Below are 258,469 nucleotides of genomic sequence, written 5' to 3' on the forward strand. Positions count from 1 at the left end.
GTTGCTAAACTGCTCCATTATAGCAATGGATGGAGGGGTCCTCATATATCCCTTACCTACCTTAATTCATTAATGTTTGTAAAGTGCTTTGAGGACCTCAGAGGGAAGGAGCTAGAGGAATGCAAAGTATCATTACTGTATGATAAAAGCTAAGTGTGGACCCTTTGCAGTTTGGATGGGTTTGATTTATGCAAACATTCTGCTACTTCAGTAATACAATAATAATATTAAATAATACTTTGCACTTCTGTAGTGCTCATCATCCAAGAATCTCAAAATATTTTACGAGGCACAAGGAAGTTATTATTATTATTTGTATTATCACAGCATGTAGGACCAGGACTCCTTTGTGCTAGGCACTGTACAAACCTTAATTTTAAACCACTTCTCATTCATCTGGCTATAAAACCTTTCTTTACTCAGGTCTCAGAGCAGCAGTCGTGTTAGTCTGTATCCGCAAAAAGAACAGGAGGACTTGTGGCATTTTTCTTTTAGTCTCTAAGGTGCCACGAGTACTCCTTTTCTTTACTCAGTGGCAGATTAGCCACTGGGCCAATGGGGCCCATGCCCAGGGGCCTCGGCCAATTCAGGGGCCCTGGAAAAATGGGCGCTGCCATGCCCCAATTTGCTCCGCCCACCTGGCGTTCCTGCAGGGTTTCTCCCGCTCCCTGGCAGGAGTGCCATGCGGGCGGGGGAAGCCCCCGCACCTTGACCCTGCTCCCCAGCAGGAGCATGGCGGGGGGGGGCAGGACCCCGCGCCCCGACCTCATTTCACCGGCAGGAGCGGATTGCAGGAGGAAGGGGTCGGGAGGGGCCCCCACTTGCTCTGGCCCAGGGCCCCACAAAACCATAATCCGTGTCTGTCATTACTCTTTAGCTTACAATTGGCTTTCCCCATGAAGCATACTGAAATATTGTGCATCAAGGATGCTATATAAAAAGAAAAATGTCCATAGCATTGATTGAATTCTTTTACAAAACACTCTGTATATTTGATAGATGAAATCCCTGGTGTTTCCATGTGATTACTTGGGAAGTAACTTCCCACCATTTAGGAGGTCCCTGGAGAACTGCGTGAAAGCCTCAGGGCAGCACTTCAGGAGGCTATTATGTGTCCAGGAGGCTATTATGTGTCTCAGAACCACTGCACATATTTACATCTGGTAAATATTGTGCTCCGCTCAGGGTTGAGGTTGTTTAAAGACTAAAACTCAGCTCCTCAAAACTTATTTAGGCACCTAACTCTCATTGATTTCCATGGAAGTTAGGAACCTAAACACCTTTAGGGCTCTGGGCCTAAACAGCTACTATCTCTACTCTTACTCTAAAAGAAGGTGGACAGTTCTTAATTGCCACCAGCCTGACATTGTCTTCTTTGCACAGTGCCGGGCACTTTTCCACAGGAAAGGACCTGATCCTACAGATTTTCCCCCTGCAAATTATCCTTGCTTACATGAATAGTCCCATTTCAGACAACAGAACTACATGCCTCAGGAAGGGAAGCAGGACTGAGCCTATAGAGTCTAGCAATATAAGAAAAAGGCCACATGAGAGGGCCACTTTAGCAATTAAAAAAAAACATTACCGGTAAGTGCAATAATAAAATAAAACTTAATTGAATAGAAGGATTTTTAACTCATTTAACTGACCATTGGGGAGGAATAATTCCTTTCACTGACTGAGCACATTACATTTTCCTAATACTGGTTCCTACTAATAACTAAAAGAAAATAAGCTATTCCATCCTTTTTCTTATTTAAGGGAGAGAGCATTCTTCTAAGTTAAGAAATTGATTAAGGCAAAATATGACCTGAACATGTAGAACAGAGGATAGAGTCTATTAAACTGTAGAATAGTACTATCAGAATAAGTGGTAGCAAAGCTCGGGCCTTTCCTGGCACTCCAAAGGCACCGTGGACAGCTAGTCTCTGTTTCCTGCTGATTAATTTTGCTTTCGTAGAAAACCCAACGCTTATTTCATGAGTTTGAATTATGTCATTTTAAAACTTCTAGAGGTCGGGCTAATGTAGAGATTATTTCTCGACGAACAGTTCTGCTAAGCAAGGCTGACACCTGCTGGGGTTTTCTACTTGTTAAAATGATCATTCATTTAATCATATCTAGTTTCTCAGAATCTACACAGTAGGCGTATGTCCCTCCCTCCCCTCTGCATAAAGAGATCTCCTTGCTGCCCAGCCCACACATGCCCAGGGACCCCAACAGTGGGCACAGAAAATTAAACATGAAACAAATCTGGATGATCTGTTAATATTTATGGAAAGGAAGGAATAGCACTCATCACGGCAAGGCGCAGTTCCTGTAGGTAATATGCTAACTATCCTTACACTCTGCTGCCTCTGCAGAGGCACAGAAGTTCTTAGTTACGGCTTCTGCTGTACTAGTCCTTGGCCACTTTTGCCCGTGGTGCTGAAGGGTGGGATGGTTTTGACATGTAAAAAAAAGCCCGAAAGGGACGAAGATGGGACCACGTGATTCATTTTTCGCTTGACACATAATCACTAGTATATGAAAAGCTAGTGGCCTAACTCACCCCCTTCATCCTATAAGTAATTTAATAGCAGCGCGTACACAGCATCTGAGACCATTCTGTAAGATACAATCCTGAGACAGAAGAGGGATGTGGTGAGAGCACAGAGGTGTGGGGAACAGAAACAAGAGGAGTAGGATGATCGATGGAGATGCTAATTACAAACCAAAATCCATGACGCCATAAAGGGCCCAGAAAGAGATGGGGACTCTGCAGTGACAGGCTCTTTCCATCAATAAAATTAACATATTTTAGATGCTTTTAGGGTGAAGAGGCAGGTAGCGGGTCCTCAGCTTCAGAAACATTAAGAAACACTGGAGTAACATAGATAGAAAAAAAAGATCAAACCCTCCAACTCTCTAGTATTTTCGAAACGGTAAAAGAGAAAGAGCTTTATGGGTGTTTCACTCTCCAGCCCTTAGACTTCTGATATCATCTGAGCTGACAGTGCCAGGATAGTCCTGTTTTTGTTGCACTGATCCTACATCCTGGAAATGTCACTTGCAGGATATTAGCAAACCCCAAATAACTTTTGGGAGGGTTGTGAAACATTATTACAATGCAATGTTCTGATGTGATATGGCAACAATATCATGTAACTTCATCGCGTGGCGCTGCCATTTGGACATCATGTAACATTCTCCCATGTGGTTCTCAACCAGCGGTCCACTTGCGGCCCAATCGGCACACAGCTGTGGCCCATGTGACATCCTCAGGGCCATACAGGTAGTATATATATTGTGTGGATGCGGTCCACATAACACATAGAGAGCTGCATATGCGGCCCACAATGGTAAATAGGTTGAGAACCACTGATCTAACCCATGTGATGTTTTCACATGACATGATGTCATTCGGATTCAGTGTCCTCACACTGCATTGTTCCTTGAGAACACTCATGTGACTTCATGATGACCAGACATGGAAGTGATGATGATGCATTGCGACGTGATGGTTTCGTGAACAAAGATGTTCTAACATGATACAGGATTCATTGCCACAGAAAGTAACTGGACCCAAAAACTTAACAAGATTCTAAAAGGGTCTGGACCTTTACATGGCTAAGAAGAATATCCAAAGTTATAGTAGACCCCTTCTTTTACAAACTAATGGAGGATCAAAACGTTAATAAAATTAAACATCTCAAAAGTACAGAAGATACAGTGCATAAGTTGCAAAACGATGCACTGCATTGTTTTTTGTCCTTCAAAACACTGCAACGTGATTTCCAATGCACGGAGGGCATTGGAATGTTAAGGGATATTGACTTGGTCTTCATCAGCATTACTTTCATTATGTGATTACTGTTTTTCTCCCACAGGAAAAAAAATTCATATAACCGGTTACTCATAAAATTGGTGTTCATAAAATCGAGGTTCTACTGCATCATATTTGATAAATTTTGGAAGGGATATTACATCTCGTGTATTAAGCTATTCTCTGTTATGTTCCATGATGATGAGACTTAGGCCTTGTCTACACTACCGGGGAAATTTGATCTAAGCTATCAATTTGAGTTACGTGACTAGCATAACTCAAATCGACATAGCTTAGATCAACTTACCGCCTGCTCCACACTATGCGATGTTGACGTGAGACGCTCTCCCATTGACTCCCCCTACTCTTCTCGATCCGGTGGAGTACAGGGGTAGATGGGAGAGTGATCGGCGGTCGATTTAGCGGGTCTTCACTAGACCCGCTAAATCGACCGCGAAGACCCGCTAAATCGACCCCTGATGCATCGCTCGTCGATCCCCCTGTAAGTGTAGAGAAGCTGTTAATGTGGGGAATAGAGTTTCCCACATCTGCCTAGTGCAAGGCTCTTACATTTTCCACTGAAGCATCTGGTGTTGGCCACTATCAGCAGCAGGACGCTGGACCAGAATGGACCTTGGGTTTGATCCAGCCTGGCAATTCCTACGTTTCTATGTCTTTGCCTTGAGATGGTAGGTGATATTGCATGTAACTTGATCTTATTTGCATACAAAAATCATTGCATTGCATCAAGTTCCGCACGGAAGTCCTCATGCGGCCTCTCTGCAAGACGGCGTAGAGATGCACTGTGCAGACATTTCCGACGCAGGGTGATACCGCTTGGTCACGGGTCAAAGATGTTACCCTATGTCACCACGAGTCACTACGCTTTCACACGACTTCCGCCTCTTGCGTCCCTAGGTCGTGACAGTCTCACGCGAGGTGACGTCAGTTCGATACACGGCACTGAGTCCGGCGAGGGGGAGAATGCGCAAGGGAGCCGTTCTCAGGCAGACACAAGGCCGGGGTAACGTTTGGGGGAAAGTCCAGACGGTGCCCGGGCACAGCTGCTGCTGTGTGTCAGGCACCACACAAAGGTCGCCCCCGAGAGCACAGGGCGGCCACTGGGCGGGGTGCAGGGCCCGGGGAGGTGACCCGCAGGGGTCTGTTCACGGGGGGCGTCGCCTTGCAAGCGACACGTGGGTGGTCTGGTCGCACGGGGGGGGGAAGGGGGGGCGGTGTCTCCTGGCACGTGACACGCGAGGGCGGGCCTGCTCGCCCGTGGCCCGGAGCCAGGCAACCCCGCCCTCCCGATCATGGCGCCCCGCCCACGGCCGGCAGCGGCTGCCTCACTTCCGGCGTCTGAGCCCTTCCTCCCGTGAGTCTCAGCGCCGCGTCCTGCCCGTCTTCCTCTCTTGCGCACCGACACCCTGCGCAGCTGCAAGATGGCGGACCGGCCCGGTGAGTGCGGCCCCGGGGGCTCCAAGGTGACCGGAGGCGGCGGCGGCTGGTTCCCGCCCAGCCCTGGGTCCAGGTCCTGCGGGCTGCCTCTGGCCCCAGCCCGGCCTCCGCAGCGTGACCCCTTCCCCCACAAAGGGACCCCCCCATGCCCCCAGGATTTCCTCCCTCCAGTGCCTGGCCCTCCCCTGCCCCCCGTGCCCATCCCCACACCCCCAGGATCCCTGCCCCGTGCCCATCCCCTGGACGGGGATCCCTGCCCCCCTTGCCCATCCCCTGGACAGGGGTCCTTGCTCACCCCGCACCCCCAGGATCCCTGCCCCCCTTGCCCATCCCCTGGACGGGGATCCCTGCCCCCCTTGCCCATCCCCTGGACGGGGGTCCTTGCTCACCCCGCACCCCCAGGATCCCTGCCCCCCTTGCCCATCCCCTGGACGGGGGTCCTTGCTCACCCCGCACCCCCAGGATCCCTGCCCCCCTTGCCCATCCCCTGGACGGGGATCCCTGCCCCCCTTGCCCATCCCCTGGACGGGGGTCCTTGCTCACCCCACAGCCCCAGGATCCCTGCCCCGTGCCCATCCCCTGGACGGGGATCCCTGCCCCCCTTGCCCATCCCCTGGACAGGGGTCCTTGCTCACCCCGCACCCCCAGGATCCCTGCCCCGTGCCCATCCCCTGGACGGGGATCCCTGCCCCCCTTGTCCATCCCCTGGACGGGGGTCCTTGCTCACCCCACAGCCCCAGGAGCCCTGCCCCCCTTGCCCATCCCCTGGACGGGGGTCCTTGCTCACCCCACAGCCCCAGGAGCCCTGCCCCCGTTGCTCACCTCTCGGATCCCCTCCCCTCCAATGTGATTCTCTCTGTCCCTGTCCCGGTGCTGCAGCTACTCCCAGACAAATGGGCACTGACTGGGCTTTCTCTATGTCTCAGTTCCCCTCAAAGATACCAGGCTGCTGGACGTGAAGCTGGGCCAGCTGCCCAGCTGGTTTGCAATGCGGGATTTCACCCCCTCCGGGCTGACTGGGGCTGTGCGAAGAGGTGAGTCTGCCCCATGAGCCAGCAGCGGTAGCCTTGGTAAAGGGCAATGCCAAGAGCTAGTGACGGCAAGGACAGATGTGGAGCTGCCCTGCCCTCTAGATCCCTTCCACATAGCCTAACCTTGCACACATTATCAGATCCTGCTCAGAGCCAACTGCAGGATCTGGGCCTAAATGTCCATACCTGGCTTTGCTGGGGAGCACGAGGTGGTAGTATATGCCCCACCCATCCCCCACTCCTCTCAGACTTAGAGCTTGTCTACCCATCACAGTGAAAAACAGCCTGCATCCACACTCGCTGCCGTGTGTAGATACACATGGCAATGAAAAGTTCTGGCAAGGGGGAGGCAGTGAGGAAGGGCTCTGACAGCTCTGCCTTTCCCAGCTGCTGGAGTTTCACTGTGGCAGCGGCATGCTAGACTTGTAGAGAGCCACATAGGGCATATACCCTAGAGTTCAGGCATGTTGGGTACTTAACCCTACTTGCCAGAGCTGTGCCTCATCATCTGTGGTGGTGTTTATACCTGTGGTAGCTGGGTGTGCAGCTTCTGTATCCTGCACATCATCACAAGCGTAGACCTACCCTCAGTGGGGAATGCTGCCCCTCGTTAAGGAAGTGGGAGTATCTCCTCTACTGAGGCTGACCAGCACCATGCACATATTTAAAAATACTGTCACCATCCTTCCCGTGAGGAAGAAACTTTGGCGCATAAGACAACCTCTAACTATTGTAGAGGTTAAGCAAAAATTTTCCCTGGAGACAGGTTATCCCACAATTGCCTGGTGCTGCTTCTGAAGCAGCTGGTACTGGCCACTGATACAGACAGAATACCAAACTAGATGGCCCACTGATTGATTCAATATGTCAATTCTTATGTTCCTAAAACAGGCACAGAAATGTTGCCTTTTATAGTATATTGTTCTGTTCTTTTGAATGTGTGTGAATTCATTAAGGTTGCTTTGTCAGCCTGTTCAGAGGTTTAATACGCTTTCAGTTTACATATCAATTAATAGATCTTTTAGAAGTTTTAAGTCAGTAAAATGGCCTGCTTATTCCTTAAAATTAGTGTGTGGGACCTGAATTTTATCACAAGAGGCAAATAAAATGTGTAATTTTAGGTGATGGTGGCTTGGTAAGAAACAAGCTTTTGGTAGAGATTAACATAATACAAAGACTAATGAAATTCAGTAACAATTTTGCAAAAACCCTAAGGACTAAGCAATTTCTAAATACTGTACTTCTGTGTAACTTCACGGTTTATGTAGGTGCCATATGCATCTTCAGATATCTTTAAACACATGTAGCTTCCAATGAGCTAAAGTATTCTTGACTAATCATAGTTGGGTAGACAGAGCATATAGTTCTTTAAAAAACTGGATAACTGGAGAAACAACTTTGATCTCATGAAAGTCACAGTAGTGTCTGGCTTGAAACAAGATACTGAGTCACTCTTACTCCTTTCCATACATGAGTCTAAAGCTAATACTGATCCTATTTTTCTTAACGTGAGAGTTGTCTTCTGGTAGACTTGTTTCTTTAGTACAGTGGTTCTCAACCTGTGGCCCAGTCAGCACACAGCTGTGGCCCATGTGACATCCCCAGGGCCATACAGATAATATTGGATGCGGCCCACAATGATAAATAGGTTGAGAACCACTGCATTAGTATGTTTAGAAAAGAGCATCTATCATCTCCAGTGATTTTTTGTTGCATTTTTTCTCATCTGAATTTCTGTTGAAAGGGGTGCAGTAAGTAACTGTACAAAATGACTTTTGAGTCGTAAGTATAATTGTATACAGGGTCTAATTGACACTGAACCTAAGAAAATAACTCTCTCCCCTATTTAGGTTATGACAGCTACTTAAATAAGTACATCAATGTGAAGAAAGGGGGCATCGGTGGTATTGCTATGGTGCTTTTTGGTTATGTTGTTGTCAGCTACGTTTGGAACTATGAGCATTTGAGTAAGTAAAACCTTATTTTGTATGGTTGGGCACACTAGAATAGTCTGTAGAACTATTTGGGGAAAAACATTTTATTTAAAAAACTGTTCCTGGAAGAGGAAGCAAAGAGAGAGAGAGTGCTTAACTTTCTTATTTATATATCTGAGAAACACTGACAAGACACATACTAACAGATTGAGCATGGGACTAAGAATCGGGGGGCTAAATTCTAACCCGATTCTGCTGTTTTGCAACTTTCACTTAATTTTAACCAATGTAGAAAATGGGTCTAATACTTGCCTGTCAGAAGTTGTGAAGATGAATTAGCGGTTTGGTAATATTTAGGAATTAAATAATTTACAAAATAGTACTTGTGCTAATGGCGAACAAAGATGATCTCACTGCTTTTACTGTCCAGCAGTAGTCAACTGCCTGCTGTGTAGTGCAATCTTAGACTGTACTTTAAATACGTAAGTACTAAAAACGGTCTTTATGACTTCAGCATACTGACTTGTTTTAATTTAAATAATGCAGAGCATGATCGTTGGAGGAAGTATCATTGAAACATTAACTTACTGCAGCAATGCAAGTTACAGCCCTGGACCTGGACTCAGCTGCTGGAACAACTTTCCCTGATGAAGGCATATAAGCCATTTTCACCGAATTCTGTACTGTTATAATTCCAGGCAGATTCTATGACCAATAAAATATGTACATTTAAGGTTGGTTGGTTTATGTAGCTAATATTCTTAATATGGTGAGACTTTCACTTTCTGGTGCTGAAAAGTGAGTGTGTGTTGTCGTCCCCCCGCCCCCATGGTAGGTATAATGAAGATGGTTAGAAAGCCTTTTGCCATTTAATAATAAATAGGTCTAATGTGCAGAGCAAATGACTAAGGATAAGACTGATTAATCTTTAACTATTTTACTGAGCAGTATTACCACTGTATAGGGTACCTTCTACTTTAATGATCCCTTCACTTCAACCAAATTGGTGCAAATGTTACTGGTCAGAACTTGTTTTAACAGGATTCTTACTGTTGTGAGTGGAGCAAAGGAGAATTCAATTGTTTAAGATGCCAACAGACACTTTATTGTAGCCACAGATGCCTAAAACTCATAATCATGGTTGCCTCATACAAAACAAAATTTATCTGCTGGAGGAACCCTTTCATCCTTTTTATTCTGTACTGTTCTTCTAAGTAAGATCTCTGATCGTGGTTGTCTTCAATAGTATGTTGCCAAGCAGCTCCTGCCACTGGTCCTAAAAGGCTTCCATAGATGTGTGTAGAACTACCCTTGCCCAAGTGATGGTAAAGGCAAAATGAAAGCAAAAGAGTAGCCTGAATTTGAAATGGAATGTGACAGATTATTCTAAATCCCAGGGAAAAGCAACTATGCTAAAGCTATTGTGTTTTTTTTTTTTAAATAAAGGGGCGGGGTGGGGGGGTGGAGATTAAATGAAACTTCTACAGCAGCAAAGTCATGTTTGCCAGCTGATACTTCCAACCGTGATGGCGAAAGTCTAAATAAGCAATGGAGAGTACATGGTTGTCACTTAAAGCAGCACAGCTTTGATATACTCAGGACCATGTACACTAACAAAACACATCAGTAAGTAATGATGCCACTGTGTTCAGAAGGATGCAGGGGCCAGTGCTTTATGGATGAATTACAAGAGGTTGTTTATATAAAGCTAACAGTGATAAGTGATAACACTGTTAGCTGTTAATGGGGTACAGAGGCTTACCTGTTAAGAACATGGTTAGAATAAAGGTCTTCCTAGAGGATAGCAGGGGGCACTTCTCTGTTCAGCCGTATTATAAAAAAAATTACTAACACAAGCTGACTATAGTGAACTAAAGCATATCTGCATAAGAGTAAGTGTAGACTGGGTACTTGCTTAGAGATGTAAAGTCTCTCACAGCCCTGTGCTGGAAGTATAAACACAAGTTTGGTACCTGTTTATACACTTCAGGAACAGAAGTCTTGACGTGTGTGTTCTGAAAAATGCAGAATGAGTAGTACAGTCAGCCAATTTACACTTGTGGATTTAATTTTAACTTTTAAGTCTGAATGTCCCACTGTGTACTAGAGGGAGTATCAGTAAGTACAGCTTCTACAAACTGACATGTTTTTTAAATTAATCAGTTTAAATCAACACAGGGCCTTCTCTTCCCAGCCATACATTACCCTTTTCCTGAGAAATCACAATCTAATTTTCACAGCCAACTTTAAAACAGGAAGGAAAAAACAAAGGCAGATAGGCAAATGTAGACAGATGCTCGAGAACAGAAAAGGCTCACATATTCCAGATGCAACAGTGGGGCTTTTTTTTTTAATTCTCTTTGTCATTGGCCCTTTGAAATAAAGTCTTACAAAATTAAGGTGTTTTGGCTTGGAAAAACATGCTCCTAAGAGGATACTCTCACACTCAGAGTCCAATTTAAAAGCAATCTCAAGAAAATATAGTTCCATTTATGTTTCGAGAGCCTGTGAAGATAGTTGTGCAATTTGACTGCTTGTAGGAATGCCCACTAACTTCATCTGTTGGTATCCATACACTGTTACACCATCAAAGCTACTTCAGCTCTGAGTTCAGGGTTGCTGTGGTGAGAACAGACCTGCTCCTCTTCTACAGCCGACGCTTTCGTGATTTCAGCTAAAACCATAAATGTAAGTTCATTCCACTAGAAGTGGTTTTCACATACAAGGACCAACTTCTCACCCTGCAGAACAGCGAGGGGGAAATGCTTCCAGCCAAAGCATAAAAATTTTTATTGCAGTTGGACAAATACTTTACATCTTGGTACACAACATGTTATGTGAGCCATCAGAGCAGGTTAAGAAATCTCAGATTGAATAAGGGAACATGGGGCCTCCTTTCAAGGGCTGCATGAAAAGCTCCCTCACTGAAGTGGGAGGCATTTCAAGTACTAGTTCTTCCAGTTTGTCTTCCTCCTTGCACAAGGATTAACAAAAGGTTGGAGGTTCCCAAAGGCTATCCTTTACAGAAACACACTGGTGCAAGATGTGTATTATGCTGAATGTTGTATTGGTGAGGGCTTGCACGTCTATTTGCCTTTAGATCTACCTCCCAGCTAGGCTCAGTGAAAGAAGGCAGAGGCCAAGATCTATTTTAAAAGGTTAAAACATAAAAAATTGGACAGTTACAAAAATGTTTATCAGCAGCCAGCCTCTGGCCACAGTTCTTTCACTAATGGCGTTTAAAAAAAAAACCACCTGATCAATAGTTCAAGGAATAGTGCTAGGCGGAAACCTTTCCCCAGTGTAAAGATCCTCCTTGCACTCTCTTCCCTCTGTGCTGTCTCACTGTCCGCTAAGAAAGGCCAGATGTCCTTTGGTGCATCTGTTGGCGTAATGTCCTTTTTCACCACACTAGGAAGGAAAAAAGTGAGACATTATTGTGGCTTTTCCCAAAAGTGGCTTTAACAAATCAACTGGCAAATAGTTCTAGTTTGGAAATGATACCATTTGTACACAAGAGACAATATTCAGCAAGTTAATGCATTCTGTACTATACCATGAATGAGATTCTTGCCACAGACCCTTTTGGGGCCACTTGACTGTTAGTGGCAGGTAAGTTCTGGTCCTATAACCTGAACACCCAGGTTTCATCTGAACATTGGGGTTCTTGGCACTACCAGTGGGAAAGGGCTGCAATAGAGACACACAAAGCCCTGAGGAGATTTAACTGCATTACTCTGCTGTAGAGGAGGCTTTTTACCTGCTGTATTTCAGCACCTGAAACCTCAAGGACTCTGATCAATGTGTATGATGAACATGGAAGTTAAGATATGAGAGTCTTCTTGTCAGCCACTCTGGACTACAAGGATAAAACTCAATCTGAACAAAAGATGCTTTCTATGCTCTCAAATAGCCTTCTAAACTATGAAGCCATGACATATCGTAATCCGACCCTCCTACTTTCTCCAGATGTACAATTTATTTGAATTACTTCTTTAAATCCCAGCCTGACAGCACTCTTTTATTGATGACTATGCAGAGAAACTGCTTAGCCTTGGGTAGAGTAGTGACTTCAATGCTCCAGCTGCAGAAAAATGGAAAGTCATGCATTGATAATCAAACCAAACAAATGCATGACAAGAGTCATGGTAACTAATTTAAATCAGAATATCCTTTATTTTCCAATAAACATCTGACTTGAAAGTTAGAAACCATTAAACATACAATCTCAGTGCCTGGTGGGGAAGCCCTGTGGTAAGAGAGAGAACAGGGCAGGAGGGAGGGAGAAGAGAACTGCTGCTGCCCCCATGTCCTCTTTTGTGCTGCTTTCCTGCTTTACCTTTGACAAAGGCAACAGCATTGCATAGATTAGTTGTAAAAGAGCACTGGAAGCCTATGACTTCTCCCCTGCTGCCCTGCCGAACTATGACATACAACTAGCCCCAATTAGAGTTTCTGCTACAAAGGAAGTTAATGGCAAAACTCACAAGGATAACTTTAGTGGGTAGGTTTAGGCCCTTTGCCTCCACTGAAACCCAAGTCTTGTATTAAATTGGAGCCTTAGAGGTTGTCAGTGAAACTGATTTGGATGTTTGCTGTTATAATCATGTAGCCAGAAGAAATGTCAAGTTATAGAAGATAATGATGGAATCTGAGTCCAAAAAACAAACAGTCTTAGTTGTATGTTTGGATTATTAAGTGACTTAGTTTTGAATAAAAAAATGTTTAGGTTCAGTATTAATGCTAATGCTCATCTTGGCCCGACTCACTGAAAAGAGTGGCTAAGAAGATCCTTGCTACCTACAGTAGCATTTGGGGATGTTTCTACAAAATGTTAACGGAAATTGAGGTTTCAATTTAATTGAGGAGCTGCCTGCAGCACTAACTGAGAAATTTGGGTTTGATGTCTTGTTCCTCAGTTTGGCAGGAACTAAGTGTGCTGTGACAGAACCATCTTCAGCCTTTCTTGATTTGACTGCATTGTGTATAGTCACTTTCCCCTGTTGTTTGGGTGATTTTTTCCACACAGCAACAGGGTAGAAGCCTTTTTAAAAATGGGAAAATGCAAGGAAGAACATTCAGGGGCAGGGGTAGCATCTGAAACAACTTTTGACAAGGTTTTTGAAACTGGCTCAATTTCAGGTTGATAATGTCCTTTTAACTGCCACCAGTGGGGTTTTCTGTGATTAACAAGTGGATCAAGTGCATTGAATCACTTCATACAGGCCACTGAGGAGCCACCTGACCATCATTACCAACCCACAGACTCCATAGCTCAATACTAACTCCCTGATCCCAAGCTGCACCCCCTATCCAAAATACATGTTGAATAACCAGTGCATACATTTCAATACTTTTCTTCATGTCAATGCTTCTTCACAGGCCCTGGTGCCCCAGCAACTCAGCCACCTGTTCCCTTTACTGCACTCTGCACCAAGGTGAAAAGTGATGTGACAGGTGACTAGCAGCACAAAGGATGCACTAGTCAGTTTAGGTGACTTTTACCTTGCATTTTTCAAATGCAAACACCCTCTGAGAGTTACCTTGTAACACGTGACCTGCTCCAGCGGCCGGGGACCTCTGTTCCCCACGTTGTTGTTTTGAGACTGCATAACTCCGATGACTTGTGGGGTCCTCTGCTGGTTGGGAGAAGAGTTCTGACTTGTTAACTGGATCAAGGATGATGACCTTTGTAATGGCGGATTGTTATTTTGCTGGGAGGGAAGAGAACATCCCATACATTGAATGATAAATTTTCCTCTGAATTTATTTAGAAGGTTATCTGCCAGCCCAAGCTCCAGAGATGAAAGTTCAGAAACAGTAGGGCATACAGGGCTTGACCTAGCAACCAAGACTTCCCTCACAAAACAGATCTACAGAGCTGGGCTAGGCTGCTGGATATGTCCATTATAGCTCTGTGACAGGTGTCAAGCAGATTTTTTTTTTTAATCTGGCAGATGGTTCTTGGAATAAAGAAAACACAGATGTAGATGATATACTATGTAACATGGTAGTACTCTGTGACCAAGGGCTTACACTGCAATATACAGTGATCTTAGGACTTGTGCTTGTCAGTGTAGCAGAGCTCAGGTGCACTGCTTAATGCTTACACAGTGCCCACCTTCCAGACAGTCCACGGAAAGGAACTGTCACTACTGGCCATGCATTTGCCCTCTCAGCTGAAGGAAGGTGGCAGCAGCAGAATGATGACTGTGGAAGAGGGAAATCAGGGGTTCAGTTAGGAGGAAAAAAAAACAACCCCAGAATGAAGAAGGCAGCAACTGTGATCAATGCCAGAAGTAAGAGGAGAGAGGAAAAGGATAATACGTTGCATTTTTATGGTGGATTTCCTCCAATGATCTCAAAGTTCTTTAAAAAACTTTTGGTCAAGTTTCAATATGCCTGTGAAATAGGAAAGGATTATACCCATTTTACAGATGTTTTCCAAGACACAATGAGTGGGATAAGAGTCCTGATGGCTTGTTCCTGTTCTAACCACTATACCACATGCCCTCTTAAAAAACAAAGTCAAATTTGTTTGTTATCTAATTGAGCTATGCTTCAAATGTGTTGTCTCTGAGAGAGGCAGGGAAGTCGTGTACCTTTTGCTGGGGTTGTGTCGGCTGAGGCAGTGGTGGTTGCTCTGTGGTTCCCATAGGCAGTTCAAATCGAGGACTGGTTTATAAACACACAAAGAGAAAAGACACACAGAGAATTGATACTAAAACCAGAAATTGGCATATACCACCAGCACAGCACTGAACCAGTTCCTTAAGAGACCAATAACTGTCCAGAGAGCAAAGCAAATGTTTAGTTATTTAAACTGTGCTTCACAACAGGTGGACCTTCTCTCCTGTGTTCTGCTGCTTAGCCTTTATAAACTAAAGTGGTAGGGGAGGTACTGAGACAGTAAAGAGTATTTCTGTATGCAGCTGTGAAGCATTCTGGATATATACTCATGGAATCTGCAGTTGTCCTCACAACCTTTGTTTGATGTCCCAGAGTTGTGTGTGTAAATAGCCACTTGCCTCCTTAATCTGATATTTGGAAAATGCAATGCAATATAGTAAATGCCCATACCAATTTTGGCCATTGAATGAACTGATTCATATGCAAGGATTAAAAAAATATATACTACAAAATAAAACAGATGTGCAGCTGAAATCATAACAGTTGGAATAACGTGTCTAGAGTTAAGAGGACCAGATCAACTGTCATTAATTAAACTGCTTTGTACAAGTTGTATTGACCATGTAAGCACTGACTGACATTTTCAATGTCTTCTTGGGGAACACTGGTGTGATTTGCCCAATCCCTTTCGGTCATCCTGACTACAGATTCTTTTCACTTTTAAGAGGTAAACTCAAATATGAACAAAACTTCAGCTGTGTGGTACAGTACAGTTATTGCATCAGTGCTGCAAATGTTCTACACTGATGGGTGCAATATAGGTAAAACAGACCTGATGGGTAACTGATCAGAGAGGAAACTACAGATGACAGAAAAGGCCCTAGAACATACTCACTGCATGAATTTACAAGCAGGCCCCTCTGGACAGAATCCCACCAGGTAATTCACACAAATGACTCTTCGAGTGTGTCTGTGTCTGCAGAGGGGACCTATAACATAAAACTTCATAGATCACATATATTACACACATACCCCAGCACCTACCAGTAGCACATATGGGAGGTGGATTACATTAGCCTAATTTTTATAGCCACAAAAGCAACACCTATGAACCATACATACCGTGTTTACAGAAGCCTCTGTCATACCAGGGGCAGTCTTTGATCTTAGACTCCGGGTCAATGTGCAAGAACGGACACTCTTTGTTACTGCACTCTCCTGTACAAAAGTCAAACACACGCCTTAGGTATTGTTTTGGGAGGGGATTCAACCTCATTCATGCTCTGTTTCCTAAGTCATCTAGTCCCAGCAAAACTGTCATGAATATTTCTAAATCCAGGCACAAAATCTATTTGCCTGCCCTTTACCAACAACAACAAATACTCCCTGCAGGTGAGAAAGATTTTGCTCAATTGGGTTATTTAGATGCGCATTTAAAAATAAAGTACACTGGAAAGGCAAGCCATTACAGCCTAATTAAACATTTAATGCAGCAAAAGTGTGGCGAAATTACAAATTACATGCTAACCTCGATCCAAGGAAACCTACAGGACTATAATTTTCTAACAAGTTGCCTCAATATGTTAATTTAGCCCAGGTCTCCAGAGCTGAAAGGCTGATGCATTAAATTTCTGGACCCTTGAGCCTCCTGTCACTCATCATCTGCTGAAAAATTAATTCATGTAGAGACCATCTATTCATCCAAATCAACTCTGATCCAAATCAGCATAACAGGTACAAAACCCCTTAAAGTCATGGGGCAGAGAGTTCAAGTTAGGGACAAGCTATGAAAGACAAAACATTTTAAATGTGTGAAGCGTTAAGGTGGTAAAATACAATGTGGGACTAAACTGATCTGATCAGAGCTCGTAAATTACAATCTAACAAGCATCAGTAGCAGACATAGAAGGGTAGAGAGGGCAGATGAAGCAGAGATGACAGGTATATACCAGGGTCCTCTTTGCCTATTCCCATACTAGCAAGTGAAGTCAATGAGGAGCCACAACACCCCTTACCAAATTTGGAGTAGAAATAACACTCAGGCATCTTGGTCATGTCATACTCATGCAGGAATTCGCACTGGTCTCCTTTCTTGCACAGCCCTCGGAGCCAGTGTTTGCAAACAACTGTCTTTTCTCCACTGATGTGTCGGAAAGGACACATGCCTCCTGTGGATGGAGAGGGCAGAAGCAAGAATGAAAAGTTGGAACTTTTAGTGCAAGAAGTTTCATGCAGGCCTACAGGGCAGTGATGGTCCTTTGTTTGAATCCTGGAAGAGGAGGAATTTCAGAAGTCTTTACATTTGCATATGAATTTACCATTTAGTGCTGGTGACATGTCGTGAACTGACAGCCCTAGAAAGCGAGGTCTTCTGCTTATCCACGTAGATGGCTAGGAGTTCAACAGCCAGATCCTCTGCATGGCAGTCTAGTACCCAGTGCCCAAACACCTCAAAGGGGTTTGCATGTAATCAATTCAAGCCTCACCCTCCTGAACATCTCAGTTCACGCATCATCCACCTTACAGGGATCCCACCATTGCATCTTCGCTTTGGAGAGCTCCAGTGCGTGAAATATGGTCCCTCTTGATCTCCATCTCTACTGTCTCTCTCTCTCTCTCCCCAACCCCTGCAATATAACTAGGGTATTATAAATTAAGATAATATAATTAATGAACTGCCAACCCCCCTATTTATCCTATTTTTGTTTCTGTCAGAATACAGTATTAGGGATGTCACTTGCCTTTTCCACAAGCAGCTCTTAAAAAAAATTCACAGACAGCAGCACCTGATTCTGTGGAGAAAAAAATTCACAATTAAGGTTTCTGAAACTCAGCAGCCATGTTAAAAGTGTTTCCTTCCATCTGGAGATGCGCTAGTTCTGGGCATCAAAAGCAGGAGAGCAGTATTAAAAATTCCCCTGGGAAACTGCATGTTAATGGAATATATGAACTTTCTTGTGCTGGTCTCAGCCATTTGGCTCTTCAGAGTATTTGTTGTTTCTTTTATGTCAGTTTCACATTTGTGAAAGAAATTGACAGTCCTGGAGTCTGAAATCTCATACAGTATTTATCCACTGAACAAGTACAGCATGGTCAACAGCACACTGCCCCTTGTGATGCACGATGACCCTGACTTAGAGCATCTGAAGAGTGCAAGCAGAGTCAAACACAGGGACACTAGGCTCGCCAGCACATATTGTTAAACTGTGACTCTCCTCCCACTCCTGGTGTCCTACCATCAGGACACAAGGTTTTGTGGCTCAGCCACAGACCTGCTGTGACCAGGGACAAGTCACTTCACCCCTCTGTCCAACCGTTTTCCCCATCAATAAGGTGGGGATTCTGATGCTGACCTTCCTCACAGTACCTAGTGTCCCTCATCCAGCATTAATGAGATAACGTCTGTTTTCAAGCAATAAGCATGCAGATCAGACACCAAAATACAAAACACATTCCATTAGGCCATGAACGAGAACCTGTGGGGCCATCTGCTCAGTGCTGGGGTGGGGGTGTGGGGTTAAAGGGATGAAGGAAGGGTCTCCTCAAGGCCTTGAGGGGAACGTTCCCTTAGGAAGAAAGATCTGGAGAAGTCTCCCCAAGGGAGCGGGGCAGGGGTGTCCCCCCCCCCAGGTCTGTGGGGGGGTCTCCCCAGGAGAGAGGGGGTGTTCCCACCCCCGGGCCCGAGGGGGTTTTTCCCTCTGGGGGGCCGTGAGCAGGAAGGTCTCCCCAGGATGGGGGGGTGTCCCACCCCCGGGGGCCGGCGGGGTTGTTCCCTCTGGGGGGCCGTGAAGGGGGAGGTCTCCCCAGGAGGGGGGTGTGTCCCACCCCCGGGGGCCGGCGGGGTTGTTCCCTCTGGGGGGCCGTGAGGGGGGAGGTCTCCCCAGGAGAAGGCGGGTGTTCCCCCCCCGGGGGCCGTGAGGCGGGGTCTCCCCAGGAGAAGGGGGGGGGTCTCCCGGGGGTGGCGATGCGGAGCGGACTTCCCGGCCCCTCACGCACTGTCCATGCCGGGGAAGGGCAGCGGCTGCGCCCCCAGCTGCTGCTCCACCGCGATCTCCAGGTCGAACTTGATGTGGTCCACGCTGGCGATGAGCTCCTGCATGGTGGCGGCGGGGCGGGGGCCTGGGCCGGGGACGCGCGGGGCCGAGGGGGGAAGAAGGGGCGGGGGCGGGGGGCACCGGCTCAGCCGCTCCGGACCGCCCGCCCGCGGGATGCTGGGATCTCAACTCTCACCCGCCGCCACCTCTGACCCTCTCCCCCTCCCAGCATGCACCGCGCGGGGCCGCCTCCGCCAATGGGAAGGGGAGCCTGCCGTGACGCCGCCCCCCAGCGCGAGCTGAGGCCAGGGCTGCGGGTGAGTGGAAGGGGGCTGTGCCGCGCGCTCTGGGCTGAGGGGCGGGAGGGGTCTCCCCCCCCCCGGTTACCCGCCCTACGAGTAGTACCCGGTAGAGCCCCCCCCTTCCCTCCAGGGGGCAGCGGCACCTCGTGGGGCCTGGCCCCAGCAGGCCGGGGCTGGGGGGCGGGAGGGAGCAGATCATAAGGCGCATGGACCCCCCCCCCCCACCCCCGTCTCTGTGCTCGGGGAGGAGCCAGGTGCCGTGGCTGGGACTAGCCCTGACAGCCTGTGCAGGATCCTGGACTCTCTCCACCTTCAGCCCGGGCCTCTCGCTGGCCCCATTCAGGCTCCTCTCATCGGATCTCTTTTCTTGTTGCCTTTAGGAGATGGACGTTTAACCTCGTAATGAAGGGGAGCGACCCAAGAGGTGTATCATGAGGTTCACGCAGTTGGTGCCCCGCCAGCTCCCTGTGGGATTGTTCTCCCTGAAATGCTACTATCCCTTGGTGTGTCACATTCGAATGTTGTGGGCAACTCCAAAGAGCTTTTCAGGGTGTCCCAAAAACATACCGAGTCTGCTCGGATTCCTGGGCCAGAGACTGCAGTGCACGAGGCTGAGGCCTTTCAGCTCATCACAGGGTCTCTATAAGTTACACAACAGAGACTTGAAACAGATTGACCCTGCCAGCTCTCCTGAAGCCATCAGGAAACATGAAGAAGAATCGGAAGATGGTGATGCAGATGAAGGCTTTGGAACACTATCTAATAAATTTTCTTCTAGAAAATATTTTCACAAAACAACATCAGAGTTGCAGAACTTAAGGTTTCAAGCAGAGGAGGGAGAGGAGGAAAAAGAGCCAGAGTGGAAACCTAGACGTGGTCGTAAGAACACACCATACTGGTACTTCCTGCAATGCAAGGCACTGATAAAGAAAGACAAGGTTGGTTTCTCAGGTCTTGTAATCACTAGAGTAGTTAACGGCATTTGATGATTATGGGGCAGTATGATCTATTAGATAGGTTGTGAGACTGGGAGACAAAAATTCTGAAGTAGCATTAAAGCCCAAGACACTTTGCCTACTTCCTTATATACCTCAGTTTCTTCAGGATTAATATCTATCTACCTAATTCACAGGGGTGTTGAAAGGATTAATTCATCAAAGAGTGCAGTGCTATATGAATGCTAAATGGTGTTTAGTGGCTGGTGAAACCCTAATAAAAGTGCTGAGCAATGAACACTAGTCTATATTAGCAAAAAGAAAAGGAGTTCTTGTGGCACCTTGGAGACTAACCAATTTATTTGAGCATAAGCTTTCATGAGCTACAGCTCACTTCATCGGATGTAGCTCACGAAAGCTTATGCTCAGATAAATGTGTTAGTCTCTAAGGTGCCACAAGTACTCCTTTTCTTTTTGCGAATACAGACTAACATGACTGCTACTCTGAAACTAGTCTATATTAGAATATCTTAATAAACAGCACAAAAATAACTACTAGTGACTGATCAGTCTTGTGGCCTCTGAAGAGCACAGGAAATACAGCATTTTCATACTTCTTGAACCAAGTCATCAGTAAAGGTCAAAAGCACAGTCCAGCTATATTATTTTTTGTCCAGATGCCATGTTTAAAAGTTCTTCTTTTGTTGGACTGTTGCCCCAGTGACTTTGACATCTGGGTCAAGGAAACATGGTAGTTCTTTCTGGATAGTGAGTAGGGAGAGGAAGAAGTTCATGCAGGGACCACCACAAACATACACAGATGCTGTAATGGAGACATTAAAAGACCTGAAGAAGAGCTTTGTATAAGCGTGAAAGCTTGTCTCTTTCACCAGCATAAGTTGGTCCAATGAAAGATATTACCTCACCTACCTTCTCGCTGTAAAAAGCATCAGTCCATCTTGATACCATCTGGAGAAATACACTACTAATAAGATGCAAAGTATACTAATACAAAAAGTGCAACAGTACAGTCCTGATGAATGCCCTTTCTGTGTGCTTGTTGCTTCCATCAGCTCTGGTGCAGGAAAACACCCTGAGCTCAGGTACTAATTCCCTGTTCAGTGGCTCTCTACCTCACCTTTTGCAGTTCTTCATCCCAAGCCCTGCAGCTCTCTGTCCCATCTCTACTGTGCAAAAAAAGTCAATTTGCTCACCTGGCATCAAGTCCTTTCTTGTAGGTGAGAAATGAGGCAAACAAATGCTAATTCATGTCATGTGAATGTTCATTCACTTCCTGGTCTTTCTCCAGGCTAGCATGGACTGTGAGTATTGCATAACCATACTTGGATTGTATGCTTTTCGAGGGCAGAGAACTGTCTCTTTGTTCCGTGTTTGTACAGCACCTAGTACAAGGAAGTCCTGGTCCACGACTGGGGCTCCTAGGTGCTATGGTAATATGAATAATAAATTCATGTTTTATTAAATGTTAGTTAAGGAACTGCTTCTCTTACCTTCTCATCTTTGTCTCTCCTGTCTGTAGCTGGCAGAGGCTCTGGAGCTATTTGAGGTGCAGATGCTGAAGGAAGAGCGTCTGCAGCCAGAGGAGAGCAACTACACTGTTCTGATTGGTGGCTGTGGCAGGGTCGGCTATGTGAAGAAGGCATTCAGACTTTACAACGATGTAAATATTATAGCTGTTTCCCTAAGAAAGGGGCCAAGGTCACTGGCAGGTAGTACAGTGCGGGATCGTTCATGAATTAAAGTATGCCCATTCACGTTCTGTCCCATAGAAAGATGTCATTCTGGAGATGCTTCCTCCAAAATGCCTTTCCATGGATGTTTCCACTTTGCTTGGGGACTCAGAAGACTGGAGCTCAAGAATTTACTGTAGCCTTGAATCGTACATGTTGTATCTAATCTATTTTAGGTTTTCCTAATGTGCCTATCTCCATGGTATCTGTACAAGGTGGAACTATTTTTTAACTTAATTCTGGGCTCTTTATTTAATATTATTTCCTTAACTTTTTTTTCCCCTGAGAATAGATGAAAAAGCGGGGTTTAGTCCCCACAGACGCTACATACACAGCCCTCTTCAATGCCTGTGCTGAGTCGCCATGGAAAGATTCGGGCCTGCAGAGTGCGTTCAAACTACGGCAGGAACTAAAGAGCAAAAATCTGGAGCTGAATCTGATAACATATCATGCTCTGCTGAAAGTATGTGCCATCTGTTCAGATCTCAGGACATGCTTTGACGTACTGAAGGTAAAGAGGAGTCTCTTCTTGTACTATACATATCTCCATCTCTAATCAAAGCACTTTAGGGAAGCATGTGGCTTTCCTTGCAGACAGATTGTAATTATGCATTGTTATATTAGCCTTTAAGCTTGGAAGAATAGATTGGTCCTTTAAAAAAAAAAAATCACTCTTTTTGCTTGCGTTGAGTTGTGCAGTCAAACTGGGTAGGTAGTTCGATATCTTAAGTATTCAGTTTAAACAGACAAAAACAGGATTTTGCAGACTCGGACTTCAAGGTTTTGAAATTCTGCTCTTAAGTATTAAGTGTTGTGTAAAGGTCAGGTTTACAGTCCCCTTTTTTACAAATGTGTATTAATCTAAAGCGATTGCTTTTGCCCCTATTGCAGCTCCCCCTTGAAAGGCTGACAGTGGAGCAGCTGAGTGGTTCCTTCCCATATCCCACCCAAATTTCCTACACTATTCCTTACAGTATCTTCAGCTGGGACAGGCTGAGATTGGAGTAGCTGTCAGATGTTTTTCTCTTTTCTACAGCCATCATTCTGCTTAAAATACTTGGAGTCCTTAGACCTCCCATTCAGTTTGCTGCAGATGTGTCTCCAAAAAGTGATTCCATTGAGTAGCAAGAGAGGCAGTACTTTCAATTAAGGAATCAGCTGCTGAATAAGCTGCCTTGGTAACTGTAAGCTTCCTTTTCCTTCTCTAGGAAATTGTGAATAAAGGCCATGCTGTCACCACAGAGACCTTCAGCTTCCTTCTCATGGGCTGTATAAAGGACAAGGAGAGTGGCCTCAGATATGCCTTGCAGGTCTAGCTCTATGCTGTGTTTTGCCATTAAAGTGTTCCTTCATGTAACTCTTGTATCTGTAACTTGGGATTGGAACCTGTGGGGGGGACGCCTTTGGAGCTGATGGAGGTGGAAGGTGCTTAAACTGTAAGCTCCTCAGTCAGGCTCCTTATTTGATGCCCATAAAGTGCCATGTGCACTACAGGATTGTACTAATCATAGTTTGGATGGGTGTCCAGTCTCTGGTGTGGAGGTCTTTTCTGTTGAGGAAGTGTATTCATTCCCATTTGTGCAGCTAGAAACCCTGATGGTGAGCACCTAAAATGTTACAATAATTGGGTCTAAATATGACAGATTACTTCTGGCTAAAAATACCTCACTTCTTTAATGCTGTACACATTTCACATACATTAACTCTATCTAAGCTTCTCTACCTTTTTCCCTTTCAAAACAGGTTTGGCGACAAATGACTAAATTGGGAATTAAACCTCATGGTTACAATTACAATTTGATGCTCCATGCTGCAAGGGATTGTGGAATAGGTGACCCAGTTGTGGCTTCTGACTTGTTGCTAACAAGCACAGATGAAAACCCTACTCAAGTAAAGCTCATATCGGGTAGGCGGGGTCAAAAGGTGAAAGGTCAGAAAAGGAAGGGAGCAGACAGTGGAATTTCTACCCAGTTGGATGTGGAAACCATGGAAAAACAAATATTTCAAGAAAATTCCAGGAAAGCTGAGAAACATTTAATCAACCATGAAGACAAAGTGAGTGAGGTTCAGGCTGAGCCAGGAACTGGATTGGCTGGAATCACCAATAAGACAGTAGAATGCAGTAGGACTGGAGACTTCAGTAGAAACCAGGCTATTTCAGATCCACCTCAAGCAAACCAAGGTCAATTTGTTGAGCCTGCTTGCAACCTGCCCAATTTGTTGGACTTGAAAATCCCCAGTAAGAACTTGGTTTCCTTAGGGACGATAGCAACGCCGTCCGATAGGCTGGCTTTGATGGGGAACATGGAAGGGTTTTTGAATAAAATGAAAGAGGACAATGTGGCACCCAACATTAAGACTTTCACACTGTTGGCTGAGCTGGTTGAACCTTTGAGCCAGTCAGAATCCTCTTTATTGACAGTCCTGGATGAACATAAAGTGAAAGTAGATGTGACCTTTTTTAATACTTTGTTGAGAAAGAAGAGTAAACTGGGAGACCTAGAAGGTGCAAAGGTGAGAATAAGAGCCCCTAAATGATGACTATACTGCAAACTTATCTTCCTACTGGAGTTGTGTTAGCTGCCTTTTAACCTATGAGGAGATCAACTCTCCACTCACAGCAGAAGGCAGAGAATCCTATATCCTCTCTCCTACCCCATAAGTGACCCTTAAAGTACTTATTGGAGCCCTGAGGATTATGTTGCATTGTCAGATAGGAGCCTTCTGTCTAAAGGTGGAACTTCTCTTGCAGCACTGATGGCTTCCACCGTAAATCATCTAGAACGGTCTATGAGTACTCAAGTATTTGTTTTGCAGGGCATGCTGACGGCTCTAGTGCAGAGGGGAATATCACCCAACATACAGACGTTTTGTAACTTGGCAATAGCCTGCCGCAGAGAGAAAGATGGACTGCAGTTACTTTTGGACATGAAGGTACAAAAACTACAGCTCTGGCTACTGGAAAGTGTTATTACTTTTGTTATTGGGACAGGAGTAATTGTGGGGTTCCTTCAGTCAGTGATTCTATACCTTTCTCTATATGAGCTTTCACTGAGGCTAAAGTAGCTGAACTCCCTCTAGTCAGATCTTCTGCAACTCCTCCTTTGTGGTACAGTATCCTAGCTTAATGCATGGGAAGGAGGACTGGATTGTAAGCTTACTTAATACTGTACAGGTAACCAAAAACAATAGGAAATGCAGCTGCACTCCCTAGGCAATGGGCCCTTCCCTCTTATCTGTAGTGGAGTTGTGACACGTGTTTCCCAAAGTGCATGTTGGCAGGCAAAAGTATTTATGCTTCAGCTGTTGCACTCTTAGCCTAAGTGGTGGTGTGACTTGCCAGCACTGAGGTCAAATAATAACACTGGTCAAAGATCCTCCATTAGGATGTGCTCATATCTCTCAAGCAGAAAGGTCTGCAGAGATCAGCTCTGTAGTAAATAGCAGGCACTAGCAATTCTGCCACTGTGTTTTCAGAAGTCTGGGATAACTCCTAACACCCACATATACAGCACCCTTATCAATGCAGCGGTGAAGCAGTTGGACTATACTTACCTCACAGAAATCCTACGAGACATGAGAAAGAACCAGGTCCCCCCAAACGAAGTTGTCATACGCCAGCTGGAGTTTGCAGCTCAGTATCCACCTCAGTTTGACAGGGTAAGTACCACAGTCATTTATTAACTGATTAAGGCTGAAGTGAACATTGTAATGTGGAAAAGCACAGATGAGACTAAGCTCTTTTGGATAAGGACTGTCTGTGTTTATAATGCCTAGCAGGCGAGTGAGTAATTTTTAAGATCTCTGCCTTTCCTCCCTGCCTGAATAAATTTATATCTTCCTCATTTACCACCTGTTTTAGCATCAGCTGAAATAGTGACAGTTAAGAGTCAAGTGCACCTGCCAAATATTTTCTATATTGGCTTAGTAGTGGAATATTGTGTCTTCCAATTTGCAAAATCAGAGCAGCCTAGTTACTCTTCCAAAGTATAACACATACTATTGGGTTTTTACTTGCAGTATAAGTCAAAGAACACATACCTGGAGAAGATTGATGGGTTCCGAGGCTACTATTTCCGCTGGCTGAAAGCAATGGTAGCAGAGGAGACTCCACACCCGTGGGCAAAATACAGAACTTCAGCAGCCAAGGGCAGTGCAGAGGACATGCAGCCCCAGGGCACCATGGAACAGTAACTATTGAGAGCAAGTCAGTATTTTCCATGTGTGGAATGTGCACTATTTCAGATGCTGGAACTACCTAGACAGAGGAATTTGGAGGGCTGTTTCCTTCAGGTGCCTTATAGTAGGCAACACTCTACTTGTATGTTGACTATTTTAATAAAGTGCCATCTCAACAGAAGAAATAAGTGGGTGGTCATAGTGTAGCTTCCCACTACTGTTAAACAGATGCTTTGTTAGTAGTGGCACACTTGTGTTAGAGGTTTGAATTGCTAGAGTTGTTCGAAACAACTTAGTGGTTCTCTAATTCATCTGCAGAGGTAGATCATAAGGCAGGTTTTGATTCCATCTGCCTCTGTGTCCAGGCATTACTGAAGAAGAGGACCTTTAGACCTGAACAGCAACCACTGTCTGCTGCTCCCTGGGAGAAGAAATTATCACCCCTAAAACAAAAGCAACAAAGGAAATGAAGTAAAAAGTAAGAGGATTCTCTTTTTCAAAGGCCAAAACACTTATTAGATGCAAATGCTTTCCTATTACTTTTCCACAGAAGCATTTCCTGCTGTTTTTAGGAGGGATACAATGTGATCACATGTGGCAGAGGAGATGGAGAACTTAAAATGCTTAACACTAACAGCTGCTTGTGGAATACAGCTGCTAAGCATCTGTAACGCGAATGACAAACCTAAGGCCAGTTCTTGGCTCAAATAGGAGACGACAATACAGCTTTGACCCTGTGTTACTTTCCTTACTGTTTGCCAAGGGTATGATTATCCATGAAATTAAGTACTCAGTTTGTACCTCCATGCTATCCCACTAACTTACAATGCAATTCTCGTTAAGCAATTTATTGAAAGCTGCCTTCCCTTCCACCTAGAGAAGCTTTCAGGGCTTGAAAGTTGGCAGTCTGGGACTTGCTAAATTTAGTAACAGACCAGAATTCCAAACCCCAGGAACTCATTCCTACCAAAGCTGTAACCCAGGGAGAAAGAGGAAGATTGACTTTCCAATGGTACAACACACAGCCAGGCCAGCTAGCCTCACTAGTACTGAAATTTGAAGTAACAGAAAACCTGTATTGAAGTTTGTACTAGTTTCTGTATACCTGCCTCCCTATCTTGCTTTAGTGAGTCACTTTGTAATTAAGGACACTACTATTAGAGACAAAAGGATAGTTGTACAAAGTCAGCTTTCTGGGTATGGCATAGAGTTGTCACTTGTTAAGGAGTACACCCTATTCACAGGTGCCTCTACTACTGACAGTAAAGCTCTGCTGCTAAGAGCCATTTGCCATTGTGTGTGTGTGAGAGAGAGAGAGAGAATGTAATTAATCTTTGAACCTTGTCACAGGACTGTGCCACTCCACTGTGGGGGAGGTAACATTTTATTTTAAAATAAAATGGATATACAAAACTAATCAAAATCACTCACTACTGCATTTTATGATCCAGGTGGGCATATTGCTGTTCAGACTGTTAAAGGAAGCTTGACTCACTGCAGGGTTTATACAAGACAATTATAGCAGTAAAAGTCCATGATGTGGAATCAGCACTTTTCAGAACCTCAAAAGAAGTGTCCAGTTTTTAAAGATTTCACCCTGAGCAGCCTCTGCATCCACAGTGAGTGCACTCAATGATTCTCCCCTATAAAGCAAAAACAAGCATTAGTCACCACATTCTAGATAAGTTACTTTATATAGAGAACGAGTATTCTTAATAAGCTAGTGCAGTATGCTATGTCTCAAACAGGGGAAGTCCTCTGAAGCGTCCATAGCTCTAAATTTCCTGCTACTCTACATACAGTCTCCACCACCGCTTTACACAACTTTATGCGGAGGAATCAGGCATTACTATAAAAACAAATGGAAGTGAATATTCCATCAGGAAAGATTATGGAATCCTACAGAACTAGGTTTGGCCAAGAAGTGGATCACTGGGCCTCTGCTGTCTGGAACTATGAATAGAAAATTGAAGGGATAGTTCCAGATTTTAACTGGTCCAGTGACTATCAGTTTTCCTTTCTACTATACAAATTTTCATCTAAAGCAGTGGGAGCTTCTGCACTATAGCTATGTTCCAAGCTCAAATTATCATCAAGAAGAAAGGGAACACATCCGAAACTAAACAGTTGTATTTCCTTTTGGGTATTTTAAGATTCACTGCACTTTGCCACAGTCAAATCCCTCTCAAAAATAGCTCAGTCTGACTTGAAGGGGACAAGGACCATTCTTTGTTCTGTATTTATGCAGCGCCTAGCACAATCAGGTCCTGGCCTAGGACTAGGGCTCCTAGATGCCACAGCAATACACATAATTAGGCTCAAGACACTATGTATAGGAAGTCAGGGCTCTGGTCTCAAGTGTTATTCTAGCACCCTAAACACTGCACCAGAATTTTAGTTGGTTAAGTGTGACGGTAACTGGGGCAAGTCTATATTACCCCCTTAATGTCATTTTCATGGGCAAATGCTTCAGGAAACAAAGGAAAAACAGAGGATAGTCACTTAACAGCAGAATCCAGGGGTAAGGAAACTAGAAACTGATACTATTATCAAAGGTAGTAGAGGAGATATAATTCCGGTAAGTCATAACTGCTGGCTCAAAATCCAAGCAAGGAAAATAGCATTAGAGCAAATAAAAAATTCATACCACTTCCAGCTTGCTTTTTGGGACCCTGCAAATGCAGTTAGTTCCAAAGTTGGTATCCCGAGTCTGGATACAGCGCAGGCAGCAAAGGTTCTCATAACCCTGTTTCTTCCACTTTGCAATCAGGTTTTTGTCAGCATATCCTTCTCTGATACAGTATTCATACAGTTCTGCACGAGAGAGGTGACTGGTCAGCACCACAGAATTCTCAATGGGGGAAGATAAATGAATAGTTTATTTAAAAAGTTTTAGTCTTTACACTGAATCTAGTTCTCAGTGTCTGTATTTGCTAGCAAGTCGAACTAGCAGAGGGAAAAGTCACTTTTTTTTTTTAAAGAACAATTATTTAATCCTTTCCCATCAATAATCTAATTCTGGTTTACATGCACTGGCTAATGACTCAGACAGTCCATCTGGAAGCTGTGATCTCTTCACCTCAAGAGCAAATATTTAAGCTTTTTACCTCTGCTAATAGCTTTTCTCTTATAGAAGAGATCAAAGATGTAGCGTGTTTTCTGGTGATGAATTCTGAAGATGGGCCAGAGGGATTCTACCTTCCTCTTCCCTTCATGAGGCTCAGTCTCCGCTGAGGAAAGAGGGCACAGAAGTCAGATTTTGCTGTCAGTGACCTGCAAGTTATTACAGCAGTATATATCCTAAAAAAAGCACCATTATTCTGAGAAAAAAAAATGTAATTTTAAAGGGGCCTGGGGAGATTGTAAAAAACAAAATTCAATGGAGAAAAAACACACAGGAGGTATTTAACTCTCAAGCACTCCCGTTGGAAAGAGAGTCAGAGAGCTAAAGGGATGATGGTAAGGAAAATGCAGGTATAGTGATTGGATAGGACAGGCACATCTGAATACCCATGAAACCAAGAGTGACAGCACAGACTGGAATCAAACACTGCTGGCCTTTGCAATGCAAGCTTCCCCCTGCACATAGTTATACCAGTGTGCTTTAATTCTGGCCTATAGTAGTCCTTAGAGGTTGGGTGGAGTACTATTGACTCAGAACAACATTCATTTCATTTGCAAATCAAGCCATAGATCCAGAGATGATCCACATAACTCATTCAGCTATGTCCGAACCCCACGTGTCTTAAATTAGAATTAGGAATTTGTCTTCTAGGGGTAACTTTCAATGCAGGAAATTAACACACTAAGTTACCACCACCAAAGTGTTTCATCATTATTAGCCCCTACTGAAAACAGATTTAAAAAAAAAAAAAACACACTTGCTGTCTTTTTATAAAACATGTGTATCCTGAAGCTCCTAAGGTTTGTACAATCACAGGGTCACATGCTAACCAGCATCTGGCTTCATAACTTACCTTCTCTCATTTTTTGATCCAGCTCATCCAATGTTGGTTCAATCAGTTCCCAGCCATCCGGAGGAGCTTTCCTGCTTCTCTTTACTTTGGGCATCTTCTCAAAAAAGCCTGTTCAGGAGAAAAATGCAGGTCAGGTTTTAATAGCACTTGTTTCCAGATATCATAAAATCATCGTGCCCCCCGCCGCAGGGAAAGAAAAGAAAAAAAAAAAAGCATAAGGAAGCCTGTGAGACTTTTCAGGATTATTTTGACTCCCTTGCTGTCATTACTCCTTTTTCAATGATAAAGATAAAGATTTTTTTTTAAATTTAGAGATAAATGAAACAAAGGAACAAAACCAACACTTTTTTTTTATACAATGAATAAGTGTTTAACGTGTTACCAGTGTATAGGAGGGAGTGAGCCTTTCCTAACTGCCCTTATAATTCATAACATATTTCTTCACTTTTAAGGGCCAGCTGGGAAGGTTTCCCAGTTAATAGTACTTTGGACTGAAGGCATTAGAGAAAATCAAAGACCTATTTATTATGCTTCACAAACTACTATGAGATACATATGCATCATAACTGCCATTGTAATGACAGGGAAGCCAGATAGCACCCAGCAAGTCAGTGACAAAGCTGGGATGGAAATCCCAGAGTTTTAGCTCCCGTCACATTTGCTTTTAACCACAGACTGTGGCCATAACCATTATACACAAATATTGTGAAACCACCTAGCCAAATCAAAGAAAACCCGAGTTTAAACATCCAGGGCTGGGCTGAAAGCTAGTCATATCGACCAGTGGTTGCTGCGTGTACCTAGGGGACTATCTCTGTACGAGACCCAGCCCAGACGCCCCAAGGGATGGTCGAAGCGGGCTGGCTGGAATAAGGAGCAGGCCCGAATAAGGAGCAGGCGCGAGTCTCTTGTTGCTAGGCTCGAAGGGAGAACGTGCCACCCCTTACATTGGCCTGGTACCCCCGACCTACTCTCATCCCGCCCAGCAGCGCGTCGGGCAGCGCAACGCGACCCACAGCCGCCCCAGGGGATATCGCCCTCCCTGAAAGAAGGGAGCTCACCTGCCAAGTGGGGAGAGAAAGACGATCGCTATTTACTGCTTCCGCCTTTTCAAATCCGTCGCTCCCCTATAACGTCACAAGCAGCTAGGGGTCCTTCCGTTGCCTAGTCGCTTTAATGACCTAAACCCATTCGCTATTTTCTAGGCGGGGAGCGCGGGTTTTTCGCGTTCCAGGCTCGTCACGGCAATCCGCGTGTGCATTTGGTGTCCATCGCAACGCCTGTAAGGAATCTCCCTCTCCTCCCCCTCCCCAGGCGGTGGGTGCGGAAGGAAGGAGCAAGGACAGGCCTCCCCACTGGTGCCGTGAGTGAGGTGCCATGGGAAGCTAGCGGCTCGGTTTGTACTCAGGCAGTGCCGCAGGTAGCCCTGGTGCCGGGGGCCTCGTGCTCCAGGGCCAGGCTTGGTGACTGGGCTGAGGAGGGAGCCGCGCGCTGGGGCTGCGGTTTGCGGCTTCCGCTTCCGGGTCGAGGACTGGAGGCTGGGGGGGACTCGCTGGAGCTGCTGCCGGAGCCGCCATCGCCGCCGCTATGCCTAAAGGAGGTGAGGGAGGGGCGGATGAGAGGAAACAGGCCCCGGAACGGGGGGGCCAAAGGGGGGCCAAGCCCTAAATCCCTGAGGGAGGGCTATAAGCCCCCCAGGAGCGAGGGGGCTACGGGGGGCAATCCCTAGGTTCCTGGGGGAGGGATATAAGCCCCCCACGAGAGGTGGGATAAGGGCGGGCCCACGCTCTAGGTCCCTGGGGGAGGGGTATAAGCCCCCCCAGGAGCAGCGGGGTTAGTGGAGGTAACATTTAGGGCTCTGGGGAAGGGGTGTAAGCCCCCCCCAGGAGTGATGGGATCAAGGGAGGGCCCAAGCCCTGGGAAAGGGGGATAATCCCCCAGGAACGATTGGGTTAAGAGGGAGAGGCAAGCCTCAGGTCCCTAGGGGAATGGAGCGGTGGGTTTTGGGGTGCAAGTCCCCATGGACTGATGGACGGTTCAGGGGAGTACAAGCTGGAAGCCCATGTGGCTGATGGGAGAAGCATGAGGGGGCAATAAGCCCCTGGGAACCTAGGGGTGTGTGCAAGCTGTTGGGGTACTGTGCACAGGGAAAAAGTAGCGGGACTGGTGGCCCATAGCAGATCTAGTGCAGAGTGATGGGTTTTGTTCTGCACGGGGGAGGAGGTTGGCATTTGTTGAGCATGGAGAGTATGATGGGTGCTGTACTGAATGCATGAGGCACTGAGCTCACAAGCTAAATCGGGCACAGAATGCAGTTCCTATGTACCCAGTGTACTGGCTGATGGGGCCTGTTTCAAAGGGATGCTGATAGCATGTTGTTCTTTAAGATTCTTCTTTCAGTGGATTAATATTTGAGAGGCCTCTGGGGATATGCAGAAAGGATCTAAAGGAAGAGAAGGTGGTTACTTGCTGTGTAAGAGACAGTACAGAAGAAGACACACAGATGACTTTTAGTGTATCATTTTAGAGTTTTTAGTGGCTCCAAACCCACCACCATAATAGCTTCACTCACAGCATCTTGCTGTTATGCAGCAGGTACCAACCTGCCTGCGTGTGATACAGGAGAGCTAATGAGGGAATGAGAGGCCATCAAGTCTGAGCTGGCCACCCAGATCATTCTCTAGATGTACTAAATCTGTCCACATAATTGGCTCTGGTGTACTTTCTATGGAATCAAATCTTACTGTGTTAATGTCAATTATTATTCCCCATTCTGCCCTTCCTTTAGTCTCTGCCAATTTACTTTATTAGTGTCCATTAAGTGAGTTTGTGAATTGTTGCCAGACTGTGAGAGAATTCTTTAGGCATCAGATACAGTATTTCTCCCTCTCTCCCCCCACCCCTCCGCCCGTCTTTAATATCATGAGATTTGTTTCCCAGTTTTTTTTATACAGTTTCTTTGATGTCTTGATCTAGGCCAGCCATCCTTCATACCAGTTTGTACTATATAAAACTGTTGCTAGATAAAGAAAAGGATCCAGACTTATTTGTATTGATGCTCATAATTATTTTTGTAATGAAAACTCAATCAATTCAATTTTTCCAATTCCAAATTCATCACACAATTCTAAATATGCCCCTCAAGTTTGTCTGTGGCTTTGCAGGGTGAAACCCTGACCCCATTGAAATCAGTGGGTGTTTTGTCATATACTTCAGGGGGGTCAGGGTTTTGCCTACAGTGTTTGGTAGCAGACTTGGATTTAATCCTGTCAGAAATAATTAACAAAAACCCCAGCTGCATATGTTACAAATACATCCTGCTCCAAAAGGATCCACTCAGTGAATGCTCTTCTCTTTTCTGTAATGTGTGTGTGTGTAATTTTTTATCCTCTATATTCTGTAAAGAAATAACGCTATTGAAGAAGTAGTTCCTAATGTGTTGGGGGGAGAGACCCTTTCTGCTGCACAAATATGAGCTTGTCTGCTAATACAGAACAAGTAGTTTCTGAGGTACTTCTCAATCTCTGTTTAAAGGCTTGTAGAAACCAGGAGTTTTCCCACGGTTTTTTGTTGTTGTTTTTTTTAACTCATAGCTCCATAAAATTCTGCTAAGCTTAAATTCACATTAATAGTGATACATATTTATTTCAGTTTATAAGAGCATCTAAAACCATGCATAGTTTAGGCTCTGTGTGCCTTTACCATAATTTAAAAATACAATCATCTGTGGGTTTCAAAGTGCTTTGCAAAGGAGGATAAGAATCATTATCCGTATTTTACAGATGGGGAAACTGAGGCACAGAGGTGAAGTGACTTGCCCAACGTAATGCAGCAGGTCAGTGGCAGAGCTAGGAATAGAACCCAGGTTGCATGACTCACAGTCCAAAGCCCCTTACAGTCCTGCCTCCTTTACCATGAGCAAAGGCCTTCCCTACGCCCTCCTTGATGAAATATCTGCATACTAATGTGGCTCAAGTCTCATCTCATTCTAGTTGATGAGATGATAGTAAAAGTATTGAGCGGTACAATACTTAATTCTTTGGTACAGGCTTGAATATAGAATGAGTAAAGCTTAGAACTAATAAGCTTTGCTCTTAATATCTATTGCTTTTGACAGCACCTAATGTGAAGACCAAAGGGTTACAGGCTAGTTTTATGTTTTGAAAAAGTACATTGAAATCTGCTGTTATAAGCTGACCTTACACATAAAGAAAACAAATGTCTGAAAATGAATCTGCCAGACAACAATAAGCCTAGTTACCCTGGTAGTATTGTAGCAGATCATTGTTTTAGATCATGTAGCCATTCATGGTGTAGAATAACGCATAAAGTTTACATCATAGTAGTTACTTTGTACCTGTATCAGTCATGCCACACTTTTTTTTAAATAAGTAACCAATTTTGAATTGTAACTCTACTCTGGCAGCTCTAGTAAGCTGTGAGAAGAAAGGGTGGTTTAAAGGGGTAGATAAAAGTCCTTTCATGTACAGCACCATCTATCAGTGGCAGCAGACGCTCTAGTTGAAATCACAACTGAAAATCCATCACCTGCTTTTTTAAGGTGAAGTGAAGGCGGCAGGCACATATAAGTTCCTTGAGTGAATATCACCTTTCAAGGCCACTAGTGTGCAGAACCTCACCTCTCATGTTAGAAAACTTAGAAATGCAGAGGTGAAGGTGGCCATCAGGCTTCCTAAGATTTATGGGGAGGTGGCTCATTGAGCTCCCTAAGATTGGCTGGGAATTCTCCCTTCAAGCCTCCTACTTTTCTCATTTCCCCCCTTCGGATCTTCTAAGAGCTGCAGGTTCAAGGCTCCCTTCCTAGAGACATATGAAAATCTGCAGTGATAAACAGGGTGAGGAAAGGGGATGGGGGGAGGAGGTATGTTGGAGCTACTGAGTTATTGAGAGCCCTCCTCATGAACAGTTGTGCCCCCCCAAGCCTTGATAGGCTCCTCAAGACGACTCCTCCCACAGTCACAGTAAGTGGCTCAGCTCTGATCAAGAAAGCAGGGGTTGCCTGCCTCTGCTGAACCAACGTACTAATGCTGGTTGCCAAACTTACAGCCAAAAAAGGGACAGTTTTTTTCATGAATGTTTTCCAATTATTCAACCAGCTCAACAAATTAGGTTAGTTAGGTACTAATGAACCTCTGCAGGGGAGCGGGGGCTCTCCCCTCATACAGATCTCAAGAAGTGTTCCCTTGATTTCTCGCCCCCGACCCCTTCCCCCCAAGGCTACCTACTGACCTCAGGGAATAAACAGGGAGGGATAAAGAGGTCAGAGGGATGTCCCATAGCTCCTGCCAGTGGCCCTCCTGAGATCTGCAGGAGAAGAGAACGCCCCCATGAACTGTTTGGCAAAAAAATAATTGCAAAGTACTTTTAATGGTCAGATTGTACTCTGAGCTCTGTGTCTGCAGGCAGAAAGGTAGAGACTGTTTTAAAAAAGAAAGCGCAGGTCTCCAGCAGTCCTTGGATGTCTTGTGCCAAGACCACGGGAGCTGCCATTCTTCAGGAAACATTAATAGTTTCAGTGATTTCACATCAATCGATTAACGTTTGGTGGTAGGTACCGGATCTCAGCCAGGGCAATCCATCCAGGGAAGCTGATTTCATCTCTCATTTGTGTGTGTGTGTAGGGGCAGCAGGCAGCCAGGGAAAATCAGGGTTCTCGTAGAAACTCACTTACAATTGCTGTCACTCTCTAGTGTTTCTCTGGCAGCATAGTTAGAGTGCAGCGCCTTGCTGTGCAGGAAATGCAGAGTAAGGAGCAGTTGTGGGATTTATATTTGGTTGCCAACGCAGGAAGTGAATCAGAGGCAACTGTGGATGTGGATGGAAGGGGAAGGATGGTGTTATTACTCACTGTCTGAGTCCTTGGAAGCATAATTCTCCTCATCCTTCTATAGCCTGACAGAACTGGGCTGCAGTGCCTGGTGTCTGTAGTAGCTGAGGGATGAGAACAGTAGTACCTACCTTGATGAGTGGTGAGAACATACCTAGTGAACTACAGGCAAAGTTGAAATTGATCATAGCTTTTATTTGCTAACATGATGTAGATATACTTATGGAGATGATGGGCTGTGTTCTTTTCTAGTGATGCCAGGTATAAACTGGGCCCTCTCAAATACAGACCATTGGCTTAGATGGTCCAAGTGGGGCAGGCTTCCCTTGAATCTGGAGGGGGGTAAGTTAACTGCTGGGTGGTCTGAAAGTTTTTCTCTGAACACTTTTGTGGTTCAAGAACAGTTCTCTGTGTATTTATCCAAGGGCTCGAAGTGCTTGACTAAGGTCGGTGAATTATTGGGCTCCTTCTGTGTTCTTTGAGCTTTTACTGGAAGAAGAACTAGTCTGTACCTTGCACAACCACAATCAAGAGAAAATGGGGGACAGGCTTTTGAGTTTGTGGAAACGTCTCACTAAATCAGCTACTGACTTAATTTCTCATGCAGGTAGAAAAGGAGGCCACAAAGGCCGAGCAAGACAGTACACAAGCCCTGAAGAGATAGATGCACAGCTCCAAGCAGAAAAACAAAAGGCCAGGGTATGTGTTCTCTCTGGTCACATGCTTAGCGAGATAAACTGCTACTCTTATAGTTCAGTTATTTTGCAGTTCATGAGCAAAGGCTGCTTAGAGTCAAGTATTGTAAATCATTCTGTCACCTGAATTACAATATGTGGAAAAGCTTTTATGTTGGGTTTGACAATCTGCTATTCTCCAGATTTTCTATTGATGACCTAGAGTTTTAGAGCTGGATCTAGTTTGTAGTAATGTTTGGGCAGTTTCTATCAAAATCAATGGGGTATCGAGCACTTGAAACCAAAGTCTGAATGTATCCTTTATTCTCTGCCTCTGTGGGAAGTAAAATTTGAAACATAGAATATGGTGATCAAGTTACCTAGCCATGGATATCATATTGTATATAGAAAGCAGTGGAGTCTCTTATTGAAGACCCTGTTAATGCAGGTGATGTGAATAATGGGACACGTTTTGTGCCCTAAACGTATCTTGCTCTTGGATGCAATAAAAATAAAATTGATTATAGGAGACATGCCAATAATACTGACATTCTCGGCTATGTAGTTGTATCCCTTACCTGCTAATGTTTTCACTTCTTTTAAAGAGTCATTGCTAGAGGTTACAATTTCATCAGTTTACATTTTTTCTTAATCTCCTGTAAACTCACAGGAAGAGGAGGAGCAAGAAGAAGGGGGAGAAGGGGCAATAGGAGACCCCAAAAAAGAGAAGAAATCCTTAGATTCAGACGAGAGTGATGAGGATGACGAGGACTATCAGGTACCGTAACTCCCAATGCATTTAATGTAGATGAACACCCCATAGTCTCAATGTACAACCAATCTGCTAATCATTGATTTTTATTTTCCCCATGAATCTTCTGGCTCCTGAGCCCAGATTTATAAAGATGGTGGGATTTTTTAAAGTTAAACTTTGTGTGTTTCTCCTCCCAGTTAATCTTCACTCTGTTAATAATTTGTTCGTTGCCGTACACTGCAGTGGAAGAAACAGAGGTGGTAACTTTCATGATTAACAGTGGGGTTGAAAACATATGGTAAAGTAAAATATGATGTGGCAGCAGGTATATTCCCTGGTAATAAGAATTTTTTTAGTATCTGTCTAGGTTTGGTTTCAGAGGCAATGACCACATGAGCAAACTTTCTCCACCAGGACGCACATGACGAAGTCTCATTGAGCCTTGACAGCTACAGAACTCATTGATAACACGCATGTCCTTTGTTTCTAAACTCCAGCAAAAGCGCAAAGGCGTGGAAGGGTTGATAGACATAGAGAATCCCAATCGAGTTGTTCAGACAGCCAAAAAAGTAACTCAGCTGGATCTGGATGGACCCAAGGAGCTGTCGCGGAGAGAGCGGTAACAATCCTCCTCCTCTCTTATAGCTTGGAGATGTGTGTGTGCTGTTTGTTCCTAGAATAACGCTCTTCCCCCTGCAATGGCCAAGTCATGTAGTGCCAGTAAATCTGACCCTTTGGGAGGGAAGCTGATGTCTCAGTGAGGTCCTTTATTTATTTGAGCCCACCATCACAGTAGGGGTGAAGATAATTATCAGGATTCACTTTGGATCCCAATTTCATTGGGTAGGAACTTACATGGTTAAGTAGAGCCAGCCTATGTTGGTGGCTGCCATCCTTCGTGTGTTAACTACTTATGCTAAACAATCTGTAGTTAGCTCTGACACTCTGAGCACCTTTCCCAGACCTGAAGAAAAGCTCTGTGTAAGCTTGAAAGCTCGTCTCTTTCACCAGCAGAAGTAGGTCCAATAAAAGATATTACCTGGCCCACCTTGTCATCCTAAAATCAGGCAGCTTTGCGAAATGCATTTAGATGGTCATAAATGTTTGTTCCTCTGATAATTATTAGAATGATTATTAATTATTTGTGTTAAGCACCTAGGAGCCCTAGTCATGGACCATGGTTATCTAGTTTTCCTTTCTAAAAGCCTGATGTCAATAATCAGAAATAACTGCCCCTGTGCATTAGCGCGTAGTGCCAGAAAAATACCATACTAAGGGTCACCCTGTTAATTCCTGGTATGGCGGGAGCCCTGGTATTGATGGGAGTGTGTTTTCCAGATTCCTGGGGTCAGAGTGAAGTTACTTGCCCCAGTGGACACTTAAATTTTGTTTTCAATCTTGAACTCAGTTGCCATTTCACACGTGAGTTTTTAGAGAGAAAAGTGCAAGTTTGATTCAATTCCTTCAGCTGGAGGACGGCTTGTGGGTAGGGCACTAGACTGGGAAACAGGAGGACTGTGCTCTGTTTTGACATTGTCCTGCTGTGGGATATTAGGCTAAGTCACAACTCTTTGTGCCAGAGTTTTCCCTGGCACAGTGGGAACAGAAACAATCCCTAATTCACTGGACTACTGTGAGGTACTCGGGTGTGGTGATAATGAATGTTAGAAAGAAGCCTTTATTTAGGTATTCATTATATTGAATAGCTTTTCAAGCCAGAAACCATCTTCAGCATGGTTCTTCCCAAGCCCCAGGACTACTTTGAAAAGGTTTTAAACATTATTTTGATCTTCAGCCTCCTTGAATTGCTAGATCACTAACATGATAATTGGAGATTGAAATGGCTGTATGCATTTGTGCTCCAAGATCAGAGGTCGATGCTGCTCGAGATCATGCCTTCTCTTAATCCCCTTTCTAACTCTAACGATACCTGTGTGTTAATTTGGATACCATGATGACTAGTGTATTTCATTCAAACAGAGAAGAAATAGAGAAGCAGAAAGCAAAAGAAAGATACATGAAAATGCACCTAGCTGGTAAAACAGAACAGGCAAAGGCAGATCTCGCTCGACTAGCCATCATCCGGAAACAGAGGGAAGAAGCTGCCAAAAAGAAAGAGGAGGAAAGAAAAGGTAAGGCTGTTACAATTATATTAATGATTTCTCATTCGGTCCACCTGTAACTGCCCTCACCGACAGCCATACCACCAGGACCTGTGATCTCAGTATCACAAGCGAAGTAGGTATAGTATTCACTTCCTAACAGTGCTGTTACTGTGTGCTGTTAAACAGCTATTCTGTTCAACCCTAAAGCCAGCTGTGTTTCGTCCTCTGCTTTATGCTGATTCATAAAGTGGTAGATTAGGTAGGCAGTGAGCAGGAAAAGTAAGGAGGGAATTGCTCTCTACACCTACAACGCTTCAGCTGAACAGCGAAAGGGACTTTTGTACACGTTCACACCAGCAGTTCAGTGAATTCCTTGCAAACAGCGTGGATATTGTTTATCAGAATTACATATGACATTACCTAAATGGCTCAGGGAATTGGTAATGGGATATAGAGCTTTGCACCTCCAGCTTACAGGCTGACTCTTAATTCAGCTGAAGTCTCTAATGAACCAAAGTGGTGATGGGGGTTTGGTCTCAGTCCATTTCGCACTGCACAGATCTCTCCACAGCTGGCATGAATGACTGAGACCAGGGTCAGAATGGACCGGAGAGATGGAATTCTCCTTTCACTCTGGATGTGGGCCCACCAGGAATTTTAGCATCTAAGGAGGGGGGTGACAGAGGGACACTTGCTAAGCTGCTATGTGTGTGGTGTGGCTAAATGGAGCTCCGTCTCCCTAGGGCCACTGAGACAGCACCAGTTCCCCACATGCATCTGGAAACGTTGACAAGTCTCTCTCTCTCTCTCTCTCTTTTTTTTTTTTCCCCCCCCTCCCCCACCCCCCCATTCCCACAGCAAAAGATGACGCGTCTGTGGCAGGCAAAAGACTGCAATCACTATCCCTTAACAAATAAGCACAGGACATGCAGGAGGAAGAATTCCAGGGAACTGTGCCTGGTGCCTGCCAGGAACTCTGCCATGTTGCATACCATATAGGGTGTACTGCAACATCGAAGTCAAATTCACCTCCAAGAGACACTGATCGTGTGTTTGTCTTCATCTTGGCACAGAATTCCATTTTGGGTTGGGGGGGCAGCTGCTATCTTCGGGGCAGAACCGTGCTGAACAGCAGTTCTCTGTGTAACAGTTTGGAAACCTGAATGTTTTTGCTGTTTTTAGGACTAAGAACACATTAGGGGCAGGGTGGGGGAGCAAGGTGGGAGGGGAAATGCTTCATATGTTAGATTGCAAAACCTAGATTTTCTGTCAGCTTGGGGGTGGGGCATGGGGTCGGCAATCTTGATGAAAACCCAAAGGTCGGGGGGGGTGTATCATAAGGACCCTCTTCTGCAAACAAACAGCTGCAGAATGTTGTAAGAATAGTCTGGAAGCCTAACTTCATGGCTGTTTTTCTGCAGTGCTGTTCATTCCCATTTTCACCCTCCACCCCCACCCTTTTCCCTCCTTTTTTCTCTCCTCTGACTAGGGATAGTGTCAGTTTTTAACCACATCATCCTTTGTTTAAAGCAAAGCCTTCATTGATTGTACCAACATCCAGATAAAAAGAAAAACTCAATAAATTTAAAAAAAAAAAAAACAACCCAAACGTGTATATTTGGCTGATTAAAATTTAAATTATCGTAAACGCTTTGCTCTTGTCTTTTGTGCATGTCAGCATGAAACTTCATGGGCACCGGGTGTGCTTCTGCGGGGTTTCCAGTTACAACAACTTGTGGGAGATGCCCAGTGCCTGTGAGCTATGATGGTGACTTGCTATTTCATGTCTCAGTTTTGCTGTGCTTTCCTGGCATTTTGTGCCGCTTGCACTGTCAAAATGGAGCCAATAGGACAAGTCTGACAGGAGTGTCTGGACTGTACCGACAGCTGCAGCCTGAATGTAACGTGCTTTCCCTGCTTGGCTCTGGTGGACATCTGATTCGATCTGCTCTACACACAGATTTGGCTAGTCTAGTGGAAGGGGATAATTGTCCTCTAGCTTCTTTCAATCCATGTCCTCTTCAGTGTGGATAGAGCTAACCCTGGACTGTTACACCATTCAGAATTGGGTGGCATCAGAGTGGGGGTTAGTGTGGGGTTTCTGGAGGGAAGAAAAAGAGGATGTATTTAGAATGGAAAGCCCTGACTTGAATGTTTGTAGGGGGAGTGTGATGTATCCGTGAAGGTTTGATCAGTGTCTGATAATCTGTCCTGCATGGAGTCTCCCATGTTAAACACCTGTCTCAAAAGTGTCTCTCAGAACCACCTGTGATCAGACACAGTGGGGATGTAAACTCCAACAATCAAAAATGCCACTCAGCTACTGGGAGAGAGTTGTCCTCTAGCTGAGCGCCAGAACATGATCCTTGGAAGTCTGTATAAATGAGCAGGAAGCAATGCAGTGACCTGGCATTGCCTGGAGAAGGAGACGTTTAGAAGTGGACATGACTGGTTAAAATCCAATGGGAACGATCTTTTTTTTTTTTTTCCCCCTTCCATCTTTATCCCCTTGTATCTTTAAGTGCTTTGGAAAGATAACGTGCCACACACCACACAGCTTGTTATTCGCGTCTTTGAAAAGCCCCAACCTGTCTGGAAGCTGTGCTGAACTCAACCGTGAGGATAGCCTGCTGGAGGTGCAAGCTTTGGGTCATGTGTTTGCAGGTAGAGTTATGAAACCAGCGCAGCAGCATTGCAGGTTGGGAAACCTGCTTGTCTTCAAGCAGACTGGGTGGGGCTGTTCATGGCTGAGGCAGGCATGAGCAGAACCCCTCCCAGCCTTTCCCAGGCAGAAGCTGCTGCTGTTCTGGCAATGAAGGGTGCCAGGCGGCAGTGCAGCAATTGTTTGACACAGGAAGTGGTTATGAGGTGTGAAACAGACGCGGAGACAGCACTAGGAGACTCCCCCATGATATCTGCTACCTCGGGGAGAACTTAAGTGACACTGACATCAATATATAGGAGAAAGAAAGCAGCCGCTTGATTTACATGAAAAAGACACTTTATTTTCTGTTTCTTTTAAGCAATTTATGACCAGCATAGGTGCACTGTTTTAAAATTTAAAAAAAGTCTTTAAAAAAAAAACGCTTTAATTTCTTTGTACTTAATTTACCTCAGCTGACAAGTCTCCCAAGTGCCTTTGAGCCCAGGCAGTTGTACCGTTGCCAGGGGAGATGTGTCTCTGCAAATATCAGTCGTCTTGATCTAAACTCAACATCTTACAGAAAAAGAAGCAAGCAGAACTGGAATAAGAGAGTGAGGCTGGCGGTGCTGCAACTGGCCTTTCCCCACAGGCTCTGTCACTTGATCTTGAGATCCTTCAGTGCGGACTCCAGGCTCTACAAGGAAAACAGCACAGATTTCTAACAAACACTTTTCTCCGAGTGTGTGAGAGCACAGTGAATGAATAAACACGTCTGGGCAGCCTGGCCATTGCAAATTCGGGGACTGGCTCACTCGGCCAGAGTGCCAGCACAAGCCATGGAAATATGCCTGCTTCCTGCAGCAGACTCCTTGCCTCTCAACCAGCACCTCTCTAATGCAGGGCCCGCTGTACCCTCATCTCGTAAGCCTTGTCTACACATGCAAGATGCACTCCTTTAGCTGTATGGCTAGAGTTAGTGTTGCAACACCACCCGCTACTGTGGACTCAGTCATAGCGGTATAACGGATTCCATATGGGAAGTGGACTAAGCCACATTTCTGTAGAACATCTTCCTACCACTAAGGGTGTGATTTAGTGTGGACACACCGAAACTGCAAAAACTGGATGTAGACCAGGGATTTCAAACTCGAGTCACCACCAGGGCCACATGAGGACTAGAATGTTGGCCCAAGGGCCGCATTACTGACATCTTTTCATACATAGGTACAAAAGCCCCACCCCACCCCTTCCATGAGGCCCTGCCCCTGCCCCACCTCTTCCCAGCCCCCATTCCAACCCCTTCCCAAAATACCTGCCCCGCCTCCTCCCCTGTGCGTGCGGCTCTCCGCTCCTCCCCTCTGCCTCCTGGAAAGCGCTAAGTGCTGCCAAACAGCTGTTTGATGGCAGGAAGCACCTGGAGGTAGGCAGAGGAGCGGGGATGTGGCATGCTGGGGGGAGGGGAGCTTGGTGGCCTGCAGGAAATAACTCTTGGAGGGGGCATGGGGAGTTTGGTGGGCCGCAGGAAATAACCCCGCATGCCACGTGTTTGAGACCTCTGATGTAGACCATGGCCTGTATTTGTTTTATGCTGCGGGGGGCATAGCTAGACATTGTGTCCATCTATGTAAAAATAGAGGCTAGCATGCATTTAGCATTCCCCAACCACCCCATCCCCCCCACCCCCCCTCACACCAAGAGGAGAAATCATGGCATGCTCTTCTGTGGTGCTTTGCATTTACAGCTCTCCATTGCTCCAAAGGGCTGTTCAAGTCACCTGTCTGTCAGAGCCAGTTGGGTGTGTTCATTTCTTTTGCAGGATCCTCTAATCAGCAGGGCTAGTGTCATGTTCTAAATTTCCCTTTGATCAGGCTGAATTTTAAAAATACCATCCCAGGAATATTCCTCACTAGCCTGGAGAACTATCTGGGTAGGTCAAATCATGGACAGAGTGTCCCCGCAGAATGTTACTAGCTGTGCTGGAATGGGTGGAGTCGCACCAGATGAGAGCCAGAGGCGAGGTGGCATTCATTCTGATGCATGTCTGATCCCATTCCAAGCAGCGTTTATTACACAATGACTCAATCGTTCGTGCTCATGTGAGAATGGCTGTGATGGGCACAGCGCCGGCGTGGAACACTCCCTCTGGCCTGTTGAATAGCTTTCAACAGAAGAAAAGGTTGAAAAGCTGATCCATGTTGTGGGGTATGAAGGCGAGGAAATAGCCTCCTGTGACCATAGATCCTCCTGGAGCTAGCCAATGGCAGCAGAGAATGGCACATTGGCAGGGGCAATAACAATTAGTAGCTATATGCCTGCACCAGCAAACAGCTAGCGTTCAGTGCCATCAGCTCCTAGCACTGCTTTGGGGAACCACGCGGTGGCTTTGTGAGTCTGGGTAGTGCAGTGTTAGGTAAAGGGTATGTGCTCTCAGTACCAGGACTGGCCTGCAAGCAGCGTTCCGTGCTGAGCCGTAGTTCCCAGGCATTTGGGTGTCACAGAACTGCAAATCAGTGGGATGCTGACATGAAATGGAACCTTTTGTTACAATATAACGTCTCCCGAGCACCTTCAAACAGAGAGAACCCAGCTTCCTTCTTGCTGTCTAGCCTTGTAATCAGGCAAAAGGCTGCTGAGCTAAGTCCTTCTGGGTAGTGTGAATTTTGTTACCTGCTGCTAATCAGCAGCCAAATGCTGCCAACAGGTGTAATAAAAGCAACGAGAAAGCGCAATCAGGGCAGAGATTAGCTTTACAAACAGCCTAATAATTGTGGTTAAACAACACGCGGCTCCCAAAGAAGTAATCTGAAATGTCTGTGGAGGTTTCCCCTGCTCTTTGGGTCTTTCATGCCAACAGTTTGAAAATAATCCCGCTAAATAAAAACGCTGCTTGTTTAAGGGCTCAGAGTTGGCCTGGGAGAGGGAGAGTTAGGCCAACGCCAGGTGCGCCTGAGAATCCCACCCACGGTGATTGCAGAAATGCCACTATCCGGAGCCAGCAATATGCTCGTGTAGAAGGGCTGCGGGGCCGCGTGCCGTTTTCTTTTGCAGCTGGCCGCAGTGCAGGCACTGATGCTACTAGTTCTGCGAGCAGGGCCTGGCCCTCAGGCTGTGATCTGAGGTGACCCAAGGAAGCCCCAAAACTTGCAAACACCTCTCCGGTCCCTGCTGGGATTGTGTACCTTGATATCCCAGATGCTCAGCCCCCCGTCCATTCCTGTGGTGCAGAACTGGGAGCACTTGGCTTTGCCACCGGCAATCACGGAAATCTGGCTGGAGAGCAGAGACAGACACTGGAAAGTCAGCTGGCATTTGGCTTCTCTGGCCTCGACATTTGATAGTCTTTCGAAGCTGGCGTGTTCGACTCAGGAATTTATTAAGCTCTGGCGTTATTTTAACACCTACCACCTTTCCATGCCTGCCACATGGGAAGGTTGGCTCCAACAGGAGAGCTTTGCCCAAATTTCTGTATCGTGCAACCCAACTCACCACCTTCAGTTGTGAAGGCCACCAGCAGGGGCTCTCCCAGCTAACAAGGCAAGTGGGCTCCAGCAAGGGGAGGCAGGTTGTCTTGGCAGAATGGCCAGGGAGATGCTCCTGCAGAGCAAGCCTCCGCTTTTGGCCTCCTACAGTACAAGCCTCCACTTTAGCCACTCCCATGCTATCGTGGTCAGAACTGAAGTGAGGAGGCAGCTCTGGAGTTTGGGTTTGGCAGGACTTAGCTCCATCCCTGACCCTGTCTCCAGGACTAACGTGCAGCAGGGTCTTCTGGTGCCCCACCCGCCACTTACCTGATGCTGTTCTTGTGCAGTGTTTCCAGGATGACGTTGTTGGTCTCAGTGCTGGCTTTCTTATCCAGGTTCTGGAAGCGCTCGCGAGCGGTCAGGCCACGCTGGGAGCTCTGCTTGGGGACGTCCAGCTTCCCACCAAAGGTCAGCGAGCCCTGGCTCTCATCGTAGGTGAAGAGCATCGGGTAGCAGTCGTGGCCCTGGGGAAAGACCAACAGTGTGTTCTGCTCAATGCTGCCAGACACCAGAGCAGCCACTCAGCTTCCCAGCGCGAGCCACAGACTTACCGCGGCCACCAGGCTGTTCTCGGTAATGAAGGTGACAGCTAGGAGTGGCAGAGTTTCTACAGACAACGAGGCGACGCTAGGTGGGGAGAGGAAGCCAAGAGCGGTTAGCACCTCTGAGCAGCCTTCTGGCTTCACATCATATCCTCCTTGGAACCACTAGGGAACGTAACAGGCACCCCAGATTTCCTGAGCGCGAGCAGTGAGCCAGACTGCATCCAGGTTTAGCCGGCCCTTCCTCGGGCGGAGCCCATCCTGGTCTCCAGCACCACAGGGTGAGCAATGGAAAGGGGCCAATTTAGCGGGGAGATAGAAGCGTGGTCCCCTCCTTGCCCTGGCAGCCTGGCAGGGCAGGATCTGGCTGGGTTGGTACGTGGCTGGGAGAGGGGCAGGAGATGGCGTTGGATGCAGTGTGTTGGATTCAGGCTTCGCATGCTGCCCTAGGCTATTTGCGAGTGTCCAGCTGCTGCCACTTTTTGCCCCCAGAGGTGGCTGCAGCACCAGCAGAGAAGCAAGAGAGGCTAGAACTGCAGATGGCTCAGCAATCAGCCCCGGTGCTAGCAACCCACCCTGCTCATTCCCAGACCTCTGCTACAGAGCCCCATGCCCCCTGACAGTTGATCAGCGCATGGGGCAGAGCCAGGCTTTCAGCCTTGGGTCTGAAATACCCAATCCCCGGCCGCTTCAGCTTCCAGACTACCTGCAGCCAGCTCAGCCCTTCACCCGGCCTTAAATTGCAGTCCCACGCTCGTAAACAGTGAGGTTCTCCCTGCTCTGTGCAGACAAGGGCTTCTCCCACGAGCTGGGGTTTGCCCCGCTGTGCGTCCAGCCAGCCGCACTGGAGATGCAGGTGTCCTGGCTGCAGCTGGCACATCCTGCTCAGTTAAAGAAACCAGTCCCACTTACGCCGTTTTCTTGTTGGCGTCCCAGAGGCATACGGTGCTGTCGTGGCCGACCCACGCCACGCGGTTGCCGCTCTCAGCGAAGCAGATGCTGTGGACCCAGCCACAGCTGCTGCTCGACTCAAACATCAGCTCCCCAAAGGGCATCTTGGAGCCCCACGGTGTGGGGGACGGCCTCTCCTCCACTTCCTTAATGTAGGCCGAGAAAATCCTATGGGGAGCCGAAGCACAGATCTGGGCTGCTGGATGAATGGTGCTGGTAGCCCGAGAAGCAGCAGCGTCCAGCAGCCTGGGCCCTGGCTGAGGAGTTGGGCGCCCAGGTTTGTAATCCTGGCTGGTGTGACCTTGAGCAAGTCCCTTGGCCCTCTCTGTGCCCCTGGGACGAACGGTGAGCTCCAGAGAAGAGCTGAGCATTGTTAGAACCCAGAAGGGGGAGTTTTCTCTCCCCCCCCCGCCCCCCCGACAGGCCTCACTCATTCCTGATCCGGGCCCAGCTGTGTTAAGAAGGGCCACAGGTGACGGAGCTTTTGCCAGGGAGCTGAGCCACATCACTAATGAGACACCCCCAGGGTGGGGAACAACAAAGGGGAAGGTCCCTAATGGATGCTTAAGGCAAGCACTGATACCAAGATCCCACCTGCTTTATCATCAGCCAGGGAGGCAATGCTGCCACGTGGAGACTCCCCTCACGCATCCCGGGTCCTGAATGACACTCCCAGCCCTGGAGGGCCCAGTCCTGCCTAGATCTGGCAAACCCAACCTCTCGGCTGCTGCCTGGATCTTTATTTTAGTCCCATGATCGTCCCTTGTTACTCTCACGCGAGAGGCTTTGCTGTTTGCCCAGTGGACGTTTCTGGTTCTGAAGAGCCAGCGATGGCCCTGAGCTGCACAGCTAGGATCCAATCCAGGGTCAGGGCTTCCCCAAAGCTTGGGGCTCTCTGATCTAGGGCCCACTTCTAGTCAGAAATAAACAGGGGAGGAGGGTGACATCCGCTTTCCCTGAGGAAAGTGACGGGTCACAGCAAAGGGAGAGGCAGTTCTGTGCAAGCCCTAACCCCAGCGGGGTCATCATCCAAACCCCAACACGGCCCCATTTCTAACCTTGGAGGGCCAAAGAGCACATCAGTCCAGACAGGGTGAGGGTGCCCCACTAGAAAGCAGGCTTCCTGTTCCTTTCCAGAACCCCCTGTTCCTTACCATCCCCGGGGCTCAGTGTTTCCTCAAGGACTCTTAATTCACCTGCATTTGAAGTCACAGGCGCCGGCAGCCAGCAGAACATTATTGGGGTGCCAGTCCAGGCTGAGGACAGTCGAGCGAATGGGCTTCTTGATGTGCTTGCAAACCCACCTAGGGCACAAGACAAGCAGGTAGCACGGTGCCTGACTCAGCGGCAGGGCAGAGGCGCCCTACCCCCTTGGAGCACGGTCCTCCAGGGCTCCAAAGGGCCAGGACTCACCAGTCGTTCTCCTGCTCGAAATAGCAGATGGAGATGACCCTGGAGCCGCTGCCCACAGCAAACTTGTTCTCCTTGGGGGACCACTTCACGCAGCGGGCGGCGCGGTTGATCCTCAGGATAACCAGGGTGGGTTTCCAGACGTTGCCCTTCAGGGTCCACACGTAGGCGTTCCGGTCCGTCCCACAGGTCACGATGCGATTGCTATCGGGGGCCCAGTCGATGCCTGAAACGCAGAGAGCCGTGTGGGTAGGGCAGGGGCGGGGACGGGGAATGCTGAGGGAGGGCAGCCTTTGCCGGAGGGCAGCCTAGATGATGTAATGGTTCCTTCTGGCCTGAAGATCTATGACTGTGCTCCCAAACTCCTTTCTCCCCAGCTCTTCGAGCCCCTCCCCAGTCACCACATTCACAGCTGGGCTTAAGGGGCCTCAGGGGTACGGGTGTTTAGGCCTGACCCAAAGCCCTGGCTCCATTACCGGCATCAGTTTACTGCCCCCTGGAAAGCTGGCTAGACAAAACCAACAAAATGGCCAGCAGGGGGCACCCTTGCCCTTTCCTTCCCCCTCTGCTGCCAGCCTCCACTTCCAAAATTCCCCCCTCCCCCGCCCTGCCCCTTTCACTCGTGCCATTTCATGTTCAGTGCTCCAGGCTGCCAAGCTGGATGTGGGGTTCCTGCTACAGAGCCACGACCTCCTAGAACGACTCAGCTAGGCAGCCTGTCAAACGACAGATCTTTGGGGGCGGGAAGCTGCAAGCGTATTCATTTTGAGGAAGTAGGATCAATCCCCTCCCGAGAAGGCCTACCAGGGGGAGGACAGGGCTGGATGCTGTTCCAGTTGGAGAGTGTTGATGCCACTCCAAGCCTCTGTCTCTCCCCGTCCTTGCAGTGACAGCGTGTTGAGGTCCTGAACTCCAAGGTGCTGCCACCTGACAGTCCCTGCCCCAGATCAGCTTTAATGATGGCTTAAAGCCATCTCTCCTGTTAGCTGCAACTCCCCTCTCAATTTAAACCTTGGGGAGGTCCTTTCAGCTGCTTCTGCCCTCAGCTGGCTAACAGCAAAAGCTTAGATTTCCACTGTTCCTTTCACAAGATCCCGCACTGCTTAACAATTTATATAAATTCCTTCACTCACCCCTGAAATGCGGCCACCTCTGGGTGGAACATAGCAGCTGTTTGACAGCATACAGCAACACAACCGTTCAGTACAGGGAGTGAAGAATGAGACCAATGGGGAATTCAGCCAGTACATGAACTGTTGTGGAAAGTGCCCCGGGATCTTAATGACCCCGGGTCAGGATCTCCTCTGAAAGACAGCGCAGCGCCCCCCACCCCACCACCACGCTGGGACTCTGGGCTCAGTACTGACGAGGGGAAGCACACCACCTGCTGAGGCATACGCCACAATCTCCGGCAGCACGGCTGTGTTCCATGGATGGCTCCCGTCCAAGGGCTGATCCAGCCCAACCCTGCTTAGTTAGCAAGATGACCAAGTGCAACCTGAGGGGTTCTGGCTGCAGGTGGGACAAGCTTCCAAGGCCACCCGTCCCCCCCCCACTGCAGATACACGCGCGTCCTTCTGAGCACATTGCCGAGCAGGGAGCCCTCCCAGTCGCCGGGGATCTGTCTCCTCCAGCCCCGTCGCTCGCATGCGGCTGTGTCTAGGGGCAGTGTTGCCTGGCTGCTCTCAGAGAAGGGGGACCCTTGGCCCAATGAGGCGTTGTCTCACCTGTCACCTGCCCGTTGTGCTCCTTCAGCTCATGGACCTTGTTCCACTTTTCCCCAGCTTTCTTGTAGATGTGGACCTCGTGGTTGTTGGGGCAGATGGCAAGCTCTGTGGAACAGTAACGGCGGTTACGTGACCAGCCGCCGGGGGGGGGCGCGGCAGGGGGCGCGAGGGGTTAAGTACTGCAGCTGGGTTCCAATGAAAAGCCGGATGCGCATGACTACGGCAAGTGGCTATTCAGGCCAAGCTCATGGTGAGAAAGGCCAGTCTCAAGCTTCAGGGTGTTCACTTGTGGCCCACAAGGGTCAGGCAGGAAAGCCTCTACCCTGACTAGTGCCAGGGGCTGGGAGGTTGGCTAGGCAACAGCTGCCAGCTGCAGCCGGAGGCCGAAAACCAGAGCCAATGGAACAGTTGTACACTTCAAAGGGGCTCGCTCTGAGCAACCCCAGTCCCCAGCCGTTCCTCGTTCAACCTTCCACTGCTGGTACCTTCCCCGGGGCTGCCTGCTCTGTGACCCTGAGTCTGGAGCCGGAGCCCAGCTTGTAGCGGATACTGAGTTCGCTGTTGTGAGAAAGCTCCTGAAAGCCACATCCCCCTTGCCTTGTGATGAGGGGCTGGGGTGGGGGTCGCTGTGTACAGTGACAAAGAGAGGTGCTAGGAGAGAATTGATGCCGACTCCGGGGGTGCTCCAGCCCTGGCACACCCACAGGGAAAAATGATGGGTGCTCAGCACCCACTGGCAGCCCCTCTAGCAGCTCCTCCCTCACCCCTCAGCGCCTCCCACCCGCGGGCAGGCCCCACCAATCAGGGCCTCCCCTTCCCTCCCAGTGCCTCCTGCCCGCCGCGGATCAGCTGTTTCGTGGGGTGCAGGAAGCGAAGGGGAGGAGCGAGGACAGGGCACGCTAGGGTTGGGGGGGGGAACAGGGGCAGGAAGAGGTGGGGGGGGCGGGGGCTTGGAGGAAGGAGCAGATTGGGGGTGGAGCCTGGGGCGGAGCGGGAAAGTCGGCGCCTGCGTGCTGTTGAACCTGGCACTAGCATGTGGTGGGCAGGGGCCTCTACACAGGAAGGTGGAGGTTTTAAAAGGGACACGAAGGGGAGCCTGAGGCCTTGTTCAAGCATAGCTTAGATCTTTCCCGTTGCTAAGGCCCCAAGTATCTGAGGGCAGTAGCACAAGGGGAAGAGGCAGCTGGGTGAAGCTAGGTGAGACCTAGTGCTGGAGGGGAGCAGCTGAATGTGGATTGTCCTAGCTGAGCGCCTCTGACCCAGCCCATCTATGCCCCAGTCTGCTACCACTGTGCAGCCCCCAGCGTTGATTTTCAGCTCCGAGTTAAACTGGCAAGTGGGAAGAAGGTTCCACCCACCACCAGAAGAGGCCCCGCCCACCACCAGAAGAGGCTCCGCCCACATCGGGCGAGCCGTTCTGCTGGGAGGTTCCCTTTGGAATGCCAGCTGTCTAGGGGTGGCCCCCTGTGCCCACCCCATCCTGCCTACAGCCAGCCGCATGGCCTATTTCCCCCTGCCCCCTACAGAAAGTGCTTTTTGTTCTGGTGAGCCACTCCGTGCTCACTGCAGCCCTTTTATGCCCTCCACCCCGGGGCGCCACGGCTGGGGAGACAGTGTCACTCACCATGAATCGCCCTGGGACTCTGCCAACAGGCCACAAAGGCAGCTCAGATTGTCTTGAAATGTATTTATCTGTGTTACTAACAGTAACAGTCTGTTCCCTCCAACCTCAATTCTGCCCACGGCTGCACCATGGGGGCTGGGCCCCTTGGAACGCAGCACATATGGCGCGCCTGGCTCCAAGTAAACGGGGCTGCACAATCCTCTCTCTAAGCTGGCTGCACCAGGCTGAGCCTCCTCCTACATGACCCCAATCTCCTGCTAGGGAGACATGGAGTGGGAGCCTGCTGGAACATCTCCCAGATGTGTTCCCCACTTGCTTCTGGGCATTATCTCTCTGTACGAACTGCTTCAGAGACAGGACAAAAGCAAACTCTGGGATCTGCCCCCCCCCCCCCTCCACCAGACTTGCTGGGTGTTTGGAACTGGGACTTGGACTTTGCAAATGGCCCCCTCTCTCTGTTAGGGTCCCGGATTTGAAAACCCCTCTGCCGAGTTTAAGGCGCTCAGAACCTGGATGAACATTGTATCTCTTCTTTCTGACAAACAGCACGACTAGGTCATAGGCCCAGCCCAGTGTGTCCTTGCACTTGGCAAAGTCATATGCGAGGGGTCTCCACAGACTGCACATCTGGGGGGAGCTGGTGGCTGGGGAGAACACGGGAAGCAGTCTTGTGAGCCAGCCCTGAAGGGACGCCAGCGTGGCCAGCTCTGCACTCTGCGCTCTGGGGCTGGGTCCTGGGAAAAGGGACCTTTACCAGTGCAGCATGTTCCATCCATACCAGGGGCCAGTTCTGCTAACTCAGTTATATCAGCGTAACCTGTTTTCACCCCCTGGTGCTAGGGCACATGGAGGAGAGGGGATCTGTATGCTTACGGGTTCTGTCCTTATTCCAGGAGTGGCAGCTGATTGGTTCAAGCACGAAGCTGTGGTAGGCCATGGCTTTTCAGCTGGAATGAAAGTGAAAAAGCACAGATGTAATAGCCAGGTTACAAGACGGCCCTTGTCAGCCACATCTAAAGGAAATAGCCACCAAAGGATCAAGCCACTGCAAGGGCAGTAAACTGGAATCTGCTCACTGGTCACCCAATCATTGCCTGACTCGGCAGATTCATGGTGATTCTCACATTGGTGTTCAATGACAACTGAAACCAAAGGCCAGTTCCTCAGTTGGTGTAAATCTGCATAGCTCCATTGTCTTCAATTGGCTTTCATAGAACCACAGAAATGTAATGCTGGAAGGGACCGTGAGAGGTCATCTAGTCCGGCCCACTCCAGTGAGGTAGGCCAAGTACACCTAGACCAATGTTGGCCAACCTGTTCTTAAAATCTCCAAGGACAGAGATCCCACAGTCCCCCTTGGAACTCTATTCCAGAGCGTAATTATCCTAACAGACACGTTTCCCTAATAGCTCATCTACATCTCCCTGGCTGCAGATTAAGATGATGACTTCTTGTCCTGCTTTCAGTGGAGATGAAGAACAATCGATGACAGTCCTCGTTACAACAGCCCTTCACATATTGGAAGCCTGTTACTAGGTTGCCTTTTAGTCTTCTTTTCTCAAGACTAAACGAACCAAATTTTTAAAATCTTTCTTGATAGGGCAGGTTGCCTAAACCTTTTGTCATTTGTGTTGCTCTTGTGAAAGTAGAATGAATTATATTGAAATTATCGGTTTCAGAGTAACAGCCGTGTTAGTCTGTATTCGCAAAAAGAAAAGGAGGACTTGTGGCACCTTAGAGACTAACCAATTTATTTGAGCATGAGCTTTCGTGAGCTACAGCTCACTTCATCGGATGCATACCGTGGAAACTGCAGTAGACTTTATATACACACAGAGATCATGAAACAATACCTCCTCCCACCCCACTGTCCTGCTGGTAATAGCTTATCTAAAGTGATCATCAAGTTGGGCCATTTCCAGCACAAATCCAGGTTTTCTCACCCTCCACCCCCCACACACAAACTCACTATCCTGCTGGTAATAGCTCATCCAAAGTGACCACTCTCCCTACAATGTGCATGATAATCAAGGTGGGCCAATTCCAGCACAAATCCAGGTTTTCTCACCCCCCCACCCCCATACACACACAAATTCACTCTCCTGCTGGTAATAGCTCATCCAAAGTGACCACTCTCCCTACAATGTGCATGGTAATCAAGGTGGGCCATGTCCAGCACAAATCCAGGCTTTCCCCCCTCCCTTTTTTTTATTTTTTCCCGGGGACACACACACACACACACAAACTCACTCTCCTGCTGGTAATAGCTCATCCAAACTGACCACTCTCCAAGTTTAAATCCAAGTTTAACCAGAACATCTGGGGGGGGGGGGGGGGGTTGGAAAAAACAAGTGGAAATAGGCTACCTTGCATAATGACTTAGCCAGTCCCAGTCTCTATTTAAGCCTAAATTAATAGTATCCAATTTGCAAATGAATTCCAATTCAGCAGTTTCTCGCTGGAGTCTGTTGTTGATTTGTGCTCTGCTTTCTTTTCAGTCCCGGTTCACCCTGACTCCCAGTTCCTGTTTGCCTTTTCTTACAAGGGGCAACAGTACACATGGACCACACTGCCCCAGGGGTATACTGAAAGCCCATCATATTTTTCCCAAGCATTAGCCCGAGACCTTGCTGACCTTGTTTTCCCGTCCAGGTCCACACTAGTCCAATATGTAGATGATCTACTCCTCTGTTCCCCTTCAATGTCTGCCTCTGAAACTGACTCTTTAGTGCTCCTTACTGCCCTAGCAAATAAGGGTCACAAAGCTTCTCGCTCTAAACTACAACTCTGTCACGCTTCTGTCACATACCTTGGCTTTCTCCTCTCCCAGGATTCCCGTGCACTTTCTCCCACCCGCGTCCAAGCTATCCTTAGCTTTCCCCGACCCCGCTCCCCACGCCAGGTCCGGAAGTTTTTCGGCATGGCTGGATTTTGCAGACAATGGATTCCCCAATATGCCTCCCTTGCAAAACCTCTCCAGGAACTCACTCAATTCTCTGTGCCTGATCCCGTGCCGTGGCCCCCTGAGCCCAATTCTGCCTTTGTTTCCCTCAAACAGGGTTTGGCTTCTGCCCCTGCCTTAGGGCTGCCTGACCATTCTAAGCCTTTTACCCTTTTCTGCCACGAACAATCTGGGTGTGCACTTGGAGTTCTCACTCAGATGCACAGAGAAAAGAACCGCCCAGTGGCTTATTTCTCTGCCACTTTAGACCCTGTTGCCCAAGGCTTACCCCCCTGCCTGCATGCTGTGGCTTCTGCAGCACTCCTGGTCGAAATGTCTGATTCCCTTGTTCTCTGCTCGCCTCTTACCCTCCTGGTCCCTCGCTGACCTTACCCTGCTCCAAGACTGCCCCAGAAACCGAGAGAGAATCCTGGGTTGCCCAAGGCTGCTCTCTACATCCCGATTCCTTTTGGCGCTCGCCTACTGGCACCTTTGTAGCCCCCTTTTCACTCTACCCATCTCTGGCCGCCCTGCTACACGTGTTTCGCATGTCGGAAAGGAGGGGATGGTCTCTGCTGTAACAAAGACAGGATGGGCCCCCCCCCCCCCCCCATTTTAGCTCTTTTGCAGCCCGCCACTGTGCAGCCTGTACCATTTGCCAAAGCCATAATATTTACAGGTAAACCTGTAAAAGCGGCCCAGGGGTTCTGGGGCCTGCCTCAAGCACCGTTCTTGCACAAATGCCTAAGTGTCAACAATATGAATTGATATTGGTTACGGTATGTTTATTCTCCGGTTGGATTGAAGCCGTTCCTTGTCGCAAGGCTGACTCACAGTCTGTTGCCAAATGTTTGTTAAATCATATTATGCCTGCCAAGGGAATTCCTGCTACTCTGTCCAGTGATCGGGGTACACATTTTACTGGACAACTTGTTCAACACCTGGACCGTATATTGCACATCAAACACCTGCTGCACCGTCCCTACCACCCACAGCATGCAGGTGCAGTTGAAAGACGAAATGGTGTACTTAAGAATAAGCGTGCTAAGATTTGTGACTCTCCAGGATTAAGCTGGCCAGTAGCCTTACCATTAGCCCTTATGGACATGAGATCCACTCCATCCCAAAGGCATAAATTAAGTCCCTTTGAAATTGTTATGGGACGCCCTATGCGAGCTATGATGACCATTACTCCCGTTCCAGATTTGAACTTGACTCACAGTGCGCTCCTTCAGTATTGCAAGGGACTAATGCAAGCTGTAAGTCACTTCCATTCACAGGTTCGAGCTGCCTGGCCCACGGAGCCCACCTCCGACGCTTGCCACAACCTCGAGCCAGGTGATTGGGTCTACGTACGGCGCCATCATCGAAGGCACGCCTTGGAGCCCCGGTGGAAGGGTTCTCATCAGGTACTGCTTACCACACAGACGGCTGTTAAACTATCTGGCATCGCAGCATGGATACATGCTTCACAGTGTAAGAAGGCACCATCCCCAGAGAACCAATCATCACCTCAGGACAACGCAGAGTCAATTTTGACTCCAGAAGAAGACACAGAGGAACAGTCTGCAATATCTTACCATCTACGCTCTCGTAAGGGTTGCCAGAAGCAGACGACGAACAAAAAAAAGCAGTAGCGAGCCTAGCGCCTACTGCCTGGTGGGCGTAAAACCGTGACTGCGGTTCCCTCCGTTGAGGTTGTCAGAACCAGAAGAGTCTTGCCTCCAACACGCGCCTCGGCCTGTTCCTCGGCTGCTGGTATCTTACGGTCTGGGGAGACCACGATGACAATTCTTTTATCCAGCAGCAGGTGTGGATAGCTCAGACCCTTCATATTTCTAATTGCTGGGTCTGCAGCCACATCCCAGCCCACTCTCAAACTGGTGTTCCTGTCCTGGCTATCCCACTCAAGTCCCCAGACCTCACTGGAGGGCCTCGTCCGTTTAACAAAATATGGAACAGCAGTGATACTTGGGAAGCGGTGGGAATAAATGCATCTAAATGGATAAATGTGGTGGAGGGAAAAGGTCATTGGTGTTGGGTGTGTAATGGGACAGGGCTGGATCTGGGGAAAAGCCGTTGCCTTCAGCATATTGTGGCCAATGGTGTATGGGATTATTCAAACAAAACTAAAAAGTGGCAGGCCGGGTATGGAGATATGAATTTTTTTCTCAACCTGGGATCAAACAGAGAAATCACTCATGTTCCCCCTACAGTAACCTTAGTGAAAACAATACAATCTTTCAATGTCATGCAAATAACACCACTCCTCGTAAGGAGAATTACCCTGTACCCTTTGGGGGATACTACTCCTCCTTTGCAAACACCTATATGACAAATGGGTGCAACCAACCCTTCCTGGCCTTAATAGGCCATCACTGGGTGTGTGGGACCAGAGCTTATACCGCACTACCAGCTAATTGGTCAGGAATCTGTTATCCTGCCCGACTCTTCCCACAATTCCGAGTGCTAGGAACCTTCCCTCGAGAACGCCTCCGCAATTTCAGGCGAAAAAGAAGGGACTTAACAGATGCTCAATGGTATGTAAATAACGTAAGCCCCTTAACCTGGGAAGAGGCCATTGGCGGTTCCTTAATACCATTAGGGGGCGTAATACACCATGCAAAAAGGCTCCTAAGGTTACAAGCAGTAGTTGAAATAATGACAAATGAAACCGGAGAAAGTTTAAGAGCCCTGGCCAAAGAAACAGGGGCAATCCGACAGATGGCCCTCCAAAACCGTCAGGCATTGGACATAGTGCTGGTGGCAAAAGGAGGGACTTGTGCTCTCACTGGAAAAGACTGCTGTATGTATATACCAGACAACACCAATGAGGTAACAGATCGTGCTAGCCACTTAAAACAAATCGCATATCTTCCCCACGAAGAGCCAAGTTCTTTATGGAAGTGGCTAAGTAACCTTTTCAATTTCTCTGGCATAGGAAACTGGTTGTTTCAGGGAGCCCTAACTCTCCTGTTTGGAATCCTAATAATTTTTGTATGTTTTCAGTTACTTTCCTGTTGTATCCAAAATTGTGTCAGGCATGCTACACAGATAGCTGCCCCAAACCAGAGTGCTAATTTGATGATTTTAAATATCACTGATGAACAAAGAGATAAAGAATGATTGATATGTGGAACCCAGTCATTGTTGGTCATCGTGTAGCTTGACCAAAAGGAGGGATTGTGAAAGTAGAATGAATTATATTGAAATTATAATTCATTAAAGAAATGGTACTTGAAGGGTTTGTTGAAATATAGTTGTCAGGAAGAGAAACATTAAGGAGTGTGAGACAATGGGTCCTCAAACTAATTAACTTAGAGCTCCTACTGAGCTAGGAGGTTGGTAAACGTTAGTATGCAAATAAGATATGTATGTATATTTGTCAGTTTCTGCTTTCTTTTGTCTCTTATGTTAAATTGGCTTTAGCTTAGCTGTATAAATAAGTTATCTTGAGCCTCAGAGAGGGGCTCACATCTGGGTGCATTAGGAAAGCGCTTTGCTAATAAACAGCGTGGTCTGACAAATTATGTGAGTCCTGAATCTGACTTTGACACTCTCCTCTGGACTCTCTCCAGTTTCTTCACATCTTTCTGAAAGCATGATGCCCACAATTGGACACAGTATGACAGCTCCTGTTCGGGAGCACTCCTGCCTTGCCAGTCATTCCCCATTTTATATTTGTGCGTTTTATTTTTACTTTTGAACTGTAGTACTTTGCACTTTTCTCTGTTGAATTTCAGATTTGATTTTGGACCAGTTCCACTAATCATGACCTGTGTAGTTGTTTGGGCCACTAGGAACTAAGATGAGGACCCACCAATTCATTGTTAACCTAAGGCTGGATTTGAACCCAGATTTCCAACCGATGAAAAGCCAGTAAGTCACACACTCCTCTCTCTTTGGCCAGCCCTTTCTGGTCAGTAGCCCCAAGCATTTCTTAAGACGGTCTGATTCTCACAAGTCAGCGCTGGAATGCATTACTAATTTAGTCTGGTAAATTACTCCCCTTATGCCTTTGGCTTATGCCTTGGTGGAGGGAGATTCGTGGTGCAAAATGAGAAGAGACTAGGCTAGGGCCTCATGGTCCATCCCACAGGGTGGACGCGGCGCTCTTGCAATGATATTACCATTCAGTCGAGCCTTATTGCTGGAAGCACACAGTGAGGCCCTCCCAGTTCCCTTTGCAAGTCTCCCTGGAATGGCCCTTTGGCAGCAACCTGTCACAGTCAGGGCCTTTAAAGGAAGCAAAAAGGTCCTGATAACCTTAAAAAACAGGAAGCTGGCTCAGAATGTTAAGGGACTTTCTAATCACTCATGAACCTTCTTGGCGCTGGTTCCTGCTCCAGAAGCAAACAGACTCAGCACATAAGCACATGCTGGGGTTTTACAGGAGGGGATTGGAGCAGGCTCAACACAAAGTCACTTGTGATCTCAATCCGGTTTTGTGGCTAGTCTGATGCTCTCATAGAAATCAGCTGTATTGTATAGGGGCCGCAATCAGGGCAGTGCATTGCTCCTTGCTGTGCAGACACATACCTAGGACAGTCCCTGACTGTCCACCCAAAGCTCGCAGTGTAGGGTGGATAAAGTCAAGATGCAACAAGTGGAAGGAGATAAAAAGGGGGAGGATGCGGTGACAGTCAAATGGACGCATTAGGCAGGATTTCTGGTTTCTGTAATGTCTATAAACATCAGGGAAGCTCTCAGCATTTGGGGCAGAGGAGATAAGAATTGGGCAGAAAAGCCAGGATCAAAAACACTTGGAACAGCTCCATCCAAATGGACACATTTGTTCTTGGTTTATAGCTACACCCGGTTTATGGGAAAGTCTGCTGTACTGATGCAGAGGTGCAGGAAATCATTCTGTTCCATGGCCTCTTAATCCAGGTGACTGGCACATAACTATCTGTCAGCAGATCATATCAGTAGTGCCATTCAGTCCACTTCACATGGACGGTCCTGACTGGCCCCTTAATGAAGGGGAGGTGACCTATCTGGTGCTGATTCACATGCACCAAGCCCAGAATTGGGGTTCCTTGCAGATGAATGAAGTGCAAAATTCTTCAAGTTCGTAGTGTCAGAGAGGAACTGCTGCTTGCCTTGCCAGCCTCCCTTCTTCCTGGCCAGGACCTTCAGTGTGATCTCAGAGAGCCACTAACCTCCATCAGCTGGAGCACAGAGCAACTGGCTGTGCTAACCCCTCCCCATCCTTGTGCCTTAGACCCCTCCTTCACATGCCTGTCACATTCCTCAGATGCCCCAGCTGCAAGCAGCAGAACGTAGCAGCAGCAGGCCTGGGAATTAAGTGCACTGGGAACAGCCTGCCCCATCTGGGAGTCCTCATGGACGCCTCCGTGCTGAGGAGACTATCTGTGGCTGGGAATCTTCTCTTTCCCATGGCTCAGGTTTCTTCCTGACTTTCGCCCTCAAAGCCACAAGCAGTTGGACACGGTCACCTACTGGGGGCCGTGTCCCCACTAAGTCTCCATGGGGGCAGGGGGTGAATTCAGTGCTGGGTTGACTGCCCTAGAGAGGCCAGTCCTCCATTTATTTATAGAAGGGGGACAGCCGGGCAGCTTCAGACTTCGTGCAAATCTCCCCTAACGTTGCCCCAGCCCAGCCCAGCCCAGACGAGATCAGACACCTGGAGGGAATGGTACCAAGACAGGGAGCATCAAGCCGCTCACAGCCAAGGAACAAATAGGAGCGGAGAAGAGTTTTCTGTCACTACCAACCGTGATTAGATTCAAGCTGGCGCCCGAGTGGTGAAATGCTCCGTGTCCCCATCCCCTGAGCCAGGCAGTCCCCCATAGATCACCTTCCAGTTCACTATTCCCAATCACTGGTGCTAGAATCATGTGATCCATTCCCACCAACACCGCCCTGAACGGAGCAGCGGGCTGTACCAGTTACCCCCGGCTGCCCTATAAGGATGCATTTTATGGCTAGATTGGAGGCATTCCAGTATTAAAGAGGCTGACCTCAGATCAAATGTTTGTCATGCTGAATCAGACCAGTGGCCCATCTAGCCTGGCTTCCTGCCTCCAGCTGGGTCCACTGCAGGATGTTGCAAAAGAACGAACCATTGTCTGGCTGCTGGGAGGTGCCTCTCTGAGATGCAGTCAGCCAAGTCTCAGACCTGGTAGCTCTTGTAGATGTGCTTGTTCGAGCTTTGTCTAATGGTTGGCATTGCCCATGCAACACACGGCGTCATTCTGTCTGCAGTCACTATGCTGCGTGCTTTAGTCCAGCTTCCGATTTAGTCAATACAAATGCCACCGGTTTTACTCTGGCTCATGCTCAGCTGTTGCGCTGAACATCCCAAAACACAGCAGAGGCTGTGGCTAAAAGGCTCAGGGGCTGGCACGCATGTGCCTCAAGATGCTTCCATTCCAAAATCAACCAAGATCAAAATTCTCTTAGCAAAATCAACCATGATCGTCTTAACAAGTTGCTCCCAAGTCAGAGAACCTTTTAAATGAGAAGTCATCCTCTTCTTCTGGAAACTATCTTGCCGACACTGTATAACAGTGTGCAATCTCTCAGCCTACTTGGTTGCTTCATCTTAGTTGCCTCACTTTGGTTCCTCTGTGAGTTCCTTCCTCTTTAGAAACATCTCAACTCTTATGGTTAAAACGTTCCTTTCTCTTCGCCTCTCCTCAGCAATCAATCTACATTTTTATTAAGAGCAAGCTGGCTGTTCAACCCCAGTGTAGATCATGAGTAATATCTTCCACTAGCTTAGCTCACCGCTGGCTTTTGCCAGTGTACAGAATTCATAATGAAAGAACCACTGTTCTGCTTCTTGAAATACTCAGTGTTGGAGTGGGAGGGGTTATTTTTACAGTTGTTGTTTTTTTTTAATTAACCTACCCTTGACTTTAAACAGGCCTCGGCCAACTCTATGGAAGGAACCGGAACCATCGGATAAGCAACAGACTCCTGTTTGCTGAGCTGGGCTGCACTCAGAGGTAATTTGAACCCAGAAGTCAATTTCATGAGGAGTCCTCAGAAATTGCCACGGTTCTCTGCGCCAGCCTTGGACAGGACAGACAGGATGTTAATTGCAGCGTTTGCTGCTTGTTATTATTGGAGGCAAAAAAGCATTGCCCACTTTTTGGCAGCTGTGAATGCTAAGGAGGGCGGAACGTCTCTAATAACAGATTCCAGCCTCCCTGTGAAGAGCAAGAGAAACAGGGCCCCACTCACAGGAATTAGCAAAACCCAATGCCTAATTGTTTGAGTCCCAGCAAAGCTCAGATCCACAGCACATAATGTGCCATCTACCCATGCTTCAAACAGCTGTGACATCCAGCCACACCCTCCAAGGAATTGCTCATGAGAATATCTGGAGATGGTGGAGGACATAGGACTTACTACAGCGGATCAAACCAATGATCCTACTAACCCTGTTGCAAGCAGTGCTGCAGGCTGGATGATTTGCACACAGCTGTAAAACCCGTAATAAATCTAAGTGCACAATGCCAGCTGTGACCGATCTGGCAGTTTCCTGCACTGTCCTTCACAAACCTTATTGAATTAAGCTTAAGTAGCTTTGGAGGCCGTTGTATTAAAAATGCAAAGGTTCTGCCTTATTGCGAGATTGTACGTATCATCTGCAAGGGGGAAACGTGACCAGTGTCAACCCTGGGTAGTGTTATGAGCATCAAAGGACGATGCTATAATCCCATCAAAGTGTCAATGAGGTTACACTGGGGATTCGTTTGACCCAATGAGAACCAGACAGACCCTAGATTTCAGTGATCACCACTCAGTGCTGCTGCTGTCCTGAAACCTGCCACAGCTCATCCCATTTGCACTGCTGCCGTGAGATGCACAGGAAGCAAGCAGGCTTCTGCGCTGGGTGCTTAAGGAGGCCGGTCTGAATAAAACTGGCTGCAAATAGGGGCCTGGGCCCAGCTCCTCAAAGCTATTTAGGTGCTTAACTCCCATTGCAAGCAGGGCAATTTTTGAGGAGCTGGTCCTGGCTGCTAATGTTAGGGAAAGCTTGGAGCAGAAAACATGAAGTTGCTAACCAGAAGTAAGCAGCTGACCTTGCTTCAGGAGAGATGGGTTTGGGGGAAGGGTGCATTTACTGCGTCTCTGTCATTTTTAACAGTGAGCTGCAAAGGAGAAAAGGGGAGCTGTGTCCCCGTTCCCTTCTTTTTGATGCATCAAGACAGCCTGAAAGGTTTAAAATAATATCAGGAGGGGGGAAGTTTTGTTTAATTTTGCCTTGGGAATATCCAGTTCTGCCTTCCCTCTTTTGCAGGAGGACTCGTTGGCTGCCTTCCTCACCCTCCCTCGAAGGCGCTGGAGGCTGCATGGTTAAAAATGGAGACGCTTTGCTGCCAGCTGCCTGCACCCAAGCGTTTTAAGCAATCTGAATAATAATCACTTCCCCTCCAAGGTTAGGTTTCACTTGCCTGGCATCTGATTTCACAGCCCCACTATTTGTTTTCCGGGCAGACTATACAAGAGCTGAAGTTGTAATGCAAGGACAAAGCGGGACAGAGGTTAATAAAACAAGCTTTCTGGTCTCCTTTATGCACAATAAAGAACCAAAAAAGGGTCCGGAAAAATTCCACTCCCCTTTGCTCGTCACCTTTCATTCTATACTAACATTCACTCCAACAGCCGGTCCCATTCACCTCCTGAATCTGCTGGCTGCACATCGCCGCCCTGGAACGATCAGACACCTGCTCTCTCAAGTAAAACAAAGGCAAGTTTGAGGATCTTTGTCTGCCTGAGACAGATGAGTTGATCCCCAGCGCTGATATGGCTTAGAATAAGATAACTTCCTCTCGTTTCACTCCTTTTCTGCCCAGGCTCAAGGCCTCACCAATGAAGACAAAGGCTGGGGGAAGTAACTGAATGTTTGATCCAGAGCTGGGCAATTTCTCTTCCCCCGCCCCAAGCTAAGGAAGTTGCCCAAAAGGAAAGGCCTTGATAGCAAATGTTGTGGCGAGTGCTGAATTAGGTCAGAAAGGGGCAAAATGCTGGATCAGCCTCTCTGCTATAACTGCCTCCCCTAGTGAAAACGCTCAGCAGGAAATTGTATTTAGCACATGCAGCTTAATATAGTCGTCCTCCCCGCCCCCGCCCTGAGCCAGGCAGGGCATCCGTGTTAACCCCTGCCCCGCTGGACGGTCAATCAGGGGGGCTCTATTGCTAGACTAGGCAGAATCAGTGTTCCCTTGGGAGTCCAGCAATGCTCCTCTGACCCTTTCCAGTGGGAGGTGGGGCGAGGCAAGCTAACATGCTCTGCACTAAGGTGACCAGCCAGCAAGTGTGAAAGATCAGGACAGGAGGTGGGGAGTAACAGACACCTACATCAGACAAAGCCCCAAATATCGGGACTGTCCCTATACAGTCGGGACGTCTGATCACCCTGCTCTGCACAGGGGTTAAGATTGCATCTCCACTGTCCTGCTTCAGCCTGGGGAGAGAGAGACCCAGAGCAGGGACGGGAGCAAGTCAGGCCACTGTCCCAGCCCCCTATTACTGACCGTGCCCTCGGGCCTCAACGGTCAATCCCATCAACTCCAGCAACAGCTGCAGGGAGGGGGAGGATCCGCTCCCTAAATTGTGGGGGTGGGCGCCCTGCTCTCTCCTTTCCTCCTCTCCAGCCAACTCGGCGGGGTGCCACTGTGTGACTCAGGGGCCTGCGACCCATCGATTTCCCCTGGGATTCAGGCTTGGCCTTGTCATTGTGGCGAAGTGCCCGTCACCCCCCCCTCCCTCCCAGGAGAGGGAGCCAGCGGCAGCCCATTGCTGAGGGTGACAACGGCTGCTCGCCAGGGTTTTCTCTTCCTTCTTCCAAATGCACCGATTTCACTGACAGCGCCTTCCCCCCGCCCCGGGCGGCCGGAGATCACCAGAGCCGAGGCAGTTCCTCTCCGCTAGACTGGGAGGAGCTCTCTGTCTGCCTGCTGCTGCGAGGTCTCTGCCCCGCGAGCAAATCCTGATGGTTTCGGCGATAAGCCCCGAATCCAAGAGCGGAGCATCCAGCAGATCAGCGCCCCGTTCGGAGCTCCCAGGAGGGCACTTCCCTCTTCGCTTGCCCGCGCGGTGACGCAGGAATCTGCGCAGGATCTGTCCCTTTGGCTGGGAAGAGAGCACCCCTAGGTGGTTCGAGGCATATGTGCCAAGAGCCACCTTCGCCTCGAGTGTCAATGTCAGGGCTAGAGGGGGAAAATCAAGGAGGGGAAGGCGCAGAGGCCCTGACTCTCCTCTCACTCCCACCGGTGTAACGCAGAAGTAACTCTCCTGAAGGGAGCCGTGTAAGCGAGGGGAGAGTCAGACCCAGCGGGCACACAGAGGGGATCTCTGGGGAGGGATCTGGGAACAGCAGCAGGGCTAACGGGGCTGTGGTCCAGCACACCGTTTCCACTAATTTCTGCAGTCTCCCCGCTCAGGGATCTGTTCCAAATCCCTGGAGCTGTCAGGCCTCCTAGGGGGGGGAAAAATGCTACAATGGAAAAGAAACATTTAAGAAAGAGAAAAAAAAAAAAAAAAAAAAGCCAACAGCTCTTTGGCCCTATTGATTCAAAGGGGAAGGGGACGTTCATTCCAGTCCCAGCGCCGTTTCGTAGCTCTGGATCTGTTCTGCTCAAGTAAAAGGAACAAAGATTTTTCTTTTGGTGGCACACTCCGGGGTTAAACACACAGCCAGTAACTCCGCTAGGAGAAGAGGTTCCTCCCGTTCCCGTGGTAAAAGAGAAGACACTCCGGCCAACTTACCGAGAAGAGAAGCTGAGGAAAGCAGGGTGAAAATCTCTCTCTCCAAAGCGGGTTAGCTAGTTCATGGACTCTGGGCAGTCGACACGAACTGCTGCTGAGCCAGCCCCGAATGAAAGGCAGGAGTTGAGTTCTCGCTCTGAAGTAGCCTGACTTCCCTTTTCCTCTCTGAGAAATGTAACCACTTCCTTGCGTGGGCGGGTGGGGACTGCAGAAAGCTGCACAGGCTGCCTCCAGCTGAAGCAGCCGCTGCAGCAGGCTTGGGTTGTCTGCCCGAGCCCTGGCTCAGGGCTCCAGGCCTGGGTGCAAGGCTCCGGAGCCAACAGCTGGAAGTGCCAGGGCCTGGAAAGAGCTTCCCTCGCTTCAGCTCGGCAGATGCCCTTGGGGCTCAGGGGAGCGCGGCTGTGTTCAGCGATCCACGTTCGCATCTGGCCCAGAAACCTGGCAGATTCGAGGTGTCTGGGCTCGAGAGGAGCCTTGGCTGTGAAAGGCCAAAGGGAAGGGGCAGAGACAGGTGACTGCAACAGAGAAAGTTCCTGCTCTGCTCCCCAGTTTGACAGTTTCATAGCTGGAAGGGACAGGCTGGTGGCCCAATCCTGGACTTCCTGATGCCCGGGAGTAACAGCATTTACACCTTTCAGAGTAGCAGCCATGTTAGTCTGTATTCGCAAAAAGAAAAGGAGGGCTTGTGGCACCTTAGAGACTAACCAATTTATTTGAGCATAAGCATTTACACCTGAGATCAGCAGGGCAGTTACTCGCAGAAGCACGTGCAGGATCAGACCCAAAGCATCCTCATTAATGACAGAGAATAGCCACCCTCTTTTTCTTCTGAGCAAAATATTTACTGCTTTCCCTGTTCTGGCAAGCCAGCTTCCCGGCATGGCACGGTGACACGGGTTTCATGGTGGGCTCAGTCAGGCTAGCAGAGCCCAACTCCCCCACGCTCCCAGGAGTAACCGCAGGGAGATCAATGGGGCGACGCCACAGAACAGCTGGTGCATGAGATCGGAATCCAGCCCTTGGAGGGCAATGCTGCACCAGCTCATCGCAGCGTTAAAGGGGAGCTGCAACGTCTGCTAACCCAAGCCGATGTTATGATTCAGGATCCTGAGCAGATTGTGGGGCAGATTGATCCCTGGGCCAGTTCAGAGCCTGGCACGGGGACAGAGAGGAGACGGCTTGCACCTCGGCAAGCCCCGCAGTGCTGGGGCCCAGTTCAGCCCTGCAGAGCTAGTTAGGGCAGCACGGAGCATCCCTGACTTCCAGTCCAGCTGCCACAACCCTACAGACCTGGTGGCCCCTTGGGGAAGGAGCAGGCCCTTGGCCTGCTCTGGAACAGCCCCATGCTGGGGGGTGAGGTGTTCTCTAGCAGTTCCTTGTGCTCTCTTGATGGCTCCTGTGGGCCAGTGTCGCTGGTTGAACGCGGCCACAGTGCAGGAGGGAATCCCCCCTCCCTCTATATAAATAACATCTTAAAAGCAAAGTAATTGAGAACTATGTCCTCTGGCTCCCACTTGCCAAGACCTCCACCCCCTGAGTGTGCCAGGAACACAGCCCTCACACAGCTTTAGACAGTGACAGCACCAACCCAGGGATGCCTGGGCTCAGCTTTTCAGTTCTCCTCTAGATTTGGAGCATGGGATTATTTGACGTTATTTCTGCCTCCTTCAAGGGACGTTATCAACGGTCTTGCAACTGGCCAGGCTGTCCCTTTAAAGATACTTGTGGCCTGGGCTCAGCTAGCCCTGTTCCCAGCCCCCTTTAGAGAGTATGTCCGGAAGGTGTTTGAAAATTCCATTAACAACGGGGGTGGGGGAGGGTCTGTAATCGTTCCCCCCCCTCCCCGTGTCACTTTAGCAAGGAAGAAACCGTGACTGTGACTATACACAACTGTGGTCAAATGCCCACAGTAAACAAGCTGACTAATAGAGAGATTTTTGCTACTACATCCATGCAGCTGCAGTAACCTTAGGTGTCACTTGAAGGTAGAGACAGTTTAAGGCTTCTAGATAAAAACTCACCACCAGAAGTCGGTCCAGTAAAAGATATTACCTGACCCACCTTGTCCCGCTATATCCTGGGACCAATAAGGCTACATTACACTGCCTAAACCCAGGATTGTCATATTGATGGGATCCTTTTAATCCCAGATACCCAGGAGCCTACTTAATCTGGTTTCCTCACACAATGAATTGGCTATTTACTAATTTAATATGTATTTCTAAGACAACCAGCACTGTAGCAGCCAGGACCAACCTTTGTAAATCTCTGGAGAAGTGCTAAGTATAAATATTCATGGGCATTGCTAGGGGGAAGATAAGTAGCTGAAATGCCTGCACAAATGCCCGACCCAAAAAGGCTTTGACAGCTTTACATTTCACATATTCCTGGCCCGCTCTGCAGATTTCCAGCTTAACTGGAGAGTCCAGATTTCTGCAGCATGCAAGGAGGGTTGTTCTCAGAGCATCCCTAGAAGCCTGCACGAGTCTAAGCAGGAGTCTTTAGATGGTGGGAGGGCTAGGGTAACCAGATAGAAACTGTGAAAAATCAGGAGCGGGGGTGGGAAGGTAATACGTGCTTATATAAGAGAAAGCCCCAAATATCGGGACTGTCCCTATAAAATTGGGACATCTGGTCACCCTAGGGAGGGCTGAAGGTCACAGAGGATGATCCAGCAGGAAAATATGTCTCTTAAAATCAGGCAAGAGGCCTAACTCTAAGCTTTGAGAGGGAAGATGCAAAGCTCTCCAAGGCAAGTTGGCAGGCGTAACCGCTCCTTCTTGTCCCTCAGTGGGTGACTTGGCTAACAATGCACCTGCTATAGGCTTCTCAGAGCTGAAAGCTGTAGCTTAGCAGAGGTTTGATTTCCCACCTTACGCACCTCCTGTCCTTAGACCAAGCAAACCCATCCTCCCTTCAGGCTACGGGTGGCTAGAAGCTGTGGTCTCAGCAATGCCAAGCTAAGCTGCTCTTGCAGGGATCCTTTCCCGTACATCAGTGTATTGACTCTTTCATTGTAAGCAGTAGGCCTGATGGCACAAGAACACTGCCACTGATCTCTGGCCATAGAGAGACCTAACAGAGTGAAGACAGACTTACTTCACTGCAGTACCAGAGATTCTCCCCTCCAGGCCACGTTAAGACATTCAGCTGCCTGGAGCACTCCACTCACATTCACTGGTACCGCATGTTAAGACTGAATTAATTATAGGGCAGCTTCATTGCTGTGGGGAGGAACACTTTCCTTACTAAACAGAGAGAGCTTGGAATGAAAACCCAGCAGCATCCTCTGCAAGCAGTTCCCTATCAGCTACTGCATTTCCTCTTTGCTTCGGGCTGAGGTGTGGCTGCCGCTGCATGTTCTCCTGTTCAGATGTGTTGTCATTAACAAAGACAGAAAGCAGCTGCTAGCGAACAAGGGCAGCGCTTGCAGCCAGCCGGCTTGTGTGCCTCTCTAGTCTACAGTGTGATGCAATGTATCCCCTGCAAGGGAAAGTAATCCCTGCCTAGGACTGGTCTCAGGACTCCTGGGTTCTATTCCCAGCTCTGCCAGAGTGCTGGCTACCTGTTCACCTCCAGAGGCAGGTAAGGCATTGGTTACACTCCATCCTCATCCTGAAAGCTTTAGGCACTGGTTCTTCTCTCCTTACGCCAGCTAGTTAGCCAGTCCCATTTGCTGTTGCTGGGCTCAAACTCTCTCGGCTAGCTCAGGGTTTCACAGTGCTTCTCACAAATGTACCGAAGGGTCCAAGACCCCATTGTGCTACGCGCTGTACAAACAGAACGCCAATCCCTGCCCGAAGAGCTTACAATCGAAGATACTTACACGATGAGCACTAGTGTAGCTCTTTCAAAATTAGGGTTTTAAGTTGGCCTGGTCCAATAAATACGTATTTTTAAACATTTCTGCTCAAACCACATCGTCGGATATATTGAGTGCAGCAGGCCTGGACAACCCTATAGCGCCTTCAGAGCCCATGAGCTTCCTCACATAGTTATCCTGCTGGCAAAAATTAAAATGAAGCCACAACAAAAGGTTCCTTGCTTCAAACAAATGAGTTCCCTGGGGGAAAGACATTTGTTAAAAGCAACTCTACAGTTTTGCTTCCCCCACTTTAGCCTCTCTCATGCCTCTTCACATAAAGCAGACAGCAGGAGAGGATCAACTTACAAGAGGGAGAATCAGTGAGCACAGGAAGATAGCGGGATTTTAAAATTCATTAGGACCATAAGATCAGGCTGCCCATCTTGCTGATGACAGGTTTCAGAGTAACAGCCGTGTTAGTCTGTATTCGCAAAAAGAAAAGGAGGACTTGTGGCACCTTAGAGACTAACCAATTTATTTGTGCTGATGTGACAAGAGAATGGAAGCTGCTGCTTATCCTCGGGCTAGTGTATGCCATACTAGCATCCGATGAAGTGGGCTGTAGCTCACGAAAGCTTATGCTCAAATAAATTGGTTAGTCTCTAAGGTGCCAAAAGTCCTCCTGTTCTTTTTGCAAATACAGACTAACACGGCTGCTACTCTGAATACTAGCTTGTGGAACTGAAAGTGAATTGAAAACAGAATTATTTGACAATGGTGCTAATTCTTCCCTGTAAGGAACCTCAAGACCAGCTGAAAAGAGGACAAGACTACAGTCGTATGCATCACTTGACTTATGATTTACCCGACATTCAATGGACAGCTTGCACAGATTTCCATTGCCAAGTCTCAGGAAGGCATACGCACAGTAATGATGTGAAATATTACACACACAGAATCTGTATGCTCATGACACCCGAGAAACCCCTCAATGACCTAAACCCAGCTCAGCATAAGTGCAGACAACTAAGCAGGATGTAGACCTGACTGTACTGCTATTGTCCAATTGTCTTAAGCAGGATTGGAGTGAACACTGCTAGAAAACACAGTAAGATTGCTCGTTCCCATAGAATTAAGATGGCAGCTATGAGTTTCATTTTTTAGGACTATAGCTGTCTAAGCCCTTGTCTACACTACAAACTTATGTTGGTATAACTACATCGCTTCATCACTTGACCAAACCCCCGGTGTAGACAGCGCTGTGTCTCCCATCAACATAGCCACCGCCGCTTGGGGAGCTTTCCTGTCGGCTGCCACAAAGGGCTACAGCTGCGCCATAAGTGTAGACAAGCCCTAAGATGCCACTGACCAAACTGGGTGCGTAGTCTGGTACTGAAGCTGGCCAGCACCTGCTAGCTGATTCTTACCAAAGCAAGATACAAAGAACTCCCCTTGGCCTCCTTAAAAGGTGGGAAACCAGGGCAAGGAGGCTGCTTGACTCAGCCAGGCACTGTACAGACCTTCAGTTTGGTTTAAGGGAGAGGAAAGATGGTCATGTGGTAAACGCAAAGGGTACAGGAAGCGCTATTCTGGATGAGACCAAGGGTCCCCATCTCTGAGAGTTGCCTCAATGGGATGCTGCAGAGCAAGGAGCAAGAAATCCTGCACTGGACCAGCATATAACAACTTGCCTATAGGAGAAGTTTATTCTTCATCCCAAGCAGCTGTCAGTTGAATTATGTCTTAAAGAATGTTGTTTTATATCCCTTAACTTCATAATTTTATCCTTTCTTAATCTAACTGTGAATGTTTTCATTGCCCATAAGCGTTTAATCCATTTTGAATCCCACTAAGCTTCTGGCATACACATTTTTGTGGCGATAAGTCACACAGCTTGTGTTATGTCAAGGAGTTTGGAAATTGCTGATTTTTGCAGTTTTGTTTTATGCCTTCTCCATTTGGAATTTGCTGGTTTTGCCTTTTTTGTACTATGGACAACAGAGTTCAGTTTCCCTTCTGTAGACCCCTTTATTTCTCATGCCTCCATTCTACCCTCCTCTGCATTAAACACGCCCACTTTTCACTCTTCCGTCAGATGTCTCTCTCTTTCTGCCTCGACTCATTCTTGCCACCTATTTCTGAATCCATTTCTGTTAGTCTTTTTGAGACGGGAATAAAAAATTTCAAAAGCACCCACAAAACTTGGGTGGGGAACTAACTACCATTGACTTCAAATGAGACTTAGACATTTCTGAAAAGTTTACCCTGGGTGACCAGAATTCAGCAGTATCTGAGACATTCCATTATGGTGTGTAATAGTTCTAATATTTTCTATCCTATTCCTACCTGATTATTTATTATTTTTGACTGCCACTAGTCTACCCCTGAGCAGGGCTCTCCTTACAGTGATGCTTAGTTCTTTTTTCTGAGTTGTTTCAATTAACTTAGGTCCCCGCAATATGTAGTAGTGGTTCCAATATTCCTCTGCAGGGCATATAGCAATAACAAATTTTAACTGTCAGAGTGCTCCCCCATGCTCCCAGCTGAGAAAGGTTCCTCCGGAGTTTCTCAGTCTTCTCTAGCCTTGAGGAGCCAAAATAACTGTCATCTGACTGCTCCCCCCCTTTTCCAGATGATGAACATATGCACCACTGGTCCAAATATAGAACCTTGGGGCATTCCAGTGTTACATTTTTGCCATGTTTGGAATGGACCATGTGTTATCCTAAGCTGTTTCAAAAACAGTTTCTTATTCATGACAGTACATTCCCTGATTCCATCACGATCTTAATGTCTCTAATAGCTTCTTGTGACAGGTTGTAGCCAGGGGGATATTTTCCTACCTCTGAAACAGACTTGTATACAAGAGGGAGATACTACCTATGCAATAGCAGCATAAGAGGGTTAATTCACTACTGTTTCAGGTACACACAGCCTCACATGGAACATACAAGGAAATGCCGTGTATTATTACGGATGAAATCAGTCCGCTACTTTGCAGATCATGGCACTAGATGGTGAATGAGAGGTCTGTTTCAGCCCCATTGATTCTATGCTCTTCAGATGAAGAAAAAACTGCAAAATGGTGACTTCCCTCCCCCCACTCCTGGAAACCAGAAACAGATGGGGAATCGGAAAATAATCATTTTTCTGTGTTTCACATACACCTTACCTGAAAAAAAAGATGGGTCTTGGAGTTGCGGGTAGCTTGTTTTTTAGACATGCAAGAGAGACCCAATGCCTTTTGGGCTCCCTCTCACCCTCCTTTTCAAACCATTCAAAGGGGAGCAATAAGTAGTGTATCAAGTTACATGCTGGTTTCAGAGGAAGTGGTAAATATAGCCAGTGGTTTTTTTCCCTCTTTCATTTCTTGTGTTTAAAATGCAACACTCAAACATGAGCGGCAATGCAAACTGCCCATAGCCAGATAATCCCCTCTAATGCACTGTCAACCTCAATGCATAAAGTAAGATTTGACAGTCACCTTACATGGCCATATGGACAGAGTTATTCATAACTGTGTCTATGAGTTATCAGGGGGTCAGAAATGAACTCCAGCAAGTATGACTGGTCCAACATTACTTTTTAAGTCTCTGGAGAAACTGGTCTATGCTCTCTGTGCTGCTAAACAAGCTGCACTCCTCCAGCGATCATGGTAAAATAGAATTTTATACACCATGCCTAGAAGGTCATTGTCTCACTTGTCCTACTAGACTCTAGCTCAGTATTAATTATGCTTCATTTCCAGTATGTAGTCTCCATCCCATATCATAGATACTTTGAGCTAATGCTATTTGAGGAGGTGCTCGGTGCAAGCCTCAAAGCATTACAGATAATCCTGGTCATTTAATTTGCCTTTAGCGAACCAAGTCTGAGCTGATGAGAGGACTTTCAGTTTTAATTTGTTACTAGCAGTTAACAAAGACTAATAAAGCAGACAGGACTAATCACTCTGGAAATAATCATTGAGACAAGTCTCCCTCATCATTCCAGCTTTCCATGACCAGGCTCTTCCTTCAGAAGAAGTCTGGTTGGATTTATCCTCACTCTTGAGCTTGTGAAGAGCTTTTAGCTGAGAAGACGAACTTCCTCCCCTTGATACAGGAGGGCACATTAAAGGTTTTTTCCTTTCCCATGCACTCACTACTGATTAGATCATCATTAACAAGGAAAAAACTACAAACACATTCTGTATCTTTTATTTCTAGCAGACAATTTACATAAAATTCCCCTTTTAAGTTAGTGATCCATAACTTCCTGCAATATACTACTAACGGAGCAGCTTTGGTAACGAATTGAATGAAACAACCAATCAAAACGAAAGACACACAATCACAGCTGATTTTGAAACCAACACATTTCACCAAGTATGTATTTAAAAGAAAATCTGCCAAGCCATATCTTCTCAGTGCTTCCAAATGATCCAGCTTACTCATCCCTTTTCAGGTCTGTGTGGATGCTGGAGATGCATGCTGTCAAGCAGTCTGTCATGCTAGATAATGGAGATCCATCTTTACATGATTCGTAGACCTTGGATAGAGGACTCTAAGGTCTTGAGAGAGAAAACATTTATTAGTAAGTACTACAGTATCTTGTGTCAAACACAGTCAACCCCTACCTCAAAACTAAGTGATAGAACAAAACAGATGAAACATGAGACAGGTCCAGCTCCCTAACTTGGCCCAAACACTGGCTGGGGCTGGTACGTGCTACCAGATTATAAAGCAACCAACTGTTCTCTTACAAAAACTGTGTACAGTATACCACCAGAGTTACAAACTGACTGGTCAACCACGCACCTCATTTGGAAACAGAAGTATGCAATCAGGCAGCAGCAGAGATGGGAAAAAATAAATAAAAAAAGCAAATAAAGTGCAGTACAGTGTTAAACATAAACTACTAAAAAATAAAGGGAACACTTCTGCATCGTAAAGTTTAAAGCTGTATTAAGTCAATGTTCAGTTGTAAACGTTTGAAAGAACAACCATAACGTTTTCTTAGAGTTACGACCAACCTCCATTCCTGAGGTTCTACTGTATTCCGGAGCTCAACAGAAGAGTCGGGGGGTCTACAGAGACACCTGCTGGCCAATCTGCACCAACACATGCAATCTGGTCTGGAGGAAATTCTGAGACTTTGCGTCGAGAATAGGGCATGCATAGGTGTACATATGGAAAAATAGCTTTCACAAAGTTGGATCCTTAGATCCTAATTATATCCCAATTATGGTTGGGGTTTTTAAAGCACCAAGTAGGGCACCCTGCCATAGGAGTGTCAAGCGGTACTCTGTGAGGTCTTGTGCTGGAATTTTGAACTATAAATCCTAGTTTCCAGGATGAATGACCTAGTCTGTTTTGACATCAAGATGAACCTAGTAAAAAGTCAGCCTAGAATCATTTGCACATTTAAATCCATTTAGGCTTTTGGTTTGAACTTCCATGTATTTTGGACCTCATGTTAGATGCTTTTTTGCTACATTTAAAAAAATATAGTCAGGAAAGTCTCTGAAGAGCCTGGGTGCTGCCAAGCTCAGTCCCTAAAAGATGGAGAAAAGGCAACAGTGGCCCAGGTGCACAAAGGTATTTAGGTTCCTAACTTCCATTGATTTCAATTGAAGTTATAAGCCTAAACACCTTTGTAGACCTGGGCCAGAGTCCCTTTCATTGATGCAGTGATGATTCTGGTCTCCTGAGCCAGCATGGTTGTGACTCAAAAAAAAAAAAAAAAAAAAAAGAGAAGAAGGGGATTGGAGGAGGAAGAAGAGGATTAACAGGATTCCTATACAGACCTAAATGATCCCATTAAAAAATTAGTCTGGATTAGTACCATCTGCTGAGCAAATACATCTGTGATTATGTTGAGTCTTGGATCTGTCCTCTCTAAAGAGTTCACTAACAGTCCTAAATATCCAGTCTAGATTCCCTAATGCGAATACAATTTACATTAGGGCTGAATCCCAGGTCCTGATGTCCAGAGATTAACAAGTCACAGACAGTTCACACATAAGGCTAAGATTTTGTCATGGTTATTTTCAGAAAAAAAAATCACAGACAGGTCACGGGCAATAAACAAAAATTCACAGAAGCCTGTGACCTGTCCCTGACTTTTACTAAAATGAGCTGTGACAAAATGGGGAATGGGGGAGCCAGCACCCACTGCTGCTGCTCAGAGCAGCTGGGAGCTGCAGCGGCCCTGCTGCCTGCGGAGGCCGGAGCTCCAGGACTCACGGGGCCCCCAGCTGCCGCTCAGAACTCCAGCTCCCCCGCTGCCTGCGGTGGCTGGGAGCTCCGGGGGCCGCCCTTCACGGATGGGAGCTCCCCGTGCCGGCTGAGAGGGCCCCGCCGCAGCTCAGAGCTCCAGGGCGGGGAGACGCCTGCAGGGGCCCCCCACAGCGGCTTGGCGCTCCGGACCAGCAGCTGGGAGCTGTGGGGCCTAAGCTCCCTGTAAGCAGCGCGGCCGCACGACAGCCTATTTAGCGCGGCACAGGCGCTCAGGGAACCCGCCCAGGGACCTGCCGGGGCGCCCCTCCCCCGGCCCCAACTCAGCCTGCGGCCCGGACCTGCTGGGGCCGGGGCAACGTGGCCCGGACTGGCCTGACCCATCCCAGAGCAGCCCAGCCCCAGCCTGGACCTGCTGGGGCTGGGGTAGAGACGCCTATCCTGCAGCCCCAGCCCCAGAGCTCCCGTGGGGGGGAGAGGCGCCTCTCCCCCCCAAGCCCCGTTGCTTCTCTCCCCGCCGCACCCTTGTGCGCCCAACCCTCTGCCCCAGCCCTGAGCCCCTCATCCCTGGCCCACACCCCCTCATCCCCGGCCCCACCTCAGAGCCCACACCCCCATCCGGAGCCCTCACACCCCTGCACCTCAACCCTCTGCTCCAGCCCTGAGCCCCCTCCCACACTCAAAACCCCTTGGCCCCACCCCCACCACACGAATTTTCTTATGTGCACCAATATGGAGGTGATGTGTCACACATCACCTCCATGTTGGTGCACATAAGAAAATTCTCTGCACACGGGTGGGAAAAATTAGAGGGAACATGGGGGGGTGAGGGAGGGGGACTGCCCTGCACAGTGGCTGGGAGCTGCGGGGGCCCCACAGCTGAGATCTCTAGGGCCCCCTGGCTGACAGCTCCAGCCCTGCAGCCCAGGGGCTGAAGCAGAAAATGTCACGGAGGTCTTTGGAAGTCACAGACTCCGTGACTTCCGTGACATAATTGTAGCCTTACTCATAAGCAAAGTAGTAAATACATACCTTGAAATCCCAGATGGTCATTGCTCCATCAATACCAGTGGTGCAGAACTTACGACAATCTCGCTTGTCTACCTCATAAATAGACACTTGGCTGAAAACAGAGAGTGACAGCTGTAAGCGAGCTCAGAATACCAGCGGGCCACAAACAGTGGAGACATGGTTAAGTAGACTTTAAAGCACTGGATATTACTGGCTTTGTAAGAACTGCAGAAGGTTCAATCCCTATTCTCCCATTGGAAGAGTGACGTGATTGTAATGTGTACTTTCCGCACGATTTTCAGTATGCCACTTGAGAAAGAATAAAGCAAGCATCATATTTGGAGGATGCCGGAGAGTCTGCTTGAAACCCCTCCATCTTTCATTGGTTGTGCTATCAAGTGAAGATTTCAAAACACAACCCCACCTCATGCATCTTCAAGGAGTAAGAATGGTGAAGTCTTTCTGCCAGTGTAAGAACTTGGTAAGCAGCCTCCAAGGCAGACCGGGAAGGTCATCCAGCACTATTATAAAAAGCTTATCATTTAAAGAGACCCCAACTTTACTTTAGAAGTGTTAGTGTATTTTGTGCACATGGAGTACTGGGGCAAACACAGAGGAACATCTCACATGATTAACTTGTATTCGCTCATTCCAGAAGAGTAATAAATACTGAAATAAATTTTTGAACATGAGGGTGCAAGGAGAATTAGTTTTTCAGGTGAATTCTGCTCACTGGATTTAGTGGCTTTGGTAAGTGTCAAGTCCTGGTTATACAGTGTCTGTTCAGGTCTGAATTATGAAACACATTAAACACAACTTTACCCAGAAGCAAAGGGAGATAACATGTGTAACTATCAATGTTAATGATTATCTTTTATCAGGTTCCAGACAAAACTGGAGCAATTAAATCTCCTTATTCAGGGCATCAGACAACAGCCGAAGGGGTCAGGAAGGAATTCCATATCTCCCTTTCCAACAGCTAACATCTATGCACAAAATTGCTAAATTGGCCAGGTCCCTGGGGCAAAGCATTCTTGCCTTTCTATGAAACACCAGGAATAAGCAACTGTCAGTGAAAGGGTAAGTTTTCTGATAAGGGGAATCCAAGGTTGAAGGGTCTCAGGTATGTCCTGGAATATATAAGGTGCAAGGGAGCTCTCCTTGTCACATGTCCTGAGCGCTGTGGCACTCACGTGATGCTGTTTTGATGCAGCGTCTCCAATGCAGTGTTACGATCCTCTGTAGTGGCTCTCTTGTCCATGTTGCGGAAGCGTTCCATGGCAGAAATATTGCGCTGAATGCTCTGCTTTGGAATGTCTAGTTTTGAAACGAAGGTCAGCGAGCCACGATCATCACAGTTAAAGAGCATTGGGCAGCAATCATGGCCCTGCAACAAGACATCATTAAGGCAAAAAAAATCTAGCTAATTAAGAGCAGCACCTTTGCTTTTTATACCGCACTCTGCTGCAGAACAGCTCATGCTGGTGCTTCTGAAGAGGTATTTTATTATTGACTAACTTCACAATGTAGTGCTTCAATGAGAGGATAACACATACAACATTCTACAAGGGGAAAGAAGAGACACTTACAGCTGCCACAACGCTGTTCTCAGAGACAAATGACACACTCAGGAATGGGAGGTACTCTGTTTTCAGCTGTGAAACCCTAGACACAAGAACAATTGTTAAAGAAGGGACTCACTGAAACCTCTTATCTTTTGTTTCAAGAGAATACGACAAAAGGGCCCATTCTCAGACAGTGCTACTAGTACACAAGCTAGTATAGCCCAATTACTGTAATATGCTGCCTTCAAGTGATCCAAGTAGATTGTGACTTACATGAAAGTAATTATAGCTTAGAGCAAATGCCCTGTGAAATCTATTTTTATTTTAAATCCTGTGCCATGTCCCCAAGAAATTAAAGAAGAGACAATAGTCAATGTTTATAAAAATTCTACAGTAATTTATACTGTGCTGCTGAGCAGGCAGCAGAGGGAGCCATTAACCAGAAAAAAGAACAGGAGTACTCGTGGCACCTACAGAGAAGGTGGAAGTTGCCATACAAAGTGTAAGAGGCAAATTAGTTAAGATGCGCATCAGCAGGAGAAAAAAAAACTTTTCTAGTGATAATCAAGATGGCCCATTTAGACAGTTGACAAGAAGGTGTGAGGATACTTAACATGGGGAAATAGATTCAATGTGTGTAATGACCCAGCCACTCCCAGTCTCTATTCAAACCCAAGTTAATGGTATCTAGTTTGCATATTAATTCAAGCTCAGCAGTTTGAGTCTGTTTTTGAAGCTTTTCTGTTGCAGAATTGCCACCCTTAAGCCTTTTACTGAGTGGCCAGAGAGGCTGAAGTGTTCTCCTACCGGTTTTTGAATGTTATGATTCCTGATATCAGATTTGTGTCCATTTATTCTTTTGCGTGGAGACTGTCAGATTTGGCCAATGTACATGGCAGAGGGGCATTGCTGGCACATGACGGCATATATCACATTGGTAGATGTGCAGGTGAACGAGCCCCTGATGGCGTGGCTAATGTGATTAGGTCCTATTATGGTGTCACTTGAATAAATATGTGGACAGAATTGGCATTGGGCTTTGTTGCAAGGATAAGTTCCTGGGTTAGTGTTTTTGTTGTGTGGTTGCTGGAGAGTATTTGCTTCAGGTTGAGGGGCTGTCTGTAAGCGAGGACTGGTCTGTCTCCCACGATCTGTGAGAGTGAGGGATCATTTCTCAGGACAGGTTGTAAATCTTTGATGATGTGTTGGAGAGGTTTTAGTTGGGGGCTGAAGGTGACAGCTAGTGGCGTTCTGTTATTTTCTTTGTTGGGCCTGTCCTGTAGTAAGTGACTTCTGGGTACTCTTCTGGCTCTGTCAATCTGTTTTTTCACTTCAGCAGGTGGGTATTGTAGTCTCTAAGGTTCCACAAGTACTCCTGTTCTTTTTACAGATACAGACTAACACGGCTGCTACTCCTAAACCAGTCATTAACCAGAAAACTATTCCTGGCTATATGCTGACCTTGTAGAGCATTCTGTACACAAGTGATGACACACATTTAAAAAGATTACACATTCCAGCAATACTGATAGTTACCAATTTGGGCCTTTTCTGCTTGATAAGACAAAAAGTGAGGTCTCTATAAGGTTACAAAAATAACGTAAAACACTCCAGTACTTAAAGTACTTGGCTGCATCCTTTTAAGATACAATAGCTGGGCATTTATATCAATACTAAATGATCTCATCATTCTAGTTATTACAACAATACTAAGGGAACTAACGAACAGGCCAGGATTTCAAAGATGGCCCTAGATCATCTGTATTATTTAATGATCTCTCTCTAGCTAAGTATACATTCTGCATTTCTCACCAGATCTGTGTGTGTCACAATTAAACACAGCTGTGCTCAGATGGCCCTCTCCTCTCCCTACATCCCTGGAACAATGTCACCTCTCCCCATTCCCAAGAGAAGAGAGGTTGTACTTGTATACTGTGTTTAAATCAGGAGAAGGGGGGAGGGCGGGGGAGTACAGGAGGGTAGTAAAATATTTCTACCATGGTTGGAGGATATAATTTAAAACCTTGCAACAAGTAAGACGGTAAAGAGGACGGGTGTGGAATTGAGATTTCATGGAATAAACAGTTTATTCTCCAGTCCCTAGTTAACACTATCAAATCAGGTACTAGAGATGTAGAAGAACTGGACATGCTCTCACAGAAGTCTCCTGTAGCTATTCTACAGGAGAATGTAGTTTCCTAATAGCAGAACAAAACACAGTTTCAAAAACAAAACTGTTCTTTCAAAAACCATTAATTTACTCCAGATTGGTCTTATTTATCCAAAATTTCCAAGAGCCAACTTGAACAGGCCTCAGAGACACAAGTCTTCTAAACTTTAAATGGACTGCTTGTACGAGCCGGACACAACACTTCTGGAAATACCAGCTTTGTTCTTCCTTTTTGCCAACACAACATTCCACATGCCATGCTTGCCCTTCCCTCCTAGTATCACAGGGCTAATAAATCACAAACAAAAAGAAAATACTTACATCATATTTTTTGAGGCATCAGCAACTGACACAGTACTATCATGGCTGACCCAGGCTAGGCGGTTACCACTGGCAGAAAAACTGACGCTGTGCACCCATCCTCCACTTCCAGCACCACCAAACTCTGACATCAGCTGCCCAAAGGGCATCTTTGAGCCCCATGGTGTGCTGGCTGGCTTTTCATCCACTTCCTTAATGTAAGCAGAAAACACTCTGCAAATAAAAAACATCAAAATGATAATGGAAAGAAAACCAGACACTTTAACTGCATAAAAATCTCACATTAGAGTCATCAGGACAGACGCTCCATTAATTATGCCATGCTAAAGCGCCATTTTTTGAGCTTCCTTTGACAGCAGACTTCTGTGTGCTGTGGGAAAACATCAGCACTCAGCAGCATTATGCATAAAACGTACACAGCCTTCTTCTCGCAAATGCAACCTCTGTCTCTTTCCTTTTTGCCAGAGGCTGGCCATGGAAATGTATACTGCACTTACAAAAATCCTCTATTGCATTAAGATTTTTGTTTCTTCCTTTCACAGCACTAACAACCCTGACAATCAAAGCTAGAAGAGAATCTGAGAAGTGCAATATGTAATAGCCAGCTAACACAAATCCTTACAAATCCTTCCATTCTCTAGATTGAGCTTTGGAAAGAGAGACTGTCACATTCAGACTAACTGCTGGAAGAGTGCATCAAAACATATTAAACGGTCACTATTTTTCTGCATCTCTTTTCCCAGCACAGCTATTTATCAAAATGTGTTAAATAAAAAGTCTCTCCATATAATCAGATTCCTTTTGCGAGATTCAGGAGTGGCACAATATGGCAACCATAACTGCTACCCTGGAAGTTATTATGATGTCACAGGCATAGGATTAACAGCAGCAGTTAATCCAGTGAGCAAGAATGTTCTTCCATTTGAACCACACCATAGTACAAATACTTAAACATTTCAGTAGAACAGCAGCAGTGATCAACTGATCATGCTCAAGATCAAAAATGCAGAGGAATTTTTTTTTTTTTAAAGTGAGCTTATGGGAATATTTTTTAAACTCTGCATGTGTGGGGCACATTGTTCCACATACGCTTTGAAGAACACACACGTCTTCAGTAAAGCCGACAAATATAGAACAGAAAAAAGGCCTTAACTGCAGCTATGTTAATATGGCTACCAGAGAATTCTAAATTGTAAACATGAGTTCAACCAGCCTGGTCAGTTTAAAACAGAAGTTGGCAGAAGGACTGTGTGGTGTTGGTAGGCTTAAATTTAAGAGCCCTTTATAAGAATCCAGAAGGACATCTCAGTTAATATATGGAAATAGGACAAATGTTAAAAGCAGCAGAGTCTTTGATACAAGGCAAGAATAAATCAGTCCCACGTAGCAAGACGACTGGGAGATGACTGGTGATTGAAGAAAGCTTTTCATTTGCTGAGATTTCTTTCTGAACCATTCAATTTTTAGAACTAAAGCCATCTCTCTGCTTGAAAGTCTCCACATTCAAAGAGCACTAGAATATGGCCTTTATTTCCAGTGACGTTCCAGCTACAGTATAAAAAACTCCCCTACATAGTGCTTGTAGCTATACTCTAAGAGAGAGATAAAGTTAAAGGAAGAGGCCCTATGGATTATCAAAGCCAGCCATCTTAAATCCAATTAAATAACTATCAACCAGCAGCACCTCTTGCCCTGGATTTTTATCAGCACATCTCCTGCTTGTTGAAGTGATGTACACTGCTAGCTACTACTGATTTTGGCCATTTAATAACTTTTCAGAACCAGCTATCGGTACAGATGTGCTAAAAGCCCAGTTGTCTTTATAACCTCTAGTATATAACTGAACATTCGCCTGGAAAAAGAATTCCAGAGATCTGTATTCACCCTTCAGCAGAGAAAGACATTTCTCCTAACATTCAGAAATAGGTTATTCGCAGGCAATAAAAGTAAGATTTGGAAATGTGAACTGAGATGGACATTTCTTCCTCTGACACATCTTCATAAAGAACCGTTCCTCTCTCTGATGAGAGTTGTAATTGGTATTAAATGGTCCATCCTGCAATGCAAACTTTAAATAATAAATGCCTCCTAAATATTGTAATAGAAAGATTCACATTTCAGAATGGACCATTTCCAGTGGAATGAAATGCAGGGCAGAACAAGTTTTCCAGTAGGAAGTACATGAAACGAGAATATTAATCTTCCATGAATCATTGTTCTGTTCTAAGGAAATCCTGGGAACTTGATTCAACCTATGTTTGGGAATTTCTTGCATATCCATATCTTCAATAAGATTCTTCAATAAGGGATGATTAGACACAATAAGGCATTATAAGGTAATCAATTCCAGCTTCTCAGCAGCAGTCAAAAGAAAAACCTTGCATGAGATTCTCTCCACATAAGAGGTGTTAGAGAAAAATACCAGGACAAAAAAAAATTACAAGTCCAAAGAAACTGACATTAATATAAAAAAACCTCACATTTAAACAGCACCTTTCATCTCACAGGGTTGCAAAATGCTTTAAAAACCATATACAGAAGGAACCTTTCACACAACTCAAATGCAGTCTCTTCTGGAGGGGTGAAAGAACAGTTCACAAAAGTCAACTGTTTAGGGCATGAAGTGAAGATATGTACCCTATCCAATTTAAATAAAGTGGGCTTTGGTCAGAACCCCTCTCCTCATGTGAAAAGTGCCATGAGATATCAAATGACCAAGTGCTCCAGACTTCAGATTTACATCTTATTTTAGATGAGGAAATGTAATGTTTGAGCCTAGCATTTATACTAGTAGACATTTTGAGTACACAGACCTTATTTTTAAGCCTAAATACTTCCCCTGTAGCATAAAGCAAAATCCTACATTTATTTTAAGCAGAAGGAAGGGAAATTCTCGCTATTGTGCAAAGCAAAAGTGTTTAAAATAAAAAAAAGAATATAGTGAAACCACCATGTAGAAAATTACCTATCTGGGCCCAGATCCTGCAAGCTGAGCCACATGGATGGACCAGTGCACTGCACCCCATGACTTTAATGGGATGCTGTGCAGGTAGCAGGAATCTATCTGCACTGAGCAGCTGCCAAGTCTTCCAACCTCATGCTAACAATGGCCAAAGGTCTGTTTCATATAAAATATGGTACTTGACAGGCTTTGATTTCATATTAGGAGCAGCATGGAACTGACCATTAGGTACCTGCACAGCTGAAGCAGTATTAATAAGTAAACACTGCTTTATGAAAGTAACACTGACTTTTTAGTGGATACATGCTAAAAATCCAAAGCCCTGTGTACATGTGTAGTGGCACAGATTCAGTAGTCTTTCAAGGCTTTATTTTATTTTTCTAAATAAATACATTAGTACGTGATGGGTTGCTACTTTGACAATGTACACAGGATTAGCACATTCTTACTGCTGACTGATTTAAATCAGTAACCCAAATCAACTTGCAAATGCTTTATTTACTCTCACCTGCATTTGAAGTCACAGGATCCTGCAGCCAGCAAGACATTATTGGGGTGCCAGTCCAGACTTAGGACAGTGGAGCGAATAGGCTTTTTAATGTGTTTGCTCACCCACCTAAAATACCAGGAAATAAAACGCATTTACTGAGAACCATTTGCTTACCATTAAAGCGCCAAATATCCCGCAGTATATGACTCCAACACATCAAATCTCAGTGCAAGTGACTGGAAACATTCCAACTTGACATGTAAAGGAAGAGAAGACTGAAGTACAGATGGCCCATTCAATCATCATTACTGTTAAATCTGCCCCTATCATGGAATCATAGAATATCAGGGTTGGAAGGGACCTCAGGAGGTCATCTAGTCCAACCCTTTGCTCAAAGCAGAACCAATCCCCAATTTTTGCCCTAGATCCCTAAATGGTCCCCTCAAGGATTGAACTCACAACCCTGGGTTTAGTAGGCCAATGCTCAAATCACTGAGCTATCTCTTTCCCCCGACTCCCACTGTCCCAATTCTCACCAGAAAATAAATGGTTCTAGACATCATGGATGGAACTCCAGCCCTCTTATTACCCCACAGTGACAGTACATTAAAATGCAACACTTGTAATATACACCTCTATTCTATCAGATATATGCATTCTCTTTACTTTTCAGCTAGCGCTATGTAGGTTTTTGAGACATTGAACAGCTGAACTTTTTAGAGAAGAATTCAACTAGTTATTCTCTTTTTGCTCCTTTCTTCTACCTTACTCCATCTAGTCGAGATTTTGTAAATTCATTTCAGAAAGTACTGATGATTGCAAAACCTCCAATACAATTCATGAATCTCAAGGGGCTGTGAGCTCTGTCAGCCAGGCATCAACAATTAAAACAAAGAAACTACTATTCTGATCAGATAAGCATTTGGGTCCTATGCCCTTTTGAAATCAATTTTTGGAAACACTTTAATATACCAGATTGACTACTCTGACCTTGAGCTCATTAACTTGATTTTGATGCTGTCATTTTCCTCTTTTATATGCCCCAAGAACAAGAAAACATTGCGGAATCATAATACTAAGTTGAGCAGTATTATTTTCTTTGTACAACATTCTGAATGCATGTTTTTTTGCAGCGAGCTTTAAAGTGTTTTCTGCAGCTTATCAACTTTTCTGTTCTTTATATTTTATGGTAAAATTTATGAAAGTTTTATAAACTCATATTGCATGGAAATTTTCACAGGTTATTCAGAAGATTACAAAATACAGATCAATTAAATGCCGCATTTAAGCCACAAATAACAGCAATAGCAAAACAAAGCTTTTTCCATCTAAATATTGTGACTTGGGAGCAAGTTCTTAGCCTGTAACTGAATAAAAAGGACTCTCTAAAGATGGAGGATTATGCAAATAAGGACGAGGTACCATTCAGTCCATGTTTGTAAATCTATCTTAAAATGCAATGTTTTCTAGCCCACCCAAATGCTGTGGCTTTGGCCTAGTGTAAATGCTAATGAAAAGTCGCATGTGTCTCACTAATCTTGTAAGAGACATGGAAGTGCTAATGGTTATACATTGTTTGATGCTGTCAGGTTCAAGTATGGTCATCCACTCCATTTCTGAGTGTCTGGTAGACCACTTGTTACTTTTAATAAATCTCTTCTGTTTGGTGTGTAAAGAAAGTTCTTCGCTTATGCAATACATTTGTTTTGAATGGTTATGTTTCAGATGGTATATGACTAAAAAATAAAAACTACAGAAACCTGTGAAATTCTCTCCTTTCGGGGAATTTCAGGGTATTTTGTTTTATCCATACCAGGCAGTTGGACCCTGCCATGTGTGCGTGTGCGCATAGAGAGCCTGCCCCGCAATCACCCTACAATGGTCCCTCATCAAATGGGTCTGGTTCCCCTCTCTGGGCCAGGCCACAGTGCCACTTGCTCAAATTTAGCCAAAATGCCTTCCCTACGCCCCATGATGATGGAGTAACTGGGCCAAACCTGAGCCGTGCCATGACCATTTGATTTCATATTTGGGAAAGATATGGGGCTCCATTTCTGAAGCCCTATACAACATTTACCCAAACCACTTCAGAATCTTGGTGAATTAGTATTGAGATGGTTTGTGTGTCAACCACAAAGACTATTATACCAAAAAACCTATTCGGTAAATGAGCCAAGTCCCAGGCGATAGTTATAAAAGAAATTCAGGCACTTTTGAAAGAGGTAGGAGAAGAAAGAACACCAAATATTTGAGAAAATCCATTAAACCTGTCAGAAATCAGGTAGTGGAGTATGAAAATAAAGGTTTAACTAGACGTACAGTAAAACCTCAGAGTTATGAGCACCAGAGTTGAAAACCACGAGTCAAACACACATCTCATTTGGAACCGGACGTATGCAGTCAGCAGCAGAAAAATAAAAAAAGCAACCAGTACAAGACTGTGTTCAACGTAAACTATTTAAAAAAAAGGGAAAGTTTAAAAAAAGATTTGAGAAGGTAAGGAAACTGTTTCTGTGCTTGTTTCATTTAAATTAAGATGGTTAAAAGCAGCATTTTTCTTCTACATAATAAAGTTTCAAAGCTGTATTAAATCAATGTTCAGTTGTAAGCTTTTGAAAGAATAAACCATAACGTTTTGTTCAGAGTTACAAACATTTTGGAGTTACGAACAACCTCCATTACTGCAGTGTTCATAGCTCTGAGGTTCTACTGTAAGTGTTAGAAATACATTTTCAGGGCACTGTCCAAGGATTTAGCTACATATTAATATTAATGAGAACTGCATGATTAAATCACATGAACAACATGTACCCTTTACAGCTTTGAAACTCTAAGAAAACCTCAGTAAAAAAGATAAAAACTCAGCAATTAAAGCACATCTATGGTCCATTAGCTGCATTTTAAAATACACTATGGAGTACAGAACCAAGACAATGTATTGCCTCATGGATTTGCCTTAATGGAAATCATCAAGTTTAAACTGCTCACCAGTCATTTTCAGACTCAAAGTAGCACACAGATATGAGTCGAGCTCCACTTCCTACAGCAAATTTATTCTCCAAAGGAGACCACTTCACAAAGGTGGCTGCACGATTAATTCTCAGAATCACTAGAGTTGGCTTCCACACGCCGTCTTTCTGACTCCAGACGTAGGCATTGCGGTCTGCACCACAAGTTACAATGCGGTCGCTCTTGGGAGCCCAATCAATACCTGCAATTTAGACCTTCTATTAATATCACATTTTCTTTCTTGTGAATCCCTGTTTACTGTATAGCAACCCAGAATGGAGACATCAGCTATTGCCCTTTGCCATGAAGACAGATACCAATGATGTCTTCAGCCACCACTCATTCCGTGACTATTGTAAAGCTTTACTGCTCCTGACTTCCCTCTCCAAATCCTTCTTACTGATAGATTTTATTGGAATATAGACTGTGTGATAAGGAAGACTGCTTTGAAAGCTCGCCCATTTGTAGCAGAATGGCTACCGCCCTCTTCCTCCACCCCCTCTTCTGGATCCCAATTCTGATTTCTGCAAGAAGCTTATTACTTCAATAGCTAAAGACGCAGTACTTCTAAAACTTCGCCTAAACTCCTAGCATAGTTGTTTACTTTGCTGCGCCAAACTACACAGTCATGGTCTAAAACTTTAGACAGTAGTAGTTTTTAGCTTTGTTCTTTCTAACATTTCTATCAGTTTTTATGTAGGAATACAATATTTATGTCTGTGTCATGCAGACTTACGCTGTGCCATCAGCCAAAAATACATCAATGTCAATGCAAAGCAGCAAATAAATGTCAGAAAAAAATAATATAAAACATCCCTTTGACAAGCTTGCCGCAGCTTTCTGTCTTTCCTATGCAATGATGGATGTTCTCAACTGGAAATATTCAGAACAGAGTTATTTCCTATTTCTTTCCTCAGCAGCTTTCTTTTTGAGTCAGTCTGCTATCATTAGTCTCCCCCTGCCCCAAAAATATATGTAGACCTTCCATAACATCACTACTCTAGTACTGAAAAAAAAATTCCTTGAGCATGCCAATTAAAAAAACAACATGAAAGATTCAAAAATAGAATTACAGTGGAAAAATATGGCAGAATCTGATACCTAATATTTTTAGATGCAACGTTTATTCTACAATTCCTTTCTGGCCTATTATAAAAATAGGTTTCTTAATGTTAAAATACCGCAAGTGTCAAGACTTGGTAAGCTTTAAACACCGCATGGCACCTGGCATTTTCAAGTGGTATGCAACAATGTGGCAGTGGTATGCAACATTGACTTCTGTAATGAACACCAAAATGTTGCCCAATTAGGTGATGTATGTCTTCTTGCTAGTGGCAACAGGTGCAACTAAAATGCTGAGGAACACCTTTGGGGATGACAAGTCTTTTGTACATTCAACCAGGCTAAGCGGTTAGGTCAGCATGCAAGAGTGTAAACTGCTGTGCTTGCCAACGAGGAGCAGGTAAGTTTGGCAAAGTTCCCAGAAAACCTTGTAGTACAAGCAGAGGCTTCTGTCCATTTAGTGGACTGATATCAGCCCACAATACTGGTGGACAGGGCAAATGTTGATTTTAACTAGTTTCCTTTGTTAGAGAATAGAAACCTTTTCAAAAAAGCACCAAGTAATTTTGTTTAAAAGGCTAATGCAGGACACTCCCATTTTATACACACTACCGGGGTGACTCATGTTTTGGTAATCTTACCATTCCTACATTTTAATTTTGGATCCTGAAAATTATATTAACTAAGCTTCTGTGTTAAAGCCAGGGACCCGTGAATTCCAAGAATTCACACAAGTGGAATTTACCCCAGAATTGTGCATCAGTATCTAAGCTTTAGTTAACAAAGATTTCTAGCCATTATGGTTGCAAAAAAGTGTTAAAATATAAAATGATTAAAACCCATGCAGTGGTATGTCTTCCTGAATCTGTAGACAGCCTGAAACAATAACTCACAGATGTGAACAGTACCATTTATCTCCAGTGAGTGTTCACTCTGAAACCAAAACATGGTAACTTAAAAGTGAGCACTGTAAATCTCTACCACATCTCCCTGGATGCCAAAATCCTCAACGTCCTGCTACCCAGCCACCAAAACCCACGTCTAGTTTTCCCTCACTAATACAAATACAATACTGAATTCTCAAACAGACATATGAGAGACAGTACAAACTGTAAATGCAAAAACAGATTAAAATAAACTGGATTTTATCATTAAAGAATACTGTATTGTTATATTAATTAACTCCCCCCCCCCAACTTTTAAAATTAAACTCAGCTGCTGCAGAATTTCTATTCTGGCACGAAAACCAAGACCTTGCTGTAGAAATGAGCACTAGATTTTCCCAGAATACAAAGGACTTTTGATAAAACTGTTTTGCATTATCTTCCTTTTCACGTTTTATCTTGTAAAACGGAGGCCTGAAGACCCTGTCCCATCACCGGGGTTTATAATGGCAACCCTCTGCTCTTTACACAAAGACACACTGTATTACAAGCATATCAAAGAGGAGAAAGGAAGAGATTAACTGATGCCAACCTGCTTAAACACAAACTGCTTGTTTAATCCCCAGCAAATATATCTGTAGATATCAAAAGCCACATACCAGTATAGCAGAGTCATATATACTTGCTGAAGTTTGCTTACTAAAACTAGCAATAAAGATGGAACGCAAAGTATGACCAGAGAAAAATCATGACAAAATTGGCTTATTTGAAAAGTTGAAAAAATTATTCCTGCTCTCTCAGTAAAGATTGTTTTTAAAGTCACAGGAACAGGACACTACTACTTTTTACAGCCTTGAACTTAATATGGTAGCTACTCAATGGAAGTGTTTGGAAATCAATGCTTTGCTTCCCCGCATTTGCTTTATGTGGTCCAGGAAAATACTGCAAAGCTCAACATAAAGTGAGAGTGCCAACCTATACAAAGGTTGGATCATCTATTCATCACTTACAGATTTCTTACTCTGTTTGTCAGACTGCTTCTTAAAAGCATATTGAATCACTTTCTATAACTATGTTGTCAAACTCTGCACATTCACTTACCTGTAATGTGTCCATTGTGTTCCTTCAGCTCATGAGCTTTTACCCACTGGTTCCCACTCTTCTTATAGATGTGAACTTCATGGTTATTAGGGCTAATGGCAATCTCTGGCAAAGGGAATGAATCCATTAGTAAGTGAGATTATTTTTTATGACAAAAGCTTTAGAACAGCATATCTTTCCGAATCAAGTCTGTATTTTTCAGTTTCAAAATGCGTACACAGGTGGATACAATCTCATTGGGAATGCAGAGTCTGGACTAAAGAGACTTAATCCCAAAGTCCAGAACACATTGTAGGGCATTTCTTATCTGGAGAAGCTGTGAAGAACTTTAGAGCTGTATGATGTTCAGTATTCAACAGTCTCCAAAGAAGAAAAGAGATTCTGAAGGTTATAATCCAAAATGGGTGGGGAGAAACTAGGGTACAAAAAAGGCTGGATTTGGGGCATGGAAAAGAGGGTTAAGAGCGAGGGTAACGGGAAGTCATGTTGCAAGTGATGATGCCCACTTCAATCAAGTTTTTTTGCTTTTGGGCACTGCAGCTAAACACTTCTAAGACTCTAGTTTCCCGTATACCCAATGTCCTAGTACGGAATTTCGAAGACTATCACTATTGCAGCACATTTTGCCGTTTTTAGGGGAGCGCTCAGTGAGGAGCACTAGGTATTTGATATGGTCTTGTAATTGTTGCTGTACTGGATTGTTTTCTTCTTTTCAAAGTTCTGGGTCACCTTTCTGTAAGTATATGGTTCTGTAGCATGTACAAAATACCAGTCAAAGGGGAAAAAGATAATTAATTTGGTACTTACGAGTACGATCTCTGTTCCAGGCATGGCAGGTGATTGGTTCTAATAAAAACTGATGTAGAGACATTCTGAATAAAGGATATTCTTAGTGTTTTAACCAGTGAAAAAACTGAAAGGAATAAGAGTTGAAAAATCAATGCTTTAAATTTGATAATTACACAAAGCTATAGTCTTAGGCATTACTTACTAGGGTTGTTTCAGTCAAATACTATAGCATATTTACACAACATCATAACTAGTTCAACAACAGTATAGATGCCTACAAAGGTCACCTTTGCTATCTCATGATTTTATAAAGCACCCATTCACTATGGTATGCAGACTTATTTTGTCTTCTCATTCTTAATACAGCTAATTGCAAATTATCGCTTCTTAGTGTTTCTTCACACATACGAGTGAGACAGGCTTTCCCTGACTTATGAAAAGTCTTCTAACAAAGCTAAATAATTCTACATAGATATAGAATGTTGCTTTTTAAAAAGCTCTCTATTTAGAGGGATATTTCAATAAACTGATCAAAGTCCCCTGCAATATCAAGGCTCAATGGCAGCATTAAGATGATTCCAGGAATATTTTTTTTTTAAATGTTGAAAGTGTCATTTTAATATTAAACACACACATTCCACTGAAACTTAATTACAGTCTACTGACACATTTGTTATGTGATAAATTATTCACTTGATTAATCCCAAAAAGAAATTACTTCTAATTAGCTATACATTTTTGGATTACAGAATTTTTTCATGAAAACTGAACACTAATCTGTAAATATACTATTTTTAAAAAGTTTAGTATTCCATAATTTGTATCTGCATTAAAACAGATGCCGCCGGGTTCTGCAACCAAAGTTGTGTTAGTGAGTAACCACACAACTGTATAATATAGTACAATCTGAGACTCTATACGTTCCGCCCGCACAGCTGTCAAAAGTATAAAGACGCTGCAGCATAAATGGGTGGAAGATAACACTGCAGCAGTTTAAAAACACCTGTAGTCATCAAACTATATACAGCTCAGTACATATAATTTGTATTTGCCAATCCCCACACATATGCCTACTAAATTTCATATCCAAGGATCAATTTATAATAGTCCAGGAAAAAGCTTTTTTCCTACATGCATCTAAAAGAAAAAAACAAACACAGTGATGTCATTCTAAAACACACACACCCATTATAATCTGAAATTACAACATACCCAAGTATGGCCATGTTAGCCGAGGGTGGAGATTGCAAGGCAAGGTAGGAATTCAGATGCAAACAGGAAATGAACAGAACCCAACAGAAACTCAGGAGCGAATGGAAGATGAGCAACTCCTTACTGAATTTAGCAAATGGAATCACAGTAGTTTAACAAATGATACAGCATTCCAACACCACCAATATTTTTGGAGACTTTTTTTTTTAAAACTTAAGTACTGTCCCCACGTCGTTACCTTACACTTAAGGAAACAAATACAATTATATATCAGTGTACTTCTTCTTAAAGTGCATTTTGAGAAAAACAGTATTTAAACTTTTAACTAAGGTCAAGGTGATATAATTTTAAACTGACACCTGATTGCTTGTTCTTCTAACACCCATATTTGGGTAAATCAAATAAATCTCCTATTATTGGAGAGGTTTTATCCGGTCCTACCAAAGTGTTATGTCATCGTTTCCTTAATTAAAAGGGATTTGAGTTACCTCAAACAGCCATGATTTGAGATTCCATTTGTTAATCTAAGCAAAATGCCTGTAACTTCTTTTTATCATCTTCTTGTTTTAGTGCACGCCAACACTCAGTGGCAGTAAATTTCCATATACAGGAAAAATTGAAGAGATGTTCCACCAACAAGGATGGCTCAGCCCTTTCTACTCTTTCAGAAATAAAATGTAGAAAATTTTCCAAAATCCAAAGAGTATAGTTATTTCAAAACACGGTTTCTAACACAATCCTGCTACTTTCCCACACAAGCGCTACATGTTGGGGACACACTCCAGTCTTTATAACATCTAGTCCACAGATTTTACTTCTAAGCTTCACACTAAACAGCAAATTGGTATCAAAAATAGATGCTCATACATGAAAACAGCTCTAGTTCACCTTAGAAAGATTCCCCCATATCCAGTATTAACCTAAAATGCCCATTCCGTGAATCTAGATAAAAGGTATCATCCATTCTTTCCAAATGACTGGGTTTCTCTAGTGCAATAATGGTATTAATAAAACAGACATTAGATCTCCCTTCAGCTTTATAAAGCGACAGTATTCTGTTTTGGAGGACCAACTAATCACTACAGAGCAATGCTGGGGACAGATGTTCTCAAAAATGAATACCTCTCAGCCACACATTTGATAACTGCACTATCCTTTTCCTAACCTTCATTTTTAAGAGAGTCAAAAAAAATCAGTACAATTTTCAGTCAAACCCTTCCTAATCACCAAACAGCTCATTGCAGGACAAAGACTCTAATCCATACTTTAGTGAAGTCGGCCCTTTGATATTACTGATAGGTATTCAGTGCAGTTCTCAATCATCAATATCTTCAACTCTCCCTGCCAGACCAACCTGAGAATCCCCCACAGGAAATAGATAGCCCCAGTTAACCTTGTTATCTAGGTACTTGGCCTAATATATCTAATTAATTTACAGCTGCAGAGTAATAATCCTTGCTTTGCAGTATCAAGACGGGAATTTTATCTTTCTGTACAGTACCAGCTTCCTTTTTCATGGGTGGCAGGGAGGGGAGCGAGATAATGGGGTGAAGAAGGGGTGTTAGGCTGCTCTCATTCCCTAACCAAGACAGGATGAACATGTTATGGGGCTATCCCCAACACACACACAGCAGGAATACTGCCCCAGAATCCCGATACAGTGCTAAAAAGGCAGAGATTTTTTTAACCCCCATCCATCTCCTTTCAGATCACAATAAGTCATCTGCAACATCTGGAAGGGAAGCTAAGTGTCTGCAGTTCACCGCCCCCTGCTACTGTCATCCCCTCCGAATCGGTCTGGGTTGCTCCGGCGCGGGGCTAGCTCCTTTCAGCCGGGGCGACCGGCCCAGGCTGCCGCCCGCCTTCTAAACAGAGACGCCGTTTCCGACCCCGGCCCAGGCTGTCACGACTGGGGCGCGGGGCTCGCCCTAGACCTTGGAGGGCCGGCAGGAGGGGCTCTGGCGGGCCCCTGCCCCCGCCCGGCCGCTCTCAGATGTGTGGGGAGCCCCGCACGTCGCTGGGTAGGAGGGATCAGCCCCAGGCGGGGACACGGCGGTGGCGCGGGGACAGGACAGGACAGGTCCGTGCCGTGCCGTGCCGTGCCCCCCGCCCCGCGAGGGGTGAGCGGCTGCTCTCGCCGCCGGCCCCCCCCGGTTCTAGGAACAGCCGGACACCCCCCTTCACCCCGCCCCCCGGTGCGGAGAATGGGTGGGGAGGGGTTCCCGCCCCCGGCGTGAGGGAAGGGGGCGGGGCCCAGGTACCCCCCACCCGCTGAGGGGAGGGGCCCAGGAAGGGCCGAGCCCCCCTGGGGGGGGAGATGAAGGGCCCGGGGTCCCCAGGCGGGCCCGGCACTTACCTGGGGGGAGGGGAGGAGGCAGCGGAGCGGGACTCGCGGACTCTGGTCAGTCAACGCGACTCCGCTCCGGGCGGCGAGAGAGGGAGCGGCCGGCGGGGCCCGGCACTGACAAGCGATCCAGGAAACAGCCTCCGAGTCTGCGCCCGGGCCGGGAGCCGCTCCTCTCACTGCGCCTGCGCACACAATCGGGGCGGGGTGAGTTCCTGCCCCTACGCTTGCCTGCGCACGGGCCGGGAGCGGCTCCTCACTCTGCGCCTGCGCGTAGAACCGAAGTGTGTTCAGGCGAGAGCTGTTCTACACAATGGCGGGGGTCGGGGGGGGGGCAGGAGGAGGAGGAGGAGATAGGATGGAGCATGCGCAGTGTCGCCAGCTTGAAGGGGAGAGCTGTACATGCGCAGTGATCAGTCCTGAAGGGGAAAGTTACACATGCGTACTGCTGTTGGTTAGTGGTTCTGTGCAGAGCTAGTCCCTGAGGTGTCTCCCGAGGGTGGGGCTCAGCTGCGCGCTGTGGTTTGTGGCAGCACCTGTCAGTTAAGCAGGATCTGGCTGATCCAGCAGCTGGGTGGGAATTCTGACCTCCTTTGTCAAGTGCTTTGAGATCTACTGATGAAAAGAGCTGTGTAAAAGCTAGGGAGTAATGTTATAAATCAAATCGGGCTGTCATAGTTACCCCTATTCTACAGATGGGAAAACTGAGGCACAAAGGGGTTAAGTGACTTGCCCAAGTTCATCTAGTGGGCCAGTGGCGGAGCAAGAGTAGAACTCAGCTCTCCAGAGTCCCGGTCTCGTGTTCTATCCTCTAGGTAACACCATCGTATTTATAAAAGGCAGCACTTGTAAAACTGGCAACGTAGTACAGAAAGGACAAGTCTGAGTGGAGCGATGGGAAGATTAGAGCGATTCTTTGCAATATGCAATCACTGGAGTTCTTATTGGTCTGCTTATAAAACTAGTTGAGTTGTACAGATTAAAGATATGTAACTAGGTCAACTAAATATTACATAACGGGATTGAAATTGCATTTAAATACAGTATTACATTTACAAAATGATTTTCACTGGCAGATGGGTGAAAGCAGCTGAGCCAGATAAGTTACAGAGCAGCCGTGTTCTGCAGGAGCTCGGAGATTTTAAATGCAAAAATACGAAGGCCTTGTCTACAATAAAGGTTTCCAGGAATCTCCCACTTCGGCTCCAGCTGTATCACTGGTATAGCTGTGCAAGTTCCAGGGCAGACAGGCTGCCAGCAGTTTCACCATCACACAGAACCATAGAATCATAGAATCTCAGGGTTGGACGGGACCTCAGGAGGTCATCTAGTCCCACCCCCTGCTCAAAGCAGGACCAATCCCCAATTTTTGCCCCAGATCCCTAAATGGCCCCCTCAAGGATTGAACTCACAACCCTGGGCTGGAGTAGAAGACTTAGTAGTGAAAAGGTCAGTGACCAATCTACACTAACACTTCGCTAACAGTGGTGGAACTCCACTAATATGACAGCAACAGTGGGAGATTTTCAGAAGAACCTAACTATGGATGAAGTTTGCCTTAAGGTATTAAGAAAAAAATGACGGGACATGGTTTCAGAATGCAGACAACTGCAAAATATGTGCAGGCATGTGCAAAGAGATAACTGCGAGTGCACAACATGAATTTGGGATTCAAAATGGGTAATTAAACACAAATGCATTTGTGGGTGAAAGTATCTATTTTCGAAGTGCAAGGTAGGCTCCGACATTTGAAAATTTGTCACTTTCAGGCACAGGGATTTTTTCCAAGATGCACTTGCTTAAGACTTCAGTACAGCATCCACCTAAGTTATAATAATTTTTCAAAATCAGTTTTCATAACCAATATTAGAGCTGTCTGACTTAGCAAAGGCATTATAATGATCTCAAATAGCTACACTGGATGTATTGAAGTTGCAAAATTTGTGATTCTTAACAAAGGAAGGTAAATTTATGCCATCATCTTGGACAGCTTCCATAGCTGGTTCAGACAGGCCAGTTTAACAGCTGCTATGCTGTATTTTAATCTTCTGTGTTTAAGTGGATTGTGTGTGAAATGGTTGTGACATACAGTGGGGAACGAGGGGGCATGATTCAGTTGTTTTTAACCTGATCAAAACCTTAAGTAAATGCCATCTTTCAGCTGTGGTCTTTGGTTCATGTTTTTCCTTGGTAGTTCCCGCAAGATGAGGTCTTCCCTGAAATCAATGGAAGTTGGGAAGCTCAGCTCCAAGGGTCAGGCCTGAAATGAGCACATTTGGAAACAGATTTAGGGCCTCAGCCATTTGGTAAAGTGTCAGATATCTGCCATGACAGCCCCGCTTCCTAGGGTTGCCAATTTTGGTTGGATGTATTCCTGGAGATTTCATCACATGACATAATCTTTAATTAATTAAATAGATTAAATTTAATTAATTCCTGGAGACTCCAGGCCAATCCTGGAGGGTTGGCAACCCTCCTGCTACCTCCTGCATACGGGAGAGTTGTAGGCACAGCTACATTTGCTTCTCCCAACCTCCAAGGGCAATGGCTAAAGGCAGCTGGATGGACTGTCTTCCCTCTTGGCTCCTGCCTGTGCCTGCTAACACCTGGCCCTCATGGAGCTCCTGGGTGAAGATGGATGTGGCTGCTAGTGAGGTGGACGGAACAGGTGATCGCTGTGGGAGGGAGGGGGAAGAATTGGGGAGGATAACACGGAGAGGGGGCTGAATGAGGGTGAGGGCTCAAGGTTCCCCTCCCGATCACCTCACATACATCAGGGCTCCCACTGCCCTCCCCCCCCCCCCCACACGTTGGAGGGGCTTGACTGGTTTGATTTTTGAAGGAGGGAGGAAGGCAGATTGGGGCAGTGAGGATGGGGAACGAAGGAGCCAGCAGGTGGCAGTGTTTATCCCAGGCTCTGCTGAGGGACATCAGTCGATTTGGTGCAGCCGGACACTAGTCACCATCACCATTTCCCCTTGGGACAACACAGCTGCTGCTTGGTGTTTCTGGCACTGGCTTCTTCAGGGGCTGCAGCATTATTCTCCCTGGCATAGAATCATAGAATCAAAGAATATCAGGGTTGGAAGGGACCCCAGAAGGTCATCTAGTCCAACCCCCTGCTCGAAGCAGGACCAATTCCCAGGTAAATCATCCCAGCCAGGGCTTTGTCAAGCCTGACCTTAAAAACCTCTAAGGAAGGAGATTCTACCACCTCCCTAGGTAACGCATTCCAGTGTTTCACCACCCTCTTAGTGAAAAAGTTTTTCCTAATATCCAATCTAAACCTCCCCCACTGCAACTTGAGACCATTACTCCTCGTTCTGTCATCTGCTACCATTGAGAACAGTCTAGAGCCATCCTCTTTGGAACCCCCTTTCAGGTAGTTGAAAGCAGCTATCAAATCCCCCCTCATTCTTCTCTTCTGCAGGCTAAACAATCCCAGCTCCCTCAGCCTCTCCTCATAAGTCATGTGTTCCAGACCCCTAATCATTTTTGTTGCCCTTCGCTGGACTCTCTCCAATTTATCCACATCCTTCTTGAAGTGTGGGGCCCAAAACTGGACACAGTACTCCAGATGAGGCCTCACCAATGTCGAATAGAGGGGAACGATCACGTCCCTCGATCTGCTCGCTATGCCCCTACTTATACATCCCAAAATGCCATTGGCCTTCTTGGCAACAAGGGCACACTGCTGACTCATATCCAGCTTCTCGTCCACTGTCACCCCTAGGTCCTTTTCCGCAGAACTGCTGCCTAGCCATTCGGTCCCTAGTCTGTAGCTGTGCATTGGGTACTTCCGTCCTAAGTGCAGGACCCTGCACTTATCCTTATTGAACCTCATCAGATTTCTTTTGGCCCAATCCTCCAATTTGTCTAGGTCCTTCTGTATCCTATCCCTCCCCTCCAGCGTATCTACCACTCCTCCCAGTTTAGTATCATCCGCAAATTTGCTGAGAGTGCAATCCACACCATCCTCCAGATCATTTATGAAGATATTGAACAAAACCGGCCCCAGGACCGACCCTTGGGGCACTCCACTTGATACCGGCTGCCAACTAGACATGGAGCCATTGATCACTACCCGTTGAGCCCGACAATCTAGCCAGCTTTCTACCCACCTTATAGTGCATTCATCCAGCCCATACTTCCTTAACTTGACTTGCTGACAAGAATACTGTGGGAGACCGTGTCAAAAGCTTTGCTAAAGTCAAGAAACAATACATCCACTGCTTTCCCTTCATCCACAGAACCAGTAATCTCATCATAAAAGGCGATTAGATTAGTCAGGCATGACCTTCCCTTGGTGAATCCATGCTGGCTGTTCCTGATCACTTTCCTCTCATGCAAGTGCTTCAGGATCACGCTCCCTAGTTTCAACTGATTTCTCCTACAGCTTAAGGGCATGGCTGACAAGCCCAGAGTTGGGGATTCGTAGAAATGTAGGACTGGAAAGGATCTGAAGAGGGCATCTAGTTCATCCCTCTACCTGAGACAGGATTAAGAATACGCTGACAGGTGTTTGTCTAACCCATTCGTAAAAAGCACCAATGACGAGGATTCCAAGGGACTCTCCCTTGGAAGCTTGTTCCAGTGCTTAACTATCCTTCTAGATAGGAGGTTTTCCTCATACCTAATTTAAATCTCCCTTCCTGCAGATTAAGCCGATTACTTCTTGTCCTACCATCAGTGGACACGGAGAACAATCAGTCATTGTCCTCTTTACAACAAGCCTTAGCATATTTGAAGACTGTTATGAGGCCCCCCTGTAGATTAAATATGCTCACTTTTTTAATGTTTCCTCATAGGTCAGGTTTTCTAAACCTTCTATCAGTTTTTGTTGCTCTCCTCTGGGCTCTCTCCAATTTGTTCACAGCTTTCTTGAAGTGTGGTGCCCAGAACTGGACACTATACTCCACATGAGACCGTATAATATTCCAGTGCAAAGTAGAGTGGCGCTATTACTTCCCGTGTCTTACATACAACGCTCCTGTTACTAAACCCAAGAATATTATTTTCCCTTTTTGCAAGAGCATCACACTGATGACTCAAATTCAATTTGTGATCCCCTATAACTCCCAGATCCTTTCTACCGCCAAGTCAGTAATTCCCCATTTTGTAGCTGTGATTTGATTTGTCCTTCCTAAGTGAAGAACTTTGCGTTTGTCTTTAGTGAATTTGATCTTGTTGATTTCAGACCAATTCTCCATTTGTCAAGCTTGTTTTGAATTGTAATCCTGTCCTCCAAAGTGTTTGCAACCCCTCCCAGTTTGACGTCATCTGCAAATTTTAAAAGCATTATCCAAGTCATTAATGAAAATATTGACTTGTACCATACCCAGGACCTGTGGGACCCCACTAAATACACCCTCCCTGTTTAATAGCAACACATTGATAACTACTCTTTGAATGGTTTCAGAGTAACAGCCGTGTTAGTCTGTCTTTGCAAAAAGAAAAGGAGTATTTGTGGCACCTTAGAGACTAACCAATTTATTTGAGCATGAGCTTTCGTGAGCTACAGCTGTGAGACTAACCAATAACTAACTACACCTTAGAGACTAACCAATTTATTTGAGCATGAGCTCACGAAAGCTCATGCTCAAATAAATTGGTTAGTCTCTAAGGTGCCACAAGTCCTCCTTTTCTTTTTACTCTTTGAATAGGGTTTTTTAAATCAGTTGTGCACCTACCTTATAGTAATTTAATCTAGAGCAGAGTTTCCTAGTTTTCTTATGAGAATGTCCTATGGGATTGTGTCAAAAGCCTCACTAAAGTCCAGATATATCATGCCTACAGCTTCTCCCTTGTCCCCTAAACCAGTAACCCTGTCAAAGAAGGAAATCCGGTTCGTTTGGCATTGATTTGTTCTTGACAAATCCTCCAGCTGTTTCTTGGAACGGCCACTGTCCCCTGCCACACTGCTGCTGGAGCTGGGTCTGAATGTGTTCAGCCACCTTTGCTTCTGCCTCCCTTAGCTGCACAAATCTCTGATCCCAGGCATCACAAATTTTAACCCGTTGTCATAAGGGCCTGTATCACACAGACACACCACGCTGTATTTGTTCACCCCAAGGGAGCGTGTGCCAGTACACAATAGTGTCTGGGTTGGAGACACGGATTGTCCAAAGCCATGTTCTGATTGGCTGGGCCTTTTTTGTTGATGTCACAAAACTGCCCCCAACAGTGCATGGCTGGGACCTCATCACCAAAAGGATCTGGAAAAATCTCTACAGCCCTTATGTTAAATGAGCAAAGGAAATGCTGTGTGAGTCCTCGTACATTGGGATTTTAAAGAAGCCATGGCCTAGGACTTCATAGGTGTCAGTGTGATGTGTACCATAGCAACTTAGAGCAATAGTAGGGATAGAACTTAAATCCTGGCTCTCCAAAACCACGGGTGAAAGGAGAACCTGCTTTGAACTGTTAAACGCATTAGAGGACCCGTGACACACAGCTGAGAAATTCTGATCCAGTAAAGGGAACTGGTACACATGCATACTAGCCAACATGGTTCAGTGCTGCTGAATTTAGTTTAAAAATGTTTTTTTGGACAGGAGGTCTCAGTGACTCAAATTGTCATCCTACAAACATAGACAATCCAGCAGCATCTCCAAGTTTATTTCCCATACAGTAAGCTTTATTAAGACTATGCATTAAGACTATTAGTGTGAGGAATTATTTACGAGACAGCCCACAGAGGCTTTACACCTTCCGTCCTTGACATGAAAATGTAAAATCCACATTAAAACAGACTCATTTCAACTGATAACAGCCAGACCTATATGATTTTGTGGTTTAATCCAGTCGGGGGAAGTACTGGTTTCAAGCTCTCCAGTGATGAGAACACACAGATCATTCTTTTCCCCTCAGAGATACACGTACGTTCTTTGTTTCCATCTCTCTCTCCCTATGTAGGCGTCTTCTTGATGGCTCTAGACTGCTATTTTCAATTCATCGCTAGGGTAGCAATCTTGCAGTGGGCAGCTATTGGGAAGATGTGTGTCACCCTGGAAGGAAAGAGACATTGAAGTTGGATTGCAATAGCAACTTCTTTATCTTTTAAAGCCTCCCTAGGGAGGAGAGGAAGAGGTGAGAAATGCTACAGTATCCATGTACACATCCACTGGAACCTACTGATGCTCAGACTGGGCCAATATTTCTTTTAATAGGGCCAAATCCTGACCTCTCCGGGCCAAGTATATGGGTTTTGAGCATAGGTTCTACTTGAGGGCTGTGAAAGGGACAGAAACCCCACTGTCTCTGAGCTAAAAAACTACAATGGAGCCTTTGCATGATTCTAAGGCTGTAACAGCATCTACAACCATCACAGTCCTCTTCAACTTCAAAATTCCTCTTCCCGCATAAGCAGAGCCGTGCAGAATGGCCCCATCACCATTCACAGCAAATTCAGTGAGTCACCCAGGATCAGTACTGCATGGGTGTTTCCGAATCCACCCCAGTACCCTGTCTGAAAAAGGCAAGGCATGCAGCCCTACCAGCTGCAGGTTCCGAGCATAGGTGTCTATTCCCCGGATGCGGACTTGGAAGCAGAAGACTTCGACACTTGGATGATCTCCACAGAGGTGAATCCTTTGCTTGCTGAGACACGGTGCCTGGTGCGCAATTTGTTTAGAGCCGATTCAGCCATTCCAGCCCTTTCCTCTGCATCATCCAGCTCGTGCACTGTCTTTCTGTACTTTGCAATGCTCTGGTTAGCCTGCTCCTCCTGGGGACATGAGAAGATTTGGCTTATTTTTTTTAAGTCTTTATATTAGACCACACCAGCACAAAATGGCTCTGACCTGTATTCCTTCAATACAACCAACCAGGCAAAGTGTACAGTAAACTGTTGGACCAGGAATAAATACATTTTACACACACATCCCCCCAGATATTGGAGGCAACTTGTGAGGGCAGCCAAAGGACTGCAAGAGGTTGAGATGACAACATGCATTAATCTGATTTTTTGCAAAGGATAAGGCGGGTGGGTGTTTAGGTGGCTTTCTTTTTATAGATACATTGGGGCCTGTATTATCAATGATGGCAGGAAAAGGGAGCATAAAACAGGAGCCTGATGACTGGAGGTGCTAATGCTACTGATGAACACGTATTTCAGGTTATCTTTCTTTTGAAGATGCAACATATGTGGTAGATATTATTGTGTGTGTGCGCAAGACAGGAGGGTTACAGTCTGGGGTACATACGGCCTCCTCAATTTGTCTCTTGTAAATCTTCAGCTTGTTCTGCAGCTTCTCCACAAGCTCCTGCATGCGCTGGTTGGTTTTGTGGTCCTCTTCTGTTTGGAAGATCAGCTCTTTCAGGCGGCGTTCATTCTTGTGCAGACTTTTCACCGTCTCCACATGATGCTTCTGTTCGGAATCTAGCTCCGTTTCCAGTTCCTTAATCTGAAAAGGGGGTAAAAACCCAGCAGGGTACGTTAGTACTGATTGTGTTTAGCATGATGGACGTGGAGACCTGGAGTCACGCTAAGAATCTGGAAAGTGGTTTTGTGGCTTTTATTTACTGACTATGGGGTATTCCAGTTGCAATAGATATGAAAAGAATCCCAATGAGATATATCACTGGCTCCAATAGGACCTTGTGTGAACTGGGGCCAGGAGGACCCAGGTGGGATCTACGACAGAGAGATGGCTTGCTAATGATAATATGCCCTAGTGTTATAGCCAAGGACATGTAGGATCCAACCAGACATGGCATATGACACAGAGGAGCAGCAGTGACCTTTCTTTGCATTGCAGTCGGCTGAGTATGGCCTGGGTGGATTTTAATGTATCTAGAATATATTTTGCTATTATTTTCTCTTTAGTTTAGTTTAATCTATCTGGGATACATTGGCCCTTTAATAAAAACATTCCTTTTCTTTTCAAATATTTCTCCTGAATACTAAAGCTCTGGTCAGGGAAGTGTTGGACAGATGTGTTGGAAGAATGTTTTTTGAGTAGACCTATCCAGTTTTTCTTACCCGGGTCTCAAGTTTCATGATCATACGTTTTCCTCCTTTCAGGGCCAACTGCTCAGCCTCTTCCATCTTGACTTGCAGGTCTTTTATTGTGATTTCATAGTTCTTTTTGATCTTTTCCAGGTGCATGCAGTGATCCTGCTCCTGATGCAGCTCTTCTGCCATGCGAGAAGCCTAAGAGGAGGGTAAGAAACAGCTTGTCAGCACAGACTATTTATACTGAGCATTGGAAGCAGTGATATTTAGACCTGATGTCCATATGCTGCCATATGGGGAATTTTGCAGGATCTAGAAGTCTGTTCTATGTATCACAGTTTGCCTCTCTAATGGAAAGGCTCCCGTTGACTTCAATGGGCTTTGGATCAGGCCTCAAGCTAGGAGATTTGCACTTGCTTACTATCACAGGGGTATAGTATAAGATATTACCCATCCCTCTTATTCAGTCAGCAATTTCTGCCTATAGACAATCCAGTGCTTATGCTTTCTTTTCTCCCCTAGGAAGAAGAGATTAGAACATACCGTAGGGTATGTCTACACTAAAAACATAAGTCAACCTATATTAGATCGACTTAAAGCCCCCGCAATAATTACTGCGGTGGTGCATATCCAGACTACCCTCCTTGGATTGGTGGTGCACATCCTCACTAGGAGCGTCTCCACCAACCTAAGAGGGGCAGTGTGGGGAGCTGAGAGCTTCTCCCCCCCATGTCCACTCCCCTCCAGAAGCCAGACAGCCTTGTCAATTTCACAGCACAGAGCCATGAAATTGACTAATAGCCAAGGTTCAGAGCTGGGAGCAGGAGGCAGCCCCTGGGAGCAGGGTCCAGCCTGGGCTTCTTGCCCTGGATTCTGGATGAGGGTGCTGTATGAACAAGCAGTAGCTGAGAGCATAAAGAAGGCAGAATGTTCAGCCTCTTTTCAGGAGGAAATACCGAGCATTAACTCTACAGCTATCTATGGAATTTCTAAGGTGTCAATTTTTAAGTGCCAACTGAGAAATTTACTCAACAGTGGCCACTCTTCTGCTCTCCATGAAAATTATGAATAGCATTGACTGGCTACGGAAGGAAGGTGTCCAGTCTTTGGTTGGAAGCATGATAGTTTCAATGTTAAGTCTTGAGGAAAGCGGGGACAAAACAGAAGGGGAAATGGAGGAGCTTCCCAGGGCACCATTAGTAATGCTGAAGATCCCTTCCCTAGCAAGGGGACAGAACAGAAGTAGATTTCTCCAGATCTTTTTTTTCCCCATATTGGTGGACAGATGAGCTGATGTATGTGCAGCCCTTTGGGAATGGGAAATGTTAGATAAGTGCAAAGATTCATCAATAACAATGCACTTCAAAATTGAGCAGTGTAGGAAAGAGCAGAATATACAACCCCCAGGTTTCTAGGGACCATCACTGAGGGCCGGGTGCAACTTACATCAGCCATGGCTTTCTTGGCTCGCTCATCAGCCGCTCGGAACTCGCTGATCATCTCCTCGTGTTCGCTTGTAATGCGCATAAGGTCAGACTCCAGTTTGCGCTTTATCACCAGCAGGCTTTGGTTCTGGAGAGAGGAGGGAAGACTCAGTGACCCAGCGTAGCTTTGCGGGCTCTAAATAGATCTTTGAGCAGATGACTTGGCACTTTTGCTGGCTTGAAACTAGGGATGCATTTGACCCTGTATGTTTATTTTACTTTTATATCACAAAGATTTTCCTTGGAAACCAAAATCTTGTATCATGCGTTCTATCCCTTTGTCTACCAAAGTCTTTCATTTTAATCCTGCTTCACTGTATTTGTGTGCATGCGTGTGTATTATTTTTTCAAACTTACATTGCAGTAGCATCCAGACGTTTTCGTCTATAGTTACTCTACACAGAGAGAATTGCTGTGCAAAGAACTTACAGCTGATAAGTATCTTTTGCCTCATGGGAAATCTGAAAATCCTACATCTAATCACAATGTTTGCCAATGGGTATAGCTTTAGATTTTTTGTAAGGAGCCCAAATGCTAAGACAATTATACCTAGAAACATTACTAAATAACCAAACAAATGCATTGTATAGACTTCCAAGATCTTCAGTACTACAGCATCAAGTCTATGTACCACAATACTGTAGAGCAGGAGTAGTCAATAGGCAGACCCCGGGCCAAATCTGGACCACCCAGACACTTCTGAATAGTCCCTGAAATCTTTTTATTTATTATTACTATTTTATTGTTATTTTTTATTATTTTCTCTGGAGTCTAAACCTTGATTATACCTTGACCAAAAAATTTGGACCTTGACAAAAAATAATCGACTATCCCTGCTGTAAAGTACAATGCAAGCACTGTGCAATATTAGTTCTGTATAACAAGCAAGCATCAGGAAGACTATGGGACATAAATACAGCACTTTAGCTGCCGAAAATTTAGCCTATGAGCATCAGTTACAAGTAAATGTATTAGTTATATTTTTTATGTCTCTGATAAAAAGTGGTATTTACATCTCAGATTAGATGAACAAAGTCCCCTCATCATCTCAGTATGCAAATGCTTCTCTCTATTATTAGTCCTTTCCAACAGTTTATCTTGTAGATCTTCCCCCTCTTTGGAAATCCTTACCACATTTAGTCCATGCTTTATGGAAAAAGGCCTAGAGCATGTAATAAATAATGATAAACCATCTCTAGAATTTTGAAACCAGCTCACAGAATCCTATAGCAGGATATCATTTTCTTTGCATTCTGTAGGATGGTTTAAAATTTCAATCAAATGGATCTCACTCTTCATTAAATTCTAGGGGTAAAATCCTGACACCAGTGAAGCCGATGGCAAAATTCACATTGACTTCAGTGGAGCCAGCATTTCACCCTATAGATTTTTACAGTGGCATTTTCAAAAGCACTCAGCATTGTCCTAATTCTGCTCCCACTGGCGACAATGGATCATAGACTTGGGCCAACGCTGAGCATTCCTGAATATCCCATCCTTAGTGTAATATCCATAGAACCTTCTTGGTATTGTTCATCGTAAATTCTATAGGACTTTCCCCATAAGGAATAATATCATATTTAATCCTTTATGGGTTGAATCCTGCAATCCTTACTCAGGCTGCCACTGAAGTCGCTGAGAGTTTTGCGGCTAGATTTGGCTCTAATAAAATCAATCAGATTTTTATTTATTCTTTCATAACATTTTCTTTACAGCACAGTACATTCTCATCAAGCACAACAGACTTTTAATGCCAGCAGCAGAGCAAACAGTATAATGACCCAGTAGCAACAGCGTGGAATTTGTTTTTACCTGGACATTGATTTCGTTGTGCCTCTCAGTGATCTCTATCAGCTCCTGCTCCAGGAGTTTGCGAGAGCGCTCGCTGCCCTCCAGGCCAGTGCGCATTTCTTCCAGCTCTGTCTGTGTCAGGCTGAGGCGGCGTTCCTGGAGGTTGTATTGTTCCCGGAGCTCCTCGTGCTGGCGAGCATCTTCATCCATCTGAATCTGAAGATCCTGAAGGCAAAAGAGGCATCAGTATGATTAAGAAGCATGCAGAGGAAGCTGTAAGGTACAAGAAGTACAAGGTACAAGAAGGCCCACCCAGTAGCTCTGTGTTTTCTCCTTTTTTTTAAAAAGGGACATTGTCCAGTTAAAAATCCTGATGTCTGATTCTGAGGTCACTTATGCCTGCTTTATACCAGTGCAACTTCTTTGACCTCAGTGGAGTTACTCCTGGTTTGCACCAGTGTCAAAAACCAAAATAAGGCCCACGTATTTAAAAATGAAAACAAATGTACCTTTCAATGCTGTTACAACATCTTAGGTCAGCGGTTCTCAAACTGTGGGTCGGGACCCCATTTTAATGGGGTCTCCAGGGCTGACTTAGACTTGCTGGGGCCTGGGGCCAAAGCCGAAGCCCGAGCCACACTGCCTGGGGCCGAGGCTGAAACCCAAGGGCATTGGGGCTCAGATAACAGGCCCCTTACCTGGGACTGAAGCCCTTGGGCTTCAACTTTGGGCCCCCCACCCACCCAGGGGGCAGGGCTCGGATGGGCTCAGGCTTCTGGCCCCCCTCCTGGGGTCGTGTAGTAATTTTTGTTATCAGAAGGGGGTCGCGGTGCAATGAAGTTTGAGAACCCATATCTTAAGTTATTAGAGTCAGATCCTCAGCTGTGGTGACACCAGTTTACACCAGCTGAGGATCTGGCCTTTAAAATTATTTTATTTTATTTTTTAATCTAAATTTGGTTTGTCCTTTTTATGCTGTTTGTATCCTTTTTGCAGTTCTCTGAGCTTGGACAAAGAAAACAGACTGGTAAGTGTCACTTTTCATTTCAGTTGATTTCTCATCAATTTCACTTTCAGGCTCTCCCTGGAGTGATGAAGCACTGTTTGGTTTGCAAACACTGCAGGCAATGTCTGTTAAAAACAAAACTGTTTTCATTGCAGTTTTTTGGTCTGAGGTTTTGTAAAAGCCTGTGCGCCTGGTTCTTCTCTCACAATAATTGTACCCCATTGATTTGGATGAAGTTATTCCTGATTTACATCCGATTTAGATCCTTCGCTTACAAAACCTGAATTTGGGGGCAAGTGTGACCTGACAGAGTCTCTCTAAACAAGGTTGTATATTCCACTTCCTAGAGTTATTATATGTAAAAAGATGTAACTGGATGGAATTTTCCTTTCAGGGTCCTACTTCCTCCTCTCCAGTTTACCTTGATCTGCTGCTGCAGTTTTTTCAGTGTCTTGACAAGCTCGCTGTTGTTCCTGTTGGCATGATCCAGCTGGATTTCCATTTCATTCAGATCCGTCTCCATCTTCTTCTTGAGCCTGAGTGCTTCAGCACGCCCCTTAGCCTCCATCTCCAGACTTGACTGCAGAGACTCAATTGCACGCTGATGATTTTTCCTGCGGATGCAAATGAAGCACAAGTTGTATCATTCTGTTACACTTGAGTCCAGTCCAGCCTTTGGCGTTAGATGGGTAAAACCAAGGGATTGTTCATGAAATAATAAAAAGGGATCATTGCAGAAACTGTCTGAAAATGGGATTCTAAACCCTGGCAGCCACATTGATCCCACTCACTTTGCTTCTTAGAGTACGTCATGCTAATAAGTATAGATTTGAAATGGACCAAAACTTCTCCCATGAGGTAGCTAAGCACTGGAAATAATCCCAAGTGTTTAATGGGATAATTGTGGTTTATCATTTTTCCCTGAGATACAATATTTTTTATCTTTTGTGAACATTAGAAGTCTAAGGATTGCTAGGCTGGCTCAGAGCCAAGGTCCATCTAGTCCAATATTCTGTCTCCAACACTAGCCAGCAGCATAAGCCTCAGAGGAAGGTGTAGGAACCCTGGTTGTGGGATAATCTGCCTCCCATATGAGGTCTCATCGTACTCTCTAATAGAGACTGGCGTAAGTTCTGAAGCAGAATCTGTTCTGATAGTAACTAAGACGTGTATTATGAGCCAGATTTTGTTCTTAGTTATGCAGTGCAACACCTTGGACTTCAGTGACACCATGCAGCTGTAACGGACAGCTGGATTTGACCCAGAACCTCCTACAATCACCTGCTTCTTAATGTTAAGACAAGATCCCCTGGTAATACAGCCACTATATCAGGTCAAATTCAACAGATCACCCAAGCAAATGTGGGCTTCTTTCATGGAATGAAAGAATATTCATACTGGGAACCTTACACCTCCTCAGTGCATATTGAGTCAAAAAGCTCTGAGTGTCTGTATCTTTGAGCACTTAGATATTCCATACCTTGTAGCTTCAAATTCCTCTTCCTTCTCATGGATTCTTCTGTCAATGTCAGCTTTCACCTGAGCTAGTTCAAGTTGAATACGGATCAGTTTGCTTTCTTCAACCTGCCAGCAAACATACAAGAGTGGTGTGACTGAATGGGTTTTAAGAGGTAAAATCTATATAATTTATCTGCTGGAAATATGACCAGCATGTTATGTACTAGTCTGATGTGTCCCCCTCATGTGTAGTTGCCAGAATTGGATACAGTTATTACCTCCAGGGAAGACTCTGCTTCCTCTAGGGCCATCTGCAGTTCATCCTTCTCAACCTCCAGCTTCTTCTTTATCTTCTGTAGCTCATGTACACTTCTCCCTCCCTCACCCAACTGGTCAACCAGATCCTTAATCTCCTCTGAGGAAGAAAAATGGAGATTTCATGTGGTGGGTGTGTTCCAGGACTGGGAACTTTTAACAAGTGCCACCCGTACTGATCCTTTGAAAGAAAATGGCTTGAGATAGTTCCAGTCAAGTGATCAACAATTTGCAGCAAGAGAGATTTCAATTAGATAGTAGGAAAAACTTTCTCACTATAAGGATAGTTAAGCAGTGGAATAGGTTACCAAAGGAGGTTGTGGAATCTCCATCATTGGAGATTTTTAAGAACAGGCTAGACAAATATCTGTCAGGGATGGTCTAGGTGTACTTTGTCCTGTCTCAGCACCCGGGACTGGACTAGATGACCTCTCAAGGTTCCTTCCAGCCCTACATTTCTATGACTCTCCTTCCAATCAGTTGGGCTTTGCTTTCATTTCTAAATGTTACTCTGGGTTTCTGAATGAGCCCTGCTGGCAGCCTGTGGTCAGGGAGATGGAAAAGAGAAACCCATTAAGCCATGAGAAATACTCCACAATCTTTCTCCACTTCTTCCTCCCATCTCTCAAATGGCTGCTCTTCCTAAGTGAAAACAAGACTCCACGCTGTCTGGGCTCTGTGCCAGCCACTGTAGGCTGAAGCAAAGGATGGAGGGGGCGGGGAGCATCAGGACTATGCTACTGAGTCCATCATTATATATTTTCTGTGGGCCACACTGCCAGAGGGTCGTAGCTCCTCCCAAATATTCATGGAGTTATCCTCATAATACCCCTGTCAGGAAGGTCAGTGTCATTTGCCCCATTTTACAGACGGGGAATACTGAAGCAAAGAGAGCTTAAGTGACTGGGTCAAGATCACAGAAAACTCTGAGGTAGAGCTGGGAATGGAATCCAAGTCTCATGTATCCTAGTTGATTGTTTTAACCACTAGTTCATCATTCCCTGTTATCTTGTTCTCGTGATGATAATCCCCCCCCAAGGGATGCAGAGGGGTCATGGCCCCTACTTTAGACCAGTGGCCACCAAGAGGCAACTGACCTGCAGCACAATCTTCCTGTCTCCTGAGCCCCTCTTGTCCCCCCCCTCCACACTATACATTTACCTACGTTACTTTCACAATTTACTTTGTGTTTGTGCGTGGGGAGGTGTCAGTGGGTTGGTGAATTGCACCCCAAGAGCAGAATTTGGCCCATCATTTGGAATGTCATCAGAAATACATTCACAAAGAGAATGTATCAGCTGGGAGAAGCTACAGTCCATCATTCGGTGTAAATTGGGGGCTTTGGGAATGTGTGGGGGTTGTTTTTACATGGAAGCAGTGCTTACCCTGGAGGGTCTTGTTTTCCTTCTTAACAGATTCCAGATGCTCTAGGGCTTCCTCATAGACAGTCTTGAGCTTGAAGTTTTCAGTCATGTACATGCGGCAATCCTTTTGGGAATTGTCCAGCTCCACCTGCAGCTCTTCGCATTTCTGCTGCCACTCCGCCAGCATCTTATCAAAGGCCCTTTGCTTCTTGTCCAGGGCAGCACAAGCAGCATTGGCCTGGAAGCAGAAAGCCAAGCATTCACTGCCGACAAGTTTTTCTTTACACATCGCTTCTGTGTGTGTCCTGCCAGCTAGTCACGGTTAAATTGGCGGCAGCTCTGGTGACTGGCAGAGTTCCTCTTAGTCATTCTGAATGGATGGTTAAAATATTTGCTTGGCTTTCTTTCCCTGCTGTTAGGAATTTGGCAAGACCACCAAGTTGCTTTCAGCGTGATGGCCTCCCTCAATTCTGTGGTTATAGGGGAGCAAATGTTTCCCATTTCAGATATATCGCGTACAGATGTGCTGTTAAGAATTCGTGTGGTCGACTACTGTGGCTCTTTCGAAAGCATTTTGGCTTCAGTTGCAAACAAGATGCTATCCAAGGTAATTTTAGATTTTGTTAAACTGAATCACCATAAAAGGGAAAGGATAACAGTGTATTTTTCTTTCCTGGAGCTTTATGGCTTTTAATCATGAATACGCTTTGCATTCTTACTATCCAAAGATGAGCTTCATTAGAGGGAAATTATAGCAAAACACCCATTTGCCCCAGTGATGTAACCATGGGCAGCGCATATCGTAGGCTGTGCCTCCCCAAACAGCCCAGAGTGGCCCCGCCCAGAAGGCCCCCTCCTGCTTGGCCTTCCCTCTTGGCCCCAGCCCAGGCAGGCTGGCTGCTCCTCTTCAGGGAATAGGGTTGCCAATTTTGGTTAGATGTATTCTTGGAGATTTAATCACATGACATAATCTTTAATTAAAGATTAATCTTTAATTCCTGGAGACTCCAGGCCAATCCTGAAGGGTTGGCAAGTCTATGGGAAGTGGGCTGGGGCAAGGGTGGCCATGGCTGGGACTTGGGGTGGCTGGGGTCACCCAGCATTAGGGGGCCCCCAGGTGTTGGGGCTGCACCACCCAGTGCTGGTGGGGGGGAACTCCTGGGGCTAGGACTGCCCACCCTGTGCTGAGGGGGCAGGCTGGGGGGGCTGCGCACCACCCACCCAGCATGCTGGGGTGGAGGGGGGGCTTGGCGGCTGTGGAGGTGGCTCTGGGCTCCGTCAGGGGAAGGAGGGTGGGAGGAGGCTAGCCTTCCCGAACTGGCGAGTCACCCACCGTTCATGGATGTAACACAGTGAGGTAGGTTGTCTGCTCCTATGGCCTGATCCAAAGCCCATTGCAGTCATTGGATAAACTCCCTTTTAGTTTATTGGGCTTTGGAGCACCCCATAGTCCTGATTTAACTCGCATTTTTATTCCCATTTCCCACCATTGCACTATCATTGGTGCATCTAGACCAGCGGTAGCAAAGGTGGAGATGCTAGCGTAGACCGGCAGCACCGATCACTAGTGTTTCCACTGCCAGGTTGTCTAGACTGCAGGGCTAGATGACATGATGATTAAAACACCCGTGGCCAGTCCACACTAGCATTCCCACCGTTGCTGCAAACGGTGGTGGTGCAACGCTGGAAAAGGCGAAGGAAAATGGCATTGTCGAAAACCTGCTTCGGAGAGGGTTCCCAGCTAGGACGGGCTGTCTGGCCAGATGGACTCTTGCTTTTGCTGCTACTGGAAGCTGGTTAATTAGCCTGACTAAAAGGAACCTGCTGTATGCCTATATGGAATGTCTGTGACTATCCTCTGGGCCTTCACACAGTGGGATCCGTCTAGTGCCTTGCTACTGCTGGTAATGCAAGACGTTGTCTTTACTTTGGTAACCTTAGTAGAGACCATGGAAGTCCATGGAAATCGACAGAGGGACTTCAGTGGGCTTTAAATCAGGTCCTTGGGCTTCCTGGGATGTTTTGTTCAGGCATATGTTGGCAGGAATCCATCTTTGCCACATGTCCCTTACCTTTTCCAGGTCAAGAGTGAGGTCCTCCACTTCTATCTGAAGCCTCTGCTTGGTTTTCTCCATGCTGGCGGCCCGGGCTTGGGCAGCTTCCGCTGTCTCCTCTGCCACCTGGAGCCTAGCAGCCAGCTTTCTCCTGAGGGTGGAAGGTTTTAAAGCGTAAGCTAAAGAAAGAGGAGGGAGAGAGGCTTGCCCATCTGTCCCCTCCTCAGACACGTTCACTGTTTTCGCCTTCAGAGGGACCTACCAAGGTCAGGAGGCCTGCAGAAGCCTGACTGAGAATGGTGCGGTCTTAGCTCATGAATGGCATGCGCACTGCTTAGTTTAATGGTTTAGCAGCGTTAAATTTCAGTCCGGCGCATTTCACGGCACCTGCCCTTTGGCTGTGCAAATAAACGTTGGGCTGAGTCTGCGCAGAAGGGCTCTGCAAGAGCACGACTCTTCCGAGATGTTGCTGCTGACACAGCGAGAACACATCCAGAGTTGCTGGGGGGTCTATGCCAGAGAAGGGACCCAGCAGCATCCCTTAACCATGTGCAGCATGCTCATCTCTTCAGCTGCCGGGTCTGGAAGGAGTGGTCAGGGCCAAGTTCAGCCCTCTGCTCTCGGGTGGCTTGCTGGCACTGAGCTCTCCTCGGCCTGGCACTTAGGGATCTCCAGGAGTAGGACTGTAATTGTGCCCTCTCCCCCCTCGGCCAATGCCTGGTCCATCAAATCTAAAGTAAACCAGACCTATTCCATCTGAGTCAAGAGATGTAAAATAGGGCTTTCAGGCTAAGAGCTCTACTCACGGTGGCGTGGATCCTCACGGTGCTCTTTTCAGACAGACCACAGGCAAGGGGGCTCCGCTTTTAGCCTTTGCAGCTTCGGTAATCTCTTATCAGTTACCCGGGGCAGAGTGCCTTACTCCAGTTTGGTAGCCCCTTCCCCCGTGCATAGTGCTATTGACTCCAGTAGAACTGACTGAGGAGTAAAGTAGGTGCGAGTGGGGATATCTGAACCTGGCCCTTTCTTAAGACTGTGTCGTCTGTGTTTGATACCAGGCAGCAATGGGGATTTAGCTCTTAGCATCCCTTATTTATTATTACAGGCAACATTCCCTCTTTCTCCTCCTGACCGGGATGCTCTCGCTTCTTCTTTAGCTTTTTCAAGTTGAGCCCCACAAGCTCACAGCCCTAAACTCTGACTCTCCCCACAGCCAACCTGAATCCTGGCCCTGACTACCCCCATCCCAACTCCAGCCTCTTGAAAGCCAAATGCTCACTTGGTCTCTTCCAGCTCTTCAGTTCTTTGAATGGCATCTGTCTCGTATTTGGTCCTCCACGTCGTGACTTCGGTGTTGAGTTTGGAGACCAGGCGTTGCAGCTCAGCTTTGCCCTCTTGCTCTTCTTCCAGCTGCTCTTTCATCAGGTCCAGGTCATGTTTTGTGTTGGCCAGGCTCACGACAGCAGTGCTACGGGACTGGAGATACCAAAACCACCATGAGTTACTTGTCCTTTGGGAGCATAAAGTAAGGCCAAGACTATAACAGGGTTCAAAAAAGAACTAGATAAATTCCTGGAGCATAGGTCCATCAATGGCTATTAGCCAGGATGGACAGGGAGGCAACCCCATGCTCTGAGTGTCCCTAGCCTCTGTTTGCCTGAAGCTGGCAGTGGACAACAGGGGATGGATCATTTAATGATTGGTTTCAGAGTAACAGCCGTGTTAGTCTGTATTCGCAAAAAGAAAAGGAGGACTTGTGGCACCTTAGAGACTAACCAATTTATTTGAGCATGAGCTTTCGTGAGCTACAGCTCACTTCATCGGATGCATACCGTTTCCACTTTTCACTTTTCTTTTCACTTAATGATTGCCTCTGTTCATTCCCTCTGGGGCATCGGGCATTGGCGACTGTCAGCAGACAGGATACTGGGCTTGATGGACCATTGGTCTGACACACTATGGCTTTCTTATGTTAATGAAGGCACTGGAGTAACCTCCTGGCCTTTCGGTGCTCAGACAGAACAACTCAGTTCTGAGCCTGTTAGAAACATTTCAGGCCAGAAATACAAATACATGCATGGTCACGGGGCCAGTTTCTGCTCTCCGTACAGAGGTGTTTCTGCTTTGCCGTGAATGAGTTGCACACGCACTCACATAACTGAGAGCAGAATTTGGCCTTTCACCGTTCTCAATACTTTGGTGTGGTGTTTCACTTGATTTACCATGGAAAGCCCATTCTGTGCTCACTCCAAGCAGAGAGACAGTTTCTGCCGTGACCGAGGTGTACTGATACACCAATAGAACGATGCACCAAGTAAACGGATCCTGCCTGCGGAATACGCAGAGGGCCTCCAGGGCAGAGGCAAATATTGCCATAGTTTGCAGTCTTATTTGTTCCAACTGTAACTCAACTGGACTCAGCTGCAGTGAGGCCCAGTGGTTGGGGCATAGGACAGGGAGTCATGAGAACCATGTTCTATTCTCAGTTCTTCCACTGACTCAAGTAAGACCTCCGAGGGTTTGTCTACACTGTGATAAAACACCCACGGCATGGCTGGCCCAGATCAGCTGGCTCAAGCTGACGGGGCTTGGACTGCAGGGCTATAAGATTTCAGTACAGACGTTTGGGCATGGGCTGAAAGCCCAGGCTCTGAGACCCTCCCCCCTCGCAGGGACTCAGAGCCCAGCCTCCAGCCTGAGCCTGAATGTCTACGCTGTGATTTTAGAGCCCTGCAGCATGAGCCCTGTGACCCTGAGCCAGCTGACCCAGGTCCTGAGACTCAGTGTTGTTGGTTTTTTATCCCAGTTTAGATGTACCCTCGGTCTCATTTCCTTATCTGTAAAATGGTACCTACAACCGAGATCCACGGATAAAAAGTGCTGTTAATTGGTATTATTTGTTACCCCAGGGATGAATTGGACCAGGTTGATTTTCCATGGCTAGAGGTGAGTCATTAACACAATAAAAGGTTTGTTTCTCTGAAGAGAGCAGTGTATGGGATGGCAATTAGTGCAACTGTCCAGCCAGCAGCCCCCTCTTGGGCTATTATCCATACCTTCGACTCTTCATCCAGCTGCCTCTTCAAGTCATCCACCTGAGAGGTGAGGGTAGACTTTATGCGGGCAATCTGGGTAAGCCTGCTCTGAGATTCCTCATGCTCCCGGCTCAGCTCACTGTTTTCAGCTACAAATAAAGTGCAAAACAAGTGTGAGATGAAATAATTCTGCCCTGATGTATTGAAAGAGATGATGAGGCTGGACTGTCACGGCCTTGCCAGAAAGACTTGGCAGCGCGAGAGATGGCTAGAGGAGATTGGGACAGGGCTGCCAGAGCTGGATGGGAGGAAGGGGAAGAGGAGGTGCAGTGGGGCACAGTATGGCACAGACATGTCAAAGGAGAGCAGGGAGTTTACCTTGGAGTCTTGTCCTGATGGCGTTAATTTCAGCCTGGTTCTTCTCCATCTCAGCCAGCCTGGAATTGGCCTCAGCCAAGTTGTCTTCCAGCTTGCGGACATGGGCGTCAGCATTCAGCTGCAAATGAACGGTGAGGTCAGTCAGACAAAAGCAAAGTCTGACTTGAAGGGCCAAGTCCTGCTCCCCGGCACACCCAGTTTGTCCCATTAGTTATCATTATAATGGAATGACTAGCGTGGACCAGGCAAGTGGGATGTGGGCCTGGCGCTCCAAGGTGCTGAATGGCCTCTACTTCAGCTGACGTTGAAGGTGTTCAGCACATGTGCAGCCCCCCTGGCTTTCCTGCTGGATTTCAGAGACTCTGGCCATTTGCGCCTTACCTTGGATTTCTGGATGGTCTCTATGGTGGCGCTGAGGTCCTCGATCTCAGCCTTCATAACCTGCTTGTCTTTCTCCAGCTTGGACTTCACCCTCTGGAGGTTCTCTGCGTGCTCCGCCATCTCCGCCATGGAGTCTGCGTGTTTCTTGCGCAGAGTCGAGCCTGTGGCTTCGCTCTGCAAGGCCGCCTCCTCCAGCTCACGCCGCAGCTTCAGCAGCTCGGCCTCACGCTTGCGATTCTGATCAATCTGCAGAGGGACAGAGCACAAACCATCCACCAGGATCGGGAGAGCCACTGATTCTCAGCACGTTCCTCAGGGGGATGTTTTGTTTGAAAGGCTTTTTGATGCCTTTTGTCTTGCTTTAATTGTTTCACCAGCTCCATCCTGGTGTAACTTCATGAATGAGTTTACCGCTGGCTACCAGGACAGATCCCCCTGAAGGCAAAGCATCCAGGCTGAAGTTCAAACAGAAACGTGCTTTGGACTTCAGTCCAAATGTTTTCATTGTGGAATCAATGGAAACTCTGCCCAAGTCACCTGCCACCCTCTTCTCCATGCTAGTAAATGAGTTCCTCATCAGAGAATCTAAGGGTTTTCTACTGCTATGTATCACCATAGTTTCTGAATGGTGTCCATGTAAAGTCAATAGCAATAGCGAAGTTCAAGGCAGACTTCCTTGAGTTTCTGACGTGTGTCTCTGTTGGGGGTCAAACACTGCTTGGGGAAGGTTTTGGGGGAGTTGGGGGTTGGTAAAGGTTTGGTGATACAAGGGGGTGTAGAATCTGGCCTGCTCACTAGCTCAGTGCAGGTTCTGAAAATGCTCCTGGAGATATTCCCAACTCACTAATGTTTTGCTTTCTTCAAGAAAGGGGACCAAAGGGTCAGATGCCCTTCTCTGGTCAGTTCCTAACCTGAGCAGTTGTGGCACCTCCGGCCTCTTCCAATCTGTCGCTGAGATCCTCAAGATCACGGGAGAGGTCGCTGCGCTGCTTCTCCACCTGGTAGGAGGGAAGGAAAAAAATTCTTACTCGCTGACTAACCTCAATTCTCCCATGGCCTTTTTTCTGACTATTTCAGAAACCACGGTGAGAGTAAGGCACGGTTTGAGCTCAGGAGTGGGACCCAGGAATTCCTGAACTCTAATCATTGGTGCCTGCTGTGTCCCTGGGCAAGTCCCTCCATGCCTCAGTTTCCCCATCTGTGCAATGGGACTAATAATACTTCTCTGCCTCAGAGCTTGTTGGCGAACTAATAAGTTATCATTTGTAAAGTTCACGGAAATGGGAAAGTTACGTATTCGTGCTGTCTGTTCATATTAGCCTCAGATTGTATGTCGGGCACGCTTTTACAGAGTGAATTATCTACAGCCTTTCCTGCTATCACTAGATCTGATAAAATAGTTATTAGTCAACTCCCTACAATTTGCTTAGGGAATTGCACATATCGGGTTTGTTATACGAGATACATACGTAGTTACATATCTGTAAAGAGCAAGAGGGAAGATTTTGTTATTAAAGCCAGGATGGGATCCACCCTGTTCTGCCACAAACTGGTCAGCCCCTGAACTGCAAGGCTCCTGTTTGCAGTGAGTAGGTAGTTCACTCTTCATGGCCCATTCAGTCTACACAGATTTCAGACCAGAGGGCTGCTACATACAGGTAGGTCCTTGTGGTGTGAGCACCTGCCCACTGATAGCTGACAGAAAGCAAAGCAGAGTTCAAGACTGGTCTTCGCACTATTGCTAATTTTATCAGGGACTTGCAACCTAGTCTTTTATTAGCTCCCTTTTAGAGGCATTAGCCGTTTTCTGAGTTCTCTCTTTGGGTGGATATTTTTACCTTAGCTCTCATAGCCCGTTCAGCTTCCAGTTCCTCCTCCAGCTCCTCAATACGGGCCTGCAAGACACACACAAGCATATCAAGTGATTGGACAAGCAACGGTAAACTGTCCAGTGTTCCTATCTGAGTGGCTGAGGGAATAAGAAAGAACCTGCAGGAACACATCTGTAAATTCTAACTTCTGTATTCTCTACTCAGAACACCTGTCAACTTCTGTGGGAGTTTTCCCTCGGAAGGACCTGTGGAATTTGGCCCTAGCTAAACTGTAAAAGACCAGCATTCAAGACCTGTTGTCATCAGGCCTTTCTTCTCGTTCCTGAGGTGTGTGGATAGTGGGTCCTTGGAAAGATGACCAGTTTACGTGGGGAAACTTGTTAGTAGAGTTGGGCAGAAAATAGGCATTTTTTTCATGACAAATTTTGACTTTTCAGTGAAATATTGAAAACTGAACTATTCCAGCCAAAACCAGAAATAGTGCAAGGCATCGCAGTGCCTTGTGGGAATTGTAGTTTGGGTGCCTTATGGACTGGGGTCTCTGGCTGGGCTACATCTCCCATGATTCACAACTTTATCCCCTCTTGGTTAGGGGAAGGGAAACTTCACAGAAGTCCCTGTGCTTAGTTTCGATGCCAAATTTGTGACAAGCCATACTTGTGCAGAAGATACAAATAGACCAAGAGGTGCCTGCAGTAGATCACCTCCCTTCTTGCCATATCATTGTGACAGGACAGCTGTGATGAATTTTACGTTCAAAGTAGAGGCTGCAGTTTTCCAGCCATAAAAGGAAATAGGGTCTAGTGTAAGTAGCTGGAACAAAAGACGGGGTGGAGCTCAGAGCTGATTGAGCCGCTGACTCATTGTGAGGAGTAGGGCAAGGGAATCCACATCCTGGGGCTTCAGACAGGGCAGCTGGTGTGGGGGGGGGGAATCAAAATTTCCCTGAAAAAGAACACAAAGCTGCTGCCTCTGAGCTGCGCTTTGTATAATGTATTTACCTGGAAAAGGAAGAGGCTACCTGACTATTGTATGACTTACTGGAGGAGAAGAGTATTGAGGTCTTAAAGAACAATAGGGCCTTGTCTCCATTTTAACAGGATAGGTTTAAAAGAGCTGGATTGCTGTTTTGCACTGGATTTCTTAGAATAATTTATGTAGAAGAAAAGGAAGTTGACATTTGTACTTGTCATGTAAAGAATGGGGAATAGATCCCACCCCACCAGGGGATAGACGGTGATCTCATTTAAACTGGTTTGAACCTGGAGTAGCTTCACTGACTTCTGTGAAGTTACACCAGTTTACACTAAAGGGCCAGAGTGGAGAATCTGGCCCTAGCCACAAAGGTTTGGTGTTATTGGAGCTTTGGTTTGAGGAGTTTTTCAGTGGTGTCCTTGTCCTTTGTCATGAATGATATGGGTCCCTAATGGCCCATCCAGCTCCCTAGCATGCCAGTGGATTGACTTCTCATGTGAGTTTGGACAGTCCCTTTGATACTAGGAAAGGAAAACCAGAGAGTCTTGAAATAGGATGTAAAGGGCAAGAGAATAGTCAGAGCATTCCTCACCTGGTGTTCTTTCAGTTTCCTCTGCAGCGTGGAATTCAGAGACTGTTCATCTTCCACCTTGGAATTGACTGAATTGATTTCCATGTCTCGCCTGCAAGAAAAGGCACAAGAGACCCGTTCAGGTGGGAGGAGGTGTCACAGGGTGGATGGTCCTTTTTACAAGAGGACTGGGAAAGAACTCCACCAGGAACCCTTGACTCTAGGCTATGCAAAAGTGATTAGCTCTTTAGCATGATGAGCCTTAGTGCTTAAGCTCATTTCTCCTCAGTCATGTCCATTCCCTGCCCCCTTTTTACAATGTACTCTTGAGAGTAAAGGCATGGCCACCCAAGGGAGCGGATACATTCACTCAGTCTGGAGGAGCGATTTTATTGCTTAACCTCACTTGTGTCTGCACTTAGCTTCCCTTGAATGGGAACACGACAGCCTTGCACTTCCTGCTGAGCTCTCTGCTAGGACTGGCATTATCAAGCTTTGCACCTACTAATTAATGGCTGTATTCATTTGCTTAGCTACTTAGCTATTTAACTAACAATAGTGGTTTCGATAATATGTAATTGTGAATTTACATCCTTAAAGTTAATTTTGAAGGGGAGGAGTGCCAGAGAAATGCTGGCAGACCCATCACTACAGTAGTCAGTGGTGACACTATAATAATGATCTAATTAGCGATAATACTTTGCATTTCTAGAACAGCTGTTATCTAAGGATCACAGAGCCTTGTAGAAATAATGATCAGTTAAGACTCACAACACCCATCGAGGTAGGTATGGTTATACTCCATGTATAAGAGGGAAAACAGAGAGATTGACTTACCAAAGATCAGACAGTGAGTTGAAGAAAGATTCAAGAATAAGATCCAGGAGTCCTGACTCCTAGTCTTCTGCTCTAACCATTAGACAGCACTTTCTCTTTGCATTAGGTTAGTAATGGATTTCTAGGATCCCAAGAGGAACTCTGACTCGTGATTTTTCTAATGAAGTGGCTGTCAGGTATAATTAACGCCATCAGATCCATGGTGCTGCCCTGTTTTGACTCCGGAGTACCCGCCACACAATGCGATTCTGTATGGACTGACACTTACTTCTTAACCACCTCCTCCAAGTCCAGTTTGGCTCGTTCCATCTCATTGAGGTTTTCAATGGTCATTTTCAGGTCGCCCTCAGCCTTCCGTCGGGCCTTCTCCACCTCGGCACGGATCTTCTTTTCCTGTTCCCAGTTGTCCTCCAGCTAACCAGAGATAAAAGGGGAGAGGAGAATCAATGGCCACAAGAATTTGAAAAAGCTGGCGGGGTAGAGACAAGCACTCTGCAATGATAACACCCGGGCAGTAGATGTTCATCAGAGATGCCCAACATGTCGATCTTTAAAAACAAGCCCCCTCCACAGTGATGAATGAAATGACAATCTCAGACCAACTAGTCCTCACCTCGTGTAGCTGAGTGGTAAGTTTGCTGTTGTTCTTGGTCAGATGGTTCACTTTGTCCTCCTCAGCTTGCAGGTCATCTAGAGTTTTCTAGAAAGGGAGAGACAGAGAAAAGGGCCATCACTGGTGCGCTGTGTTGGCTGGAAGACTAGCTACCCCCTGTCCTGACAATAAGAAAAACCCCATCTCTTGGCTTCAGAGAAGCAGCTGTGTTAGTTTGTATCCGCAAAAAGAAAAGAAGGACTTGTGGCACCTTAGAGACAAACAAATTTATTTATTTATCTCTTGGCCCATCCAAAACCCCAGTTACTCTCATGGAAGTCTCCTCAGGATAACAGGTTTATTAATGATTCATATAATTCCCTAGTGTCTTACTAAAGGTAGTAGATGGTACTAATAATCCTGGGATACAGCGGCAGTCCTCCTTATTCAGGCCAAACACCCACTGACATTGATGGGAGCTTTGCGTAAGTTGTCAGCAAGTCCTGCAGGATCTGGTCCAATGACAACATGTATCGTTACAAAAGAACTGCCCTCGGTTGCTCTTGGCTAATCCACACACCATCTTTTGCACCCAGGAAAAGGCAGTCTCTTCCTCACTCAGCAAAGATGTGAGAATAGACAAGGGTAAGTGAGCTCATTACGTGTGGAAAAGAGCCTGCAGAACATTTCCTAATTCAGTACTATTACTAGCATGCTAGCCTATTATCGTGGCTTCTTGTATGCTACGCTGTGGTAATGGGAGTGCCTGGACCACGTCAGTCTGCGGAGCTGAATGCAGCTGGGGACGGGTTTTGACTGACTGCAGGCTTGGCACTCTGTGTAAGAAAGAACCCGGTCCCTGGTCGGGGGAGCTAACAAACGACGTGTTCAAACAGCAGGAGGTGTATTTTGTATTTGTTCATACAAAATCCAGCAGTTCACAATAGATCTCTCAGCCAAATAGTGCAAAGGAGCATGATTTTACTCTTCTGCAATGTATAATGCATAGGAGACACACAAATCCCCAGCATGACTGAGACCTGGGATCCTTTCCCACTTGTGCAGCAATTTAGTTTCTCGATAGCCTGAGTAGGACACCATTTCTCCTTTCCCAGAGCGCAGCCCTAAGGACGCGATTGGGGTGCAATAAAGAAAATGGAGCAGATTTTTCTACCTGGTGCAGCTCCTCCAACGCCCTCTTCTCCTTCTGGAGTTTAGCGATTGTGTCATCCCGGATAGAGAGATCCGAAGTCAGGGTTCGCACTCGGTGATCTAGCGCCTAGAGATAGGGAAGATAACATAGTCAAGATCACGACCAGCCATGTCAACTTTTAGTGCCCCCCAAATCAACTAATTTGTAGTTCTTTAGCTCCGGGAAGACCAGAACCTGGACCTCTGTTGTTGATCTCTCACACATGGTAGGTTTATGAGAGTTGAAGATAAAGGACTCTGTCCTGCTTTCTATCTAGCTAACACTGATTTCAGGGGAAGCAGCAGGATGCCACAAGCATTTGCTGACTGTGACCCAGGGACCATATCACACTGACACAAAAAGGCTATAGCATCATGGATTTAAACCTTCTGTGACAGTTCCAAATAAGAAACAGTTGATGGGGAACAGAGGGAGTATCCCCCAAACTTAGACAAAAGGGCAAAGGCAACTGGGAGGGATTCATGGGGGCATATTTTATAAGCAAAGACCCAGTAACTTTGCAGTGAGAGGAAGGTGGTGATTAACACAGGATGTGGAAGGGCTCTGAAGGCCTCTGTAGAGAGAGATTTGTGGGAGTTACAGGGAAATTACTCCTCCTAATACAGGACAATAAGGAGAGTTGTAGATTCAGGTTCATCCCAGCTCAAGATAGAAGGAATAGCAGATTTTTAGAGACTATGGAAGAGGGAATGTTGAATACTGGAGAGGGAACAGCTGACAGGTTACGAGCTAGCTTCTCAAAGGGCATTCAGATGGCATGAGCTTTGCTGGTTGGTGCCCTGCTCTTGACAGTGGTTATTTCCCTAAAGGGCAAGGAAGAGAGAGCTTAAAACAACGATGATGCTTCATACCTGCTTCTCTTTCTCAGTCTTGGCCAACGTGGTTTCCAACCCCTCTAGGTCGCGCTTCAGGTCATTGAGCTCTCCTTCCAGCTTGCGCTTGTGGGCACTCAGGGAAGAGGCTGTGCCCTCCTCTTCTTCCAGACGCTCCTTCATCTCTGAGATCTGGCTCTCCATGTCAATTTTAGATTTCATCAGCTGGGTCAGCCGCTCTTCAGCATCTATCAAGTTCTCTTGTTCCTAATGGCGGGAGGGAAACACAACCTTTATCATTTTAGAGGCTACTGTATCTCTGGTCTCTTGTGGCACTAAACATCCATATACAGTGGGTCAGGGCTGCTCCACTTAAGCACCAGTGACTATGCCAGGATGTTAAAGGTGTATTGACTCTAGCTGGAGTTGTGGTTGCACAGCATCTCTGAAAATCAGGCCTTCGGTGTTTCAAGTTACGTAAGAACGGCCATACTAGGTCAGACCAAAGGTCCATCTAGCCCAGTATCCTGTCTTCCGACAGTGGCCGATGCCAGGTGCTTCAGAGGGAATGAACAGAACAGCGAATCATCAAGTGATCCATCCCCTGTCACTCATTCCCAGCTTCTGGCAAACAGCGGCTAGGGACACCATCCCTGCCCATCCTGGCTAATAGCTATTGATGGACCTATCCTTCATGAATTTATCTAGTTCTTTTTTGAACTCTGTTATAGTCTTGGCCTCCACAACATCCTCTGGCAAGGAGTTCCACAGGCTGACTGTGCAACACCCAGAAATGGAAAAACCCAAATTAGAGGGTGCTTTTGAAAATTTTTCCACAAGCTATTTGATTAAGGTCACACAGAATCAATCAGTGGCTGAGGCAGGAAGAGAACCCAGGATTCCTGACTCCCATTGCCTTGCTCTAACCACTAGGCCATTCTGCCTCCTGCTGATTTTTGGAAGAGTTGGTTTTTTCTTTGACCTGCTGTGGTTCTCTAGGACTCTCACTTTCCATCTCCCACAGCTCTCTACTTGTTCCAGATTCTTAAAAACAAGCCCTTTTATGAATCATTTGGAGAAGCTATAGCCAGTGCCCTCTTACAGGCCCAAGGAAGAGACATAACCGGTAACCATCCTTTTTCTGATAACTCACAGCCTGCAGCTGGATGGTAAGATCGTTCTTCTCTTGGCTGAGGGTGGCCATCTTTTCCTCCAGCTGTTTGACACGATCAATTAGCTCCTGAGTCTTTGACATGGCATTCCTCAGCTCCTCTTCCTTCACCTTCATCTCCTCCTCCTGTCGGGCCACATTCAGCAGAGGCTTCACCTGTAAGCATGCAGTTCAGCCAGTGAGGTTCACAAATGGGTCTTCTCTGTAGCAACTTCCCCCAGAATGCTCCTGAGCCAATCTCTTTATTGCCATATTGAAGTATTGCCTGGGCCTGGTGTCTTCTAAAATGACTGATTTGGTGCGGAGTGCTTCATCACTACAGTATGTGTTAGATGACTTCCAGGAAAGGCATCATCATAAACTACTTACCCGAACAATTCTGGGCCCCAGCAGAGAAATCAGGACAGTTTGCCAGATTCTGAGCTCCACTGAAATCACTAGAGCTACTGCAAAAAGAACAGGAGTACTTGTGGCACCTTAGAGACTAACAAATTTATTAGAGCATAAGCTTTCGTGAGCTCTAATAAATTTGTTAGTCTCTAAGGTGCCACAAGTCCTCCTTTTCTTTTTACGGTTACAGACTAACACAGCTGCTACTCTGAAACCTGTCATTATGCAAGAGCTACTGCAGGTTCACACCAGTGTAACTGAGATCAAAATCTGACAATGTCTTTTGGAGGCTTTTTGGCCCAGGTCCTCAGAGATATTTATTTAAATGGGAGAGTAAGATGCCTAAGTACCTTTGAGGCTCTGGGTCTTTGCTCCTGAGGTGCTGAACTTCCGGTAAATTGAGGACATTGGGCCCATATTTTTAACGTTTTGGCCTGCACACATGCAAAAGCCCCATATTTACATTTGCGCACACACAAAATGGGGGTTGAATAATGAATATTTAAGGTGTGCAACATCAATTTTGCACGTGCGGATGTGGGAGGCTGTGCTCCCAAAGGGTACACAGGTAAATTGATCAGATGCTGTTTAGGTTCCCCGGTGTTAAATTTGGCCTTAAATTGGTGTATGGGTCCTTCAGCATCTATTAAGCAAGAATATCTTGGCCAATGCTCCTTTCCATCCCCTGCCACCAAAAAAAATTTAATCTTAATGGGCCTATGAGATGAGAGAAGAAGCCACTGCTGTGGAAACGGGCTCATCCGCCCTATTTAGGCCACGCCTTTCTGAGCTGGGGGGCAAATAGACCAAGAAACTTTGTTCTAGGTTTTAGGATTTAATTAATAGCCTGAGTCCATCTCCAGGGTTCAGAACTACAACACCTAGCTGCTTAAGGCAGAGTTGAACTTCATTTGTTGGAGGAGGGAGATCCAGGGCTTGAATTTCCTAAAGAACGTAATTCCCATTTCATGGAGGTGGCAAATTCAGATTTCAAAGTGTCCTCCATTTCCAGACTGCTCTGACATTGACTTGGAGGGAAATCATTCATGCCCCTTGCCCTGTTAATAATTAGCAAGAAAGTGACTGGCACCCAAAGTGTATTTACTTGTTGCTGAATAACTGGGCAAGGCAATTCTTTTTTTTCTACCCCTTATCTTCAAAATCCAAGCGCCCCACCCATTGCCAGTGCTTGCAGCTGCTTTTATTTCCTTCTGTGTAATCTGGGTACAGTTTGGGGGGGGGGGGTTGTTTGTGGGAAGCACGGGTCTCACCTTGTTATACAATTTCCACCAGCCCCAGAAGCGCAGCTGCAGGAATTTGCGAACATTCCTCTGAATCGCCATCAGGCCTAGCCTGTAATGAAACCCAACAGCGTTGTGTGGCTTATAAACAGTCACCAGTTTCCTGGCAATGTGACTAGGTAGTTGAGACATCAAGACATTGTCCTGGCATGCAGCAAGTTTCTTTATCAGCTCATTTGAGAGATGTCGTTTTCAGTTCATTCTTAAATGCTGAACTCACTTTTCTCCATTGGCTAGGGGGGATTTCTCTTAATTTAATACTGTTGTTTCCTAAAGCAGATATTATTTTCAAAGGTTCGTTGTGCAGCGTGTGTATTGTTCTGGGTGGGTATCCCTGTGGCAGTGTGATAGAACCCCGCCAGAAGGCTGGAGCCATTATGCAGAGGCTATGTAATGCTGGGGCATTCGCTGAGTGGGATAGGAATGGATGGAGCAGTGTTCTCCCAGTCCCAGATGCAAGAAAGGTCAGTGGCAGTGTGCTGAGGTAGGAAAAGGGTGGCAGGGTTGTACTGGGATAGAAGGAATGCTGCCACTGAAGTAGAACATGGGTGTTTCATGCAGGGGAAGACACGAATATGGTGCATCGGCTGGAAACGATTCTAACTGGCAATATCTTCCTCCCTTCCACCCGCTCCATCTTGCAGCCATAAACACCTCCTAGCGGCAGCAGAAACAATACAGTTCTACTGCCCAGAGTGGGACCAATATGTTAAGGCCCCACCCTGATCTACCTCAACTGGGTACCATGAAGCTGTGTTCCAAAGGGTTCACTGCTCCACAGTCAGGTTCCTGAACAGAGGCAGGGCTTGTGGATCCATCACTACATAGATCCATCAACTAGTAGAATAGATGCACAGGAGGTAGTGGAACTATTGTAGCCCTGTGGCCTGAAGGGGAGGATTTTTTAGCCCCTTGATTCCCATATAGATCCACAGTGCACAACCCCGTTACTTTGGTTGTGTGCCAGGACCAAGGGTTGACATCCAAGATTCATCTCATGGTGCCTAGTAGAGAATGAAGTATGTTAGCAATTGGTTTCTAGCGCTCTCTCGGATGCATGAAGTGGTGTCTCATATTTCAAAGGGATACCTTCTTTCCAGCATCTTTTTGAACTCAATCCTCATCAGGAAGCCACGAACACGGCTCTGCAGCATGGACATGATCTTTGCCAGACGGTCATCGCGCAAGTCTTCCAGTTTGGCCAGGACTCCGGCACGGAAGAACACCTTGAAGAGCAAGAGAAGACTGTTAGAACTTGGCTTCCAGGTCATGCACCAGAACTTTGAACCTGTGAACTTCTTCCCCCATCAATAGGCTTATTCATGTGTCTGGGCTTAGTCAGGGCTGTTAGTCCCCTTTTAGTTTCCGTCGTGGGTTTCTGCCTTTGTTGACCTGTCTGACTTTCCACCTACATTTACTATCACTGTAGGTCACTGGTCCCCAAACTGTGGGACACGCCCGACTGCGGCCCTTCTCCCAGCTGAGGCCCCAGCTGCAGCATTGGCCCCATTCCTGACCGCGGCCCCACTCACGGCCCTGGCTCCCAACCATGGCTCCTGGGGGGCCGGGCCAGGAAGGTGCGGACCATAAAGTTTGGGGACCAGTGCTGTAAGTCTACAGAATTATATATGAATAGAATATTGAGACTGGGATATTTATAAGCAAGGGCCTGAGAGTCAAGACTCCTGGGTTCTATTTCTGGCTCTAGCACTGACTTGCTGTTCGTCTTCAGTGAGGTCACTTACCCTCTCTCTGCCTGTCTTCCTTTAGCAGTAAAATGGGGATAACGACGACACTGGACGATTTAATTAACGGACATATAATAAAGCACTTGGAAATCGAAGGATGAAATATGCTAGAGGAGTGGTGTGGGAGTATTATACAAGTTAGAAAATTCCATTGTAAGTTCCTGGAAAAAGCTGAACTTTTTCCGCCTCTGCATGTGTATCACAATAGTCTATTTCATTACGTGATCACACAAAACATACATGCAGAAATATTAATTTCTGAAATGCTCCACTAAGATTATAGGGGCAAAAAACAAGGTCTTGACTCTTTTTTTTTTTTAATTCCGTCTGAAGTTAGGCAAAATTCTTCGTGGAATTTTTACTTGGCTAAGGCCTGGTCTACATTACAGAGTTAGGTTACGCCCTGCATGGTGTAATTAAGACAACAGAAACCCTGGTGTAGACACTTCTAGGTCAGCAAAAGAATTCTAGCTACCGCCTCTCGGGGAGGTGGATTTACTACAGTGACGGAAGAACCCCTTCTGGCAGGGTCTGTAGCAGTGCCCCTGTAGTGTTTCTAGTGTAGACATACACTAAGGAGTGAGTAAAAAGTGAAGGGACCTGAGAGTTTAGCCCATCTTTAAAAGCGTGCCTCCTTTGCATTATCTTGCTCTGTATTTGAGAACGAGCATGTCACATTGCTCTGGGCCGTGAGTTCACATACTGGAAGGCAATGGAGGGCAGAGCGAAGATTGCAGTAGGAACTTTTAACTCCGAGGCCTGGTCGACACACACAAGTCCCAGTGCTTGAATTAAAATTTGTTTTGAAATCAGCATAAACTGGTGCCATTCCCTGTGTGGACACACTTCAATTGAATTAATTTAGCTTAATAAGATAGGAAAAAACAGTACCTTGGTGTGCCCAATTTTGAACTCATTTTCCCCCAACTCAGTAGAGGCAAGCAGCAATTCTGATGCTTTCTTGTTGTCCACAAATCCCTGAGGGATTGCATTGGGGTTCAAGACTTGATATCTGAAATGAGAAAGACATGTAGTGACGTAAGGGCCACTGTTAGGAGAAGAGCTAGGCAGGGCTGTCCTTAGGATTTATGGGGCCCTACGCAGCATCATTAAACTGGTGCCCCTATGGCCGACCTGCTCTTAGCAACGCAAACATAAGCGGACAGTATTGGAAAACTTGCCCCATGCACTTTATTAAAACCAGTTTAAACAAATGAAGCACACTATAATGCTGATGGACTAGACTTGCACTAAAGAAGTAACGCTATGGAAAAAATTCTGATTTATTGACAGAATGATGCGGAGAGTCACAGGTCCCCGCAGAGACCTGCCCCCCGTACCCTTTCCCTCATGCAGAATGTGCCACGCCAGTGCATTAGGCTCTGTGAATACGGCCCCTGCCTAGTAAGGAGCCTGCAGCACGCCCTGGGTGTGCAGGGGCCGACCTGCTCTTGCCTGCTGTCCTGGACATAGGCACGGACTCCGTGGGTGGGTGCTCTGGAGCTGGAACATGGGGAAAATTTAGTGGGTGCAGAGCACCCACCAGCATCAAGCTCCCCCCCTCTGTCCCCCTCCCCCCTCGCCTCTCGCGCTGGTGGCCCTGCGCTTACCAACTCCTCCCCCTCTCTCCCAGTGCTTCTGGAGCACCGCAAACAGCTGATTCGCAGTGTTCAAGCTCTGGGAGGGAGGGGGAGGAGCGGGGACGAGGCGCGCTCAGGGGAGGAGGCAGGGAAGAGGTGAGGCGGGGTGGGAGAGGTGGGGCAGGGGCTTGGGGGAAGGGGTGGAGTGGGGGCAGGGTCTGGAGTGGGGGAGGGGGTTGAGCGCCCCCCAGCAAGATGAGAAGTTAGCGCCTATGGTCCCGGTGGTGCCCCAAATTTTTGGGTGCCCTACGCAGCCGTGTATGCTGCATACGCCTAAGGATGGCCTTGGAGCTAGGCAAGGGTTAATGTCTACTTCATCACAGTCTCTTCTAGCAAAGGTCTCAAAAGGGCTGGGGTGCCAGCTGTGAGGTGTTTATAACCATCTCTGTTTCTCTTCTTTACTTAATAAGAGTTCCTGAAGGAGAGGATGTAGGAGGGTTAGCAGTGGAGTTACTCCATCTCTCGATTGTCCAAGGAGGATCCCATATTGGGTGTTGTTTGTGTCCATCCTCCCAAATGGGCCGAAAAATATAAACATTCACCTCTGCTTGAATTCAGGGTACTGCAGTCTGTTAGGAAAGCCCTTCCTGCAAATACGGATGCCTTCCAGCACTCCATTACAGGCCAACTGGTGCAAGATCAAGTGGGCATCAGCCACCCCTACGAAAACCAGAGAACAGGTCAGCACTTCACTTGACTGAGCCAGAGCCAGGGGAACAAAACGACTGGAGTTTCTCACGCCGTTCGCCCTCGGTGACACAAAGATGTAAAAGGAGAGGTTAGTAATGGACAGAATTCACATACTGTGGGTAGAACTGAAATGGAGGAGAAAGGACTGTATTAAGGGCGCCCTTCACTTTGCTGTGTTGGGTACAAGAGAAGCTGAAATGTTCTACACCAGAGGGCCTGTTTGTGTATGTTTTCACTTCAGCCCTGCTCCATCAGTCTTCTTGCAATTACTGTGTGGCTGAGATTCCACTGACCCCTGGAAATCCAGGAGGTGAAGTATCTGGTACATTTATCAGCCCAACAGTGTATTCAGGAGTAGACAAGGAGTTAAAGGGAGATATCAGGGATAACCACCTTTAACAGAAGTCCATGTGCTACCCTGTGCTTTCTGTTACTGTCCTTGCCAGTTTACTGCATGTCAAGGCAGTTTGGTATTTCCCTGTTCATTGGACAGCCACAGAGGAATGAACTGTTCAATAGCTAACTGCTCATTAGCCATCTTGTCTTTAAACCTCTCTATTGGAGTCTTGTCCCACACTAACATTGCCTTTAAGGGACACAGAGGTGTTCTATGAAGCGATACCCCATGTTCTTCCAGGACTGGATTAAGATCTGCTGTTCAGCCAGCCAAAGCTAGGGCAGAAGGCATTGTGTTTCTTTGCCCGAGTGTGGTTCAAAGGCTCTGCAGATGCTTACCAGACTGCTTGAACTCATTTGGAATGATGCAGCGTACAAAATGGGGCGATGTGCTATGCAGAGTGGTCATCAGCTTATTCAGCTGCTCCTGAAGCCGGAGGAAGAGAAATAAAGTGAGCGAGGCAAGCAGAAGAGAGAGAACCTCATGCTCAGTAAATTAATTCACACTCCTTAGTTGTGAAGATAACACTAGGGTGCAGGTGCAGGCTGGATGCTGCACACCAGGTGAAGAGCGTTGCATGGATGAACGTTTGAGGACACCATGGGTGATCAAGAGGGTCTGAATCCTGGATTTTCAGTTCTAAAAGGCAGCTGATGTGATCTTAATGTTCTTCTTATTCCACTATTCATAAACGATCTCATTGTTTTCTTGCACTCCCAACCTCTCTTTGCCATGTCTACCTGTTGAATCTTTTCTAAAACTTAGATTCATAGATTAGACGAATGGATTCCCAGGCCAGAAGAAACTATTGTGATCAACTAGTCTGACCTCCTGTATAACACAGGCCAGAGAACTTCCCCAAAATAATTCCTAGAGCATAGCTATAATTCCTAGATCATATCCTCGATTGTATGCTCCTTTGGGCAGGGCCGCTCTCTGTTATATGTGTGTATAGTGTCTGGCCCAATGGGGGCCTGGGTCACTACCAAAATACAAATAATAAAGTACCCTATATTGCAATTGATGGGTGGCGAATGCCCACTTACCCTATAGAAGTTGGAGACAGTCATGAAAGAAGAGCCTCTCTTCTGCTTCTTGGCACCACCAGCTGAACAATATTAAAATGCATAACATATAAGTGATATACTATAGCACACAAAACACATATATCTCCTCAGGAGCCTGTAGTTCACAGTACAGATCTCGCTGGAGAAGACACCCCTTAAATAAAAAACAAGCATCCATCAAACCTGCCCGCTATTCTGGTTTAGGGATTTTGTATTCATTTACTATTGTAAGGGAATCCTGGAATCTGAAGTGGGCTCAGTGCTTGGAAAAGAAGGGAACGAAAAACTGAGTTTACAATATTTTGTTTGAAAGTACATGTATTGGTAAATCATGGGGCCAAATTCTCCCTCGGTTACAGGGGTGCATATGCATTGCTTTGCACTGTAACTGGATGGAGCGGGACCAGTGTAACTGAGAGGAGAATTTGACCCAATCTGTTAATAATTTGAGATCTTAAAAGCCTTTTCATAGTTCTCCCATTCATCTTTTGAACTGGGGCGCCCCAGGCCGGACTGGCAACAATCCGATGAGGCAGCAAGTTTTCTGGTTGATAGAAACCTGACAGCTGTCTGGTCAACAGAAGGCCATTTACTGCCTGGAGGGAATTCCATAGTTTGTCATTAACTCCGCACTGCATCCTCCCTTCATTCAGACACAAGTGTGTGCCAGTAGCACTGTTCTAGAGAGGCTTCATTCCAACAAGGTGAGCTATCTCGGCCAACGCTAAGGGGGCGTTGTTTTCAAGGACTGAGCTAGCCCATCTGTCAGCATGGAAGAGGTTGTATCGCAGAGGAAGTCGGTGACCTGGCTGCAGAGGGTGCTATAACCAGTGGCCTAATCCTTGCCACAGAGAATTGCAGGGAAAACATTAAAGGGCTAGACATGGTCCCATTTGCGCCCAACCACATTGCTGTGCTGTGTGATGTTTACCGTACCTGCAGCCTCCTCCTCTTTAAAGAGATTACCCAGCATTACCATGCTGGATTTCTGGAACAAGCCCACCACTGTTTCATTCAGGGGGTCCTTGTTTTTCTCCAGCCACCCAGTAATATTGTACGCCACCTGGAGAAGGCCGAGAAAAGTGAACACTCCAGATTCTGAAAGAGAACGTTGCTGCAACACAGTACAAATAAGAAGATGCTTCTTCTCCATTGACCACTAGCCCTGAAGACCCCTGAAGAGGGAGGGGGAGAAATCCACTGCATGAAGCGGGAAAGTGACTGAGTTATTGCTCAAAAAGAAAAGGAGTACTTGTGGCACCTTAGAGACTAAGCCACAAGTACTCCTTTTCTTTTTGCGCATACAGACTAACACGGCTGTTACTCTGAAATGAGTTATTGCTGACTCACGATCAGCCTTAACTTACTCACTGAAGTCTTGTGGGTTTAGCAGGGATTCTTGCCATGGAAAGCAGATGTTCCCCTGACGGAGGAGCTTTGGCAGGCTTTGAGGAGGGGGGCCTGTTGCAGGCAGAGGTTAGACATTTCCCTAATATACATTCACCTGGAGCCACTGACAGAGGGGACAATATGGCCCATCCACTGGTGTCATCTGAACTTAGCGTGGCGTAGTCTAACACAAATGTCAATGGCAAATGCCCATGTGTGACCCGGGAATGGCAATAGCTGCTAAATGTAAATAAGATACAGAAAGCTCTTGTGATTCATGCTGTGATCATGTTTTGTCAGAATGTCTGTGCGGTCGCGTGCATGAATAACGGGCAGAGTTTGGTTAGATGCATAAAGACTGTTCCTGCAGCTAGGCGTTGGCACAGTCTCCATGAAAGACTAGACAAGCGGCAGCGAACCTCAGGACTCCGGCTCTTCTGGCAGCATTTGAGAAACAAGCAAAAATTAATTTAACCCCTTGGCTGATTTGCGATCCTAGTAACTGTCCTGTGAGCCTTTGTGCTCCCGGAAACAAAGTCCTGGTACTGAGGGGAGGAGATGGTTTGCAGAATTTTTTTAAGGATTTAATTTTTGATCAGAGCTGAGCCTTGTGTGTTGAAGTGTCATAGAAATCATATCACCTGAGATGAAGTGGGTATTCACCCACTAAAGCTTATGCTCCAATATGTCTGTTAGTCTGTAAGGTGCCAGAGGACTCTTTGCCGCTTTTACAGATCCAGACTAACACGGCTACCCCTCTGATAATAAAAATCATAAAAATGCGGGGCTGGAAGGGATGGAGAGCTCACCTACTCAATCCCACCCACGCTGAAGTAGGACCAAGTATACATAGACCATGCCTGACAGATGCAATTGACTTGCTACTCATAATCCACTAAAGTGAGCTACTGTCGAGTCATTGATCATACATTTGCCCAGCTGAAGTTTTAGATTGTGATTTATCTGTTGTTGTTGTTATAAAGCATTTTGAGATGCATTTCAATGAGACACTGTAGGACTAAATTCCCTGCTGGGGTAAGTTGGTGCTGCTTTATTGAAGTCAGCAGAGCTCCACCAGTTTATCCCAGCAGGGAATTTGGCCCATAAAGGCACATTGTGCTGTGATATGTCAAATGCCTTGAAAGCATGACATGATTGGTGCCTTACCCAGTGCTATGTGGATGCTGAAACATGGGCTTGGAAACACCGAGCACTCAGGCATGGGTCTAACAGGCCTGAGTTTGCAGTGCAGTCCTGGTTCCATTTCCACTGAAAGTCAGTGGGAGTTTCATCGTTAACTTCAGTGAGTGCAGGGTCAGGCCCATGCAGGTAGCCGGATCTACATGGATGATTTGCCAACAAAAATAACATTGTTCGGGACGTACCGTGCCAGCATAGTGCACAAGCTCAAAGTGGGCTTCAGGCCCTTTGCCCCTGCCTCCCTTGGGTTTCAGGAAGTTGGATGATTTGCCTAGGTGGTTGTCATAGAGGGCAGCCTTGAAAGTAGCATCCGTGGCCTTCGGGAACACACACTGCTCTTCCAGGATAGAGAAGATGCCCATGGGCTGGGGGAAGAAAGAGGATCACAAGGTAGAAGCAGATGAGAGAAGCCCATTACTGCCATCTCAGTGATGAGCAGGGGCAGCTTCACCTCTGATTTGAGTTTGCCACTTACAGCTAGATTATTATCTAGTCATGTAATTATGTGCAGCTGAGTAGACTCGTGATCATCTAGTCTGACTTCCTGCACATCGCAGGCCACAAAACCTCACCCACTCCTGAAATAGACCCCTAACCTCTGGCGGAGTTACTAAAGTCCTCAAATCATGAAGAGGTAGTCAGTAAGCAGACCGCGGCCCAAATCCAGACTGCCAGACACTTTTGAACGGACCCCAAAATCTTTTTTTTTATGTACTTATTATTATCATGATTGTTATTTTATTTATTATTATTATTTTCTCCGGTGTCTGGATCTTGACTATACCTTGACCAAGAAATTTGGACCTTGACAAAAAGTAATTGACTACCCCTGATTTAAAGACTTCAAGTTACTGAGAGTCCACCATTTACTCTAGTCAAACCACCAAGAGACCCATGCCCCACGTTGCAGAGGAAGGCGAAAAAAGCCCAGAGTCTCTGCCAATCTGACCGTGGGGAAAATTCCTTCCTTACCCCAAGTATCGTGATCAGTTAGACCCTGAGCATGTTGGTGAAACCCACCAGCCAGACCCCTGGAAAGAATTCACTGTAGTAGCTCAGATCCCTCCCCATCGAGTGTCCCATCTCTGGCCATTGGCGATATTTGCCGCTAGCAGTCACTGACGGGCCACATGCCACTGTGGGCAGTCTCATCATACCGTCCCCTGCATAAACTTAGCAAGCTCAGTCGTGGAAGGCAGCTCCCCTGGGGAGGCTGTTTCAGAACTTCACTCTTCCTATGGTTAGAAACCTTTATTTACTTTCAAGCCTAAACTTGTTGATGGCCAGTTTATATCCATTTGTTCTTTTGCCAACATTGGCTCTTAACTGAAATAACTCTTCTCCCTCCCTGGTGCTTATCCCTCTGGTGTATTTATAGAGACCAGCCATAGCTCCCCTCAGCCTTTGTTTGGTTAGGCTAAACAAGCCGAGCTCTGTATGTCTCCTCTTGGAGGTAAGTTCTCCATTCCTCTAACCATCCTAGTAGCCCTTCTCTGCATCTGTTCTAGCTCATTCTCTCCACGCGCCTCTCCTTCAGGGCAGGGACAGTTACCTTTTCCAGGAGATCAATGCAAGCCTGTAGATCCATGCCAAAGTCAATGAACTCCCACACAATGCCCTCTCTCTTGTACTCCTCCTGCTCCAGCACAAACATGTGGTGGTTGAAGAACTGCTGCAGCTTCTCGTTGGTGAAGTTGATGCACAGCTGCTCAAAGCTGTTGAACTGCAGAGAGATGGGGGGAAGCAATGCATGAACTAATCAGCCTTTGAAATGTAGCCCCAGAGGCTGCAAATACAACACAGCTGCTGGGCAAGAAGCAATGTATCCACTCCCGGGGACACGTTCTGATCTCCGTTATTCCAGAGCAAGTCTAGAGCAAACCTACTGACTTCAGAGATATTTCAGATTCCCTCAGTGGTGGAAATGAGATCAGAATTCGGCCTTAGGTAACCGAAAGGGGAACAACATGCACCTTTCTTTCCCTGATGCAAAGCCGCCTGATTGCTGGGTTCCTGCAACTGAGGGATCCACTGTGGTCATTTGCTCATTTTTTAACCCCCACATGCTCTCTGATTGTTTTCTGCCAAGATATGGACCTCGGTTTGGTGTCCTTGATTTAGTGACCCATCCCACTGGATGATGACTGACTATGCCGGCATGTGCATGGATACTGAAGTTAACATTTCGGAGGGGGGCAAGATGATAAGGGAATATTTTCACAGAGGGGTCCCACTTCAGAGAGAGGGTCTCTTGCTTTGTGTACCTCAAAGATCTCAAAGCCTGCGATGTCCAGCACCCCGATGAAGAATTGTCTCTGCATCTTGGTGTCTAAGGTCTTGTTGATTCTGACCACCATCCACTTGAACATCTTGTCATAGGTAGCCTTGCCCAGGGCGCCGACGGAGTTATAGCACTGTTCCATGTTCTGCCCCTTCTGCACAAACTCATTGCCCACTTTCACCCGGGGCCTGGTGATGCCCTTCTGGAGCTCTCCGGAGTTGAGACCCATGAGGTGGGCAACTTTGTCAGCCACTGTTGAAGGACAGGAGGAACCTAGTTAATCTTAAAGGGAGGAATAATGTTGCTTGATCTCCTGTTTGTGTCTTTTAGCATATTCCGGAAAGGGGTTATGTGTTCTGCACTCTGGGGAGACAGAGACTGCTTCACCGCTACAGCACAGCACTCCCCAAGGGGTGCGGAGGGGCCATAGTTCTGTCCCCTCACACACAGTGGCCAGCGGAGCTGGCCAGCCATATTGGAGTTGAGGGAGTAGAGCACAGTCAAGAAAGAGATGCAGCAGAGGGTGCTCTGCCTTTGTCCTCCAGGAGACATTCTGTCTGCCCACTCCCCCAGGACTCCATACTAGCTGCAATGCAGGGTGATGTCTATGAGGAACAATCAAGCCTTTTGCTGAATGCTCAATCACCTGTCTAGGCCTGACACCCCTTTGGAGTGGTGAAGGGCAGCTCCCGGTAGCACACCTGCTCCCTTTAAAAATTCAGATGCAGTTGGTTGTTTAAGGTCATTTTTATCCTTTGGAAACATGCTTGGGTTTGGGTAGCTTTTCTGGGACGTCAATGAACTGGCAGAGTAAAACAATCCATTCTCAGGTTGGGTGTAGATTTCCTGGGCGTACTTTGACCCAATGCAGTGACCCCAGCCTACCCTCGGTGGTGTCTACGTCCGCCTGCTCCTCTCTTGCCTTCTGCCTGAACTTCATGTTGCCAAAGTGCATGATGCCTCCGGTCAGCTTGTAAATTCCAAGCTTCTCTTCTGGCAAGAAGCCTAGAACATCAAAGGCCACCTGGCCGAAGGGAAAGAGACCCACAGAAGGGAAATATAAACCTGCACCTTAAGCAGGAGGACTTCTCCTTACTATAAAAACCTAAAGTCATTTCACAGCCCATCAAGATCAGCCTAGTGAGGTCCCTTCAAACTAGCTCTAGATAACATTTTGGGGAAGTCATTTGGGACAGATCCTCAGCCAATGGACATCAGTGTAACCTGATTGTCTTTAATCCACCACTTAATGCCAGTTGAGGATCTGCCCCTTCGGCATAATCATTTGAACAATCTCATGAAATAAGGAGTTAAATCCAACGCATTTGCTGAGATTTTCAAAGCCCCCTGTTTAAAATTCAGGGGAGTAGGGCATTGCAATCCCCTCAGAGGGCTCTGAGAATCTCAGCTGTTTCATTTAAATCCATTCATTTTCAAGGAGTGAAGCCTGTAAAACACCAAGCGCCACTAAAAAAAAAAAAAAGATCATTTTTCAAATTCAGACCACGATTTCATCATTCTGTACCAAATAAATAAAGGGGTGGTTGAACTTCCACACTGGGTGGACACCTGAATCTCATGCAAACAATGAGCCTGATGGAAGACAGAAGGAGCTGCTTCCATCTCTCGTGTAACTCCACTGGCTCTGGTAGAGTCACACCAAAGAGGAATGTGGCTGAGTAACACCTGACCTTTTGGAACCCTTATCAATATTTCCTGAAATCCAGGTCACCAGCCAGTCTTCCAAGGGCAGTGGTGGAATCCTATCACCCGAAACTAGCCTGGCCAAAACACTGGTGAATTAACTGTAGGAAACAGCCCTATAATAACAGCAAGGCGAGGGACTAGATGACCTAATTGGCCTTTTCCCATCTCCGTCTTGTGAGTCTATAGCAGAACTGAACTTAAACCAGCCTGTACAAAGATGTGGGAAAATTCAGTGTTGCTGAGGACTATTCTACACCTAAAGCTATTGCTCTAGCTAGCAGCTCATTTACAGTGAGGTAAGCCTAGCTCGTCTAGAGGGTCGTGTGGTACTATAACAGCAGCAGCTGAAGACAGTTTGGACTCTGTGTAGCTGAAGCAATGCTTGTAATACCCCCATCAGGAGCACGGTTCCTAATAAGCTCTTTCCAAAGCCAGATTGCCCTTTGAGAAAACTGTATGAAACCAGTCATCAAAGAAGGCTCAGAATGTGCTAGGCTTCCACATGCAAGAAGTCCAATGAAACTGTGCATGTGAGTGAGGTAAGCAGGCTTTACCCCATGATGTGCACCAAAGTTTACAGATTCATAGGTGTTATGGCTATAAAAGACCATTATAATTAATCTAGTTTGATGTCTGGACTGACACAGGTCATAGAATTTCACCCAGGATCTCCTGAATCCAGCCCAGAACTTCTGGTTGAGCTAGAGGATATCCTGTAGAGAAGCCCAATCTCTGAGTGATGAGGAATCTAAAAGATCCCTAGGTAAGTTGCTGCAATAGTTAATTACTCTCACTAATAAGAAGTTGCCTCCTTATTTCTAGAGAGAACTGAGATCATGGAGGAGCAACCTGTTGAGCCAGACCTTTTTCCCCCATTTCATTTTTCCAGACTTACATCTGTGACAAGCAGCTCTTCCCCATCATCCATGTTGTCTACTGTAGTTACACCCTGACATATCCAGTGGTAATGCTTGGGATCAGGCACCAGAAGCAAAGATTCTGCAGAAGGCAAACCAAGAGGTGATTACATATTCTGATAGCAATGCAGTTACACAGCAGTACCTGCAGTGGACCTATGGGTGTAGAAGGAAAACTCTTCAGATGGGAAGGGGAATTAGGAGTTTCATTTCCCTGGGATCCACTTCTAATGGAGCACTTTGTAAGAGCCTTCCTTTAGGGCTGAGATTTTCAGACCTCCTATGGGATGTGGACACCCCATTCCCATTAAAATTAGTGAGAACTGGACACCCAAATCTCTTATGCAACATTGAAAACCTCGGCCTCAATGTGTTTCCCATGTCTAGGGAAATAAGCAATTTCCGTGCTCTAGCAATCCATTGCTTCAGTTTGCACCTGATGTTCATTACCTTAGCACCAAACCTGACCAGACTGGCTGAGACCTTACGTGGCACGCCTTAGACCAGTCAGTTACAGGGGTTAAAGAAAGGGAAATACAACTTCCCCTTCACTCACTGGCCTGGTCTCCCCACAGTTCCTCCTCCTCCTTAGCTGCTTCAGTAAGAGGTCACCTTCTTGAGTCAACCTACTTTAACGACTGCTAAACAAAGCTTTGGCAAATAGATTTCTCATCCTGGAAACAGAGGACATATCAGGGAAGCCTGAGTTAAGAAGAGTGAATATACACAGAAGTGCCATACCAATCAGGTCAGGCTTCTTCTTAGAGAGGATCTGGTAGAAGATGTGATAGCTTCTCTCAGCTGCCTGCTGGGAAATGACACGAGACTTCTCTAGGAGATCTGAAATATAAAGGGGATCATTGGTAAACCCAGGCCTGTGTTAAGATTGCAGACATGGGTAAAAGGTGTAGGGTGAAATCCTGGCTCTGTTGATGTCAATGGAGCCAGAATTTCATGTACAGTAAGTATCCTTTGGAAGCAAATTTCTTCTCCATTCATTATATCCATCATTACTATAACAATAAGTATAATACTTTGCACTCCTAAAGCATCCTTCAGCTGAGGATCTTGAAGAACTTTATGAGTTTCACAACATTCCCAGTTAGATCAGCTTTATTATAATTATTTTCCAAATGGGTGAAATGGAAGCAAGAGATGAAGTCACTTATCCAGGGTCATAAGTCAGTGGTGGGTCCAAGGAAGCCAGGATTTCTGGTTCTCAGAGCCCTGCTCTAATCTCCAGATACACAACTGCCCCAAAGCTCTTTCCATTTCAAAGGATATTATGAAAAGTCAATTTATAATTGACAATTTACAATTTACAATTTGCACTATAAGGTGGGTAGAAAGCTGGCTAGATTGTCGGGCTCAACGGGTAGTGATCAATGGCTCCATGTCTAGTTGGCAGCCGGTATCAAGTGGAATGCCCCAAGGGTCGGTCCTGGGGCCGGTTTTGTTCAATATCTTCATAAATGATCTGGAGGATGGTGTGGATTGCACTCTCAGCAAATTTGCGGATGATACTAAACTGGGAGGAGTGGTAGATACGCTGGAGGGGAGGGATAGGATACAGAAGGACCTAGACAAATTGGAGGATTGGGCCAAAAGAAATCTGATGAGGTTCAATAAGGATAAGTGCAGGGTCCTGCACTTAGGATGGAAGAATCCAATGCACAGCTACAGACTAGGGACCGAATGGCTAGACAGCAGTTCTGCGGAAAAGGACCTAGGGGTGACAGTGGACGAGAAGCTGGATATGAGTCAGCAGTGTGCCCTTGTTGCCAAGAAGGCCAATGGCATTTTGGGATGTATAAGTAGGGGCATAGCGAGCAGATCGAGGGACGTGATCGTTCCCCTCTATTCGACATTGGTGAGGCCTCATCTGGAGTACTGTGTCCAGTTTTGGGCCTCACACTACAAGAAGGATGTGGATAAATTGGAGAGAGTCCAGTGAAGGGCAACAAAAATGATTAGGGGTCTAGAACACATGACTTATGAGGAGAGGCTGAGGGAGCTGGGATTGTTTAGCCTGCAGAAGAGAAGAATGAGGGGGGATTTGATAGCTGCTTTCAACTACCTGAAAGGGGGTTCCAAAGAGGATGGCTCTAGACTGTTCTCAATGGTAGCAGATGACAGAACGAGGAGTAATGGTCTCAAGTTGCAGTGGGGGAGGTTTAGATTGGATATTAGGAAAAACTTTTTCACTAAGAGGGTGGTGAAACACTGGAATGCGTTACCTAGGGAGGTGGTAGAATCTCCTTCCTTAGAGGTTTTTAAGGTCAGGCTTGACAAAGCCCTGGCTGGGATGATTTAACTGGGAATTGGTCCTGCTTCGAGCAGGGGGTTGGACTAGATGACCTTCAGGAGTCCCTTCCAACCCTGATATTCTATGATTCTATGATTCTATTGCATATATGATTAAACGACTAATCATCTCTGAGATGCTCTTCCTCTCTAAAAAGGGCCATAGAAAAGACTCCCTGTGCCCTGTAGTCATGTTCTGTGCCCATGTGCATTGGTCCAATGGTGCTGTTTCTCATTGACATGAAGGAGACTTACGTTTGATTCCTGGTCTCTTACTCTCTTGGTCACACCAGCTGAGGCTGCAACATGCAAATGATGCCGAAGCAGGAAATTCAGCCATTTGCAAAGAAGAAGTGGGGGGAAGAAGCCCCTTCCATTGCTCAACAGCCAGTTAGGCTGCAGTTCTGATTGACTGGGAGGAAATCTACACCTCCTTGTTCAAAAAAAAAAGAGGTGAATGCAACCTATGACCTCCAGAGAGAACTGCAAGGCAGGGACCAGTTGAAAGTAGCAGATATAGAGAATCCCCCAGGGAAAAAAAACCTAACCGTCCATATGTTTCCTCTCTCTCTTTCTTCTGCCCTCTCCAAGTCCCTAGCCAGGAAACACACCAGGGTCTTTATGCATTAAGAGCTGGGATATGTGGGTCTAAGTTTGGTTTTAAATGCATGTGTGCAAACAAAGAACAATGCACATTCCTAGACAGCTATTTTTAGAATCCTAAGTATACCACAGTCATGCCATTGTCCTGATGATGATGAATACAAGTAACCGTAGCAGTTACTGGTACAGGTCTTTTCACCAGAGACCAGATTCTGGTTTCATTTACACCAGAGCGAATCAATCAAGTTAATAGAATTAACTCCAGCTTTGCCCTGGTGCAGAAAACGGCCATACAATATAGACCCTGACCCATAGACCACTGATGTCAATGCGAGTTTTGCCATTCATTCCCATGGCCTTTGGATGAGACCCAGGTGGAAGTAAATGACAAAATTAATGTGGCTACTTACAGCTCTCAATGTCAGCCCCAGCCAGTTTGCCCGTGGTACCGAAGTGAATTCGGATAAATTTGCCCTGGATAAGAAAATGAAAGAGGAGGCCGTTTATTGCGATATCTGTCTAACAACAGGGAGTAGCTGAGAGATTCTGAGGGATCATAGGGGCCGTGCAGCAGGAGCAAATCTGCAAGTCAGCGAGAAGCAATTAGTCTTTTCACAGATCAAATCTATAAAAATGCCTTTGTTCCTGGATATTTCAATATAGCTTAAAGAAACTTTTCTATTACAGCATGAGGCAAAGCTGTATAGTGCACACAACAGAAGAATGGGAGCCAGGAACACTCTCACGCACCTGCTATGAGACTTTGACAAAGCTCTTTGGCCCTGATTCAGGAAAGTATTTTAGCATATACCCAATTGACTTCCAGGGGAACGTAAGCACGTGCTTCAGAGATTTCCTGAATTAAAAAAATCTCCATGCCTCGAATTCCCAGTCAGAAGGAATTAATGATGCTCACTTATTTCACAGGAATGTTCTGTGGGTTCATTTGCTAACATTTGCAAAGCATTTTGAATTGGATCTATAAGCACTAAGGGTCACTAATACAGTGGATCATTAATATGAATGTGTATTTCTTACTGTACATAAGAACATAAGAAGGGCCATACTGGGTCAATCGAAAGGTCCATCTAGCCCAGCATCCTGTCTTCTGACAGTGGCCAATGCCAGTTGCCCCAGAGGGAATGAACAGAGCAGGTAATCTTCAAGTGATCCATCCCCTGTCGCCCATTCCCAGCTTCTGGCAATGTTTGATTTTCTATTTTTGTGCCTGTTTTAGTGAACCTGGATGCAATGAAGCTTGATTTGGAATGTTAGCAAATGCAGGGTAATTAATGCGTGCGTGGTCATTTGGAAATGCAAAGTGCTAAATACATCCTTCTTATTTTTATCGTCATTACTCCTAGAGAGGCTTCTTCCTCTGTGAACACTTTTGGGTTGCATCATTGCAGTATCTCCCCTCCCCCAAAGAAACTGGAGTCAGGAGAGAGGCTGGTACTTACAAAACGCGAGGAATTGTTGTTCCTGGTAGTTTTGGCATTTCCAAATGCCTCCAGAACAGGATTAGCCTGGATGATTTGATCTTCCAGGGATCCCTGCACAAGGAAAAGCAGATTATTTTGGGGAAATTCTGTGACCTGTGTTGTACAGGATATCACACTAGATGGTCACAGTTGTCCCTTCTGGCCTCGGAATCTAAACACAAAAGACTTTGGGGTTTGGTTGCAAACATTTCCTGCAGCTCTTTAAAGAACAGTTTCAGGGAACTCCCAAGGGTAGCTGAATGACTGTTGTGACGGTACGCCCACGTTCCTGCGTCTTACCTTCCTGTCAAGAGCCTGCTTGCCCGTGCTGCCGATGTTGGCAAAGTACTGAATGACCTTTTTCGTGTTCTCAGTCTTGCCGGCACCGGATTCTCCGCTAAATAAAACAAACAGGAGAAACAAGGTGTTGGTAAAAAGAAACAAGCGACAGGTAAGAAATGATCTCTCTGTGTTAGGAGAGAAATAACAACCCATTGTTTCATGTTCTCTGTGTATATAAATCTCCCCACTGTATTTTCCACTGAATGCATCCGATGAAGTGAGCTGTAACTCACGAAAGCTTATGCTCAAATAAATTGGTTAGTCTCTAAGGTGCCACAAGTCATAGAATCATAGAACCATAGAATATCAGGGTTGGAAGGGACCTCAGGAGGTCATCTAGTCCAACCCCCTGCTCAAAGCAGGACCAGTCCCCAACTAAATCATCCCAGCCAGGGCTTTGTCAAGCCTGACCTTAAAAACTTCTAAGGAAGGAGATTCTACCACCTCCCTCGGTAATGCATTCCAGTGTTTCACCACCCTCCTAGTGAAGAAGTTTTTCCTAATATCCAACCTAAACCTCCCCCACTGCAACTTGAGACCATTACTCCTTGTCCTGTCCTCTTCTACCACTGAGAATAGTCTAGAACCATCCTCTCTGGAACCACCTCTCAGGTAGTTGAAAGCAGCTATCAAATCCCCTCTCATTCTTCTCTTCTGCAGACTAAACAATCCCAGTTCCCTCAGCCTCTCCTCATAAGTCATGTGTTCCAGACCCCTAATCATTTTTGACAGGTTTCAGAGGAACAGCCGTGTTAGTCTGTATTCGCAAAAAGAAAAGGAGTACTTGTGGCACCTTAGAGACTAACCAATTTATTTGAGCATGAGCTTTCGTGAGCCACAGCTCACTTCATCAGATGTGTACCGTGGAAACTGCAGCAGACTTTATATACACACAGAGAATTGTTTCATATTCTCTGTGTGTATATAAAGTCTGCTGCAGTTTCCACGGTACACATCTGATGAAGTGAGCTGTGGCTCACGAAAGCTCATGCTCAAATAAATTGGTTAGTCTCTAAGGTGCCACAAGTACTCCTTTTCTTTTTGCTAATCATTTTTGTTTCCCTTCGCTGAACTCTCTCCAATTTATCCACATTCTTCTTGTAGTGCGGGGCCCAAAACTGGACACAGTACTCCAGATGAGGCCTCACCAATGTCGAATAGAGGGGAACGATCACGTCCCTCGATCTGCTCGCTATGCCCCTACTTATACATCCCAAAATGCCATTGGCCTTCTTGGCAACAAGGGCACACTGCTGACTCATATCCAGCTTCTCGTCCACTGTCACCCCTAGGTCCTTTTCTGCAGAACTGCTGCCTAGCCATTCGGTCCCTAGTCTGTAGCTGTGCATTGGGTTCTTCCATCCTAAGTGCAAGACCCTGCACTTATCCTTATTGAACCTCATCAGATTTCTTTTGGCCCAATCCTCCAATTTGTCTAGGTCCCTCTGTATCCTATCCCTGCCCTCCAGCATATCAACCACTCCTCCCAGTTTAGTATCATCCGCAAATTTGCTGAGAGTGCAATCCACACCATCCTCCAGATCATTTATGAAGATATTGAACAAAACCGGCCCCAGGACCAACCCCTGGGGCACTCCACGTGACACCGGCTGCCAACTAGACATGGAGCCATTGATAACTACCCGTTGAGCCCGACAATCTAGCCAGCTTTCTACCCACCTTATAGTGCATTCTTCCAGCCCATACTTCCTTAACTTGTTGACAAGAATACTGTGGGAGACCGTGTCAAAAGCTTTGCTAAAGTCAAGAAACAATACATCCACTGCTTTCCCTTCATCCACAGAACCAGTAATCTCATCATAGAAGGCGATTAGATTAGTCAGGCATGACCTTCCCTTGATGAATCCATGCTGACTGTTCCTGATCACTTTCCTCTCATGTAAGTGCTTCAGGATTGATTCCTTGAGGACCTGCTCCATGATTTTTCCGGGGACTGAGGTGAGGCTGACTGGCCTGTAGTTCCCAGGATCCTCCTTCTTCCCTTTTTTAAAGATTGGCACTACATTAGCCTTTTTCCAGTCATCTGGGACTTCCCCCATTCGCCATGAGTTTTCAAAGATAATGGCCAATGGCTCTGCAATCACAGCCACCAATTCCTTTAGCACTCTCAGATGCAACTCGTCTGGCCCCATGGACTTATGCATGTCCAGCTTTTCTAAATAGTCCCTAACCACCTCTTTCTCCACAGAGGGCTGACCATCTACTCCCCATGTTGTGATGCCCAGCGCAGCAGTCTGGGAGCTGACCTTGTTTGTGAAGACAGAGGCAAAAAAAGCATTGAGCACATTAGCTTTTTCCACATCCTCTGTCGCTAGGTTGCCTCCCTCATTCAGTAAGGGGCCCACACTTTCCTTGGCTTTCTTCTTGTTGCCAACATACCTGAAGAAATCCTTCTTGTTACTCTTGACATCTCTTGCTAGCTGCAGCTCCAGGTGTGATTTGGCCCTCCTGATTTCATTCCTACATGCCCGAGCAATATTTTTATACTCTTCCCTGGTCATATGTCCAACCTTCCACTTCTTGTGAGCTTCTTTTTTATGTTTAAGATCCGCTAGGATTTCACTGTTAAGCCAAGCTGGTCGCCTGCCATATTTACTATTCTTTCGACTCATCGGGGTGGTTTGTCCCTGTAACCTCAACAGGGATTCCTTGAAATACAGCCAGCTCTCCTGGACTTCTTTCCCCTTCATGTTAGTCCCCCAGGGGATCCTACCCATCCATTCCCTGAGGGAGTCAAAGTCTGCTTTCCTGAAGTCCAGGGTCCGTATCCTGCTGCTTACCTTTCTTTCCTGTGTCAGGATCCTGAACTCAACCAACTCATGGTCACTGCCTCCCAGATTCCCATCCACTTTTGCTTCCCCCACTAATTCTTCCCTGTTTGTGAGCAGCAGGTCAAGAAAAGCTCCCCCCAGTTGGCTCCTCTAGCACTTGCACCAGGAAATTGACCCCTACGCTTTCCAAAAACTTCCTGGATTGTCTGTGCACCGCTGTATTGCTCTCCCAGCAGATATCAGGAAGATTAAAGTCACCCATGAGAACCAGGGCGTGCGATCTAGTAGCTTCTGCGAGTTGCTGGAAGAAAGCCTCATCCACCTCATCCCCCTGGTCCGGTGGTCCATAGCAGACTCCCACCACTCCATCACTCTTGTTGCTCACACTTCTAAACTTAATCCAGAGACACTCAGGTTTTTCTGCAGTTTCGTACCGGAGCTCTGAGCAGTCATACTGCTCCCTTACATACAGTGCTACTCCCCCACCTTTTCTGCCCTGCCTGTCCTTCCTGAACAGTTTATAACCATCCATGACAGTACTCCAGTCATGTGAGTTATCCCACCAAGTCTCTGTCTTTGGTGGGATAACTCACATGTCCTCCTTTTCTTTTTGCGGATACAGACTAACACGGCTGCTACTTTGAAACCTGTCATTGCTTCTATTGCGTGTGTTTGCAGGCATGAGCCCGTTCTTGGGACTGACCCTCCCAAGAATGAGCCGGGAAAGATTGAAGGCAGTTGCCCTGGGGAAAGACATCTGTGACGTGAATGGTCACTTAGAAAGCTCACTGGGGCTGATTCTGCTTTCCCTCGCACCAGGGCAAAATCGGAGTAACTTAATTAAAGTCAAGAACAGGGGAGGGGTGTAAGGCCAATGTAAGCGAGATGAGAATCAGGCCTACAGTTGATATTTCCAGAAGAGTCATTAGGAGGAGTTTTACATTTATGCAAAATCTGCATCATTGCCCTAGTTTTACAACACATGGCCCATACTGTGTGCTGGTGGCACCTGGGTCTCTAATAGGTTTCCGGCCTTTACAGCCCGGGGAAGTAGCTTGAGGAGGCAGAGGAAAGATATAGGGCCATCCAAGACCACTGTTCCTTTAAGGGTCTGAGACCTGGAGCCTGGTAGAGTGGGGGGGAAAGGAGCAAAGCTCCCCTCTCTCGCAGACAGCGGCTTGGGGTTATTAGACTCACCTGGGAAGGATCAAGAGACTGATTATTTGACTGGGTGGGTGCTCAAAAGAAGGCTGAAAGCTCAGTCAAGGAGGAGCTGCTGAGCCTGAAAGGACGAACTCAGAAGCATAGATCCCCAAGAAGGAGGGCTGTGAAACCCTGAATCTAAAGGGGGAGCTGGTTAATCTGATAAATTAGCCCAAGGTTGTGTGTGTGTGTGTGTGTGTGTGTGTTGTAAGTAATATTGTTCTTGAAGATTCTGGGTAGAAGTGTATTATTCTCAGAACTCAGAGGGAAACTGAGCAAGGGTGCCTGCAGGGCCATTCCAGGCCATGAGGGGGCAATCTGGGGTATTACATATCTACAGTGTCCATGCTGGGATGGCGGGGATCATCTCAGTTTGCTGAATTATATCCTGGACACTGCAGAGAGACTCTGAGCTCACCGATCTGTGCATGGCAAGGGGGCAGACTGTGGCGGAGCTGGGGATTGTGCATCTTGCCTCTACTAAACCTGCAGAGAATCAGCAGAAAAATTAAGAGCCCCCAGGGATGCATCGAGGGAACAGTCCCTACATTACCCCCCCCCCACACACCCCTTCCAAGCCCAGGGATGGCATTTGCACCTGGTCCTTGCGCAGGGCACACAAGTGTGGGGAAAGGCTCCTGTCCCCCTTGCTACCCACACACCCAAGGACAATCGGGACCTTAGTCCATGACCATCAAGAACAGAACCGGGGTATCCTGACTGCCAGCCCTTGCTCTAACCACCGGACAACTTTCCCTCCCAGACCTAATACAACCTCCTCTCCCTGAGCCCTGTTCCCCTCTCGCTCAGCGGAGATGACCAGCTGAAGACTGCCAAGGAATACTTACGTAATCAGCATAGACTGGTTTTCACGGTCTGTGGGGGAACAACAAACAGGACAAGGCCAGGGTTAACGAGGCTCTCCAGAAACCCCTAGGAACAAAGCACCAGTCCTCCAGGGTGTGCATAGTCTGGGCTTGGGGATAACGCCCTTGGTCCCTGCCCCTCTGCTCCCAGATGTGCCCTTCCTCTTCCATCCACACAGGGAAGCCTAACCCATGGGTGTTGGCAAGGAAGGGGCAAGTGCCATCTTCAGAACATGCTCTGCAGGAGCCCTTCCATGGTGGGTGCTCTGTGGCATCAGAGCCCTGGATTCAGCAGGGGGGACCTGGCTAGTCTCTCCCTCCCCAAAAGCTCAGGTGATGCCCAACTTTGCAGCAACTTTCACTGCTGGGGGAACCTCACCCCGCCCCAGAGGGATCTCCAGGGGCAGCCGTGGTTGGGATGAACAAGGATGGAGGCTCCAGGGGAGTAGGGAAGCCGGTTTGCCCTTTGCACTCACCCTGGAGCATGTCATGATAGGCATTGTCAGAGATGGAGAAGAGGTGAGGGGGCATCTCAGTACGCTTCTTGCCCTTGTACATCTGGACCACCCGGGCTCCGTAGATTGGCAGCCACTTGTAGGGGTTGATGGTCACGCAGAACAAACCAGAGTACGTCTGGAGGGTGAGAAGGAGAAGACAAACCAGCCAGCATGAGGAAAACCAGTTTGCAATGGGAAACACGGAGCTGGTTTATTGTGCCACCTCAGGTGATACTTCAGGTCTCTCTAATGCCTGACACTCATCTAGCACCTTGCACTCAGGGATCCTAAAGGGCTTTACAAGCACGAACGAGTGCTTCCAACACCTGTCATTCATTGTCCCGGTTTTACAGATGGGGAAACTGAGGCACAGAGCGGTGACTTGACTTGGCTGATTGCGTACAGAGGCAGAGCGAGCGTGAGAATCCAGGCTGCCTGACATGCATCTGCTTTAACCAGGTGAGAGCCAAGCAGGCCTGGAGGAGGGTTTGAATGGAGTGGAACTCAGAAAGAAGAAAGTGCCTCCAGATTTACACTGAAGTAACTCAGGTCTGGATCTGGGCCTCTGAATTGGCGTCAGCAACTATTTCTGACCCACTAATGCCTGGCATGTTCATTGCCACACGCTACTCGGCTGTCCCCTGCGAGCCTTCCACTTACATAGATCCTCATGTGGCTGTAACGCTGCCGTAGGTTGTCCAAGACGCTGGCCTCGTTCAGGAAGGTCATGTTGGCCATGTCGCTGACCTGGTAGAACTTCGGTGGGTTCATCTGCTGGATATCATCCTTCTTCATGGTGAGGGTCTGGGGAGTTAGGGAAGCACTACGTAAGTGGGGTCAGTCTGCATTCTGTCTCCATCAGAATATTTGACCCAGCGTTAGAGGTAACTGGCAGATGGGATATAGAGCCTTATGCCCTATGGTCCCTGGGTTCAATCCAGCCTCTTTCAATAGCCACTGAAAGGTGTTAGGCCAGTGAGCACCCATCAGATGCTATGTGAGATTGGTCTGATGGTCTCCATGGACACCCAGCCATATCTCAACCCCTCCTGCACTCATTGTCAACGGCACCTTTTTGACTGGCTCTGCAGAGAGGGCCAAGGCCTACATGGCCCATGGACACTGAACTTCCGGCCCATGGACACTGAACTTCCAGCCCTAGCACGGCTCAGGCCAGGTCATGGCCGAAGGCACGTCAGCAGGGCAGGGCGGGGGGCACGTGGGTTGGTGCTCGCCATGCCGGGCCTGCCCTGGGGAGAGCAGGCTTCACTCGCCCGGGCTGCCAATCCAGCACGGGGACATTCTAATCACACCAAACCTCAGAGGCTTTGTGTGAAAGATGCTCAGACTGTTAACGAGCATCCTTCCCACAAAACTATGGGCAGAAAGAGAGAGCTGCAAAGCAAACGGCAAAGCTCTCCTTCAAGCCCGGCCAGGCAGCCACTGCCACTTTCAGCCTGCCGGAGGCTACAGGCTTCAGACTAACAATGTATTGATCCGGCAAAGCTTTACTCACAGGAGTAATCCTTACTCGCACCACTTGGCTTCAGGGCTAATCTTATTTGGTCAGTTAACTCCTGGGCCTGGTTCCTTCCCCCTCTCACCAGATAATACCCTGGATTTCCATTGATTTTAAGCCTCTGCCCCATAGAGGGAGGAGGGAGAAACCAGGCCCTGAAATCTAGAGGCTTACACTGGTGATGCAGCTGCAGTGTTAGGACAGTGACCCCATGGGATCTGCTGTCATTCTCACATCCAACTCACAGAGCCGACTGTACCTGGTTGGTCACAGTCTTCACAACGACTTGGTCACCCTTGTCAGACTGGATCTCCCCGGCAACGAAACCCTCCTTGTCATCCTTGACCCAGCACGACTTCTTGATGTCATAGGGCTTGTTCATGGCCTCCAGCTTCTCTTTCTCGGGGGGATTCAGGAACGGCATGGGGTCAACATCGTCCCCGCACTCGCCTTTGTACCCACCAGGCATCTTGGCTTCGGGTTAGGCAGAGGGTGAAACCGGAAGGAAAAGAGATGGGGAGCAGTGCTTCCTGCAAGGCTGTGAAAAGGAGGAGAGCAGAGAATCTGGCAAGGAGCACAGTGGGGAATCCTGGGGCCCTATTCTGTCCCCTGCAGGCTACAGTTACCCCCTGTGAATTCAATAGGGCCCCATCACAGCACATAGTGAGAGACTGGGTTGCCCCCAAACTGGAGGATTGTTACCAAGAGGGAGGCTAGAAAGGGAGAGATGAATTCTCCCATCTACCCTAAACCCTGTAAGCCCCAACGGTGTGTCTACCCTGCAATTAAAAATCTGCAGCTAGCCTGTTCCAGCTGACTCAGGCTTGCGGGGCTCAGGGGCTAAGGAAGGGGTTGTTTAATTGTGGTGTAGACATTCCAGCTCGGTCTGGAGCCCAGGCTCTAGGACCCTGTGAGGTGGGAGGGTCCCAGAGCTCGAGTTGTAGCCCGAGCCCAAACGTCTGCACTGCAATTAAACAGCCTCTTTGCCCGAGCCACGTGAGTAGAGTCAGCTGGCATGGGCCCACCGTGGGTGTTTAACTGCAGTGCAGACGTCCTCCAAGAGCCCCTGGCCTGTGGCAAGGGGAGAATTCCCCAGTGCAGGCAGTGCATAGGGCAACCAAGAGTGCTTGCAAGCCCTAAATCTGGTGGCAAGTTGGGGCACATCTGGGGGCAGGCAGTCCGTGTCAGTGGCATCTCCATAATGCTGAGCACGACGGAGATTCTGCGTGGGCTCTGGGCTGCGGAACCGCCCATCGGCAGCCAGAAATCAGACCCCAGAGCTTCCCTCCCTTAGCCCAGGGAATGCATTCGCCCTAGCAGCGCAGTCCAGGAGGCGAGCCGCTTAAAGGCTGGTCTGTGCCTTTTGAGCTGTTCCTCCAGGAGACATCACAGACCTGACCCCTGATGCTCTTGTCATTAAAGACTAAGCGCCAAGCACTACCCTCTGTTCCACCACTGCAGCTCCCTTGACTCTGTGGGACGGTGGGTGCGTAACCCAGAGCAGTGTTTCACTGCAATACTGAGCCGTGGTGTGGCAGCAGACGTAGCCGCATGGTTAGACAAGCCAGTCTTGGCTGACGGGGAGGAATCCCAAGGGGAAGGGCAGCTGACTCTGTTTGCCAGCTGTTGCTCCATTTAGAAGATGCTGCTTGGGCCACAGCCTGTTGCTCTCTCAGAATAGATTGGCACTACGCGGAGAGAGATCTTGGTTGGGGTCCCTCTGGGGATCTCAATTTCCCTGATGCCCACTCAAGATCTTGAGGGTCTAAAAAAAACCACAAGATGCAGTACCACTCCTCCAGGCACTGGAAGCGATAAGGGAAGCTATGGGGGCCAAATGAATTCCTGGCGTAACGCCACTGATTTCAGTGGATGAATTTCACCCACAGAGCATGAAGGAAGAATTTTCCTCTGTATACTTCACCTGCTGGTCAAGCAGGCAGAGATAAAGGAGGTTCAGCGAGGGAGTATCAGCAAACGTTTTCCTTTGTGCTCTGTGTAGCTAAATCTGTGGACCTTGCTGCGTTTTGACTATTATTATTCCCAAATTTGCAATAGTTATTTACAGCCGGATTCTGCTCCCCTTTGTTCACAAAGAGCCACACCCTCACACCACCAGCAATCCCACTGAAATCAACGGACTCACGAGTGAACTGAGGTAACTTTAGACATGAATAAAGGCAGGGGAGCAGAACTGGACCCTGGATCTTTAAAGCATGTTAGTAAATGATTAGATCAAAAGGTTTATTACACTAGACCCCCACTAAACATACGTGCATGTAAATACACTTCGGTCCTACAGTGCCCCTTATCTGAGGCTCTCAAAGCCCTTTCCAGATTTCAATTCAGTAAGCTTCACTATCCCTGGGAGATACTATTTTATAGATGGGGAAACTGAGGAATGGCCTGGTTACAGCCTAAATCTTCAAAAGTGTCCATCAGTTTGGGGTTGCCTTGGTTTCTGAGAGGCCAACATGAGGCATCTAAAATCTGATATTTCTGGTCACCTGCCTTTCTCCTCTGAAATCAGCCCCTGGGTGTCTTATTTTTGGACCCCAAAAGGGAGGCATCCAGAAGCCGGGGACATTTTTGAAAAAGGGTACAAAGGTCTTGACAAAGGTCACCCGATAAGTGGCACTGCCGGCCCAGAAGCCCTGATACACCCCTCTCCGGTCTAGCCACTGAATAACACGCCCCACTGATGTCTTAAATTAAGTCAATTATTAAAAACAAGTACAGTATCAGGAGGTTACTTTAACTGTTCTAATGTATTTGATCAAATTGCCTCTCTACAGGCCTGCTCCAAAGGAATCTCCTCATTATCATCAATGGGTTTTCAGAGCAGGCTCTTGCTTGTTAAAATTCTGAGGTTTAGTTTTCCAAGGCTTCCGCTGACGTAACAAATATAATATAAAACTATCTGTGAGTTCAAAGTCTCTCTGGCATAAAACACAATGAAAACAAATCCATGCTGGCTAAGTTAGAGGGGTAGCTATTGCTTCTTAGAGCCTGACATAGAATCATAGAATCATAGAATATCAGGGTTGGAAGGGACCCCAGAAGGTCATCTAGTCCAACCCCCTGCTCAAAGCAGGACCAATTCCCAGTTAAATCATCCCAGCCAGGGCTTTGTCAAGCCTGACCTTAAAAACCTCTAAGGAAGGAGATTCTACCACCTCCCTAGGTAACGCATTCCAGTGTTTCACCACCCTCTTAGTGAAAAAGTTTTTCCTAATATCCAATCTAAACCTCCCCCACTGCAACTTGAGACCATTACTCCTCGTTCTGTCATCTGCTACCATTGAGAACAGTCTAGAGCCATCCTCTTTGGAACCCCCTTTCAGGTAGTTGAAAGCAGCTATCAAATCCCCCCTCATTCTTCTCTTCTGCAGGCTAAACAATCCCAGTTCCCTCAGCCTCTCCTCATAACTCATGTGTTCCAGACCCCTAATCATTTTTGTTGCCCTAAACATTATTCCCCGCCCCACACCTCCACCTTCAATTCCTGCCCAGTACGGCTGTATGAATCACAGCAGATCTCCCCAATACACCTCTTCCCGACAGTCACACATAGTACGTACCTACCACCGAGAGTGCTGGAAGACGTTGCGTGTTTACAAGGGGCTGGCCAGCTTCTCTTATACCCATCCAAAGGGCCTGAGCCAGCATTTCCTTTAAAAAAAATAACAGCGTATTAATGAGACACAAGCTCAGCTGGCCACACCATTGCAAACCTGATTGGCCAACGCTTATGTCCCTCAGGAGAGATCAATTAATGCCCAGTTTCTTGGGGAATTCTCCTTCCCTGTCTTCTCCTTATAGGGCATCTTACCAACTCAACTGCATGAGTCCAGGGACCAGGGGCTGAAATAGAACAGCTGCCTAATGAATTTTTCCTTCAAAGGCACAACTTCATCCATCTCTTTCCTGCCAGGTGACGGGTAAGAATTTCACCAGTGAGGGTAGCTGAGCAGTGAAAAGCAGGAGTCCGGCTTTGGTACTTGGGGTATATTCTCAAGTGGAGCTATCAGTTTTGACTGAGTTAAGCTTCCACTTGAAAATAGTTTTTAGTCCTTACACGTGTGATGAAAAACTTGTGAATCTGAGCTGTCTGCCTGAGTCTGCAGGCAGACAAACAATGGCATCAGTTGTGGAGTTGCAACTGCTTATGCCAGGACTGAATTTCACCCAACTGCTCTAGGTGGTGGCAAGTTTGGCAACTGCCCCCAGTCATATTGCAGTGGCATGTTGACTCTGAAGTCTAAAGATGGCCACTTAAATGTCAACTTTGCTACCTCCTGCACTGCTGCATGTTTCAGTAGAAGCATCTGACGATGCTTGTGTGTGGAGCATGAGTAGTATACCCCATCAAGGGCTTTTGTATTTACTTAGGGTGAATATGCTAAAGAGTGAGTTTGCTGGCAGAAATGTTTGCAGAAACAGCAGATTTGAAGCAAATATTGGGGAACTGGAGAAAGAAAATTTTGAATTTGCAATGGTGAGTATTCACACTGAAAATCTGATTCATCCAAGTCAGGGAACAGAACTGGTACCACATGATCTGTATGTCCAATCAGAATTAACTAATCCATCTTGAATTTTGAATATCAAGCGGTTGCGATGAACTGCTCCTGAACGAACTACAGAGTGTGACTTATTTGCTGAGCATATTCGGTGAGTAATTTCAAACGATGAATCGATGAGTGGAAGTTATAAGTGACTCCTGAACAATTTGCCTAGAGAGAGAGAGGTGAAATTCATTAGATAAATTACTGATGGTGAATTATTCATCCTGATCCATTAGACATACAGGTCTGTATTATCCATGTGTGGGAGCTAGGTTGCAAAAAAATAGTCATACCTCCCCATGAGGTTATAGGCCAAGCTGGTTAATCATAAACAGGCACAAGCTCATCCAACCAAGAGGCCAGAATCAGCAAACATTTAGGGCCAAATCCAACTCCAATGAAAATTGGTGGAATGTTTCCCTCTGACTTCAGGGGGAGTTGGCTCAGCTGATTAGGGAGGCTCACATGCAGAATGGTGTTTTAGTAATACAGGCCCAGCCTTGGAAGAGGCTGACTGCCTTCGTTGACGTTTGTGGGAGCTGAGGGGCTCAAGACCCAGGCCCTTAGAAAGCAGCACGTCCTTCACACTCCAAGATCTTTACCATGTGCACTGTTGGAATTCAAAGGGAGACAAGGGATTTTCCTGATGTTGGAGGTTTGCTCCACTCTCTGAATGCTTCCAAAGCACCCCAGACAGAGGTGACTTTTATCCTTATTATACAAGTACCTGAGAAGAGCAGTTTGAAATGCCCCAGGTAGCACCATGGCCTTGGGCATGGGGCCGGGAGGGGTGGTGGCAGGGATGGGAGATGACATCTACAGACCTTCATACAAGTCCTTATTCCCTTGCTTTTCCCAGCAAATTGAAAACTCCTCCATGGCCTGGAGGAGATCAACTAGCAATAACCAAGTGGTTCAGTCAACGGGCCAAATGCAGCTGGAGAGACAGGCTCAGGACGGGTCTGTGTGGGTGGAGTTTGTGACTCTGCAGGCACGTGATAATGTTACCAATGATCCGAAATGCTGACTTAGGGCTGCAGTCCCCACTCAGACAAAACTTCTTTGAAGACAGTGGGAATTTTGGTTCTCTAACAGCTGCAGGATCAGGTCCTGAAATATGACCAGGGAACTCTGGGCACTAGTGAAATATGAGTACAAATAATAATAGTAATTAATAATAAATACCACTTGAGCTAAAGGAGAATGGCCATTGCTTCTTAGCAGTATAGGGCCTATGTCACAGAGTTGAGCCATTCAGATTTTACCCAGCAGAGGGCACACACACACACACACACACACACTCTCTCTGTCTCCCATTACATTTTATAAACTCCATTATAATGAACCTGGCTGTAGTGGACCAACTTCTCTACTCACTTATTGTTGTTATTTATATATTCTAGAAAAATTATTTGTTTTAATGGCGCTTTACCGAAAATAAAAGACATGGGCCCTGCCCTGACCACTCTAAATAATACCACCCGACACCACTCTAAATGAGCGACTTTGGAGGCTGGGGGTGTTAGGTAGCCCCTTCTGAAAGGTACTGTTGTCAAATGTGAGAGAGGACGGATGTCCAATGGTTACCTGGGACATGGGCTCAAGTGTCTGTTCTCTCACAGACTTTCCCATCTGCACAATGGGGATAATAGTATGGCCCTACCTCCCCAGGGTGTTGTGAGGCTAAATCCATTGCAGCTGGTGTGGTGCCCAGCTGTTATAGTGATGGGCAAAAAATCCTTGTGGCAGCGAGCCACCCAGCTTGGGTCAGCTTGCGCTAAGGGGCTAAAAACAGCAGTGCAGACATTCCACTCCTAGCCCAGACACCCACCCCTCGCTGGGTTTCAGAGCCTGGGCTCCAGCCTGAGCGGGAATGTCTGTGTTACTGTTTTGAGCCCTGTAGCATGAGACCAAGTCAGTTGCCCCGGGCTCCGAAACTTGCTGATGCGGCAGGTTTTTTGCAATGTAGACATATCCCTAGGGTACAAAGCCGTAGAAGATAGAGTACTTCTTTCTGCAGACTCCAGCCCGTAAAGCGTAAGGTAAAGGAGAAGATAGAAGAACGGCAAGTCTGAGTGGGCCAAAAGGACGTTTGATTGATTTACGGTCTCAGCCTGCGTACAGCAGGGCTTTGCTGTTCAAGTCAGCCTGTCCCGGCAAGCCCGGGGCTAACCAGGAGCTGCCTTTCCAATGCTGCCTGTTACATTCACAGGGGTGCAGCAAACTGACATATGGTGGATGCTGCTTTGGGGGGTTGTTCGCATCGGGAAAGGCAAACCCTGCACATGGTTATATTAAGATCTGACCCGAGAGACTCTAAGATGTTTTTTGCATTTATTAATCATGAAAAAAAATAATAATGCTGATCTTCCAGCTAAATGTGTTAGCCTCATTCTCAGCTGTTGTCTGCTGGCCGCCTTGGGGAGGATCGTTGTCCTCCCATGAGGACGGCAGGGTAACGCCTGTGCTGAAGAGGCAAACATCCCTGACTCTAACCAAACAAGGACAAAGAGCTCTTTGCCCGGCACTCTGGGGCTGATCCTGTGAGGTGCTGAGCACTTTCAAACCCCACTAGGGGTGCAATTAGGGGTCTAACCTTTACCCTGGGTTGGACCTTCTGCAGGCCCCAATCCTAACTTGAGCCCAGGACCCCAGCCAACTCTAGCCCTAACCTTAGCCTGGGGCCCCCAGCCAGCTGCAATCCTAACCTTAGCCCGGGGCCCAAAGCTGGCCCCAATCCTAACCCTAGCTTGGCACCCCCTGCAGTCCCCAAACTGAACCGTAGCCCAGTGCTTAATTTGTAATGAAAGAGGTGCTGGGGCTCAAGCAATATTTTTACTTGCATAACTGACGTGGCAAGCCCAGAGGTGCCAGGGCTATGAACTGCCAAGCCCAGAGGTGCCAGGGCTATGAACTGCCAAGCCTACAGGTGCCAGGGTTATGAATTCAGGCACAAATTAAGGACTGCCCCAGCCCAAGACCCTCTACTGGCCCCAACCTTAACTAGGCCCGCTGACAGAAATTCTGGGCCCCGAGCAGGGGTGGGGCCTGGGGCGGAAGTGATGAATCTGTCACTTCCACGACTGCCTGTCACTCCTAGGCACACGCAACCACTCCGGGCCCCACGCTTTGGGGGGCCCTGCGGGCCGGTGCGATTGGCCAGAGCAGTCACGCGTGCCTAGGAGCCCTGCAGCCCTCCTGGGCAATTGCCCCCTTTGCCCCACCCCTGTCGGCAGGCCTAATCTTAACCCATTCACCAGGGTCACCTACTGCCTTCAATCCTTACCCTGATCCAGGGCCACCACCCAGCCTCGTAGTGAAGTTTGTGGCTCCTATGTCCTGTTTTTTCTTACCATGCTTTGCTTAGGAGTATGTCATAGACAGTGGAGGTGTTTTTCTCAGGCAATGAATGGGATCATCCATTAGGATTATATGGGCCTCTCTCACATTTGTTTGTAAGATCAGCCTTTGGTGTATCTCCTGTCCTTACTGTGTTTTCCTGTACTCTCTTGGTTAGTTCTTCCAGGTGCAATTATGAAAACAGGAAAGAAAAGGAGCATGTGGGGGGGAGGGGAACCTTTAGCATTCCCACTCTGATGGTCTAACTGTTCCCTTAGTCGTTTCTCAGGGAGGTGTGGACCTCAGCCTCAGGACATGTCTTAGGCTATGTCTACACGACCACCCCCCTGAGCGACATAAGTTACACCGACCTAAGCGCCGGTGTGGACAGCGCTATGTTGGCAGGAGCACTTCTCCAGCTGACGTAGCTACCGGCCGCTGCTCATTGGGGGTGGATTCATTCAATCAACGGGAGAGCGCTCTCCCATTGGCTGAGAGTGGCAGAGCCTCACTTGGGGCTGATGGGGTGAAGGAGGGAGAACCCACACTCGGATCCCTTGGTTCACTCCATGCTACAAGCAAATCAGAGAACTGTCAAACAAATAAACACACAAGCCCCATTTCATATAAATCAGATGTGAATCAAAGTGTTCCAGAGGGGGTGGGTCTGGCTGGATTCTCAGCTGAGCTGCTCTTCCAGCAATCGGCAAGGTGGGGGTGCCCAAGGGCTATGCTGGTGCGAAGAAGAGCTATTCAATTAGCTCATCCGAAGTGGCTCAGCACCCCATGCACATCAGAGGTCCTACCCAAATGTGAAGCGACATCAGAGCAGCAAAGTGGCAGCGTGGATACAGCACAAGGAATGTAATTACCGCTGCCCCGAAACCTCATTACTAAATCAGTGTGTGTGAGATAGGAAATGCTGAAACAGACATTGGTATTATCCTCATGCTTAGCACAGAATTAGCTTTAACCAACAGCTGCTAGGAAGGAACAGGTAGAGGAGACATGTCCAGCCTTCTGCTTGTGCCTTTTTAGAAGGCCTTGGAGAGTTTTCAGCATCTCTTGAATATTAATGTTAACCACAAGAAAGCCCCTTCCACCCATCTCCATTAACTTCCTAGTCTTGGCTGCAATTTTCAAAAACTCCTAAGGGAGTTAGGTGCCCAATTCCCATTGACTTTCAGGCCCCTTTGAAAATCCTCATCCTTATTTATTTAACAGTTAGGTTATGGCAGCATCCACAGGTCTTGATCAGAATCAGCGCCCTGCTGTGTTAGACTCTGCACACACAGTCCCTGCCCCACAGACATGACTATTTAAGGGTACATTGACACTGCAGATGGAGGTGTAATTTCTAAATTGAGTAGACATACCCATGCTAGCTCTGACTGAGCGAGCATGCTAAAAATATTGTGTAGCTGCAGGGGTGTGAGCACCGAGAGAGCTAGCCGCCCCGAGTATGGTCCCATCCAAGACACTAGCTATGTGCCATTGCTCATGCCATCATGGCTACATTTTGAGCATGAAGAAAAGGAGTACTTGTGGCACCTTAGAGACTAACCAATTTATTTGAGCATAAGCTTTCGTGAGCTACAGCTCACTTCATCGGATGCATACTGTCATACTATGCATCCGATGAAGTGAGCTGTAGCTCACGAAAGCTTATGCTCAAATAAATTGGTTAGTCTCTAAGGTGCCACAAGTACTCCTTTTCTTTTTGCGAATACAGACTAACACGGCTGTTATCTGAAACCTGTCATTTTGAGCATGCTTGCTTGATCAGATTTATCACAGGAATTTCCACTCAAGCTGGAAATTACACCTCCAGCTCCAGTGAAGACATTTTCTAAGAGCTACGTATTGCACGTGAAATGCCGACAGACCAGGGGTGTTGGCGGGCAGGATCGAACCAGGGACCTCTGGAGCTTAGTGCATGAGCCTCTACCGCATGAGCTAAAAGCCAACTGGTTATTAGCTAAGGCTGTAGAGCAGACTCATTTTCTCTCTCTCTAAGTGGTCTCGGTGCCACTATATGGGACAGAACACCACACCCAGAAGGTGTGTGGGTTACACACAGCCTTACGCTCTGTCCACCCTCCCTGAAGGAAATGGGTTTGCACAGGGTGTTGCATACAATTTAGACCTTGATCACTCACATCTGCCCCATCAAACCAGTGGCAAGCAACAGCTTCAGCTCACTGGAAGTACGGCACAGCTCCGCCCGGCTTCTGCTCCCTGTGAAAGTCATGTCAAAACTCCCATTGACTTCAGTGTTCAAGATTAGGCCCTACACACAGCATTGTGTTCCTAGCACAGGACAAATCTTTGTGAAAGGCTTCAACCTGCCACCCACTACTCCAAAGAGAAAGATTCTTCATGGCCTCAAATATAACACTATCATATTTAGGGAGTGGAAAGGGACCAGGCATTCATGTGCAGCTAATGAAATTGTGTATTGAATCCCTGACAGTAAAGTGGCATCTTCAGGGATTTTGTTAGGTTGCCAGAGTTCTGAAATCCATGATTTTGGATGTTTTCTGATATTTTCATGGGTTTTTCCCTCCCATGTGAATTAAAATATTTTCCTTTATTTTAATGAGTGATTTAGTCCCTCGGAATTTTAATATTTGGGGGGAGGAAAGTTGTGGGGGATGGTCACAAATGTTTAAATCGTTTCTCTGTTCCTCCCCCCAGCCCATTTATGGGATTCCCCCTGTAAATCTGAGACGGCCCATCGCTGGGTTGTGTTTTTCCCTCAGTTGCACGTAGTTCTTCCTGTTTCAACACATCCAAATATTCATGGCATAGAAAAGATCCCGAGACTAAACGAGAGCTGAATGTTACTGGATCCTGCTATTTTATTCCTTTAGAAAACAAACTCTGTTAAAATTCAAGGAGTTCAGTGATTACACTTCGGCAGTTCAATAAACCAGTGTCCTATAATAACTCTAATACTTAGCTGTGTCTGATGTTATCTTTAAATAATATACCAAACTGTTACTCTGATCCCCTCTGAGATGGCAGAAAGGATGAAGCTTAAGAGGATAAAATTAGTTCCTTAATGTTCAGTCTAGTGTGGAGTTACAGTTCTTTCAGGAATGAGCTGGCTTTCTAAGATGTACACTTATATATCCTGGCTAACGGACATTAGCAGCTGCATTTGGCAAGCGCTAAAGGACTCCTACCACTTCCATTCAAGCAGTGCTGGCATTAGAATTTCTGGGGCTCAATTAGCCTGTCAGTTGCATGCATGCAGCTCCCATTGGCTTTGGCCTCCGCAACTGATGAGATAATCAGGCCCCTGTCCTATCTTTCTGAGTGAATACTCCCATTCTTGGCAGAAAAGAGACTGTTAAAGACACTTGGCCTAAAGCCTCATGCCTGGAAAAACACACACAAAGGGACAGATTCTCCTCTTCATATATTCTTGTGTAAGTTATTATTATTATTATGTGCATTATTGTTATATTTTGTCAGCTGCATTGAGTGTCCTGAGCCAGCTTTAGCTAGGATTTGCTGGGACGAAGAATAAAAATGGTATCACAGAAAGCAATAGCTGATCATGTAAAGTTGTTGGTATTCACTAAATGTAACATAACCAGTCAAATACCACCAGAGATTTTTCATTCAGCTTCAGTTTCACCTGCTCTTCTCCTTTGTGGTCAGGGCTTTCAGGTTGGAGCATTTATTCTCCAAATTGTTTGGGGAGAGGGTTTAAGTCCATAGCCATGCAGATGAAAAGTTTTAAACAATTCTGGTGGTGATTTTGATTCCCTCCTGCTGTGCACGCCCCCATGGCCATGAGCCCAGGCCCCCCACCCCAAAGATTGCTCAGTGGGGGGAAAAGACAGTCTTTTCTGGCACTGGACTCAAGAAATCAGGGTTCAATGCTCAGTTCTGCCATAGACTGCCTGAGTGACCTTGGGCAAGTCTCTTAATCTTCCTGGTGCCTCAATCCCCCATCAGTAAAATGGAGATAACAGTACTTCCTTTCTCCTGGCTTTCCTCAGTCATGTTTACACAGATGGTAAGCTATTTGGAGCCAGGACTGTCTCTTCCTAGGTGTTCGTATGGGGCCTAGCACAATGGGGTGCCAGGTGTCAGAAATCAGGGCCTGAAACAGAGCCAGTCTCCAGGCAATCCATGGCTTGCAGCAGGCTGTCTGATCAGCTGGAGGGGCCAGCAAAGCAGCTCATGCCAGCAGCAGCTTGCTATCTGTTCAGTGCTCATGCACATTATCGTCACTACTCTTGTCCCTGCCAGAGACCCCACCTGGCCTGTTATCCTGCCTGCTCTAGGGGACTCCAGCTTGACTGTTGGCTGTGGTACCCAGTGCCTGACCTCAGTCTCCAGCTCTGACCCTAGCCCCTGGTTTCTATGCTCAGTTCCTGATGCCTTCTCTAACCCTTAGACCTGATGCTCGCACTGCCCACTAGGCTAGACTGCCCACGTCCCAGTCGCCTGACACTAGGTGCTACAGGAATAATAACAGTAGGTGAAATGAAGTAGAAGGCTGGGGGTGTGAAGGCCACCATTTGTGTGACTCTTAGGCTGACTGGGGAATTAGTAGGGACTAGGAAATTAGCCTTGTTAACCAGAACATCTTTAAGGATAAACCCACATACGATATGCTCAATTGACAGGCCTGATCCTGCCACCCTGACTCTCATTCACAGCCCAGCTGGGGCCAAGGGGGCTACTCCCTGGGCATAAGGGTGATGGATAGGGCTCATAGTTTCCCCTGCCCTCCCTAGCAACAGAACTGAAATGCAGCTGCAGCTGTCCCACCAGCAAAGCACTCTTCTTGGCATCGGATTCATCACTTGGTGACTGGCGCGTCTCTTGGCTTGGGTCCCTGAGTGCGTCACCCGTACCAAGGGGACCCCTGGCACCCAATGGCTTCCTCTGCATTTGCCCGTTTTATCACGAGCTGAACGCTTCCCCCCTCCACACACACAGTGTCATGCTGCATGGCAAATTGTGGGGACTTTTTAGAAGTCTGCTTCCTAAGCATATGTACAACAGGGCCCGCTCCAATCTTGGGTGGGGACTCTAGGTGCTACGGTAATTAATAATAATAATGAGGCTGCTGATGTTCACTTAATGGGGTAGATTGGAATCTCATACAAGATACCCAATTTGAATGCAGTTGGATTTGTAGATTTGTAGGATTCCCTCTCTTTGTCCCTCTCTTCATCCGGTGAGGTTTCATTTTGCAGAAGGATTGCTCTGAATACCTGCTCCAGAGAACAACCTCACACGAGGATGCCAGGCAGCAATTGCATGACTTGTCCCATCCCACCGCAGGAATCCTGCACGTTCATGTCTTTCACCCGTAGCATCTTTCATTGCATGCAGCAACGTCAGGAAGCCTATTAAAAAGACATGAAAAGATGGAGGGGGCGGGGAATCAGCCTTTTATCTTCAGGCTTAAAAACGATGTTTTCAAAGCTGTCAGTGGTGATCTAACCCATCTTCAGTACTGGTATAGGAATGCCTGACAGAAAGCTGGCAGGGAAAAAAACCTACTGTACAATTGATCTATTTCCTCTGAGATGCAGGAAATGAACAAAATTACATATATTTTCTCTTCCATCTGATCAGATCCACCTGCTTGGGATACAGAAACCCCGGCACCAGGGCAGAGTTCTCGTGTTTGTGTAGCTGTCAGGATGTGGGTTTTCAGCCTGAGCACACATGACTGAGCTCGAGGGTCACTGTCTTGTCGATTTAGGGTTTTATCTTTCTTACTCTCCATTAGTTGTGATACCCTCTGATTAAGTTTGAAAATAAAACATCTCTATCGATCTTGCCCTTCCCCATTTGGCAAATATTGATCTTCCCCCTGTTCTCCGCAGAGGCCGAAATTAACACGGCTCTTTTTGTGCCTGCTTCTGGGCTTGGCATTCAACACTATTGGCAATGATGTGGTCTGGGAATTAAGCAAAGCTCTGGGGTGCTTTATTTAGTGAACTTGGGCGTGCTGTCTCGCTCGCTCACGTTTTCTGTGCTGGCAGTCACGGAGCACTACATAGGATGGGTCTGATTGTGCCAGGCAGGTGTGCAGGAAAAGGAAAGGCACCAGGAGAAAGAGGAGAACAGCATAACAATTAACTTCCTCACAGTCTCTTCACTTAGTCACATTCTAAAGCATCATATCCTGCCAAGAGAAAGTCAAAGTCTTCAAGGGTAAAGGAGCTATTTCCCAGTGCCCACCTCTGTTACTTGTAATGAGAAAGTCACATCAGTGTAACTTAAGGTATGAGTTTAAACCCGTTTAGTTAAACTAGTGGGAAAGGTTGTGTATACCCTCCAAAGTGAGCTGTAGCTCACGAAAGCTTATGCTCAAATAGATTTGTTAGTCTCTAAGGTGCCAAAAGTCCTCCTTTTCTTTTTGCAAATACAGACTAACACGGGTGTTACTCTGAAACCTCCTATTTCACTGTAAACCAGACATATTTAGGGTTAGCTTGCACCAATTAGGAATTGACTGAAGCTAAACCAGGACAAGCCACTCTGAAACCAAAATAAAAGGGCCCGCATTGTCTTTTGCACTAGTTTGATTGAATCAGATTAAAAACTAAGTTAAGTTACATTGGTGCTATTTTCTCATGGAGCCAAGGCGAAAGGAAGGACAGAGTGCAACCACTTGACACCTAACACTGATGTTATGGAAAGTGCCGGGGGATCTTTAATATCGACAAAGAGCAGGCTTCCATTTTGAAGGGCTCCTCTGAAAGACCCCCAATGCAGTAACCTGCTTAGATCTTGTTTCATCTGCCTGGGGAGGAATGGCTAAAATAACCCTTCCTGGGATTTGAACCTGTGAGTCCAGGCAGTCTTAATATGCTGTACATGAGCACATACATAGGTATTCCCTGTAGTTTACAGAGGTTTCCTTTAAAAGGGTCTCAGTATATGTAATTAACTGGACACGTGGGGCCAAATTCTGCTCCTGATTACACCCGTGCAAACCCCAGGAGGGTTGCCCACTGACTCCAGTGTTGCTACCTCATCCCTAAAACTCATTGGGTCTAGTCTGCTGACTGGAAGCAAGGCCCAGGCATCGTATCCAACTGACTGAGAAGAGCTCTGTAGCTCCAAAGCTCGTCTCTTTCCTCAACACCTCACCCACCTCATCTCTCGTACCCTGGGACCAACATGACTCAGTGAACTCCTCTCTCCCAGGAAAAGATATTATGCAATTTAAAAGTAGATTTTAATTAAACATTTTAAACTCCGAGCTGAGTCCCATACCCATTTAGCAAACACTGGTCTTTTTGTCCCCTGTGTGTTTCTTGATTCAGCTGAAGCTAACATGAATGTTTTGGCTGTAACAACCCCCTGCATCGTGGATGGCTGTCACCTCTGTCCAGTGCTGGGGATCAGCTTGCTGCTCCTGTACACCAAGCAGAGGGAACACAAAGCAGGCTTTCTGGGGCCCGTAACAAAGGGCTGTTGGTAGCTGGCTCTTGAAAAGGATGCCTACCCTGACTGACCAGATCATTGTACCGAACCCCGCTGCAAGTCAGAGCTTTGAGGGCTGTGGTACTTCAGTCCCCTCTGATGTCCACTATTGGGCAGGGAGGCAAGCATGATTGATAGGCACTACAAGCACCAGGTCCTTGCTTTTGGAGGGTGGAGATCAACATCCATTTTGAGTAACAGCAGATCACTTTTCTAGGGCTACTGGAAACTGAAAGGGACAATAAAAGAGCAACCTAATGGTTCCTCACCTACCTCTTGCGGCACCCTACTAACAGAGTATAAAGGTAATGGGGTCTCATTGGGGTTCCCTCCACGCCATCCACCTGCTGCATATAGGCAGTCATGCCTAGGCCACCTGCATGCAGGCCACTGCTGGCAACAGGCAGCTTCCCTACCTGGCTCTCAATTTTTCAGGCTTTCCTCCCGGGCTCCTTGCCACCCGGCCTTCCCTGCACAGCCAGCTCCCAGGCTGCTGCCTGCCCATTTCTCCCGCTCACATGCAGCCCCTCTCTCTGTACTGAACATGGTCCCCTCTAGCCTCAGATGGCCACTTCCTTTCCTTAAGGGGATTGTGGAGCAGATGGAGAGCCTGCCCCAAGTTTGATCCTTTCCACCCTTGCTCACCCAGGGTGAGAAACTGTGAGAGCAGTTTCATCTCAGGTTCATTTAGGGAAAAGACCATTTCCCAAATTTTCCCGGCTGGTTTTTTGTCTGAACTTTAAGCACGCCGCTTGCCCCTGCTAGCCAAGCAAATCCCAGCACCCTAGCAGAACAGTTAACGCACAACGTAGCCAGTCTGCATGGACTGGAAAATACCCGCTTCTGGCACCCTCCTAGTGCCGCAGCCCTGTTAGTCCTGGCCTGGCTGGGCCCTAACTTTGATGCAACAGGGTGCATGGCAAAGGGTGGGGAGAGACACTGATGGGTTGGGGATGAAAAGCCCAAAGAGCCAAGCCAAGTCCCTGGCGCGAGAAGGGCTGGAGCAGAGCCCGTGGCTGGGGCCCCTTCTCAATCCCCAGCTGGCAGGGTGATTCCGACCCCCCCCCACCCCAGCCTGGCGAAGGTGGAGCCCGGCGTTGCTATGGCAAAAGAATTTTAAGCAATTACGGGGGCGGGGCGGCTCCAGGAAAGAGCCAATCAGGGAGGAGACACGGGTCCGCGGGAGATTAAAGTGCCATCTTCAGGCTGCTGCTGAAGTCTTTGCACAGCGCCGAGGGCTGAGCAGGTACCGGGGGGGGGGAGCAGCCCCCATTCCCCTGCCCTTTACCGCCGCCGGGGGTGGGGGGCTTTGTTGAACAGCTGGTGCCGCAGACGCGGCTGTAGCGGGGGTCCCTGCGCCGGCTGGAGGGGTCGCTCGCCGCTTCCACTGGCGCTTGTTTGTCAGCCTGCTGGGGGGAGAGGGGTGCCGTGGGGTAGCCTCCTTCAGTCTGTAGGAGGCCAGGCTCTGCAGAGCTGCTCTCTGGGGGTGCAGCTTGCGGGCGGCTCGCCTGATGTGAATGCTTGCTTGAGGCTGTAGCTACTCCCTCCTCTCCCAGCCGCTGGGGACAGGTCACTTTCCCCTCCTGCTGGGAGGGCAGAAGTCCTATGCAGGTTACCGACCTGTTAGGCGGCTCGGGCAGTAGTGGACTAGTTAGTACTAGAAGAGGCTCCCCCTGAGGGAGGCTTTCACAAGTTTTTCATTGGACGTTTAAAATCTTCCTCTGGGAAGAAGCAGGAGCATTTAGTCTCCCCTCCTCATCTCAAAGCTTGTTAGACTGAGCTCTCCCCCCCACTATGCAGAAATCAGATAAATGACTTGATGGGTGAAAGGTCTATTCTGCTAGTGGTACAGCCAGAAACAAAAGGTTTGATCAGTAAACTGTCCTCCCCTATGTGCATGCAAGTTACAGCTTAAATCCAGCCCTAGGGGTGAAGCCTGTGGAGTTGACTGGCCTCTTCCTCTCCCTGCTGCATGCTGGTAGAATGACTAGCCAAGAGTGTTTCCTCTTAGTGGGTAGCTGGCTAGTATGTACCTGTGGATTTGGCTACTAGTAGCAGTATCTGAGCCTCTGGCTTCTCATACACCTGTTGAGGCTAAATGGCTTTAAATGGTGCCTAAGTGGGAAGCACCTCAAAGGGCCAGCATTTTCAGGCTAGCCTCTCCAAAAGGCTTGGGCAATATATCCCAGGCCTGGTGGTGAATGCAAAAAGATAAAACTGGAACACGTGTGCAAAACTGCTACACTAGCATGTTTAGAAAGACCTTACTTCTAACATCTCAGCTGCATCCATGATTTCAATGCCGGTAATCCCCTAGGACTGCTGTTGAAGTGTAAACTTGCCTTGCTTCTCCTTTACCAAACTGCTCAGGCTGTTTGGTCACCTGCATCATCTGCCACTGTGAAATAAACCAGCTGGTGGTGTGCACCATGTGCTTTCCCCAGCATCTGAGTTTGTCTGTAGTTGTGGCTAACATTGACCGTTGTGTGGTCATTTTTTTTTTAAACTAAACACTTGTAAGCAGAGCTTTGTGATGGGCAAGGCTGCTTAGTGCAAATTGTAACCTTAGTGCAAATTATGACCTGGAAAAATACTTAAATCTGAGCCACTTACTGGCTGATAGTGGTGTAATAAGAATCAACAAATGTATCTGGGAAAATAGGAAAAGCTGGAACACCTCTATTACCTTAACGGTGCAGGCTACCTGGTGGTGTAAGGAAATAGGCTTGCACATATTCAGTCTCTTTATAGTCAGCCCTTTCAACATCATGGATTCTCTTGCATCTGTCTCAAGCTTTGAATGTGTCTAAACTAAAGATGGCATGAGGTAGAATCTACAGTAACAAGTAATGGCTACAAAAACCTCTTTGGACATGTCTGGGTTCTTTTCCTAGATCTGCTCTGTGCTTAGTGACAAATGTAACGTCAATGGTCTAGTGTTAGTTACTGGGTTTTTGTCAGCGTTCTAAGTGACCCATGTTTGGTTAACTGCCAGGATAGCTCATGCTCTGGAGCATGAGCATTAAATGGTCTTTCCTGTCCCTGTCCAGAAAACAAACTTGTACCTAAACACTGATGCAGTAGAGCGCTTTGTCCCCAGCACATGCAGTTTGGAGTACTAGACTTTGGACACTAGAACATGTTCACAGCCCATACCTGTGCCCGGTGCAGCCTCTCCCTTTAGACCAAGTTAAACCATGTCAGTGTAGCTTGTTGGCTAGTTGCAGTGAAACTACCTAAGCACTGAAACTAAATCTGTTCTGTCTCCAATCCTATCTGCAGGTGAAGCTTTGAACTTGCTCAACAGACAGCTGAAAAGATGCCTACCACAAACGAGCAAGATGAGAGGATGAAAAAGTTTAAAAATAAAGGCAAAGATACAGCTGTAAGTATGAAGGTCTCCATCCAATCAGTGTCCTGACAAATTAATGTGTATGCATGATTCCTCACTAGCTCTCTTCCCTTATGGCACAGAACTTGAAAATGTTGACCGTAAGTGGTCTAAACAATATCTTTCAGAATATGATAAAGCATATAACATGAGATTTAGGCTTGGTCTACACCAGAGGTTCTCAACCTGTGGGCTGCTTGTGGCCCACTAAGCATGCAGCTGTGATCCATGTGATATCCTCAGGGTCATACAGGGAGTATATATATTGTGTGAATGTGGCCCACATAAACCAGAGAGCTGCATATATGGCCCACAATGGTAAATAGGCTGAGAACTATTGATCCATACTGTGAACTTATGTCAATAGAACTACATCGCTTCATGCCCCTGAGTGATGTAGTTACACTAAACAAATCTGTGGTGTAGACCGTTTCTTGGGAAGACTAATTCCTTACGCAGAGAGGAGAAACCTGTCTCCTGTCAGTACAGGTAGCATCTTCACTAAGCACTACAGTGGTACAACTGCACCACTACAGCTGTATGTGTAGACAAGCCTTAATACAGCAGGAAGAAAACATGCCTTGGGCTTGAAGGAACAAGATCTAGCTTTAAACCACAAGAGAAACAAACTTGGTAAGAAATCATTGGGGCAGAAAGCTGGCTCTTGAAGCTTGTCAAAGGCAGAGATTCAGCTTTTCAGGTCTGTCAGACTGGAGCTTAAACTGCACTGGGCACAATTTTGTGCAGCTTGAAGCTAGCACTAAAACGGTCTTACTTGGTTTGGGGTTTCTTGTTTGAGTTTTACACTGCCCTTGAAACAGTTATCTGCTTGGGGGTCAAGGCTTTGAAAAGATTGCATAGAATATAGAATTTGAGAGATGGATCTGGGTTTTATTCAGTTGGAACAGTGTTCTCTAGCACTTCCTCTATGGTCCTCTTGTAGAGAAACTGAGAAACTCATTTAAATAGTAGGAAAAAAATGCAAACTGACAAGATTTGGGGGCAGGTTTCATAACTGAAGCAACTTTCTCCAGCTGGTGATATCTCAAGATGACAAACCTTTAAAAGTCCTGCCGAGTTTTAAAATAAAAACATCCTGGGGTAAGGAAAATATTTGTAGGGGCTTGTGTAAACTTGAAAGCATCTTAGATTAACCTGAATTGCTTTAGGATAAACTGCCTTGCATCCACATGTTTAATTACATCATCTCATTCTGCTTTAATTAATCCATTTTGAATGCAGATACACTCTAATTTGGAAGGAGTTGCCCTGGAATAAGGTTGGTCCGAGTGCATCCCCATTCTGAATGAGCTATTCTGAGTCTGGCAGTCCTCCCACTGCTATTGCACCCTGCATTAGTGCCCACCTGGGTGGGCCCGTCTTACCTGTGTGTGCACTACTGTTCCTGGGTCATCTTGACCAGATGTCATCGCCCTGATTAAATGTTGGTGTGCAGCCAGGTGTGCCCTCTTCTGGAAAGCACGCGTGCTCTCCCAGTCACATACAAATTATAGCAGCCATGCTCCCATGTGGGATAACAGGAGAGGCGTCATGGGCATTGGTTTGACCAAGTCCTCAAATTCCAGTGGCTTCCAATAGGTGTTCCCCCATACAGTGAGAAAAATCCCAGAACTCCTAAGACTGGTGGTGGATCACTGTACCATGGGATGTCTGCCCAGAATGCTCTGCACTTGCTTTGAAAAAGCACAGTGATGCACGGCCTCTGATTCTGTTACAGCACCATAACACAGCATTCTGGACCCACAGCTTTGGGAATAGTTATACCTGATTGTGTTTGTCTCAATCAATCTGAAATAACACTCAAGTGGAGCCAAGTCCTTGTACGTGGCTGCAGTGAAGCTCTCTGAGAGGATAACTGTATTGTGATCAGTGTCGGATTTGCATGTGCACCAGAGAACAGTCTGACTATACTGGCATCAGGAATGCCCTAAATGGGGGACTGACGGAGGATGGCTTTATCAAAACTTCCTGATAGGAGGTGCCAGTGTAGACAGAGTTGTGACAGCCTTGAGAGAGGGGAAATGTCAGAACAAGTCCTCCTAAATCTTGGTCTGGAGTTTCCTAGTGAAATGAAACCATCTATGCCAATATATTAGCTGTTTCTAACATGTCTAAATGAGGCTGCCGTTCCCCTTTAGCACATGTAAGGATGCAAGACAAAAGCTGTCCTTCATAAATAATGATGAGGGCAGATTTCTGATGCAGAGTGATCTGAATTGCTTGGTAAATTGGGCACAAGCAAACAATGTCTTTAATACAGCTAAATATATCCATCTAGGAGCAAAGAATGTAGGCTGTGTTTACAGGATGTGGGAGTTGATCCTGGGAAGCAGTGACTCTGAAAAAGATTTGAGGGTTGTGGTGGATAATCAGCTGATCATAAGCTCCCAGGGCAATGCTGTCACCAAACTGGCTAATATGATTCTTGGGTACATAAAGAGCAGAATTGCATGTAGGAAGAAGATTATTTTACCTCTGTATTTGGCACTGGTGCAACCACTGGAACAGTAGCTCCAGTTCTGGTGCTCACAATTCAAGAAGGATGTTGATAAATTGGAGAGGGCTCAGAGAAGAGCCATGAGAACAATTAAATGATTAGGAAACCTGCCTTATAATTGACTCAAGGAGCTCAGTCTCTTTAGCTTAACCAAGAGAAAGTTATGGGGTGATGAGTACCTACATGGGGAACCAATATTTAATAATGGGCTCTTCAGCCTAACAGAGAAAGGTGTAACTTGATCCAATGGCTGGAAGTTAGACAAATTCAGACTGGAAATAGTATTAAATTTACACTGAGGGTAATTAACACTAGAACAAATTACCATGGATATTGATGTATTCCCCATCGTTGGCGATTGGATGCTTTTTTCTAAAAGGTATGTGCTCCAGGAAGCATCTTGAAGTTCTGTGTCCTGGCTTATACATAAGCCTTGCAGAATTCAATTTCCATGTCTTTTATGATTTTGACAGAATATTGCTGTTTGGTTTTAAGCATTTTTAACTTTAAACATTCAGTTTCAGGAAATCATCTGGGGGGTGTCAGACAATTACTTAACAACAAGTGTTGAGATTCAGAAAAAGCTTTAAGCACAAATTGTCTGCATCACATGTCAAAATATACAAAGTAAATATTCTTAATCAAACTAGAATTTCTCAAATAGCACTTTTCTTTCTTTGCCTGTTGAATTTTCAATTGATATTTTTTTTCACTGGTTTGTGTGTGGATGGTGAAATTGACACTTACAGACAAAAATGCAATCTTTCCAAACTTAATTATACAGGAGGTCAGACGAGATGAACACAGTGGTCTCTTCTGGCCTCGTAATCTGTGAATCCGATTTACCTTAATTTTTTCCAGGATAGCACTAAAGCATCTCCCACAGGAATATCCTCTGCTCTCCTAGTCACCAGAGCAGTTGCAAAGGTAGCTTCATGGCCGATGGCAGATCATCACAAGATTCCCATTTTTTGGTCTTGCAGCGTAACTCAAAACTTGCTATGATCCCCCTACCCCAATAACTATTGTAGTTGCCGATCTGTCGTGTGTAAGACTTGTCACCATATTTGTGAAGCTACAAAGCTTAAATAAGTCAAACAGGAAATCTGAGCCGTGCACTTGAAGACTAAACTTGGGATAGAAGTCAGATCACTTCCTAGAGAAATAATGTGTGCACTGCTATGAAACATCGATTTTTCAGAGCTCACACTCACAAAACAGCTTGTAACATATGGCACTCTTCCTTCATAGGCAATGAGACGCCAGAGGATGGAGGTTAATGTAGAACTTCGGAAGGCCAAGAAAGATGAACAGATCCTAAAACGAAGGAATATTTCTTTCTCTTCCATGGGGGAGAGTCTTTCTCCAGAACAAGAGAAAAAGAATGCAGTGAGTACAGTGCACTACTGTGCAAAAACCATTCTAGCTGCTAGACTCAATGGCCAACCTAACTTGCATAGTGACTTAGTTGCTAGCCACTCTGTAGTGTTCACTGCAACATCTGAGCAGCTCACAAAGTCCTAGTTTAAGTAACTCAGTTCTACAGGAAGAATATTAAAAAAAAAAAACCAAGAAAGGGGATGTCTGAAAACGTCTAACAGAAAGTCTAACATACACCATTGGAAGATAGAACTGGCAAGAACCCAAGCTGGCTACTTGAGCAGTGAATGAAATGTGATAGCTGATAGTCTGGCTACACTGGAACCTTCTCAACAAACTTTCAGAACTTACGACCTTAATCCTGCCTGGCACAAGGGATCAGTTACATCTGAGGTTTTCATGGACTGACTTCTTCTCTCATCCTGAAACTGCACTGCATAAAGGATGGCTATTTAGACATGCACTAGTGACCGATTGGGCCTAGGCTTCTATTTGACTACACAGCTTAAGTCTGAGTCTTGGCTTACCTTGTCTGACTCTGAATCTCATTTCTCCATGACAGACTGCTCAGCTCTCCTTGGAGGAAATAGTTCAAGCTGTGAATGGGAACAATCCTGAGCTTCATCTGAAGGCTACTCAGACAGCCAGGTATGTTGTAACAGTTTTCTGTGGAATAGAACACACACATTGATGTAGTGTCCATTTGTGCTAGAGACCTGTTCCCTGCTCAAGAGTTTTACTGCAGACCTCATTGAAGGACTAGAGAGGATGGATTGTCCAGTGGTTAGGGTATTGGCATAGGACTTGACATCTGTGAAGTCCCTACTTCACCAGACTTCCTGTGTGACCTTGGGCAAGTTGCTTAGTGTGTCTGCCTCAGTTTTCAATCTGTAAAATGGGGATAATAGTACTTCACAACACAATTGTGAGGAAGGGAAGAAATCAGATTGAGGCATTCAAATACTGCAGTAATGGGGGGCAGGAGGGCAAGGATACAAAAGCAAGAATCCAAAACATGAGGCAACTCAAACATTAGCCTGTGTAGAGGTAGGGTTGCTTCCTTGCTAATTCATGGGTGGGGAAAGGGATGATTCTTTGCTTTCCATAAGCAAGTGAGAGTGATGGGGGGCCAAGTGGAGGGAGAGGGGGTGGAAGAAACCAATCAATGTCTGAAGCTCAGGTTAGAACAGTTTAAAAACTGACTTTAATGTCTGAGGGGACAAGCACTGTGAAGGAACACAGAGGGTTAAGTGTCTCCTCTCCTCAAAGGGTTAGGCCTGTTTTGAGGTGCTACTCTTCCTTCAGGCCACATAGCAGCCTCCCACCTTGGCCTTCAAAAGGCAGAGGGGTTGCTGTGGCTGCCTCCACTCACTGAAGGCTCCTCCTGGCTTCTTCTGCTGACTCTACTCCCTCGACAAGGGTATGATATGTCTGCCAGAATGACTAGGGCACGTCTATACTGCAGTTAAACCTGTGGCTGGCCTGGACTTGCAGGGCTCAGGCTAAGGGGCTGTTCATTGTAGTGTAGATGTTCACAGAAGCTTGAGCCTGAGGTGGGAGGGTCCCAAAGGTCAGGCTGCAGTCCAAGTCTAAACGTCTGCACTGCAGTTAAACAGCCCCTTAGCCCAAGCCCCTGGCATGAGCCAGCTGTGGGTGTTTTTCAATTGCAGTGTAGATGTACCCCAAGAGCCTTCCTAAAGGACCCATGGTGGTTGATAGGCAGTGCAGTAACTTTGCTCCTCTGGGGACTGGTTCAAATGCATTTGCTTCACAAGTGACCAACTTGACCTCTACTAGTCCCAACTTGTGCACATAATTAAAACCACTTGAAAACTAGATGTGACTGACCCCTTCAAGGAAGAGGAAGGCAGCCAGTCTTCCAGGTGCATGGCAGAGCTGACCTGCAATTAGCTCTTGAATGCAGGCAAAATCTCAACAAGCTGTCGGTAGTCAAACTGGGAGACTGTATCAGAAAACAAGTCTTCTAAAGGATGCCCCACAAAAAGCAGTAAGCTTTAAACAGGAAAGAGGGAGCATTACTGCTCTTGTTAACATGTTCTCTGGTTGCCACTGCTCTGAGCCATAAACAAATCATGATATTGCTACCACCATGACCTCTTGAAGACCTGTTCTACAGTGCTTTTGTAGAAGACTAACTCTTGGATACACAAACAAAACTACTGTAGGATTTGCCTAAACTAGATGCTGAATTCAGTTTTCCTGTAGTGAGAGCTACAGAGCTTGTCTACTCACTGTGTAAAACACTCCCAGGGTCTATCTCACTATCTGATCTATAGGATTGTGGTTCATCAAGATTTCCCACTGATGGAGAGAACTTACCCTAAGATGCCATTTCCTGTCTCCTGTCCCCCCACAGGAGGATGCTGTCCCGGCAGAGGAACCCACCTCTCAATCAGATTATTGAAGCAGGGATTATTCCCAAACTGGTGGAATTCTTGAGCCGTAACGATAACGTTACCTTGCAGTTCGAAGCCGCATGGGCACTGACTAACATTGCTTCTGGAACATCTGACCAGACAAGAGCTGTTGTGGAGGCAGGTGCTGTCCCAGCCTTCGTAGCCCTCTTGTCTTCTCCACACATGCATATCAGTGAACAGTCTGTGTGGGCACTAGGTAACATAGCAGGTAAGAGGTGCTCTCTAGCTTTCACAAAATGGTGACCTGTGCAAGGGCTCTCCTTTGGAATGCCTCCAGATTTTGCCTTGTGATCAGTGTTGCCTTGGCAATAACCTCATGCCCTCTAGCCTTAATGGAACTAGATATCTAGGCTTCTCAAGATAAAGCCTAAGGTCGAATAAAGACTAGGGTAGAACCAATAAATCCATCTATCCAACCTTGTGGTATAGGCAAACCCCTTCGGCACACAGATGTTGGCTAACAACCCTTATTGAGACCTTAAATTCCTCTTGTAATGAAGGCAAGTACTCAGTTTTTATTTTTTCCCCCATATCTGCCTCTTCTACCACTCCTTCCTTGCCCAAGAGAGCATGGTTTTGATTTTCTTAAAATTCAGTTGGTGTAAGGGGGGAAAAACTGTCTGGCCACTGAATCCTCACCAACTGAAAACAAACAATACTTATAGCTCTAACAGGAAGTCCTTGTGGCATCTTAGACTAACAAATTTGTTAGCCTCTAAGGTGCCACAAGGACTCCTCGTTGTTTTTGCTGATGCAGGCTAACACGGCTACCACTCTGAAACCTGTCTCCATTTATTGCTCTAGTTTGCCTACCAAAAATAGACCACCTCATCACCTACTGTTGGTGGCAGGTGTAGATAGGACTTGTAGTAATGTTCTTTAACACAACAGGAAGATGTCTGGCTGCTAGATAAGACAACTGTCAAACCATTCTGCTCTTCTCCACACAGGTGATGGCCCCATGTACAGAGACTCCCTTATCCACAACAATGTGATTCCTCCTCTGTTGGCTCTGGTGTCACCTTCTACTCCTGTAAATATTCTAACTCCTTGAATTAGTAGCTGTTAATCACTTGACTAATTGCTGAACTGTGACTACTAATCACTTGTAACACAGCCAAATGTTAACCCATTTGTGTAAAGGTGGAATGGGCTCTGCTCTTGAGATAAAACTGTTGGAGGAGGGGCTGGAAGAAAAGGATTAATTAGTGGCTTGTGATTGGCTAACTGAAGACTTCCACTGGATACAAACTAACAAAGATCTGACTGCTTTCACCTGTCAGATGTTGATTTGGCTGTCTAATGGTGGCAAATGTGTAGAGGTACCAAGTTGGACCCCCTGCACCTAGATCTAAGGAACTTTTTCCACTCTAGGTCTCATCCTCTTTTAAACCTTTCCACTGGTCCAGTGCTCAGTAGCAAACAACTGTCAGAATTAGATAGAAAGTGGTGAGATGCTGAATTGTCACTCTCCCCCCAAAGGATGTGAAGGGGGCAGGAGGAAATGGCTAGTATTTGAGCCGGTGTTAAATGCTTCAAAACCAGTTACTATACATGAAGACAGTTAGTCCCTACCCCAAAGAATTTAAAACCTTGGCTCAAAAACCAAAAAAAACCCCAAAATAATAAAGGGGGGTTGGAGGTTGGCAATGCAGGTGTATTATAAATCACTTTATCTGCAAACCCATGTGAGGGATCCACTAGACAGTTGCTTACCACATAACTGTCAAATACACACTTCCCTGGACCAACTGCTTAGTCTGACCCTGCTGAGGGTTTCTGAGCTGATAACTGTGTCTCCAAGGCTCCCCTCCTCCCAGGAAGGGCTGAGGCTTTATATAAGATGCTGCCTGGGAAATGGCAGGGTTAGGGCAGGGCCTAGTGACCTGCATGGATGCCTAGGGCAGGGTGTCTGTAGGGCACTGATGCCCTATATTGCCCTGTCCTATGGGTAGAATACAGGCAGGAGAGCCTGCTGTACACCTCCTCAAGGTAGAGGAGGGGCAATTTAGGGCAGTGTTAAGCAAACTCCTTCCCTTAGATCAATGGTTCTCCAATTTTTGTATTGGTGACCCCTTTCACATAGCAAGCCTCTGTGTGCAACCCCCCCTTATAAATCAAACACTTCTTAAAATTTAACACTACTATAAATGCTGGCGATGAAATGGGGTTTGAGGTGGAGGCTGACAGCTCATGACTCCCCACATAATAACCTTGTGACCTCCCAGTTTGAGAAGCCCTGCCTTAGATACTCCTAGATCTTGCAGTATTTCTCTTGCTGCTGCATTCCTGGATGTTCTCGCACTCTCTTGCCTCCTCCCAGGGAACAGCATGGATAGATTGTGCATAGAAAACATAATATGGTAAATGCAACTTTGTGAACCCAGATGTTGCTGTCTTTCAGAAAGTCATTGCTTTCCTCCTGCTGTGATGAATATGGTCTGCACAGCACTAGCTATTCATAGCCTCTGTGCACAGTACATTAGATCAGCCAGTCTTGCCCATGCTGAAAAACCAACCACTCCAGTTCTGATCTGGATAGGGGATTACTTCATAATCTTGGTCCCAAAGTCAGGCAAATGCTTGCCTTGGAAATTGGCATGTTACAAGTTAAATGCCAAACAGCTCTAGTTAAAAATCTCATACTGTTTTTGTATCTGTTTGAGACTTCTCACCAGGTGGCAATTTAACATGGTGGAAGGAGGCTGCTTTCTTACTCTTACCTCATCTCAGATGGGAGGCACCCTATTAACTAATCTCCCATCTTATCCTTTCTCCCCCACTCCCTGCCTCAAACGTCACAGAAACCTGCCACTGGCTTTGCAGGATTCCCCTACACTGACTATCTTTGCTGTTCCCCTCTAACTCATGAGGAAATGCTATTAAATGGGGCAAATGCACCATTTCTAGAGTGCTTCCTTTCCCTGGCCTTAGCTTTGCAGACTCAGTCTTTGTATGAGAACATCCTCCCTTGTTTTTCAGGTTGGGTTCCTGCGAAATATAACGTGGACACTGTCAAACCTCTGCAGGAACAAGAACCCCTACCCTCCCCTTGAGGCAGTGAGGCAGATCCTGCCAGTGCTCATTCGCCTACTGAAACATGAAGATAAGGACATTCTCTCTGACACGTGCTGGGCTGTTTCCTACCTGACTGATGGATCCAATGATCGCATCCATGCGGTGGTGGAGACGGGGATTCTCCCGAGGCTGGTGGAACTCATGGGCAGTCCAGAATTAAGTGTTGTGGTATGTAGAGCACATGGCCTATGGCAAGGAATGCTCATTCTTTCATGAACCTCACTCCTCCACAAAGGCACAATTCAGTGCTACAAAGGGAAACCTAAAAAGCAAGGCTCTTCCCTTCTAGGACTGGAATCGGAAGCATGCTAAAGGCGGGAGGGAAACAAATGTATCCTTGTCCACCATAACGGGATTGTCCTGCTCCCTAGATTGCAGAAGTAGCTCTGCTGCTGATCCAACACCCTGGTCTTGCTTGTTTATGGTTGCATGACATAAAGGTTTAACAAGCCAACTTCCTCTGAAAGTGGAACTTGTCTTGAAGGTAGGACACCAGAGTTGTGCACTAGTTTATGGCTGCATGGGCCAGCAGCATGAATGACCTTTTTCTACTGGTCAGTAAGGGAAAGACCAACATTGAGGGGAAACGCTTGTTAGTCTTTGGCAGGTACCCCAGACTTAAACTAGTTCTGCCTCTTGGGTGACAATCTCCTCCTCTAGTTCATTCAGGGAGTGAATCATTTCTCTCTATCTAGACCCCTGCTCTACGTGCTATTGGAAATGTAGTCACTGGGACGGATGAGCAGACCCAGATGGCCATTGATGCAGGTGTGTTGGCCGTCCTGCCACAGCTCTTGCAACACCCAAAGCCAACTATACAGAAGGAAGCAGCATGGACTCTCAGTAACATTGCAGCAGGACCTTGCCATCAGATCCAGCAACTCATTACCTGCGGACTGCTACCTCCCTTGGTGGAGCTGCTAGATAAGGTACAGGAGAAAGAAAAGGAGGACTTGTGGCACCTTAGACTAACCAATTTATTTGAGCATAAGCTTTCGTGAGCTACAGCTCACTTCATCGGATGCATACTGTGGAAAGTATAGATCTGTCCACAGTATGCATCCGATGAAGTGAGCTGTAGCTCACAAAAGCTTATGCTCAAATAAATTGGTTAGTCTCTAAGGTGCCACAAATAGTCTGTATTTGCAAAAAGAAGAGTAACATGGCCGTTACTCTGAAAGGTATGGGAGAAGCAGTGTGGGTGACGTGTGGTGCTGGGATGACCACTACCACAAAAGCAGTGCTGAGTTAATAAAAGCACCATGCTTCCCACTTCTAGTCAGACTTTGTTTGGACTAAGAGGAACAGCACACGCTGCTCATCCTCTTGAGGTACTCTGGCCTGTTTCATGTGCCTTAAAACTGCAAGGGAGCTGCACGCTTTTCTCACATGCCCCTCATAGAAGCATGCAGGTACTCTTCCCCTATGACTAACCTCTTTCATACATCTCAAGTGTCAATGACTTGTGCCTGCTGACAGTTGTGGAGTGGGGAGGCAGAGTGAGGGCATCTGGCTTCAGCAGTGTTACTGAGCATGCTCAGTCCATATGAGCATGCTCCGTACAAAGCCAAGCAGCAAATCGGGGGGGTGGGGGGAGATTTGACCCTGCATGCCCCCCATATGTCACCTCTACAAAGCTTAACTTAATTCAAGAACTAAGCAGACTCCTGAGACTACAGAGTGCTTAAGCAAACTGCATATCAAGGAAACTGTCTAGTTACATTTTATAGGTCCAGGTGGCTGGATCTCCAAGTTCCAACACGCATCTCTCTTGCAGGGGGAATTTAAAGCTCAGAAAGAGGCCGTGTGGGCAGTAGCCAACTTCACAACAGGAGGCACTGTACAGCAAGTGGTGGAACTAGTCCAGTGTGGGGTCCTTAACCCTCTGCTCAATCTGCTCTCTGCCAGAGATGGCAAAACCATCCTGGTCATCCTTGACACAATTTCAAATCTCTTCTTGGTAAGATCTTCTTTTCCAGGGGTGGCCTTGCTTTTTTTTTTTTTTTTTTTGTAAGTGGCGGCTTTTCCCTTGTGCGGGGCCCTCAAACTTTTATGCACTAGGGTCACACCTTGCTTGTGCACATGGATCACCAGTATTGGCCCTACCCTTGGAATAGGCTGTAAGCAGTACAAGAATGCAAGTGTTGCCCCCAAATGACAACTAAATACCAAAAACTTGAGCTGACTTAGATAAAGTTAAAAGTAGTGCTAAGAGGAACAGAGCTGTAAGCAGGAATCTGTGCTTTTCTTCCTTCATAAAAGGATGAAACAAGCTAGTATGGCACTAAGTATCCTGTGTCCATATTGGCCCACCTCTAGAAATAAAATCCATTCCTATTGACCTGCTGTGTAACAGCACAGAAGTAAAGGGTTCTTGAAAACTAAATCTTAATATGTAAATAAAAGCACTGAGGTTAACAACTAAAGATCAACTGATCCTAGAGGATTAGAACTAAATCCCATGGAGCCAAGTACTTATTGTGTGGTTTAATTTTTGTAAATACCTGAGTTTGAGGCCTCATTCTTATAGCACTGCAGGATCCAAATGGAGAGCTTGTAGCTCACAAATGAGAGTTGACGGTCTTCAATACTTTGGTATATAGGAGTGGGTACTCAATGGATAGTCCCAGAACAAGGTGCCATCTGATGGAGTTAAATTATATTGTCACCAGATTACTTTTTTCAGCATGTCAAGAAGGCACCTCATGGCAGCTGATACCTAATCTCCTTGCTCCTTCTCCCAACATCCACAGGCAGCTGAGAAGCTGGAAGAGACAGAAAAGCTGTGCTTTCTAGTGGAGGAACTTGGTGGCCTGGAGAAAATTGAAGCACTGCAAACCCATGATAATACCATGGTTTATCGAGCTGCTTTAGGTCTCATAGAGAAATATTTTGCTAGTGAGGTATGTGGACTGTCTCAACTGTTCTCCCCATTCTACCACTTGAAAGTAGTAATCACATGTGATCTCTGAATAGTATCTTGTGCCAGGTCTCTCCATCCAGGCTTTCAGGACCCTGAAACAATCTTGAGCTTCTGCAGTTTGTTAGCCTCAGACTGTGCCATTATTCAGTTCACCAGGATCCGTTACTGATCTGGACTCCAGAAGCTCATGCCCAACAAAGTCAACCAGATCCTGTCTTGCTTCTGGAGTTCCTTTTGGCTATCTCCAAATGACATCTGTTGGAATGATTCAAGATTTATATGAACTGCAAATGTACATAGGCTTTACTTATTTAAAGCTTAGCTAACTTATTGTCATGAATGGAAGACCAGACTAAACATCCTACTTCTAATTGAGAACTCTTGTCAAGCTGCTATTCCTATAGGTAGAGGGTCAAATCATGTTAGTTCACAACAAATCTCCCTCTAGCAAAGGTTAAGCTTAGAACACTGGCCTTATGCAGGAACTCTAAAGTTACGGTTACTGTTGCATGTGGGGAGGGGAAAATGATACAGGGTACTTAGCCCTGTCTAGCAGCTCATGTGCCACTATGTGACTTAACTGCAGTTACAGCATTTGTGCATGCACAAACACAGAGCATAGCTGTGCTGCTAAAGTATCTGAAATGTATTTATAACATTAGGCTTAAGAGTGAACACTCATCAAGATGAATTGGGGCACCTTTAAATGACAAGCTTTTTGAGCAGGGCTTCTCATACCAGTCTGTACAGTGCCCAAGCACTGTGGGGCCCAGATTCTGACTAAAATCTCTAGGTGCGATATCGGCATAATGTTCATATCCCAAACCCTAAGGTCTAGAAACTATTGTTAAAAGGAACACTCTGCAGGATTTTAGTCATGATGTTTATAGGGTAGCTGTTCTGGGTAGCTGACCCGAATCTTGAAGGATTAGGGGCACAGGAAGAAGTCTGTTTTTGCCATCTTCCTTTTGAAGACACTGTCAGGCTGTAACAGCAGTGATCAGAACTTGAGTGAACCCTGATTCTACTGTTATGCTTCTGTGAGACACTTGACCTGTAGCCATGACAGTCAGCCCATCTACACAATCAATACAGGAGGCCTAGAATATCACTGCTTTGTGCAGTACTAGATGGCTTGGAACAGCACCTGAACTAGTCCCTAGTCTTCATGGCACTGGCAGGGAGATGACTGATCTGAGCATTCCACTGCTATAAGAAACGAGTCATTTAGTCAAGTCAAATGGCCAGTCTCCATTGCATGAAATACTCTTAGCTAACTGCCCCCGATATGTTCACACTACAGCTGGAAGCAAGCTCAGGCAGCAGCTTGACCTCACAAGCCCATCCAACTTCTTGGATCGGAGCAAGGATGGCAAGCTGCAGTCTCTCTTCCGCTATTTCTAGTGTACTAGATTGAGTGAAGCCAGTCAGTGTCTGCCTACTTGGGCTGGGAGGCTTGCTCCCAGCTGCAGCTTAGACCTACCCTGAGTACTTTCTAGATTTTAGAAGAGCAACAAGAGGGCATAAACTTGGGCCTCGGCAATCCCAACAAGCTGCTACTGCCACTATCATTCAGCTGAGGAGTATTTGTCTTTCTCTAGGAGAATCCAAACCTGCAGCCAGAATCTGACCAAGAAAGACCAACCTTCAACTTCTCAGCAGAGAAACCGGATTTCTACACCTTCTAAAGACAAAGCACCACAAAACACTGAGATGGTGGGTGGAGGTGTCCTCCTGTCTGGCAGCCAAGCCCTTAAAGAGGAACAAAGATGTTTAGTCTTTTTTTGTATTTCTGAAATCTGACAATAAATCACACTTTCTGGATTTGTACTACATGCTTCTGAAGCCTCTTTCCAAATCACTGCTGTGAATGTCTTCAACAGGGTCTGTCCCAATCTCTCTCTCTCACTACTGGAGTCTAACAGACTGGTTTTCAGGCAAGGGGCATGGATGGAAAATTCAGTCCACCTCGTTCACAAAGCAAAATAAAAGCATTCTTAAGTTATACTCAGACTTCGTAAGAGAACACCCTGATGCTTAGAGCATTAGAATAAAGCAAACTTTTATCTAGCCACATGGGATAAAATTTTCAAGTAAGCTTGGATGTGACTGAAACCTCCTTAGCTCTAAAATAAGCGATTTAAAGTTTCCATCTCATAGGTGCAAAAAAAAAACCTGACCAACAGAAGGAAACTAAGGGCACTCTTTCGTGGTTGACCTAAGCATCTGCTAAAGAAGATTTGTACTTTCTAAAACTGGCCTCAGTTGCTGATGGCCTAAAATGAGGCCTGAACAAGTAGAAGCTGCTGACTTAATCTCATATCTCATACTAGTGGCAAAACTAGCTGTTGCAGGCAAGCCACAGCTTGCCTCAATGGCCAAAAAAACAAGTTTGAGCCCATGTTTACTGTTGGAGTTTCCTGCTAATTTGCCAATGGCAGCTGCGTTTTGAGCCATGTTAATGGAAGTTACATTTCCCTGGGGGGATCAGGAGGAACTAGCTCTTCCATGTTCTCATTGCAGGCTGAGCATGGGGTGTACAGGCTAGGGTGAGAAGAGAGAATACTCCACTGTACAGCTTTTAAAACTGGTTCCATGAGTCAGTCTAATGTGTACCTGTACTATAAAGATAATTAGCTTGATTAAAGCACAAGCATGTACTGAGGCTGCTTTTCACCAGGCTCTTTGCATAGCAATTATGCATTTCATTATATGTAGCCTGAAGGCATTACCTATTTCACTGAGACTATCTTTTTAGATAACCATGAATTTAGCAATTTCTGTTTTGCTAGTCCAAGGAACAGCTGTCTGCAAGAATGGGCCCCTTGACTGTATAGTGACACTGGCTTTGGAGGAAGCCTTATTGTCTAGTTCTCAAACTAATACTCTGTTCAGAGCAGGAGCTGCATGACCAGGACTCCCAGCTCTGATGGGGACTAGAACAGTTAAGATCTCTGCCCTAATTATTGCCTTGATTTAAACATAGCTTGTTATAGCATCCAACTTCTGAAGCCCTTGTTCTCATAGTAATGTCACACTGCAGAGGTCTGATCAATCTCTATACCAGTGGTACCCAAAGATTGGCCTATGAGTCTCCTGCTGACTAGTAACAGGATAGCTTTTAATGCTGAGGGGAATAAAACTACATTAAATGCTCTCAAATACTAATCTAGGCAGTGAGTGTAGCTGCTGCAACATTGTGTAGACTACTTCCTGCTGGCAAATAGATGGATAAAGCAGTCCATAAGACTATCTAAGATCTGGCCTACCTCTCTGAAGTCTATTTCAAACAGGTCCTCATGTTCAAGGATGAACTTCAGAATTCCCAACCCCTCAATGCTTTCACACAGCACCAGGAGCTGCAGTTAGTAGTACAGAAGATGCCCTCAACTGTTTGAGGGTGAATGATCTCTCAGTGCTTCATAGAAGGTAAACCAGGGAAGGAATGAGTCTCCTAGAAGACTGCACTGTTCATAGCACTCTAATGAACTTTATCCTTCAAACCTCTTCATAAGAACTGCTCCCAACACCCCAATTCAGGAGTTAATAGCAGAAACCATAAAGTGTCCTAGCTATGGACTTGGTCTTCAATTAATAGATGCCTGATGCTCTGACACTTCAGCTCCCTGATATTTATCTTCTATAAAGCAGATTCTGCTGCAGGCCATGAGGAGGTGGTGGTGATAGAAAAGGGAGGGGCTGGGCAGAGGGCATCTGAACCTTGCTGTTTGTAGACACTTCCTGTGCCTATAATTACTTGACTCTACGAAAGGTGTCCAAATGAAAAATGGTGTCCAAATGAAACATGTGGTGTCCAAATGAAAAATACATCACAGCTTCTTCCTCCTATGCTTTTTCTCCTAATTAACAACTCTTGCCTAAAGACCCTCTCACAGAGCAGATCAAGAACCTGCCTATTCATTCCCACATGCAGTATCCAGTCTTCTGTAGAAAGCAATCTTGGTTTGGGTGGCACAGCAACTAGGCTTGAGCAATGCTAACCTCTAGCTAACTCATTTGACTATAGCCCCAGGCAGTTATAAATGAAATCCTTGCTAGTTGAAAGCCATTTAGCCCATGTGCAATATGAGGCTGCCTCAGTCCTGGTGCAGAGGGTTTGCCCCAGCCTTATCCAGCTACTACAACAATGAGGGCAAGGGTGATGTGGCAGTTGGACATGATGCAATCTCAGTTGGAGCTATTGCTTCCATCATAGAACTGTGACCAGTTGCCAGGGGAGCTTGCATGGCCCCTATCTAACTCAAGGGACATTTAAGTATTGCAGAAAACCCCAAAACCAGAAACTTCCCTAGAGGACTGGAATATGCTGGAAGGCAGATGAACATCAGTGATGAATTTGCTTGAGGTAGATCTACACATGCAAGTGAGACTGCAAAACAGATGAGCATGTGTGATATGTCTAGTTACCTTTTGACACCCTACGAAAAAAAGAAATTAGGCCTTGGATTATTCGCTCTGGGCTGGCCAATCACAAGCCGCAGTGACAAACACTTGAATGGCATGTGGGACAGTTCAGATGGCTGTGATGATCTTGAGATGGGAAACAGGTATAGCCATAACTACAGAATAAAAGCTACCGCATAAAGGGTAGGTATTATCTTGATCTTCTAATGTCTGTAGGAGTAATGGCTACCCTATTGGTGATTGGTGTAGAGTGGCTATATAAGGAGAAATACATAACGTCTTCATGGAATGTCAATTCCGCATGATCTCTTCTCCTCTCCCGAAAATTTACCACAATTTAAGATTTCATGCCCCATTCAGGTTTCCTTTTGACCAAAAAAAAAAAAAAGCCCTAGACTTGTTTAGGGGTTTGCACCCAGTGTTGCAGTGTATTAGGAAAATCTGGTACTGGAGAATAGAGAACCTCCTTCCATTAAAGTTAATTCAGCCTGGAAGCAGAACTGAACCTATTTCCTCCTCTTATTTACCCAGTTGTAACTGAAGTGTTAATATGGCCAAGAGTCGCACACACGATCCATCTGCCCTGGTGAGATGCATGCAGTTTTAATCATGTGGGAGACGTGGGTATTCTTCTCTGTTTAACTTTAAAATACCAGAGCTGCTGAATTACAAAGTGATCCTTTATTGTTTTTTTATTTCTTGGACATGATACTGTATATTCAAAACTGGGACAAAAGGTTGCCTGAACATGTAATTTAAACTATTAAATCTTTTGTCTGGGCCAATGGGTTAACATCAAAAGGGCTCCTCAGCTCAGCTGCCTGCTCCTTCTGGCATAGCATTGCTGCTGAGACTGGTATTGTAGCTGGAAAGTATTGTATTTCACCAGGTAAAAAGAATCTGAGGCAGATGTCTCTTTGGTGTAAATTGATACATAGCATAGAGGTGTCTCAGAGTAACAGCCGTGTTAGTCTGTATTCGCAAAAAGAAAAGGAGTACTTGTGGCACCTTAGAGACTAACCAATTTATTTGAGCATGAGCTTTCGTGAGCTACAGCTCACTTCATCGGATGCTGTCAAGGTTCCTCCCCCACTCTGAACTCTAGGGTACAGATGTGGGGACCTGCATGAAAAACCTCCTAAGCTTATCTTTACCAGCTTAGGTCAAAACTTCCCCAAGGTACAAAATATTACACCCGTTATCCTTGGAATGGCCGCTACCACCACCAAACTAATACTGGTTACTGGGGAAGAGCTGTTTGGACGCGTCCTTCCCCCCAAAATACTTCCCAAAACCTTGCACCCCACTTCCTGGACAAGGTTTGGTAAAAAGCCTCACCAATTTGCCTAGGTGACTACAGACCCAGACCCTTGGATCTTAAGGGCAATGAACAATCCTCCCAACACTTGCACCCCCCCTTTCCTGGGAAATGTTGGATAAAAAGCCTCACCAATTTGCATAGGTGACCACAGACCCAAACCCTTGGATCTGAGAACAATGAAAAAGCATTCAGTTTTTTACAAGAAGACTTTTAATAAAAAATAGAAGTAAATAGAAATAAAGAAATCCCCCCTGTAAAATCAGGATGGTAGATATCTTACAGGGTAATTAGATTCCAAAACATAGAGAACCCCTCTAGGCAAAACCTTAAGTTACAAAAAAGATACACAGACAGAAATAGTTATTCTATTCAGCACAATGCTTTTCTCAGCCATTTAAAGAAATCATAATCTAACACATACCTAGCTAGATTACTTACTAAAAGTTCTAAGACTCCATTCCTGTTCTGTCCCTGGCAAGAAGCAGCATACAGACAGACACAGACCCTTTGTTTCTCTCCCTCCTCCCAGCTTTTGAAAGTATCTTGTCTCCTCATTGGTCATTTTGGTCAGGTGCCAGCGAGGTTACCTTTAGCTTCTTAACCCTTTACAGGTGAGAGGAGCTTTCCCATGGCCAGGAGGGATTTCAAAGGGGTTTACCCTTCCCTTTATATTTATGACAGATGCATACTGTGGAAACTATAGAGGTGGGCCTTCCTCGGCCACCCTGTGACTGTCGCCTTGAGATTGGATTACTTTAAAGCACTGTACCTGGTTGTGTCTGTGCTGAGCTTTTTCATAATCTCTTACCAATAGTCTAGCAGTGGTGAGTACACCAGTGGAAACTGTCCTCTAGCATTTGAACCACCGAATTGTTTAACTTGGCAGCACTGCTAGATGACGTGGGACTGATCTAAGCTAGCTCTACCGTCAATAGAGCTCCAACGATGGGCGATCTTTGAAAGATGCTCAGAATAGGCCAGGTCCATAAGACTCTTAGTACTCAGAATCTCAGCTGCCCAGTAACCAAGCAGCGTCTTTCTCAGACAGTATATTTCACTGATGCTCTGTAGTCTGCACTGGCTTCCTTCAGTTTCAGGGAGCAGTTGGAGGAGCTGTAAATGCTTGGGATCTGGCTAGGCGAGAGACGGCCTCTTTCCCCAAAGGATGCTACAGTGGAGAAGCTTGAGCCACTGCACACTGGTTTAAAGGGGCAGGGACTGGTGCTAGGGTGTTGTCAGGGAGAGGTCTTTTCCTCTGCAGCCCATTCCCCTTGGGCTGATAGAGCCCTGCCTTTGTTGCTGCTTAACATTTCTATTGCAGCAGCATTCACCCTGCACCATTCAAGTGCATATGGCAGAAGTCAAATGGCACAATCATCCTTATCCTGGGCTTGTTTTTCCAGCTCTTTTATATCCAGATGTAATAATGCTGCTTCAGCCATTACTGTGCAACAGAGCGTGCCTCTAGGTCAGCGGCTCAGTCTCTTGGCTTGGGGTCATCAAAGAAATGCTTGTTTAGGTAGCTTACTCTCAGACATTCTCATGAGGTGTCCCAGGTATATTCCATCTCTTCGTTTGTACTCCTTATACTGTTGTGGTAGCTGTACCCACTCTAGGATCTCTTATTATTGCAGTAACACCTAAGTACCACCAAAGGGATCAGGGGGCTGAACACTGTGCAAATGCAAAGCCAGGATCCCTGTCACAAAGAGCGCACATGAATGCACGCTGCAATGCTCCTTTAGTTTCCTTGGCTTTTGTTGTGGGGCTGTTGGATGAGCAGGGGTGAGATGCTATCCTTTGGCAGTTGACTTTACTGTGACTGGCTGAGCTAGCATATTCTTGTACAAGTGGCTAGAGTATTGGGATAGATGCCTGAATAAATATGCACATACCAGTGTTCTTTCAGTTGTCTCCTAGTGAGTGACTTTGCTACCCACAGGAATCTGCTTGCCTGCTTCACGGATGCTGCTAATCATCAACCTGAGAGGCCCCCTGCCTCAGGCACTGACTGAGTGTGAGGTGGCAATTTTCACTTTTGTTTTTACTGGGGCAGGGGTGGGGGAGTGGGGGGGACGGGACAGGAGGGTGTTTGAACTGCCTGACTTCTCTCATCATTGAAGGAAGCATCAGTCTGGCTCCAGAGTGTAACCCTACCCCGCCCAATCTATGCAATAAGAGTAACTGTTAGGATCATTGCTAGGGCTAAATAATTCAACCAAAAGAGAGTTGTAGGGCAAAGGATTAATTATCAGGGATTAGTTGCCTGACTACCTAGGTCTCAACCTTGTATGAATCTGATCTCTCCTCTGAGAAGTTTGCATCCAATATAAGCACAGAGTGGAGATCAGATCCACAAAGCTTAGGGTGAAGGTCCAGGCTTCAAGCACTGCTGTTTAATTCAAATACACAATGTATGTGATTGTCCATGTCGAAAGGCTTGGAATAAGTGTTTTAAAGGAAGGATTTGAATGTAGGAAATCATCTGATGGTCTCCATTTCACCCATCAAACCCGAACATCTTATCCAACGGTACTATCCAAGAAGACGAAAAATTCATGGAGTTTTCCTCTCTTTGCAGTCTACTTCCTGGAATTTATAAGAGAGGTGGCTGAGGTAGTATATTTTATTGGCCCAACTTCTGTTGGTGAAAGAGACAAGCTTTTGAACTCCACCAAGCTCTTCTTCTGTAGAGCTGAAAAGCTTGTCTCTTTCACCAACAGAAGCTGGTCCAGTAAAAGATATCTCACCCACCTTGTCTCTCTCATATCCAGGGATACCCACAAACTACAACAGGTTTCAGAGGAGCAGCCGTGTTAGTCTGTATTCGCAAAAAGAAAAGGAGTTCTTGTGGCACCTTAGAGACTAACCAATTTATTTGAGCATGAGCTTTCGTGAGCTACAAGTGAGCTGTAGCTCACGAAAGCTCATGCTCAAATAAATTGGTTAGTCTCTAAGGTGCCACAAGAACTCCTTTTCTTTTTACAAACTACAATGACACTGCAGACGACAATGGAATTTATAAAGCAGTTTCCCCCTTTACCGCAACATAATTCCATGTATAGAGAAGATTCACTGCTGAACTGATGCTATGCTTAGTTAAGCCATCACAGACCTGTCTCAGCAAACAGATTGCAACGTCTACAACCGTTGTTCCTAAAAACGACAATCTGGAGACCTAAATAAACAGCAAGGAAAGTCTGCTGCTGGGAGACAAGGCATTTAGCCATCAGCATCCTGAAAATCAAACAGCAGGGATGCAGGGGTTAGTCTTAATATCCTTGCCTTCTTTCTCAGTCCTAATTTCTGAAAATATTTAAAGGAGTGGGACTTCTGGACTGAAAATATATTTCAGGCTGTCCAGTCCCTAGCTGAGCTAGGAGTTAACAAACACCTATACAACACCTGGAAAACCTTAAGAGCCAGATTTTCAGCTGAGGATCTGGCCCTACCTGCTATATACTTCAAAATCCTGAATTATTATTTTTTTAACGGGAAGGGGCTTGAAATAACTGCATTTAGCCACTACCCCCCATCCCCTTCATGCTCCAGGAATCTTCATCTCATTCATCTGTCCAGGCTTCAATTTTTTCACCCCAAAGAAGGGAAGATTAGAAACTGCTATCTTAGCCTGTGGAAGGAGCCAGCCATGTCACTTTCATCCAGCAGTAGCAGATGATGATTTCAACCTAAATACACTCAGAAGCAAAGCAAAACCCAAGTGCATATTGTCCTGATTCCAGCTTCCAGTTCAATAAATCAGCAGGAGTGGGGAACTAGGTCATCTCCTTGCCAGCAGAAAAAAGAAAAGCTAACATTTGCCACACACTAGTGTTTACTCCTTCTGTCTGGCTATGCATAGCCTCATCTAACCTCCTCCAGTAACATGTTCTATGTTCAACCTAGCATGTGCTTGCCTGAGACACAAAGCACCACATGCAAATAAATAATCAAGGCATGCCAGTCTTAGCCCTACCAAAGGGTATAATCTATAGATTTATTAATGGATTGAATACAAGAGACACAAGCAGAGTTTGGAGGAGACTAAATCCACCTCTTTTGGGGGAGGGATTATGTTGTATTTATTATTCAAATGTTCATCATTGTTTGTTTTATTTTGCTGATAGCATTGTGTAGCTCCCTGAGCTAGGACGGTTTTGCTGTTTATAAAGACAATTATGTTATCCTAGCTTTGTAAATCAAAGTTTTATGATATCTATGCAATTTTTATTCTAGTTGATATTCTGTATCAGCGTACATAGGCTATTTCAAAGTTTGGGTTGGATGGGAGAGTAATGGTGGTAGTTATAGCAGGAGACAGGGTATCAGGACTCCTAGGTTCTGTTCCTTGCTCTAATTTGCTATGTAATCCTGAATAAATCATTATACCCCTCTGTGTTCCAATCTCTTTGTAGCACAGAATAGTTGAGAGGGTTAATTAATGTTTGGAAAGCACTTTGAGATCCTTAAATAGAATGCTGTAAAAGAATAAAGAAAAGATGGGAATTGCCACAACCTGGCGTGAGAGTACCTTGTGATTTAGCATAACACAGAGACCTGGAAACATGAGCCTTCAACCTGGCCATGTGGCAGAGGAATGTAAGCATGATGCACCGAGACATCATGGTGTGGAAAGTTCAGCAGATTCTGTGATATTGTGGCATGGAAATGTGCCAAAATGCTTGTTGTCTTGATATTTCCATGCCATACAATATCAATCTTGTTATATATGTATATACTCTCATCACTGTAATATCTGAATACCTCTGAAATATTACACATAGAAATATCAATAACCATCTCTCTCTCCTTTCCTAGCCAGTAGGAGAAGTAGCTTGATTCGTTTTGCTTTATAATTTTGTGTGTGTTTGTTTACATGTATGTGAGTCACAAAATTATTGAGGGAGTGAGCTTTGCCTTTAGTTCTGAGGGTCATTCTTAGCTCTCATGGCTATGAGTTCCAAGTTCTTCCTGTCCTGTAACGCACGTACAAGAATGCATTTATTGACATTGAAAGGCAGTAAATTCATAACTGAGAAAAGGAAATACTTTAATTCAACTGTGGAACTCATTGCCACAGGATGATGTTGAGGCCAAGGATTTCGCAAGGTTCAGAGAGAGACTGAACATTGATATGGATCACAAGAATATCCAAAGTTAGAATAGTTAATGCTAAAAAAGGTATTTTCAGGATTTAAACCACTCTCTAACGATTAAGGGATTAGGATTAAACTTTCTTCAAAGGCAGATTATCCCACATCTGTTTACTAAGGGGTTTCTTGCATCTTCCTCTAAATAATCTGGTGCTGGCCTTGATTGGAGACAGACTACTGCACTAGATGGGTTAGGGGTCTGATCCAGTACGTAGGAGAATTCCTATATTGTTCCTGAGAAATGTAACTGCTATGGGCGGTCACGGTTGCAAAGGAAGCGGGTATCTTCCAGGTACCTTGAACCAACCCCAAAGAGGGCTTTGAGCATCATGATGGAGACTTTTCCCTGTATCCTGTATTCAATGGGGAGCCAATGCCTTGGAGAGCACTAGCATGAAGAGTCCACAGCAACTAGTGATATTGAACAAGACAGGCTGCTGCGTTTGGTACCAGCTGGAGCTTTTTCAGGGTGTCCAGCTTCATTCCTACATATGACAAATTGCAGTAATTGTGATCAGGAGTGCATGGAGCTGGGGCTGAGCCCCATAGGAGGGGAGTCCAGCATGGCTCAGTCCCAGAGGGCCCTGGAGGGGCAATGGGGGTGACCCATGACCCTTCGGGGGGAGGGGGCACATGGTGTGCAGCATGGCTCAGCCCCAGAGAACGGAGCGCAACACAGGCCTCAGTTTCCCCGTGGCCACCCTGAAATCCTGCACAGAGTCGGTCTCCTCCCTGGTAAGAACCAACCTGCTCCCCTGTGGCTGCACTATTCATGCCCTCCGCTGGGGGCGCTGCCCGTTCCGCCCAGAGCGTGACACCGGCCAGGCTCAGCCGGCGACCTCCCCGAGATGGCGGCAGCCGCTGGCCGCCGCGCTTGCGTCACGCCGTCTTCTCGCGCAGGAGCGAAGGCGGCGCGAGCGCGCAGTCCTCGTCCGGGTCGGGCTGGGCGTCGAGCTGCGAGCGGCGGCTTGCTGAGGCGCTGTGGCGGGGCCGCTGTGTGGGGCGGCGGCGGCGGCCGGACAGGGGCAGCCCAGGCCGGGGGCCGGGAGAGGCAGGGCCCGGATGGGGGTGACTGTGGCCGGCGGCTGATTCCTACCCCCCCTCCCTCCACCCCTCTCCGCGGGGAGCGATGTCGAATCCAGGGACCCGGAGAAACGGCTCCAGCATCAAAATCCGGCTCACAGGTAGCGGAGCGGCGAGGGGCGGGGCGGCCGGGGCGGGGGTTTTACACCCCGTGGGGCCTTGCACGGTAGAGAGGGGTCGGGGGAGGGGGCCGGAAAGGGATGGGGATCAGAGCCCGTCTGTGATTAATCCGGTGTTGCTCCTCTGGCTTGGGGTGTAGTCCTGGCCAGTCGGGGCCCCGGGGGGGGGGCTGGGTTTCCTTTTCCCTTCCCTGGGAAGGAAGCCGGGGTGAGGAGGGTGGGGGTGCTCGGTTGGGTTTCCTTAACCCCGGCGGTCATGGGAGGGCCCGCCAGGGATTCTTTCCTCGAGTTGCAATTGGGGCCGAGTTCCAGAGCGCTCAGGGCTGGGGGTGTGTGGGGGGACGCTTTTCTCTCGTGTGGTGTGGTTTCTGAGGAGGCTGTAGCTTGCTGAAATCCAGAATAATTCTGGGGACTGAGTTAGAGAGTGCTGGGTAAAGTTGAGAATTTTTCTTTCCTGTTTCTCTTCCTCTTTATTTCTAGCCAGACTCTGTTTCCTAGCAATGGTTTTTCCATTCTCACCGCTTCCTCCTGCAAATCTCCTTACCTCACAGTCTACCATTTGTATTTCTCAAGCTTCTTTCTTCTGTTCCTGTTCCTTTCCCAGTTGGCGTTGTCAAGTGGGAGGTGTATGAAATCTGAAGTCCAGACACCACTGAACTGCCTCTTTGGCTTTTTTTCTTCAATCAACTTTACATGTCTCCCCTCCCATTGTGTTTTGCATTTGCTCATTAGAGATCCCTTAACTGATGAATGTGTGAGTCCTGGTGTATGCATGCCTTATGGGGATGGACAGTTCCTGCTGGGAAATATCCCTCTTTGGCAGTCTCCAGATGTCCTGTCCATTCCTGGCATCTTTCCTTTCCCCACAAAAAAGTCTGGTTTTGCTAGATGTGTTTAAAGAGTCATATTTTTCTGCTTGTCAATTTTGCTAGTGGAAAATCAGTTCCCCCCACCCCCCTTAATAGTTTATATTTTGTTAGCCCTAATTAATAATGAATTTGCTTTTTTCTGCAGTGGAGAGGTTCACTTGCTGGAAAACATATATTGGAAAATGAATCAAACATTTGTTTAATCTCTTTCAGACATTTTCACCTAATTCGCTTTCCTTCAGTAAATCACATACTACACTTTGAAGTTCATGTTTGGTCATGAGGTTGTAGTGGGTACATCAGTTTGTTATACCCTTACAGAGCTGAATTACCTATAATTTTATAAAAGGTGCAGCCTGCACTGGCATTTCTTGTTTAAGGGAAAGACATGTGATTTCTGTTTCTAAAGATGACAGCATCATGAATTACTGATGAATAAAATCCAGTACAGGTTTTGAAAGGCAACAGGTACATCCATGATAGGATCTCTTTGATTGAAAGAACCATAATGCTATGCTACTGCGTGAACTTAAGATATATAGTTTTTGTTGGTACATAAAATATCATGGATTAATGAGAATATGGCATCAGTTAAGCTTTAATGATAAGCCTAATTTAGTTCCTAGTTACAGTGCAGTCAGTTATAAACACCTGCGTTAAAACCCATTTCCTTTTATAAAGTGCAAAGCTAGCTGATTTCAAATAGTATTTCTAGGAAACAGGGTGATTAAATATATGTTTCGGGGGGGGGAAGTAACTGGTTGGAAGATATCAGCTCATTATTCTTTTTGGATCTAAACTACTACTGGTTTAGAATTTAGGCTTTGTGAGAAAAGGGTTTTAAAGATAGAATGAGTGTTTTATGAAACTGTACTTTAAACATTTTTAAACGTTTTATAGATATTTGATAGTTTTATACTGGTGTATGTTAAATACATGCTCACAGATTCCTATAATTGTTTCTAAAACAGAAGTGCAGAACATTTTTTTGCTGATTTCAGAAGGAGTGGAGTAATTATTGTATAAGGGACACTGGCAGTCCCCTTCAGAACTCTGTACACAGCCCAAGTAAAAATTATTCTGAACAGAAGTTACTGGTTTTGCATTTTTTAAACTAATACTGCATCAGGTAGCTTGTATCTTCATTTTCACTTCTGGTTTGCATGAATCGACCTTCATAATTCAAAGCATTTCAGGAGATGCTGCATTTTTTGTTAATGGAGTAACTTTGGTGTCTTGTTTGAGCATAAGGTTTTTTAAACTATATTGAGGGAATCTCCCACTTGGTCAATCTTACTTTCAGTTTTATTAATAAATAACCCCGACAGTGAATTAAAATCGGCAAGATTTACTCTAAAAATAAATAATTACTTTTGGAGATTTGTCCCTTCAGAAGTATTAAACACATTTTACGTCTTGCTTCATTTGAAATGTGCTTGTTGACTGATCAACTTTGAGTAACTATAGCTAATATGCCTTTTGTTACTACATTCTGTTTTGTTGTTGAGAGATATATGCTGAATTGAAACAAAACAGGACATCTTCTGTTTGATATACTACCTACATCATGTTGCCTTGTGACTTGCAATTTCTTTTCCTGTGATTATGAACCAGCTCTGTTGTTTTACATCAGCTGAAAATTACTATGTAAATACCACTTACATAGAAGATGCCTTCAAGGACCACTTCATAAATGAGATGTGAATATTGGTAGAATCTTTCCTGTGTTTAAAGAAATGAACTTCATTCTTGTACATACACAAACATTTGCATTAACAGAAATGTTTTATTTATTTTTACTTATCCCAAGTTCTCGACACTTTGACAATGATTAAAAACACAGCTACTTGTGGACAGGATCAGACACTGTGGGCACTGCCACAATGCTATCCATAAAAAAAAAAAGAGAGAGAATTGCAAATCCCACCCCCCGGTTTAAAACAAAACAACAAAAAGCCAGTCCATGGAATAGAATGATCCCACCTTTCACAGACCCATGCTCTCTGATGTCCCCCCTATACTCCAGACTTCCTCAAAGCCTGAGCAAATAAGGTCCTGGTGGAGGTAAGGCGTGCACAGGTTTTTACCATCATGTTGTCTGTTGCTTTTCAAAGCAACTCTGGACAACACAGTGTAAAAACATGTGTATATTAGTGCTGTTATCAGTGGTAGTGTAAGAATGAGAGCGTGCGCTCTTTTTAAAAAAAATAAATAAAAAAGCTAGGTGCTTTGGTGGCAGTGTTGGGAAGCAATTTCAAGGAAGAAAGGATAGTATAGCCCTATGGATCAGTTCTGGGGAAAGGGGTTCATGCATAAGAATCTGAGTGAAAGAAAATGCAAAGATCTTTATGGGCTGAATGGACAAGTTGGTAGTAGAGGCAATTCTAATTGACAGAAAAGAAAGGGAGCTGGGGCGGAGAGGAGCAGTGTGATAAAACATGAGCTGATAAGTTGGGAGGGACAGAATTGTGAAGGGCCTTGAAAAGTAAGACAGCCATTTTTAACTTGATATCATGGAGGTGGGGAGCCACTGGAGAGATTAAAGAGAAGGATGATATGGTCAGAGTGATAGGCAAGGAAGACTATTTTAACTGCATTTTGTACAGATTGGAGGGTGCAGTAAAGGTGTCAGTGAGAGTATAGATGGGAGTCCTAGCTGTCTTGACAGGAAAAAACGGTTGGATTTAGAAATGTTACGTAGGAACAGGCAACAAGATTTGGAGGCCGCCTGGATGTCTGAGGCAAGTGGAAGCACTAAAAGGTGACTCCTGGGTTACAGATCTGATTTTTACAGGAGAGATGGTTGTGTTAATAGTAGCGGAGAAAGGAGGAGAAGGGAGAATGGTGATACATACACCAATACCTTACAGTAAACCTTGGATGAAATTTGGAGTAGTTCAGGTGCATTTAGTGTATAAAATGAAATGATCAGTATATTTCAAAAGCATGGCTTCCAAACGTTTTGTAAGTAAACTCACCTGTAACTTAAACCTTTGGGGAATAAATTGACTTCAAGTTCAAAGTAAAATATTAAATTATATTTTAGATAGAATGCACTTACATTAGTGAAAAGGCAAATTTGAAAAGCACTTGTCACAAATGTATTAGCTTGTCTTGCTTTGGCTTCATTATTAATGTAATATTGCTTGCAGCAAAGTTAACTGATTGATCAATAGCAACATTGAGACCGGTGATCCAGACAGTTTTATGTCTCATTTTCAGAAATGTGGAATAGCACTGCACATCTGTCTTTGTCTTGTCAGAAGCCGCTATGTACAACATATTAGGTACTCTGTATTTTTCATACAGAATGTAGTATACTGGTTGTAGAAAAGGATTGTCCTGGTACTGGTCTGACTATTATTATCCAGGGGTGAAAATTGACATGGCTGGTTAATAAGCTCAGTATGTTACACCAGTTGGACAGGGAAATGATTTTGTTGTAAACAGTAGGGTGGTGGGGAGGGGCAGGGAATAACAGTTGAGTCACTACAAACTCTGGATAATAGCATGGGATTTCATCAAAATCTGTGACCAAAACTTTCTTACTTTTTTACCTCAATTTCTCTCCTGTGATGATTCTCAACCCCTTTACTGCAGACACTCTTCTGGGAGTCAGGTGGCTTTGTGGTTGGACCCCTGGACGGAGTTCAGTCCTGGCTTTGTCACAAACTTCCTCTGTGACCTTGAACAAGTCACTTAATCTCAGTGCCTCGGTTCCCCATTTGTGCAGTGGGGATAATACTACTGCTTTTCCACACAAAGGGGCTGTGAGAGTAGTCATAAGATGTAAGAACGGCAATACTGGGTCAGACCAAAAGTCCATGTAGCCCAGTATCCTGTCTTCCGACAGTGGGACACCTTGTACTGGCCAGAGGGAATGAACAGAACAGGTTATAAATCAAGTGATCCATTCCCTGTCGCTCATTCGCAGCTTCTGGCAAACGGAGGCTAGGGACACCATCCCTGCCCATCCTGGCTAATAGCCATTGATGGACCTATCCTCCATGAATTTATCTAGTTCTTTTTTGAACCCTGTTATAGCCTTGGCCTTCACAACATCCTCTGGCAAGGAGTTCCACAGGTTGACTGCGTTGTGTAAAGAAATACTTCCTTTTGTTTGTTTTAAACCTGCTGCCTATTAATTTTGTGTGTGTTATGAGAAGGAGTAAATAACACTTATTTACTTTCTCCACACCAGTCATGATTTTATAGACCTCTATCATATTCCCCTTTGTCTCTTTTCCAAGCTGAAAAGTCCCAGTCTTATTAATCTCTCCTCATATGGCACCTGTTCCATAACTCTGATAATTTTTGTTGCCCTTTTCTGAACCTTTTCCAATGCCAATATATCTTTTTTGAGATGGGCGACCACATCTGCCCACAGTATTCAAGATGGGGGCGGTACCATGGATTTATATAGCGGCAATATGATATTTTCTGTTTTATTATCTGTCCCTTTCTTAATGATGCCCAACATTCTGTTTGCTTTTTTGACTGCTGCTGCACATTGAGTGGATGTTTTCAGAGAACTATCCACAATGACTCCAAGATGTCTTTCTTGAATGGCAACAGCTAATTTAGACCCCATGGTTTTATATGTATAGTTAGGATTATGTTTTCCAATGAGCATTATTTTCCACTTATCAACACTGAATTTCATCTGCCATTTTGTTGCCCAGTCATCTAGTTTTGAGATCCTTTTGTATCTCTTAGTTAAGTCCCAGGGAGACAGCAATCTTGTGTAGTTTTGTATCATCTGCACATTTTGCCACCTCACTGTTTACCCCTTTTTCCAGATCATTTGTGAATATGTTTAATAGGACTGGTCCCAGTACAGACCCCTGGGGGACACCACTGTTTACCTTTTTCCATTCTGAAAACTGACCATTTATTCCTAGCCTTTGTTTCCTATTTTTTAACCAATTACCAATCTAAGAGGGAAGGTCCTCTCATATCCCATGATAGCTTACTTTGCTTAGGAACCTTTGGTGAGGGACCTTGTCAAAGGCTTTATGAAAACCTAAATACACTATATCCACTGTATTCCCCTTGTCCACATGCTTGTTGACGCCCTCAAAGCATTCTAGTATATTGGTGAGGCATGATTTCCCTTTATAAAAACCATGTTGACTCTTCCCCAACCAATTATGTTCATCTATGTGTTTGCCAATTTTGTTCTTTATTATAGTTTCAACCAGTTTGCTTGGTACTGAAGTCGGGCTTACCGGCCTGTAATTGCTGGGATCACCTCTAGAGCCCTTTTAAAAAATTGGTGTAACATTAGCTATCCTCCAGTCATTTGGTACAGAAGCTGATTTAAACGGTAGGTTACAGACTACAGTTAGTAGTTTTGCAGTTTCACATTTGAGTTCCTTCAGAACTCTTGGGTGAATACCATCCGGTCCTGGTGGCTTATTACTGTTTAGTTGATCAATTTGTTCCAAACCCTCCTCTAATGACACTTCAATCTGGGACAGTTCCTCAGATTTGTCATCTAAAAAGAATGGCTCGGGTTTGGGCATCTCCCTCTCATTCTCAGCCATGAAGATCGAGGCAAAGAATTCATTTAGTTTCTCCGCAATGGCCTTATCGTCCTTGAGTGCTCCTTTAGCATCTCGATCATCCAGTGGCCCCACTAGTTCCTGCTTCTGATGTACTGAATTTTTTTTTTTTGCTATTACTTTTTGAGTCTTTGGCTAGCTGTTCTTCAAATTCTTTTTTTGGCCTTCCTAATTATATTTTTACACTTCATTTGCCAGAGTTTGTGCTCCTTTCTATTTTCCTCACTAGGATTTAACTTCCACTTTTTAAAGGATGCCTTTTTGCCTCTTACTGCATCTTTTACTTTCTTCAGACACAGTGGCAGTTTTTTGGTTCTCTTACTGTGTTTTTTAATTTGGGGTATACATTTAAGTTGAGCCATTATTATGGTGTGAAACTCTCATAGTATGGTGAGATGGAAGGGGAGGCATATAACTAGAGAAAAAAAACGTAATTTTTTTTTTCTTTGTATTTGATGGGTAAGAATCCAGAGTGCAGCTTTTGTAATAGGCCTGCTGATATCTTCATTGAGCTACCAGAGTGGGAATCCAGAGAACAGCCTTTTCTTATGGGCAGGCTCGTGGGTAACAAGTCTTTTTTTTTCCTTCATGTAAGTCAAGACCATCTCAAAACCTTTGTCCTAGTAGAAGAAAATTAAATTTTCAAAAAGAGTTTGCTTCAACATCCCCCTCGGGTGGGGGAAGTAGGAATAAAGTTGCCATTGTTCCTAACTCAGCTGTCTTTTCTCAAACTCAGAATCTTCATATAAAGAATATAATTTGGAATACTGTTGAACAATTTAATTACTGCTTTTTCTTCTTTTTATTATCTACCAGGCTAAGAACTATTCTTTTCTCACCCGTTCCTTTTAACGCTCTTTCATCTTGTATTTGTGTTTCTAAAACTGTTCTGAATGTCTTCTTTCTGTGTCTGCGAAGAAGTTAAACTTTTACTGAAAATTGGTTTCAATAGTGAACCACTGAACCAATATTGAAATGGCAGAAGTGGAGCAGATAAAACATCTTCATTATCATTTCAGATACAGAAAGTGTGAGATTTGCTAATTTTTAGTCATGTTTTCTGAAACAGCATTGAAGATGATGTATTCGTACATACACCACTTTTATTACTGATTTAGGGATGGAGTGGGACATGCTTCTGAAAATTATTTAGTAATTTCAATTTTGTAGTGTAGAGGTGATTAAGTTTTACCTTGTGTTCCCATTTATACAAGGAAATTGACCTATTGCTGACAGGAGCTGGCAAACACTTTACCTGCTGCTGGTGAAACAAAAGTTTTCAGCATGGAGTGGTATCAGTTATATATAGCATGCTGAAGTTGGAACTCTGTGCTTCACAGAATACAAAAACATGCTCTCTGCCCCAGAGAGCTTACAATATAAATTTTAAACTGGACTTAGGCCTTGATTCAGTACAGCACTTAAGCATGTACTTAACCTTAAGAACATAAGTAATCCCTTTGTCTTCAGTGGGAACACTCATGGGCCTAAAGTTAAGCACATAAATCCTTTGGTGAAATGGGGCCACAGTTATTGGGAATGATTAACAAAGGTGGGAATAAGTCAAAGAAGGATGAAGGCTATGCCAGTTCAATACTGTGATTACTTAATTTAGTCATGTGCACATCATGTGGTTCATTTAATGTTCTTTAGTATAAAAATAAGTAAGATGAAGATATAAAGTAGTGAGTTCTCTTCTCTATCTTTGCTGAATATGGTTCTCTACACTGGTTCCATTGGAACCAATACTTGAAAATATTTCAAGTCCTCCTGTGGACAGAATAAAATTCTGGAATGCTGCTGAAAAATTTTGTCTGTACTAGCACTTTAACCATATGCAATTTTGGTTCAGAGGGAACTGAGAACTATTCTCAGCAACCATTCAGCTTCCCAGTATGGACAAGGCATCTGCTATTTTGTTGCTGAAGATGGTTTGTCTCTTTCTACGCTGGTAGTTAAACTTTATAGAACATTGGTCCAGGATACCTCTTACTGACAATCATTGTAAAGTGCATATGTTTCCTGTTGTAGACAGGGTTTTGAGTTTGGTGTGAGTGCCTGTGGTCTGCACTGAAGTCTTTCTGAAAATCTGCCATATTTGCTTGACGCCTCCCGCTGTGCTAGAAATGATGAGTGCTAGTGTTGACTGACCACCAGCTTTTTTGCTGCCATATTATCTAACCCTATTTAGAGCAGATTGTTAAAGAGACAGTCAGTCCACATTAGAATTCCCACTGTTGCTAGTATTGATAGAGTTGGTGGAAGATTTTCACCAGTACCTCAGTGTAGATGAGGTCTGTGTACATGGTAGGAGAAGAAACTTGAATCTAAAACCTTGTTTAGCTTTCCTTTTGAAAAAGGAAAATCTGCAATTCCATACTCCAGTTAAATAGACTGTCTGCTTGTAAATTGTGATTCAAGACAATTTGATAAGAGAATTGCAGTGGCATTTTAGTAATTTCTGAATGGGAAATCAGAGAATATGTTCTGCCTCTTCTCACATCCCAGTAACTGCCTTGTGTAGACCTGAAAAGGCAACATTTTGAGCCTCCCCCACCCTTCTGTGGTGTGTGTGTTTGTATGGATTAAATTATTCTGTTTTTAAAGAGAGAGACACATCCTGGAAATATTTTTGGGGTGTCTAAATTGGAAGATATGTTCGTGACACTAACTTGGCTTAGATAGCAAAGTAGGGTTGTATTCTGGGAAGAAAACTGTTTTAAAAAAAAAATCTCACAAAGGGGTATAAATAGCTTGATACCTTCCTCTTCAGCAAATTATTTTTTTCAAGTTAAAGGCCAAAATTCATACTGGCTTGTTGTCAAGGTCACTGTAAGCACAGTAGTCAGAAATCCCTAAGGCCACCAAACTCAGAGCATAGATGGGTAGAGTAGGCAGAGCAAAATTTTTTTAACCTCTTTTTTTGTTTTAAAGATATCGAAATTACTGTGTGTAGTAAGGCAGTTTAATAAACGTAAGTATTTAATTGGAATGTTTGTCCATCTATTTGTGGGTAAAACAGTCCACGGTTGTTTCAGAATAATGTTAAAATAATGCCTAATTAAAATGAGTATGTGGTGATGCATGCTACTCCATCAATTCCAGCTGTGTTCTCCTCCATTGCAGCTGAAAGGAATTCTAATTGGCTGAGGAATGTCTGTAGCATCATGTATCAGTGAACCCAAAGGTTTAGGCTGGCTGTGGCATGATGAAGCAATTTAAATGTTTTAAGATCCATGAGTCTGACTCTTGCTCTTACGGTTTCTTGAAATTGTGACAAATACTCTGCAGCTAGGCACTTATATTATAGTAACTTTCTATTTTATTCTTTAATTTCTAATACTCAATTAGAGTGTGATGTAAACAATGTAAGTTTGAAGGAACACTGTCAATTCAAAATTATCAATTTAAAAAATGATTTCAGATATACTGTGTGTCATTAAGTTTCCTTGCCAGTGTTTATGATCTTAGTTATATTTACCAAATACTTAGATTTTTTTCTCTCCCCAATGACTAAAAGATCTACACAAACAGGGGAGACTGACTATGCAGGAGAATTAAATATACAAAAAATAAGCTGAAAAGTAAAAGATAGTGTTCTCTAACCTTTTAGTTAGAGTATCTTAGCTCTTATCGGTAATATAGGTTTTAAAAAAAATCAGATGAGTGATTTTTTTTTAACTTGATAGTCTCTCCTTGTAAATTTTGCAATTTAGCATCTTTCAATAAAGGGGGGTTTATTATTGTACTTTTGGGGAAAAGTATAGAATGCTCATTATGCTTTTTGTATCTTTGTACTTCAGTCTTCTGATTATACTTTCACTCAAATGATTAGATTAAAATAAAATGCAGCACTCTTCTGAAGCCTCTGTAGTTCAGCATATTACTATCTGAAGATTTGCATCTCTTGTTTCCTTTACAAAATGGCAAGATAAATCTGATTATGTTGATAAAGGAGGTAATATATTTTGTTTGAATAGTAAACTTTTTGGTCTCCGGAGTGTGGAGTATATTACAATAAATCTTTACATTATATCATTCTCTTTAAGTTCTAGATAAAAGAAAGTTGTGGAAATGTATTTTAGACAGCTGGCATTTGATTCACTTTGTACTCAAGATGACTATTAATGTAAAGCTGAAATGTTTTTTCAGATGCTGAGTGGTGCCTGGCTTGCATCCAGTGTATGTACCATGCTTTTGAAAACTCTGGGTTGAAAACTCTGCCCCTTTGATCGATACTATTATATTTACTATAAATCCCATGGCAAATACTACCCAAAAAGCTTTTTGAAAAGAGAGAGCATTTTGTGAAACTAACACTCCTAATTGTTATACTGAAAGTGCAAAGGCTAAAAAGTCCAGATTTTTAAATGCATGTGAAGAGCTAAATGTACTGTACCTGGCTTGTGCTACATTTACTTAAGTCAATAGCGGTTTTGTATGCATAATCACAAATGCTTAGTAGTACTTAATCCAGCTATGTAATTTATATGCTTTACAGTGATCGGTATATTTTGGGTTAAAATCTCCTGTGCTTGCTTTTCAGCCCAAAGATAATCATAATGAGAAAGTTTGGTAAATTTATATTTGTGTGTTTTTGATTAATCAGTGTATATAACAGTTTTTTTTAAATGGACCTGATGCTGCACTCTAACTGAAAATTATGTAACTTCATTCTTCAACAATGACTAGTGTTAATAGCTTTTTTGAATACATCTTAGACAGATATTCTTTAGAAGTCTTTGGAAACATCAGTATATGGTTTTACACTCAAGCTTACAATGCAGAACTCCAGTTTTACACATGCAGTTCAAATGTGTGTCAGATTCAGGGATAATTAATATTTGATTGTTAAAAGAAATTATTTTAAGAATAATGGAGAAACCCTGTTTAACAAGAATCTGTCTACACTATAGCAGCGCAGCTGCAGCATCACAGTGTAGATGCTTCCTACATCAATGGAAGGGGTTTTTCCATTGTTGTAGTTAATCTACCTCCGTGTGAGGTGGTAGCTAGGTTGATGGAAACATTCTTCCATTGACCTAGCCATGTCTACAGTGGAGGTTAAGTCAACCTAACTGCATCACACAGGACATGACATTTTTCATGGCACTGAGCAATGTAGCTAGGTTGATCTAACTTTTTTTTTTTAAGTGTAGACCAAGCCTATGTGTCTGAACTGTTTTCTTCTGACCAGGGTATGTGAGCACAGGCTCGTGTTGTGATGTTAACCTTGTATTGAATGTTTGCCAGTTTTGTTGGGTTCTTGAAGTAGCATTTACTTTGGCATTGTTAGACAATAGCTGAAATATCAGCAGTGTCCCTCTTTTCTTTAAGATGGACACAAATAAGGTCAACCTAGCTGTTTAAGGTGATTGTTTTTAACAGGCAGTTCTCTTATCTCTAATTTTCATATTATGCACACTCTCATTGTTTGTAAATGTCTTATTGAAATAGTAGACTCCTCAAATACTTTAGCATCAAGGAAAGAAGAAATGGATGGGTGCAAAAATAGTAACGTACCACAATTTTCTGGATCTGTGACATTTTCTGAAAATTCTGTGATCTTGATTTTAAAAAACCTCTTTCCATTAGGAAGAGCACCTCCACTATGTGAAGTGATATACTGTTGCTTTGTTAACCTAGACTTAAAATTCTCTACCACCAAACAGCAATGGTACTTATCTCCTTTATATTTCAAAAAGCTTAACAAATGATTGTTATCCCCAATTTACAGCTGAGTACTGAGGTGCAGATATGTGAAATGGTAAAAGGGGTAATTTTTGTAAGATTGCCCAGCTAAATCAGTGACAGAATTAGGAATGGAACCCAGTTCTTTTGACACACGGTCCATTCCCTGTCCCCTGGACCATGATGCCAGCAAAGATATATATTTGCCCTTCTTTCATCACTTTATTCAATTCAGGTGTGAAATTTAGTACTGGCAAGAAGCATTTACTTGGTAATGTGTGGGGGAGTTTTTTTTCTTCAACTCAGAAGTTAAATGCAAACCAAAAGCTTTATTAATGTAACATTAAGTTTACAAATTTAAAAGCATATCAGAAAATGAAAATGATAGTTTTCTTTTCAAGATTAATGTACACTTACATACTGTGTAGTGAAGTATACATTTAACGGTAACTAGTCATTTAAAGTGTTGTAGTAATACGGGCAAATTAATGTTACATTGAGCACCATATTTTTTCATTTCTTGACTTCAAGGTTAAATTTAAAACCTGAATGTTGTATTAACATAACACTTTTTATTCAATAAGTATTGTTTAGATCTGTGTGTATATAAAAATATGGGCAACAAACATAATCAGAGTTGTTGTAATTCTCCTGTCTACTCTCTCCACCTGCTGGCAGTAACCTTCTTGCCTCATCTTGCAGGACTTTTGAAAACAAAATAAAAATGTAAAAGGTCACTGTTATTCTCAGTTTTTAGTTTAAAAATTAAATGCCCTCTCATTTAGAGGCCTCCGTTCAATAGCAAAGGTCCACCAGTATTTACGGAGCAAGTTTTGCTTCCCTGTATCTGGATTGTTTGAAACTCACATAGTGGTGTAAGCCACGGTAGTGATTTTCATTCTTCTTTGACTTGTCTAGCCATAGTGTTTTGATATGCGTTAGTGGAAATTAAAAATTATAAAACCACCCATCAAACTGAATTTGTAAAAACTTGCTTGGGAAAATAAGTGTTCTAAGTAGTCTGCAATCCAAAGCATTTCCTGTTCTGCATGCTTATCAAGCCTGTGAGCTCTACTTCCAAGCTGAACTAGAACAGATTTGAGAATTATTCCTAGCTGACTGGGGATGGGGTAAAAGGGAAGGAATAAAACAAAATTTCAGAGAAAATAGTACCACTTTTTTATTATTATTTCAAGCTACTAAGCGTACAAATATTGTACACAGAAAACGCTTCATACTTTTGGGAGACCAAAAGACAGAATTACTGTTCATTTGCGGAGGTGTGAAATGATATAAATGTTGTTTCAGAGTAATATATATAAATGTTGTTGGAATACTTATTTGTGTGATCGATCCAAAGGCTCTGTACATTTTGACAGAACAGCTTCACTGTAGTAATCCGCATACCAAGAAAAAACAAAATGGCCTACTTGTTTCCTGGAATTTTTCTGCATTCACGCAGTTGTCAATCAGCAATTAATTGTTAAATAAGGCTGTTATGCTTTCAGATGCCTCAGTGGTGCTCCTTTTATGGTTGTAGCAATGGAAAGAATCATGTTGGAAGTCCCACACCTGGTCTTGAGTCTGATTTTTCTTTTTAGGACTATGGAGTCTAGATGTAGGAGGCTGGAAAAAGTGGTCCAGGGAATCAGTAGGTACTTTATTGCAAGACTTTTGGCCAGCCGGACTCGTCCAGAGAACCAGAAGCTGATACCTGTCAGTTTTATAGGTATTCATTAGTTCTATATAGCAGCAGTGAAAAAAGGCAGTTCTGGTCAGATTGCACTCTTCCTCAGTTTGGCAATGCTGTAAGCAAGAGCAGAGGTGCTCTAGAGCTATCTGTCTGCAGACTTCAGAAGGTACCCTAACTGCTATGTTCATAACCATAAGGGATAGAAACTTAATTTTTTAAATGTAAGCTTTGACTTTGCAGAAATTGATAGTCACTAGGACAATTTCCTACTTACTTCAGGTGAACAGTTTTGACACGACATTTAGAACCCCTCTTTGTTGTCTTGGTAGAATACTATTTAATTTATCTTTTCCGACTACGTCCTTCAAATATTGATTATTTTTTTACATGTGCAAAGTGCTCTACAAAGATCTCACTAGTTCACATTCAGGACAATGCATCAAATTTCTACCATTCTGCAGTAGTTTAGAATAGCTTGTGCTTTTTTTTTAAACACCATATTATTTCATTTTGAAGTGTTCTTTGTGTGTTCCTAATAAGGAGTGGAACAATGTTTTCATACTTTTTGAATGTGGTATACGGAAGTTTAAATTTTTATCGGTTGTGTACTGAATTCTGCCTGATTTGGCTCTTTTCATCCTTTCAGTTTTAGTGTTACATGTTCTAACTAGATGTGTCCTTTGTTTTAGATGTTTGGGTTAGAAATCAGACATTTGGGGTATGAGAACTATGAATATGACATGAACTGAAGCAGTAGGTTAGGATTGAATATCTTGGACTGTTCTGTGGAAAAGAACAATTTAAAATTATTCTGTTGCTAGTGTAATTTTTAAAATGATTGAGTATGTATAGTAAAGCTGTCATAACAAGTGCAAGTACATTCAATAGGTTGAAAGTATAATGAGGAAACCCATCTTTCTGAGAGTCTCTATACTCTGCATTGCAGCAGTCTAGTAGCAGTCACTGCCTCCAGGGATGTAGCATGAACTTTATGTTGATGGTTTTGTAATTCTGTTTCTCTATCTAATTTGAACTGTTCATTGGGACTGTTTTAATGGAGTATTGTGGAGGTAAATGAAATATCTAGTTAGAGGAATGTTAAAATCAAACCCAAGCAAATACTTTCCTCCATATTTAATTTAGTTTGAACTAGAATATTAGCATTGTATATGTTAACCATCCATGTGAAATATAATATGCTTACTTGTTCAGTCAGTTTAAAAAAATCCTTCGTTTTCTACTGAACAGGTTTTCTCAATTAACTTCTAAAAATTATTAATTATAAGGTTTTAGTTCAAATCTTAGCATGGTTTGACTCTGTTAAATTTATTTCCCATGGAAAACACATCAAAATTAATATTATGTAATCTCTGAAAATATTGCATCTTCTCTTTGGACCCAAAAGTCCCATATTTTTGCAGGGTGGGGGGCAGCTTTGGTATATTTTCATTGGAGCTACATTGCAATTATTTATCACCTTCCAGATGAGCATTTCAAAGTAGTACTGGAATTAAAATTTGTTCATTCATTGGACACTGATTTTGGATGTAAGAACAATTTACTAATAGCAGTAACACTAGAAATTTATCAATTTTATGTCTTTAAGATCTCAATCCTAATACTACATTAAAGCAGTAGTTGTCTCTTCAGGTTCTCATTCATTGTAGATATAGATTTGATTGAGGTCAGTTAGACTGGTGGTATCCTGTTAGTACAGAAGTGTGATCTCAGCTGCCAAGCTGTATCCAGAAAGTCATAATATTTTAATAATTATGCATATGGAAAAGTAAGCTAATAAACTAGCTTTGCAATGAAAATAATTATGGCATAGGTTGAAAAGTTTTAGCTAGAAAGCTTTGACTATAACACTATAAAAATCTATTGCTTTCATCCTGAACTGGATTGTCATTTTGTTCTTTTTGGTTTGCAGTCAGTCCTTAGGTAAAAAAATTTCTAGCATCTTTTGATGGAAAGTTTAGGCAGTGACACTTATCCTTCTCCATCTGCTTCTAAGAGGATTCTTCTTGTCTTTCCAGATTCCATTCCAGTATGTAGCCTAATAGCTTTAAGCGGCGTTTCACGGTTGGCTTAGTGAGGATAAGGACAACCTAATGCTTGTGGTCCAAGGGCTTACTGTGTTTCTCAGATGCCAGGGAATTGTCATGTCCTGCAGAGCATGAGCTGAAAACAAACTTAAATATTTAACATAGTTATGTGGTACAGGATACAGATAGGAATCATTTTGTATCCATGTTGTAAATTATGCTTGAGTTCACTAAACTCACAAGCAGGTTGTGAGCAGAATAATAAGGATAAATATTTTATGCATACAAGAGACATAGTTTGCTTGTATCAATTCTGTAATGTTCATAGACAGTGGGATGATATTGATCAATCTTCTAAAATGAGAGGTGAGCAGGGATCTTTGTAACTGCGAACATGGAAAATATGATCTGCTTCTTACTCTGAAAACATTTCTCTTATTCCCATTGTATCTCAGTTGGTAGATTTGGTGTAACCAGTTTTTGTTTTGTTGTTCAGCCCTGGTGACTGCCAGTAGTGCTATGCTGTACAAACAGGGACTATTGATCACATTTGAAGTCATTAACTTGGCTGTTTAAATAGATGCTGTCCTACATAATTAGCGGAACAAGAGAGTAACACTGGCTGATACAACTTTATTCTAAATAAAAGCTTTCTTTTCATAACGTCTTAATTTGATGCCATTCAGATATTTTTCTTGTTTTGTATATTTAGCTTGCACAAGAACTAGGTTTTTAAAAAATTATTAAAATAAACAAAATATATTTAAAATCGAGGATAATAGTTTTGTAAATATAAGTGAAGAGTGGTATCAATATGATGTGAGACTGCAAAGCCTTTGATGCTAATTGTAAAATCATGCTTGGAGGAAATGGTTACCAGGGTGTTTTGTGAGGTAAATGACTAGTTCATCTCATGCTGCCAGACAATTTCTTCGGTAGACTAATGAAAATATTTGGGGAGGAATGGCTTATCTCTCTCTGGCTCCAACTGCTTAGAGTACTCTGTACAAAATGTTTCAGCTTGCCGCCTCCTGCCCATAGTACCTTGTTTACACACAATTTACCTTTCACCTCTCCTTAGCTGAAAGGAATGAACATCTTAGCAGTTCTGAATTGTTATACTCCAATGGAGAAAAGAGGCAAGATATAATAGGTGCAAGCTGTTTTTTCAGTGGCTCTATATCTTTGTGGTATGCCTGTCAGTCTTCTGTATAATTTGTATTTCCTAGGTGATGCTTAGCACAACTGAATGTGAAGGTCAGCTACACAGTGTTTTGTGGTACACATGCTGGATTCCTTGAATATATATTACAAATGAGCGCTAGATATGCGTTAGTGTAGTGTGAACAGCATTGGAACAGAATAGTGGTAATCTCATTAATATGTGTACAGTATGTGCCTGCAGACAGTCTAGTGTTCCTGAGTCACATTGTTGCTAGTCTCTCGAGAGTCTGCAAATTCAGCAGTAGGATGCATGCTTATTGACCCACATTTCCTCAGGCACAGAAATAGTCACGTGTGTCTTCCACACCAGGAAATGCATCTCATTTACTGTTTGGAAACCAGACAAGCATTGATGTACAGTAACTTGGTTCATCAAGCATTTATATGACTCCAACCAAAGTGCTTTCAGGGATTTACTCTTTGTATGACTGATATGTGATTTAGATAGACCAGGGGTTCTCAAATTTCATTGCACCGCAACCCCCTTCTGACAACAAAAATTACTATAGGACCCCAGGAGAGGGACCAAAGCCTGAGCCTGCCCAAGCCCCATCACCTCAGGTGGAGGGGGCAAAGCCAAAGCCCCACTGCCTTAGGCCGGGAGGCTGAAGCCCAACATCTTCAGCACCAGACAGGGGGCCTCTAACCTTAGCCCTGCTGCCCAGGGCTGAAGTCCTTGGACTTGGGTTTGAGCTTCGGTCCCGGGCCCCAGCAAGTCTAAGGCAGCCTTGGCAACCCCATTAAAATGGGGTTGTGACCCACAAATCACTGAGATAGACTATAGAGAGTATATGTGTATGCTTCCTTTAATTTTTGTCTATCAAGAAAACACAAATCTCTATGTGCACACTACTGCCTTATTCTTAGAATAGCCAAGTAAAAAATTGCTTACCTCTAAATCAAGTGTTTTAATTGTTTACCAGATATTAGAAATTTTTATATTAATCCAGTGAAAATGGTATTATATAGGGGTATTTCCTACGACAGGTTAGCTGCTGTTATCTAATAGAGAACAGTGATTTTTATATTAGGATTAATAGACTCTGCAAAAGGATCAGGAATTGGGGGATGAATGAGAAATTTGATTTAAAAGAAATACTATAGACAACTTGTTCCATACTTTCTATGCATTTTCAGCTCTAAGCAAGAAGGCTTTAGTGGTGATCTTTAGAGAACTATAGGTATCCAAATAGTAATGGGAATAAGAGTTTTAAGCTCTTTGTGCCAAACTACAGTAATTTGGACCGATAAATGGAGGGAATGTACGATAGTTTGGGGATGTATAATAGTTTGAGTATGTATAAATCTCAGAATTTGACAGTTGAAACTTTGTAATGATTCAATTACGAGTAATATTTTAATCGAGAGACTTCTTATATTCAAAATCAAAGTTGTTGCCAAGAATCTCATGTTGTTTGATGTCTTGTTGCAGAAAATTTCTGTTCGCTACCTCCCAAGACTTGAGAAATAAATTGCTCCCTAATGCTAAAACTTCCAAACTTGAGTTCCTAAAATCAAACACCTAACTCCGTATTTAGGTGCTTAGGTAATAGGTCTGATTTACCAAAAAACAAAACAAAAACTTGGTGCCTCTAGTTTCTGTTGAAATAGGTGGGAGTTATCAATGCACTTCTGAAAATCAGAGCAATTACTTAAAAATAGATTTTGGTGTGCAACTTTAGACACTTAAGTTTTTGGAAAATATAGGCCTTAGTCTTCAGATTTGGCTGTGCATTTTTATTAATCTTCTGGGAATGGCTTAAGAAAATTATGCCTTGTTTTCTACTTCTGATAGAAATAATGTGGCTATCAAGGATTATTAATAAAAACCAAAATTGATTAATAGATGTTTGACCGCTAATCTGATACTTTAGGTGTTCTGTCTGGTGCCAGTGTATAGAATCGGTGGAGTTTTACTGTTTAGGTCTGTCTCTGTCTAGCTGCCATGGCAATGTGACTATAGAGCAGTTTCACACTTCCTGGGTCCAGTATTAAATGGGTTTCACTGTGTCCATTGCACAAATGGCTAAATTATGTGCAGCCACAGTTGGAAGGGTCCTGGAGGGAACAGTGATTGATATTGGTTTTCAAACACAGCCTCATTCGAGATGTAGACATGGTCAAATGTGGGTAATGAATGAAAATGGCTTTCTCCATTTTTAGTACTTATTTTCCTATAGGAAGGAATCCAAATGGTGTTTAGAATGACTTTAGGGTGTTTATGCTGCAATACAAGCTTCATGTGGCAGGCTCACTTTGTTTGGCTGAGTGTTTTAGAAAGGACTACATTGAAGAGAAGGCAGTATATCTGTGCTAAGAAGCTGATCTTTCAGTATCAGCAGGGGTTGAAACTGTTCATCAGGATCTCATGTATAGTAACTAGCTGTGCATCAAAAAATGGGTAATCTAAAATCTTTAGAATTATAGATAAATCTTTTAAACTAATCTAGCTGATAGGCAAATCTTGCACGTGAAGGTCTTAAATGTGAATGTCATTAATACCTTGATACGGTCCTAGATAAAATCTAAGACTTTATTAGTGATCTGCGGGAATTTTTTCAAATGACATATGACACAACTGTCAACTTAAAATAAATATAACAGGGATTCAAGGCCGGTCACTCATATAGTTGTGAAATGAAGTTCTATTCATGGGAAATAACTAAAACTGTATCCAGTATGTGTATTTTCTCCATATTGAAAACTAACAGTACCCCTGTCTAGCTGCTAGTATCTGAGCAGTATCAGTGCCTTGATGCCCGGCTGTGTGACACTGTACCTGGAAAAAATATTGGTGGGGCGGTGGAAGAGAAATGCTTTGAAGAACTTGCAAGCACCGGGACATTATTCTCAGCGTTGCATGTTAGTATGCAGATTTTAGGTTCCTTTAGGATTCTTCAGTGATACTGGATTACCAGATAGCATCAGCTGCCAAAAATAATTTCTTCTATTGGCCAGGAAGCCATGCCCCATCCTTTGGATGTGTGGTCATCCACACATTTGTTACCCTTGGCTTGAGTATGGCAACACACTGTACCAAGGAAGGAAAATGACACTGATGAAAAAAGTCCACCTGGTTCAACTAATGGCTGTCCATCTGCTAAGTAGCCCAGATCAATATGAACACCTCATCCTAGTCTTTTGGACACTCTTAGCTCCCCACTGAATACTGGGTTTAATGTCCTGATCTTGATATTAATAGCCTTCAATGGGCTGGGGCTTGGTTACCTCAAAAATTGTCCCCCTTGTTGTCATGCTTACCCAGACAGCTGTATCTATCAGGAACAATGGAACTGTTGATAACAAGGGTGAAATTTGTGGAAGCAGGGAACAGAGTTGCCTTGGCAGTGGGGCCCAGAGCTCTGGAATTCTCTCTATCACAAGGATTGATATAAGTAGTCTTACTAAATTTAGATGGAAATGTAAAAGCCATCTTTTCGCCATCGGTTTCTTACTAAAATATAAATGTGAAAGCCAGGTATATGCTCTAGGAAATAGGGGAAAATCCCAGACCACTGGTTGCTTACGGTACTCAATATCAAAATGGAGGCTGCAGTATTAATACCTATATACAATAGTAAGTAAAAGCAAAATAAATCCTATAGATTTAAAAAAAGGAGAACATGGAATGTGGACTTCTTGAAAAGTACTTCAGTATGTATTTATTTAGAGGCCGCTCCAGTAGTAATGTCAGATTAATTTAAGAGACTTTGATTTTATAATTTTACTTTAAAGAATAACCCTTAGTTCCAGTAATTAGTTGGTGTAAGATTAACTGCTGGAGATGTAAAATACTGGTTTATGTTTCATGTTTAGACGTATTCAAAATCTGGCCTTAAAGTTTTTGTGTCTGATATTTTACAGAGTGAAGTTTCCTTTCTTAAATTGATGTCTTGTACTGGAAATCCTTTATTTGAATGTATTTAGTGATTTAAAAGAATTTAGGGAAAAGGGGGTGCTAGGGTACTGTGGTTATGATGGTAATAGAAGTACCTTGGATAGTATTAGTTGAATCAAAAGAATCAAAAGAATTGGTTGTAATTGAAAGTTGGAATATCCCTGTTGGTTCCAGGTCATTAATTGAATCTACAAGAGTGTGTGTTGGTTTCAGTGTATTTAAATAGCAGATCTCCCCTGGACTTTCACTTGCTGTTGGGTCAGTTTATTCCTCTCTTACCTTATAATGAAAAGGAGTACTTGTGGCACCTTAGAGACTAACCAATTTATTTGAGCATAAGCTTTCGTGAGCTGCAGCTCACTTCATCGGGTGCATACTGTGGAACAAGTACTCCTTTTCTTTCTACTTTATAATGGTATCTTTTAGCAGAATTAAGTTTACTGTTTGCTTCCCCCAGTTAAAAAGCTTTTTTCTTTCTGGTGGCTCTTGATTCCATCATCCGAAGTGATGTATAGTTTCAGCAGAAGCCAATTGCTAGCCACCTTTACACAGTGCATTACATAGCAGCTTTTGTTAGATCTGCTCAGCTGAGTGCCAAGCTTTGACTGAAGTCATGCCTGTATTTTTACTTTAAGACCATGTTCCATGCAAGTTGTTTAACTGAAATCTTTCAAAGTGATACATTTAAACTCTCATGGGATGAACTAGCAGTTTGCATAGTTTACAGCTTACAGATGGCTTAACTGCATACATTTTTAAAATAACATTGTTTGTTTTTAAGCTCTTGCAAACATTCCTGTTGAGCGTTTGATGAAAACCAGACACTAATCTGTACTAAAAAAAGTATTGTCTATAAAAATTCCAGATAGGCTTATTTTCATTTAAATACTTTTGCTCTTGTATTGGTTCAACATAAGAGACCCTGATTTTTTTGTTGTCTTCCATTTATTTGAAAAATAAAATTTAATTTCACATAATTGATTTTTAATATATATGGAATTCTGAATCATATCCTTGTCTCTTTTTTGGTACGATCTTTACGTAAATTAAATAGCATCTAAAATTGGAAGTAGTCTTTGATATAGTCTATGTGAAGGGCTATAAATCCCAAGCATTATTTGGCTGAGATGCAAAATGCTTTTTTATGAAGATTTCAGGATTGAAATGGCAAATAAATGCTTGCCATTTGGATGGATGTTTTAGAGCTTTGACCATTTGGGAATACTATAATGTCACTGTTGGGCTTTTGTCTTGTTATATTTAAATAAACTTTCTCAACAGCTTCAATGCAGAGGCTTCTGCTTTCCACTGTAGGACACTTGAAGCCTATGACCAGTCAGGTTTTTGCTATATTTTTACTGATGAGATAATTTATTTGGCGCTTAACTGTGTGTGTGTGTGTGTGTGTGTGTGTGTAAACAGGGTCAAAGATAATACTTGGTTAATAAGTATAATAGCTAACCATGTTTTGCCCTTGCCAGAGTTATATAAGCTGGCATGTGGTTCTCTTTTTGTCACCATTTCAAATGTGTTTTGCTCTGTGGACAATATATATAGCCGTCCAAGTTTTCCCAGTATACAAGGGACAAAGAAAGATGTTTCTTTGTAAGGACTCTCAAACTTGGTTGACACATGGATATTTGTTTTAAAAAAAAAAGAGAGAGAGAGAGAGAGCAGCTGTGTGCACATAACTCGACCCTTGTCATTTGTGTTTCACGCATTGGTCACAAAAACATAATTATACTAGTAGAGTGGCTGGCTGAGCCCTTCGCTTTCAAAAGGGAGAACAGAGAGCGTATCTGGTAAAAGAGCAAGATCCAAAATGGTGCATTTTAAAACTAGTATGTAGGTTTTCAGAAGACCATTACATATTTGAATTAGCACCCAAATGATCTGCTACACACAAGTTTTATAAAAATATATATTTTAAAGAAAATCAGTTTTTGAGAAATTTGAAGAGCTTTCAAACTTGTGAAAGAAGAGGTTGAATATTATCTTAAATTCATTATACCAGTAAATAGCTATCTAAATCATCTGAGTATTCTGTAAACACTTTTCTGCTAAATATGTACAAAGGAATTCCAAAGTAATTTTGGAAGAAATTTTTGGATATTCACTTGGTTCTTTTCCTATTTCTCATGTCCTTAGAAAGTTACTCATTTATGTTTTGCATGAATTTCACTGTACAGTTGTGTTTGTAACCATTCATAAGTGGATGAGTAGTTTAAGGCTAGAGTTTGTATTTGTGGAATGTTTGATTTCCTGGAAAATTAAAGGGGGGGGGGGAGTCCAGGCCCCCATCTATATATTTAGTAATTAAGAATGTTTTTGCCTAAATATTCTTGTGGGTTTGATGTGTTACTAAATGAATGCTGTCTGCAGTTGGCAGCCCTTTTGTTTAGGTGGTTCTGTACTCTGCCAAAAATCTTAAATAATTTGAATGAATACTGATAACATTAACAGATGGATAATTAAAGCACATTCATATAACATATCTAAGTGACTATTTCCATAATTTTTTTTAAAGAAACAAATAGTCCTGCCTTCCTAATATTAAAAGTTAGTACAAACTGATAAATGGCCTTTGCATCATTCTTAGCGTTGTTCCTTCCTATTCCACACACGTACAGGATCCCAATGTCATTTAAAGATGTAGCTTCAGTCTTTTCATAAATAGGAAAGAACTACATTTAAAGGTTGAACCTAAAGACAATTTTAATAGCTAAAATCGGTACCTGTATTGTGTTCCGATCTCAAATTTTGTATTGAATTAACCATTCACTGTCGCACCTATGATATTTGTAAAAATCAAATGCATATTGGTGAAGTTATGATTAAAGATGCTGTTGTCAGATGCTTACTTTTTGGAATATTATTTGTTTTGCTGTTCAGCAAAGGCTGGGACTATGGTATAACGTTAAGATATGGGGCAAGAGTCAGAACTCTTGAGTTTGATTACCAGCTCTACCTCAGACTTGCTGTGTGCGCTTGGTATTTTCATGCTTTAAGAATGTTTTTAGTGCTTGGATAACAGAAACAGCTAATTTTAAAACTTCATCATGGGCTTATTTCTCAAAGGTTTTGATGTTATTTCAAGAAAATTGTTGCATATGTGCAACACTTGACCTTCCAACAAATTTTTTAATTTTATGGCAATGGTGGGGAGCTGTGCACGTCAATATCTGTTTCAGAGAATGATCAGATATGTGCGAAACATTCAGATAAACATTGCTAGTCAGAGTATTTTTTTTTAAATTGAGTGGAAATGAATATAATTTTATGGTTTTAAGAAATAAAACTCCCAAGAAATCCAAAATTGTGGTTACCATAGCAACTGTAACTTGGATGTATTGTTTCTACATCAGGGCATAAAATTAACAGCATAAACAGAAATATGCTGCATATATGGAAGGGAATATTACTACAGCTTTTGTTGGAATTGTAGCTTTGAATTTCCTGATTTTTGTTTAAATTCTCAGCTATGAAGTTGCGTTTAGGATGTTTGCACTTTATTTTCTGAACTTTATTCCCTGTATATACATCACGTAAAAATAAAAAATTCTAACCAGTCTCTTAGTTGTCCACTTCTCAAAATACATATTGTATCCAGACTGTGACAGAAGACAATGGTGTAATTAGAGCATAATGTATTCTCAAATAGTTGAAAGATAATTTGTGGGCATTTCATAAAGAATTCACTTGGTCAGATTTGTTGGAAACACTTGTTAGAAAAGAGGGAAGAAAAATTTGACTGACTTTGTTTTCACTTTTGTTGTGGTTCTGGTGGATATGTTACTTAGGAAAAGATTGAGAATAGTATACCGTGCAGTGGGAATATGTGGCTGTATTCCCCTGAAATGTCAAGGGAGGCAGAATAGTCCAATGAATATGGCACTGAACTGGGAATTGGGAGATCTGGGGACAGTTCCCCGCTCTGCCATTTACCCATCTGTAAAATTGGAATACTGATAAGACTGAAAAGTGCTTTGAGATCTGTGGCTAAAAATCACTATTAAAGATCTAAATTGTCTTCATTTGTTTTGTGAGGCTGGGAGATAGTTAAGGGGGGAACATATAGGTAAAAAGGTGACTGAATAAAAGGAGTAGGTATTGGGTAGGAATTGAGTATAGAGGCTAAATGAGTGCGGCTGGTGAACAGGAATCAAAGGAAACTCCTACTTTCAAAAACTGATCTGCTTCCAGGAGAGGGAGCAGTGGCTGCACTAACAAGGCACTTCTGACTTCTTGAATTTCTGTTACAGAAATAGTAATTGTGCAGTGGGAGTGGGTGGGTTCTTGGCACAGAGGTGGAGGGGAGGACACAGGGTGAGAGTGGCTATGTTGTGTTGGGGCACAGGAGGATCATTCATTAAGTGATACAATAGCTAGAATTGAGGGCATTTAAATAAATATTTAGGTTAGTAGATAAGTTGGATCGGGCACTAATTATGGGTGGGTAACGAGGGGGACAGATGGGGAAGTTAATATTAAAAAAAAATTAAAAAAAATTCCGTACCTGCTAATATCTCCTGACAAAATTAAATGTGCGTATGTTTGAATAAATAAAATTTGATTTAATTCAACACCAATTAATCTTCTTCTTTCCCACATAATTAATTCTAGAACTCTTTAACATGCCCCCCAATTTATTCTCTATTCCCCATTTCTGTAATTCGCCGCATATGCACAAAGGCCTAATTCTGTTCCCCTGCACACATTCATCCCCTAATTCCTTCTGTAAATTCCTGCACAATTCTGCTCAGAACTCTAATCTCAGTCCTCACGAATCAGCACTGCCCCACCATTTAGCCCTATATTTTTCGCTCGTGTGTGTGAGGACAGTAAAGGTTAAAATATTTCCAAAAGCTTGGAAAGCTAGCCAACTCTCCCACATGTCCAACCCCCTGCTCAAAGCAGGACCAATCCCCAGTTTTTGCCCCAGATCCCTAAATGGCCCCCTCAAGGATTGAACTCTCAACTCTGGGTTTAGCAGGCTAATGCTCAAACCACTGAGCTATCCTTCCCCCCAATTGCTAGCTATCGCTTAATAAAAATGACTCGCTCTAGGTGTGTGGTTTTTGAATCTCTCTTCAGAGGTGCCTACTGTTTGTAGATGGATATGTAGTGAGTTTCAACCCAGAAAAAAAAACATACTTTGAACCCCACTGCAGCCCACATAAAAAGGCTGCATAAAAAGACCTAAATATCTTAAATCTAGTAATTAAGAGAGAACTTCTTAGGAATGTAAAGGATAATGTATTGATTCAGTCCTGTAGCCCAGTTGAGTTCTAGTTTTAGTTAAGATGGAGTGAAATGTCAGGATAGGCTTGTATTTCCACTGAAGCCTGTTCTTTGCTAACTAGCGAACTGTCGTCATTATAATACTATTCTCCATCATTAATGCAGGTCAGTCATGTGATGTTTGCAAAATATTCAGATTAGTTATTACATGGACATCTGTACAGGTTTTCAGTTTGCCTCTGGTCTCTGGGTTTTAAATATCAGAGATCCAAGTATGTGATTTCTGAAAAGTTAAATACACACCACCCTCTGAAATCTTTCAGACCCTGAAGTGCAAAGTTGACTGAATTGTGTAAAAAAAATTATTTCTGTGTGTCTCTACATTGGGAGCATTTTGCTGATATAACTATACTGGCGAAGTGCTCCTAGTGTGGATGCAGCATGTACTGGCAAAAGCACAGTTTTGCCAGTATAACTGTATACACGAGGGGCTTTTGCTGATGCAGTTACGTTGGTCATAGCTTGTCTCACCCTCACCAACATAGCTGTGCCAACAAAAACTTATAGTATACACCTGACCTCAGACACACTGGGGGCTTTCTACACATGGAACTCTGCAGCCATGCTGCTGTAGCACGTAGTGAAGGCGCTACCTACGCCAGTGGGAGAGTTTCTCCAATCTGTGTAGGTATTCCACTTCACCGAGAGGTGGTAGCTATGTTGATGGGAAAAGCCCTCCCATCAACATAGTGCTGTCTACATCCGAATTTCAGTTGGTATAACTGTGTCACTCAGGGTAGTAGATTTTCCACGCCCGCTAAACAACGTAGTTATACCATAAGTTTGTAATGTAGACCACATCTAAACATAAACTAAATTGCAGCCCGATGTCCTTGTGTGGTATACAGTAATATTCATTACAATGTGTCAGTTATTTTGCATCTAGGACTTCCCGTTTTTCACTTTTACTCCTCTCTTCCCATAAGGAAACTTTCCAAGTAGTCATTTATAAATAAGAATTAAAAAACTTAACAGCATTAAAGATTTTAGAGCTTAAATAGAAATGACCTGTTAAAGTTCCTACTCTGTGCTAACTAACTTGACCTATGATTAGGGAGGGAAAGTCAAGACTGGTGTCAGATGTGTCAGTATTTTCCAAGTCAAAATCTTTTCTGCACCCTTATGTCCACCAATCTGGATTAATGCCTCTGACTGAGAATGCAGAGGGTTAAACACCTCTTGGAATGCAGTAATTGAAAGTACATTTATACAAACAAAGATAATTAATTATAATACCTGATAAAAGCACAAAGATGACCAAAACCTAGCTCTGCAGACATCTTTCAATAAGACCTCCCTTCTTTCTGCACAGGAAGAGGTGACCATTCTCAGAGGACTTGTCTTCACTGCAAAGTTAACTCAAGTAGTTCAAGTGTTGCTCCTAATTAGAATCCCATCCACACCCAAAAAGCCCTGACTTGAGTGCAGTGCTCCTTTTAACTCAAGTTGACTGGCCTGAGAAGGGGTATTGGCTAAAACTCAAGTGAACACAACTTGTCAACTTCTAACACAACCACTCTGTAGTCTGGGTACAGGTTAGTGCCTCTGGTGTGCTTCTAGTCCTGCAGTATCTTCCCACAATTCCTTCCATGTGCCCAGAAAGGATGGACAAGTTCTCCTACAATGCAGTGGCAAAGAGTTCAAAGTACCTCTGCTTAAAACACCACCGGTATGCTAACGTATTGCACACTATTTGGCTTATGTAAACCCTTCTGGTGCACACTAAAAGTTCCATAGTGTGCTTTAACATAACGCTGTTTGAAACAGCACTACATTAAAAGCACACGAAGGAACATTACAGTGAGATTACTCATTACAGTATATACAAAAGAGAGAGGCCTAACTCCTCTATTTTTTGGCATCTACGTAAAACTCAAATTGCAAGAAATAAGCCCCAAAGAATAGAAGCCCTAAGTATAACAACAGTGTGGACGCAGAAGCTCAAGTATTATTTCTCATTGGGGCCACTCCCACTTGAGCTCACCAGTTAAAGAGGAGTAACTTGAACAGATAACTTGAGTTAACTCTGCAGTAAAGTCATACCCAGAATGAGCACTGACGCTGAGGAAAAGACATTTTCCGTACTTGCTGCCAAATATGGTTCCACAGTAGTGCTTTACAAATCTGGCTCATGTGGTCTTTGAATCTGCTACTAGAATTGGCAGGTAGTTCCACAAACCCTTAAAAAAATATTACAATCTGGATGTAAAGGCTACCTTTGGGATGGAAAGCAGCAGTCATTTAAAAATGCTTCTCAATTCTACGCAACAGTTCAGGACAGAATGTGAAGAAAACTATATCCTGTTGAAACAAGGTGACGGGAAGCTATTTGGAAGGCATAATGTAAATGACCAGCATGCCAGGGTTAACACCCCCAATATTTTTGCAGCAAATGCAGTGAGGTTTTTATGTTTACAAGTGGTATATAGCGCTCTGGCAGTACAATGCCCATGGCTAGACTACCATAGTGCACCCTGCCAGAAGAGTTTCACTGGCGGTAGTGCACTTTAAGAAAAAGTCTGGCATAAACACAGCCTGGAGGAGGAAAGCCATCTCCTCAATCACCAGCTCCACTTCCTGTTGCAGTCCCCTATCAAGTGCCTTTGTCACCTCTTTGTTTACTTGGATTTAAAAATCTGAGTTTTGTAAGTGAACCCATTGATAGGGCAGTTAAAAGCATTTTTGCTTCAGTGAGTTTAGTGCACAAATAGTGGAATGAAGCCAGGGGCACAGTTTAGGGATGCTGGCTACTGAGACTGCTTCATAAAGGTGTTTTTGGAGTATTGACTGTTTTGTGGCAGGAATTTTGTGTTACTAGAGTGAATAATAGCTTTAACTAAAATTGAGGGTTTTACAGACTGCAGTACTAAAATTGGCAGTAACACTCTACTACAGTAGACCAAAAGCTTGTGGCGAAGAAAAAACATTAAACAGAGAATCTAATTTTTCAGTAGTCAGGAGCTGCAGTGGCTTTTATTCAGGAGCTCTGCAGAAGGAATCTGCAAGAAACCCCCACAAAACTTGGGTCAGTCTGAAAATATTTAACAATGAGATTGAGTATAGGATTTAACTTGTATATTGGGAAATTTTCCCTTACTTCTCCAATAAGCTTTCATATTGATGGTGAGAAGTGGGGTGAGAGGCTGAACAACTCCATACTTTAAAGGGATTTTGTTAATTAGAAATTTCAACTAACAGTTTAACATTTCTGACTCTAATTTTTCCTATATTCACTTTTTTCTGTTTATTTCTTCCTTTTTTCTCAAATCAACCCCAGCAGTAGAAGAAAATTAAATTTTGCTCTAAGTGCTCACGTAGTAACTGACTCTGATTCTGTAATGCTATTTTATTTCAAATTGTGTCATCAGTGTTCTTATGAGTACAATGCTTCACAGACCTGCAGATATTTCATTTTTTGTTCAGGGGGGAGGGGGAGGGAAATGGTTATGGAAGAAGATCCTGTGATCTAGTGCTCAATTTAAAAAGACACTTATGATAATTGTATTAAAAAAAAATCTTTACCTGTTGCTACAAAGGATGTAAAAGCTAATGGTTTATTTTTGCAGCTAATTCAAGTTGAATAGCAAGCTAGTCTGAACAGTTTCATTTGGTTGTACATTTTATGAATTTAATGCAGTGTTGTTTTCAGTCATATTTGCTCTTTGACAGCCTCTTACTCCACTTCCTAGTTGAAGGCAGATGCTGGTGGCATTGCTCCTAGGAAGCTGAAAGGGTCTCAGCAGAGGTGTGCCAAGATCGTTTTTCCCACACTCTTGTTACAATTACCTCCTAAGTCTAGCTTAGCCAAGGTGAAGATGCCTGTGTCTGACCCCACATTCCTAAGGCTGATTTTTGTGTAGGATGGGAACCCGTTAGCTGTAGGATGGGGAAGAATGAGGAGAGCTGTTGATAGGTAGAGTGATGGCATAAGCATTATACAAGCATCCTGCTATTTGTGTCCAGAAGTCTCATCCTGACAGAGAGGAGACCTTCTCAACAAGTGGTTAGTGATACATGAATTGAACACTGGTTTACAGCTAGCCGCCTTTCTCTCACACACTCACTTAAGTAACACTTAAATATTTTGAAGATATTAAAGTTAATATTTGACAGTCAGTGGTTATGCTTCCTAGCCTGATATAGAAGTTTAATGAATATTGGACAACTCCTTTGAACTGAGACTGGATACTGAAAAGCTCTTATTGAACAGTAGAATTAAGATTGGAGTCTTGAACAGAAGAGGACCTTATAGAAGTGGAAATAGACCAAAGTCTTTCCTTCCCTTACGTCACTTCACTTCTGCTTTCTCTGCTATTCTTTTCTGTAGAATTGGGAAGAGGCAAATAATGTCTGATTTGTGGACCTTCAAGAAGGTCATGGATAATTGGATGCTTTTTTGGCTGTGTTCCCTTGGATGGGGTCTTGCCTTATATCTAGGGCAAAAAGATATTGTATTGAAGATTCCTTGAGCGCTTTTGCTTTTTTCCCTTCCTCTTTTATCTTATTTTATTATATGTAAAAATACCTTTGAATACAAGAATTGAATTTGCTGGCAGATTGAGGTGGAGAAAGCTAGGGTTCAGTAGGAGGGTAGGTTCAAAAATTCTACAAAACTGTTACTGGTACAGTACAGTAACAGCTGCTCGAAAAGCTATGACCAACAATCTGAATGGGTGGCCATGAGGCAAGAGAAGTCACTTTTGGGTATGTAAATATAAAATACAGAGAGCACTTTCTGCATTGGGAAGTTCAGCAAAACTGGCACACTTTGAAAGATACTGAACTCGGTCTTTGTCATATTAAACAATTCGTGCCAAAAGTTCATAAAGACCAAGTTTCCTTTTATTTATTTATTTTTGGTATGAGGTCAGCATTGAGGTATGAGGGTAAAGGCAATAGGGGATTAATTTAACTGCCTCTGTACATGAGTGCATGCAGAGACTACGCTGATTCCAGATTTTGAGGGCAAGAGGAAAGCAGTGTTCATATTTAACTAGGTCAGTTTTAAGTTAAGATCAAGATTGAGAATTTTTGGTGTCTAATCAATATGGGTGTTGAAGATATTTTTATAAAAGGATTTTAGATACATTAATCTGTTATTTTTGTTTTGCAGTATTATGTGCCAAGAATCTTGCAAAAAAAGATTTCTTCAGTAAGTATAACTGACAGATTTCTGATACTGTATAAATAGCTTTATGGTATTGTTCTCACACTTGTATTTTTAAACTATAAATTATTATTGTCCTAACTCCTATGCATGTCTAACTCTCTCACAGAGAAACAGGGATAACTTCCACATTTGCCAGTAGCATTGAATTACTATTTAGGTTCATATGATGTAGACAGGCAGCCTAGATACAAGACTGGAGCGGGCGGAGGGGCAATAATTCTAGTCCTGACTCTACCACTGATGTCACTTACCTCTGTTTCAGAGTAACAGCCCTGTTAGTCTGTATTCGCAAAAAGAAAAGGAGTACTTGTGGCACCTTAGAGACTAACCAATTTATTTGAGCATAAGCTTTCGTGAGCTACAGCTCACTTCATCGGATGCATACTGTGGAAACTGCAGAAGACATTATATACACAGAGACCATGAAACAATACCTCCTCCCACCCCACTGTCCTGCTGGTAATAGCTTATCTAAAGTGATCACTCTCCTTACAATGTGTATGATAATCAAGTGGGGGGGGGGGAGGGCAGAGGGTGAGAGAACCTGGATTTGTGCTGGAAATGGCCCAACTTGATTATCGTACACATTGTAAGGAGAGTGATCACTTTAGATAAGCTATTACCAGCGGGAGAGTGGGGTGGGAGGAGGTATTGTTTCATGGTCTCTGTGTGTATATAATGTCTTCTGCAGTTTCCACAGTATGCATCCGATGAAGTGAGCTGTAGCTCACGAAAGTTTATGCTCAAATAAATTGGTTAGTCTCTAAGGTGCCACAAGTACTCCTTTTCTGCTTACCTCTGTGTCTATGTAAAAGAGGCGTGATACTGACCTCAAAAGAGGTGGTAACACTTAATGTTTGTAAAGCACTATGAGCTTATAAAATACCATACAAGTGCTGGAGCCTAAACATCATACCAAGAAGTGCATAGAAATGCATAGATACTAATGAAGGTATTTGTTTAAATGAAATACTGTTTTAATTTAAGCAGTATTTAATGTTTTTTCCCCTAAAGAATTTCAAAATTTGCTACTGGTTAGAATTATGTTAAGCAAATCTGTGTCATAAAAAAATCTTTTTTTACATCCGATGAAGTGAGCTGTAGCTCACAAAAGCTTATGCTCAAATAAATTTGTTAGTCTCTAAGGTGTCACAAGTACTCCTTTTCTTTTTCAGAAAAGAATTTTAGGATAACTGTAAATTTTCCTTACAAGAATGTTAAAAACTCATGGCAGAATTGGGATAAAAAGGAAAACTGAACAGGAAAAAAAAAGTACAAAGGTCAAATTATGGTCAATGCTTTATTGGCCCTATATAAAATTACAAAAAGGTAACTTGCTGAAACTGAAACTTGTGATTGTTTTTTTTCTTTCAGTTGCTAATGCATTAAAAATGTCTCTCTCTCTCTCTCATTATTAATTTGACGCTGTGATTCTAATTGTACCTTTTCCCCCTCCATAGGACTTCCTGATCCATTTGCAAAAATAGTAGTAGACGGATCAGGTCAGTGCCATTCAACTGACACTGTGAAGAACACGTTAGACCCCAAGTGGAACCAGCATTATGATCTGTGAGTCACTTATTCTGTAAAACCATTGCAGGAATCTATCTGGAAAGTAAAACACAAGTGTAAGCAAGCCTCCTTTTCCCCCATCTGTTAGCAAGAAGAGCCACACTTCCTGAGGAAGCTTGACTTTATAATAACTTGTGGTTCTTAAAATATTCCTGGTGGGTTTTCTTTTTCTTTATGGACACTTTAAAAAAAAAATTAGGCATGATTTTAAAGCATCAAGGTGTTTCAAACACAGCATGAAAGCTTTGACTCTAAGCTTGGCTAGGTTCCTGCATCAAAGTTATTTCCATTCTCCTTGTTGCAGTGATTAAAATGTTTTCAAAATAATAAACATAAATCTATAAGAAATAAGTTTGGCATGTAATGAATTCATGTGTCTCATAACTTTTAATGAGGTTGTCTGTAATTAACCAGAGCTGTAACATTAACATGCTGTGCAAAGTTACAGCACTCTAATTAATGCCGTAGCAAGATTAAGTGTTTCTGTATTTATGATAAAGCGACATGACTAAAATATATCAGAATTAAATCGAGATGGAGCAAAGTGAAAATACTGTAGAATAATAGAACAAGCTTGAATTAATCTGTTCTTCTAAATATATATTTTTCTAGATATGTTGGGAAAACAGATTCTATAACCATCAGTGTATGGAATCACAAGAAAATACACAAGAAACAGGGAGCTGGCTTCCTGGGGTGTGTCCGTCTCCTTTCCAATGCCATCAGCAGACTAAAAGATACTGGATGTTAGTATATTTTTTTTACATGCATTTTAAAAAATGTATTTTGCAAAAGTCCTTGGTGGTATATATTTGAGTTGTGAATATTAACTTCAGTTCAATATTTGCTTGGGTTGAGTTTTTTTAATTGTTCGTTTGCAGACCAGCGTTTGGATCTATGCAAATTAAACCCCACAGATACTGATGCAGTACGAGGCCAAATAGTGGGTAAGAACATTCCTGTCTATAAAAAGAAGCAGTTATAGTTCACACTTACAACTCCTCGGATTAAAACAAGATTCAGATGGTTACTAAAAGGGAAAACTTGCCTTAAAAAAAAAAAAAAATCTTTCAAATGTCATTTCCTGAAGTCACTTATTGCTTCAATCCCCTTTGTGTTCCTTATACTAATATTAATTAGATGTCCTGGTTACTGAAAATGAACAGGGACTAGGTTAGATCATTTGAAATTTGTTTAATCATTATCTAAATTGCTTTCTTCCAACTGGTAATTGTAAGCGTAAATGGTATGAATAAGTGGGAATGGACGATTTTGGTGGTGGTTCTACAGCTACTTAGGGTAAACTTCCTATATGGAAAACCAATTGTACATGTAGGCCAAGGTGATATATAACAGGAATTCATTGGTATTATCAACCCTAAAGGAAGATATTGAGATATAAACATTTTGCAGAACACCATTTTTAAGGCACTTTCCTGAGAATACCGCCTGATAGAGAATTGTTGTTTTGACATTGTGGTAGTGTGCCTGCCTAACCATCTCTTAGTGTAAGCTGATCTGTAACTTGGGGTACTTAAAAATGAAGAAAGTTTGTCTAATCAGTTGTTGTTGTTTTTCTTGCTCTGTTCGGAGCATTTAGCCCAAATTTTACTCTATTGTTTTGTTTTTTAAATATTTTGAACTATGCCTTCAACTTAAAAATACAATCAAATCCCCTTTCTTTTCCCGACTCCTCTTCACTGGAGGCAATGTAATTGGCAAAAATTGTAATTCTCCATTGTGGTGACATCTAGTGGTGAATAAAGTTCTAGTTCCAGGCTTCCTTGACTCGGTACTCACAGAAGAGATGTAGAATCATAGAATATCAGGGTTGGAAGGGACCTCAGGAGGTCATCTAGTCCAACCCCCTGCTCTCAAAGCAGGACTAATCCCCAATTTTTGCCCCAGATCCCTAAATGGCCCCCTCAAGGATTGAACTCACAACCCTGGCTTTAGCAGGCTAATGCTCAAACCACTGCCTTCGTGAACGCTGATAAATAAAAATCATCCATATTATAAACAAAAGTAAATGCTAGCTTGGATTATTCATAGGGAAGACTCAGCCTAGCTTTTGGAGCTGTGATGCTAGTAGTTTGCATTTGGGAAATCAGGATACCTCTTTCTTAATCAAGAACACTTATTAAAATATTGATTAGTGCAGATGTGAACTATTGATAAAATGATGCACTCTTGGAATGGCAGGATTTGTCTTCAATATTTCTTTTTCTATTTCAGTCAGTTTACAGACACGGGACAGAATAGGCTCAGGAGGTTCTGTGGTAGATTGTAGAGGGCTGTTGGAGAACGAAGGGTAAGTGTCACATCTGATTCTGCTGAGTATTTAGTTTCACTTAATTCCATTCATGGTATTTTTGTTCATGCTATGTGTTATGCTTTGGAAAAATAAAATCGGGAATTCTTGTGAATAGTAATGCAGCCAAATTAACTAAGAAATGGTCCTGAGATATAATATCTCTGGACCATTTCTTTATAAATTTGTGTGTATTGCTAATCACACAATTTAATTATATATTTATACATACTTGTGTGTGCAAGCACATAAACATATACTGAATGAAATTTGTGTGTATAGAGTGTACACACTATATATAAACATAAATATAAATTTTAATTCAATATGTGTGCACACATTGAATGAATGAAATATATAATTATTTAAAGTAAGGTATAGTATGTGTCATAGAAGTTGCAGTTCATTCAAATCAAATAATGGAGAGGAAAAAAATTAGCCATTTTTGTATACAAACCTTTGTGTTAATTTTGTGAGCGTCCCTGCTTTCAGAACGGTTTATGAAGATTCTGGACCTGGAAGGCCACTCAGCTGTTTCATGGAGGAACCAGCACCATATACAGATACTACTGGTGCTGCTGGTGGAGGGAATTGTAGGTTTGTGGAATCCCCTAGTCAAGATCAGAGGCTTCAGGCACAGCGACTTCGAAACCCTGAAGTCAGAGGTCATGTACAAACACCTCAGAATAGACCACATGGTCATCAGTCACCTGACCTACCTGAAGGTTACGGTAAGTGTTTCCGGAACTGTACGTTTGCTGAAGTCTTTTAGAGAGCTTTATGTCTAAACTTAATTTCAATATAAAATACATGCTTTACTTGTTAGTACAGGCAATATCTGTATGTCTGTAATGGTCTGTATTTAGGAACACGAGATAAGCAGTACAGATATAAACTGAAGAATGGCTGCTTAGAAAACAGCTCCTGCAAGAGACACCTAGCGCTGATCGTAAACTAAACATGAGTTTGTAGTGTGATGCTGTTGCAGAAAAGCTAATGCTAAATTTGAATGTTTATGCATGGAGAGTGCATTTAAAACCCTCTTAAACTAGAGTAGCAGTGCTATTTTGCTTTCTCTGTGACCATATTTTGTACAGGGTTGAGGCCCATAGTTTAGGAGAGAGCGAGAAAAACTACAGGAAAATATAAAGGCAACAAAGAAACAAGAATCAGAGGATAAGGTGAGAGGGAGAATTAAATCTTATCTAGGAAAAAGGACAACACCAGATTTGGGAGTAAGGCAATTATCTAGTTTATTTTAAGATAGTAGTATAATCAACACATTATAAAAGAAGAGAATTAGTTCAAGGCATCGTGATCTGAACTTAAGATATTAGAAGTATTAAGAGCAGTTGGATAGTGAAACATACTAATGAGTCCAAAGTGCAAGAGATCAGACTGGATGGCTTAAGTTATCTATTCTCTCCCTGATTATGTTGTAAAAGAATATGCTTATAGCTTTAAGAAACTGCTTATAGATTTTTAAGAATTTATAATTTAGAATAATTAAGGAATATTTTCCCTCCTTTATGTAGAACAAAGGACAACGGTACAGGGACAGGTTTATTTTTTGCACACACAGACTGGAGTTAGTACGTGGCATGACCCCAGGATACCAAGGTATGTATTCATAGCTACACAAAGTCAGTTATTTTCATCTTATGGCAGTCAGCTGAATCATGAAGTGCTGATATGAAGTGATTCCTACTCTGAGAGACAGCAGAATAAGGAATCATCATAGATTTCTTTATTGACTTCAGTTCAATCCCCTCAGGATACTTACTTGCTTATTAATTACAAATTAACTACCAGCAACTTTTAAATCAAGTAAAAACTTCATGTAACCTTTACTGAAGTCACACTGATAAAACATTGATTTGACTTCATCCTTTTAATAAAGTTGCAAATTGCTTTGTTGAATATGACCTAAAATTTTTCTGAAATTGAGAGCAGTTTGAGTGCTCAACTGAGAAAAGCTAAATTCTGCTGGCTTTAGACTACTGATAACTTCTGACTCCTGAATGGTTGGTTGATGTCTTCAATTATAGTATGGCTCACCTTTTGTGCAGCTGAAGCAGAAATATTTTGCCAATTCTACACTCTAGAGACTTGAAAAATTACTTTTAAAGAACTATTTAAAATTCTCTTAATTTCAGACCAACAAATTTCAGCTGGGAAAATATGAATCCTGCACAAAATTAATTTGGTAAAGCCTTTTTAAAGAATTAGCCTGTGCTAATCCAGTCTTTTGTGACTATACATCCATCGCTGGCTAGTTTCCCTGAGGGGATTTGCTTCTCCATAATGTTCCTATAGGCAGTCTGTGCCCCAAAGCCTGCAAAGTAAAACTATGAAAGTTTGCAACTTTATGCTCACTGTGCAGACAACATAACTAACTGGAGTAATGCAAGATACTGGATAGATGAAGCAAAGTGCAGAGACAGGCTTCCAAGAACAGTTTAAGTAAACAGGTCTCAGTGTCTTACTAGCGATAACATTGCCTTATTTTTTAGCAAAGGTTGTTCTCTTTCTGTACCTGTTCTGAGACAAGACTTCATAATTGGGGCAGAAACTTGTCCTTGCCATTAAGCACAAATGTACACTAAAAATTGGATGTGATCAGATCACTAAACTACTGTTTCAGATGTACAGCTGATCTAAACACATAGCCATAACTGAAATCTTTTAGAAAACCTGATGAAAACCTGCTTTTTCCTGCACTGAGGAAGTTTAGATGATTTAAAATGTGCTTTCCCCATAGCCTCACAATCCACTGACTTATGTTCATAATGTATTGCTAGATTTAGGAGTATTCCCATTCAGAATATCTGTCAGGCAGCATCTTGAACCTCAACTAAAATGTGCATCATAGCAGCTGTCTAGTGCATTTTTCACTTCCTTATTAATGAGAACAACTTTGCTGTCTAAATAAGTCTTCAATGACTCCATCCCTTTTTTGCCCCTACTAGTATTTTCCTATACTTAGGCTGCTGGAGTCCTCTGCCTTTGCAATTCTGCATGTGTAAAATACATCATGTCAATGGAATTGAAATGTTACCTGTAAGTAAGTGTACTGTCTTCAATAGCACTTGTAAAAAATTACATTTGAGATTACCTAGAATGAAAAGGAAAATGTTGTCAACAATGCCTCCCTAAATAAATGAGTTGTACTGAAATTATTAATCATATGGTTAGAATCAGAAACTTGCTCATTAGAAGTGATATCTCCTTGCCTGCTTGTACCTATTTTTATCACTAACACTTTTAAAAAGATAGTGGGAATAGTCAGCCACCTCAGCTTTTAACGGTCTGGGTTCTTGAACACTGTAATTCATAGTCTTACATTTCTGAATGCTGTATTTTTTGGGAAGAAACCCCTGTTAGCATTTAAAGGAGTTTCCTTTAATGCATTTGTATTGGTAGTCCTCTTCCCATGAGAAATCCCTCCATGGTGTTTACGCCATTTGAAAATATTCCCCATTTAATTGCTTAACCAAGTATCCGTATTTAGTTCTCAGTTATTCTTCAGTTCTAACCCTCTGGCTCCTAATCACTTTTATTGCTGTACTCTGAACTCCTTCCAATTCCTCATTCTCTGTGTTAATAAGATGTTCAGAAATGACTGCAATTTTCCACATGCAGTTGCAAATAGGGTCTATTATCTCATTGCTCTGTAGTGATGTGCCTCTGAATGTGTAGTCCAAAACTACACTGTCAACACTGACCTTTCTTTGCTGCCATATTGTATTGCAAACTCATGTCTAATTTGCTTTCTGCTATCACTCCAAGGTGTTTATAATATTCCTGGTTTTCAGATCTATCCCTCCTGTTTGAATATCTGGGTTTCTTGCATAACAAATAAAACAGAATGCCATGTAAGACGGGGGCCAATCTCCCCTCGCCTTCATGAACTCCAAGTTCACTCATCTTATTTTCAGAGTAATTTGTTTTTCTTTTAATTACCAATACTTTCTAACTGTTTTCCTTCTCCTCTCTCTCTAGAGACCTTAACAGTGTGAATTGTGATGAACTAGGACCTCTGCCACCGGGTTGGGAAGTGAGAAGTACAGTGTCTGGAAGAATATATTTTGTAGATCACAATAACAGAACCACACAGTTCACAGACCCAAGATTACATCACATTATGAAGTAAGAACTTCACACGGTAGAGAATTCATCTTTTAATTTTAGGCTCCTGTGGTTTGAAGTATCTTTTAAAAATAGCTTAGCTTTTTCTTTGTCCCTAATCAGTTAAATTTAGATATAATGCTGTAACTTTTTGAGACCAGCATATTTTTTTAATCCTAACAATAGATACAGTATTTACTACCTCATTTTGGTGTTTGTTTTACTTGCATGGAGCCCAAGTAAAATGCAATGAGAATGTGGTCTTAAGCTGTTTTAATTTATAAAGCTCTTATGCAAACAGTTTTGTAATGGAATGTCCTAGCTCTTAAAGTGGTCTCAATGTTGGAGAAGTCAATGAAATTTTTCATCACTGTTCAGTCAGCAGTCAATATAAGCGTTGTACAAAGGTGAATAATATTCTTTCAGAACTTCTTAATTAATAGTATTATCATGAACCATTGAATTGGGAATAGTTGAGTTATCTCAGTTTTTGTATGTATCCTGATTTGTTACAGCCTCCAATAAAAGGCAGCAGGGCTGCAGTAATTATGCTGCTCAATCCACTTCGCTTCATTTAAGTATTAATGAAAAGGCGGGTTAACTAGTTCTTTCATTGTCACGACCATCGCCTTATGCCACATTTTCTACTGCTTTGCTTTTAGAGTAAATGTTTTACTTCGTTTTTTCCAAAGCCATCAATGCCAACTAAAAGAACCGAGCCAGCCTTTGCCAGTCCCAAATGAGGGGTCATTAGAAGATGGTGAGGAGTTGCCTGCACAAAGATATGAAAGAGACTTAGTACAGAAATTAAAAGTCCTTAGACATGAACTCTCTCTTCAGCAACCACAAGCTGGTCACTGCCGCATTGAAGTATCCAGAGAAGAAATATTTGAGGTATGTAGGTTTGTGCATCACCGATGAGATGTGAGAGTCAAATGCTGCTGTTAGTTCTTATGCAAAATTGCTCTTTGGTCACAGTGAATCTGATTCATCCTAGGGCATGTACAAAAGTAGATATGGCTAAGGAGATAAAGCTGCCGTAAAACATAAGCTTGGGCTACAAAATTGCAGGATTATTTTTCATACTTAAATTTGTGGCTAGAGAAGAGCAGCTGAAGTACCACTTCAGAGCATATTGAATTATCTGTCTGGTTTTTTTTTTTACCTTTCTGACTGGGTAGCAGACCAATCCTATTACCTTCTTAACTCTGAGTTTCAGTTTGTGATTAGAGCCCTTGCTTGTTTTGAGTACTTCCCTCCCGCCCCCCCCCCCCACACACACTTCCCTTAGGAGCGTGGGGAGGGTAGGTCATGCAACGCGACACCGACAGAGTTTTTTTTAAATGCAGTGCAGCACAGTATGAAAATATACGGGAATAACATTGAGGAAAATGTTAACTGCTGAGGTTCAAATGTTGAATATAAGGTTGTGGTGGTATGAAAATATCTTCAGAACGTGCCATGCAGAGAGAAGTCTGTGCCGGCATTTCCACACTTGTGCAGCTTGTCTTGTCTCCTGAAACCTTTTTTTCTTTCTGTAGACTTCGCAGGAAACTTGACCCTCTTTATCTAAAATTACAAGCAGTCAAGAATTTAATGTGACAGTTTGGTTAGATTTTTAACAAATTAATCTGAATTTTTCTTAGTGAAATCCCTTAGTTGTATTTTCAGTCCATCTATCGTTGATTGACATTATTGCTTGTGCTTTTCAGTCATATAAAGATTTATTTTAATTGGGGAAGTCTCTTCTTATTCTGGGAATGGGTAATATTAAGATCATGTGTACATAGAAAAAACATCTTAATTTATAGAATCAGACTCCATGTATCTTCTCCTATTTAACACTAATACTAGTGGGATGTTATTGGAGTTCACATTGACACCAACCATGAAATACTCTAATTCATTATACTGGGGAAATCTTGACTCAAATGACAACCTATATGGTTCTAGTGTTTTATAGTAGACTTATAACCATGGAAAGGAAAGAACTGTCTTATTTGTAATATATATAGGAGTCCTACCGTCAGATAATGAAGATGAGGCCAAAAGACTTGAAAAAGAGGCTGATGGTGAAATTTCGAGGAGAAGAAGGCTTGGATTATGGTGGAGTGGCAAGGTGAGACCTTGATTTTTTTAGTCCTTTTTGTCTGGAATGTTTTAGTTTAACTGTAAAACAGCCTTTTAAAGTGCTTAGTGACCTACACCTGTTGCCACCACTAACATGCTGTGAGAATTCATCTTTACCCTGACAATGCCTCTGCTACAATGTTTATTCAGGTCTTAATCACTTCCTGTCTAGACGGATGCTGTTCCATATCTTTTTATGATTTTCCCAAATCTCTGCAGACAACTTCAGAGGATCCAGAATTATGTAGTTAGACTACTCTCTTGTTCCAGATAGTGGAACAGTATAACCCCTGCTACTTTCATCAAGATCCTGTCCATCTCCAAATTCTATCCAAAAACTGACTTCCCACAAAATTCTGCTTGTAATTTTTCTTATTTGCTTTATTCTTTTTGGTTTTGCCCCTCCTTTTTCATGTCACATCAATGCTTAACAATTGGAAGCTGCTTTTTTACTATTACTGTGCTGTCTGTGACTCTTCCTTCCAGCACTTCAGTACTTCTGAGTCATTTCCCCTTTAAATATTACTTTAAAACCTTGCTTTTTCTTACAGTGAGTCACTTGGTTATACAGTTGGCTTTAATGAGAGATCCTTTAGGCAAAATATTTACTGTATGTTTGTTTTGCTGCCGCATTCCTCCTTTGCTTTTGTTACTGGAAGTGTGGGAAAATACGGGTTGAATTGCAGATCATTTTGGAGGGAATACTGTCAACATAAAACTGTCACTTAAGTCTGAAAACTTTTCCTACTATTGTTAGTAATAATACCTAAAAATTCTATAACTGAAGTAGGTTTGAAATAAACCTCATTTCAGTTGGGCATACTTTGGATAATCACACTTTTCTTCCAAATTGTCAGCTTTGTATGGTTGTCACACAGCAAGAGGAATTAAAAGAACATATTTTTAAATACGAAAATGTGATTGTAAATCTACAACCCATTGGTGGGGCAGATGTGTAGTACATGAAACTACTGAATACTGCTCCCCCCCCCCCCAAAAAAAAAAGACTAATTCAGGTTGATGTCCCTTCAATTACATCATTGCCCTTAAACTTAACTTTTCCTCAAAACTCATGTTTGTATGTGTTCTCAAATGTATGCATATATAAATCTGTAATTTTAAAGACTGGGTGCTGAATTAAGGCACCAGTGGGTTGTAAAGGAGCGCAGACTCAGCCCTGCTGCACCTCCTACTGGTTGCTGGGAATTAGCTCTTTTCCAGCCTGGAGCACCCTCGGCAGGCCGGTGATCCTCAGAACTCTGGCCCCCGTGTCCCTCACAGACCCCGGTGCCCCTTTCTCTGGGGTTCTGCCCCCTGGCCATACCCCCACACTCTGCCTCTGGGTCTCCCCTTCTTGGGGAATCCCCAACCCACTATCCCCACCTTGCCTCAGTCGGGGCTACTGCCAGTCATCGCCAAGCCCCCACACCCTGAGGCAGACGGCAGTGTAAAGGCCACTCATCATAGGCAAGGGGGTTTGGATCTGTTGCCTTCCTCTGCCTCCCAGTACCTCTATCGGCCTTGGACCAGGCCCTACAGCCTGGGGAGTTGACAGCCTGGAGCACCCCTGCTCAGCCTGCTCCTTCCCCAGCACAGCACCACCCACAGTACCCTGTCAGGCAGGCAGCCAGGTCCTGCTCTCTCCCAGCCTCGAAAGAGACTCCTTGGCCTCTGGCTCACAGCCTTTTCATACAGGCCAGCTGGGGCCTGACTGGGGCGTGGCCCAGCTGTGGCTGCTTCCCCAATCAGCCAGCCACAGCCCTCTCCAGGGCTGCTTTTAGCCCCTTCTATTTTAGGAGCAGGGTAGCCACCCCGCTATATGGGTAAAATGTTCAAAAGCACACAAGTGGCTTAGGAGCCTAAAGCTCCTGGAAAGTCAGTGGGGCTTAGGCTCCTACATCACTTAATCACTTATATGAACATATGACCCAAATACACATTAACTGCTCAAAAACTTTAATGCATAGTAAAGGTTGCCCAGTGGTGCCTCATATCCTTCCAGTTAGCTAGCTCTGCACCAAAAGTTAGTGCAGAGCTAGCTATCTGGAAATATTATGAACACTCATGTTAGGGGGGCTCCAGCCAATCCACTGATTAAATAACCCAGCAACTTGTTTTCCTTTGGTCACACTCAGTCCCACAGTTCGAGTGAAAAGTATGAGTTATGATTACATTACCCTAACTGCTTACTAGAGTCTGTTTTCCCACTTTTTTTTATTAATGCTAATTTCCTTGACAATACTTTTAAAGTAAAATCAAAATCTGTATGTAAATGAGCCAGACTTTTCCTGGCTTCCTAGAGGAAGCTTTATCGTTCTCCACCCTCAGCAATATAGATTACCAGATTTCTGATAGAAAATTGAAAATAAATCATTCAGGACTGTTTGACAGAGTTATAATAAATGTTTGAAATTTCAGTGAAACTTTCACTAAAATCCTGCTTTGTTTGGCAGAGAGTGGTTGTATTTACTGTGCCATGAAATGTTGAACCCCTATTATGGACTCTTCCAGTACTCTACTGACAATATTTACATGCTGCAAATCAATCCAGACTCTTCTATCAATCCTGTAAGTATTAACATTAGGGCAATAATCATATGTGTTAAACTTCAGTGGGAGCTCAACCACACTTCTACTTCTGTAAATAATTGTCCAATCTTAAGAGGGTAAACAATAAAGCTTTGTGATGGGATATGAACTAATGCAATAGCAAGTTTTAGAGTGATGTACCAGGAAGTAGTATGTGGTTTATGATATGTCAGCACTGCTGTGTGCTGTCATGTGAGCTTCTTTGGTACTGTTAAACACCTGGTCCGTTAAGACCATATGCATGGGTGCAGCTTCTCTTAAATACTAGGGTTGGGAAGTATTGGAAAGTGTAAGCACTATTCCTTCCTGAACAATGCCTACCCAACGAGTGGAGTGGCCCCACATATTTTGCCCTCAGTCAGAGAAGTCAATATGAGACTCCATTTAATAAAGAATTAAACGAGGGTAATATAATGTCAGTCACCATGGGTTTATGGAACATAGATCCTGTCCACCTAATTTAGATTTTTATGAGATTACAAATTTGGTTGATAAAGGTCATAGTGCTGAAGTAATAAACTTAGACTTCTTTAAGACATTTGATTTGGTACCACATGACATTTTGATTAAGAAACTAGACTAGTACAGTATTAAACATGACACACACTAAATGGATTAAAGTGGCTCATGGACAGGTCTCAGTACATAATTATAAACTGGTGATTGTCATTGAGAGGGTGTTTCTAGTGAGGTATACCGAGACTAGTTCTTGGCCTATACTATTTAATTTTTTTATCAGTGACCTGGAAGAAAACATAAAATCATCACTGATAGTTTGCAGATGACACACACATTGGGGGAGTGTAAATAACACTGAGGACAGGTCACTAATACAGAGTTATCTAGGTTGCTTGGTAAACTGAGCACAAACAATATGCTCTTTAATATGGCTTAAATGTAAAGTTATATATCTAGGAACAAAGAATGTAGGTCATACTTACAGGACGGGGGCCTCTATTCTAGGAAGCAGTGACTGCGAAAAAGACTTGGGGATCATGGTGGATAATCAGTTGAACATTAGTTTCTAGTGTGACTCTGACCAGAAGGGCTAATGTGATCCTTGCATGCATAAACAGGGGAACCTCAAGTAAGAGTGGGGAGGTTATATTACCTCTGTGTTTGGCATCTGGTACAGTCGCTACTGGAACACTGTGTCCAGTTGTGGGGTAAACAACTCAAAAGGATGTTTATTAATAAACAGGATAGAATTCTGAGAAGTGCCAAGGATACTGATTAAAGAATTGGGAGCTGTGCCTTATAGTGAAAAACTTCGAGCTCAATCTGTTCAGTTTAACAAAGAGAAGATTAAGGGGTGACTTAATCACAGTTTATAAGTACCTGCATGGGGAACAAAAATTTGATGATTGGATATTCAGTCTAGCAGACAATGGTATAACAAGATCCAATGTCTGGAAGTTGAAGTTAGACAGACTCAGATGGGAAGTTAACCTTTGGAACAACTTAACAAGGGTTGTGGTGGATTCTCCATCACTTCCGGTCTTGGTTTAAAAATTGTATGTTTTTCTGAAAGATTTTCTCAGTTCAAACAGAAATTAATTCAGGGAGGACCTCTAGGCTGTGTTATGCAGGAGGTCAGAGTAGATCAGCGTTTCTCAAATGCGGCCACTGTGGCTGCATGTGACCACCAGGGGCTTTTCTTGCAGCCACAGCCTCCTGGGCTGTGATTTTTTGGGAGGGATCCCTAGTGTAGGCATGACTTACACCTCATGCAGTTAAATCAGTGACTAAAATCCCAATGTTGACAAGTTAAGATGGCACTGTGCAAGAGGATGTATTGGAAGAAATTTGGCCTCAGGTTGAAAAAGCCTACTCCTTAAAAATTGAGGCAAACCTGCAAGCATAAGCAACATGTGGCTGGTCTAGAGCTGGATGAAATGAGCTATTTGCCAACTTCCAACAGAAGAAATTATCAATAAGATTTAGGGGTGAAGGGGTGAATATTCTACTTCATGAGCATTTGATTTGTTTGGATTTTCCCTTCTGCTTGTATTTCTAAAGGGTTTCTTTGGGTTCATGTTCTTGCATTTCTTTTTTCGATTTTGGACCCTTCAGATGTTGTTTGGAGACCATTCCAAATTAAGTTGATCTAGTTAATTCATTAGATATCGTCTGTGACATCTTATCATTAAATGGCTCTTTTGTGCTTGGTCATATGACAGTAGGTGAAATAATGACTCTTTGGATATGTCTACACTGCAGTGTAAGTCCAGGGGTAGTGGGACTCGCGTCAGCTGACTGTGGGTTAGAAAACCCAGGGCTTGATCATCTACACTGATTGTCAACTGTACATTAAGAATTTTCTACCCCAGGCTTGAACTCAGAGCTCTGGTGTCTGCAGTGCACCATGCAGGCCTGAGTCCCACCAACCATATCCCAGACTTTCCGGTGACTCCTGAAACGTGGCAGCTTTAGCCTTTTGACCATGGTGCAATGTGGGAAACTTGACTGTCCACCCTGCATGTTACAGGACATTTGAACAGCTAGCTAACACATCCTGCCAAGCAGTCATTTTGGTCTCTGTGCTCCCAGCTGTCAGAACCAGCAATGTTTTGGCTTCTCTTGCTTGTGCTTTCACTCCTGTGTCAGGAAACAGGCAGAGCTTCCATGAGAAGCTGGTGGACATTTCAGTGGTGTTTTCTGGCCCATCAAAGGCACCTGACAAAGCTTATGATGGAGGCGGAGGAAGAAAACAAGGAGAACACAACATGGTAGACTTAAAGAGGCTGATGCTGCACATTCAGTACAGCTGCTGATGCCCCCTACGTAGATCAGCTCTTCTGGAGTAGAGCCACAAGCATAGACTGGTGGGACCACAACATCATGCAGACAGGATGATCAGCAATGGGTTCAGAATTTTCACATGAAGAAAAGCTACATTTCTGGAACTTTGTGAGCAGCTTACCCTACCTCTCCCCTACCCCCACCTACACCTCCCTCCAGCATAAAGCTACACGAGGACAGCCATGCTGGTCCAGAAGCAGGTTGCTATAACAGTCTGGAGGCTGGCTACCCCAGACTGCTACGGGTTCTTTGCCAACCAGTTTGGTGTTGGAAAAATCAACCGTGGGTAAAGTGGTGGCAGAGATTTCTGAGGCAATCAGGTGTGTGGTTTACTCCAGCATGTTGAGCATAATAGACATTCCTGAAGTAATTTCTGGCTTTGAGAGAATGGGCTGTTCCTAGGGGTGAGGATGGGGCATCAAAAAGCTCCTCCAAGTGTGGCCCCAGGTTGTGCTGCTCCTGAGGCAAAGCCTCCTCTGGGACCAGTTTCAGCAGCTGTCTCATTTCGCTGGCCTCACTCACTTTTTCTGTTCAGTCTCCATTGCAAACACAGAAAGCTCTCTGATGGTGTGTTTGCAGCTCGCTGGTCAGAAAACAATGCATGGTTTAAATACTGACCCACCAAGCTTCTGTATTACAGCAAGGAGGAGGGGGGCGGATGCTTCCATTTCCCTGCAGTCAGCTGGCGGTTCTTGGGATAGAGAGGACAAAGGAAGTTGGACCATGGGATTGTGGGATACCTTTGGTGGACTTCTAGGACTTCAGTCAGGAGGCTGCATCTACACTGCAAAGCAGAAGGGTTTGAACCCTCTAATATTGCAGGAACCTAGGACTCTAGGTCTGAACCAGAGCCTGAGAGAGTTGTGTGTAGACAGAAGGGAGTATGGGCTCAAACGTGAGTGCGCCCAGGCTTGCATAGCAGTGTAGACATACCTCCTGGTTCCCAGCAGGTTGCAAATCTTTGGATACAAAGTCATTGCTACTGGCATAAATATAGCCACAAGATGTCAGCGGTGGACTGCTTTTCCAATGATTTATTCTTTTTCTTCTGTGTCCCCTGCAGGATCACTTATCATATTTCCATTTTGTTGGTCGGATAATGGGTTTAGCTGTGTTCCATGGACACTACATCAATGGGGGTTTCACAGTTCCCTTCTACAAACAGCTGCTGGGGAAACCCATTCAGCTATCTGATCTGGAATCTGTTGACCCAGAACTGCACAAGAGTTTAGTTTGGATTTTGTAAGTACTATTCATTTACCAAGTACTTAACTGTTGAAGACAGAGCACTAGACCTCAGGGGTAGTAAGATATCACATTAAAAGAGAGCCTTCACAGTAGAGCAGATTTTGCAAAAACACGCAATTTCCTAGCCGCTGCTTCCCAATCCAAGAATTGAAGGTACTTGTGAAGGAAAACTCTTATACAGACACCGTTCCGCTCTTGCTGGATCCTTCAAGGAAATCCTAACCTTGTCCTTAGTTGCCTAATATTCAGTTGTGGAAATTATTTATATCAAAATCTAATGAATTCTGTGTGTGATTGCTTGGGAAACAATCAGTGAGGGAGTGTGCCCTTGGTTCTACTGTTTTAGACATACATAAGAAATTATCTTTTATAGTCACATCCTCTTAGATTTACTCAGATATATTTGAAATTCCTTCAGAGTTTCATTGGTCATAAGACAAATCATTTTTATCCATGCAGCTTTTCCTTTTGTGTTCTAATTCATTGTCAATTCACCAGCAGTTCAGAAAGTTACATGATCTTCCTCATACTTTGTGTTGAAATCTGGCAACAAATCAGTTAATTATATTTTAAATATAACAATTAACTGTCTGTTTACTAGCAGGGTGTGCCAATGTGATAGAGAAAAGGGAAACTAACATATAGGTTGGGCTTATGAAACCCACAAGGCAATATATGAGAGAGGCAACTTAGGAAACAGTAAATGTAGGGCTTATGAAAGATGGCAGATGGACCCTTCACTCCACAGATTAACTTGCTTAAGTATTCAATAAACAACTGGTCTGTGTGCATCAACAGATTGGGGGGGGGAATGTCAGTTTTATCCTTTTCCTTTTAATTGACAGAGAGAATGACATCACCCCAGTGTTGGACCATACTTTCTGTGTGGAACACAATGCTTTTGGGCGGATTCTGCAGCATGAGCTCAAACCAAATGGCAGAAATGTTCCTGTTACAGAAGAGAACAAGAAAGAATATGTCAGGTATCACAGGAAGAACCAGCTGCCCCAGACATAACAGGAAGGGGTTGGAGAAGATGAGTTCTTTATACAATTCTTAGGATCTGAAAAGTGAAGTAACGAAGAGTGCACATTTAGAGGGAGTTCTGAAAATTGTTTTTAGTGAACAAGTGTATGTTTTGTTTAGGACTCGGAGGAAAAAAGATTCTCCTAGAAAAAGCATGTTGGAAAATCCTTTGCTTTCCTGAAAGTTCCCATTTCCAGCCCATCACAACCACTTGTGTCCATTATAATGACTCCTCCTTTGTCTAGGGAGGAATGAAGACCTTTCTCTGAGCAAGTAAACAGTGTTCCTTCAATCAGGCAGAGCAAATTACTAGAAAATAACTCCTTGGCACTTAAGCCCCTGCAAAGCCATTGGAGTGAAAGACCAAGTTCTGTTCTGAGTTGTGGTTCTCTGCATGGCAGTAGTTTCTGCTGGCACTAAATCAGTCTATTCTGAAGGATAAATAGGTCTAAGGGTCTTAGATTTGGGGACATTTTTGCTGCAGGATTTATAAGGTACGGATTTTAAGGCCGGACTAGTATAATTCTCTAGTCAGGGGTTCTAAACCTTTTCCATACCAGACCCACCTTCTATTTAGCAATATGGGAAGGGCAGGTTATGACCACCTGATTGAGAACCCATCATCTAGTCTAATCTGCAGCATTGCACAGTACATAGAATTTCATCCAATAATTGCTGGATGGTGTCCAATAATTTGTGCTTGAGCTAGGTCATCTCTTTTTAGGAAAAAATCCAAAGAGAATTCAAGATCGCACCTATATCAAATGTAGAGAGCAGGTTCATATTTCTCCCTTAGTTGTTTATTATTATACATATTAATTAATTGCTGCTTTCAGTTGACTTCTGTCCTGTTACTTACTGATATTGAAAAACATGACTAAAATCATTTTGGGATTAGACTTCTGAGCTGGTGCTTAGCAGACATGCCTAAAAGTGGTGATAGGTATTTGAAGGGAGACTGATGGTTGAGGGCAAAACTTTAAGATTTTCTTTTAGAAAATCTGCAACACCTAAGTACAGAATAATACTTTTTTTTGAGGTATTTCAAACATTAATTTGCTGCTTTCCCTTAGGCTGGGAATACAAATGCTCTGAATTGATGGGAGATGTAATGAATGATACAAACAAGATCCAGTGACCTATTCTCAGTAGCTAGTTAGGGCTGATTTTTCTGGCCTGATTTTGTATGAAGTTTTCATCTTTATATACCTTCCTGACACACCAGTGTAATTTGTATATGTGCCATAAGAGCTAGGAGGAATAAATAGAGGTTTTTTTAAAGTTAGTTCTTGTTTTCTTTGTGTTGATATGGAACTGGTAGTTATGGAAGGAAAATGGTCAAAAACATTTTTTCTGTAAACACAGTTTTTGTCTATCTAAACCATAATAGGTCTTTGACCAAACTTTTCTACTCTGCTAATATAAAAAGGCCCTGTTCTAACCAGCACATTGCTCCTAACTTTCCATTTTGGGCTTCCCCCCCCAGGTTGTATGTAAACTGGCGATTTATGAGAGGAATTGAGGCACAATTTCTGGCTCTACAAAAAGGTTTTAATGAACTTATTCCTCAACACTTACTAAAGCCTTTTGACCAGAAGGAGCTTGAGGTACACGTGTTAATCATTCAGAATGACTTTATTTTGTGATCAGGATGACCCATGAGCAAATGTTTAGAGTATTAATGTAAAAATTGTTTTGCCCTTTTCAATTATAATGAACAGTACTAGAAAGCTGTCTCCTTTTAATCACAGTTGCTAGTTTGTTCTGGCTTTTTTGTACACGTGAGATACTAGCATTACGGCTAGGGCTGTCTAAAATGGGAGAAGTTTAGACAACATGTATTTTTACCAAGGGCTAATGCTGGAGGGTGGACAGTTTTGGATTTTTCAGCAATAAGACTGATTCTATATTGCAGATCGCATAAACAGGGAATTGAGAGGGTCTAGCTTGTTAGCCTCCTCAGAACAGCTTGTCTTCTGTAGTTGTTTACAATCCAGGTCATTTATTGACGCTACATAGAGCAAAGATTAGAGCACTTAAAATGAAAGCAGAAAATTTAAGTATAGAATATACAGAAAAGACCTGGGCCTGTTATTTAAAACCTGAATTTCAAAATGCAGCCACTTAAAATAGTATTTTTTCTTTATATCACATTCATTTATTTCTGTTTTTTGTTCTTTCAGTGCAAATGGTTTGCTCCTTTAATAGTAAAGCAGATGTTCTCAGCTTGTAGCTTGCGGACCATTGATGGTCCTGGAAGCACTTGCTAGCAATCTGTGGCATGCCAGCTAGTCACATAATGCTATTTCTTGTTTCAGTCTTCTAAATTGCCTTGAAAGGCAAATAAAAAATGCATTAAAAACTTTGTAGCAATGGCAGCATTAGTTTATATGGAAAATATCACAATGTTAAATGAATGTGAATGAGAGGGAAGGGGGTCTACAGATCATGGCACAAGACAGATCCATGAGACAATACTCTTTTTTTAAAATGTGGTCCACCACCTGAAACAGTCTGAGTACCTTTGGAATATACGATATCATTAATTTTAATTAATTGGATCTTGTATCCCCACTTCCTTATCACCATTCCAGCTGGTTGGGACCGTGGCCTATCATGACTTTTTCCCACTACTCAGCATTCCATTTTCACTTATGGAAGAGAGATGAGGAATTTGTTTTGTAGTCTATTATTAGAGATGATAAACAGAATAGTGTATAGATATATATGCCATGGCACAGTTGGCAGTTATCTGGTAAGATCTCACAAATTAAGCAGGGTTTCGCTGTAGTCATTGGTGGGATGGAAGACCTCCAGATAAAGTGCTATGAAAAGTGGTGTGTATGATTCAGTAGGTGACCCTCATTTGCCTAAGTCTGAAGCTCTGGTACAGTGTAAGGAGTCTCACTGTGCTTTTCAGGTTACATGTTAAAAAAAAAAAAAACAAAAAAAAAAAAACAAACTAGTGATAATTAAAGTAGGGGGGTGGCTCTGGTTTCTTCTCCAAAACCCAGTTTAAGTAATTGCATTCGCCTACCTAAAATCCACTTGCCGTTTCAATTGGAGAGGGTATTCACCTCCTGTCTTGAGCTGTTTAGTAGCATTACTATATACTGTGTACCAGAAAACTTTTTTATTGTGGGTAAAATGATTTGTGTATGTGCAGTATATTACAGTTTGTAAAGCAGATTGGGGTAATAGATATTAACGTAAGATATCATTTCAGTGCCTGTTGCTTTAAAGTGTTTTTTAATTATGTAACAGCTAATAATAGGAGGCCTGGATAAGATAGACCTGAATGACTGGAAGTCAAACACACGTCTAAAGCACTGCATGGCAGATAGCAATATCGTAAAGTGGTTTTGGCAAGCTGTGGAAACGTTTGATGAGGAAAGAAGGGCAAGGCTGTTACAGTTTGTGACTGGGTCCACACGTGTCCCTCTTCAAGGTTTCAAGGCTTTGCAAGGTGACTGATGTGGAGTCTGAGTTAATGCATAGTCGTAGAAGGCAGTAAAAGTTGTTCCATATTCACTGCACAATAATAGTAGCATGTCAATATGTGGCCCTAGAATTTAGTAATCTAATTACTGAAACCCTGCCCTTGAATTGAAGTTCTCATTTTTCAACACCTCTGCCAGTAATGAGCACGTTAGCGGTTGCCAGTAGTGATATGCACTGACAAGTCTGTATTCCTGTTATCAGGTAGCAGTTCAGTTGGTGTCACCACTAGTATGTGCCAGTCTCCTGAGAAGACTATTTTCTGGCCCGGTGTAGTTAAAATCATTGTATATACAACCACTGTATATTTAAGTGCATGAAATTTACAAATCTCATTGGGTCCCCGAATACACATGAACAACTTAAACTGTTTCTTAAATGAAGATTTTATACTCTGACTCAAAACCTTTGCTATAAGTATTTTTTTATTAGATTTTGAATGTATTTCCCGAAATTGCCTTTTTGGCAACAGAATTTCAGTGTCTTAAACACATTATGAATGGACCCGTTATAGATGCATGTTGGCTGAGAATAAATGGAGCCTTGCAGACGTAATGTTTTGTGTGCATCTCCCAAGTGCTGCTTGCCCCCACACCTCTCCCATTTTGAAAACGGGGAAGCTCTTATTTAAGTAAAAACCCATATGTTTTCTGAGGGCCATGTTGGGTGATATCTTTGTTCTTAACAAAGCTACTTCCAGCTACTTCCCCAAAACCCCTGGGCCAACTCTGCACTGACTGGTGTTCGCAGTTAACCTCTAGTACATTCCTGCTTGAAATTGGAATGAATTCCCTTCCTCCCCCCCCACCCCCGGTATTTGGCAAATTCATTATGTATTATAACTGTGTTGCTGAAGTGCGTTAACTAGAATATCTGTCTGTAAGGTTCTACAGGCGCTGCAGGACCCAGGCTGTTTACCATCCATTTGATAGATGCAAATACAGACAACCTTCCAAAAGCCCACACTTGGTAAGATGAAGGTGTTGTTAAAATCTGCTGCCTCTTGTGTTGGTGCACAGTATATTAATTTATTTCCATTTGTCAAGTCTTCACAGATAAAGGGATACACGTTACAAGAAATAATCAAAGACAATGATTCAGTAATTCCATGTATTCCTTGTGCAGCAGTACAGTAATGGTGTTCTTGCATGTACATTTAGCTATAAAATTAGAAAAAAGGCACTACTAATATGTTTGCAGAATTGAGCTTCAAGAGAATCTGAGATTAGCTTTTGCATAGACCAACTCTCTCTCTCTCGTTTACAGGAAGCCATTTTAATAGGTACCCTAAGTATTTTGGCATTCAGAACCAAAATGTAGGAAAACTCTTACTTTGAAGCAACACTTCCAATAAATTATCCACTTAACTGCCTCCCTAATATGCCTCATACTTGGGGCAAAGTACGTAGCCAGTGCTGCCCTGTATGTTAGGCACGCTGCTGTCTGACATTTCATTGGACCATCAGCCCCTCAGACAGCAGTAGCATTGTCTTGATACAGGAAACGCTTTGGATTCAGTAACTTCTCCCCCTGTTAGGCGAGGAAAAAGTTAGTGTTATGATGACTAAACCAGTGCTTCAAAATGCTTTGGACGCTAGCCAGAGGCACGGTAACCTGGTGCCTTTTACATGTTGCAAGTGTTTTCAGGTCAAATATTGCATGGAAATGTTTGTATTGTTATTGAAAGCTTTTAACTTTATTCCACCATTGGAATTATACATTATTATTAAGCAAAAAAAAATTATCAAACATTTTACGTGTGAAAGCTAAATTTTTATTTTAAAAAGTGTAGCCATATTAGAGGCAATATTTTTTTAAAAAAAAACTAGGTAAAGGGTAACACTGAACAGTGAAGTTAAACAAGCTCAAATGCTAACAAAATTCCTTTTTCCCCAGTTCACATCTCCCATGTGCAGGTTCATGAACTACAGGAAAAGGTGCTAAGTAAGCCCTAATCTTGTTTAATTTGGTCACTGAAACAGCTAATAATTTTCACCTCTACCACGGTTCATTTTATAGAGTTCATCTTTAAACATGGGTTAACTAGGTTTTTGTAAGTGAAATGTTTTGGGTCATATACAGCAATGTTCATACTGTTATTTTCATCTTGGCTAGCTTTAACCGGATTGACATTCCGCCTTATGAGTCATATGAGAAGCTTTATGAGAAGCTACTGACAGCTGTGGAAGAGACATGTGGATTTGCTGTGGAGTGAAGAGGCAACCAAAGGAAACAGACACTAGCTCATGGACCACCAGATCAAAAGCTAGAAGAAGCTTGCTGTGAACTTCCTGCTAAGCTGTCTGAAGCATTGGAACACTAGACAACTTAGAGAGATGTGGTTGTTTCCCCTCCTTTGTTGGTGGGGGGAGGGGGCTTTTGGTGGTGGTTCCCAGCCATTTTCTCCCCTTTGTTACAATAATCCCCACCCTCTTCTTCCATCCCCATAAAATGAAATGCAGCCAAGTTCAGCATTTGGCTTTGATTACACCAGATATTCTGCTAGACTTGTAACACATATTGTGATAGGGTCAATGACCTGTGGTCTTTTTATAGGAGTATCAATCTGTAGTTGAGTATCTGAGCTTGGTTTGCTGAGGACTTGCAACTGGTAGGAGTACCTGGCTATTTTGTCTTAAAGCAAGCTTGAGCCTCTTGTAGAGTCCAGCAGCTATTGAATATCTGACTGGCACTGGAATTCAGAATTGCACGTTTTAAACACCTGTTAAAACAAATTTCTAGCAGAAAATAAAACTCCATATGCACATGTAACTGAAGTTCTGCCTTAGCAGGAAGCTCTCAGTGAAAGTAGTGGCTCACGTCTAGAAAAATGAAGGAATCCAGGGCAGCTTAAGTGGTGTATATTATTTCTTTTTGGATGTCCTGGTTGAAATTTAATTGTTTTGCACATGGGAAAAATATTTCTCCTGCAGATTCACTTACCATAGTCTGTCCAAATGTAACTACTTTTCAAAGAAGCTTGGTAAAGAGAAAGCAAACAGACAAAATTTTCAAATCAGATAAATCCAAAAAGCTGTGATTTCTGTGCCACTGTTTTATCTGAGAGATACTTGTGAGTTGAAATTCTAAAAGATTTTATGAGGAAATTGCTAAAAGCTAAGCTAATGGAACAAAGTTCTGTTAAGTCATTGGCCTTGTGAAAGGTGTTTTTGAGGGGGAGGTAAAAGGATAACTATATAGTGAATAAAGTCTAAACTTTACGTAAAGCTTTTGGAAGGTTTTATCTTAAGTTCTATAGAGATGGAAATTACTCCAGAGTGCCACATATGGCATTTTTTTCAACTATCTGAAACTAATGTTCAAGGTTGGTACTCTAACTCGTTTGCTAAAATGGATTCCCAGTGCAATGGGAAACGAAAGCAAATCAAGTACCTGGGTCAAATAACATTTCTTCCAGTTTGCACACCAAGATAAGACAGTATTTTAACAAAATAACATGACTTCATAAAGAGCAAGTTAGCCATCAAACATGTCTAAACATAAGTAAAGCAGACTTGCTTTGTATAGGATTTTCTTTGGCAAGCCTGATTTTTAGAGAGATTCATTACTGAAACATTTAACAGATGTTATGTTTATGGAATAGTGCATTGGAATTCAGCTGTGGGTCAGAGATTGTTCATAGAAAATGTCTACTGGAATATTTCTATTTTGTCTTTTTTAATTGAATTTGATAATAGCTTTAAACTGTGATAGGACAAAAAGTTATATACTTGTCAAAATCCTGGAATCTTCCCCCTTTGTTTTATTTTCCATTGACCATAAGTCTTGTGATTTGATGTTGGGGGTATCAGAATTGCATTCCAAGTATGAAATTGTATAATTTTGAGAGATTTGCACAGTTTGGCTAGAGAAGCTCACATGGCAGGATTTTGTAAGAAAGACCTGTTCAGACAGCTGTACGTAGAGTCTTTAGAATCTAGTGGCACTTAAGGACCAGTTTCTGCATTATGGGTTATTGGGCATGGAAGGAGAAATTGTGTGACACTTGCAGTAGAGGGAAAAATGCAACTTTCTGCAGCCGCACATCTGTACAGTCTTGTATTGGGTAATGTAATTCCACTAGTCCTGGCTTGTTGAAAATGGCTATGAAATCAGTCACTGCCAATGGGATGTATTTAACCCTTTCAATGCATTTGTATGTGCAATATACCATAGGCAGATAGGAAAAATCCAAAACAGGTTGTTGCCCCAAAATATTATATGCTGTCTCACATTGTGGTTTTTTTCACTGAAAGGGCTAACAATAAATAAATAAATAAATAAACCCACCAGCTTCACACAAAAGCACAGCTGGCTCTCTAAAACCAATCAAGGTGAGGATGAGGGCTCTCAGTCCGGAGAACTGCAAGTCAGCAAGCAAGTTAGCATGTGATAGTTTCTCTCTTTTTAGATCAACACTTCGTTGGGTGCACAAAATAGGCAAGGATTTCTGTTTTGTAAAATTCTATGTTTTTGTATATTTAAAAGCCGTGCTAATGTCCCTTCTCCATGTTGGCAGCAGTGAGGAGAGGGAACTGTCCTCTAAATTACTTAAGCGATAAATCTTTGAAACAGCTTTCCCACCTCTCCCGTTATGTTGTCTTCAATTTTGTGCCACTACCGTAACGATGGAGCATTAATTTTATCATTCTGTACATGAATGTGTGAGGGAGGCCTTGAAACTGTCTGGATGGAGAAAATAAACAAGCTAGGCAAGTGTGGGTTTAAAACAATGCTTGGTTCTGCCTAAGACTCAGTATTCTGGTTTCACATCTGGTTTCATGGCCAAGAAATTGTGAAATTCAAGCAGAAAGTTGAGATGAGATGGTGCTGGAGGGAACTTAATCATTGACTGACTGACTGAGGTTTTTACTGAGTCTGTTCTTGTCACCTCTGACACCCAGAATTTTAAAGCATGTTCTTTCCCTTGTGGTCTGCCAGCATGAAGAAGATGGAACGTGTTCTCTGCAACAACTTCCAGTGTTTGAACTGGTTGGTTGTTTACAGACTTGCCCAAAGAATAACACAGAAAAGTTTACCGTTCACATTTCACTATCACCCATCTGCCTTGTACACAAATACATTTTGGAGCAGACCTGAGGAAAGTGCAAGTTACATCTTCTGAATTCTTTCTTGTACCTATTCCAAAAGCAGATTTAGAAACTGCTCCAGTGGTACAGACTTTCAGTCCTTGCCCTGATATTGCTTATCAGCCGATCCTATACACTCAGGGATGTAGGAGACCACCACTCTGCTTGTGTTTTAAATCGGGAAGAAATGAGACTGCTTTATGAATGTTAGAGTTAACTTGGGCATTATGTTTGACAGAGCCCTGCTTTAAAAGGCTGCTTGTTGGTTGAGATGGTGAAATCAAAGCTTGCTCAGCTGTACATTTTTAGTTCAAGTCAAGGAAGGTGGTTTTGAAATCTAGCAGATTTCATAAAAGTAAAGACCCTGCCACCACACACTCTGTGCCCAGGGTCACTGCTGTGTCGCACAGCAGGGTCCCGAAACACAGTATATGTGATTCTGTTTTTAATTTGTTAATTTTTGTTCCTTGACCACTTTATAATGTATTTTTAATTTATTATTTTGTAATGTCTTGTTTAAGTATTGCTGCTATCCTTGTTATTCTTCCCACTGTTTTTATTGCAGATTTATTTTGTGAAAGTTGTACACTAAAGTTTCATTTTATGTCTAAATCAAAGTATTTAAAGAAATACTAGTTCTATTTAATGTGGTTATGGAACCAGCTGGAATAAACAGTGATTGTATAGTAGGCTGGACCCAGGAGGTCATGTTCATTTTTGTTACATATGCAATAAACTCACAACTTTAAACTCTTGGTATCTACCATTTTGTTTCTCAAACTGTGGATAAGAAGTGATGATTGTGACTAAGGGAGTGATGTCAGTCAGCCCATATTTGGGGAATGGTAGAACAGTAGGGAAGGCAACAAAGAAATGGATTTGAAATGCAACTAAACTGAGTATTTAGCAAAGCTTACAGTAGAACCTAAGGTGTTTGACAGTCTGCATCTATAATGGTTTTTACAAAAGCTATGTAAAGCATTGGTTAATCACTAATGCAGCACTAGCAATGATGGACGCTCTAATGGTGACCAGACACTTTTACCACCGCGTTGGCTAATTCTCTGCAGACAAGCTGTGAAAGGTAGCAAAGAAATCCATTAGATTTAACTGAGAACACATGGGTTCTTCAGATGAAAATCTTCCCCAGGTAGCATTCGTTATCTTTTAAGCTGTACAGTTTGTTGGGACATTTTTACCAGTCCTAATTTGCTTCCCTCCTCTGGCTTGTCATGATCTTTGCTGCTCCTTCTGCAGCTTCCTTCCTTTCTGCGAAATCTCTACCCCCAGGAAAAACAGATATTCCATTTTAATGGTACTTGGGTAAAAGTAACTGACAAGTGTGGTCTCATATTACTAATGTTTTGCTTTGGCAATGAGAAACTTATTTTACCGAAGTGACATAGACTACTGCTTGGCTGTATTTCCAAGGTGGATATGGGTGTTCTGGGCTAGATACGGGGGCATGTGTTGTGGCATAGCCTTTCCTGTCTAAAGCTTTTCTTGCTATGGTTTGTTTGATCTTCATGCATATTGTTACAAAACTGGGATCATTCATCTGTTTTTGCTGTTTGTTGTTGAGTCAGTTTCATGGTATAATAAGTGAATCTACATGTAATGAGTGAATGATTGTGGCCTTAATCCAAGTTTTTCCTTTTTCAACCAGCTAGTAGGGATTTAACCACTTTTGCTGATGGTTTGGAACAGAAAAAGCCATCAATTCTTCACTGCTCTGTCAAGCATTTGTGCTACCTTGTGTTTTCTTTATTAAATACTTTGGAAAAAAAAATTCCTGGTCTCCATAGACTTCTTTTGGTATGCAAACCCATAGAGTGCTTTGGAATTTTTTTTTTTCTTCCTGACACTATAAATAGGTGGCCATCTGTCAATTAATTGATACTTTTTTGAAGTGAGGGTCTTGGATTTTTTTGCTTTAAAGCAACTGAGATGACAAGGCTATATTGTACTCTCTGAACTTTTAGTAGAGACAGAAAAATGTAAAGTTTCTGCTAAAGGAAAATATAGGGATAATTAGCAGACAAATAACTTGCCCTCTTATAAACAGAAATGCAGGAGATCCAGATGGAATAAATCTCTTGGATTACGTTTTCCATTTCCTCTGCCTTCTTTCGACAAGTCTGGTGGAAACAGAATCCGGTGATAAGGATCTGCCCATTAATGACCTCACTTGTTTATGTATTTATGATGCTGCCTGTGGTGTGCTATGCACTGTACAAACACGCGGGAAATCAGTCTCTGCCCCAAAGAGCTTAGTTTAAAAAAGCAAGACAAAAGGTGGTGGGAAGAGTTGTAATATACAAACAGTGGGATAGGTGGTGTATTGGTAAGCTTATTTAATACATTTGTACAAATGTATCTTATATTTTGATCCCCAGCTACCCCCTTCCCTATCCCTTTAGTTCATTCCACACCCCCTGCCTCTCTCATTTCCCTTTTACCCAGCCCTCTCCTGCAGTTACCCCATCTGTAAAATGGAGATCATTATACTGACTGTTGAAAAGCGCTTTGAGATCTACCAAATGGAAATCTCTTTGAGTGTTATATGGCTGAATATGGCTGAGTTGCAGAAAAACTCAGCCAATCAGAGCAGCTAAACAGAAAACACCCTTTAAAGTCCACCTCATCTTTAATCCATACATTTTACCTTTTGTAAATTACACTTTCTCATTCCTTAACCTTAACCTTAGTGGAATTATCTCTGAGTTGTAAAAGGTTAACCGATAAGCTTGATGCTTATCAGTTTCTGTTAACAATTTAACTCCACCCATGGTCCTGGCTGCCACCGGCAGTCGAACCCCACCTAAAACGTGGGAGTGCTGCAGCACCCCCTGCACCCAGTTAAATGTTTAACCGTGTAACCAATAGAATTTTAATCAGGTACCTGGTTGTTTTTACACGTTATTTACATGCCTAATTTATTACCCCTTTCACTCTCCCTGCCCTCAGATGCCTCACGGTTGTGGCTCTCCTCATTAGGCCAGAAGCAGTTCAGAAACACGCTGGCGACATCGGAGCACCGTAAAACGTTGTGTTACTGCTTCTCTGCCAACCCCTGCTGCAAGACTTACTTCTTCCAAGAGAGGTGCTGGAGCTTGTCACTGCTGCTGATGGAGTAGGTGCTGCAGCCACGTGCCCTAAGCAGCTCTGTCCACTGGTCCCAGTGCTTAAATGGGGAGTTTGGCTTGCAGGGTTGAGCAGAGAGGTGCCAAGGTCATGGTAGTGTTTTCTTAGCTAGTGGAACCTAGTTAGGGATGTTCACCCAACAACTGAGCCATATTTTGGGTGGCTTTACCAGGTATTCATGGTTGTGGGTTGCTAATTACGGCATGACCTGGAAGGGGAGGGTTAATTGTTCTGGCAACTAGTGATAGTGCTTAGTCTCTCTAGACTCTCATTGGCTGTCAGTTATTTACTAGGGGGATTGTCCAAAAAAATGCTTGTGTATTGAATGTCTTCTCTGAGCCCTGCTTGGACCAGTTTTCTTCCATTCATCTGGCAGTACTGGTTTACAAGAGGTTTGCAAGGAGATAAGTGAACAGTCACAAGGAGTTGGGATTGGAAACTAAACTGAGTTGCTGGTCTCCAGTTGTAGGGCTCTTCTTGGAAAATTAGGAGCTAGGCATCCAGGATGCAGGCTGCTACCTTAAAAGGTTCTCTCCAGGCTGTTCGTTTGTGGCTGGGATGTTTAAAGAAACCGGAGGGAATCCGGTGTCCCATTCTTACGAAAATTGAATAGGATTTAGGTGTCTAACTCAAGTTCCTTTGCAAATCCTAGCTTGTTTTAGCAACAAAGAGTAAAACCAGCTTGAACGATTTCTTGGGGGTTGTATTTTCCAAAGGGGAGCTGGCCCAGGTCACAGGGGAACTACCTTTTTAGAAAAACTGATTTGTCTGCGCTTGCAGCAACCACAAACCTAGACAGGACACTTGAAATTAATTTACTAGTCGTTGGGTGTCAATCTTGCCCCATGTAAATGGATGCTATAGTGATGAGTATAGATACCTTAAGATTTACCACCAAAGGTTTCTGGGAAAGCAACCGGTTGTGGCAGTAGAAGTAGAATCCTTGAAGGTTCCTACTTAATTACACAACAAATTAGACCTCAAAGTTTATATCGAACTACCTAGTGACTTGCTGGTCATGCTACTTGGGTAAAGGGTTAAATCTTTCCAGGAACTGGCATCTACTGAAGATTTGAAACTGATTAGCAGCCACTTTGCTGTTAAAACAGGAGTCAGGACAAAATGTACCCCCCAGCTGCTAACCCTGTCAAAGCCTCTAATTGATGGTGAAAGATTCATTTAAACAGAACCAGCTGCCCTTGCGAGCCAGGGTCTATCTATTGGGAGCTGAAGACTGTCTTTTTTTTTTTCTTTTACAGGCAGATGCCCTTTGATGAGGAAATCTTTGAGAAGAGAGAGAAATTATGGGAAGTCTGTCATGGTTACATTTACCCCACTTGTGCCAGGTTTCATCACGATTACATAAGATGATAGGAAGAAATTTAATACTTCCAAGATCCCCTTGTTGAATCTGTTTAGCCACTAATCTTCGCTTTTGTATGCTGAGAATAAGGGCCCAGCCCTACTGCTGTGTGCTGAGTGGGTGTGGTCTTCATTCCTTTTACCAGCTCCTCTCTAGGGGTCAAGTCCCAAGTGAGAGGGCTGAGCCTGGGTGTGGAGAAGACGCATGGCTGAAGCTACGTGTGAGGATAGGATTCCACTGAAATGAGATTATGCCTTCCAGCAAAATCAGGTGTGCCCGGGGATAGCATAGGGGCATTTTGATCCCATGACTGAACAGATGGGGGAAGCAATTATTTAGGTGAACTTTCGGGATGGCCTGTAAAACTTGCCATCGAGTGAAAAGCTAAAGAAGTTGAATCTATTTAGAAAGATCAAGATTTATCAAAGAGAAAGTTAAGAAGGCAATTATCACAATCTGTAAGTACCTACATGGAGAAAAATTTCTGGTTGTCAACGGTTCTCTAATCTAGCATAACAAGATCCAGTGTCTGGAAGCCGAAGCCAGACAAATTCAGACTAGAAACGAGGTGCAGATTTTTAAGGAACGGGATTAACCATTGGAACAATTTACCTAGGCATTTGGTGGATTCTCCATCACTCAACATCTCTAAATCCAGGGTGTGTGTCTCAACCAGAAGTTATGGGCTTGATACAGGGATCCCTGGGTTAAATTCTATGGCCTTTACTATGTAGCAGGTCAGAATAGATGATTACAATGGTACCTTTTGGCCTTAATTTCTGAAAATACCTGATCCAAAACTCCGAGAGCTAGCACTGATGTGTGTTATTGTTGGCTCCTGGTCAAGGCATGTGTTGGACTGAGATGCAGTTGAGCCACTCTGCATCAAACCTTGAGAAATGATGCAGGGCTTGGGGCGGGGAGAAAGCAAAGGAGAAAAGGATCTTTTTCTTCTCCACCGAACCGGAAAGATCTATCACTCACCCAGATGATGGAGATGGTACCACAAGCTTCTCCCAGGACCTTGCAGAGTAGATGAATCCCTGTGGTCTATTTCAAGTGCTCCTGCTCTTAGTTCTTTCCATCTTCCATCGATTCCTTCAGTGTTACTTTAACTCTTAATATGTCTGCTTAGTAACTCCCTGTGCACCGGCTCTTTGCCTCCAGCCTCAGTGATCCCTAGGAGGGCACTTCAGATAGAGCGTGTTAACATGTGTCTGAAAAACAGAAGCAGCTCTGTAAGAGGCCAAACTACACAAGCTAGGCCCTGTGTCCCTGGAAATGAAGGTTTCTGAAACCTTCTAGTGCTTGGCCGCCATCCTATTTGGCTCTGCTCACCTCCTGAAAGGGGTTATTAGGTTGGCTTAATGATTGCCGTGCTTTTGGCAATCAAAAATTGTCAGCCCACAACAATCTGCTGCTCTTGGCAGAGACTGCCACTGGTTGGCCCCCACTGCATACGAGCAGAGGTATGTATGTATGGGGAGAAATTATTTGCTGAACTTTCTGCTGCTTACAGAATAGAACCTATGGAGTGGGTGGGAGGGGACATGAAGGTGTCCCAGGGTGTGCTCAGGAACTCAGCGGGTTTTGAGGGGGAGGGGTGCTGTGCGGGGAACGTGGACCTGCGCCGAACTTCATCATATTGAAGTATTTTGGCCTCTGTTTTCTTTTGTTTTGCAGCAGCATGATCACTCAAGGGGCCTTTGGTGCAAATGTTGACAGCACGTTTTCTGCAGGTCGTTGAGATGAGAGCCCCAGTCGTTAGTGTCAGGTCCATGCGGCACAGCGCAGTTCCTCCAGGCCTGAGGATGCTCGGATCTGGTTGCCAGGTTGGGAGGTGTTTGGATCCAGAGTGCAGGCGCACGCCCACTCATTACAG

General features: G+C 44.4%; 10 protein-coding genes and 1 long non-coding RNA gene across 20 annotated transcripts; 6 read left to right on the forward strand and 5 right to left on the reverse strand.

Annotated features, from left to right (window-relative positions):
* Positions 1-5,131: 5,131 nt before the first annotated feature.
* Positions 5,132-8,961, forward strand: ATP5MF (ATP synthase membrane subunit f). The gene is made up of 4 exons (XM_048867846.2): positions 5,132-5,263; positions 6,190-6,297; positions 8,145-8,261; positions 8,775-8,961. The coding sequence occupies exons 1-4, from the start codon at positions 5,248-5,250 to the stop codon at positions 8,801-8,803; spliced, it is 270 nt and encodes an 89-aa protein (XP_048723803.1). The 5' UTR covers positions 5,132-5,247; the 3' UTR covers positions 8,804-8,961.
* A 2,033-nt stretch (positions 8,962-10,994) lies between these two features.
* CPSF4 (cleavage and polyadenylation specific factor 4) lies at positions 10,995-19,096 on the reverse strand. Of its 3 annotated transcripts, none has more exons than XM_075117585.1 (8): positions 18,855-19,096; positions 17,600-17,650; positions 16,874-17,026; positions 15,981-16,076; positions 15,754-15,847; positions 14,831-14,903; positions 13,772-13,864; positions 10,995-11,639 (listed from the first exon to the last, which is right to left on the reverse strand). In XM_075117585.1, exons 1-8 carry the CDS (start codon positions 18,955-18,957, stop codon positions 11,571-11,573), a joined length of 732 nt encoding a protein of 243 aa, XP_074973686.1. In that variant the 5' UTR covers positions 18,958-19,096; the 3' UTR covers positions 10,995-11,570. The 3 variants fall into 3 exon arrangements, with proteins under 3 accessions (XP_074973686.1, XP_048723799.1, XP_048723798.1); XM_048867842.2 differs by having other exon boundaries at positions 13,772-13,867; positions 18,855-19,095; XM_048867841.2 differs by having other exon boundaries at positions 13,772-13,942; positions 18,855-19,091.
* Positions 19,097-19,130: 34 nt separating this feature from the next.
* PTCD1 (pentatricopeptide repeat domain 1) lies at positions 19,131-27,482 on the forward strand. Of its 3 annotated transcripts, XM_075117584.1 has the most exons (10): positions 19,131-19,209; positions 19,575-20,132; positions 21,670-21,810; positions 22,173-22,391; positions 23,089-23,190; positions 23,624-24,394; positions 24,698-24,814; positions 25,358-25,540; positions 25,901-26,087; positions 26,425-27,482. In XM_075117584.1, the coding sequence occupies exons 2-9, from the start codon at positions 19,626-19,628 to the stop codon at positions 26,072-26,074; spliced, it is 2,214 nt and encodes a 737-aa protein (XP_074973685.1). In that variant the 5' UTR covers positions 19,131-19,209; positions 19,575-19,625; the 3' UTR covers positions 26,075-26,087; positions 26,425-27,482. The 3 variants fall into 3 exon arrangements, with proteins under 3 accessions (XP_074973685.1, XP_048723792.2, XP_048723794.2); XM_048867835.2 differs by having other exon boundaries at positions 25,901-27,482; XM_048867837.2 differs by lacking the exons at positions 25,901-26,087; positions 26,425-27,482 and having other exon boundaries at positions 25,443-25,540.
* BUD31 (BUD31 spliceosome associated protein) lies at positions 27,426-31,257 on the reverse strand. The gene is made up of 5 exons (XM_048867844.2): positions 31,098-31,257; positions 30,037-30,144; positions 29,167-29,289; positions 28,707-28,873; positions 27,426-27,702 (listed from the first exon to the last, which is right to left on the reverse strand). The coding sequence occupies exons 2-5, from the start codon at positions 30,128-30,130 to the stop codon at positions 27,652-27,654; spliced, it is 435 nt and encodes a 144-aa protein (XP_048723801.1). The 5' UTR covers positions 30,131-30,144; positions 31,098-31,257; the 3' UTR covers positions 27,426-27,651.
* A 226-nt stretch (positions 31,258-31,483) lies between these two features.
* Positions 31,484-41,065, forward strand: PDAP1 (PDGFA associated protein 1). Its single transcript, XM_048867843.2, has 6 exons — positions 31,484-31,636; positions 36,492-36,583; positions 37,229-37,336; positions 37,810-37,931; positions 39,293-39,444; positions 40,276-41,065. Exons 1-6 carry the CDS (start codon positions 31,624-31,626, stop codon positions 40,332-40,334), a joined length of 546 nt encoding a protein of 181 aa, XP_048723800.1. The 5' UTR covers positions 31,484-31,623; the 3' UTR covers positions 40,335-41,065.
* A 1,335-nt stretch (positions 41,066-42,400) lies between these two features.
* Positions 42,401-65,672, reverse strand: ARPC1B (actin related protein 2/3 complex subunit 1B). Its single transcript, XM_048867840.2, has 10 exons — positions 65,524-65,672; positions 52,710-52,783; positions 50,213-50,317; positions 48,489-48,711; positions 48,272-48,379; positions 47,037-47,243; positions 46,134-46,209; positions 45,850-46,046; positions 45,241-45,331; positions 42,401-42,755 (listed from the first exon to the last, which is right to left on the reverse strand). Exons 2-10 carry the CDS (start codon positions 52,771-52,773, stop codon positions 42,717-42,719), a joined length of 1,110 nt encoding a protein of 369 aa, XP_048723797.1. The 5' UTR covers positions 52,774-52,783; positions 65,524-65,672; the 3' UTR covers positions 42,401-42,716.
* Positions 65,673-73,511: 7,839 nt separating this feature from the next.
* ARPC1A (actin related protein 2/3 complex subunit 1A) lies at positions 73,512-94,621 on the reverse strand. Of its 2 annotated transcripts, XM_048867839.2 has the most exons (11): positions 94,479-94,607; positions 92,123-92,245; positions 90,929-91,034; positions 90,122-90,226; positions 87,054-87,276; positions 84,084-84,191; positions 80,614-80,826; positions 78,147-78,222; positions 77,751-77,944; positions 76,579-76,669; positions 73,512-73,880 (listed from the first exon to the last, which is right to left on the reverse strand). In XM_048867839.2, the coding sequence occupies exons 3-11, from the start codon at positions 90,990-90,992 to the stop codon at positions 73,842-73,844; spliced, it is 1,113 nt and encodes a 370-aa protein (XP_048723796.1). In that variant the 5' UTR covers positions 90,993-91,034; positions 92,123-92,245; positions 94,479-94,607; the 3' UTR covers positions 73,512-73,841. The 2 variants fall into 2 exon arrangements, with proteins under 2 accessions (XP_048723796.1, XP_048723795.1); XM_048867838.2 differs by lacking the exon at positions 92,123-92,245 and having other exon boundaries at positions 94,479-94,621.
* Positions 94,586-108,443, forward strand: LOC125644224 (uncharacterized). The gene is made up of 5 exons (XR_007358929.2): positions 94,586-94,673; positions 103,570-103,631; positions 106,622-106,993; positions 107,694-107,724; positions 108,098-108,443. It is a non-coding gene; the product is annotated as an uncharacterized LOC125644224 (long non-coding RNA).
* On the reverse strand, positions 101,059-151,556 carry MYH16 (myosin heavy chain 16). The gene is made up of 43 exons (XM_075117586.1): positions 151,285-151,556; positions 150,167-150,310; positions 149,486-149,642; positions 148,992-149,019; positions 144,086-144,203; positions 143,786-143,878; positions 142,736-142,799; positions 140,160-140,258; positions 139,397-139,500; positions 137,680-137,818; positions 136,778-137,046; positions 136,066-136,236; positions 134,699-134,878; positions 132,861-132,987; positions 131,904-131,965; positions 131,196-131,283; positions 130,313-130,430; positions 129,022-129,142; positions 127,472-127,608; positions 126,353-126,434; positions 124,674-124,847; positions 123,560-123,787; positions 122,670-122,774; positions 121,517-121,603; positions 121,172-121,317; positions 120,088-120,178; positions 118,527-118,583; positions 117,600-117,686; positions 116,689-116,934; positions 116,308-116,425; positions 115,951-116,078; positions 114,174-114,370; positions 112,913-113,045; positions 110,862-111,078; positions 109,440-109,576; positions 109,184-109,287; positions 108,125-108,317; positions 106,719-106,922; positions 104,869-104,994; positions 103,450-103,620; positions 102,671-102,871; positions 101,963-102,192; positions 101,059-101,473 (listed from the first exon to the last, which is right to left on the reverse strand). The coding sequence occupies exons 1-42, from the start codon at positions 151,492-151,494 to the stop codon at positions 101,989-101,991; spliced, it is 5,865 nt and encodes a 1,954-aa protein (XP_074973687.1). The 5' UTR covers positions 151,495-151,556; the 3' UTR covers positions 101,059-101,473; positions 101,963-101,988.
* Positions 151,557-167,570: 16,014 nt separating this feature from the next.
* KPNA7 (karyopherin subunit alpha 7) lies at positions 167,571-183,960 on the forward strand. 2 transcript variants are annotated; one of them, XM_048866635.1, is made up of 11 exons: positions 167,571-167,648; positions 169,685-169,787; positions 173,563-173,700; positions 174,254-174,339; positions 176,069-176,337; positions 177,080-177,162; positions 179,112-179,375; positions 179,903-180,136; positions 180,985-181,167; positions 181,961-182,110; positions 183,732-183,960. In XM_048866635.1, the coding sequence occupies exons 2-11, from the start codon at positions 169,722-169,724 to the stop codon at positions 183,816-183,818; spliced, it is 1,560 nt and encodes a 519-aa protein (XP_048722592.1). In that variant the 5' UTR covers positions 167,571-167,648; positions 169,685-169,721; the 3' UTR covers positions 183,819-183,960. The 2 variants fall into 2 exon arrangements, with proteins under 2 accessions (XP_048722592.1, XP_048722593.1); XM_048866636.1 differs by lacking the exon at positions 173,563-173,700.
* Positions 183,961-193,957: 9,997 nt separating this feature from the next.
* On the forward strand, positions 193,958-252,830 carry SMURF1 (SMAD specific E3 ubiquitin protein ligase 1). 4 transcript variants are annotated; one of them, XM_075117588.1, is made up of 18 exons: positions 193,958-194,213; positions 225,630-225,668; positions 227,147-227,255; positions 227,871-228,004; positions 228,140-228,205; positions 229,494-229,569; positions 230,062-230,300; positions 231,105-231,189; positions 233,572-233,718; positions 234,360-234,591; positions 235,713-235,816; positions 238,281-238,395; positions 242,282-242,460; positions 243,312-243,449; positions 244,979-245,099; positions 246,757-246,958; positions 247,884-247,959; positions 249,106-252,830. In XM_075117588.1, the coding sequence occupies exons 1-18, from the start codon at positions 194,159-194,161 to the stop codon at positions 249,203-249,205; spliced, it is 2,217 nt and encodes a 738-aa protein (XP_074973689.1). In that variant the 5' UTR covers positions 193,958-194,158; the 3' UTR covers positions 249,206-252,830. The 4 variants fall into 4 exon arrangements, with proteins under 4 accessions (XP_074973689.1, XP_074973688.1, XP_048722620.1 ...); XM_075117587.1 differs by having other exon boundaries at positions 193,959-194,213; positions 247,875-247,959; XM_048866663.2 differs by having other exon boundaries at positions 193,960-194,213; positions 234,390-234,591.
* Positions 252,831-258,469: the final 5,639 nt, after the last annotated feature.

The sequence above is a fragment of the Caretta caretta genome, chromosome 10 (genome assembly GCF_965140235.1).
Source record: "Caretta caretta isolate rCarCar2 chromosome 10, rCarCar1.hap1, whole genome shotgun sequence".
NCBI classification, from domain to species: Eukaryota; Metazoa; Chordata; order Testudines; family Cheloniidae; genus Caretta; species Caretta caretta.

What these genes read in the sequence shown, in the direction of transcription:
- MYH16 (XM_075117586.1), bottom strand. Translation starts at nt 151,494, where the DNA reads ATGCCTGGTGGGTACAAAGGCGAGTGCGGGGACGATGTTGACCCCATG. An exon ending in ACAACAATTCCTCGCGTTTT is followed by an intron (nt 142,800 to 143,785) that starts GTAAGTACCAGC and finishes TTTCTTATCCAG; the next exon opens with GGCAAATTTATCCGAATTCA. An exon ending in CAGGCTTTGAGATCTTTGAG is followed by an intron (nt 136,237 to 136,777) that starts GTACACAAAGCA and finishes ATCTCTCTGCAG; the next exon opens with TTCAACAGCTTTGAGCAGCT.
- BUD31 (XM_048867844.2), bottom strand. Translation starts at nt 30,130, where the DNA reads ATGCCCAAAGTAAAGAGAAGCAGGAAAGCTCCTCCGGATGGCTGGGAA. An exon ending in GGATCAAAAAATGAGAGAAG is followed by an intron (nt 29,290 to 30,036) that starts GTAAGTTATGAA and finishes CTCTTTCCTCAG; the next exon opens with CGGAGACTGAGCCTCATGAA. An exon ending in GAGAAAAGCTATTAGCAGAG is followed by an intron (nt 28,874 to 29,166) that starts GTAAAAAGCTTA and finishes TCTCTCGTGCAG; the next exon opens with AACTGTATGAATACTGTATC.
- PTCD1 (XM_048867835.2), top strand. Translation starts at nt 19,626, where the DNA reads ATGAGGTTCACGCAGTTGGTGCCCCGCCAGCTCCCTGTGGGATTGTTC. An exon ending in CATGCTTTGACGTACTGAAG is followed by an intron (nt 22,392 to 23,088) that starts GTAAAGAGGAGT and finishes TTCCTTCTCTAG; the next exon opens with GAAATTGTGAATAAAGGCCA. An exon ending in ATCCACCTCAGTTTGACAGG is followed by an intron (nt 25,541 to 25,900) that starts GTAAGTACCACA and finishes TTTTACTTGCAG; the next exon opens with TATAAGTCAAAGAACACATA.
- ARPC1A (XM_048867838.2), bottom strand. Translation starts at nt 90,992, where the DNA reads ATGTCTCTACATCAGTTTTTATTAGAACCAATCACCTGCCATGCCTGG. An exon ending in GATGCCTCAAAAAATATGAT is followed by an intron (nt 78,223 to 80,613) that starts GTAAGTATTTTC and finishes TCTTGTGTCTAG; the next exon opens with GGTTTCACAGCTGAAAACAG. An exon ending in CTGCATCAAAACAGCATCAC is followed by an intron (nt 76,670 to 77,750) that starts GTGAGTGCCACA and finishes CTCTGTTTTCAG; the next exon opens with CCAAGTGTCTATTTATGAGG.
- ARPC1B (XM_048867840.2), bottom strand. Translation starts at nt 52,773, where the DNA reads ATGGCCTACCACAGCTTCGTGCTTGAACCAATCAGCTGCCACTCCTGG. An exon ending in TTCGAGCAGGAGAACGACTG is followed by an intron (nt 48,380 to 48,488) that starts GTGAGTCCTGGC and finishes CTTGTGCCCTAG; the next exon opens with GTGGGTTTGCAAGCACATCA. An exon ending in CTGCACAAGAACAGCATCAG is followed by an intron (nt 45,332 to 45,849) that starts GTAAGTGGCGGG and finishes TCTGCTCTCCAG; the next exon opens with CCAGATTTCCGTGATTGCCG.
- ATP5MF (XM_048867846.2), top strand. An exon ending in GACTGGGGCTGTGCGAAGAG is followed by an intron (nt 6,298 to 8,144) that starts GTGAGTCTGCCC and finishes TCCCCTATTTAG; the next exon opens with GTTATGACAGCTACTTAAAT. An exon ending in TTGGAACTATGAGCATTTGA is followed by an intron (nt 8,262 to 8,774) that starts GTAAGTAAAACC and finishes TAAATAATGCAG; the next exon opens with AGCATGATCGTTGGAGGAAG.
- CPSF4 (XM_048867841.2), bottom strand. Translation starts at nt 18,957, where the DNA reads ATGCAGGAGCTCATCGCCAGCGTGGACCACATCAAGTTCGACCTGGAG. An exon ending in GCCCTTCCCCGGCATGGACA is followed by an intron (nt 17,651 to 18,854) that starts GTGCGTGAGGGG and finishes TTTTCTCCACAG; the next exon opens with AATCAGGTGCTGCTGTCTGT. An exon ending in TTATTTCTACTCCAAATTTG is followed by an intron (nt 16,077 to 16,873) that starts GTAAGGGGTGTT and finishes ACTTTTGTACAG; the next exon opens with GAGAGTGCAGTAACAAAGAG.
- SMURF1 (XM_075117587.1), top strand. Translation starts at nt 194,159, where the DNA reads ATGTCGAATCCAGGGACCCGGAGAAACGGCTCCAGCATCAAAATCCGG. An exon ending in TGCAAAAAAAGATTTCTTCA is followed by an intron (nt 225,669 to 227,146) that starts GTAAGTATAACT and finishes CCCCCTCCATAG; the next exon opens with GACTTCCTGATCCATTTGCA. An exon ending in GGGCTGTTGGAGAACGAAGG is followed by an intron (nt 229,570 to 230,061) that starts GTAAGTGTCACA and finishes CCCTGCTTTCAG; the next exon opens with AACGGTTTATGAAGATTCTG.
- PDAP1 (XM_048867843.2), top strand. An exon ending in AGGATGACGAGGACTATCAG is followed by an intron (nt 37,337 to 37,809) that starts GTACCGTAACTC and finishes TCTAAACTCCAG; the next exon opens with CAAAAGCGCAAAGGCGTGGA. An exon ending in GAAAGAGGAGGAAAGAAAAG is followed by an intron (nt 39,445 to 40,275) that starts GTAAGGCTGTTA and finishes CCATTCCCACAG; the next exon opens with CAAAAGATGACGCGTCTGTG.
- KPNA7 (XM_048866635.1), top strand. Translation starts at nt 169,722, where the DNA reads ATGCCTACCACAAACGAGCAAGATGAGAGGATGAAAAAGTTTAAAAAT. An exon ending in AACAAGAGAAAAAGAATGCA is followed by an intron (nt 173,701 to 174,253) that starts GTGAGTACAGTG and finishes TCTCCATGACAG; the next exon opens with ACTGCTCAGCTCTCCTTGGA. An exon ending in AGAAATATTTTGCTAGTGAG is followed by an intron (nt 182,111 to 183,731) that starts GTATGTGGACTG and finishes GTCTTTCTCTAG; the next exon opens with GAGAATCCAAACCTGCAGCC.